The sequence below is a fragment of the Crinia signifera genome, chromosome 19 (assembly GCF_055691185.1).
Source record: "Crinia signifera chromosome 19, ASM5569118v1, whole genome shotgun sequence".
Taxonomy (NCBI): domain Eukaryota; kingdom Metazoa; phylum Chordata; class Amphibia; order Anura; family Myobatrachidae; genus Crinia; species Crinia signifera.
Genome location: NC_139226.1, coordinates 84,455,340 through 84,743,697, shown reverse-complemented (window position 1 = coordinate 84,743,697; position 288,358 = coordinate 84,455,340). Strand labels below are relative to the sequence as shown.

General features: G+C 46.0%; 1 long non-coding RNA gene across 3 annotated transcripts; it reads right to left on the bottom strand.

The window, feature by feature from the left end:
- Positions 1 to 125,154: 125,154 nt before the first annotated feature.
- Positions 125,155 to 268,716, bottom strand: LOC146042691 (uncharacterized). Of its 3 annotated transcripts, none has more exons than XR_014463976.1 (6): positions 268,547 to 268,716; positions 220,601 to 220,689; positions 219,010 to 219,173; positions 215,695 to 215,788; positions 214,988 to 215,061; positions 125,155 to 126,332 (listed from the first exon to the last, which is right to left on the bottom strand). It is a non-coding gene; the product is annotated as an uncharacterized LOC146042691 (long non-coding RNA). The 3 variants fall into 3 exon arrangements; XR_014463975.1 differs by lacking the exon at positions 125,155 to 126,332 and adding an exon at positions 166,668 to 167,303; XR_014463977.1 differs by lacking the exons at positions 125,155 to 126,332; positions 215,695 to 215,788 and adding an exon at positions 166,668 to 167,303.
- Positions 268,717 to 288,358: the final 19,642 nt, after the last annotated feature.

Here is a 288,358-nt window from a genome sequence, read left to right as displayed (position 1 = left end):
AACATGCTCATGGATAGTGGACTTTCTAATGGCAAGGGAACAGGTGGTCAAAGCCGGCGCCTTCTCGTCCAGCACACGAACAAACAGTACTGGAGCCCCACAAGGATGATGCATCCTCTCCCCTCTGCCATTCTCTCTCTACACGAATGACTGCACCTCAGCTGAGCAGTCAGTGAAAATCATCAAATTCGCAGATGACACCACTATCATCGGCCTAATCAAGGATGGTGACGAGACCGCGTACAGGCATGCAGTGGAGAAGCTGACACAGTGGTGCAGCAGCAACAACCTCGATCTAAATCCCACCAAAACAGTTGAGATGGGGGTCGACTACAGGAAAAAAAACAAATGCACTAGTACCGCTAACAATAGCCAATGCAGTGGTGTCACGGGTTGAATCCTTCGAATTCCTAGGGACAACCATGTCCAGCGACCTAAGATGGGGATTAAACATAACCACAAACATAAAAAATGCCCAACAGCACCTGTTCTTTCTGAGGCAACTCAGGAAATTCAGCATCCCACAGGAGCTGCTGTGCGTATTCTACACCGCCATTGTGGAGTCTGTCTTATGTTCCTCGATCACAATCTGGTACGGTGGCGCAAGCGAGAACGACTAACAAAAACTGCAGAGAGTAGTGAAGACTGCGGAAAGGATCATAGGGACCAACCTCCCCCCGATAAGGAATCTGTTCTCATCCATGGTAAGGAAACACACTGAGAAGATCGCGAAGGACAAGCTGCATCCTGGTCACAACCTGTTTGACATCCTACCATCCGGAAGACGGTTCAGGTCTTTCCCCATCAAAATGTCCAGATCCGCAAGAAGCTTCTTTCCGTTAGCGTCCATCACCTGAACATTCCAGTCAAAGTGAAATCAATCCCAATATCAACAGCCAAACAACGTGTCCCTACTTGGCGACCTGACCACCATAGTCGTAGCTAGAAAAGCACAGCAGCAACTCCCATCTCGTCAATTTCCTCCTCGATCCGGATCAGGGGAAGTCCTGCAGGCCATGTAACCAGCATGACTGACTCCTCTTCTATCCGGGATTCCTCCGGAGGATCCTGCAGGATCCTGCAGCGCTACGCCTACTACTACCACTGCTGCTGTTGCTGCAGGGAGTCAGTCATCATCCCAGAGGGGAAGTCGTAAGACCACTACGTCTTTCACTAAGCAATTGACCGTCCAACAGTCGTTTGCCATGAGGAGGAAATACGACAGCAGTCATCCTATGGCATAGCAGATAACCTCGGCCCTGACAGCTATGCTGGTTTTAGAAGTGCGTCCAGTGCCCCCATCAGTGGAGTGGGATTTAGACGGAGGTATTGTGTTCCCGGTATCAAATCCTGTCTAGATTCACCTTCACTAGGCAGTCGATACCCGGGATGTACAGCAAAAGTCCCTCAACCTGCCCAGCCATCAGCTTAAACATGAGGTGGTGATGCACTGGAACTCCACTCTCTATATGCTGCAGAGGAAGTAGGAGCAGCAAAAGGCCATTCAAACCTACACGGCCACCTACGACATAGGCAGAGGAGCGGGGCAGCACCAATCTCAAGCACAGTGGAGGCTGATTTCCATGTTGTGCAAGGTTCTCCAGCCGTTTCAACTTGCCATACGTGAAGTCAATTCCTGACACTGTCAGCTTGAGTCAGGTGATTCCCCTGATCAGGCTGTTGCAGAAGCAGCTGGAGAAAGTGAAGGAGGAGCTAAAGCGTTGCGATTCTGCAAAGCATGTAGCTCTTGTAAATGAAGTCCTCCATATACTTTGCCAGGATACGAGGGTGATCAGTCTGTTAAAGACAGAGGAATACATTCTGGCCACCGTGCTCGATCCTCGGTTTAAAGAGTATGTTGTGTCTCTGTTTCCGGCGGACACAAGTCTGCAAAGGTGCAAAGACCTGCTGGTCAGGATATTGTCATCTGAAGGGGACTGGGACACGGACACAGCTCTTCCTTCATTTTCTCCCACACCTGTGGCTGCGAGGAAAAAGCTGTGATTTCCCACACAACCCGCTGGTGGGGATGCAGGGCAGGCAGGAGGGAGTTTGGACATCTGGTCTGGACTAAAGGACCTGCCAACGATTGCTGACATGTCTACTGTCGCTGCATTGGATGCTATCACCATTGAAAAAATGGTGGAGGAGACATGTCAGACAGTCCTTACCTGTACGGGCAGGAAGAAAAAAGGCAGTTTGGAAGCCCTTGTACAAACTGGCTCTATTTTACCGGAGTTGTCCCCCCTCCAGTGTGTACTCCGAAAGAGTTTTTAGTGCAGCCGGGAACTTGGTCAGTGAACAGTGAAGGAGGTTGCTTCCGCAAAATGTGGAGAAGATGATGTTCATAAAAATTTATTATCAGGATTGACACGATGCGCGCCCACCTTCTCAAAACTCTGTATCTGGAAAGGCAATCTACTTTACCTAATGTGGAGGAAGGTGGTATCCGTTTTTATACAAAATGGAGTCCATATATTGAATCCTTGGGTTCAGAACAGCAAAATCAAATTATGTCCTTGTTTGATTCGACTACGTGGAATATCTGTCGTCAACTTTTACTGCCTTTGTGCTCAACGACTTTGCCCACATAATCTGTATACATAACTGACTATGCCTACATTACCATGTATCATCTGAAATATTCTCATATATGTACAGGGTTGCCCGTCTCAATAGGAGCACTTCACCCTATGTCCCTCCCATCCCCTCTTCCCCACCACTACCACCCTCTTCTACTTACTGTAATTACTGTTTTGCTTTTTTTATTATTGTTGTGTTTCGTCTTACTGTCAACACTGTAGGTATGGACCCTACCATTACTTGGCATTATTTCATGTTATTTACCACTCCAGCGAAAGATTCGCTAAATTTTCTGGTTTACAGGACACATAATCTTGGGGGTTTTTTTGATAATGGAAACCCCTTGTAGCTTTGGTTTATGCCAAACCCTCACCTATTTTCTCTGTAGACACCAGTCATTGCTGGTTGTATTAGTGGGGGATTTGATCTGCACTTCTTTTCAAATGTGCTTGGACATGTGTGGCCAAAGTATATTTTCAACTGTTGATTGTGTACCGTGCATACCTTTTTGTTTGTGCAAATATAAAACTTGAAAATCTTTAAAAAAAATGTATTTTACTCCTGCGGGTACCCCGTCCAAGGCTGACCAGACATGGTGCTCATGTTTCGGCTGGGGGACATTATATAAAAAGTGTCCCCCGGCTGTGGCATGACACCGTGGGCTGTTGGAGCCCAGTGCTGGTTTCAAAATACGGGGGACCCCCAGATTTTTTGCCCCTCCCGTATTTTTGGAACCATGACTGGTCCAAGAGTCCAGGGCTGGTTTCAGAAATACGGGGGACCCCTATGCTTTTTGTCCCCCCATATTTTTGGAACCAGGTCCGGCTCAATGAGCCCAGGGCTGGTTATGCTCAGGAGGGGGGTCCCCACGCCAATTTTTTTCCCAAAAAATCTCAATGATCTGTGCAGGGTTCTGGCCAATTCGCATATCAGAACCTGGTCTAAATGTTTGGAGATTTTTAGACTCATTTTCCTGAATTTGCATCTCATTAAATATGCGAATTGTATACTTTTCAAGGGGAAAACATCTGGATGCGAGAAAGTGCGATTTCGCTGCAAAATCTGCGTTTTTTCCCATTTTTCGCATCTCATTAAATATGCAAATTTGGGGAAAAATGCGATTTCGGCCATTTTTGGCGAAAATATCGCAAAAGTCACATTTTCACATCTCATTATATGTCACTCCTTGTCTCTGTAGAGCCAGTTTATACAGGGAGATATGAATTTGGATTTTTTGTGTAGGGGCTCAAACAAACCAATCATTTCAGCCACAGTTTTGTAGGCCCTGTCGCTGAAATGTTTGGTTTGTTAAAGTGGTTAAAGTGTGCATGTCCTATTCTGCAAAATAAGGGTGGTTGGGAGGGACCAAGGATAATTCCATCTTGCATCACCATTCATTAATCCCACTGCTGAGAGTCACTGATATGTGAGATAAGTGGACTCCTCTTTAATCACATACAACTTTGCGCTCAAGTGGTAATAATCACAGAGCTGAGCAATCCCACTGCTGAGAGTCATTAATATGTAAGCTGCATGAATCGCCCACGGCTCCTCGGCTGGTCGTCGCCTGGTTATATCTGATCAGAAGGTTCTACTCCTTTGCAGCTCCGCAGTGCAGCTATTGCATTGCTGCATGAATCGCCCACTTCTCCTCGGCTGGTTTTCGCCTGGTTATATCTGGTCAGAAGGTTCCACTCCTTTGCAGCTCTGCAGTGCAGCTATTGCATTGCTGCACAAATTGCCCACTGCTCCTCGGTTGGTCGTCGCCTGGTTATATCTGGTCAGAAGGTTCTACTCCTTTGCAGCTCCGTAGTGCAGCTATTGAATTTCTGCACGAATCGCCCACTACTCCTCGGCTGGTGGTAAATAGGATCAAGCCAGATAGGGGTCTTATTGGATATTAAACTGACAAAAACAGATACACACTCACAGAACAACTCAGTGCTGCACGAATCACCCACTGTTCCTTGGCTGGTCGTCGACTGGTTATATCTGGTCAGAAGGTTCTACTCCTTTGCAGCTCCGCAATGCAGTTACTGCATTGCTGCACGAATCGCCCACTGCTTCTTGGCTGGTGGTAAACACGATTAAGCCAGATAGGGGTCTTATTGGGTATTAAACTGACAAAAACAGATACACACTCACAGAACAACTCAGTGCTGCACGAAACGCCCACTGTGCCTCGGCTTCACATCATAAACACGATCAAGCCAGAATGGGGCCGTGAGACGTGTACCATCTCGTGAGACGTGTACCATCTTTCCTCACGAGGGGAGAACACTACTATCAGCTGCAAGTAAGGTTTATGGACACCCACCAATCTAGTTTATCCAACTAATAAACAGGAGAGCATCACCAGGAACAAGTGAGACTTATCCACATTTCAATTTCCTATTCAGGTCCTATGTAGGGGTGATTATTGTCTTATTGGATTTTTATTCTAAAAATTGTGTTTTATTTGTGTTTTATGTGCATTTTTCATGATATGGTATATTAAAATAATAATGTAATACCCAATTGGTCAACCTTTTATAATTTTTATAACTATAGTAGTCAGCGCTCCACCATCCACATTTCTTAGAACCCAAAACCTGAATGTAATCAGAACTCAAAACTCAAAACGTGAAAAGTGGCCGGTGCACATCCCTAGTATGATTGTATAAGTGTGTATGGCACTGTGGTGGGGACCTCCATATAGAAGTGCAACATTGTAAGGATTGATCGCAATGGTGTGTACCTACTGTACATAGTTTGGGATTATGCAGCAGAGTCTGTGTGCCATAAGTACAACTAGCTGCACGCCTTCAGAACAAATGTACAGTAAGGGCATGTTCTGGATGTGTAGTCTCAAGTTCAGATAAGCATGGTCACCCCCTGGAGGGGTCTGTCTCAGTGGCGCAACAACAGCACCGCAGCCCCTGCGGTAGCGGGGAGGTGCTGGGTAAGTGCAAGCGCCGGGGGGCTGCAGTGCTATTGAAATGCCCCATCCCCTGCAGCTTTACCTATATTCGCTGCGGTGGTCCCAGCTCCCCTGGCTTCATTCTGATGCTATTGCAACGGGCTATCATAACATGTCTGCCCCCATATAGCAGACTGTTCTCTGAAACTGTCAGCTGTATGGGGGCTGACATTTTGTGATAATCCGTGTTTCATAGCTTCAGAATGAAGCCAGGAGGGGAGCCGGGACCAGCGCAGCGAATACAGGTAAATATGCGGTGGGGGGCATGGGCAGCCAGGGTAGTGGGGGGGGCAATCTTTATTATTGGCAGGGGGGCGCCCAAATTATAGTTACGCCGCTGATCTGGTCTGTCTCATGTAAGTTCTGACCCTAGTGTAAGTGTAAAGCTGCTAACGGTGACTGTGAAGCTGCTAATGATGACTCTGGCTGACATACGACTGTGGTGCAGGGTTGCCTACCCTCCTGGAATGGCCGGGAGGGTCCCGAAAATTGAGTCACCCTCCCGGCCCCCCGGAAAGGTGGCCAACCCTCCCGGATTCTGGGGCACCCCGGCCCGCCCCTCTGATTGCGCCCCCCCCCCTGACCGCGGCATTTAAATTACCTTATGTCTTCAGATCTCCGGGGAGTGGGCGGGGCTAAAGTGTCATAATCACGTCATTTAGCCCCCCCCTCCACGTAGATAGGCAAACTAAGTAACTTTCATTCATGGGGCGGGGCTTAATTATGTCACGTTTAAGTCCCGCCCCTGAGCTCCTGCTCAAAGTCTCCTCTCCGGGCTTCTACCGGAGAGGAGCTTTTAAAAGTTTTCAACCCTGCTGTGTTATGACTGGAGGTGATGCTTCACTGATGTTACAGCAAATGCTAAAGGTTCCTGCAAACAACACAGTAATATTGAAGTTGGAATGTGCTGCTAATAAGTGCCCAAGTGGCTGGGACCATCAGAGAATATATGTATATGTGTATATATATATATATATATATATATATATATATATATGTGTGTATACACACACACACACAAGCAAGGTTCAGTGGCACTCACAATAATTCAACAGCAGGAAACAGGTGTAGACAACGTTTCGAGGACTTTAATACCTCATCATCAGGTCAACAAAACATACAAAGAAAGTGAAAATATATACATACACACCGATTAGTGTATCACCTCCCGGTGTGGGACCTCCGGCCGGCGACTTTCGCACACTTCATCAACGTGCATTGCATCGCTTCACTACGCACGGGCGTATGTGCGTCACGGTGTCACCCGTTACCAAGGGTACCTACAAACATAAGATCAAACTTTATTAACATCAATAAACACACAAAAAGAGAAATAAGTATAAAAAAATACAATAGCATAAAAATCAATGCAGACTAACTAGATTTAACTATGTTTGTTATAACATTTGCACCATTGTATTGATTAAATGAGGAGAGATAAATAACTTATGAATGAATAGAGTTAACCATTGCTCCTAGATGATATTTTAGTGATAACTTACAGAAAACATTTTAATCCTAAATGCGCATTTTAATCATTTCAATGATCTATCCCCCCTCCTAACAGGCTCCCCGCCAATCAGGTTGTAGTGCAAAAAGGGCACATTATGGCCAGCCACTAAAAAGTGGCGTACCACCGGTTGGTTACTTTTCTCCCTCAATGTTCGGTCAGTCTTTCCCACATAACTTTTGCCACATGGGCATGTAAGTAGATATACTACAAATTTGGTGGTGCATGTCAATTTATGCCTTATAAAATATTTATTATCCGTTAAGGGGTGACAAAAAAATGCATAGGCAACCATGGACCCACAGGTACGGCAGTCCAAGCATTTATAACATCCATTCTTTCTATAAAGAAAAGAGTCATCATATACCTGGCTGCTAGTCATGCCTGAAATATCCCTATGCACCACCCAATATAAAATATTTCGACCCTGTTGATAGCAAGGCATCAGCCTGCTATCAGTAAGGCCTACTTTGGGATTGGACATTATGATTGGCCACCATTTTTTAGAGGTATTATTAATAACTGTACTTTGTGTATTAAAATTATTAACCCATGGGAGTTGCCCCATATTGGGTTTTTTTTTTGTTTAAGTTTAAGCAAATCAAAGCACAACATACCCATGGCCCTATCCTTAGCTGCCAACAGTAGTTTAATATCATAACCACGATTCACAAATTTGGTTACCATGAGGCCGATCTGTAATTCAGCCGCCTCATCAGTGCTACATATCCTCCTCGCTCTCAAAAATTGAGAATATGGAAAACCATATTTAAAGGGCTTGGGGTGGAAACTATTCGCATGTAGAATTGTGTTCCGATTGGTATCTTTGGCACATAAATTAGTTGAAATGACACCATACTGTAAGGTAATGGGTGCATCAAGAAAACTCACATAATTAGGATGTATCACATGAGTAAATTTGATAGGACTCTCAGATCCATTATGTAATATCAGATAGGCCTCAAGTTCACATACTGACCCAGTCCATATGAAAAATAATCGATAAACCTGGCATATGCCAGGATATGATCACTGATGCCAGGTTTTTTAAGAAAAATTTTGCGTTCCACCTGCAGCATATAGGCCTGGGGTAGCCAACCCTAGTCCTCGAGAGCTACCAACAGTGCATGTTTTGCAGGTTTTCTTACAGAATCACAAGTGAGCTAATTAGCTTCATCTGTGGATCTTTTAAAATGTGTCAGTGATTAATTAGTGCAGCTGTGCAGCAGCTAGGTTGTCTGGAAAATGTGAACTGTTGGTAGATCTCGAGGGCTAGGGTTGGCTACCACTGATATAGGCATTTGCGTATGATGGGGCCACATTGGACCCCATCACAGAGCCTGATAGCTGCAGGTAGAATTGCCCATCGAAAATAAAGTAATTGTGAGTTAATAGCATCTCCAACAACTGTATTATCAAATCAATAGGAGGACCACAGTAAAGAGGATTATCATAAATGAGTCTCCTCGCCGCAGCTAAACCCTCACCATTGGGAATCACAGTGTACAAACTTGTGATATCCAGGCTCACCAATACACTACTCTGGGGAATCTCCCCAACCGCCATAAGGATGTTGTCACACCAGGGGGGCTCAGTCGACGAGACTGAGACCTCTGGTGGGGACCTGGACCGGTGAGGTTGGAGAGGACCCTTGCGCATGGAGGGCGCGACAGTGCACCCAGAGCCAATAAGCAGTCAGAGGTAAAATACAACCGGAGTTTATTTGCAGATGGTTGTAATATAAACAGACAGTAAAGTATGCAGGAGAAATAACAGAGTTCATGCAGATTGCAATACTTTACAGATGTGATGTGATGTGGGATCGATGGTGGAACATCGGATGTGAAGACTGTGGGTCCGGAATGACGGACGGAAGACTTGAGCTTGACTGAGGGTCCGGAATGACGGACGGAAGCTTGGCTTGGAGATCCGGAATATCGGACTATCGATGATGATGTGGGAACATCGGATTCGGTTATCGGATATGGAAGGAGACTGTGGGTCCGGAATGACGGACGGGAGATGACTGTGGGTCCGGAATGACGGACGGAAGCAGGAGATCCGGAATATCGGACTAGCGATGAAACATCGATGGTGGATGATGCTGGAGCATCGGAAGGACCAGAGTCCCGGAGCTAGGCTTGGTCGCTGGGCTGAGAGGCAGGATCACAGGCGGTGGAATAACCTGGACTTCACAGGAGATGGAACAACCTGGAACACACTGCAGCATGGAAGACAACACCAGCAGAGAAATACACTTGCACGGAGACAAGGACAGCTGACCATACACTGGAGACAACTGAAGCACTAGCAATGGTTCTGAGAGCTCCCAGCATACTTATCCCCACTGGGTGGCCAGGATTGGCCGAGGAAGTATGACAGGGAGATCAGAACCAACAGGATTGGACAGCACAGACATGTGACTGGAAAGAACATGGCAGCCCCCATGTCTGCTATGGCGGGAAAGTGTGTTTGTGCACACCATGCTGGATACTGGGAGCAATGGCGGCGGACAGGTGGATTGCCGTGCACTGGGGACTGTCACTGGGAGACAGGAGGCCGGCAGAGATGACGTCTGGACCGCAAGCTGAACCTGCGGAGGCACTTAGCCGGTAAGAAAGTCTGTCTGACAGCTCGGATCGTGACAGCACCCCCCCCTTTAAGGGTGGCCCCAGGACACCTTTTAGGCTTGCGGGGAAACTTGGAGTGGAACGCCCGGATGAGTCTGGGAGCATGGACATCGATGGCATTGGTCCATGATCGCTCTTCGGGGCCGTAGCCCTTCCAATCGATCAGATATTGCAGACGACCATATTGGATGCGAGAGTCCAAGATTTTACTGACCTCATATTCTGTTCCACGCTGGGTGCAAACCTTAGGAGCCTTGGGGAGCTTGGAATAAAAGCGATTCAGAACCAGCGGCTTGAGCAGCGAAATGTGGAATGTAGCTGGCACTTTCAAATAGGGCGGCAACTTGAGCTTGTAAGCTACTGGATTGACGACTCGCTCAACTGGGAAAGGACCAATATTCCGGGGAGCGAACTTCATCGATGGCACTCTCAATCGAAGATTCTTGGTTGACAACCAGACACGATCTCCTGGACGGAGGGCTGGCACAGCTCTGCGTTTCCTGTCGGCAAATTTTTTGTACCTGCTTGAAGCCTTCAGAAGTGAAGAACGAATGAGCTTCCAGGATTTGACGAACTGCCGGATGGTCGTGTCGACCGCTGGAACAGAGGACACAGGTTGCAGAGTGAAGTCAGGAACTCGAGGATGAAACCCATAATTGGCAAGGAATGGAGTGACATTTGATGAAGAATGATATTGGTTATTATGGCAGAACTCTGCCCATGGAAGGAGTTGAGCCCAGTCATCTTGGGAAGAAGAGACATATGTGCGGAGAAATGCTTCAAGGTCCTGATTCACCCTCTCCGTTTGGCCATTGGTTTGAGGGTGGTAGGCTGTGGAAAACTTTAACTTGATTTGAAGCAGGGAGCACAGGCTTCGCCAGAACTTGGCTACGAATTGGACTCCTCTATCGGAGATGATTTCAAGAGGCAGCCCATGAAGCTTGAATATCTCTTTGATGAAGAGCTGGGACAGCTTGGAAGCTGACGGAAGACCGGTGAGGGGAACGAAGTGAGCCATCTTGGTGAACCGGTCAACAATCACCCAGATGGTGGTGAACTTGTCAGACTCTGGAAGATCAGTTACAAAGTCCATAGAGATATGCGTCCAAGGACGATGTGGCACTGCCAGTGGCATCAATTGCCCAGGAGGAGACTGACGACTGGTCTTGTGCTGAGCACATTTAGCACAAGAAGAAACAAAGTCCTGTACATCCTGTTTGAGGGACGGCCACCAGTAGGACCTGATGATAAACTCGTAAGTTTTCTGAATGCCTGCATGGCCAGCGAATTTTGAAGAATGTGCCCAACAGAGCAACTTCTTTCTTAGAGCTGGCTTTACATATCTTTTCCCTGTAGGGGGCGTGAGATTTGAAACTCTCGTTGCGGAGAAGGCCACTGGATCAATAATAAAATGTTGATGTGTGGACTTAGACTCACTTTCTTGCTCCCATGAGCGGGAAAGGGCATCAGCTTTTCGGTTTTGTGTCCCTGGACAGAACGACAGCTTGAAACGGAACCTGGAAAAGAAAAGTGTCCATCTGGCTTGACGGGGATTTAAACATTGAGCGGACTTGAGGTACAGAAGATTCTTATGGTCTGTGATAATTGTGATCTCATGAACAGCGCCCTCTAGAAGATATCTCCATTCTTCTAATGCCAACTTGATGGCGAGCAGCTCTTGGTCACCGATGGCATAGTTACGCTCTGCAGGCAGGAACTTACGGGAGTAGAACCCACAGGGATGAAGACGACCATCGGGCGCTTTCTGCGAGAGGACTGCCCCAACACCCACGGAGGAGGCATCAACCTCGAGAATAAAGGGCAAGGTGGTATCAGGTTGTCTTAAAACAGGAGCGGAAGTGAACCTCTGTTTCAACAGATGGAAGGCTTCGATGGCTTCTGCCGGCCACTTCGCTGGATTAGACCCCTTTTTCGTTAAGGCAGTGATGGGAGCCACAATAGACGAGAAATTACGAATGAATTTTCTGTAATAATTGGCAAAACCCAGGAAACGTTGAATACCTTTCAGCGAAGAGGGAATTGGCCAATCTTGGATGGCCTGCAGTTTTCCTGGATCCATTTGAAGACCAGAACCGGAGACAATGTACCCTAGGAAGGGTATAGACTTCACCTCGAAGACACACTTCTCCAGTTTACAGTAGAGATGATTTGCTCGCAGCCGGGACAGAACCTCTTTGACCCAATAACGATGTTCTGTGATGTTATTGGCGTAGATTAAAATGTCATCGAGATATACAACTACATGACGATACAGAATGTCCCGAAAAATCTCATTGACATAGTGCTGGAACACGGCTGGGGCATTGCTGAGCCCGAAGGGCATGACGAGGTACTCATAGTGGCCGTCTCTGGTATTAAACGCCGTCTTCCACTCGTCGCCCTCTTGTATGCGGATGAGATTATATGCACCCCTCAGGTCGAGTTTCGTGAAGATGGTTGCACCGCTGACACGGTCAAACAGCTCGGTGATGAGGGGCAACGGATATCGGTTCTTTACTGTAATGTCATTGAGGCCGCGATAATCAATGCAGGGACGTAGGCCTCCATCCTTCTTCTTTACGAAGAAGAACCCTGCGCCAGCAGGAGAAGTCGAAGGACGGATGAATCCCTTTGCCAGATTTTCCTTGATGTAATTGGTCATGGCTTGAGTCTCTGGAAGAGAGAGAGGATAAGTTCTACCTCTGGGTGGTTCTTTGCCTGGGATAAGGTCGATAGGGCAATCCCACGGTCTGTGAGGAGGTAGGACATCAGCGCCAGACTTGCTGAATACATCTGAGTACTCTTGGTAGGGAAGAGGCGGAAGGTCTGCTGCATCGGCTGAAGAATGACGAGCTGGGAGTACCTTTTGGAGACAGGTACCGGAGCAGGAAGGATCCCAGGAAAGGATTTCCGATGTCTTCCAATCAAGACGAGGATTGTGAAGACGGAGCCAGGGTAAACCCAGAACCAGAGCATGAGTGGCTCGGGGTAAAACCAGGAAGGACAAAAGTTCAGTGTGCAGGACTCCCACTTTTACTGTAAGTGGCAAAGTTCTGCGGGAGACTGTCGCATCAGGAATCCTACTGCCATCCACAGCAGTAAGGAAGACAGTCTTGGAAAGACTTTCAGTGGGTAACCCCCACTTGCGGACCAGTTCTGCAGTAACGAAGTTGCCAGCGGCACCGGAATCAAGAAGTGCGGAGACAGTCTTGAAATGCTGACCAACTTGTAGGGAAACTGGAAGGACACAATCAGTTGCTGATGGAGAGGACTTAATTACTCCTAGCCTACCCTCTCCTTGACGGGCTAGGAGGAGGAGTTTTCCTGACGCTTTGGGCATGCAGAAATTTGATGTGCAGGATCGGCACAATACAGGCAGAGCTGTGCCAACCGTCGACGTCGATGTTCTCCTTGAGACAAACGGAAATGGTTTATCTCCATTGGTTCTTCTTTGGAATGGACCGCAGGAGCAGTGGGTAAAGAAGGCGGAGGAGTTGGCACTTTAACTGGAGCGCTCTTGTGACGTTCTACAGCCCTTTCTCGGAAGCGTAGGTCTACTTTGATACACAATGATATAAGGTCATTTAGACCTGAGGGTAAGTCTCTGGTAGCGAGTTCATCCTTAATATGATCGGATAGGCCATGCCAGAAAGCTGCGTATAAGGCCCCATCACACCAGGAGAGTTCAGACGCCAGAATCTGGAACTGGACCAGATATTGCCCGACGGAGCGGGATCCCTGTCTGAGACGGAGGAGTTCAGTGGAGGCAGATGCTGATCGCCCAGGCTCATCGAAGATACGCCGGAATGTTGACACGAAGTCCTTGTAGTTGGACAGGATGGCATCAGATCTTTCCCATAAGGGAGACGCCCATTCTAACGCTGCTCCACACAGGAGGGAGATGATGTAGGCGATCTTGACCCTTTCAGTAGGGAAGTTGCTGGGTTGCAGCTCGAAGTGAATCTCACACTGATTGAGAAAACCTCGACAGGTCTTGGGGTTCCCATCATACTTGGTGGGGACAGAGAGATGAAGGCGAGGTGCAGCAGCCATTACAGGTGGATGAACTGGACTTGGAAGTTCTCTGACAGGCTCAGGGCCACTGAGAGTGGTCTGTAGCTTATCCAGCCGGGAAGACAGATCTTGCAGACAATGAATCACTTGGCTCTGCGCAGCCTCTTGCTGATCCAAGCGAACAGCCAGTTGCTGTACAGGGCTGGGTGGAGATGCTTGGTTTGCGGCTGGATCCATTTGGCTAGTGCTTACTGTCACACCAGGGGGGCTCAGTCGACGAGACTGAGACCTCTGGTGGGGACCTGGACCGGTGAGGTTGGAGAGGACCCTTGCGCATGGAGGGCGCGACAGTGCACCCAGAGCCAATAAGCAGTCAGAGGTAAAATACAACCGGAGTTTATTTGCAGATGGTTGTAATATAAACAGACAGTAAAGTATGCAGGAGAAATAACAGAGTTCATGCAGATTGCAATACTTTACAGATGTGATGTGATGTGGGATCGATGGTGGAACATCGGATGTGAAGACTGTGGGTCCGGAATGACGGACGGAAGACTTGAGCTTGACTGTGGGTCCGGAATGACGGACGGAAGCTTGGCTTGGAGATCCGGAATATCGGACTATCGATGATGATGTGGGAACATCGGATTCGGTTATCGGATATGGAAGGAGACTGTGGGTCCGGAATGACGGACGGGAGATGACTGTGGGTCCGGAATGACGGACGGAAGCAGGAGATCCGGAATATCGGACTAGCGATGAAACATCGATGGTGGATGATGCTGGAGCATCGGAAGGACCAGAGTCCCGGAGCTAGGCTTGGTCGCTGGGCTGAGAGGCAGGATCACAGGCGGTGGAATAACCTGGACTTCACAGGAGATGGAACAACCTGGAACACACTGCAGCATGGAAGACAACACCAGCAGAGAAATACACTTGCACGGAGACAAGGACAGCTGACCATACACTGGAGACAACTGAAGCACTAGCAATGGTTCTGAGAGCTCCCAGCATACTTATCCCCACTGGGTGGCCAGGATTGGCCGAGGAAGTATGACAGGGAGATCAGAACCAACAGGATTGGACAGCACAGACATGTGACTGGAAAGAACATGGCAGCCCCCATGTCTGCTATGGCGGGAAAGTGTGTTTGTGCACACCATGCTGGATACTGGGAGCAATGGCGGCGGACAGGTGGATTGCCGTGCACTGGGGACTGTCACTGGGAGACAGGAGGCCGGCAGAGATGACGTCTGACCGCAAGCTGAACCTGCGGAGGCACTTAGCCGGTAAGAAAGTCTGTCTGACAGCTCGGATCGTGACAGATGTTAAGGAAAGCAGTGGTATCACAAATATGACCAGGATTATTAAGAATGCATGATTGTATAAGCGCATAACGATATACTGCTACAGCTTGAAAACGAGATTTCCTGGCCGAGATAATCGGCTGTTCGGGTGAACAAAGTGCATTCTTATGCACTTAAGGCAACGTTTACTAGACCATAGGTGCCGATTGATTTTTTTTCTGGTGGGTGCTCGAGCCAAAAATATAGGGGAGTGGCTTCATGAGAAAGGGGCATGGCCAAAAATAATACTGATTTATATTACGTAGCACAGTTGTCTCCTATATTCAAATTATGGCAACAGTGCCAAATACATAAATGCCCACACAGTGCAGGTACAAAAATCCCCCCACAGTGTCAAATACATAAATGCCCACCCAGTGCAGGTACAAATATCCCCCCACAGTGCTAAATACATAAATGCCCACACAGTGCAGGTACAAAAATCCCCCCACAGTGTCAAATACATAAATGCCCACATAGTGCAGGTACAAATATCCCCCCACAGTGCTAAATACATAAATGCCCACACAGTGCAGGTACAAAAATCTTCTCCACAGTGCCAAATACATAAATGCCCCCACAGTGCCAAATACATAAATGCCCCCACAGTGCCAAATACATAAATGCCCCCACAATACAGTACCTGTGCCAGCGACGAGGGAGGGGGAGTGCAGTGGGACACGGGCGGGTGGGCCGCTGCTGAGCGGGTGGGTGCTTATCAATTTCCGTTGGTGCTCTGGCCCTCAAGCACCCACAGAATCGGCACCTATGACTAGATTGCTATTAATGGTTCTTTAGGCAGCAATGCATCACATAATTTCTGGTCCATAGCCCCGGTTTCAACTGCTGCTGATAACAGGCTATTAAGCTATCTTTTAAAGCCATTGGTAGGGTCTCCAGTAAGTTTACAATAGACATTGGTGTCCGACAACTGTCGAAAGGATCTCCTGCTTGTATTGTCCAATGTCATATATGACAACTGCCCCACCTTTGTCCGCGGGGCGTATGACAATTTCTTTATATTTTGACAAATCAAGCAAAGCAGAGTATTCATCGCGGGTTAGGTTATTGGGCTGATGCTGTATTTGCAACGGTTTAATATTCGCCTCCAACATATTACAGTAGGTTTTGAACAAAATATTATTGGAAATTGGTTCATATGTTGACTGTGGGATAATTTTGCGAAGTTGAGGAGGAATAGTATCAATAGCAGGAGGTAAAGGGTTATAACAAAATGCTCCTTAAGTTTCAATTGTCGTTGCAGTCTGTATTTTTTCGACCTCCCATTTGAGGCCATCAAAACTAGTGGATGGAACATATAATAAACCCTTGTTCAATACATTGGTTTCAGAGTCTGTGAGAACATGTGAGGACAGATTAATTATCATGATTTCCGATTGCGGCTTAGAGGAGGACAACCAACTTTTCCGCGTCCTTTTCCCCTGGCCACCATGAAGGGTGTATCTGCTTTGGCGCTTGGATAGCCTCATATGATGATCCTGCATCCTGGGCAGGCTTCCATTTTCTCCTATTGGAATACTTATCACGACCACGTTGGGGGCCCTCAGGGTGTCCTCCATTTATCCACTGGTATACCCTATTTTTTGAGTTTTTGCTTCTTAAATGCAATGAGGTCCCTCTTATAGGTAGAAAGCTGTTTTGTCAACCTGTCCATCCACTTATTCTCTGTGTCAGCTTCAAAGGACGGCTTATGCTGTTGCTCAAACTGGGAAATTTTATCACAAATTACTCCCAGTTCACATCCCGACTCCTCAATAACTAATAAAATCAAATCAAGACTGAACTTATTTAAGATAGATATCCATCTACGACAAAAGGCCACATTATGCCGGCCAATAATTGGGGCATTTTTGATTCTAAATCCCCCTGGTATCCATTTTTGTTTAAAATAGTCACTGAGTGTTATACCATGATAAAGAAAATCAATTTTTGATTCTTTTCTTTTTGTTTGAGGTGTTGTCAATCCTTAAATAAAAATTCCAAGGGCCAAGCCTCCTCCGCCTCATCCATAAGTCTCTCCTCAAATAATATATTTTCAGCTTCTTCAGCTGTAAATGTAAGAGTCCATCCTTGTGTCTGCAAAGACAAATTAACAGCCCCAGGTGGTCTCCTCCAGCTATATCTAGGGTGTCCATCTCTGGCGAATGCTCCAATGCATAGAAGTGTATAAACTTTAATAATCAGCGGGTGCTCGGTATTCAAGGATTAAGGCTCCTGCCAATGGATGTCTCTCCATTGCTCCTCAATTTAAAAAAGCATTAGAAAAGGGGTCCAGTGACCAACCGGTGGCACGCCACTTTTTAGTGGTTGACAATAACGCGCTCTCCTTGCGCTACATCTTGATTGATTATATCCCCGCCTCTGTTAGGAGGGGGGCTAGATCATTGAAATTATTACAATGAGAAACCGCTTGGATACATCGTTTAGGAAAGCTGGCCCCTAGGGGTCTTAATGAGTATTTAGGATTAAAATGTTCTCTGTAAGTTATTACTAAAATATCATCTAGGAGCAACAGTTAACTCTATTCATTCATAAGTTATTTATCTCTCCTCATTTGATAAATAGAATGGTGCAAATGTTATAACTAGAGACAGGATTATATGCATTTGCATATTTGCATATGCATTTGCATATTTTGCCCATTCTCACTGGTTATTGCATATTTTACCTAAAATCTAGTGATGGTGCATATTTTAGGCCCCGTCCTCGTCCCACCTGTGAATTACAGCACTGGTTTGCCCTGCTGCTGCTGGCCAGGTAGTGGTAGAGTGTGCAGGCTGGGGCAATATGTGTGCTGTGTGGGGAACCTTGGATGTACGCTAAGTCTGACACTGCTCTAAGCTGCCAATATATGTTGATAAAAGTCAGTCGAGGTGGATGCCATTACGAAGCTCCTGAACCTTTGCCTGCCCCTGGCCTGGGACTTTTCACCAAGAGACAGACTTCTGCAGCAGAGGACGCAGCCCGGAGGGAATGCCGTGTCACAGTGAGTATGCGGCGCAGGGAGGAAGCCTTCCACTGCGCCGCCCTCACAGCTATGCTGACATTTGATCCATCGGTGCTGGAGATGAGGGTCCGTGTAGTTGATGCAAGAAGAGCTCTGGACGCTGCAGTATGCTGTAGCAGCCAGGAAGAAAACAAATCCTGTGTACAGCACTAGACATCTGCAGATGCTGTGGGCCTATTTTTTAGGTTTATTTGCAACTAATTGTATGCTGATTTTTAAATAAATAAGTTCAAAATTACTTTTTTTTTATTATTTAATGTAGCATATTTTAACACTTTTCATGCATATTTTAAGTATTTTTCATGCATATTTGCATGCATATTTCAAGCTTTTTATGTTGCATATAATCCTGTCTCTAGTTATAACAAACATAGTTAAATCTAGTTAGTCTGCATTGATTTTTATGTTTTTATATTTTTTTATACTTCTTTCTCTTTTTGTGTGTTCATTGATGTTAATAAAGTTTGATCTTATGTTTGTAGGTATCCTTGGTAACGTGTGCCGCCGTGACGCACATACGTCCGTGCATAGTGACACGATGCGATGCACATTGATGTAGTCGCCGGACGGATCCACATCAAGGCAAAGCCATCAACCATAGAATGATTTATCCTGCAGCAGCAGTATGCTTGTGAGGGGAATCAGTAGCAGTGGTGGGGGGGGGGATAATTTTCGGTGTCCGGATGGGCTCTCTGGTACTCCGTAAGCTGCGATATTCACAGCTTACAGAGTCAACCAGAATAAGATCCTTTGTATATGGGGCTTGAACATTTTACCGGGCGATAAAGTGCAGCCTTGCAGAAGACGACTGCAGTCAAAGTTTCCAGCCACTTTCTGGCGCCGGACGGGGTCCCGACAGTCGAGATCCTGACAGTCATTTACCCGATGTCGGGATCCCGACTGTTAAAACACAGACAGACGGGTTCCCGCCGGCCGCTGGCCCCACAAGGAGCTTTGTTGCGCTCGCCATTTTGTCTGAGTCCGGCCAGTCGGGATCCCGACGTCGGCCTAATGACTGTCGGAACCCTATACTACACCCTTCTGCACTTGATGTAAGAGAGTTTATAGACATCAAGATCTATCATTTAATTAAGTTTTTTTTGCTTTGTCTGGGACAAACATTTAGCATTCACGCTTCATACTACATTGTAGTTCCCATCTAACTTATTCTTGTACGATTCCATTTCAGCTGCACAATGATTGTCTATTACACACAAGTGGGGATGATGCATCCTAAGGAGAAAGAGAGGGCTCAAGTGCACACACGGATCTCACTTATAATTGGGAACAACAATGCAAACCTTTTAATGAGAACACCTAGAAAGTGGATGTATAAAATGAGCCGGGGTTTCACAAACTGATTAATGCTGCCAGAGATAAGGGGAAATGGATTCAGTTTTCAGAGGAGCCTTAAATGATATTTCATTGAAAGGACTTTGATGGTGTTTGGTCAGACCTCACATCGCAGCAGAATTCTATTAAAGTGGAACTTTGCATTCTGTCTGAATATTCCCTTTGGTCTGCTTTGACCCAATCAGCATGTGCCAGTGCGGGGTCACATCAGGCAGCCCATAAAATAAGAGATAACAGGGCTACGTCTGAGCTCACAGGTTACGTTAAATGTAGCTACTGTTATAAATCAAAGGTTTTATACCTTTGCTCCAGCGATGCTGCAATAGAGAGGAAGAAAGGAAACAGGAAATGTGCCGGGGCATTCATAAAAGGGGCTATTGGCATGTAATATTGGAAGGGCAGAATGCAGGTGCTGTAAGTGTGTGTGTGTGTGTGTGTGTGGCGGGGGGGGCGGCGGGGGGGCATTTATATTCATTTAAAGGAGCAAGACAGTGGCCCTCATTCATGTTGGCTCAGAAAACTGCAAACATCGCAGCTTACTGAGCCTCTGAGATGCCGCCCCCCCCCAAAATCCACACCCCACCCCCAACCCCTGAATTCCCTCTGTACCATGCGAGGGGATGTGTACAAGAACACATCCCCTCGCATCGCTCCTCTAGCAGGAGAAACCTCAGGTGTTGCCAAAAACTGGGCCATGTCATTGAGAATAGAGGTACTAGGGGGAAATTTACTAAGATGGAAGTTTTATTTCACATGGGATGTTGCTATGGGCAACCAATCAGAATCTACAGTACTTCTTATTTATTTAGTACCCTAGAAGATAATAGACAGGATCTGATTGGTTGCCCATAGCAACATCCCATGTGAAATAGAGCTCTCAGTAAATTTCCCCCACTAAGCTCTAAATATGCTCAGCGAATCAGGGCTCCAAAATCTGGGGGGCACCCCTGAGACTGACTGTCACAAAATAAAGGATGACCTATTGGTGGTACTTAAAGACCAGAGCTGAGAAGCACTGCTCAAATCATAGAAGAATGGATCACTATACCATCACTTTTGCTGATCATGCTCATCTCACAGTGAGGATCGCCTTGAAAAAGCTATCCTAGCGAACCGCATCGGTGACCAACCTTTAACACCCATCCATTTGGACATTTCACCTGTAATACCCTTGAGTGACCAGCTTCCCATCCTCACACTCAAGTACAGCCATCTATATTGGACCAACACAAGCCTGCATGAGAAGGAACCATCAAACAAGCAGGTTTTGTCACAGCAGGAGAGGGCCATCTCTCCACGTAGTCCACTTAAATCTACCAACAGGCTGCCTTTTGGGACCAACACAGGGAAGCAATACTAAGCAACAGACACTCCACTGGTATCCATATGGACACTATTGGGTATAAATATTGAATGCTGACTATACACTCACTACCAGCTTTTTCTATCCACCAAATAATTCTGAATTATTTGTAATTTTAAAATTTAATTATTTTAAAATAAAATTGTATTTTAAAATTTATGAATAAGACACCTGTTGCACTTATAGCGCAGCTAAACCTTTATTTTTTCTTGCTCAGATTTTAGTGGGAGTGACACCCCACAATATCCAACTGCAGCTTGGCACAGCCACTCACCCCTAGGTGCCCTTATTGGGATACACAATATCCCATTTTATTCAATTTTGACTGAGGCGTCCTTGTTGAACATAATGCAAGCGGCAGGTGTTGAACTTGTAAGACGTCAGCTCCACACTCTCACCTGAGGGTCTGGAAAGTCGGTATTGGTGTGTGGGTAGTGGTGGTGGGAGCAGGAAGCTAAGGTTTTGCCAGGGGGGGGGAGGGGGGGTGGAGAAATCTTGCCCAGGTTCTGGGGCTAGGCACAATAACATCCGGCTTGCACTTGGGAAGCACGCTGAATAAAAAGACAAAGGGTTATTGTTCTTTTGTTCAAGAAGAAGGGTTCTACACAGGGGCATCTTTTTGTTTGGACTCACTAGGCAGCTGTCCAGGGCCCCATGGTTACCATGGACCATTCTGGCCAGACACCACTGGTCACAATAATTAAGTGCCCGTGGTCAACCACTGCGATGTCCATAGTGAGTGGTTATGGCTTCCATGAGGTATACCGGTACACATGTGACACTGAAAATTGTTGACTGTCTATACAACTTCGGATAATGAATGTCCCATCCATCAGGCACCCACTACCATGCCACATTCCAACTCCGATGGTGACACTACAGCACTCAGAACCATTGTATGTGAGCTTTTTTCTGTTCTTCTGTTCAGTTTACAACACTTCAAAATTGAAATTCCCCGTAGGAGTTAGGTACAATTATATCAGGTAATACCCCTGGGCTGCCAGCCAAGGCAGACACATTATTAAATATTCATGCATTTCATTTCACGGCGTCTCTGTTTTATCCAGCGATTTTATGCTGCTGGAGGAACGATAAGCAGAGATGACGCCACGGGGGCATCGGTGTGTTAGGAAGGTCTACCCGAAACTTTGCAGGACAATCTCGTGAAAAAAAAAAAAAAAAACATTGCAGATGAATTTAAATGTAAATTGCATTGTGAATAGGAAATCAGATGGTTCAGGAACGCCAATTGAATATACAAAGGTGCATAAACATGGTTGAGGTGGCAGCAGATTTTCTATTTAATCAAGGATTTAATTAAAAAGAGAGGGAGAGAGACAGAGAGAGAAAGAGAGAGAGAGAGAGAGAAAGAGAAGTGACCACCGGTTAATTAATTGTTGCCGTAGGAACCCTGGTGCTACACTGGTTAATTTAACCAGAAAATAATTGTTAAAAACTTGTAACAGTATCATGGCGGAAAAGGCACTGAGCATTTTTTAATTAAACCAACTTTTCACTTGTGTAGCACTTTCTAACCTTTGATCCGAAAGCGTTTTACAGATACAATTAATGCATTATTACAGTCATTATTACCCAATTAGTGGCAGATTGCTTTGTGGTTTCCTCAGAAGGTTTAAACGCAAAAAAATAAAAAATAAACTCGCCTGAATGTGAACTCGTAACCTCCAAAGTCACAGAAATGTATCCAAGCGAGAGGCTGGAAATGTTCTTGATTACACATATATTGATCAGCTGCAAGAAGTACAATATCCCAGAGTATTGTAATAGAACTTCAGGGAGGTCTGTAACTTTCCCACACGCTGTATACTGTAGAGGAGACAGAGTTATTTTGGTAGACTGTGCTTATTATTATTATTATTATTATTATTATACTGTCTCATTATAGTGGGGTATCCAAATAGCAAAATAGCGCTTCGCTGATTCAGCGAGGGTGATCGGATCCCCGGAACCTGGATCCCCAAAACTAATTCACTGGTAGCTAGGCGGCGAAGCGCTATTTGCCGGCGGGGCGGGAAGCGCTGCTGCATTTGAAAAGAGTGGCCGGATGCTGATTGGCTGAATTCAGCCAATCAGCGTCTGGCCAGTCTTTTCAAATGCAACAGCGCTTCCCGCCCAGCCAGCAAATAGCGATTCGCCGATTCAGGTTTCTAGCTACCGCTGCCACCCTGATCCCCCTGCCTGGATCCCCCAGCGAGGGTGATTGAATCCCCGGACACCGTCCTTCCCATTGGGCTGGGCCCCTAGGTCCCCTGGGCAACTGCCCATCGTGTCCAATGGGAAAGACGGCACTGATTTTTATCAGCGACACTGTAAAGTTAGGAAGTGCTGTAATTCAGGTGGCAGTGCCCAGCAGTAATTGATGAGCAACTACAGAGAGACTAGACTGCCCTCACCAAGCAATCTGCAGGAACAGTACCGGAGCAATTAGCGTGTGTAACTGTCAGGAGCTGTGTGCAGGCCGTTATCACTGAACACTCACTGTCAGTTATCTAAATTATTAAACCTTAATGGGAGTTTATTATAGTGCATAAAGAACATTTTAATTGTTTGCTAACAAAAACGGACAGATATTTTCTTACACAGGACCTCACTTCCCTTAGCTGGGGAACAATCTTACGGTGTAGCCTAGAGGGTTAAAACCCAGAAAAAATCAGTGCTTTGTAAATATATTGCCCAAAGATTTCTGATTTGGATGTGTCCATTTGCACTATGTAGAACTGATTGGTGTTACAAGCTGAGGCACTGCACATCCAAGGCTTATAAGGCAAACCGTACCCAAAACCGTACGCAAAATCATACGCAAAGTCAAAGTTCATATAACTGAGCAATATTTTGAAGCTGCACATGTTCAAACTTTAGAAACCTTGAGGGGTGCTCAGTGTTTATGCACTGAGGTATTATTGCAATAGGGATCGGGGGGGGGGGGGGGGGGGGGGTGGTGACCTGAAGTGAACCCAAAGGAAAGTCTGTTTCATTGATTGTTTGTCTAAAGTTCATCATTCATGGCTCAGTTATTAATGACTGCAAAAGCTATGCTTACCATGTAAAAATAATGAAATACAAACACATTAAATACCAATAAAAGTTAAATTAAATTAACTGTAATTAAATGAAATACGAACATCTGTTATTTTTCCCTTTAATAGTCCAATGTGAATCTTATTTGCTGCAGTGGAAATGGAAATATCAGCCAAGTTACAAAGTCCCACATAAAACAGCTCTATAAAGTCGGATACAAATTAAGCTTTTTCTTTTACTTTATTTTTGGTGGTGGTGGTGGGGGGGGGGGGGGGTTGTATCTGGCAATGTCATAAATCAAAAACAAGTAAACAATTGCAGTACATTTGCTTGAATGCTCAGAACAGGTGTACTTTACATGATATTGTTGAACATTCGGCCCTGTAAAATTCATCTTTTTTTTATTGCTATACATTTATATATTTTGCTGATTAAAATGATATACAGCATACTTACATTCTGAGTGTAACTTTATCTGCACACAGTGTTTTTCTGTCAATCACTGTAACATTAGGGCAGATGTATTAAGCCTGGTGAAGAGATAAACTGGAGATAAATTGGAAGGAGATAATGCACCAGCCAATCAGATTGCAACTGTCATATTTCAAAACACAGCTGATTGGCTGGTGCGTTAACTCTATGGGCTTCTTTCACCGTCCGCGCGCCCCCCTCCCGTCCTCCTTTGATCTCCTCCTCCCCCAGGTGTCATAGCCGGGAGGACATCCGGCTTCAGGAGGGAGGAGGAGACGCAGGGGGATGCTGGCAGCCGCCGGGAGGTGACGGAGACCCCCGCAGACCACATCACAGGTATCGCGGGGGTCTCCGTCACCGCAACCCGATGCTAGCCTCATATGTTAGTACATATGCGGCAGCATCGCGGAGGCTGTTACGCGAAGGGCAGCGATGTATATTAATACATCCCACCCTTAGTATGCAGGTACAGATGCAAGTAAAAATAGGTAAAAATGACATATACAGTACATGAGTTATGTTCAGAGATCAAAGTATTTTTTGTCTGATTTTAAGGTTAGAAATAATTTTAACATTAATATCAATATTTTTTGGAAATGTGATTTAATTATGTATTTATAATTGATGTTTAACATTTCCGAATACAACTTGGCCAAAGAAAAAAGCTCCAATTATGTCTGACTTTCTACCATTATATCGACCCCCCCCCCCAGTACATAACTGGCAGTGACGTCCTACTGGAAATCCTACCTACCTGCCACCCACCCACATGACAAAGAGTCCTCCGGGAATACCAGTCCAGGCTGTTATAAGCAGAGTAGGTGAATGCACTCCACATCTGTAAATAAAAAAGAACAGTGAATTACCTGTATAACCACTAAGGCCTACACCTATCATTCATAATGAATGGGATTAGTGATGAGCCATTACCCACCGAAGAAAAGTATATACTATGATCACAAATCATTCCATAAATGCCATTGGCTCAGATGTTCCTGCAATACAGTATGGACCTTATTCTGCTCCGTTCGCAGCCAGCTTTCCTTTGCACGGGGGACTGATTTTTGGCATATGCACATGCGCAGATGCATTTCTGTGCATGTGCATATGCCAGGTGCATGTGGTATGTTGTGCACAGGGGGCGTGGGGCGGCGGCGGGTAGTCACACCCATGGGAATGCCCAGTGTGTCATGGGCATTCCCATGTAAACGCAGGGCGTTCCCATGGTATTCGACCCGTGACGTCAGTCCTGGTGGCGGACAGCTGACATCACTGGATTTCCTGGTTCACATCTTACCTATCTGATCGCTCTTTCACTGTTCGCTTCTCTGACTCTACTTCCTCTTCACTTGTCAGTCGGAGTTCCGCAAGGCTCAGTCTTAGGTCCTCTGCTTTTCTCTATCTATACCTCCTCGCTTGGCAAACTAATCAGCTCTTTCGGATTTTAGTATCACTTATATGCGGATCATACTCAAATCTATCTATCAACCCCAGAGTTGTCATCAGTGGTTTAGGGCCGAGTCTCTGAATGTCTCTCTGCCATCTCATTTTGGATGTCTTCTCGCCAACTCAAACTCCAAATTTCCAAAACAGAATTACTTATATTCCCGCCAACTAAGAAAAGTTACCATCCCGATATCTCCATCACTGTTGACAACTCGACCATCTACCCTACCCCACAAGCTCGTTGCTTAGGGGTCATTCTCGACTCTGACTTGTCATTTCTTCCCCACATTCAATCTGTCTACAAATCATGTTACATGCATCTAAAAAACATATCCAGAATACGACCGTATCTCACACAAGACACTACTAAATCTCTTATCCATGCACTCATTATATCCCGCATTGATTATTGCAATAGTCTCCTAACTGGTCTTCCCAAGAACAGACTCTTACCACTACAATCCATTTTAAATGCTGCTGCTAGGCTGATCTTCCTTGCAAGACGCTCATCGTCTGCTGATCCGCTCTGCCAGTCCCTCCATTGGTTGCCTGTATCTTACCGTATTCAATATAAAACACTTCTACTCGCATATAAAGCTATTAACCATACTGCACCAGCTTATATCTCTCTACTTGTCACAAAATATCTCGCATCTCGACCACTCCGCTCTGCACAAGATTTGCGTCTCTCTTCTGTACGGATCACTAGCTCCCATTCACTATTAGAGGACTTTCATTGTGCTGCTCCAATCCTATGGAATGCTGTTCCACACACAATAAGATTCTCCACTAGCCGCCAAACTTTCAAGCGTTCCCTGAAAACGCACCTCTTCAGGCAAGCCTATCATATTTAAGTTCTACACGCATAACCCTCGAGGCACTTATGTATTATATAGCTTCCCTTCTGGACTTGTACAGGTGTACCGGGTGTCATCTTTGCTGGCGATCCGCCAGCAGCATGGTGCCGCCATCTGACTGTGACGCGCGTGCGTCCCCCACGCACGCGCGTCACAGTATCCGGGCGGCGAGGCGGACGCATTACTGTCCGCCTCCCGCTCGAGGGGCAGGGGTGGGACCCGAAGAGGCTACGGGGGGGGTGCGGTCGCCCGGTGTGGGCACCGGGCGACCGAGGGCAGCACCGTCGGAAGAGGACGCGCGCGCACCTCGTGCGCGCGCGTCCCCTTCCGGCATACAGATGGCGGCGGGGCAGGGGATGGCGATGGCGACGCCATCACCTGCAAAGATGAGACCCGACCCATCTGTAACTTGGTGGGACTGCTATGCCATTACTGGTGCCTGTCCTTGTGTTTCCCCCCCTATATCCCTATAGATTGTAAGCTTGCAGCAGGGCCCTCCAACCTCTAAGTCTGTCTGTTGTTACCCAGTTTGTTTTATCACTGTCTACTATTGTAAAGCGCAACGGAGTCTGCTGCGCTATATAAGAAACTGTAAATAAATAATAAATTTCACCTACCCGCCCACTTCCTCGTGATATGCGTGTACATTCCACATCATTTGATGGTCAATGACATGTTTATGTTAAACATCCATTCGCAGGCCCTGCGTGCGAACACATACTGCAAGGGGGTATCACCATTCACAGGGCGGTCTGCATTAAAGCGAATCAACCAGAATAAACCTTATATTCTGTCAGTTTATATCTATATGCAGCCCGAAGCTTTGGGGTGCAAAGGTGTATGTCACAAATGACAGTTCAGGATTAATTCTGTACCATACGTGTCGCTGGCTATGTCTCCGCAGAAGTCCGGGAGCTAAAATCTCCTGTCACCCTCTGGAAAGGCCAAATGAACTCTCCAGCAGCATAAAATAAAACCAATTTAGAGGTGCGGATGTGAAAGTGTTACTACTGTCATTTTGGGAACATCTCCCCGCTATCTGCTGATTAACCCCTTGCTTGCAGCCGTTACTGTCACATCAGAACCCTGCAGAAGTTATGAGGAGTAACTTTGTATTGTGCCTAGCTCCCCTTCCAGCTTAATGATTATGGAAGACAGTTGTCTACTGATTTATTTATAGTTCCTCTTCCTCTAATTGGACATCTACTAGAGAAACCCTTGCTGCTCTCCTTCAAATAACAATGATGACGGCGTGAGAGTAGGCAGCACACTCTTTACCCGCAGTTCGGTTCCTCATTAAAAAAGGTATATCCGTGATGTTTCTCAAGGAAAGAATAGGCACAGATATTCCACGCAGCTGCCAAAGCATTGGGATCTGCCCTCGTCCGTCGGCCATTGTATTCCCACCTATATTTTCTTCACCTTGGATGTTTTTTTTCTAATATGATGCTTATTGTACCCGCGCACAAAAACTTCTAAGAGGGGGAGGGGGGGATTTGCGTTTCTGGCCCGGAATACCATGCTCACCGGTCGTTCCCCAAATCTGTCATTTCACGTTGCGTTGTCACGAATCGGGTGCAAACTAATTAGCCCCATCTACTGCAGCTGCGCTGCTAATTGGGGCCACTATCTTTTGCAAGCACACGCTAACGTGCCTGTCTTCATTAAGTCTCTCGATGTGTTTAACGTTGAGGATTTAAAAAAATAAAATAAAAAAAATACAGTTGTCTTGCACAATTGACAGAAGATTGACTATAGAACGGCGCGGGGGGTGGGCTGCGGTGGAGCAACCTTCATTATATTGCATTTGGTTTATCAGGGATTAAACCGAAGACTTATTTAATTAGATTCAGCATTGTAACCACAAATCGCAAAGCCGCGTGTTTTATTCACATATAAAGAAAGGAATTGTTTAATGAACAGAAATGAGTGCTTGAATCATATAGCAAATATGTACTGGCGTTAGAGTTGTTTTGCATTATAGATAATTATTATTTGAGTAGGGAGATAAATTCTGATAATGAGATAACACTGACTAATAATATTAGATGTAGAATTAAGAAAAGGAAACATTTTAATCTTGGGTAAAAATACCACAAAAGGATTTTGCTCATAGAGCTTAATGACTCATTAGTACAGGAATTATTACATGGTAACAATTCTCCAACATACAATTGCATAGAAATGATAATATAATGGCAGGATATTTTATACAGTAGTCTATTTCTCCGACTAGTCTGACAATGGGGTATATGTACTAAGGGGCCATTTACTAGCATTGGGCCTTATTCAGATCTGATCGCACAGCAGTGAATGTGCAGCGTCCAGCAAATGAATGTGCACACTGTGCAAATAGACGTGCACGACTGCAAAGAATTCACAGCCGTGCAAATATGTCCAAAACCACTCAGGAAATGTTCACCATCAAATGATTTTTGCACTGGGAATAAGTCATTGCAAACGTCACGTAGCCCTGGATGTTCTCGGCGGCTGCGATGACATCAGCCTAATCAAGGCCGGAGCTGATGTCACACACCCACCTCTAGAACACTTGGTCACCATCACAAGCAAAGCGAGTCATGCATGGGGGCTCCGTATACGGTGTGCATGTCGACATAAGTTGACATAGACACCAACAAATTTGACCATGTCAACCTTTGGTATGTCGACCTAAAGTCCCTGTTGACCTATAGTCCATGTCAAAATTGATTAGGTATCGACCTACTGTACATTGGGTTGACAAAATGACCAATACCCCTATTGCATTTAGGATGGAGAAAAGTTTGATAAGATATGTCTGGTGCAAATAGCTAAGGGGTTAAATGCAACCATATGTCTTATTTGTAAGTAATGGGAGAATATTGGCCGGTACTAAAGTTTAGTCTACGATACGGTAAGAAACAACAATGTTCCGGAGAGCCCCCCAGGCGGTGTTTGTACAGGGGAAGAATTAGCAGCGGGAAGGCAGTTAATGATACCACTTTTCAGCTCAATGATGGGTCTCACCTGGAGTTCTGTCATAAAAGTGCGGAAGTACAAACAAAAATACAATATAAAGAATGGATAAATAAGTCTGTCACAAGAGTAGAACTACTAAGGCACAAGACTGGAATAAACTATGTGGGAAAAATGTACTATGATGGGAGTTCTACTTCAGATGGCAACCAATCAGAAGCTACTTCTTATTTATTTAGCACCTTCTAGAAGATAATAGATAGGCTCAGATTGGTTGCCCATAGCAATATCCTATCTGAAATAGAACTCCCCTCTTAGTTCATTTACCCCAATGGCTGGAACACTGGGTCATTTTCTATTCAGTTCTATTTAACACCTTCTTGGCATTCTATTGCCATGGGACTAGGATGTCATGGCATGCATGTGGGTGAGCGGATGGCGGACATACATTGTTGGGAATAGTTGTGCCCTCTGTACATACCGCACCACGCATGAAGCTGCGTGATCACCAACACAGACTGAGTACTCTGTACTGCCCTCTCACGCCCATGCAGTTGGCATTACCAGTTGTAGATAATATATAGCAGAGATTTCACCGAGAGAGTAATAGGCACTCAGTCATGCACTGTCTGATGAGAGCGGATGCTGATTCCATCATTTTACTGGACACATTGAGGCGACAAAGCATTTCTTATTTCTGCAACTAGCGGCATTACGAAATTGTAATTATAGGGTCTAAATCCTGATAATAGGTCCCTTGGAGGCCTATTACATAATATTTCCAAAAACGCAAACACTTAACATCCCAATATACAGTAAGCCTGGCAGAAGGACTGCATGTGTGGCCATCTGCGGGGCAGTAATTATTATCCTATGACCTCTGAAGTGATGACATCGTAGTTCATTGATACTGTATGATGACACATTATATACATATCATTTACAGGAGTTACTACATATATTACCATCACTAATGATACAATAATGAAACCTTAATACTTACTGCCATGCAGTGAGATATAGGGCCTGATTCTGGTTCACTCGCAAAAGCAAATTCTTTCTCTAATGGACAAAACCATGTGCACTGCAGGTGGGGCAGATGTAACATATGCAGAGAGAGTTAGATTTGGGTGAGATATTTTGTTTCTGTGCAAGGAAAATTCTGACTGCTTTATTTCTACACTGCAATATAGCTCTCACTTTGAAGTAAAACCCCACCCAAATCTAACTCTCTGCACAAGTAACATCTGCCCCACCTGCAGGGCACATGCTTTTATCATTAAAGAGAGAATTTGCTTTTGTGAGTGAACCAGAATCAGGCCCATAGTGTATACTGAGCAGTTACCTGACTAACAGACATGTCAGTATCAGGACGACTCATACCAAAGTAGATAAAGGTATAAACATGAAGTTGAGAATAAACCGTGATACAATGAGTAAGTCAGATAATCATTTACAGCCGACCAGTTTCCACCGCGAGTCTTGCGCACCAAGACATTAAACCATGGACATAAATAAAAACGTTTACTGTTCATCTCCTCATTTTTCTGTGTTCCTAATTGAGCTCTGAATGTCTGTATTTAGTAGGTGTGAAACATCTTCCTACTGAAAGTCTGAGTTACAGCCAGCCTGGGGCCAGGAATAAAATCCAGACCATTTAAACTGTGGAAAAACCAGTGAACATGAAGGACACATCTCAATATTTTTGCAGCCAATTCCCTCTTTTGTAATTGAAATAACATTTATTGCTATATGCACCAGTTACAACACAAACACAATGATGACACACTTCCCTAATAAATCCAATCTACTGCTATCTATCTATCTATCTATCTATCTATCTATCTATCTAAAAAACATGGTGTCATGAGAATGTCAACATGACCGTAATGTCGTTGAGATGATGAGACTGCCATCAATACATTATCCTAATGTTACTTGCCTACTTTTGAAAACTAGTTTCAGGGAGATTATAGTTGGTAATATAATTTTGAAAAGTGCCCCATTGAGGGGGCGTGTCATGCTCCACCCAATGGGCATGTCTAGTTCCATATATGGAGAGATTGTGTAAAGAGATTGTGAACGTGGCACCTAGAAGCATGGGTGTACAGATCTGAGAGGGATCTTTTAAAATTACTTATATCCAAATATAGATGAGCCCTAAAGCAGTCAGTAAGAGCTTGGTAAAGTGCTGGGAAATGGTTCTGATGATTCAGTGTAAATGTATCTATCTCTCATTCCTTTTTTTCCCAAAAATGTAAAGATGGAGCCGGCTTAAACCTTGCAGGGGCTGGCGATACTTTCGCCAGCCCCCGGCTCCCGCCACATCGCCGCCGTTCCCCCTCGATGCCCCGCCCCCCAGGGACGTGCGGTGAGGTAAATGGCTCAAGAGTCCCTGGCAAGTACCAGAGCCAGATATGCACACAATATATGAGACATGGGGTACATGCCAGCATTATACACATGTGCAGCAGTATATACTGTTTATAAATTAAAAACACCGGCATATATGCTAGTATGACAGCAAAGGCTGTGCCTCACCTGCCTCACCCACCGCACGCCACTGCCGCCCCCCCCCCCTAACCCTGCCCACCTCCCTGAAGATGCCGCTGCCTCGCCAACAGAGGATTGGGATGCGCGTGAGATGCACGCTCGGCCCAGTTCAATGTAGCCCCTGTCCGCCGGCGCTCACCAGAGGGGAGGCTCTGGCGAGCCCCGGCCAAAGATGACAGGGCCCACATCTGTAAGTGTAATGTGGGCTAGGTGAAATGAGGGAGATTGCTGGACTAATGAGGGAGAGAGGGAGATTGCTGTTATTTCAGGGAGTCTCCTGCAGAATGCAGGAGGGTAGGCAACTATGCCTAATTAAACCGATGTGTACTTTAAGGTGCGCGCTCCCGCGGCACCTCATCGCACAGTACAAAAAGTATGTGCTTGCACATACTTTTTGTACTTAGTTTTCATCACATTGCATCGCATTGCATGCACAACGCATGCACAGGCAAAGCAATGCGATGTGATCCGTGCTAGTTAAGCACGGAACGCACGCCCGTATCGGGACGTGTATGGGCGGCATTACTGTCAAATTACCAGACAACCTAGGTGCAGCCATTACTGTCAAATTTTCAAACCTGCTGCATTCATTCCTACTGTAGATGCACAGGTTGGCTGATATTCACGAACTGTTGGTAGATCTTGAGGACAGGTTTGGCCACCCCTGGTCTAGGTTGACAGTCAATAGTTGGACCAAGTATGGTTGACAGGCAGAAGGTCAACATGTTAAAAAGGTCGACATGCAAATATCGACACTGACACTGACAAAAGATCAACATAAGCAAATTGTCAACATGACAATTGTACTATCTCTCAGTTTACTCTATGTTCACCGCTTCATGCAGGACATCAGGTAATTCCCCCCCCCCCCCCCCCTTCCGAAAATCATGTTTCAGGTCCCTGGAAAGGTGGGAAAACCTCCTGCATGTGCCCAGAGTCCCCCGCTCCTCCCTGGAGTCACTAATTCAAATGCCAGAATTCGTGGCTCTTCTGGGAGGAGGCAGGACTAAAATATCGTGCATTGCATAACTCCACATCATTTAAGCCCCATGTATGAGTACCCATGAATCACAGAGTTTATTTGGGGTGGGGGCAGGGCTTGTTGACATGATCCCCGGTGTGTGGTATCTGGTCTCCTCTCCAGGCTTCTCTCAGAGAGGCACAATCAAAAGTAGGCAACTATGGCCTTAGGTTGGATTTGGGTGTATTTGGAGCAGTTACAGTATGTCTCACTGAAAGGCCTGGACCTGGAGTATGGCAGCACCGTGCATATTTTGTTATTTTTTTATTTACAGTTTCATATATAATGCAGCACATTACCATTGCATTTTATAATAGGAAGTAGTGACAAATCATACTGGGTAGTAACAATTCGACATAGAGGTAGGAGGGCCCTGCTCGCAAGCTTTGGGCTACTGCGAGCAACATTGGTCTATCCAATCAAATCCAGCAATTTCTGCATCTTCTAAACCTCATGAAATTTGCAAAACTGATACCTACAAGTCACAGGCAGAAAATGTTCCTTCTCGTCTTCTAGACATAATGGGAGATTAGCGATGTGTGTAATGGAAATAACACAGAGACAGTACGCCTAACTGCTGGAATTACAGAGAGACAATTGCAGCACTTGCCTACAGAGCGGCGGACGGACAATCCTGCGGCAGGGCACAGGTTAAATATTGGATTCAATTTATCATTTTTGGCAGAGATGACCAAAAGAAAAAAAGTGAGAGTGGAAAAAAAAATCCTAATAAAAACCCAGTGGAATCGATGAAGTGCTGTAAGCTATGCAGTATTGATTTGTTTTCTTCCTTCAGAATCCACACAGATTGTTTAGCAGAAGAGAGATTTTTTTGACACACTAATTGACTGGGGCACATTCAGCACCGCAGCCGCCAGCCCCGCATATAGTATAGAGCAGGTTAAGGCAACATCTGGTTCTTCTGTCACAGGGAACTACTAGTACCAGCATGGCATGTCATGATGGCAGAATTATAGGCTGACTATGAATCAAAATGAGTCATGGCAAAGACAGAGTGCTGAAAGCATAGCATAGCATAGCATATATATCTAATGTGACAACTTCAAGGAATCACATACACTGGAAAAGATGAAGTCTTGGTCTTTATTTTGTAGCAGGCAAACCAGCCAGAGCCGGCTCTAGCATAAATGATGCCCTAGGCAAGATTTTGGCTGGTGCCCCCTAGCACCGCCACTAGTTCCGCCTCTGACCCTGCTCCCCTTTCCCAGCACCATCAACCCTCATCATAGCAGTCATCATTTTGGTGCTCCTACCCGCAATATTTTAAATAGAAACACTGTACACATTCGGTATGCAGCCCAAACAGGGGTGTGTTCTTGCTGGGAAGGGGCATGGCCACACAATAGTACCCCCAATTCAAATTATGCCACTCAGTAGTGCCACTTTATTCACATTATATCATGCGATGGTGTCCCTTATTTACATTACATCACACAGTAGTACCACTTTACCTTATGTACATTACTCCTCACATTATTCACATTATACCCTTAGAAAAAAATCCTGAGAAAATATTGTATTTTAAGCCCCTCCATGGCCACACTGCAACCCAGCACAAAGCAGTGTGTGCTGGGCAGAGGAGAAGAGTTGCAGCTGCTGCTGTCACTTAAGGGGAGGGGGCCCAGGGCCCCCACTGGGCCCTTCCATCAGACTTTGGCCTGGGTAATTTGTACCACCTACCCCTTTCTCTCGGCACCCCTGATAATACGACACAGTAATGCCCCTTACACATGACACACATTATTAATGTCCTTATAACCATAATGCCCCTTACACATTATGCCAACCTTTATTAATGCCCTTCATACACATAATGACACACATAATGCCCCTTACACATATGTTGCACATTATTAAAGCCCTTATACACATGACACACATAATGCCCTTATACACATATGTCTCACATTATTAATGCATTTATACATGACACACATAATGCCCCTTACACATATGTTGCACATTATTAATGCCCTTATACACATAATGCCCTGTTACACATATGTTGCACATTATTAATGCATTTATACATGACACACATAATGCCCCTTACAATGCCGAACACTATTGCACAACCAACCCACCCACAGACAGCAGTTGCACAGCCGCTAACACTGTGACCTCTGCCTCTGCTTGGATACAGATGTTTCCTTATACATCTTGACTCAATAAGCCATGCAGCTCCTGGCCAGTTCTGCTAACGTTTTGTGCATTTTTTGCTGAAAATTCCTCTTATTTGCATTGTTATGTGCAAATAAGAGGACCAAGGAGCTTCCGATGATTAAAATGATATGCAGCATGCCAATATTCTGTGTGCGACTGTGGCTGTACCTGCATACAGAATGCTATGTTACAGTGGGCCTTATTCTGGTTGGTGCGGGCGGGCCGTACGCGTACGTTCCGGGGTTTTTAATGATCTGCGCATGCGTACCATCTCCAATGCGCAGGCGCGAACACTCCACAACGCTTACGGACGGGTCTCTCCGTGCGAAAAAACCTGTACGCGAGAGTACGGGCATTGGGGGCGGCATAGGGGCGTGTTGAGGGGAGCGGCCGAAATAATGAGGGAAAATGGGCGTAAACATGGGCGTACACGGGGGTGTGCACAAAAATGAACGGTGCTACTACCGCTCGATCGGCTAAAGCACCGTTCATTTCGGACACAAAACAGGCGGCCGCCAACCGCCACCTCAGACCACCCCTACAGATACCGCATGACAGCGTGCGCCTGGGTTTGCTAATTTACACTGATTACTACTCAAACACATACACCTGAATGTAATAAGCAATGCTGCAGTCTATTAAGTCCAAACCATGATTTCACTACCTGCAAGCCACACACAGCACTCAAACACCTTGGAAGCTTATCTTTCTATACTTCTCGACATTTAAAGGTTTGTTTAATTTAAGGTAAGAATCTTTGTAAGACCTGCTTATATATGCAAAGGTAGGTATTTGTTAAATAGTTATACACATTCACTACGTGCTTTCATAGACTTTACACAGTAGCACACTCAATCTACACAAGTCGACATGTGTCAACGTGTTCACTCTAATACAAACATATGTTTTGTATTTATGATACAATAACATAAACCACATCTAACACCTACAAAGGATGTTTCAGCAATGTTTTAAGCCCATGCCCACTATTTTGCACACAGTCTTTGTATAGTACCCAAAATACCGAACTGTACCACTTTCTGATCTGCTATGAATTGGATTTTACTACACTCTGGATGTAAGATGCCACCAATCACATTATTGCACTCACATCTCTCTAACAAAGGATTCCTACATCTGCTTATGACACTGTAAACTCATATATATTTAAATAGTTAAACATGTTTGTTCCCAAGCAATTTTATCATGTTTGGCCGATTCACACATCTTTTTTTAGGAAGGACACATATGCATTCCTACACAAATGTCCCTTTTGACCCTTGTTTGTCTACCTCACCCACTCCATGAGGAAATCATTGTTCTGGACCTGCTTTTACCTACTAATGTAGGAGCTACCTCACCTGCACACAAACTGCTTTCTCACCTATTAAGTTGCTCTGCACATGTGCTGACACAAACTAATTAGCAGGGAAAAGTTGGATATGAACATGTGAATGGCCATGGAGAGGGTTACACATGGGAAACTTCTACCACACTTCAAGAAATGCTCAAAAATACCCTGGTCAGTAAGTACACATAAATGTAGTATTTGTTTCACACAAGAAATTACACATACAACAATTGTGTTGTAATTGGGAAAATAAATTTATTTGCTGTTCAGCATCACAGCTTATTTGCCACTTTAATGTCATAAATAAAAATAAAATATACACAAAAATAAAAATCAGCCAGAACAAGAGGTTGCATATCTCCAAACATGTGTTACCCTGCAAATGCAATGGTGAAAGAAATGGGGACACCAGAATACGTACTGCAACAACCAGGGTGAATACTAAGCATGATACACACCACCAAAAATGTATCCTGCATTTCTAGAGGTCAAAATAAGAACTTTAATGCCCATGGCACGAAAATGGATCGATGGCCAACTCAGGAAGTGGATGTCCAGTGCAATTTAAACATTTGGGGTCCAACCACAGAGGAAGTGAACCAGGTGTCATTATTTGGGCCCTTTTTTCCCCTTTTTAGATGGGGCCTTGGGGACAGGGGCCTTTGGCTCTGATGGCTTGCGCGGCCTTCCCCTACTGGACACAGGAGGGTCAGCAGAGGTGGAAGGTTGGGGAGCAGCTTGGGGTGGGCCAGCAGATGGGGGATTGTCCCTTAGGGACCTGGCGGTGGTGAGCAGCTCCACCAGAATGTCATTCTGGCGGCTGAATTGCTGGACAATGCTTTGCATGCCAGCCGCCAGAGTGTCATTGATGCGGTTTAAGGCCTCACACTGCTGCCTCTTTGTGGACTTCCAATCTGCCAGAAATTCCACAACCTTCTGCTGACAGACCGCAGACTCCTCCACTCGCTGCTCCATCCTCTCCAGTATCACCATCCACCTGGCATCCCATGTGTCCTGTGGCTGGGGGTGTCATGTTGGTGGAGGCTGGACCACTTGCTCCACCTGTGGCTCTGCAGAGGAAGATGCTGCCGGTTCATCCTGTGTTTCTGCTTCTTCTAGGATAATAATTGAAAACAATGTCACCATCACATACGCACTAAAAAATATCTTTCCAAATAAAATGCATTACTGTGACTTACCATCAAAATCAGCAGCAAAGACCTCCACCGGGAGCTCACTATCCACATTGGATATCCCCCTGACCTTGGCCACATCAATAACATCCAAGGCGTCCTGCTCCAGGGGGGTATATTCCAAATGATCTGGCATAGGCCCCCTCCCGGTGGACATGCTGTGGTTGTACCGGTCAGTCATCTTCCTCTTCAGTGTAGTTTTGAAGTCTGACCACCTACAAGTTTAAAAATACAAATATCACCATGAGATATGTGCACCACTGTGCTAGTGAACATCATGACTACGTTACATTTCCTAGTGTGGGTGATCTTATGTTTTTTAGCCATATGTTTCCCACACACACAATAATGTCTCCATTATGAGGCATTTCAGTGTCTCATCTCATTCATTAGGCCACTAAATGCACATACATAGATCACTATGCAGAAATGACATCATCCATGGCCAAATTATGCACCTCCACCTGTTGTGAAACTACACATTCCACCATAGCTTGACAGTGTGGTTATTATGGAGTAATTTAACTATGGGAAGGCATACTGGGATGTGTAGTTTCTCACCAGCTACATGTGCACAGTTTGGTCATTCTTGTTTCAGTAGCATCATATGGAACATGTTACAACAACTCTTTTTCAACAACACACTTTCTGTTGTCCCATCACATACTTCACATGAGCAGAACTGTGCCCATAACCTCACATCACACCAATGGTGCATGTTTCATATATAAATGTGGGTTATTAGACATGGTTGTGTTCACATGTGACATTGAAGTGTAGCACTATCTACAAACACACCTTTCTATTATTCTCAAAACATACATGTAACATATGTACACACATATGACATTATCAGGGGGAGAAACACACTTGCCTTTTCTTCACTGCTAGCCAATCTCTGACCACTGGTGACACCTGGTTCACTTCCTCTGTGATCTTGTCCCAAAGGTTTCTCTTTGCACTGGCACCCGGCTTCCTGGTTGGCAATTCGATCCATTTGCGTGCCCTGGGCACTAAAATTCTCAATTCTGCCTCTACAAATGCAGGGTTTCTCTTTTTGGTGGTGGTATCCTGCTCAGTCCTCACCTTAGATGTTGCAGCTCGTTTTCTGGTGGCCCCAGTTCTCTCACCATGCACCTGCTGGGTCACACCTGTTTGGAGAGATGCAACCTCTTGTTCTGGCTGGTTGCTTGGCCCTTGTGTAGCTGGTGGCATTGCAGTAGTGGCTGTTAGTGAGGGGCCCCCTTGATCTTGGGTCCTCCTTGTCCTCTCCTGCTCCCTGTGCCTCAACCTTTCAAGCAAGGATTCTGCTCTTGCTCTCTGTAGAGCGTCCTCAGCTGCGGAATCATCTGAGCTAGACACGTTTGCAGCAATTCTGGCCTGCATCTACCTGAATATTTATATGGTAATCTCCAGCTATGAACAAGGGGGCGTATATTTTTCCCGCAATGTAGTAGCTAATTTACGCCGACATTTCCCGGCGATAATTCCCGCTTAAATTACGCAGGTCTCAACGCACCTGAACATTCACCTGTACATGCACATACACAGGTTGTGGACCATTGTGTGCTACATGGTGAAATGTGTGCACCTGTCATGCCAATGATGAGTGTTGTCAGGTGGTATCTGTTGGAGTTTGTGTATGCTTTCTGAATCACATTTCAAAACATCACGTTATAATGCTTTCCTTACATATGTAATGAGTATGAAATTGTCATACACCAACATGTTGCATTGTGCCTTTTTTAGCAGCGTATTTATTAGTAGACGGTTGCGTGTATTATTTTCAGCACACTCTATATACAGTACGTCTCTCCATGGAAATCGTTGTATTGTGCCCTTTTATCAGCGTATTTATTAGTAGACGGTTGCGTGTATTATTTTCAGCACACTGTATATACAGTACGGCTCTCTATAAATTGAAAGCATACTGTTGGTTATGGTGTGTGTATATCAGAACGGTCCGCGTAAGTTTCTATTCGCATCCAGTTTGTTAATGTAAGAAGGATTAATAAAGTTAATACTAAACAAACAAGTTTTTAGACCAATGAGCAAGCACCAAAAGTTATATATGTACCTGCAAATAATAACTGCGCCATTGCCAATATGTCTTCAACCAGGGCTAACGCCTTTTCGAACCAGGAGCTGGTGGCCCTGGTTGAGGTGATGGACAGGCGCCTGGGGTCCAGGGGCCCATATGTGTCCAACATGGACAAGCGGCGGGCATATAATGCTGCCCGCCGGCTAATATACGCCCGGACCGGCGTCCGCAGAAGCCTGGCCCAAGTGGAGCGGTGCTGGTCTGACCTGCGCCGGCGGCAGCCAGTGATGCTATGCTCAATTCGCCGCCATATTGCCCGATGTAAGTTTTTTTTTTACTAGTATGTCTGCGTTTTTTAGCAATGATTTCTGTACTTTTTATAAATATGTTCATGGGTATGTGGGTGTATAGGGGTGTATAGGGGTGTATAAGGGATGTATAAGGGGTGTATAAGGGGTGTATAAGGGGTGTATAGGGGTGTATAGGGGGTGTATAGGGGGTGTATAAGGGATGTATAAGGGGTGTATAAGGGGTGTATAGGGGTGTATAAGGGGTGTATAAGGGGTGTATAAGGGGTGTATAGGGGTGTATAGGGGTGTATAAGGGGTGTATAGGGGGTGTATAGGGGGTGTATAAGGGATGTATAAGGGGTGTATAAGGGGTGTATAAGGGGTGTATATGGGGGGTATATGTAGTCGCTCTGTTTTTGGGTGTAGCATATCAATTAGTTAGCATGATAAATGTATGAAATATAACAGAAATGATAATTTGTAAGGTTATGAGCATGACTAATGTGAATTTTTCATTCCCCCATTTTTATGAAACCCAACCTTCGATTTCTATGCCATCAACATGAACATTTCAGCACGCGCAAGGGCACGCATGGAAGCCCGGGAGGAGGCAGCCCGGGAGGAGGCAGCCCGGGAGGAGGAAGAGGAGGAGGAAGAGGAGGAGGAAGAGGAGGAGGAAGAGACATTGGCATCTGCTGGTGACCACCCCATTTCGACATCCCCTTCCACCAGCCACTCCCCTACCCCCACCCACACCCCTACCCCCACCCCCACCCCCACCCCTACCCCCACCCACACCCCTACCCCCACCCACACCCCTACACCCACCAACACCCCCTCCCCACCCCATTTCCAACCCCCCTACACCTCCCCACCACCCACCCCCAAACCTCTCCAATCCCTACTCCAACCCACTACCTGTTTCCCAAGTCCAATACCATCCCCCTTGCTCCTGACCCCCCAACCACTGGACACCCAACCAGCGGCGAGCAGGATGGCTCAACTAGCCGTAAGTAAATAATGTGTCTAATGTTTACCTACACATTTCTACACATAAACAATCACAACAACCACATATGTGTATCCAACATCAACATTAGTTGCAACATATCACTGCTTGGCGACCATGAGGTGTGGCCTGTCCTTCTCCAGGAACAAGGGTCCCCTTGGTGGTTTTTTTGAGTGTGGCCATGCCTCAACCCTTTGATTAATTGACATAACAGTACATCCAATGACATATCCGACATTAGTGGTGTTGTAGTTATGTGGGTCCAGGTGTTGTGTAACTCCACTTCACAGCATGATGTGCAACATAAATTTATAGATTGTTTTGTTAATAGTGTGTGAGGCCATGCGGATGCATGCTTTAAAACATAGCTTTAGGCCTATAATTTGTACAGCAATGTCCTAAATGTAAAATAGTAAGGAGTGCTTAAGCCGCAACAATGTCATAACCCTTAAATAGCACAGCCTAATTGTGAGGTTAGAGGTGAGTCCCCCAAAACAAAACTACCAATTGGGATACAGCATACATTCATCCAAGAAGGAGTAATTTATTTAATGTTATGTAATATGTACAGTATGTGTGTGTCAACAGAATAGTATTTAGGACCGTGTTTACAGCATACCCATCTTCAATGTAGTTCAAAAATGTATGTGGCCTTCACACTTAACTCACAACTTCTTATTATGTACAAATACAACAAACATTTGTGTATATTATATATTAAATATAATGTTTTTTTCCCTTCACTACAGACACTGAACAGCACCAGGAGGAGGTGGACCGGATAATGAGGGAAATCTTCCTGACCCTCCTATATCTCTCCATTCTTTTTGGACAACTGGAGGCCCTCATTTAATATTTTTTTTTGTTTTAAATTGTTGTTGAAAAAAATACAAGTTTTTTACAGTTAGAAGTTTCCTGTGTTGTTATTCATAAATATATTTGAGGGTTTGTAAAGGCAGGTACATACAGATGTGTAATGTCACTTATATCTGTAATTTGAGGTGAGGGGTAACGATTGATGTGTGAATGTGTGTTTTTTTGAGTTAAATAACACATAGTGAAAATGCATGAATGTTTAATGTTAGATTAAAACATCACACATAACATCAGGGTAGGTATACATGTTACACATTTTGGACAAACTAATTATGGACATAATTTTTTACATACACACAAACACCAACATAAATTTATTTAAAAGTAAAAGCAATGTGGGGACACATACATAGTGATTAAAATGCCACATTAGAACATAACAAATATACATGTAATGAGGGTTAAAATGTTGTGTTATTAGGGTCTTTATTAAGGTAGACAATTGAGTTAATAGAAAACAATAATTGAATAACAATTAGAATAATTAATTAATTGTCTTAATTATAGTTGAAAGGCAAGATTTGCAGGTCCATATATGTGAAGGGTATGCCAGCGTGCACGGACGTACGCTCACTCTCATGAGCGGTGACATACGCTGAGTTTTCCATTGAAAACAATAGAGACCCATCCGTGCACGGTGGCGTACGCTCTGATAGCCGCAAGAAGTCGGTGGGAAGACGGACGAGAGACGTCCGTAAACGGTGGCGTACGCTCTGTTGTACGCCAGTTGTCGGAGTCTAAGGGCTGATCCGTCCGTGTACGTTGGCGTACGCTCAATTGTACGCCACTCCCCTTCGACGTTGTTTCTGGCCGTACGTATGCGGCAGATTTGTGGGTGGACTTAACCTCAACGGCCGCGTACGGAGAGCGTACGCTAATATGGAACGTACGCACGTTTGGCCGCACCGATCAGAATAACCCCCAGTGATTTCCATGATTACACTATTTCATATGCAGATACAGCCTCAGTCACACACAGAATAGGCATGTTGCATATCATTTTAATCAGCAGAAGCTGCTGATGCCCCTAGGCATTCCAAATGCCCTAGGCAATTGCCTAGTTTGCCTATGCCTAAGGCCGGCTTTGAAACCAGCATACCAGGTAATCAGCTTAAGCAAGTGTGGATACAGCATTGCAGCATACAGGTGTCACAGCATAGTACAAACTCCTCAGAAAGCTCCAGTGGTCCCTACCATAGCTCACCGCACAGTGGCGTGTGCCCCTGGGCAAAACATTAGTGGGCCCCCCCACATACACCCCCCCCACACACACACATACTTACAGTATGTGCTGCGGGGTCCAGGCAGCGGCGTTTGTGAGCTTGTAGCGTTATTAGCCGGGCGGGAAGCACTGCTGATTTTAAAAAGACTGTCCGGACGCTGAATGGCTGAGAGAATTCAGCCAATCAGTATCTGCCTTTCAAAGTCAGCTGCTGCCCGGACCCCACCACCTCAGCAGTTCCTCGGGACAGTGCCCTCTTCCCCATTGGGGTGGACCCTACAATTCTTGGGCCCCTGGGCAACTGCCCATTTAGCCCAATGGGAAAGACGGCACTAGTCCATACCTCGGCCTATCACTTGGGCAGCCATTCATCCATCAACCATTGCTTGGAGGATCAGGACCTACAAACCTCCTGGAAAGGGCAACTCCATTGAGGTGCTGCTTACCCGGTAGATACCGCCTCTCAACTTAAATGGCTGTAATGCCAAAAACCAATGGGTCACATGAGCATTCACCTCTTTGTTCATGTGCATCCATTGCAAGGGATTGTCCCAATAAAATATATTTTAAGGGCTCAACTTATTTGCCAAGCACTCCTGCTCTACAGTTGATTAGTTGTGCTCTCTGGGTAGTAATTTTCAGCTAAGGTAGAGGATGGGCTCCTTCTCTCCATCTGCCTCATGAGAAAGGCCCCTAATCCTGTCCCAGAGGCATCCGTCAGTAACACAAATAGTTTTTTTTTAATCAGGAGCTTGTCTTAAATCCTGCCAAGCAGTTTCCACTGGTCTAGACCATGGTATTTTGTATGAAGACAGATAAGATAAGGCAGATAAGAACCACTTGGCCCATCTAGTCTGCCCCTTTTTTAAACATGTTACCTCAAACCATATTTGATCCTTATTTTTTTGTAAGGATATCAATATGCCTATCCCAAGCATGTTTAAATTGTACTACTATATTTGCGTCTACCACCTCTGATGGTAGGCTATTCCACTTATCTACTACTCTTTCTGTGAAGTAATTCTTCCTCACATTTCCCCTGAATCTTCCTACCTCTAGTGTCAGTGCATATCCTCGTGTTCTGTTGCTCCTCTTCCTGTGAAGAATGTCTCCCACCTGTACCTTGTTAAAACCCTTGATATATTTGAAAATTTCTATCATGTCCACCCTTTCCCTTCTCTGCTCTAAAGTATACATATTGAGATATTTTAGTCTTTCCTGGTACGTTTTGTGATGTAGGCCATCCACCATTTTAGTTGCCCTTCTTTGTACAGTCTCTAATGTATTTATATCCTTCTGGAGATATGGCCTCCAGAACTGAACACAATACTCTAGGTGAGGTCGTACCAATGACCTATACAGTGGCATTATTACTTCTTTCTTTCTACTGCTGATACCTCTCCCTATGCAACCAAGCATCTGACTTGCCTTCTTCATTGCTTTGTTACATTGCCTACCTGCCTTTAAGTCCCCTGAAATAGTGACACCTAGGTCCCTCTCCTTCTCAGTAGTTTCCATTATAGTGCCATTTATACTATATTTAGTCTTTGGATTTCTGAAACCCAAGTGCATGACTTTGCATTGTTTTGGCATTAAACTGTAGTTGCCATGCTCTTGACCATTCCTCTAATCTACCTAGATCCTCAATCATTTGTTTTACCCCTCCTGGTGTGTCTACCCTGTTGCATACCTTTGTGTCATCTGCAAAAAGGCACATTTTACCCACAATTCCATTTGCAATATCACCAATAAAGATATTAAAAAGCAGCGGTCCAAGTACAGATCCCTGGGGTACTCCACTTGTAACCTTTCCCTCCTTTGACTGTACTCAGTCTATTGTGGAGCCGCTCTAGGGGCAAAGTACCATAAGAACCTGCAATAATATCCCATCAGACCGAGAAATGTCCTAAATTGCAATTTACATTTGGGATTAGATCAAGTGAGAACCACTTTTACCTTACTAGGCTGAGGTTTAACTTGTCCTTTGTCCACAATGTACCCCAAATACTTGGCTTCCAGCATGGCAATGGAACATTTCTCAGGGTTGGCGGTAAACCTGTGGTCCTGTAGAGACTTTAGGACGGCCTCCACCTTTGGTAGTTGTGATTCCCAATTAGAGCTAAAAATAACAATGCCATCTAAATATGCAGCCACATATTCCCTGTGGGGCTGCAGCAACTTATTCACAGCTCTCTGGAAGGTTGCTGGGGCACCATGTAACCAAATGGTAACACTTTGTACTGAAATAAGCCCTCTGGGGTAGAGAAGGCTGCTTTTTCCTTCAGTCAAAGGAATCTGTCAATAAACGTTAGTCAAATCAAGTGTAGTAAGATACTGGCTCTTGGCTAAATTTTCTACCAACTCATCAACCCATGGCATAGGGTACGAATCAAAGTGAGAAAATGTATTTCATTTTAAGTCATTGCAAAATCTTAAAGCACCCTAAGGCTTAGGTACTAAATATTCCACTCACTGCATGATTCCGCTATAACCCCTAAGCATAGCATCTCTTCCACCTCTAGCTTTCCCGCTGCCCGCTTTGCCTTGGGTATGCAATATAGCCTTTGTATAATGACCATCCTGGGTGGAGTCACAACATCATGTTGGATGATCTGTGTCCTTCGCGGAATGGCAGAAAGCACATCTTGTTACTGTGCCACCACTTCCTGTTTCTGACCAGGACTAAGTGTGACTTTAAAGGGTACCTGGCATTCTGGAACCTGTTTGCTACTAAAGAGGACTGGCACTGCCCTTCCAAAGTTTGAACAGGTATATTTTTACCTCCCTCCTTCTACCCTCCTGTCAAACCTTGTAATTTACAGGTCCCACCGCCTCTATGATCTCATAAGGGCCTCGCCATTTAGCATACATCTTACTTTCTATAGAGGACACAAGCACTAACACCATATTCAAATGACCAGTTGACTGTGGGGACATCATAACTTTGTTTCTGACGTTGTTGAGCCATTTCCATGAGTTCGTTCAGGAGTGGCACAATCTGCCTTAGTCAGCCATACAATGAGGACACAAACTGAATGATGTTGGGGTCCTGACAAGATTGTGGTTCCCACCTGTCTTTTAATAGATCCAGAATCCCTCTAGGCTGTCTCCCATAGTGAAGTGGTTCCCAAACTGTGTGTCGTGGCACCCTAGGGGGCCTCGGAGCACTTGCAGTCGTGCCCTGGGATGGTGGTCCAGGATCAATTCAATTTATTTATGGTCAATGTAATAGGAAAAACCAGTGCTTGTGGCTTCCAATCATAAAATATGTGAACAAACAGAAGTGAATCCTGCCCCTCACAAAATAGCTGGACCTAAAGATCACATACTGTATAAAAACAAATTATTTAATTAAATTTTTTTAAAGTTCTCAATTAGAAACTTTTAGTGCCATGAAAACGTTTCTAATATTCTAGGGCACTGTGATTCTAAAAAAATTGGGAACCCCTGCCATAGAGGATTAGGGTACATCTCTGACCACGAACATCAAATAAGGTACAGTAGGAGCAAATCCAAGTCTAGTTTTTCCTGGGACAGTGCCCTCTTTATCATCTGTTTAAAGGTTTGATACAGCAAATCATTCTTCAACACAGCACTGCGAATATAAAAGGATGGTTGTTATCGAAGACACAAGAAAATGTCATCCTGAAGACAATAAAACATTGTTCATTTGTCCTGAGTGCTGTATGAACCTTTGTGGATATACAGTACAGTATATAGAAGATTTTCACTACTATGTAATCTGCATAAAAGATCACTTCCCACTGAGTACGATGAGGCTTGTACCGGTAGCATTAAATGGAGCGATAAGAAAGCTCAGACATTTCTCAGGTTAATATATACAGTGCCCATTTACAATAGCTCTCACATGTTCGGTAAGATGGTCCCTTGGATGGACAAACACGTGACATGAGAACACTTTAGCTGCATCCATATGTGCATGAGAAACAGTAATTGGGTCACCACCAATTAGGTCGACATGCAGGAAGGTCAACATGACTTTAGGTCGACATGGGTTAGGTCAACAGGGTCATTAGGTTGTTAAAGGTTAAGTCGACAGGGTTAGGTCTACAGCAGGGGTGGGGAACCTTTTCAGGTCCAAGGACCATTTTTCAATAGAGGCATAATGCCTTGGGGGCCGTTAAAAAAAAAATGTACAACTCGTCCTATGGCAGCCGTCCCATGCTCCGGCGGCTGCCGCAGTTTATGAGTCGTTGGTCTGTGTGGTCCGGCGGCTGTGCAGGGCGTCTGATACAGGGGAAATCTCGCGAGAGGTTAGTAGCTTTAGCGAGATTTCCCCATGTACCTGACTTCCTGCACAACTGTCGGGCGGGTGGGCGGGCCACAAAGACCGGCTCTGGGGACCGTATACGGCCCGCAGGCCGGAGGTTCCCCACCGCTGGTCTACAGGGTCATTAGGTTGATAGGATCATTAGGTCGCCATGGGGAAGGTCGACAGTCAAAAGGTCAGCATGGGTTATTTTACTGTTTTTTGAGAAGACATGTGCCGACAGGCGGCATTTCATGCCCCACCATCCACTAGGGTGTGGTGGGAGAATTCAATAGTGTGCCAAGCTTAGCGAGGCACCGTGCCCAAAGCATGGCGAGCGTAGCGAGTCATGCGAAGGGACACGCTGCTACGTTTTAGTGTTTATGTTGACTGTGTCGACATTCAGGTGAAAAAAATAAAATAAAAACCGCATTGACTTTTTTACTGTCGCTCTTACCCATGTCGACCTAATGACCATGTCAACCTATTCCATGTCGACCTTTAGTCATGTTAACCTTTCTGTATCTCGACCTTGAGGCGTGTCGACATTTAGCCATGTCGACCTAGTGACATCAACCTAATGCTTGTCGACCTACTTGCTGGTGACCTAATGAGCCATACCCATGTGCATATACGGCATCTTCCCCACAGCAATGTACTTACGGATTGGGCAGCCCAACAAATTAATGGATTTGCCAAAAACTTCTACACAGCTGTGATGTCATGACTACGATCGCTCTGCATTTCTGGGCCAACATCATGACGGAGCCAAGAGCAAGGAACTTGGACCAAAAGGTAACATTAACTTGCACAATTGTCTTCCCTAAATTTAAAATTTATGGGTGGCCATTCCCTTGACCAATTGCCATCCTGGCCATCTAGTAACACAGCCATCTTGGCCAATAGGTAGTTACAGCCCTAGTTCCACAATTCAATCACAGATCAGCATTATAGATAGCATGTTCTTTTATAATAAGGGGCTGTTTAAATGTAAGCTTCAAGTTCGGTCTCCATTAAGACATATTCAAGAATCTGTTTTCAACTATTTTTGTTAATAAAAAATCCATCTTTCTAACATTTCTGTTATATCCACAAAGTTGTGATTGCGATGACTTTTTTTAAATTGGTTTCCAATAAACAATTCCGATCAATCTGATTCGGCCGTTCTTTAAATATAGATAAAAGTGAGGTTAATATTCCGCTTCTCCATCCGCTCCTCTCCCATAATCCTTTGCTGAGGTATAGTCTGTCTTCATTCTGAAAAGCTTTTTCAACTTCCTTAAATTGGGCATGGAAAATTAATTGAAACCCGAGGGATTTCAGGGGTAAGATATAGCAGAATACAATAGATTTACAGTAGAGCTGACAGCGCGGCTAAGTTAGTTGTAAAATGGGTGTAAATGGCTTTAAAAAGGAAAAAGAAGAAAAAAAAGCACATGCAAAAATAGTGCTTGGTATGCAGATCTCTGAGCCTTATACATTCTGATAGGTTATAGCAGCCTTTCGCCACATGTCACAGACAAATCCCGCCTAGGCCCAAGGTGTAAACCTAGGCTGGATTAACCAATCTTGCACATGCACAGGTGTAGTCATTACTACCTAACACATTCCCCAGACCCTCTAGCTGGGGCACAAGTGCAGTCATTACTAATTACCACGCTTACCAGACCACCTAAATGGGGCACAGGTGTAGTCATTACTAACTGTCATGCTTACCAGACCACCTAGATGGGGCACAGGTGTAGTCATTACTAACTGTCATGCTTACCAGACCACCTAGATGGGGCACAGGTGTAGTCATTACTAACTGTCATGCTTACCAGACTACCTAGATGGGGCACAGGTGTAGTCATTACTAACTGTCACATTTCCCAGACCCTCTAGCTGGGGCACAAGTGCAGTCATTACTAACTACCAGACCACCTAGATGGGGCACAGGTGTAGTCATTACTAACTTCACTTTTCCCAGACCACCTAGCTGGGGCACAAGTGCAGTCATTACTAACTGTCATGTTTTCCAGACCACCTAGCTGGTGCATAGTTGTAGTCATTACTACCTGACACATTTCCCAGACCCCCAACTGGGGCACAAATGCAGTTATTACTAACTACCATGCTTACCAGACCACCTAGATGGGGCACAGGTGTAGCCATTGCTATCTATCATGCTTACCAGACCACCTAGATGGGGCACAGGTGTAGTCATTACTAACTGTCACTTTTCACAGACCACCTAGCTGGTGCATAGTTGTAGTCATTACTACCTGTCATGCTTTCCAGACTACCTAAAAGGAGCACAGGGGTAGTCTTTACTAACTGTCACAATTCCCAGACCACCTAGCTGGTGCACAGGTGCAGTCATTACTAAATTACTATACAAATAAGTCATTTTTTATTCCATATCCAACAGGGTCCCAGTCCAGATAAAGGTAAGGACATCTATGTAGTGTTTTCATAATATGTTCCAAAAGAGACTGGTAGCAGAGATATTAACGTGTTCCCAGAGGCCCAGGAGGAATTTGGCCCAGTAGGAGCTACATACGTCCCTCCGGCAACTCCATGACGTCGTAAGAAAATATCCATAGATTTGAAATAATTATGGCTCAATAATACACAAATAAGTGACATGAAAACATTACTTGTCCACTTGTCCATCTGCTTGTCCATAAAGTTACATTGATTTAAAGCCCAAAGGACAAGATCAGTACATTGTTCATGATCAATGACCGAGCGCTAAGATTTAATGTCACGTGTAAATAAGTGGATTCCCCTGGTATATGTATCTGGAGATGACAGAACTAACACAGTGAGAGTTGCAGAAAATACCCAGTTCTTACAAGAGAACATAATGATTTTAGTCTCATGATATTGAGATTCCCTCAGAATCCTGCTAAACATGTATGATGTTTTGGGGGATTGGGGGGAAGCATATATGGCTGGTCTCAAGGTGCGTACACACGGGGTGGGAGATATATTGCTAGCAATATATTGCTTGTAATATATTGCTAGCAATATATTGCTCAGTGTCGCCTTTTCATCAGCGACCAGAGATGGTCGCTGATGAAAACGAACCTCTGCTGGTGGAGCCGCAGAGGTAATTAGCTGGTCGCAGGAGCAAGCTCCTGCGACCAGCGATTACAATGGGGCAGAAAACGGGAGCGCGCACCCGGCGATTTATCGCCGGGGCACACTCCCAATCACTGGCAATATGGTCGCCTGCGACCATATTCCCAGCGATTATAGCCCCTATCACCCCCAAGTGTACACAGCATTAGAATAGATAGAAAGTGACATTGTGTTTTTGTGAACGCTTCTTCTTTAAGGCCTTTTCAAATTAAGCTGTAAAGGTACCCATACACGGTACAATTATTGTATAAAATATTGCATTGCATCTTATCGCATCACATACAGTAGGTTTTGCAATGCAATGAGATAAGATGAGATGAGATCTAGTACAAAAAGTATGTACAGCATATACTTTTTGAGCTGTGCAGTGAGATGTGTGACGGGACCGCGCATCTCATCGCACTCCCAACAATTGTGCCGTGTATGGGCACCTTTACTTGATTTCCCGGAAAAATCTAATTGTGGTACAGTTCCATTTTCACCTCCTGAAAGATAAAAAAAAAGTTGAATCTCACTACTGGGGGTAAATTTCAGAGGCATTGATTATTATAATTTTTTGCAAGTTTCCGTCAATTTAAAAAATTCCAAAACCCCCTCAAAAAAAAATAAACATGCAATGCAATCGACAATGGAGCCAGCCATCAGTTGTTTAATATAGTAACAACAGAGTGTTGGGGAAGCATTACACAGATCGCTATTATCTGTACAACCTTGGCTAGGTTATAATGAATAGGCCGCTACGTGTTAAAACATTAATTTATGGGTGCATTTACCATGTTAATAGCAAATGCCAAGGATATGCTAATTGTTGTCAAGATTGTTTATCGTGTACATAGCAGATCACCATGGGTATGACATATAGGAGTGTATAAAATTAAATAGTTACATTGCAATTTCATTTTGATTCACGTGCTTCCTCATTTTGTTGGATTTGTCTGTAATTACATCTACATGTGAAGCAATTGGCCGTGATTAGTGCTCATTGGTCAGAGGTCATCTGATTGCTATGGACTGTGGGGTAATGATGCACATAGGCGAATCTAGAATTATGGTAATGGGTGGTCCCAGATCTAGACATAATAGAAGGGGGACCTTTGCGCAGCGTAGCCGTGCTGTAAAAAGGGGGCGTGGCCTCATGGAAAGGAGGCGTGGTATCACAAAAAGGGGTGTGGTATTACACTTTAGACCATACACAGTAATGCCCATTACACATTTTAGCAAACTCAGTAATACCCATTACACATAAAGCCACACGCCGTAATGCCAATTACACATAAGACCACATACCATAATGCCCATTACACATTGTGCCACACATCATGATGCCCATTACATACTGTATAACAAACCATAATGCCCATTAGATATTTGCCACATAAGTGCTGCTTACCTACGTGCTCATTGCTAGGGGGTTCTTGCTTGATGGCACCATAGTACCCATTAAACATGATGCCGCACACCATAGTACCCATTACACATGATTAAAGGGGGGCGGGCTGAGGTGAAAGCGGGGCGAACAATTGGAGCGGAAGCTGCAGGGGTGACAGTCATTGACAGCTGGGCAGAGAGCAGGGGGCTGCCCGGCTGTATTCAGAGCACTGCAGGTCACGGCTGTTTGAAATAATACCCCTTTCACAACAGAAAATGCAGGGATTTACCCGGGAATATGGGCCCAGGATCATGCAGGGACATTCCCAGGCTGACCCCTTATATACCAGCCTAGTCCCTTCATTTTCTGGTGTGAGGGGGAGAGACCACCTCTCCCCTCTCCCTACCCCCCTTTAACCAACCAGCTATATCTTCGGAACCAACTGACCCATTTACATGAGACCAGTATCATATTGAAGAACTTTTGAGTTGGCTTCGAATGATTTTGGTCCCGTGAAACTGGGCTGTTTGGGTCCAGAGAAATCTGCCCTCAAAGAACATAAACAGTCATATGGATCCAGCCTGGTATCATATTGAAGGCCCAGCGATTTGGGTTCGACTCAGATCAACCTCGAGCTTCAGTGATGCCGAAGGGGGAACTGGCAGCCGTTGAACTGGGTGGGGGTCGGAATTAGCGGGTCCCATGTTATCCTATAGGGAAAAAAGTTCCAGTTTTCCTGGCAGTATCTACAGTTCCCAGGGGTCTAGAAACACGCGGCTGGGCTCGTTGGAAAGCCCCATCCCTCAGCTACAAAATGGGGTAATGGGTGGTCCGGTGCACCCCCGGACCACCCCCTAGATTCGCCTATGATGATGCAGCAAGGACTAAATCCTGAAAAATTCTAATTGGGTGTAAAGGGGGCAGCTAATAGTTTTCTAACAGGTTATTCTAGCACCCATGGGAAAATGGTTGCGGTATATACGGTCAACAGTGTCTAAGTCGACATTCACTATATCGACCACTAATGGTTGACAGTGATGAGGTTGAAACCTAAGAATGGTCAACATACATACTGTACATAGGTCAACATGACAGAAGGCCGACACAACCAACAGGTGGACATGAACATGGTCAACACAGGAAACGTCGAAAACAAGTTTTCGTGTTTTTTGTGTTCACATTTTTTGTGTCGGTATATGTCGACATGGACACTGTACCGCGTCCCCACTTGCAGGCATTATTATATTCTCCCGTTATGCAAAAATTTGGTAACAAATAAAAAGCCATGCTCATGTAATCCTTTTGCTTGTGTTGAACTTTTCTAAATGTTGACATACACCACTGCATGTTGATCATTCTTAGACCAACCAAATAATTGTCGACCATTAGTGGTCGAGCCTGGGGACTGCGACGTAGACATTGTTGATCAGATTCCAGGAAAATAAGGTATTCTGTATGGTTCTATATTAAAGACTAGGTGATTCATCACGCCCTATGGGCGCTCTTCACACCGGCGTAAAGGCCTGCGCCCCCTTAATTTGTGAACGTTGGTATTGTGGTCACAACACAGGAAAACAGGAGGCTGGGTAGTGATAGGGGTGTGTGGGCATAAGGGGGACTAAAGAGGAGGGTGGGGGACACTGTGCAGCTTCTGCCAGTGGGTGAGGGTCCAGCGTGGCAGCACAGGAGTACAGGACGGTGGCCCTGAGTCAGCGTCTCCTCCTACTGGCTGGGAGTTAGGGTGCATGAGAGCAGGAGGCTGGGCTATGAGGCATGATAGGGGTATGTGGGCAACACAGCGTCAGTGACTCCCCAGTGGTGGAAGTTACGGTTCAGGAGAGCAGGAAGCTGGGTAGTGATAGGGGTGTGTGGGCATACGGGGGACTAAAGAGGAGGGTGGGGGACACTGTGCAGCTTCTGCCAGTGGGTGAGGGTCCAGCATGGCCGCACAGGAGTACAGGATGGTGCCCCTAAGTCAGTGTCTCCTCCTACTGGGTGGGAGTTAGGGTGCATGAGAGCAGGAGGCTGGGTGGTAAAGCATGATAGGGGAATGTGGGCAACACAGGGTGAGCGGGTCCCCACTGGCAGACGTTACGGGGCAGGAGAACAGGAGGCAGGGCAGTGATAGAGGTGTGTGGGCATGAGGGGTAGTAAAGGTTTTTGGCTGTTGCTGAGTAGGGATAGGCATTGGTGCAGACGCCATTGATGGTTGGCATTGATGGTGATTTTGCATTGATAGTAGTAACATATTACTTGGATAACCATCGATGGGTGTAGCTATCGATGGTCATCCATTATATCTGACTCAATAGGCCGTGGGTCAATCAGAACTTGGTGGCGGGACTTCCGGGTGTGGAGGGCGGAGCTATGCTCCGTGTCCCGGCACCTTAAAAAAATTGAAACTTGATCGGTTCTCCTTTGCCATCGATGTAGGGAAACCATCTGGTCCTCCCACATCGATTGCAAAAGTATTCAACATCGGCCATAAACCATCGATTATTTGAAATCATTGATGGTCGATGGGTGGGAGACAGTATGCAGCTCCCGGCAGTGGGTGAGCGTCTTCTCCCACTCGGAGGGAGTGAGCGTGCATGAGAGCAGGAGGCTGTATAATAGTGGTATGTGGGCAAAACATTGATAAAAGTTGTGGCGCTGGTGCAGAGGACCGTGGGGACACTTCTGGCAGTGGGGGAACCTGCAACGCGGCAGCCAGGGCCGGATTTCCCACCTAGGGGCGGCACCTGCTTGTGGCGGTACAGGATCCCCCATTGTCACGGGGGTACGTGAAATGCGGGAGCGGGGTCGAGGGGGTCCGCTGGGGGGGTGGAATTGCCGGAAAGGGGTCAGGGGGGTCTGCAAATTGCGGGAGGGGGGTGTGCGGGGATCCGCGATTAGCGGGAGGGGCGGGGGTCTGCAAATCTTGGGAGGGGGGTTGTCGGGGTCAGTGAATTGCGGGAGGGGGGGTTGTGAAGGTCCGTGGATCGCGGGGGGGTGCCGTGAATCAAGGGAGGGGGGGTTGGAGCGGGGGTCTGTGAATCGCAGGAGAGGGCATGAATTGCAGGAGGGGGGGTCGCGGGGGGCTGCGAATCGCAGGAAGGGGGGTGCAGGGGTGGCGTGAATTGCTTGAGGGGGGGCGTGAATCGCTGGAGGGGGGGTCCGCGAATCGCGTTAGGGGGTCTGCAAATTGCGGGAGGGGGCACTGGAGGGGGGGGTGTGAATTGCAGGGGGGGGGGTCTGCGAATCGCGGGAGGGGTGCACGGGAGGTGCCGAGGGGGTCCGCAAATCGCGGGAGGGGGGCGCTATGAGGGGTTCCGTGAATCGCGGGAGGGGGGGTCCGCAAATCACGCGGGGGGCTCGAATTGCGGGAGGGGAGGGCGCGAATTGCGGGAGGGGGGGTCGCAAATCGCAGGAGGGGGGTGCCATGAATCGCGGGAGGGGGGGTTGCGGGGGTCCAGGGGGGGGTGCTGGTAGAGGGGGGGTGCTGGAGTAATGGTGGATGGTGGCTGTGGTGGATGGTGAGCGTGTACTGTAGCCCTGGCTGGGCGGGGGGAGGTGATGTCAAGGGGGTGTAGAACTTTATACACATAGAACACTTTTCCCTGGGGGGGGGGGCAGGTTTGTGTATCCTGCTGGGTGGGAACGTTAGATACACAGGGGATGAGTGACAGATCTGGCTAAATATATAAGAGATATTTATTTGTCTTTAGCGTTCATTTAAGTCTCTGGGTAGTGGCACACTTACTTCTGCTAAAAGTCAGTGTCACACACTTAATCCAAATGTGCAATAAAAGTTATACGCAAGAAAACAGGAATTAAGGAAATTGCTTTATTGGCACCACTAATGAAGAGGCTAGATAAATTCGTTAGATGCGGAGAGAGTGCTGCCTGTAATTGCACTGGGTATTTTATACTGGCATAGTAATTAGTAATTACTGTAGGCTTGTGTTTAAGATGCAATGTTCCAGCTTCCCCAGATTGCGCACTAACCAATAACCATCACTAAATCTTTTGATTTAATAAAAAAATGACACAGACGTCAGACTCTGTGAAAAGGAGCAGGGGTGGCCTTGTGTTTATTCTGCGCAGGGACTGGTACAGTACAATACAGCCCCCATCTGCGGGGATAATACTAAATCTCGGAGACGTTTGGAAAATGCCTTCTGGGGTGTGCGGATAGGAGCGAACACCTGCCTTTCCCTTACATTGGGTGAGTTACGGCGCTTGTGTGCAATAGCGCCAATGCGTTCTGCTGAGAAGAGAGACAATATGCATTCTGGGAGCGAGATTTAAGTAGTCTGCTACAACTGTTTCGTTCGATCTGTCATAACAATCTATATTTTAGAGCCACCAATCTGCAAGCTGCACATTGCTGTGAATGATGCCTCAAGTTTATGATTGGTGGAGACAGAAAGCCTTGTTCATTCTCACCGTCCTGTGGGAACGTATTACTGTAGGTATTATATTTATTATGTTGTGTGTCTCATATATAGCGATCCAGCCGCTCCTGTTTGTTCTGCCAAATTTGAACACGCTGCGATATCACAGCTCAATACGTTTCTATGAGCCGCGGGAGGAAATAAGACGCATGCACATGGTGATGGGATCACGACAATTGCCGCGGGCTACGCCTGTAGCTGTTTAGTGGAAGCACACACTGACTTTGGACTTGTGCACTTACTGTGCTGCGACCGTTCGTTGCTCAGCAAGCAGGTTATGGCTGCCCCACCGAGTTCCCCCACCACCGCCCCTGTGCATGGCTGTGAACACGTTCCTCACAGAAGCTTCCCAAACAGCCCTACCACTAGTACCCCTTTCACATTGCAGCTGTAACACGGTATATTGCCGTTTTTTTAGTGCTTTAAAATGGTTCCAGCTACAATGTGGAAGCTACATTGTCAATTTACCGGTTACAGAAAACCGGTATTTTGACACGTGTTAAAAGCAGGATCCTACACGTTTCTGAGCCGTTTTCCCTGCAGTCTGAACAGCTCAGAAACGGTATTTGCTACAAATGATAACCACACTTGATCCCCGCCCACAAGCAGGAAAAAAACATTTAAAAAGACATTGTATTGCTTTCTATGGGTGAAACGGGTTGAATCTGAAAGGTACAAAACGGTATTTAAACTGCAATATACCTTTACATCATGCAATATGAAAGGGGTTTAACTGGCTTGTGACCAGTTTTAAGACACGTTTAGAAAATCGGGTTGAAAGCAGGTTTTTGCAATGTGAAAGCAGTATAACTGAGGCCTGCTCCCTAGATATCAGCCATCTTTTACAGGAAAATGCCCCTGACAGGCTTTAGTACCTTCTGGGGCCCACACACCTGCTGTTCATCAGGGCTATTCCCGATGGGGGTTCGGGAATATTAAACAAGCTTAAAAATTCTGATTCCCCAATCCTGGTGGCGGGGATAGCAGAATCTGGAATTTGTTTAAATGATAAATATGATAAATATCCCGGATCCCAAAGGATCGCAGATCCTTGCTGCCTACTGATTGGCTCATCCTGTCAGCGGGTCAGGGGAAGGAAGGATTGCCCCACCGATGTACCAGGACTGATACGCAGGCAGGCAACACTCCCAACCTGTCTTATTAAGGGAGTTCCCCACAGATGATCTGGTGAATCAGTCCCATGCTAACAGCTGCACCAGGCTGCAAAGAAGAAATGTGTTGAAGTCAATTTAGCAGGTAAGACACATTTTCTGCTTATACGGCAGCCTCTCTGATTCAGCGTATAGAGTGAACATGGCTATATTTCCTGCATTCAGCAGCATGCCACCTATCTATCTGTATACTATAAGTGAGTGCGGGCAGGATAATAAACCAATAACACTTCTATCACACCAATCTATGAGGTACTTTATGTCGCTATAAACACTCTCCATAGCTGTAAAGATGTCACTTTTCTCTTAGCTCTCATACGTCTTGTAAAACTTGAGTACTCATCACCTTAGAATAGGAAACATCTCTTTTATTCCATAAAAAATTAACACTTTGCTAGGTCTTTGTTGCTGCATTGCTGGGGATGTTCTACCGCAGATTATGGGGGGATGCTCTAACATCCGCACCCCCTTACCCAGTGCCAGATTAAGCCTTCGTGGGCCCCGGGGGACTTTAGACAGGGGGGCCCCCTTGCACTTGTCATTACTGGCCACAAACTGCATGGGAGAATATTACACTGTCAAAACACAGAGTAAAGGCAGTATAAACTTGGTCAATGGGTAACTGCAGGGGATATATATATATTTTAATCCATGTGCAGGTGAAAATTCCCTTGGATATATATATATATATATATATATATATATATATACACACATACACACATAAATACATACCACAAGAAAAGCCTGTGGTTGTCTCTCTGCACCTTACTCTTTAGGAGACCTCACAGTCCCAGTTCTGCCTCTGATTAAAAACCCTCCCATGACTAGGCTGCTGCTGCTGTTCTCCATGGGCCTGTGAAGCATGTAATGAGCTCCACCAATCAGAGCTCAGCACAAACATCTAAGCCCCTGCCTCTGGTGCAAAGTGTCATGGGACTTAGTCAACTCCCAGTAATGCACTGCACACTTGTGCAATCAGTGTGCCTTGGCTCCCGATGCTCAGCACCATTAATCATTGTCACATTGGCAGATAGGTGAAGCTGCAGCACTACCCCACTCCCATGCACAAAACCTTAAGCTAAAAAAAAAAAAAAAAAAACATGCCGACCACAGGGGGCCCCTAGCTAGAGGAGGGCCCAGGGGTACATCGCCGGCTACCGCTAACATAATTATCGCATATGCTCTAAAATATGCAATAATAATGGCAAAAGACAGCTCTTGCTTAACGCTGTCTTTTGCGGTGAGCCGGTGATGCGCAGTGGGTCCATCTGGCTCCCCCCCCCCTCCCTCCCTTACCCGGCTAATTTTGCTGCTGCTGCAGGGGGGTGGGCTCTCCTCCTCCCTGCACAAGATGATTTTCAGTGCAGGAAGGAGGTGGTCACAGGTCCGGCCAGTACAGCACTGTGCTGCCCAGACACAGGTGAGGGGGGGTCGGCGTGAAGTCGGCAGTGGTCGGTATAGAGCGACGTGGGTCGCGTTAAGAAGCCCATAGGCTTCTATGGGGTATCGCCAGCTTTTGCTGGCGATACCCCTCGCAGAGAAAAACCCGCCGTTTTTTGCTGCATATCAAAATGCGATAACGGGGGTTTTACCGCATTTCTGTTTTAGAGAATCTCCCCCTATATCTCCGAGGTGTCTCACGTTTTATGGAGGCTGTTAGATGTGTTCTGGCAAGACATGGGCTGTGTGTGTTACCCTCACCCAGTTCTGTCAGGATGCATACTTCCCTTTCTGGTCACATGCAGATACAAAGCAGCACTATGACCGGGATCTAGGCTGCCCTTGAGCAGGAAAGCATCATTGAGGGAATGTTACTCATTCTGGGTAATCAGCTCTCAAATCCTCCTGGCATTCCTACACTGGTGCGCCTGGGACACTGGCAGACCGCTGGTCACGTCGTCCTTTTATAGATGGACACACATTTTTGTGGGATATCAACATATATAATTAATTAGGGCAGCACGGATGGTGTAGTGGTTAGCAGGCTTGGGGGGGATGCTCTAACATCCGCACCCCAGCTCCGCCCCCTATCGCCGCACTTCGCATTCATAATTATCGCATATGTACTAACATATGCGATAATTATGGCAAAGGACAGCTCTTGCGTTAAGAGCTGTCCTTTGCGATAGAGTCATGGGGCCCCGGTGGCTCTCCCCTCCCTCCCTTACTGTGCGCTGCTGCGCCGCACTCTCCTCCTCCCTGCACCCAGAAGAGGATCAGTGCAGGGAGGAGGAGGTCACAGGGACAGGCAGCACAGCTTTGTGCTGCCCGGACACAGGTGAGAGGGGGGGGGGAGCGATGCGGGGCAGCAGGGGTCCGTGCGGGGCGGCAGTGGGTCGGTGCAGGGCAGCGGAGGGTTGCGGTAGAAGCCCATAGGCTTCTATGGGGCATCGCCAGATTTTTCTGGCGATGCCCCCCGCCGCGGTAACCCGGCAGGGGGAAGCTTACAGCATCCCAAAAAGTGGGCCCCATTGATTTATAACTCCACCCACTTTTAAAGGGGGGGTGGCCAAACACTATTTTTCATTATTATTAGCGCCACCGGGTAGTCAATGACATTCCGCTAGTAGCGGATGACTGACCCAGCAGTGGAGGCAGCAGCTGACAAGCTCTGCAGCGGTGGTCTCCATTCCCACTACGGATGGCTGGATCCGCAGCGTCATGATGTGTATGCAGCTGGACCCGCCCACGCTTGCAGTGTACATGGAGAGAGCAGGTTACTTCGTCATACGCTGTGTGAGCTTCCTGCCTGCTCTGCTGGACGCACCTGCCAGCCCACACCAGTGGAAGCACCCCCTAGCCCGCACCACTGGAGGCAGCTTGCAGCCCACACCACTGGAAGCACTTGCCAGCCTGCAACACTGGAAGCACCCGCCCACTCCCCTGGACCTGCGGCCTCAGTCCACTTCACTGCCTGCAGCAAGGTAGTTTTATCCCTGTAGTTATTTTAACACGTTGCATGAGTGAAATTGGTCTTATTTGAAAGGCACATTTTGTTTTCTTTATATACTATGCGAGGCGGCACCTATGATGATTAGCCACTCCTCTCTGGTCAGGTGGCCACACCCCTTCAAAAAAGACCACACCCCTTGGTGGGCCCCTGTGAGTACATTTCCCTTCATGCCCCAGTCTGACACTGGTGGTTAGCATTACTGCCTCATAGCGCTGAGGTCATGGGTTCGATTCCCACCATTGCTCTGTGGAGTTTGCCCTGTGCTTGCGTGGGTGTGTGTGCATGTACATGTGGTAGGGAATAGCTTGTAAGCTCTACTAGGGCAGGGACTGATTAAGGACCTAATTCAGGTAATTTTCCAAGGGAAGACATCACATAGTACAGTATAGTACAGAACCACCAATAGGATATACGGCCCACAGTATAAGAACCCACAAGCTGTCTCCAGTTACAATGGCAGTTACAGTATGCAGTTTTAGTTGGCTAAATAACACAAGCCACGGGTAATACCATGCCAGGGCCATGCTGTGTATCTGCACTTTCAGTTACAGGGCTTGGCTACTCCTATAATACAGCAGCTGAGCTCAATACTCTCATCTATTGTCATTTTATCAGCCAGAGGGCCAGATTCTCTAAGCTTCCAAAGTGATAAAATGGAGAGTGATAAACAGCCAGCCAATCAGCTCCTGACATTTTTTCAAACACAGTCTGTGACAGAAAGGAGACTGTCAGCAAAACTGGGGGGTCTGATATCAGCATCACAAAGCCCGCCCCTCTCCTGCAAATATTGGGATTCGTGGGTCTCCGATGAGTGGCGGGGCTATGTCATTTTAGCCCCGCCCCTCTGGGAGGGTAGGAAACGTAGACTTGGAAACTGGCATTCTTGGTGGTAATCTGGCATGGGTTATTGCTGGGGATACAAGGCCTGAGACTAGGGTGGTTAATTTACTAAAATGAGAGTTCTATTGAAGATGGTTCATTGCTATGGGCAACCAATCATCTATTATTTTCTAGAAGGTGCTATATAAATAAGTAAAATATGACTGGTTGCTATGGGCAACATGCCATTTGCAATCACTCACCATTGAATGGATTTCCCCATGTTCACAGCTTACCCAGCACTGCGATGGCTGTGGGGAGAAGGAAGGACTTCGAGGCTTCTGTTTGGGAACGGGGTTAAGTGTGGCATTTGCATTGGTGGCAGAGTGAGGCACCTGGGACGAAGCATGACTAGCAAAGTGATCCATGTGAGGGTACATGCTACAGAATTTGAGGGTCCACTCTCTCAGTCGTCATCACAAAAAAAGTGGAAAGAAATGGTGATCTTTATCATATGGGCCTTTTGTCAGCATTGACCTAGTGCATGTTGACACTTTGTCAGTGTCGACCTTTTGGTGTTGACCTATTGACTGTTGACCTAGACATTGCCTATGAGATGATCCACACATGGGGCAAGCCAGATTCTGGAGTAGAGACTTACCCCATCTGTATGGCAACAAGTGGTTGATCCAGAGATGGGGGGGCTGCAGCACAGTTCAACATTCAAATACAGGAGCTACACACACCCTCTGCTGCCAACTGTCATTCGAAATTGACTCACTGTCAGTTGGTGTGTCCCCCATTATTTGAAATTTGAATTGTGCTGCAGTGACCCCCCCCCCGGAGCCGCCACTGGTTGACACATACCTGCATTACTCTACTTACGAGGTTGCTTGCTCACTGGGGTTTAAGTGAGTGTTCTTCTCTGGAGTCTGGACGTTTCTTTAATTAGCACGACACAACATTAATCAAGACACCACCTTGCACTCTGCGCCTTATCGCTATAAATCACTAAAAAAATGGGTCGCTCCAAAACATTTGCTTTGTTCCACTCTATTAAAAAAAACAACAGTATTAATATAAAAGAAAAGAAAAAGTTCCAACGAACACCAGTAAATGGAGTACCAGAATCCCTCTGGGTCAGTGAGAACAGAATCCCGTAATCCCTTTTAAGAATCATCTAGTGTTTTCTCAAAAACGCATTTGCCAGGGCTGTCTCTAAGCTGCCCTCTGGGTAGAGAAACGTTTTTCTAGGAAAGAAAATGACTTTATTTGAGATGGGACCACGTTGACTAACATCTCCCACAGGCTCTCTGGTACATGGCACTCCACAGAGAAATTACACATCTGCCAAATGTACTTAACTCTTTCATCTCCTGGGCCCGCTGCTCCTGCATTACTTCCATCTCTGGGAATGTGTTCCTTCCTCACCAGAATAGTACCGCCACCAGATACTCCCCATCCATCACGCTGCCTTAGTCAGGATGATATCAGCCGCTCGATTTGTCATCATTTTCATTTATAACTGTAGATTAACTGTCAGTGCCCGTCATGCATCATCACGGGTGATATAAATGAGTCAAGAAACTTTTCCTATACTTATTTAAATATTATTACATTACAGGGAATTAGGACCACAAAATCTAATTTATTGGGATGGTGTCAAATGGTTTAAGGATCTTACAGAAAAGCTCATAAGAAAAGGTTCTTTAATGACATTAAACTCTGCAAATGCAAAAAATCATTAGTGAATTCTGTAAGACAGATACATAAGCAGTGAGGTTCTGGATACATGAAAAGACAGAGGAAGTCTATAGACATCGTCTTAATAATCATAATAATTATATTAATACAGGCTGGGTATCCCTTATCCAGATACCCCAAAACAATCCTGTGGTTTTAGTTATTTTTTTTTTTTGGCGGGGGGGGGGTTAAATGCTGGATAGCGATGCAGGAGACAGGTGCTGAACACACATGGAGCCAAGAGTCTGATCTCTAAGCAGAGTGCAAGTCCAGGTTTAAAATAATAGGGCTCTTTGGGTATCGATTGGCAGAGAGGAGCAGGTGACCTTGGTTGCTGAAATCTGGTTGGACAGTACAGTTAAGTAAATGCAACCAAGATGGTTGTGCCAATGCTCTGCAAGTGCAGGGAAACAAAAGAGAACATCAAGCACACATACTGGTTGGCTAGCACAGTGCTCAGAGATCCACCTTTGGCCGGGAGACACCCGGAAACATCTTTTGCATTATTTATCACACGTTATTTTATTCTGATTTTCTCCACCCTATGGTATGTTTTAACTCAATGAGACAGACAGACAGACAGACAGACAGGTGTTTATTCTCTTTGAAGCATTCTTTAATCAAACAGATAAATACAACACACCAAAATCATTTCCAACTGCCTGGAAACCAAGCTACTGAATGTCGTCTCTCAACACATAATTATATATATATATATATATATATATACAGTATATATATATATATATAGGTTGGTGCGGCCCGGCACTCTCCACTATAGCTCAGCTGCCCTGGTGCCCTTCCACATATTGGTGTAGACTAGAGAATTAGGAAAAAGGCTGGCACTCCGGGGTCTTTCTAAACGTGCTGTATTTGTAGCAATCAAACGACTTTTTATTGCTACAAATACAGCACGTTTTGAAAGACCCCGGAGTGCCAGCCTCTATCTCAATTCTCTCTCTCTATCTATCTATCTATCTATCTATCTATCTATCTATCTATCTATCTATCTATCTATCTATATATATATATATATATATATATATATATATATATACACACACACATCGGTGTGCAATCATCTTCTATCCCTGCAGAGCTGGGTACTAGAAGAAGTAACCGTAAAGGACCTGCGCCTGAATGATATGAAGAAGTATGAGATGAATGACCTCTTGGTGTGACAACATTGCAACATGTCCTTCGTCTCGCTGTCACACACCCCTGCAGGCTCTGCCACCTTCCCCGTGAACTCGCATTGGAGCATGCTTGGCTGCTGAAATACACACGTGTGACTTTTGCTGAAACCGACATATTTCCCTGAAGGTTAAGTGACTCCTCATGATGTCTGGTTCTGTTCAAGCCTCTTGATAAAAATACTGTAATTAATACCTTCTATATAGAAATAACCCTTAGTAATGTGAGCAACAAAACAAGGATCCTTATTAAGAGGAGCAATTTGCCCCTTGGTAGAAGCATACTGCGCTGCAGGTGGGGAGGATTTGTGTGCAGAGATTTCGATGGTGGTGGGAAGGGGCACCAAGCTTCCTCCATTAAAAACAATCTACAAAAGATTGATACACTTGCATAAGCAATCAGAAACTCATGGCGTGCAAAAAGACAAATGCATATGTACGCATGGTATAGTAACAATGTTTATTCCAAGAGCAAATTGCCCCGCTTCTTACACAAAACTGTATAAGTTATCTATTGTTCTTCTTAAAAAAAAAAAAAAAAAAAAGAACAAGAGAAATTGGGTGGAACCAGCAGGCACCACCACAGGAGTGTAACTTTACACCTTTCTTCATGTCAAGCATTGAATGATCAGCAAGCAACATATGTACAGGGGTCATGAGGGGAGTTCTATTGACAATGAGATGTTACCCATAGCACCAATCAGATTCTAGATATTAGCTATATATTAATAATTAAGTAAAATATGATAAATTGCTATGGGCAGATATCCCATCTTCAATAGAAATCCCATCTTAGTAAATTTACCCCAGTATTTCAATGTAAGTAGCTGACCATGGTGCTGATATCCCACAGTTTAATACAGGCATATGAGCCCTTATTCTGGTTCACTCGCAAAGACAAATTCCTTCTCAAATGGGCAAAACCATGTGCATTGCAGGGGGGCCGATGTAACATGTGCAGACAGAGTTAGATTTGGGTGAGTTATTTTGTTTCTGTGCAGGGAAAATACTGACTGCTTTATTCTTACACTGCAATTTAGATCTCACTTTGAAGTAAAACCCCACCAAAATCGAATTCTCTCTGCACAAGTAACATCTGCCCCACCTGCAGTGCATATGGTTTTGTCCATCTAAGAAGGATTTTGCCAGAAAGAATGAACCAGAATAACTCCCATGGTCTTGTCCATTTGAGAAGGAATTTGCCTTTGCGAGTGAACCAGAATAAATGCCATTATACAGCTTACAACAGGAATGTAAAGGTGCCCATACACGCTGCAATAGCAGTGTGGGTTGTGATGCGTTATGGGCACCATTACATGTTACATTAATATATAAATAAAAGGCTAACTACTCCTCACCTCTATGAGATGAAGTACTGCCACTGACCACTAGAGGCCACTCGATGGACCAAATTACTCTTTTAAGTGCTAAAATATGTCATAAAAGAAAGCAGTTTTTGCAGAGACACTGATCTGTTTCAAACTTGCTGGGTATGTAGAGAGAGCTGTGAAGACAGAGATGGGGGACAGGAGCAGATAGGGACTGGGGGTTTGGTGGAGAGTTTGTGGGCTAAAAACTGTCACAGCTCAAAGTAAAAGTACATTGTAGAATATGTCATGTTGACCTGGCTTTTAACTAGTAACATTATACAGGTGCAAAGTTACCAGAAATTACTTTGAAAGAAAAACTTATTTGCCACTATTTAACAAACAAAATGAAAGTTAGTTATTGTTCAAATCAGAAAATCAGTCCACAATGCCTGTTAGGAATGATGATGGAAGTCTAAAGGGCTAATTAGCCTTTTGAAGGATATATATATATATATATATATATATATATGTTTCCTGAGTTAGGCTACAGCTAAATAGCACCAATACTTAAAATCAGTAAAAAGCAGCTTGATAATGGGCCCCCTCATATTCCCACATTAAACAGAACAGGTTCTGTAATCATGTAATGAAGTGCTAGAAACACAATGTTCTTGTAATAAACCGTCGTTGAAAATCGAGAGGTTAAAGGAGAAGATTTTGCCAAAGGCAATACACGTCTTCCAGTTGTAGTGATCGCAGCTTCATCGCTTTGTAAAAGTGAAAATAAAAATGCGCTGCAGGGGTAGGGGAGTAATGGTCCCCACACGCGGGGCGATGTCAGGCCATTTTCATTGCTCAGAAAATGTACATATCTCTCCGTGGGTAAGAACAACGTAGTGGCTGCATAGACAGGGAGTAGTTTAAACATGATAGGCTGGGTGTGACAATTGGGTCATGTGACTCGGGGACCCTATTAGATCTGTGGGCTGGCCTGTTAGCTGGGAATATCATATCTGGGAAAGGAGGAGTCAGCCTCTCTTTCCAGAAAATTCTGAGTGAGTAGACGTGTTGCCCCTGTAGGTGCTTATATTGTGCTGGTTTGGGCAGATTTAAATTAGATTTATTGGTGATTTAGTGGTTAGAGATGATGCCTAGGTCCAAGCAGCCCCCTGCGTCCCGTCCCAGGCGAGTCACCCGGCCCCCTGCCCGTTTCAGTCAGGGTGCCGTTTTGGGCCTACCCGCGGACGCCTCACCTGGTCACGAAGTCGATGCTCCGGCCCCCTCCGCAGGCTCCGGCGGTAGACGCGGCGCTGCTGCTGGTCCTGACAGGGCCGCGGCTTCAGCGCGCCCCGCTGTGACGCAGGAGGCTGGGCGCGGGCGGTCGGCGACGCGTCGCGGCCATGCCGCGTCAGGCCGCGGCCGCCGCAACATGGCTAGGCGGGCGACTGCCGGGGCTCCGGCACCCGCCAGGGGAGCTGGGAGGAAGGGAAGGTCTCCAGATGCCGAGCGTGCGGCGCCACAGTCTCCCCAGATAATGGCGGACGCGGAGGTAATGGCGTCGCCGCCTGGGGGGCGTGGCAGCCCGCGTCCTGGCTGTGAAGTAGCCGGGAGCTGTGGGAGAGGGGAGGATGCTTGTACTGCAGCCCCTGTGAGGACGCAGGACGCCTGCAGAGCTAGCAGTGGGCACAGAGCTCATTACAGACCATCCTGGGAGCGTGCAGGGTCGCCAGCAAGACAGGGACAGGGCTCTGATAGGGAGAGAGGCAGTGGGAGTGTCAGGTGTCGGTCAGCTGGGCGCAGTGGCTGTGGAGCCGAGGAGGCACGCGGGCACAGCAGCCGCAGGGGACCGGCGAACCCTGCTTTCGACCCGGCCTTTCTTTCTGTGGCCCTTTCTTCCGTTGCTGGGCACTGGCCCCTTTAGTGGATGGTGTACCTGCCAGCAAGGGACCTGCCGGCTCCAGCAGGCGCAGGTCCTCCGGGAGGGAAACCATACCAGGCTGTGCTGCATTTGTTAGGGCTTTTGGTAATCTCAGTTCAAATCCTGCGAGCAGGGATAGGGAGCGGTCCAGACAGTCTAGGGACAGGCCATCGCCTAGCAGGCGTAGAAGTGGTCACAAAGGGCGCAGGCGTTCCCCTGGGTCCCCTTCTTTTTTCCACGCTGACGATGGAGATGAAGGAGTTGATACAACTGATGACACCAACGAGGAGCAAGCAGATGAGGATGATGACAATGACACGTGGGCGGCTCAGCCCGAGTCATCAGGTGAGGGTGGTTCTGATGACGAGGAGGCGGATGGGTCTAGCACTAAATCTGGGGGATCGCATTCCACACACTATTCTTCCTCTTCCTCTTCTTCCTCGCCTGCTGGCTCAGATGTGGGCAGTACTGCTAAGGCCCGCAAGTGGGCTGCCAAATACGCCAAAAAGGAGGCTAGCCGTCAGGTCAAGCAGGGCAAGCGCAAAAGGAAGGAACGCATTTCTCGCAGAGAAAGGAAGTGTAGGAATTTGCCTCCCGTGGTACACTGTGATTACACCGCAGTGCTTCGCGGGCTTAGGGACAGCTGCAGGAAGAAAATTGAGAAGGGGGACTTCGTTGACTTGTTTAGTCTCACTGACGAGTCAAAGAAGGCTTACAAAGCAGCTAAGTCCAAGGGAGGAGTTGGGGCCGAAGCCTACCGCTCGTATGATAACTGGCTGGCTGGCTTCTGCGTCTTCGCAGCTTGCTACTTAGAAGACCGCCCCGAGGAGCACATGAATGTTATCAGATACATTCATATGGTCCATGATATGCACATGCGTTATGGCGGGATGGCATGGCGGACATACGACGAGCGATTTAGGCGCAAGCAGGACTGCTTGCATGTTATGGACTTTGGCTGCAAGGACATTGGAGGTATGGATGGAGATAGCCAGAGTCCATACAGAGGTCGGCGTGGAGGCTCAACCTCTACCAGCTGCGCAGGCGCAACCATACGGGCAGCAACGACAGGCGGGGGAGCCTCCCTCAGTAAAGCGCTTCACGCCTGGGGGCAGGACATTTACCCCAGGTTCGGCTAAAGGTAAATGCTACGCCTTCACCAACTCCTTTTGCCAGCTTGGGCAGCGCTGCAAATACAAGCATGTGTGCATCAATTGCTTGGGTAACCACCCGGCCTCCACCTGCTTTCGAGGAGGCCGCCCCTCTAGAGGGGCGGGCGCACAGGCCGCACCCAAGTCCTCGACGGCAGGACCATCTCGCTAGAGCGCCTACGCCGGTACTGGTCGAGCGCATGGCCCCTTGGCTGCGACAGTACCCTGACGTTGAGATAGCAAAGTTCATGTTTAATGGTTTTTCAGTTGGTTTCAAGTTGCCCATTCAAGGCGAGGTTAGAGGTGGATCATTTAGGAACCTGCAATCTGCGCTATCGCTGTCTGCTGTCCTAAGGGAGAAAGTTGACAAGGAGCTGCTACTGGGGCGTATGGCCGGGCCTTTTTTGGAGCCACCATTGAAGAACTTGATTTTATCCCCGGTGGGTGTGGTTCCAAAAAAGGTTCCTGGCAAATACAGACTGATACAACACCTATCATATCCGGATGGTTTCTCCGTCAACGACGCCATTCCGCAGGATTGTTGCTCGGTTTTCTATCAGTCTTTCGAAGATGCTCTTGAGATGGTCAGGTCCTACGGGCACGGGGCGCTCATGGCCGAGGTCGATATTGAGTCGGCATTCCGGCTACTTCCTTTACATCCAACTGCATTCAGGTATATGGGCTTCCGCATAGGGCGCGATTACTTCATAGACAAATGTTTGCCGATGGGGTGCTCAGTGTCTTGTGCTTATTTTGAGAGGTTCAGTACCTTCCTGTATTGGTGTGTCGAGAGGTCGTTGAGGGATCGCTCACTACCTGGATGACTTTCTATGCGTAGGGCCGCAGCATTCTGACCAGTGCATGCGCCTGTTGTCTGCTATCCGTTCTCTTTTCGGCGAATTGGGTGTCCCAGTAGCCGAGGAGAAGACAGAGGGTCCAGTGACGTGTCTGTCATTTTTGGGGATCCAAATTGACACAAACCTTGGCCTTTGCCTATTGCCCCAGGACAAAATAGACAAGCTCAGGAGCACGATCGAGCTGTGCAAATCATCGCGCAAAGTAACTCTTAGGCAAGCTCAGTCCCTGCTAGGCCAACTGAATTTTGCATGTCGGGTGATCCCGATGGGTAAGCTTTTCTGCTGCAAGATGGAGAGAGCCACGGCCGGGGTCGCCAGGCAGCATCATCTAGTACGACTGTCCGCCGAGATTAGGCGTGACCTCGCTGTTTGGTCCTCCTTCTTGGAGGATTTTAATGGCGTGTGCATTTGGCTGTCCCCTGTGATGGACAATGCGAGGCTTCAACTCTATACTGATGCTGCTGGCTCCTTCAGTTTCGGCTGTTTCTTAGACGGCAGCTGGTGTGCGCAAGCCTGGCTGGCTTCTTGGACAGGGAGTGGGCTTATCAGGGATATGCTGCTTCTTGAGCTTTTCCCCATTATGGTAGCAGTGGAGATTTGGGCCTCTTGGCTGGCGAATCGTAGTGTCTTGTTCTGGTGTGACAATTACAGCGCGGTCCACGTGATTAACAACCAGAAGGCAAAGTCACTCCAGGTTCTGAGGGTCTTGGCGCAGCTGTCTTTACAATGCTTACGCTTCAACATCCTGTTCAAGGCCAAGCATGTCCCCGGCGTTAGTAACGAGGTGGCTGACTCGTCGCGCTTTCAATGGAAACGTTTTAGGCAGTTAGCTCCAGGTGCTGATGCTGTTGGGGTCTCGTGCCCGCTTTATGTTTGGCAGGTCATCGAGCCGGACTGGAGGGCCTAGCAGAGATGTCGGTGGCACCTGCTACTCTTAGAACGTATCGCCGGGCGTGGTCGGAATGGGAGAGTTTTGCTGGAGGGTCTGCGGGGCAAGGTAGGCGCGGGCAAAAGCTCCTGCTTTCTTTTATTTGGAAATTGTACAACGCAGGCTTGTCCAGGGCAGCAGTGTCTCGTCACCTAGCGGGTATATCCTTCTTCGCACAGCTGAAGGGTTTCACAGATTTCACGAAATGCTTTTTAGTTAAGAGAGCGATGAAGGGTTGGTCCCGCGTGGCTCCAGTCGCACCGGACAAGAGGCGTCCCATTGACTTCACCATGCTCAAATTATTATCTGAGAAAGTGAGCATAGTTGCAGATTCAGTATTTGAAACGTTACTGTTTAGGTTTGCTATGGCTTTTCATGGGGCTTTGAGAGTTATGGAGCTAGTTGCCCCTTCGAAAAATAGGGAGTCCAATCTACTACTGTCAGACATACGCATAGACAAGCGAGCCCTCTGGTGTAGGCTTAGGCGCTCTAAAACCGATCAGGCTGCAAGGGGGGGCGTGGGTGCCAATGTACCCGGTTTTGCCGGTCTTAGTTTGTCCAGTTACCTTAGCGAACCAATATGCGGCAGTTCGCCCCGAAGCTGCAGGGTCCTGGCTGCTGCATTATGATGAGTCCCCTCTGACGAGGTATCAGTTCAGCTGGATGTTGCGCCGCTGTTTGGGCGAGCTGGGTTTTGCTCCGGGAGAATTTGGCACCCATTCCTTCCGCATAGGGGCGGCTACTTCCGCGGCTAGGGCTGGATGGCAAGAGATTAGGTAGATGGCGCTCAGCGACCTATAGAAAATACATACGTCCACACCTCCTGCCCTGATGGTCTGTGTATGTCTGATTTCTGTTTGAGTGGATGAACTCCTGTTACCCCTTCCCTTAGGCCTGCCTACTCAGGGATTAGCTACGCTCTGTTGTTGGGCCAGCGTCCGGAGTTTTCACGCTTTTTTGCCTGACTGACGGACTGAATTTGGCTTTATAGATTCGGCTAATTCGGCACCAATTAAGAGTCCCTCAGCAGGTTTAGACGTTTTTTCTCCGGCCGAGTAATTCCTCTTTTTCCTCAACCTTCCCATTACCTTTGCCTCCCTCGTTTGTCATTCCCCCTTTTGTGTCTTGGAGTGGCTTCATTTAGCATTGAAGCGGTTCTATCGCACCAAATTTGTGCACAACCAAAATTTTTTCTTTTGGCAGATCCTCCTAATAACTTAGTTACCTGTCCTTGAACGAATAATTCTAACTCCTATCTACGCATTTCTCTCCATATAGGTGTGGGCTACGATATCCGTAAAGTTTGGGTAGTAGGCCATTCTTACGTGTTCTGGGCATCTAGGCTAATGGCTTCAGGCGAAGGACCTGTGTCGGAGTGTTGTCATCTGGTGCGTTGGTTGGGTGTGAGGGGAATGTCCTGGCGCGAGCTAAGGGCTTTCCTTCTGGATAAAGTGAAGAGGTTTGGCCTACCCGAGGTGTTGGTGATTCATCTCGGGGGAAATGACCTTGGGAAAATGTCCCAGTTAATGCTGCGGTCCATGATCCTGGACGATCTGGACGCATTCAGGAAGGCATGGCCTAGATGCAAACTGATTTGGTCATTTGTAGTGCCCCGCCTGAGTTTCTAAAGGGGCGTTGGATTGTCGAGCTATTGATGAGGCCAGAAAAAAGTTAAATGCGGCATTGGCTCGTTGGGTGCTGGAGTCAGGTGGTACTGTGGTTCGGCATGAAAGGATTAGATTCCGCTATCATCAGCTGTATAGGCCTGACGGGATACACTTAGGCAAGGAAGGTCTCTGGATGTTTGTGGAGGATCTGCTATTGGCAATTGTGTCGGTGATTTAGGTGGTGGCGGGCGGGGCCTCGGGACCGAGGCCACGCATTGGCGGGAAAGAACGGCTAGTTGATAGATTGTAAGATTTTTCACAAGTTATGTTTTCTGCGTAGTTGGTTTGTTTCGGTGCGCTCGCCTCTCATTGGCTTAGGCCTTCGCTGGATTACCCGACCGGGGACAGCGTCCCCACTCGGATGGGTGGGGTAGTCAATGTGTAGGAGGAGTGGATACCGTCGTTGAGTTAGTCCAATTTACGTATGCTAGTTTGGGGTGGAGTTTAGTTAAGTAGCCGTTCTTTCTGGGCCACCATTAATTCAATTAAATCAAATAATTAATAAACAAACAACAAAATTAGCTTAAAGATCTATAAATAAATTCAGCTAACAGTTTCTGCCAATCCATGTCTCCGAGTCTTTATTTCATTTAGAGTGTTAAGTATTACGGTAATCAAAGGTGCACATGCAAAGGTCACACATCAGCCATTACAATGTTTAGGGCATATCGATAGCAGTGTGCAGCTGCACGCATCACTATGGCCTGGCTATTAAGATCCAGCGTGCTGCATAAATCTATTTAATCACCTGGGTCAGGGCCAGTGTACTCACCAGAGAACATTGGCCCTGACAGCTTGCTCCTGCACAGAGCGCTGACACATCGCTGTGTGCAGAACGGTCTTGCTGAGTGTTCTCAGTGATCTAGCACTGCACAGAACGCTCAGCAGGGTGCTACGTGTGTAGGGCTATAGTGATATGCAGCCCCACGTGTCACTATCACCTCGGCTATGACATGGCGTTCACTCCATAGAGGTCGATAGCATGCATGTGTTTACGCCCACTAGTTGTGCATTGCGGGATGGATGAATGTGGCTACACCTGGAGAACAATGTCCACACCATCGCTCCAGGCAGCTCTACAGGTTAGAGAGTTCTGCGGTAGCACTACCAGCTGCAGGGTGAACACTGTGCACCCCATTGTGTCACGGAAAGGTGGAGTGCTTTTCTGGGCTTTCCCTGCATCGCTGTCTGCTTCGGAGAGTTAAACAAAATTGTCATAGTGACTTTTTTATAATTCTGTTAAATTGGCTATAATCAAATAATGGCTCATGACCAATCAATGGACATAACAAAATTAGGTAAGTGGAGGGGTGCCTAGCCATAACTGTTGTTCCTGGGGTAAACTTAACCCTAAATCCACCCCTGCAGGTAGGAATCGTGGGAATTTGCTGCAGAAGGGCCAGTTTTTCAGTTTATCCACCATCCTGCATAAGTGAGCAGACTAGCGCAAGTTTATGTTTATGATGGGGAGAGATTAAAGTATAACAATATTTTTAAAAATTCAAAAATGAATATACAGTGTATGTAATAGTGTATGTAATATTTTTAAATGACATGACATTCCTAAACTGTAAATGATATGTCGAGGCATGAGGCAAACAGGAATTTCAAAATTATACGTTCTATTAAAGTACTTAATTAAAGAAGCAACTTGATTGATCTGTCAACTATGAGGGTTATTCAGGCCTGATCGCACAGCTGTTAAATTACAGAGCCCAGCGACCAGGTATACCCTGCCTCACCAGAGTGAAATCCCGTGCAAACCTGTGAACTGCTTAGCAAGGCTTGTGAAAATGAATGGAACGGTGATTAGTAACAAATCTATCTGCAAGCAGCTCACCATCTAATGAATTTTCCAGTGTGCGCAGTTCACTCAGCGGCTGCGATACAAACAGGCAGATCGGATCTGATGTCACACACCTTCCCCTCAAATGCCTGGGCATGCCTGCGTTTTCCCTGCCACTCCCAGAAAATGGCCGGCTACCACCCCAAAACACCAGCTTTCTGTCAATCAACTTGCGTACGGCCAGCAATAAAAGTTGAAGGATTTTATTGCAGGACTGGCTCACGCATGTTACGATCCGTACACATGTGCAGTCTATTGATAATCTTCCGGCCTGCAAATTTGCTGCTGAGTGATCAGGTCTGAATAATCCCTCTATCCGGAGGCTGAGAAGGCTTTATGCTACTGCAAGGCGGAAGCATCAACAGCACTGGTCATTGTGCCTGATTCAGAGAATATTTGAATATTCTTCCAGTTATCGGTTAGTGGGAGGACTCTTCATACGTCGGTGTAGCAGAAAACTGATTGTCAGGCTGTGGGTGTTTGGGGCTGGGGAGAGTGTCGGATTTAAAAATGGGGACGTACCAAGGCCAGTTTCGGTTCCTTCCAAAACCCACAGAGAACTATTGGCTTTGGTGGCGGAGTCTGGGCGTCATTCAGAGTAAGTTTAGACTTCTCATTATGGACCTCATTCGCACAGGGTAGTGATGGTTTGGGACTGCGCACACGTGCATGCACATGTGCAGCCGTTTGGTGTACCAACGCGTTTCTCCATGGATCTGGCTTTATCAAGGTTTATCATGGTGTCTATCACCTTGATAAAGCCAGATCCCTGGCGAAACGCATTGGTGAACTAAGAGGATTACCTTTATCCAGTTCTGAACCCTGCCACTCTTTCACTATCGGATCCGGACCAGTCTCTACATTTAGAGTTTATTCACGACCACCAGTAATCGCCTGGTAATTTACATCTTATCCATGACCCAACCCGGACGGAGGTGATATACGATAAAGGGAGAGTGCTACTCCATGACATACCTACCGCAGGCCACTTTGGACATATTGGATACAAGTAACCAGTCGGTAATAAGGAGACACTATAGGAACGGACCCAGTAACTAGTGGAATCTACTAATATGGTACCGTATGAACTGGACTACATTGTTACAATCCTCTTTTTAAACTGCCCAAACCCCACCCCCCCTCTTTTTTTCATAACTACGGTATGATATGTTAAATGTTTTATGTTTTTAATAAATAATCTTGTAATTTTTCACCCAATTGGCACTTATATTATCATCATTCATTGTTAATTCATTGTTTAGCGCAGTGTACCCCCTTGTTTTCTCTGTAACTAGGGAATTCAGTCTAAAGTCCCTTTTCCCTATATAAGTTTAGGCTCAGATGACCGATGACTGCCCGAAAGTGATCCGATAAGTCACCTCTTGTGGCATTAGCATAATTCCGCACAGCTGCTACAGAGTCTGTTTTAACAGTGTCCATCTGAGAATTATGCAGTAAACGCCACCGTACTAGAGCATTAGAGTAGCACGTTCTGCTTTCTGGCGAATCTGGCACTTAGCAAGTACCGAAGTTGGGTTTATTATTCCCTATCTGTATAATGACAGGCATCACAGCTGTATCACCATGACTGATATCTCTAGTATAAGTTAGTAAGGGACAGTAGACTACTAAGCGTGAGGTCACTACATTTTATTCTTTTATCAGACGACTTACTTCTCAGTAGTAAAAAGTTAATATTTGTCATAGAAGAAAAAGATATCAGAAATGCAAAAAACAGCGCTGTTCCCCTGGAAGCTTATTTTTGTCTGTCAGAAACCGATCCGTTTGCTGTGCTCCGGTTCCTAACATCATCTGCTCCACAGCATGTTAGCTAAATTAGGGGAATAAGCAGCATGTACTGCAAAATCACCGTGATCTCCCTTCACATCCCCAGCACATAATGAAGGAACAGATACAAACTTTCTTGTGAAACTAAAAAGACTTCTCTTTAAAAAAACAGCCTCGAGCATGAGAACGAGAATCTCCAAAATAAAGTCTTTAATCGTCAGATGGGTATGGACAAATAAATTACTCTGGCAAAATGTAATAAACGGTAAAGGGAAAATGATGAGGTTAATATAAGCAACATTGATTTAACTAGGATGATATAGAGACATTGTCTGTTTTATAGGCCTTCCAGATGTCTATTAAAGGCTCTGTATTAAGGGGCTGGAGTCTTCTTCATCCACGGCGGCGTTTTCAGGATTTCCTATTTCACACTTGGCTGATTCAATTTGCTCGTTGGTCCTCGATGCTGGCTGTCCCGTCTTGAGGCAGCCATGGAGAACTGGGTATTTTCTTCTATCCATGGGAGGGAGCGAAGCTTCCTAAAGTTCTTGTATGTTAAATATTGTTCTATTTGGGAGCAGGCGAGACTTATGAGAGTCTTCGTGTTCTGGTCCACAAACATTATTCATAAGATTGAAAAGGGGAAATGCAGCGGTGTGTGCCGTGCCTAAGCTGCATGGTCAACCAGGACAGAGGCTTGGCTTACCATAAGAGATTGTGTACATGAGGCATGACAGTGTATATCGTTTGAAACTGCATATACTGTATCTGGTTAACAAACCTGGAATACCAAGTCCCACATACTGTAAGAATATTTCACACTTACCAGAAAGGAGTGGTCTATGAAGCTTATCTGTCCATTGGAATGCAATAGGTCCTAGACCCAACGCGTTTCGTCCTCAGACCATGATGCCCCTTACGCCTCACACCGTGAAGCCCATTACACATTACACATTATGCCACACACTGTGATGCCCATTACACATACTTTGATACACGTGATGCCCATTACACATTATGCCACACACCGTAATGCCTAATACATATAATGCCATATAAGTACAGTTTACCTACATGTTCATTGCTTGATACCAGAGAATTCATCTCGTTGCGTAAGGGGGATTACATGCTTGTTACCCAGGGGGGATTATATGCTCTTTGCCCTGCGGGGATTACAGCCCAGTGGCCTGGGAGATGTACTCGCAGACACAATCACAGCCACAGAACTATGTATCAGATGGGGATCATTTAAACGGGACATGAAGGGACTATCTGAGAAAGATTTTTGCAGGTGGCACAATCCAACCCTTAGCTGAATCAGCCCTAGGCATTTGCTAATGCCTAGGGCAGGCTTTATCTGGGTGAGACACCCTCCCCCCACCTCCTGACCCCCAGTGTACTCAGCTTCAACAAACACGCCGGCTCCCTGGTGGCCATCCCCAGCACACTCACCCTCCAGCAGCCACAGGAGCGAGACAGCATGGCATGCGAGTCTTTTGCCCATAAGAAAAGAGTGCACATGTCTGCGCACGCCCCCCCGTTGATTGGTGTCCGGCTGCTGTTGAGCTCCTGCAGATCAACAGTAGCAGGACGCCAATCAACAGGGGGCCATGGGCAGACATGAAGGTGGCTGCTGGACACGGGTGGGCAGGCTTCAGCGGGGACTACTACAATATGCGGCCGCAGCAGCACTGATCAGCAGCCAGCCCGGCCGAGCAGCATCGTCATTGCTGCTGCCGGTGAAAATAAGGAGCTGCAAACATGTGGGGGAAGCCGGACATTAGGAGGTGCCTGTGCATCCCCGGCACCCCCCGTGCGCACGCCTATGGTGCCCTACCTGTGCTTCTATCTATGCAGCCTGGTGCATACTGTAGCTCCTCGGTGGTATGTGCCCGTGGTGTAGGGGCACACAGTGCAGCCAGGACCCACCTCAGGGTGCTCCACACACACAAGCTGGATGCCCAGCTCCTGGAGGTATTGCTGCAGCTCTTCCCTCAGAGACCCGGCCATGCTTCTACAGTCAGTGCCTGCTCTGCTGCCACTGCTGCCCACACTTGGGCATAGCCAAGAAGAAAATATTTTTTTTTCCTCTTTAACAAAACTTTATTACACTGTGCATTTGCTGAACAAATAGAATGAGCCTAAACCTCAAAGCATTACACGGCTATTTTATAATGACAGTACTTTATAGGCACAATATTTATGCCACCAGTGATTGACTGCCGAGCCCAGGCCAAAAAATTCGGTACATTCTTTATTTGCTGGTACAGACCGTTAAAAAAATGGTACTGTACCGGAAAATTCGGTACACTTGGAGGGTATGATATATCATCTATATAAAAAACAGAATTAAAGCTGCTCAATCTAATTTGTAATGCCCCTCAGGTGCTGAAAGGGATGGGGTTTTCTAGATTGGAAAGACACAGAAAACATGTTATCCCCTAGCACACCAATGGGCATTAGCTATAAGATTTGAACATGGTAGTAGGTAATTCAGAGATTAGTTATTTATATTTATTATATATTTAGCTATTTGCTAAAATATGGCAAAGCCTCCTGGCCATGTCAAGGCGTCGCTGATACTGTAGGTCCAACACTGCATGATAACAGTACCTACTCTTGGCCATATAATTAGCACATACTCATATATACATCTAAAAAGAGAGCCAGCTTACCTGAAGTCACCCCTAGATCCTTCTTGCGGCACTACAGGATCCAGCACTCTCTCTAAATGTAAATCCCATCAATGCCTATCTCACATAAATAAATGTATCATAGATATCTACACAAGTTTCATTAGAAGGTTATAGAAATATATTCCAAGGAAAATTCTTCTAACATATGCATACAGTAGGTGCAGAAAATTATACTCTGGAACAATGGTTCTCAGGAGGACCCCACACAGTTCACATTTTCCAGGTCACCCGACAATTGCACTCATTACTGACTGACACATTTTAAAAAATCAACAGGTGGAGCTAATTATTTCACTTGAGCATACTTCCCAACATGTCCCTCTCCATGAGGGACATAATGCTCTATTCCTGGACCTCCCTCCTACTGTATGAATGCCCTCACCTGTGGTGAAGCACCTTTCTTATCAATTAACCTCATCAACACGGGATAGCAATCAAAAGTTAAAAGGGAAGTCCATGAGAAAAGTAATCTGTCCCTCCTGGAGAGGGCCATGTTGGAAGGTGCACTGCGTGGGGCCATGAGGGCCGACTTTGAGAACCTGTGCTCTAGAACAGTGGTTCTCAACCTTGGCCCTCAGAACCCCCCAACAGTGTGTATCTTCCAGGTCTCCACACAGAATTGCAGATGAAATAATTAGCTCCACCTGTGATCTTTTAAAATGTGTCATCTCATAGCACACATCGCATCGGCAGAATCGGTACGTGTATGGGCACCTATAGCTAGAAGTTTACATACTGTAAATATGGGTGAGTGTTCTGTTTATCCTGTATCATTTGGGAAAACATCTTTGCATCTATGCTCCTATATAGCATGACAACAATTTTGTAATTGCAGTAACTTAAAAAAATTATAATTTTGCCATTTTTTTGGTGATCTAATTAAACTCTTTTATAAAATATTCTTGAGAAATACAGATGTCAGATAGCCTTTGGGTTTACAATTATGCATTAAGGGCAGATAATTGTTTGGTATGGTGACTGATTGAAGATACTGTAAGTCAGTGAGTAATGGATGACTTGACAAAAAGTGCCGCTTCTGGACCAAATCTTGATGATGGCAGGTCCCAATGTTTAATAATTAGTTTGAGATATCAGTTTGGGGGGAATGTAGCAATTTTTTTAGCCTAACCAAGCAGTTTTGTTTTGACTAACCCTTTCACGCCCACATATCACACCAATCCAATGGTGCACATTCTGCAGATTTCATGTCTACTATTTAAAACTAGGTCACTAATGTTTATATAATAATTGGACAAGAGTTCTAATGTCTACTAATGAATTATAAATGTAATTAAATTTCATTGCTGAATTGTCTCCTGTTCACCGTCTACAAGTGCTTAATGTTAGCAGGTGGTATTGCGTAATGATACTCGTATGTGTAACTGTATAGTGATCTCTTTAAATTAATTCTAGATTCCTGCATCACCGGGCATTAGGGATATGTGTCGACCAATCACCAGGTGGGAAGCACACCACTCTAGCCTAGGGGCACCTTCAGATACTTGCTGAGTTTGTGCTCCCAATTGCTATGAACACCTTGTGCTAATTTAATTGGATTGTAAGAAAATATATAGAATGATAAAAAATGTGATTAATCTGCCAACTTGTTATTTCCCAATTAGATGTGATAGGAACCCCAAACGATGGCACTCCAAAGCGATGGTGAGTAACTAGTACGTTATTTAGATCAGTAACCTTTGATATGCTGAGAGATATTTGTATATTATATTTGTCTGTCTGGTTTTCATGGGAACATCCCCTTTTTTTGGGACGTTCCCGCACCCCACCCGGGGCCAGCAGTGTACCAGCGATGGGGGGAGTTGGGAGTCTCCCCTGTGACTTGTGAATAAACACGCATTCACATTCCTGCCAGCAAGAGGGTATGGGGTATGGCCATATATATATATATATAAAATCTGCAGTGGATGATAGACCGTGTGTTTCATTTACCCTACTAAAGGCCTGTTTGAGAAAAGGCGATGTGTCCCTCTGCCGAATCAATTTAATTTTTAATTGAAAATCGATGCTGCATAATCGCGCAAACGATTAGGATCCACCTAAGGTCCTTTCATTATATATCGGAAGTCGTTTCATGTGTAGTACCTTGACATACTACACAAACAATACACTGAAAGTCACCCCTGAGAAAGTCTTTTTGACGAAACGCATTGGGTGTTTCTTTGTGTCATATGAAATTGACGAACTTCGAACAAATGAAAAAGTTTTAACGCATTATTTTACTGTGTATTAAATTGTCTAAACTGCGATATGTGTCAGTAAATTATTACAGTTTTACTTATTATTGGTGATGAAGACTTAAAATATTGTCGCACTCTGTTTCTGCTATATATATACTGCTCTATATATATCTCTATATATATATATATATATATATATATATATATATATATATATATATATATATATATATAAAAATATACCGATGGAGGCATGCTTATCTAGCCCCCCAAAATGACCCATCTCGGCACTCCATTCACCAAGATGGGGACATGTGAGCTTTGGCGAACGGCGTGCAGAGAATGGACACTGAAGGGCTGGATATATATATATATATATATTACAGATGAGCGGGTTCGGATCCTAGAGATCCGAACCCCCACGAACTTACCTGATCCGAGGCCGGATCAGGGAGTTCGATGGTCGCCGCCATTTTTCTGAGTTCAAATCGAGGCCGGACGTCATCTTCCCGCTGTCGGATTCTCGCGAGACCTGGGGATACATAGTTCCCGGCGGTTGGCGCCATTTTCAAACAGGTTGGTGATTTCAGACAGCACGGATGTGTCCGTGCTGTCTGCTGTGCGGAGTGGAGGGGATGACATGCTGGGGGGGATGACATGCTGGGGGGGATGATTTATGCATAGGGGGCTGCTGCTAGTGCTACAGAGGGGGCTACATTATTTTAATTCATTTTTATTATTTTACATGACTGCTGCCAGTGCACAGTATAAGTCCAGGGTGCCCGCATGCGTGCTGCATCAGTCCAGGGTGCCCGCATGTGTGCTGCATCAGTCCAGGGTGCCCACATTTGTACTGTATCCATCCAGGGATGCCCGAAGGTGTTTTTTTTTTTTTACTGCAAGGGCTGTTAAATGCGCTGTAGTCCAGGGGTGAGCCAAGAGTGCTGTATAATTCATGGGGTGTTGCTAAGTAAGGTGTGCTGCTCTTTTGCTCTTTTTTTATAATTAAAAGAATACAAATTTTTATTTTTACTGCAGAGATTTGGCTGCCGTATAATTCAATGCCTGCCGCCATGTGTGCCGTATCAGTCCAGGGGTGCCGCCATCTGTGCCGTATAATTCCATGTGTGCTGTATCAGGTCAGGGGTGCCACCATCTGTGCCGTATAATTCCTGGGGTAAGCCAAGTCTGCCAATTCATGGGGTGCTGTCAAGTGTGCTGTATTAGTCCAGGGGTGATGCTAAGTGTGTCGTATCAGTCCAGGGGTGATGCTAAGTGTGCCATATCAGTCCAGGGGTGAGCCAAGTCTGCCAAATAATTCCTGGGGTGAACCAAGTCTGCTGTATAATTCATGGGGTGCTGCCAAGTGTGCTGTATTAGTCCAGGGGTGTTGCTAAGCGTGCCATATCAGTCCAGGGGTGATGCTAGGTGTGCCGTATCAGACTAGGGGGGATGCTAAGTGTGCCATATCAGTCCAGGGGTGAATCTAAATGTGCCGTATCAGTCCAGGAGTGATGCTACCTGTGCCATATCAGTCCAGGGGTAATTCTAGGTGTGCAGTATCAGCCTAGAGGGGATGCTAAGTGTGCCATATCAGTCTAGTGTTTGTGCCGCACACTTGTGTGGCTTATCATAGTTATCCAGCTACCTCGGTGCAACCTTTTGCCCTAAAAACAATATTGTAAGGTGTGAGCTGTTCAGAATAGACTGGAAATGAGTGGAAATGAATGTTATTGAGGTTAATATAGCATAGGAGCAAAAAATAAAAACCAAAATTCTGCGATTTTAGCAGTTTTTATGCTTTTTTAACAAAAAATCAGAACCCAAAACCCAAAAAATCCAAACACAAAACACTTAGGAGGTGTTTTGCCAAAACTAGAAAAGTGACCGGTGCACACCCCTAATATATATATATATATATATATATATATATATATATATATATACACAGTATATATATATATATATATATATATATATGTTCTTCCTATGACTCGCCTTGTTATGACCATTCATTTAAACATGGCTTCCCACTGGTTTCAAAATGATTGAACAAAGAAATAAAAGGGCACAGCTACAGCAGAGAGAGTTGATCGTAGAACCGGTTCCAATTAGAGGAATGGCCCAGGGAGAACAGTGACACTGACAGGGAGGCAGCTGACCTACTTACCGTGACTCAGAACAGAGTAGAGGTGAGCAACATTGGGTTCTCGCTATTCTTAGCAATAACCTGCTCTGCTCCACACCTGCCAAGTAGAACGTAACATGTTTTGAATAATTAAGTGACAATTATATTTGCAGTTAAGAAATAATGAATCATGCAATTTGCTGTGACTTTAGTTCATACAAATGACTAATAACAGAAATCAATAACGACAGACAGAGACCAGGAGATGGCGCTCAGTTGATCATTTACTTACTGGACAGACATGAGTATGAGCTTGGTAAATAGTTCCAGATCAAAGAATACTTTGAGAATGGGTTTGGGTCATTGAGCCAACCCTAATTAGCTTGAGCCACTAGATCGACCCCTTGTGGTCTACATGGCATACATTGACAGGGTCAAAATGTTGACGCTGTAAACATGTCAGCTACATGGGTCGACCTATCATCCGGATACTTTTGAAAACAAGGGCACCACGGTATTCAAGGCTACCTTGTTGAAGGCATTAGATATGTAGTGTGACAAAGAATCACATACACTGGATATGATGAAGTCTTGGTGTCACAGCATAGTACAAACTCTTCAGTATGTTCCAGTGGTCCCTACAATAGCCCACAACCCCGGCCTATCACCTGGGCTGCTATGCCACCATCAAGAGCAATGACCCTCTAACCTGGAAACACTTATATCAGGAGAGCACAAGTGCTGCTAATCAGCCCAACCCTGATCACATCAGCTTCCCTGCTGCTGCTGCTCTAAAACCTGGACCCGATCCTCCACATTATCTTCATGTGTTGGTGTACTATCCCTGCCACACTATAATATCTGCTGCGGTACACAAATGTTAAACCACAAACATAATTATTACTGTACCTTATTAATATGCACCTTAAAAAAAGGTTTTAGATTCTTGGTGAGATACAGTAGTTGTTGTTGGGAATTTTTGGTGTATAGGAGCTTTGTAAGGATTATTGTCAGGTGAAAAGTGATATACAGGCTAAGTCACCCCTATATCCAAAAGGCTTGGGACCAGACATAGAGGCAGATGTATGAACCAGCGTTAAGTGCAGAAATGCACTTAACGCTGGTTAACTGGGGGCGATTATGATTTCCCTAATGTATTACTAGTGCACCTAACGTGCGCTAGTGACAGCCCCCTGCAATCCTCCCGGTGTTTAGCGGCCGGGGCGATGTATTAACAGCCGCCCAGGCTGCTTCCCCAGCTCAGGGCTAGCGTTGTCCTATCCCCCACTGCGGGGACAACACTAGCCCTGCTTCTGGCTTGGGCTCTCGCGGTTTTAGCGAGATCTCGCGCATGCCAATTACAGCCGACCGAGGGAGAGTGCGCATGCGCGGTGCGCCGGGGAGCTGATAAGGAGAGACGTAAACGCTGAACATAACAGCTCTCCTTATCGGCTGGGGAGGGGGGTTTTAATACATCTGCCCATAATGAGTGCCCGCTTCTTCTCGTTATGCAGGAGAAGTGGGACCCGTTATTTAAGAGGTGCTAAGGGGTGGGGGGTTAGTACATCTGCCCCATTGTTTGGAATTTGTATATGATCATATTTTGGAATATTGGCATTGCATAATTAGATATCTTGGGTATAGGACCAACATCTAAACATGACGTACATTTCTGTTTCATATCTATTGATTACATTTTTTTAATATAATTCAAAAAATTTAAGCATGATCAATGCACGTTTTTGAAAATGTTTCACATAATAGGTTACAGCAATTAGGGCTGTGTATAAAAACACACAGAAAAGTGGCAACAACTAGATTGTTTATTTGCAAGAAAAGGAGGTACAGTAGTCAGCATGTCAGCATCATAATTCAAAATGTCAACAAGTGAAAATAGGGTTAAGCTGCAATTAGAGTTATTGTTACTCTGATTTATTTTCTCAAATGGTTAGGGAGCTGGTTCTTAACCTCCAAAACTTTCCCCATGGTAACTGACCACACAACACAATTTGTAGATGAATCTGCCTCTGTAGTATGTGAGAGAAAAATTTGTCAAAGAAGGAGAGTGGTGCTCATGGGCGCTATTCTGTCCTGTCAGATGTGCTTATGGTATATCCCGATATACATGAACACTCAAAGTAGAAATAAAACTATTTATTGTACAATGCAGAAATTACCAGCAACATACGGGATTAAAAACAATTGCAAAACATATAGGGGGAAATTTACTAAGATATACGAATATGAAATTTCGTATTCGTATTCTTAATAAGAATGAATACGAATGCATACGGCTGTTTTAGCCGTATGCAAAGTCGTGTTCCGGAGGGGAATTTACAAAGCAATCAAATACGAATCAGCCCGGTGACCACCGCTCCAGGGTCACCGGGGACAGCACCAGGCTTCAGCCTGGTCAGGTAAGTCCTGGAGGGGGACCCCTTTATTGGGGGGGGGGGTCCCTACTCCCCCAGGGCCCTTGGCCAGGCTGACTGGTCGGTAGGGATGAATGCTTTGGCTTGTATAAAAAGTCTCCCCCCCCGGCTGTGGCATTACCCTGCTGGCTGGTTTGGCCTGGGGCTGGCTCTTAAAATACGGGAGACCCCTATTTGCCGGGTTTCCTGATTTTTTATTACCAGCCCCAGCTCTTTCAGCCTGGTGCTGGTTACGGCTGTGGAGGGGACCCCACGCCGTTTTTTTTATTATTATTATTTATTTATTTTTCTATTTTTTACACACTGAAGCCTGCACGGATCTGAATGATCTGTGCAGGCTAAAGCCAAATACGACAGGAAAATAAAGTGTATTTTCCTGCCCTATTTGGCTGGCCATTCGCGGCCGTTTGATTGGTGATTCCTGTCGTATTCTTTCGATCATGTATTCATTCGTATTTGTAAATACAAGCTCACTGTCACTATTTATTTATTAACAGTTTCTTGCGCACACATATTACGCAGCGCTTTACAGAGAATATTTGAACATTTACATCAGTCCCTGCCCCAGTGGAGTTTACAATCTTTATTCCCTACCACATGTACACGCACACACAGACATTCTACTAGGGTTAATTTTGTTGGAAGCCAATTAACCTACCTGTATATTTTTGGATTGTGGGAGGAAACCGGAGTACCCGGAGTAAACCCACGCAAGCATGTGGAGAATGTACAAACTCTGCATAGTTAGGGTCATGGTGGGGATCGAACCCATGACCTCAGCGCTGTGAGGCAGTAATGATAACTGTTGGGAGATATATTGTTATTTCTCCTTTACCTGATAGACCTCAATGTGATGACTCCTTAGAATTCCGTGAGAGAGGGACCCTGTATAGAGATGATCAATAATCGGAGACCAAGTAATGCAGGGTACAGCTCTGCTTTTAATGGGGGGCGTACAACATATTTATAACATTACATAGGATGTAGGCTCGACAAGCTAATAGGCTGGCATTTAGGTAGGTGGGTACAGTGTCTAGGGAGGGGTGAGTACAAGTTACCATATAGGGGCATAATGTAGCATACAGCAGTTTCGAACAAATCACAAAAAATACAGTTATCTGGGAAGTGCACCACACAGAGTAAACTGAAACAGAATGGGGAAGTAGCAACACGTGACATGCAGGAAAAGAAACTTACAGAATGTGCAGGAGAAACGAAACTCAGAAACACATTAAGAATGTACAGGAGAAACGAAACTTAGAAGTACATTAAGACAAGATGGCTGATTAACCCTTCAATCCCCTCTTAGAATCATAGTCTCTCAGACTATCTGATTCTTATAAACGGCTTCCCTCTTCTGGCGTTGCTGTGTGACATAAGCAGCGTAATCTTCTGGGGAAGGGGTCTTGGCAGACAAATCAGTATACATAACAGGTGTAGCATTGTCTAGGTATTTTGCCCCAATCTTCTTGCACAGGGGGAAAACACAATAAGCAATAATCATAAATAATATCAGTACTACAAGTAGGAAAATGCCTAGCTGAGCTAAGGCATGTTTCCAATTGTTCATCCATCCAAACCAAGCACTCCAGGGGTCGGTGACACCTGAGTTCTTCTTGAGTTCGATGGATAGATCTTCTAACTTTTTAATAGCTAAAGTGATTTTACCGTTGGGACCTGTGTTGTCAGGTATGTACGTACAGCATCCTGTTACTTTATTAATATACACACAAGTTCCTCCTTTTTCAGCAAGAATCATATCTAAGGCCATTCGATTTTGGAATGTCATCTGGGAGGTGGCCTCTAATTGTTCAGCTATACCTTTCAAAGCATCTCGGGTATCATTAACAAATCTCTGCTGATTATAATACATATAATTTATCCATGCTACATTTTTATTGATTGTCACAATGGGTATCAGTGATTCAAAGCCGGCAGCAACTTCGTTTCGTGCTTTGAACTCATCTGGGACCCCTCTTGGGACACCAATAGTATCTATGTATACATGAGGATCAAAACTTTCCTTAGGTGTTTCTCTTTTACTTCTAATAATGTCTAGTGGTTTTGTTGTGGGTGCAGGTGTGGGTATTTCAATGCTGGAGGGTAGAATGTGGATAGGCATAATTACTTTAGCCAGGGCACATTCTCCTTTCCATGTGTTTTCGAGTCTGGTTCTAATTTTCATATCACCACAGATAAAATAAATATCACCAAGGGACTTTTTCATAATGGGTAGGGCAAAGAATCTGCGAGTGGCACAGAATCCTTCAGGAAATACTTTCAAATCAGCTCCATTGGTGATATTTGAGTAATAACAAGTGTAATTACCTGGGTAGATGGTGATAGCGTTACCTGGGTTGGTGTGTTTAGACAAAATGGGATAATTCCTTTTCCATGACTCACATTCATTATCTAATGTCTTATTATCAGTGTACAAGGTAAAAAAGCATTTATCCTCTGATTCTGGTATATTCAGGGGGACAGTACCTAGATGAGGTCTGGATTTAGCACATACATAACAATCAGTATTATTACTTTTATGGGCATTATATTTCATCCATTCTAACCAAAAATTAACATCTGAGAATCCAGTTTCCATAGCTATAGTATCTTCATAAGTGGGGTTGTTGATAGCTAACATGTCTTTGAACTTAACTATGTGTGGCATAAGAGGCTTACCTGTGTCATCCCTTCCCCTCTGTGCACTGGGGACATAGTTTTTATCATTATACATATCCTTTAGGTAGAAGGTTTGCCGGGGGCTAGGGACTAGGCCTCGGGGGAAGTGAAGTCCAAATACGTACAGGCCGCTGTCTTGGGGGCTGGGGTTTTCTATATTTATCGTAAACTGGCAGGGCTTGAGGGTCTTAGGTTTCCAGTACCCGCGGGGTCGGTCTGCGTTAGAGGAGGTGCAGCTGGTGGTGGGCCTAGAGATAGTCATTCTGTCTATGAGGGCCCTGTTATGTTTGTCTTTCCTGTTCAGGGCCTCGGTGGGGCGGTAGTTCCACTTGTTCCCTGAATTCCAAGCTGCCGCCCCCCAATAATCGCAGTTGTGTCCCCAGTAATCACTTGTTACACAGATATAAATAACTTCGGGCCTTAAGTTGGACTTTGGTACTTGATCGAATCGCATGGCTAGATCGATTTTTTCTCTCTTTTTAGCTAGTTTTGGGAATTGGAAATAGTCAAGCACAAATGTGGCAACATGGGTATTAGATGAATTATACCATAGGGTTAACAGTTCGTCATCTCGAGTTATATCTACTTCAGCTTTAAGGGGTATATATACTGCAAGACCTAGCAAAGTCACTAGGGCTAAAGTGGGGGGAATCATTTCTCTCAAAGTCCCCCTCGGCTTCAGGAGTTTGTAAATCCTCGTCCTCGGTGTCTCCAACCGGCAGTTCTTCTCCAGGGTGGAGGTCAGGGTTGTCTACCCTCGTTAGTACCTCGCTGGTCCGGCCTGTGTCAATCTCTGAATCAGTGTCGACCTCTGTGTCGATAGCAGCTGAAGTTGGGATTTTCTTTACTCTGGATGCGTGGATCCACGTTGGTCCCTCGTCTGTAAGAACAGCCGTTCTTGTGACAGCGACCACTTCTGTCTCTGGTCCGTATGCGAAGTCTCCGGGGTTCTTGTTCCTTGGCAGGATCTTCACAACGACCTTGTCTCCAACCCTGAATGGGTGAGTGGGTATCTGTGGATGAGAAGGATTTTTAAAGATAACATTTTGTTCAATCTCATCTAGTTTCTGTATTAGGGATCTTATGTATTCTTCTCTTATTACTTCTAAGTCCCCTTCCGCTATGACTAATGGTTTCTTCGCCCAGGGCGTGGGGAAGGGTCTGCCCATTAGCACTTCGAAGGGGGAGTAACCTAGAGTCTTTTGTGGCGTCATTCTAATTTCAGCCAGTATGATGGGAAGGACTGCCTTCCATTTGCTGAAGGTGCCGCCTGTTGCTTTTCTCAATTTATCCTTTAAAGTCCTATTCATTCGTTCCACGATACCTGAGCTCTGGGGATGGTAGGGAATGTGGAATTTCCATTGGATTTGCAAGGCTTTAACTAAAGCTTCAGTGACTTTTGCAGTAAAGGCTGATCCTTTATCGCTATTGATTTGTAGTGGGCATCCCCATCGCGGAATGATCTCCTGCGTGAGAATGCGGGCAACTGTTTTTGCGTCTTCGGACTTTGTTGGAAATGCTTCTGGCCATCGCGAGAACATATCAACTATGACCAAAGCGTATTCTTGTTTTCCTGTACCTGGTATATGGGTAAAATCTATCTGCAGGTGAGTAAACGGGGTGGTTGGGTATTCAAGATGCTGGTGTCTTGCTTTGTTGGGGTTGTTTGGGTTGTTTCTAAGACACACAATACATCTGCTAACATATTGGTTTACAAGTTCTTTTGCATTTGTGATGTAAAAATCATTGGTGAGGAGCAGTGTTGTCGTGACTTTACTGTGGTGACCTACTCCGTGGTAGTGTGCTATGAACAGTGAAGCACTTGTTTGGGGGATACACGGTTTCCCCTCTTTGCAGATTAATCCAGTCCGTGGATTCTTCTGCAGAATTGGATATGTCCAATCTGATAAATCAGAGTTAGAGGCAGCCGCCTGTAATTCCGTAAGTAAGTATGTGTCATCTAATGACGGTGGCGAGATTACGGCCAGTGTGAGATTGTATGTGGATGTGGTAGCAGCCTGTTTTGCAGCAGTGTCAGCAAGGGCATTGCCCCGCGAAATATCGTCCTTTCCTCCGGTGTGTGCTTTGCAGTGGAGGATGGCAATGTGTGAAGGCAGTGTGATTGCATGTAGGAGATCAGTGATTAATTGGGCATGTGATATGCCTTTTCCATCAGCGCCTGTGAAGCCTCGACGCTGCCAAATCATACCATGGTCGTGGACAACGCCATAGGCATATTTGGAGTCTGTGTAAATAGTGACAGGCTTTGCAGTGTATAGGTGGCATGCTCTTGTGAGAGCAATTAGTTCAGCAGCTTGTGCTGATTGTAGAGGAACTGCTTTTGCTTCAAGAACAGTTTGAGGAAGTTTAACTACTGCATAGCCTGCCTGGTACGTGTTGTCATTTGGTCGACTGCAAGATCCGTCAACAAAAATTATGTCGGCGTCAGGTATGGGCACAGTCGACATGTCACTTCTGGGTGAAGTTTCTGAGTCAATTGTCAGAAAACAGTCATGTGGAGGAGGTGCCTCGTCGTCAGGTCCTTTTAAGCCTAAAAGGGCATTGAGTATGGGCACCGGTCCCTCTGAATTTGTTGCGTACTTGATAATGAGTGATGGGTTACCTAGTAGGAGTACCTCGTAACCACTGAGTCTTTGGGCTGACATGTGTTGTGTATGTAAGCCTTTGAGGATGGACAGTACGTTATGTGTAGTATGAAGAACGGTACTGTGTCCTAAAGTGAGTGCGGCAGCCATTTCAACAACCATTGCACAGGCAGCCAGTGCTCGAAGACAAGCAGGCATTCCTTGTACAGTGACCGGCATTACCTTTGAAAAGAATGCGACGGGTCGCATTTTGCCTCCATGAACTTGGGTGAGCACACCCGCCATAGTTTTACAGGTGTCCCTTGCAAACAGGTGAAATGGCAAAACATAGTTGGGGAGACCAAGCGCGGGGCTTTTAACTAACATTGCTTTGAGCTTTTCATATGCAGAAAACATTTCATTTGACCATTGTATGACTTTGGGTTTGTCTTTGAGTGTGCATTGTCTCAAGATATTATCGTAATAGGAACAATCAGAAATCCACTGTCTGCAGTAATTTACCATACCCAAGAAAGACAGCATATCCTTCTGGGTAGCTGGGGTGACCAGGCCCAGTACAGACTGTATGCGTTGTGGGCTGATTTTCCTTTCTCCCTCAGAGAGCACAAAACCCAAGTAATTGACATGCTTTTGACACCATTGCATTTTTGTTTTGGACACCTTGTGTCCACATTCACATAACCAGTTTAACAGTGATATACCATCCTCCCGGCTGGCCTCCTCAGTTGGACTACAGAGTAGCAGATCGTCTGCATACTGTAGCAGGACAGAACTATGGGGGGGGTGCCATGGAGCCAATGTGGCTTGGAGGACTATGCTATAGACTACAGGTGAGTCAATATAGCCTTGTGGTAAACGACACCAGGTGAGTTGTTTACCTTCAAAAGAAAAAGCAAAGAGTAATTGGGTCTCTGCGTCAATCGGGATACTGAAAAATGCGTTCTTCAGATCGGCAACTGTGAAAAATGCTGCGTCTGCAGGAATGGCTGAAATGAGTGTGTTAATGTCTGGCACTATTGGTGCAATTGGTACTATGAGGTAATTTACTTTCCTCAAGTCCTGTACGAATCTAATGCTTCCATCAGCCTTAGCGACCGGGTTGATGGGTGTGCAGTATGGTGAGATCACATATCTCAGTATGCCTTGTTCTAAAAACTCCTGTATCATTGGTCTAAGACCTTCAATCTTCTCTGGTGATAATGGGTACTGTTTACTGTACACGTGACTTGAATCTGGTTTGAGTTTGGCTTTGTATGGCGTACAGGGTATGAAGCCTGTGTCATAGGGACCGTTGGCCCAGATTCCTGCGTTGATTTTGTCAATTGAAGTGTTTAGTGAGTCTTGGGACATTAAAAAGTGTGGTGAAGTGACGTGAAGTCCACTTCCCTTGGGTGAAGGTGTGATGGAGATGCGGAATTTATTGAAAAGGTCCCTTCCCAATAAGTTGACAGGGCATTCTGCGATGACCCTGAATTGATGTTCACCTAAATAACGTCCGTTTTCAGATTGTATGGTCAGTTCGTCAGTCAGGTAAGTGTCAGTGGGTATCCCGTTGATTCCCATTGAAGGAGTAGTCTTTTGTAATTCACCATCATAGTGTAAGGAACACAGGACACTGGTTGTGGCACCGCTATCTACCAGAAAAGGTAGTTTCTTCCCATTCACATATAATGTGACAAGGGGTGCATCTTCCCAGTGGGTGGTAAATTGGACAAAAGATAGGATACCCTCCTCCGGGCCCCGTCACAGGGTGGGGTCGGACCAGTCAACCCTAAAACGTACATGGTCTTGGACCGGTGTGGGGCCACGGGATGGTCTGGGTGGCCCTTGTGTGAAAGGTGGTTGTTGGGGCCTTTGTGGGCCTTGTGGAGGTCGGTATGGTTGTTGTGGTCTTTGGGGTGGGAATGGGCATTCCCTAGCCCAGTGTGTATCTTGGCCACAATTGTAACATGTTGTTTGTTTTGCTATTGCGCCAGTGTTATTATCTCTGTTGTAAGGAGGGGCCCGATGATGTTGGTGTGGTGGGCCTTGTGATGGTCTGAAGGGTTTCCTTTGACCATATTGGGGTGCCCTACTCTGTCTATTTGGTGGGCCCCTGTTGTCTTGTTGATAACTATGACTAGGAATTGTGGCGGGTTTTTTTACTTCAAAACAACCTGCTGCTTCTTTTTCGTAAAGGTGGGTTTCAAAGTCGTCTAATTTGTCCGAAGTCCAACTAGAGACACTTTGTTTTACTGGTGTGGCAATTGAACTGAGTAAGTTGTTAATAAATGTGGATATGAGTAGGGTCTCCAACTGTGGGTGAAGTCCTGCTTCCTCAGTCCAACATTTTTTAAATCTTTTCCAGAATTCTGTGACTGATTCAGTGGGTTTCTGTTTACAGGCCACTGCTACGGGTAGGGAGGATCGACTTTTGAAAACAGCAATCATATGTTTTTCTATTTCAGTCCACATTTGCGTTATTCCTGTTTCTGTGTTTAGGGGGTATCGGATAGTTCCTATCTCTTTGGGCTGTTGGTCTATACTGGGAATTAGGGTCCAGTTCCAACCATGGTAATGGTCAATAACGTTATCAATGATTAGTCTCATATCCTCTTGGGTATAATTCCTGCCTTTGCATGCTTTCTTAAGGTAGGCAATGCATCCTGTCGGGGTGACAGTGGGTTTAGGGCAGTGTTTGATAATCCTATTTAAATCTTCTATTTCAATTGGTTTTGTGAGCAATTGATATCCTATTGTCATAAAGGGTGTATGTGTGCTTGTGGTTCCATCATAGATGGCACCAGATTTTGTTGATTTGGGACTGAGTTCATCGATTGTTTTTGATGGATCTATGTTTATTCTTTTTGCCATTAGTTGTTGTCTTGTGATCCTGTCTAACATTTGATCCTCATTTTCTTCATGTCCCTCTAAGGGAGGTGTGTCATCGGTTTCGGATGACTTATTGTCTTTTTCATCTTTCTGGTCTATTTTTTCCTTTGGCTCTTTAGGTGGTTTTATACCTGTTTCACCAAATGATGGGGCTGTGGGTTTCAAGATATGATGTCCGACAGCCATTAATTCTGTGTCTGTAATGGAGGGGTATAGTGGACTATAGGGAGGTGGTGACAGATTTTTGAGTATTTTATTACACCTTAATTCTTCTATATTATGTAATTTTGTTGTGACAGATTTTATCTTTCTCTGTTTCTTAGATAAGTTTGTGTCGTACCAGGAGGGAGCAATGATGAGCCATTGTTCTCCTCCTGCACGCATGTATTTCATATCCCACTTGGGATCTGCTGTGTAATATGGCCAGGCTTCTTTGTCCTCTAGACAAAGACCTTTGACCATATCCATGAAGAAAGGGTAGTTTGATCCTTCTCTGGGGAAAGGGTTGGGACTTACTGCTTCTGTCCACCCTGCTAAATTGTCTACCCATGGATTAACTAAGAAGTAATCCGTGGATGAATTACGGGCAACATATTCCTTACATGTTTCACTAGGTAATGGGGGTGGATAGACTGTTTTATTCTTACTATTATTTCCACCCATGTCGGGGTATGATTGTGTATCAATATTTCTGACTGTGAATGGGAGCGTGGAAAGTTCTTAATAATCAGACCAGGGGCGCCGTCTCAGTCAGGCAGGTCGGGACCTGTGGCAGCAGACTGTGAGGGTTGGTCTTTATCTGAATATTATATGAACTATATTTCCTCTAAGTACATCCCATTAATATAATTTTTTTTTTTAAGTACAAAATATTAGTGAAACAACAGACCGTCTACGTGACGGTGGACAGAGTCTTGTTGTTATGTGAATACTGTATATGAAGCCTCACGTAGCGTTATCCTTAGAGGTAAGGAAGCATCAAGACCGCTAGTCTGTTGGCATACAGTAAACAATATTTTCCTGATGTTATTGTGCGTGAACTTACCAACCGCACTTACAATGGTTATACAGATATCAATTGTGTGTTCACTTACCAACCACACAAAGGATATTCAATAGAACAGACAGTTTTAAACATACAATAAATGAAGACAGAAAAGAAATGGCCATAAGGAGACGAGTGATCAAATTGAGGTCACTAAATCGGACCCCAGGTCCTGTCTATGTGTCCCAGACACAAATGTCAATGTTCAGATCCCAGATCTGTGTGCGCACATTGAAGTGAAGTCCCTGACTTCAGAAGTCCCAGACTTCGTAAAAGTGTTCTTCTGTTCCCGGAACAGAGATACACGGGTTCAGATTCAGACTGTCTGCAATCCCACAAAGACAGAGAGATTACTCATCTGTCAGTCTGGGGACAGACTCTGAATCCCGGACTCGCAGCCCCCAGCTGTTGGGAGATATATTGTTATCTCTCCTTTACCTGATAGACCTCAATGTGATGACTCCTTAGAATTCCGTGAGAGAGGGACCCTGTATAGAGATGATCGATAATCGGAGACCAAGTAATGCAGGGTACAGCTCTGCTTTTAATGGGGGGCGTACAACATATTTATAACATTACATAGGATGTAGGCTCGACAAGCTAATAGGCTGGCATTTAGGTAGGTGGGTACAGTGTCTAGGGAGGGGTGAGTACAAGTTACCATATAGGGGCATAATGTAGCATACAGCAGTTTCGAACAAATCACAAAAAATACAGTTATCTGGGAAGTGCACCACACAGAGTAAACTGAAACAGAATGGGGAAGTAGCAACACGTGACATGCAGGAAAAGAAACTTACAGAATGTGCAGGAGAAACGAAACTCAGAAACACATTAAGAATGTACAGGAGAAACGAAACTTAGAAGTACATTAAGACAAGATGGCTGATTAACCCTTCAATAACCATTACACCATCCATGCTGCCCCTGCACTAGTCACTATCCATCTCCTGTGACTGGCCAGTTAGCAGTGGGGAATTCAAGTCAGAGGGCAGCAACCTTGCCACCGAACGCAGCAGTGTCCAAATCTCCTTGCCGGGGTCCCTGCTGAAAACCATCGGTGTTGTTAGACTCTGTGCCTCTGACCAGAGTCTCGTCAACTCCCCCCACCTAGCTGTGCCCGCAGTGTCAGTGTTCCTCCTATGAACTGTCATTACCTAAAGCCTCCCGTGTTCCAGTTCCCAGCATCCACCACTAGGCCACTGCTGCCACAGCCGGGAACACCAGAGACCAGAGCCCTGACAAGAAGTTCCCGCAATGTCCCGTACCTTTGGTGGAACTGGAATTGAATCACATGATTCCACCAGGCGGAACCGGGCACATGTGTTCCATCCTGTGGACCCAGAATTGAAAATGTGCATTTCATCTAGTGAAGCTGGAAGAGGATTAATGAGTTATAATAAAATTATTCTAAAAAATATTTAATTTCAAAATCTGAGTTCAAGCCAGATGGGTTCAAAGTATTTAATTTAAAAAAACACTGCATTTCACATTGTGCCAGTTACATCTGGGTAAATGGTTAAATACTATATCATATGTACAGTAGCATCTTATGTAAAATGTGTTTGAAATAGAATCAATGATGATTTATAAAGGTTTGTTTTAAAAAGTTACAAAAAACTTTAATTGTAATTTTTTTATGTGTTATTTTTAGGAAGTTTCAGTAGAAAGAGTAAAAATCCTTCCAAGGCTGTAAATGCAACTAATCTCAAAAACAATTACAGGAGAAACGGTAATGACACAGACATAACAATCAGTGTAGAACCAAAATATTATCAAAATACTATATATGATTGGTGGTGTTATCTTACAAAATTAGGGATAATGTATTTTTCAAAGGAATATTAATGTTTTATACACCTGAGATAAAACACACCAGAGTAGAGACAGGGACTAACAGAGCTTGTCAAGTAAGAGATTGTATTTTTATATATTTGAAATACATTTTATTGAAATTATTTTTCACAAAACGTAACAGTGGCATGTGAAGGGGAACAGACAGGAGAATAGGGAGGATGGGGTGAGGGGGGATTGCAGCTTGCTTTACAATACAACAGTATAAAAAAAAAAATTGGTCGGATAACATCATAAAAACAAAACAAATCATGCACAAGAAAACAAGAATCCCAGGTGGCCTTGACTCTGCGAGCAATCTCGTAGATGGGATACAGGCCTAATGAACAAGGTGGAGGGGTGAAGTGGCGTACCTATAATTGGGCCTAATTCAGGGATGTGGGCACAGCTGATGGTTGCATACATCTCCAATGTTTGTCGGACTGCGTCGCTGGACATTAGTTTGGCCACCTGATGGCGGTGCCAGGGAACAGTCGCAAACCAGGGGCATCCGCTTTGTAAGCCAAGCCCAGGATCTGTGCCTTGTGCTCTCACTGTCATTTCCATTGGCGGCTCAAGGTGTCGGGCTGCAAATAGAGTAGCGTCACCAACTGCCAGTGAGTCAGTTTGGAATGGCAGTTTGTGGCAGTGACCGATTTGAATATTGAACTGTGTTACAGCCGGGTGGGGCTGTAACTGGTCATTTGTACTTTCCATAAAGCGGGCTTTGTTAATGTTTTATTATGATATTTTAATTAGTGACTATGTTTAAGCCATTTATTTTATGGTAACCGAATTCCGCTTACAATTGATTAGGAAATCATTTTTTTATGGGAATATTTGTGGTATAAAAGAAGAATAAGATTTCTGAAAGTTATTAGGAAATACCCATTCGGTGTAATATCTGGAATTTGAATGGAAAGGTCGACAGTCTATAGGTGGACACCAAAATGTCAGCATGCAAAAAGTAGTTGAAAAAAGGTTGATGTGCAAGAAGGTCAACATTGACTAAAACTTGACACAAGCAAAAGGAAGACATGAGCACACTGCACTTGGCACACTAAGCTGTTCCCAGTCCACGTGGATGTTAAATATCAAAAAGTATATATACAAAAAATAAATAAAGGGAACACTTAAACAACACAATGTAACTCCAAGTCAATCACACTTCAGTCAAATCAAACTGTCAACTTAGGAAGCAACACTGATTGACAATCAATGTTGCATGCTGTTGTGCTAATGGGGGAGGGGGTAGCAATGTAGGCAAGTATGTCTCAAGGGAAAGTATGGAGGTGAGGTCTTAGAAGTTCCACAGTCGCCACCTGCATTAAGTACAACAAGGATCCTCATAGACATCCTTGACTTTTTGATTTGCAGACTTGGTGGCGCCCCCCCCCCCCCAGATCCCTGTGCCCTAGGCAGATGCCTAAAGCTGCCTAATGGTAGTGCCAGCCCAGCTCAGGAGACCATTCGCCACCTCATCAGGAGCATGCCCAGGCATTGTAGGGAGGTCACACAGGCACGTGGAGGCCACAAACCCTACTGAGACTCATTTTGACTTGTTTTAAGGACATTACATCAAAGTTTGATCAGCCTGTGGTGTGTTTTTCCACTTTAATTTTGAATGTGACTCAAATTTTATTTCCATTGATAATTTTTGTGTGATTTTGTTATCAGCACATTCAACTATGTAATGAACAAAGTATTTAATAAGAATATTTCATTCATTCAGATCTAGGATGTGTTATGTTAGTGTACCCTTTATTCTTTTGAGCAGTATATATATATATATATATATATATATATATATATATATATAACGCTATTTGATTTACTTATTAATAGCTTATTAGTGCCTGGATATTGGTGTCTTAATTAGAGATACAAATACCTGTTCATAAATATTGAATTATAGCAAGGAAAGTTTCAAATGTAAGGTCTCACGATCAGGGTCCTCATGTGCTTTTCCAACCATCCCTTACTTGAATCATCGTTTATGGAACCAAATCCTGCAGTTCCCTGCCCCCTGATACTTATGTCAGTGTCTTCTGCTGATGATGCTTCTATGGATATGTGCCCTGTACCTGTCCTCTATAGTATTCAGCTCTAAGGGCGGGATGTAATAATATACATCGCCGCCGTTCGCCTGCCAGCTGCCGCGATGCTACCGCATATGTACTAACATATGCGGCTAGCATCGGGTTGCGGTGACGGAGACCCCCGCGATACCTGTAATGTGGTGTGCGGTGTCTCCGTCACATCCCGGTGGCTGTCAGTGTCCCCCTGCGTCTCCTCCTCCCCCCTGCAGCCGGATGTCCTCCCGGCTGTGACACCTGTTGGGGGAGGAGGAGATCGATGGAGGACGGGAGGGGGGGTCGCGCGATAGAAGCCCATAGGCTTCTATAGGGTATCCCCACCCAGAGGGTGGGGATACCCTGCCAGGCAGAGACGGGGCGGACGGCTAATGGTACATAGGAAAATGCGGTAAAACCCCTGTTTTACCGCATTTTCCCTTTAGTACATCCTGCTCTAAGTCACTGTTTCCTGGGTTATATACTCTGTAATAGGGTGCTGCAGATCCCTTGTTCTCTGCCCCCTGATACTTATGTCAGTGCTCTCTGCTGATGCAGCTATGGTGATCTTCCCTGTACTTGTCCTCTGTTGTATTCAGCTGTAAGTCACTGTTTCCTGGGTTATATACTCTGTAATAGGGTGCTGCCATACCTCCCAACTGTCACGATTTTCGGGTCCTGTCCCGCTGTCCCACCCGCGGCAGGCATTGTCCCGCTGCGGGGGGGTGGCAGTTGGGAGACTCTCGTATGAAAATGAGGTCGCGGCTAATTAGCATAAGCCGCTCCCTCATTTGCATACGCCCCACCCCCTTTTCGGGCGCTGCGAGTGTCCCTATTTCCCAAACACAGAAGTTGGGAGGTATGTGCTGCGGATCCCTTGTTCTCTGCCCCCTGATGCTTCTATCAGTGTCCTCTGCTGATTCAGCTATGGTTATGTGCCCTGTACTTGTCCTCTATTGTATTCAGCTGTAAGTCACTGTCTCCTGGGTTATATGCTCTGTAATAGAGCACTGGAGATTTCATGTGGCACCATATAAATAGAATAATAATAACAGAGAAAATAATCACTACTAGTATGGTCTAGCAATCACTGTGCGGCCCACACATTACTAGTGAGAGCGAGGGCTGCCTAGGCATGAGGGAATACAAGAGTCTGTGCAGTTTGGGATGGTATGACAAAGATAGAAATCAGAGTGTCACTTACCCATAGAGGTGCAGTGTAGATGGGGTAGCCAATCAGGTGTAGAAGGGGTGGTAGCTTAGGTGGAGGTATATAAGAGGTAGTCAGGTGATCCATCTTCCTCTTGAGTCTGGATTCCCACCCTCCCTCCCTTGTGCTAACCTACCACATGGCCTTTCGGCCGTCACCCAAATTTGGCTCTCATCAATTTAAATATTAATTGGCGAGGGCACTCTCGATCAGCAGTCCAGTTTGAAGTACAGGTGGTCACTATGAGGTATTGCCACCCTCTGCCAGGAAGGCTGGTGAGTCCTGCCCCCGAGGGGGGACGTAGGACACTTTTAGAACTGTCCTCATTATGCCCTAGGAGGGGCGGCAAGACAGTCACAGCGCAGGCTGGCTTTGAATTCAATGGGGGCGGTTCCTCGCCCTAGTTACAAGTTGGGGCGTTGTAGTCGCCGCCATTGCTAACGTTTATGACTGGCTGGTCTCCAAGCGCTCTCTAGGCCATCCCTTTCAATAGGGTCATACCACAATAAATACCCTTTACCTTTTAAACTTATGCAGTGGTTGTCCGTGTCATTATTTCAGGTCACGTGTCCGTGTGAGTTATTTCAGGTCATGTGTCCGTGTGATTTACTTCTAAGGGTAATCAAGGTTTAAGTTGAAAGAAAAGGTTCATCTCAATAATGCATTACACGCCTTATACTAAGCCAGAGAGAAGAGAAATGAGGCTGGTGCTCATTACTGCAACACTCTGCCCAGAACAAGAAATAACACTACACACAGACGTCCCATGTAGCAGACATTGTGCACAGCATCCTGCTCTCAGCTGAAGACATGCTTGTGCTTTGTGGGCCTGCTTATCGCTATCACAGCTGACATCTCCGGCCAAAAGTCAACCACCAAAGTCCTCTTCTTTTCAAAGCGCTCAGCATGGCCAGTGGTGGCGAGTGCTTCAAATGCAATAAAAGCCGCGTGCGTCCCCATCCGCAGACATATAACGGTGTGCTGCCGCTGCTGCATTACAACAAAGATTCAATTACTTTCCTGTTCTGTGTTTATCCCCTTCATGAACGTGTACAGCACAGGCTGGGATCTGATATAAACAGCTGTGTCAGTGTGAATAGAACACACAGTCAGGGAAAGCGTCATTGTTCTCTGTCCAACTGATATTCTGTACGAATCACAACAAAGCTACGAGCTGTACGAGAGCTAATGGGGGAAATTTACTAAGATGGGACTTCTGTTTCACATGAGATGTTGCTATGGGCAACCAATCACAATCTGCTTCTTATTTATTTAGAAGATAATAGGTAGTATCTGGTTGCCCATAGCAACATCCCATCTGAAATAGAACTCCCATTTTAGTACATTTCCCCCAATGTCTCTTATACTGAATAAAGTTCAATATGGGATATCTTCTAGAATGAGAGGGTAGGGATCAGCACCGCTGCCGAACAGCACAGACCTCATGGGTTGGATTCAACTCTGTGTAGAGTTTGTATGTCCTCACCATGTTTGTGTAGGTTTCCACCTGGCAATCTGGTTTCATCCCACAATCTGCCAAACAACCCCCCCCCAACCGAATCAGGTGCCCATACACATTACAATTATTGGATACAATATTGGATACAATATCACATCTCATCGCATATCGGTTTTGCGATGAGATCAGATGAGATGAGATCTAGTACAAAAAGTATGTGCAGCACATACCGACATGCTATGAGATGCGATATTGTACACAATATTGCATACAATAATTGTAACGTGTATGGGCACCTTTAGCGACATGATGCGAGCGGATTTGAACACTTACTGTACACATCCACTCGCACGTGGCCACACAGAGGCAAAATCGGCACAGTGAAGAACTCGCTGAAGGTGTTCGCAGCGGGGGGGTTGCCCATGAGCAAAGAATCAGGCATTAGCTTCCGTGTGTAGTGCACGTTCTTATATGAAATGAACTAACTGACTGATTGCTTTTAGTGCAGTTATACCTAGGAGAACTGTTCCCAAATAACCCTTGTAGCAGGATGACCTTTAGAAACATTAGAAATGGCAGCAATGTGCATTCCGTACCCAGCGCCACTTTATGATGAGCCTGTTAAAAGCGTAATAAAACTTTGTAATTTGTCCTCACTTAGACTCATTTTCTCAAACCTAGCCTGCAATACATTGCGCTGCAGTTAGAAAGTATTTCCAAAGATCGTAATTACATTGTGCTGGCCATTAGGGCTCATGGACATTTTAGGCAGTAACACAGAAAAGCAAAGTGAACGCTTGCGGGAAAGTGCGTGTATACTCGTCTGTTACTGTATGGACTAAATATGGATTCAAGTGAATTTACCAGTAAGGCCTTATGAAAGTGCCCTGAATGGGCTGATCAGACCTGTTAGCAAAGTTGTCATTTTTGCAGATGGATAAAAACATGTTTCACTGCAGGTGGGGCAGAGATAATGTATACAGTTCCAAGCACTTTACCCCCACCTTGCCACCATACCTGGCAGAGGGCTTTGCCTAACTGTTCTTCCTGCCCTGTATGGATAATATTACTGTCAATGGTTTGACCATAGCTGGTGCTTTTTTTCCCAGTTTAAAATTTTCTCTCCAGTTTGACCAGTCTCTGTCTGCACATCATCTGTATGGGCAGCTTCATCTACATATACAAACTCATATGGGAATTCAGTTGTTCACTCCTCCCTCAGTTGCTTGATGGAGCAATTCAATTGTTGCTCTGCACAGGACCACAATAAGAGGGGGGAACAATCACATCTCAGGAGGCTTCGAGTGAAAATGTGCAAAGACTTTGTGAATTGTGCATGCCCTAAAAGAGGGGTAAATAACTGAACTGCTCTTATGGTCGCCCAAAACAATTGAATTAGTCAATAAGTGCCATTTTTCAGTCACCAATGTCCAAGTTGGATGCACCCTTAAGCAGCCCATACACGCTGCTATGAGGGCGTGCTTTCCGTGCTGTACTAGCACGGATCACATTGCATTGCATTGCTTGTGCCCACGTTGTGCATGCAATGCGATGCAATGTGATGAAACCTAAGTACAAAAACATCCTATCTACTGACTCCAACAGTGTAAATCGCATAGCAGAAAAGAAAGGGACTATGTAAAATCCGGACCCGGACTACACTCCGGACCACTGGACAAGACATCAAAATCTGCAGTCCGGAAGCTTGTAGGGTCCAGTCCGGGGGGTGTCCTGTCCGGGGGGGTGTCTTGTCCGGGGGGGTTCCTGTGGACATGGGGGAGGGGAGAATACAGCCTCCCCAGGTGGTCCGGACTACCTGGTGACAGGTGTGACAGGCAGCCCCCCCCCGGACAGGACACCCCCCGACAGGACACCCCGCGGACCGGAGGCTACAAGCTACAAAATGCAAAGTTTGATGTGTGGTCCGGGGGTTTTGTCCTGGTCCGGTTTTCACCCATACCCGAAAAGAAATACTTATGTGTAATAGTAAATGACTATGAGGACACATATAAAAGGCATGCCCTCCCATATAGTGTAGCAGGTCAGCGCTATGGCTGTGATTGCTTACTGGTCCTCTAATCGCCGGGCTAGTATATCGATCTCTTTGTGTAGATCAGGATATTAGCAGCGACTGGGGAGTTTTATGACTGTAAAAGCAACAGGGCTGCAAGCAGAGAACTGTTATCCATGCTTGGTTCATGGTGTGTGCCCATTCTGTGCCTGTGCCCGTGGCTCCGCAGTAAGAAACTCCCTGAGTGATTTATATTGGCACATTACTGTCCATGTAGAACAGGCGGCTCTTCGCTAGTGAGATTGCTTCACCACGCTTTTGTATGAGCAGATAAACTTTGCTGTGCACGATTACCCCCCTTATTTGGGAGCTCAAACATCACGGAATATTTGTTATACGGGAAGAATACAGAAGCAAACTGTCACCCACTTTATCTCTTTCACAGTTGTCCTCCTTTCTGTCGCAAATCTGTGGAGGGATGAATTATAATAAGTGATTTCTAAACACATCTTAATATTTACATCAGCCTTTTGAGGTGTAAAGTGTTTTGTCACTTTAATTTTCGCTGTTTCTATCACGCCACAATTCTCCCTACTGGTAAATTTACACTTAGTATCTGTTGGAGCATTCAGGCAGAAGCAATAAGGCACTCAGCTGCTCCAAAATGTGCTTCATCCTATTAGTATCTAGCCTGTGCAGTGCCTTCCCAGGCCTGAAAGCTGCTTCTCTGGTTCAATTGAGATTTCATTTTTAACACTCCCCACGCAAATTTAATGGTGCCCACACAGATGCGTTCTAGGTGAGCCTATTCAATGTGTGGTATGCGATTTGGACTGTACACCTGGTGCGATTTGATCCACATGCAATTTCAAAAACACCCAATTTTGTCTGCACTACAATAGTTAATTATAGGGTGCATGTAATCCAGTACAAAATACCTGCATGCAGATACTATTTTGTCCTGCGTTGTTGACTACACGGAGAGAGCGCATTGCATTGCAAAGGCAAATAAACACAGTGTCATTTGAACTGGACTCAACGGAAAAGTTCAAATCGCAAGCGATAATCGTACCATGTTTGGGAACCATAACTCTCTGTGCATATCTTGCATCTGCCCCCCAGTGGTAAATGCAGGATTTCTAGAGGGGGGTTTCCAAATTCAATCCAAAGTCTCCCACTCAGTACAGTACATTGTAGTAAGTACGGGAGTCTGGGGGAGCGGGTAACAGCCCTGAAAATTGGTCTTTTTATACACTGGATACCGTATGGAATACAGTATTAATATTTTTTTTTTTGTATAATCTGTTTTTATTGAAATTGTAGCAAACAGTAAAATGACAGCAAGTTTGTTAACATAATGCAGAAACAATTTGAATAAACACCATTCTGAATGTACATTATTATTATTATGTTTTTTTTTTTTTTTGATCAAGCGTTGTGTGCCATCATTTGGAACAAAAGGGGGGGGGGGTAGAATAGGAGAGCGGGGAGGAAAAGGGGGGTGGGGGGGGAAGGGTGGGGGGGCCACAGAGTGATTTGTGTAGGGTAAAGTAGAGAGAGATAGAGTTCTGGGTTTTATATTGTTTTTTGGGACGAGGTCGTGGTACCTTTGGATATGTAGAGCTTATATTGGTCTGATTCCTTGTAGGTGAGCCAGGGAAGCCAGGTCTCGGAGAATTCAGGCGTCCTATCTTTTGCCGCTAGCAGGATATCTTTCAGTATTAATATTTATTAGTACAGATGGTCTGTAGTACAGGCTGTTTCAAACATTTAAATAAGATAAGTGGTCAGGAAAAGGTTAAACATGCCATAATAAATAAATACACAAACATAATAGAACCAGTACTGCACTTTCTAAGCTCACATTCTCCCAACCTCATGGTAATGCTCCTGTCTCTTCTTCCTTGCAGCTGCTCTCTGGTCTATTGCGATATTTAAGGGCTCAGATCCACACACAAACCACAAACGTGGTAGAAGAAGCTGGTACATTAGGGATGTGCAGCAGCTCTGCTCTGTCCCATGATGTGGTGGCTGCTCTATTGATCATATTATATACCAGTTCTATTGTTGTCATAATTTAGGGCACTTTCCAAGAGGAGGGGGGTTTCTGTGCAAACAGAAACCCCCCCCCCTGCGTTTGCCTATGCTGCAGTGCAGTATGGTTTTCCCCATTTTAAGAACAAATTTGCCTTGCAATCTGGTCTGAATTTGGCATGATATCGGCAGCATTTACCATGCCAGCCCATCGATGTCGGAAAGGAAAGATTCAAATTTGTATTTAAATTTCTGCTGTACTTGAATTGAATCTGGCATCACATGACTGTGATCCCCATACATGCAGAGCAAGCATGGTACACTGGACACTACAACACGAGACCTGGCAATGCCAATGGACACAATCACAATGCAATTTTAAAGTACAGTTGTTTTATGTATTATAGCAGCATTGCGTTCCATGAATTATTCCTGATGGTCCCAGGTCTGTTCTAAGCACATAATGGATGAGCACTATAAACTGTTTGTTGTTTGTCTATAGCTATGAGCAGCACAAAGGAGAGAAAACAAAGTACTTGAATTTAATACCTTCTTACCCGCACACTATGTTATATCATCATGCCAGTCACATTCTTTACTCATTAAATCATGCAAATGTCAGAATATATCTCCCAGGTTTACTGACACATAAAATTCCCACCACCTGCTGTCTTCATCCTGTAATAAATCTATGACAACACACGCACAAGAGTTTATGAAGAATGTGGGGGGCCTGGGTTTATCGTTTGTGTCCTCTCCTGTTAGAAGACTGAGCACAGACTTACTCATGCAGATGATGGGACCACCCATAAAGCATTAGGTGAGCTGCTACAAGGCCCATAGATGAGACGATACCAACATGACATGACTATAGGCATAGATATTATTCACTGGAGTATATTTTGGTTGAAGGTATCTGGCAAATCTATGCGGTCACCTATCACTCAGATGATTAAAGGTGTTCTGAATACAGGGTGAGGGGGCAGGTAACATCCCAAAGGGCAGTTGAGCACACCATAGGGTACCCACATTTTTTGTTGGCCTTGTTGACAGAGTGCAAATTCCTGGAGGAGGACAGGAATCTGCACTCTGGCCAGACCCCGTATGCAGGAGGACAGCCAGATGTGATCTTTGATAATAGAGCATGCACAGTTCTCAATGGCAAATGCAGAAATTCTAGAGGGGCTTCCAAATGCTGTGTGGGAGTGTGGGGGAGCAATAGAAGAAAATAAGTGGTCAAGACAGGGTTAAACATACCATAATAAATAAATACACAAATATAATAGAACCAGCACTGCACTTTCTAAGCTAGAACCAGACCTGCACTTTCTACGCTCACATTCTCCCACCCTATAGTAAGGCTCCTGTCTCTTCGTCCTGGTAGCTGCTCTCTTGTCCAGTGCACTGATTGAGGATTTAGATCCACACAAGAAGCCAACTTGGTAGAAGAAGCTACCACCACTGGGCATGTGCAGCAGCTCCACTCTGTCCCTTATACTGTGTAAAGTGGCGGCAGCTCTAGTAATCATATTATATAAAATTGCTATTGTAATCAGAATTTGAGCCACTTGCCACTTGCCAAGAGGAGGGAGATTTCTAGTTAACAGGAAACACCCCTGCTTTTGACCATGGTCCTCACATATGTGCCAATAATTTACTCCTACAGTCAGGACCAGCCTGACCAGGACAGAAAGTTATTGAAAAGTAAAACCACAAGCCGGGTGAGTTAAACACCGGGAGGCGTATCACCCATCCACCTGCACATACTCCAAGTTACCCATACTGCAGGATTTCATAGAGCTTATAAAGGCAAGTGAGTCCACATAAGGTTACCTTTCCCTGTAAACACAATCTGACAATATATATATATATATATATATATATATATATATATAGATAGATAGATAGATAGATAGATAGATAGATAGATAGATAGATAGATAGATAGATACTGTAGGTTAAGGGGAAGTTACGGCACTCTCAGGTAAAAAAACACACTTGCAAGCTGTCTTTAAAGCAAATTTTTTAACCTTATAAAGGTATGACCGTTTATGAAAATTAAGAGGCCCCTTCACTGACTCAACATTTGAATAAAAAGATTTAGAGTGAGTGTACCTCAGAATTTTTTCATGGACCTGTTAAACCACCCTATTGTGGATATACTCCGCTTGCGAAAGTCATTGGAAGTAATTTTTGTTATCTGCGAACCCCTGATGAAGTCCCACATAGGGGCGAAACGCGTTGGGGGTACTTGTTTGCTATTTTGAAGTATCTGAACCTTATAATGGTCTGGAACAGCCACTATCATTGTGTAGAATAAGAGACTTTTTAATAAACGTTTGAAATTTATGGACTTTACTTTTCTTGCTTTAAAAACTACCACAAGGCTATACTGATCTAATTACTATGGTCATCATAAAGGGCGCCATCTTACAATGGCTACCCATACCCTTTCTTTCCCCCATCCAACAGGGGATCTTGTAAGTCAGGCAGCCCAGACACAGTAACCATAAATTTTGTGGCGCGACACAAGGGTCTATTCTCTAAATAGAGAGAGAAAGAGAGAATTCCCATTTATTTCTTATATGTGCATCAGCATGGATGCTGTGAGACTGTAACTGGCCAGCACTGTCTGTAGCTGGATAAACACCAACCACCACAGATGTTTTCCCCTGGCACATACTCTCTCATTACAGTGGTTAATACGGGTACTTTTTCTCCTTATATTTCCAATATGTGAAGCCGGCAGACAGCGGAGATAATGAAGAATATTACGAGGAATAAATGAACACAACATGTTCTACAATGCTTTAAAACGAAAAAAAAAAAAGTGTAATTTCAGGGGAATGGTTCGCCTCTGTGACCCAGACACAATGTTAATACGTCTAACAGATTAGCCAGGGCTGGAGTCAGACACAAATCTAAATAAGGGAGAAGGCTGGTTTAATCAGATTGTCACCAGATTGTTTATAATGTTTTAAAACAAGGACATTACGATGTGCATTATGAAGCCGAGGTAATTTCTGCTTGGGGAACGTTAAGAGTTTAAGGTTGGGAACATTAATGACTGAGGCAATTTTTTGCTTGAGGAAAATGACTCCAGGTCAACTTTGTACACAATGGGCACATTTTCCATTGATCATATGTAGCAGCGCGCAGGACAGTTATCTACACCAAGGCGATATCTTGCAGTTCCCTTGATTATAATAAGAATACAAACCACCTGATCTACTATATGGAGATACAGAGTTACTGCGTACAAAGCTAACACAGAACGGACAGGCCTGTGCTTCACACACAAACACTATGGGGTTTATACTGGTTCACTCGCAAAGGCAAATTCCTTCTCAAATGGACAAAACTATTTGCACTGAGGGGGGGGGGCAGATGTAACTCGTGTAGAGAGAATTAGATTTGGGTGTTATTTTGTTTCTGTGCAGGGAAAATACTGGCTGCTTTATTTTTAAACTGCAAGATAGATCTAATTTTGACTTAAAATCGCACCCAAATCTAATTCTCTCTGCACATGTTACATCTGCCCCACCTGCAGTGCACATCGTTTTGTCCATTTGAGAAGGAATTTGCCTTTACGAGTGAACTAGAATAAGGCCCTATATGCTGCATATTAAACTATTATCGCTATTAAACTTATACAGGTGAATAAGTAGTGTTTTATACTTCCAGCAGTTAAAAACCCATCAAAATGGCGGCTTCTGCAATGTACTTTCGCTTTGAGCTGTGACAGTTTTTAATTTAATTTTGAGCTGTGACCTTTTTTACCCCACAAACTCTCCACCACACTCCCAGTCCCTATCTCATCCTACCCCCAATCTCTGTCTTCACAGCTCCCTCTCTCCATCTCCAGCAATTTTGAAACAGATCAGTGTCCCTGCAAAAATAGCTTTCACTTTCTGTTATGACATATTTTAGCACACACATTGACTGTCCTCTAGTGGTCAGTGGCAGTACATCCCCTCATAGAGGTGAGGAGTAGTTAGCCGGTACTTCTTTACTTTCACGGCGCCACTCTAGATAGGACAGATAGGATACTAGATAGGATACGATTTGTATGCGATTTGACATAAGATATCGCATAAGATATAGGATAGGACAGATAGGATACTAGATAGGATACGATTTGTATGCGATTTGACATAAGATATCGCATAAGATATAGGATAAGATTTACTATCCATTTCATTACCCCACTATCCACTAGGGCGTGGAGTGAGAATAGAATAGTGTGGCGAGCGCAGCGAGCCACCGAGCCCGAAGCGTGGCGAGCGCAGCGAGCCCCGCGAGGGGACACGGATGTTGTTTGAAAGCAAGTCCCCAATATCGCATGCCATTTGCATGCAATTCCATAAAATACATTCCGTGTCCCCTCGCGGGGCTCGCTGCGCTCGCCACGCTTCGGGCTCGGTGGCTCGCTGCGCTCGCCACACTATTCTATTCTCACTCCACGCCCTAGTGGATAGTGGGGTAATGAAATGGATAGTAAATCTTATCCTATATCTTATGCGATATCTTATGTCAAATCGCATACAAATCGTATCCTATCCTATCTGTCCTATCTGTCCTATCTGTCCTATCTGTCCTATCTGTCCTATCTAGTGGCGCCGTGAAAGTAAAGAAGTACCAGTTAGCCTTATATATCTATAGATGTAATGTACAGACAGAACTAGGAACTTGCATCACCTCTGCAGGGTCTAGCTGAACGTTGTTCTAATACAAGTATAGTTTTACATAGTTTCCCTCAGTAGTAAACTAGGAATATCGCACACACTGGATTGTTGTGGCTTTGTGGAACAGCGCCACCAGTTGCCCTATATTTTTGATACTGGTCTTGTTTTTCACCAACTTCAAAGGTTTCTTAAGAAAGACAGGTGAGGTTGGATGTGCATCCATCCTGAATTTCAGTAAGGTACTAATGGATATGAACACAATTACCATATACATGCAGTCTGATGAAGTTACCATAAGTGTAACGAAATGCGTCACAGCTGAATGACTTCATCAAAACTTATTAGGACACCTCTGACACTAGTTATACGACACTATTCACTGCTATTTTATGATGTGTTTTGTATGAGATCTTAAATATGTTTCCACCTATATTTCACCTAGATTGTTTTTCTTTTTCAATAGACAAAAATTAAGTTTACATTCTAGTCCCGGGTTATACTCTACATTATGAGGCTGATTAGGATATCTCTTCATGGACACAGTTTGTTCTTGTGTCCAGGTCATGCACAGAATAGACTGTATGCAATTTTCTATATGCCTATTGCATTTGGCTGCAACTTGGCGAGATCAGTCTGTTGGTGAAATAGGGTGGGGATTTGGACAGTGGCAAAATGACGGCATTATTTTGAATGCACAATGATATGCAGCTTGTCTGTATTTTGTGTCTAATTGCTACGGTATCTGCATAACAAATAATAATTAGGAAATACTGCATCAGAACATTTTACTTTCTGCAGATACAATTGCAATTACATACAGAATATAGGGAAGCTGTATATTGTTTTATTCAACAAAAGCTGTTTGAGCATACTGTATGATGCACATAACATGCATTTAATGGAAAGAAAACAGAAATATTACATGTACAGTGAGTTACTTTGACAAATCATAAGTACATTTTGCATTTTTTTAGGGTAAACATTTTTACATTTTTTTTTTCAAATGTGCCCTAATGTTATACTTGTAAGTTAATTTAAACATGAAGCCTGGGGTTGTTTCCACCAACCCTGGGCTGTGAGTGGTAGGCTGAAAAAAAAAAAGAGATTTCATTGGATTGTGCTGTGGAACTACAAGTCCCAGGAAGCCTCCTCCACATGCAGAGACTTGGAGAACCACAAGTCCCAGCATGTGGGGCATTAAAGGGCCCGCTGGGACTTGTAGTCCCACTGCATGACCAATGTTACAATAATTACACACTGCCACCCAGAACAGAGCTTTATTAACATACATGTATTCACACACGCAAACATGGGATACGGTCGTTTTATCGAATGACATTAGGTCGAATGTCATTTGGTCGACCCCACTAGGTCGAATGTGTAAAAAGGTCGACATGGGTTTATGTCGAACTTCCGACTATGTCGACTGCCATTAGGTCGACTGGGGTTAGGTTGAATTGCTCTTTTTGGGGGTTTTTTGGTGCCGACATGTGCCGACAGGCGGTGGTTCATGCCCTACCATCCACTAGGGCGTGGAGGTGGTTATTAAAGCTGTGGCGAGCGAAGCGAGCCACCGTGCCCGAAGCATTGCGAGCGATGCGAGGGTCCGATACACTATGTCAACAGTGTCCATGTCGACACTGTTGACATTTCGGCCAAAAAAAAACCAAAAAGAGCAATTCGACCTAACCCCAGTCGACCTAATGGCAGTCGACATAGTCGGAAGTTCGACATAAACCCATGTCGACCTTTTTACACATTCGACCTAGTGGGGTCGACCAAATGACATTTGACCTAATGTCATTCGATAAAACGAACCGTATCCGCAAACATACATACTCACCTCCCCCGGCTCCAATGTTGGTCTGTCCTCTTCTTCAGTGAGACCAGGGGTTAAAAAAAAAAAAGAGAGCAACCCATACCCTGAACTGGAGAAGCCACAGAGGGCTCTTCCCTGCTACTGAGGAGGAATCCCACCATAACATGCGATTCTTGGCCATGTTTAAGGTGCAATCATAACGCGTTTAAGCAGTGGCGTAGCTATAGCTCCACAGCCCCCGCGGTGGCGGGGAGGCGCAGAGAACCTGTGGGCGCTGGGGGTCTGCGGGGCTATAGCTACCACTTACCCACTGCTGTCCGGCCACATCTGCCTGTCACGGTCCCGTATCTCCCGGCGCCGGCTCCTGCTGCTATAATGAAAACAGACTCTTAGAAAATGGCTGCCCCCATAGTGCAGACAGTTTTCTGTCTGCAGTATGGGGGCAGCCATTTTCTAAGAGTCCGTTTTTATTATAGCAGCAGGAGCCGGCACCGGGAGAGACGGGACCATGACAGGCAGATGCGGCCGGGCAGGTACGTCGAGGGGAGGGAGGGGGCCAAGGGGAGGGGGTGCCGAAAAATATGCGGCGGGGGGGCGACAATTAGGTCGTTACGCCACTGCGTTTAAGGTGCAAAACGCATCATAATCATAGGTGTGCACACATTGAGTGTTAGGTGTGCACAAGCATCCCCAAATGCTGTGCCCACCCTTATGAACAACTTCCTGCCGCTAGCAGTACCAGCAATAACTTTTACCAAAGACTTTTTTTTAGACCTGTATTCCATTAAATAAAAGAAGTGCATTGTTAATTGTACTAGACCGTTGTCATATCACGATGTATCTACGCCATACTTATATGTTTTTACTTTATTTGCATGTACTGTTACACAGAGTAATAAGGAGATTAAAACTGAAATAGGCAGGAGATTATGGTGTGGCTGAGAGACGTTTTATATTGTAGCAAGTGCCAATAGATGGGGGTAGACACGCCTTATTGGCGGTGTTAGACACACCCAATGGGTGTTGCTAGACATGCCTAATCGGTGGTTCTAGACACACCCCTTTGACGGTGAACCCCCTAATAAAATGGGCTGCGCACACCTATGATCATAATACATCTGCGATTTTTATATTTTCAATAAGAAACCATCTGGATGCGATTTTTGAAGTGTGATTTTTTTGGTCATGGCAAAACGTGTGATTTTTACCATAAATTGCACACAACTTTGCACGTAATAAAAAAAATTGCACCCTATTACATCTCGCCCATAGTGTTATAATTGAGGGCAGTTGGTTGGCAGTACAGGAATAGTGCAGGGCTGCTATTGGGGATGTTTGAGTTTTTTCATCTGCTATCCTAAAATATAACACCGTGACTTTATTTAGAAATGCTGTGCAGCTTTTGCCAGTGTCATGCTGCTTGTCTCCAGAGGATGCCGCGGGGTAATAGCCATGTTGCTGGGATTCTACACTTTGGGACTGATTCAGACCTGTTTGCTAGGCTGTGTATACTCGCATCCTAGCAAACAGGTAAGTGATGCCCGCCGCCCCCGTCCGATCAGGTCCCAATCAGGCTGTCTGTAACACACGGTATAGATGTCTGCAGGTTGTAACACAGGTAACATGAAGACTCAGATAATCCCAGGAGGTGAAAGTCTGCATCTCCGCTAATTGCAATCAGCCAAATAACCTGTATATTTCATACTTGCCAATTATCAATAAATGAGGAGTTATTATTTTAAGGTTATGGTCATTAACTCGCTCCCAAAGGTGTGTTATCTTAATTTCAATGCAATATTCCTTTCTTTTAACTAAAGATTATTCATGTTTGGGGGTTGAACTCATAGATGTAAAATGACTTCAATAACATCCGCAATAACACAGCATACAGTAATACACTAGGATTAGCAAATCAATAACATCCGCAATAGCACAGCATACAGTAATACTAGGATTAGCAAATCAATAACCTGGGTTGCTCTAATAATGCTTTGCACCACAGTATTGGGCAGATGCTAATGGCACTGTGCTGTGTAATACTGGGGAAAATGCTAAGTGCACTGTGCCGTGCAATACTGGGGCAGATGATAAGTGCACTGTGCCATGTAATACTGGGGCAGATGCTAAGGGCACTGTGCCATGTAATAGTGGGGCAGATGCTAAGTGCACTCTGCCGTGAAATACTGGGGCAGATGCTAAGTGCACTGTGCCATGTAATACTGGGGCAGATACTAAGTGCACTGTGCTGTGTAATACTAGGAGAAAAGCTAAGTGCATTGTGTTGTGTAATGCTGGGGCAGATGCTAAATGCACTGTGCCATGTAATACTGGTGCAGATGCTAAGTACACTGTGCCATGTAATACTGAGGCAAATGCTAAGTGCACTGTGCCGTGTAATACTAGGCAAAATGCTAAGTGCAATGTGCTGTGTAATATTGGGGCAGATGCTAACTGCACTGTGTTTGAAAAATCACAGTAAGGAGTTGATTGGCTGGTGTGTTATCGCCTTCCAATTTATGACTTTACCAGGCTTCATACATCTGTCCCACTGAGACATGGGGGGGGTTTCACATTTGTTCGGTCCTACGTGCATGTTGCGCATCTGCGCATGCGCGTTTCTGCGCATGTGCAGACGTAGGGTCACTTTTATATGCGTGCACAACCCACATCTTTTGATGGGCGGTTACACGAGGCATATGAATGGATGTTTTTGCAAAACACTTCGAGGGGAGGGGGAGGGGCGGGGGGCGTTCATTCGCCGGGCGGGGTTTGGTGGACTTGCAAGGCTGCGAATTCGCAGCCTTGCGAATCAACTAGAATAACCCCCCTAAGTACAGGAAACATTGTGAATATCAGACCAACTGACTACATACTGTCACAGGGGTCTGAGTTGATGAGACAAATATGTATGCATATGAGCATGACAGTGCACCCAGAGGAAGAATCAGGCAGCAGGTAAAATACAACAGGTTTATTGAATTGATAAGGTTCAAGCAGTTGTAAAGCGATGGAATGGCAATGACAGTCACTCGTAAGGTGAAACAGAACTACCTGCACCGATATGGATTCGATGGGGGATCATCGGATGGAGTAAGGTTATCCGGAGTATCAGACCAGGGATGTAGAGATGAGATGAAGGCTGTGGAATCCGGATGGAACAGATGGAGACAGCAGACAGATAACCGGAGTATCGGTCAGGATCGATGGTGGAACATCGGAGCTACAGATGGGTCGGGATTCATCTTTGCAGGGGATGGCGATGGCGTCGCCATCGCCATCCCCTGCCCCGCCACCATCTGTATGCCGGAAGGGGACGCGCGCGCACGAGGTGCGCGCGCGTCTCCTTCCGACGGTGCTGCCCTCGGTCGCCCGGTGCCCACACCGGGCGACCGCACCCACCCCGTAGCCTCCACGGGTCCCCCCCTGCCCCTGGAGCGGGAGGCGGACAGTAATGCGTCCGCCTCGCCGCCCCGTCGCCCGGATACTGTGACGCGCGTGCGTGGGGGACGCACGCGCGTCACAGTCAGATAGCGCCGCCGTGTTGCTGGCGATCCGCCAGCAGCATGCTGCTGGCGGATCGCCAGCAAAGACGAGCCAAGATTCATCTGTAGGTTGGAGCTGGTAAACAGGTATGCGGCAGGTGGAATCACAGGTGATGTCACAGGGGAACCTGGATGGCACAGGACAGTAGACCCGGCTTGGACACAGGCGATGGTGAACCCGATATCACAGGCGATGGTGAGCCCGGATGGACACAGGCGATGATGAGCCCGGAAGGACACAGGCGATGGTGAGCCCGGATGGACACAGGCGATGGTGAGCCCGGATGGACACAGCAACCTGGAGCACCTGGATGGAACACTGCAGCAGAGAGAGAATACCAGCAGACAACACTTGCATAGAAGGATGACAAATGAATGAAGCACTAGCAATGAGATGAGAGCTCCCAGGATACTTATACCCATGGATTGGCCTTGATTGGCCGGGCAGGTAACCTGGGAGATCAACTCATTGCCGGATTGGAGGAACCAGACATGTGACTGACAACATCATGGCAGCCACCATGTCTGGCTAAGGCGGGAAAGAGTGTTTGTAAACACCATGCTCTTGGCCGGGAGCAATGGTGTCGGACACAGGATTTGCTGAGCAAAGGATACTGTCACTGCGGGTGAGGAGAGCGGTGCACCGCGCAGCCGCAAACTCAGCAGCGCTGAGAGGACTGCCGGATGACTAACACGGAGGCGCACTGCGCTCAGGATGCCGGCTGTATCGGGACTTGTAACGCAAGCTGAGCCTGCGCAGGTACTTAGCCGGTAAGATGACTTGCTTTAACACCCGGATCGTGACACATACCATATGAAGTCCAGTGTATACTGTCGTTTAGGCAATACGGTGGCTATGGGTGTCTATCACAGATCTACTGATACATTGAGACCGATCAGTTATTGGTATCACTACAAATATAAAGCATTGGTGTCAATCACCAGCGATCCCCATAATAAGGCTGGACTCCCCTGTACACAGGTCATGCTCCACTTGTAGCGGTTGCAGTCATACAACCCAGGGTCTGGTACCCTTGAGATCTCATACAAGCCATAGGGAGTGCGCAGAGCTTAGATCAGTATATTTGAAGGTCAAATATGTCTTAAGAGGAGTCAAGTATTAGCCGGGGAGCGTACACTATAGTGATCATGAGAACCACTCAGAGGAAACCCATATAAACACTTGGAAAACACACAGATTCCATACAGACAGATCATGAGAGCAATACTAACCACTATGGTTTGTCAAATCTTTGAGGAAAATAAGGGTGGACAAAACCATGCTGCACTGCAGGTAGGTCAGATGTAACATGTGCACAGATAGTTAAATTTGGGTGAGTTATTTTGTTTCTGTGCAGGATAAATACCGGCTGCTTTATTCTTACACTGCAATTTAGATTTCACTTAGAACACACTTCACCCAAATCTAAAGGCCCCTATATACTTGGGCCGATTCTCCCAAATCTGACAGATTGGGCAGAGAAATCAGGTGAAATCAGCCCAAATCGCATTTGTGTTTGACATCCAATCTGCTGCATGGTCTGGAGTGCATTGGATTGGAGAAGGACCGTTCTAAGGCCCTTATTCTGGTTCACTAGTAAAAGGCAAATTCCTTCTCAAATGGACAAAATCATGTGCACTGCAGGGGGTGGGGGTGGGGGGCAGATGTAACATGTGCAGAGAGAATTAGATTTGGGTGGGGTTTTATTTCAAAGTGAGATCTATATTGCAGTGTAAAAATAAAGCAGCCAGTATTTTTCCTGCACAGAAACAAAATAACTCACCCAAATCTAACTCTCTCTGCATGATACATCTGCAGTGCACATGGGGCCTTATTCTAGTTCACTCTTTCTGACAAAGTCCTTCTTAGATGGACAAAACCATGTGCAATGCAGGTGGGGTAGATGTTACTTGTGCAGAGAGAATTAGATTTGGGTGGGGTTTTACTTCAAAGTGAGATCTATATTGCAGTGTAAAAATAAAGCAGTCAGTATTTACCCTGCACAGAAGCAAAATGACTCACCCAAATCTAATTCTCTCTGCACATTTTACATCTGCCCCCCTGCAGTGCACATGGTTTTGTCCATCTAAGAAGGATTTTGTCAGAAAGAGTGAACTAGAATAAGGCCCTGGTTTTGCCCATTTAAGAAGGAATTTGCCTTTGCGAATGAACCAGACTAACCCCCTACATCTGCTCTGGATCTCTGCGCTGTGTGACTCAGACCCAAGCGCAGACTTTACAACACCAGTACATCATGGACCTCGGACTCAGGCGCCTTATCGATGCACAACACATGCTGAACACAGAGGGCCAATACATTTAAGGGAGGAGAACTCATTCCATTTTGTGAGTTCCAGTCCTACAAAACCATTAGATTAGCGACAAGTGATAAATACGGACATGATATATTTTGTAACCAGGTTGAGAAACGATTACGTCTCACCCTAACAGACATTGCTACTTTGTACATACAGCATCCTTTACATTGACCAGCCGTGACTTTATAATCCATGCCGTTTGATGAACGACTCCAGGTTAAGGACATGTTCATGGCTGAGGAGCTGCACTGAGCTGAGACACATTCCCTATAATAGGCATTACCGGTGTAATCAGGTCTTTATATGACTGAATATAAGCTGTCTGAGTGGACGCCAAGTGCATGCGGGTTCCAGGCATATTTCATTAGCTGCATTACAAGTATAACACAGATTGTGTGCTCTGTATTATATGGCTGCATAAAAAAAAGAAGAGATTTTGCATGGAACAATACAGGTCTGTCGGACAACCAGGACGCGTCTTATTGCAGAACCCTATAAGCCGGAGCAGAAACATAACAATTTCAGAAGAGATTTGGAGGACATTTTATAAACTACACTTACATTTGGTTATGATGAAGGAAAAACAGCTTTCACCTAGGAGACAAAAATACGGTAGGATTATATAGCGGGAGACAGTGCTGTGTTTGGGCTGGGATGTGCAGAGGCCGCGGCTGGAGATAGGGGTGATAAATAGGCTTCTCATAATAACAGAAGCAGGTAATGAAGATATTGCCAGGTCAGAACGGGTGAAGAGGGTGTTTTTTTTTCCCCCAGCAAAGCTGATGCAGCTTCTGCTGAGCGCATTATGAGGCGGAGGTGTGTATTTCTGGAAACAGTGCTGACGCGGGATTTATAATATCGAGTCAGGTTTATTTGGGAACATTGTTAACTAACGGAGGTTTTGCCAGGGGATATTTAAAAAACAGAGGCTGTGAGGGATGGGACACAGGCGCAGTGAAGGGGAGAGATCCATGAGGCTCCTTAATGAAGCAGATCGTCCCATAATGTACAGATAATAAATTTAATGGAGGGCGAAGGCAAAAATAGAATCCCAAGGCAAATACAAAGCGGTTTTATAATATTCCTCCGTTCGTATGATGCAGCAGAGTCACTGGAGCAGCGCGCACAAGATGGAGAGAGCCATAAAGTCACGTACTGCAGGGCAAATTCCCCTCTGTGTGGGAATGAGGACGTAATGACTTCAGCGGTGGTGTTCTTATACTGTGCATTACCAGGGATACAGTCTACACCACACATTCTGACCCGTTCCAGTCTGAATGTGAAAATACATACACATATATACAGTATACAAATACACACACATAGACACAATACATAGAACATGTGTCCCTCTGTACACATAGCTGGTTAACCCAAAATGCAGACTGGATTCCAGTTGATAGATCTACAGTGCCTAGATCAAGCATGTCCAAATTGCGGCCCTCCAGCTGTTGTGAAACTACACATCCCAGCAAGCCTTGCTATAGTTTCAGCATTCCCTAATAGCAAAACTGTTTCAAGCCATGATGAGAGTTGTAGTTTCACAACAGCTGGAGGGCCATCGTTTGGCCATGCCTGGCCTAGATAGACAGTCAATGGGTCTACTCCAAAAGGTCAACATGCAAAAGGTCAACAGGAACAAAAGGTTGACAGGGTCAAAAGGTCGTCATGACAAAGGTCGACAGGGTCAAAATGTCAACATGAAAAAGGTAGACACATGAGAAATTCAACATAAGTTTTTCATGATGTTTTTAAACTAGCGTGTTCTTGCTTCACCATGTTGACAGAGGAAGAATGTAAGAGTGTGCAGAGCGTAGAGAGACACCAAGCCCGAAGCGTGGTGAGCTTCCTCGTTGCACTAATTGAGGGTCCATACCAACAGTTGTCAACCTTTCTCATGTCGACATTTCGACCCTGCCAACCTTTTCCATGTGGACCTTTTGACACTGTGGACCTTTTGACCCTTTAGACCTATTGCATGTTGACCTCTTGGTGTTGAACTATTGACTGTCTATCCAAGCACTGTCTTTCTAATAATCTACACCCGGTGCAGACTTGGGGGTATTCAATCCATCCTCGGGAATATCGTCCATTTTCTTGTAGAATAGATCGAATTCACATTCAATCTATTCAATGATTTTTTTCCCCTTCTTTTGAAAATACTCAGAAAGTCGAAATAGAGGTGGATCGGCGGGATTGAATAGGTCCTGGACAACATTTCCAAGTATTGGAAATATAGACCGAGATTGAATACCCCCCATAGCCAACAAAACATAAAGGGGGAAATTTACTAAGAAAAATACTGTACGCCTTAAACAAGCGTATTCGTATTGGTTTTTACGATTTTTTTTGGGTGTATTCTTATTTTCAGGATTTACTATCCTGAGAATACGAAAAATTGTATTCGTATGCATGGCGTATACGTATTTCTATATACAAATACAAACGAATACGACATTGAAGGAATACGCCTGTTTTTAGCATGGAACCAACGTAATTTACTCATTTACTAACAACTCGTATACATAAAAAGTATGTTTACGATTCGTAAACGCATACAATTCATAAAAGAATACGAATGATACACCTTGATTTTGAAATGTATTTCACATGTTTGAAATTTACACATGGGCTAAAATGCTGAAATTAGGAAACTGATAATCCCAAATGTGTGCCTTATAAAAGCCCATTAGGCTCACATACAAACTTCACAGCTTCAAACATGGCACAATCTCTGCATTCACAGACCTTTTTAGTGTGTGCTGAGATACCTGATGTCTCGTCAGCAGCACCAAAGACGACGCCACCATCATGAAACTGAGCATGATCAGCAGCTACAGCAGGTACCCTAGAGGCTCCGTAGGCCTCGTTTATTTCGTGAGCGTTTGTGCATATACGCATTGCCGGATGATGTGGTTATACAGATGTTCTGGCTTGATCGTACCAACATTCTGCATCTGTATGGCCTCATTAGACTGGATCTAGATCCTGTGACAGGTTGCTCAAGCGCTGTCTCAGGCCTGCACAAACTGTTGGCTGTGTTGTACTTTCTGGCGACCGGCATTTTTCAACACATCTCTGGCAGAGGCATTGGCATCTCTCAGCCCACACTGTCCAGGTACCTGACCCAGGTGCTTCAAGCTCTTGAACCACACATAGATGCCTCAATCTGCTTCCCAAGCCAGGAGACAAAGTGGCATGATGTTAGGGTAGCGTTCCATCGCATTACACACATGCCCAATGTGCTTGGTGCAATTGTCTGCACGCACATTCCACTGAGACCACCTCAGGATACTGCCCTTTCCTATTATAACTGTCATGGAAGCACAAGTACTAACATGCAGGTGGTCTGTGATGCCAATATCAGTGGCGTAAACTATAAATGATGCTCCCCCAAGCCAAAATATTTTTAGGCGCCCCTCCCCCCCCATACAAATTACCTCTCTGTCTTTCCCCATGTCCCTTTCCCCCACATGCCTCTCCGTATCCCCCCTGGTCCATTTCTACCACATGCCTCTCCATGTCCCCCCTAGTCCCTTCCCACTATATGCATCTGTGTCCTTCCTGGTCCGTTCTCACCACATGCCTCTCTTTGTCCCCCCCTGGTCCCTTCCCACCACACATGCCTCTCTTTGTCCCTTCCCACCACAGGCCTCTCTTTGTCCCCCCTGGTACCTTCCCACCACATGCCTTGCTGTGTCCCCCCCCTGGTACCTTCCCTCCACATGCCTAATTGTGCCCCCCTTGGTCCACCCTATATTACATTATACACAGCCCCCTATATTACATGATACCCCCCCATATATTACATTATACACAGCCCTCCCCATATTACATTATACACAGCCGTCCCCATATTACACTATATACAGCCCCTATATTACATTATACACAGACCCCTATATTACATTATACACAGCCCAACCCATATTACATTATACACAGCCCTCCCAATTTACACTATACATATCCCCCCTATATTACATTATACACAGCCCACCCCATATTACATTATACACAGCCCTCCCCATATTACACTATACACATCCCCCCTATATTACACTATACACAGCCCACCCCATATTACATTATACACAGCCCACCCTATATTACATTATACACGGCCCACCCCATATTACATTATACACAGCCCTCCCCATATTACACTATACACATCCCCCCTATATTATACACATCCCCCCTATATTACATTATACACATCCCCCCTATATTACATTATACACAGCCCACTCCATATTACATTATACACAGCCCTCCCCATATTACATTATACACAGCCCCCCATATTACATTATACACAGCCCCCTATATTACATTATACACAGCCCCCTATATTACATTATACACAGCCCTCCCCATATTACATTATACACAGCCCTCCCCATATTACATTATACACAGCCCTCCCCATATTACACTATACACAGCCCCCTATATTACATTATACACAGCCCCCTATATTACATTATACACAGCCCTCCCCATATTACATTATATACAGCCCCCCCATATTACACTATACACAGCCCCCCATATTACATTATACACAGCCGTCCCCATATTACACTATACACAGCCCCTATATTACATTATACACAGCCCACTATATTACATTATACACAGCCCAACCCATATTACATTATACACAGCCCTCCCAATTTACACTATACATATCCCCCCTATATTACATTATACACAGCCCACCCCATATTACATTGTACACAGCCCTCCCCATATTACACTATACACATCCCCCCTATATTACACTATACACAGCCCACCCCATATTACATTATACACAGCCCACCCTATATTACATTATACACGGCCCACCCCATATTACATTATACACAGCCCTCCCCATATTACACTATACACATCCCCCCTATATTATATTATACACATCCCCCCTATATTACATTATACACATCCCCCTATATTACATTATACACAGCCCACTCCATATTACATTATACACAGCCCTCCCCATATTACATTATACACAGCCCCCCATATTACATTATACACAGCCCCCTATATTACATTATACACAGCCCCCTATATTACATTATACACAGCCCTCCCCATATTACACTATACGCAGCCCCCTATATTACATTATACACAGCCCCCTATATTACATTATACACAGCCCTCCCCATATTACATTATATACAGCCCCCCATATTACACTATACACAGCCCCCCTATATTACATTATATAGTCCATTCCACATTATAAACAGCCCCCACACACACAATTAAGTACAAATTCCCATCATATTACAGACCCCACTCCCCCAGTACACACAGCACCACAGTAATACAAGTGCCACATTACAGTAGATTAAAAACAGCCCCTCACTCCCCCACTATACAGCACTCACCTGGCTTGCCCATTCCTTGGAGGTGCAGGGAGCTAGCAGTGTGGTGAGTGTTTGGGACAAGCATCAGGGCAGCAGCAGCAGCCGGTTACAGCATGAGCACTCTGCATGGAGAGCAGGGCTGTGGCCTAATGCACGCCCGGAGCCCATCAGTATGGTGGGCGGGGCCAGCATCAGGGCAGCCAGTCACAGGAGCAGGGCTGGGGCCTGCTGCATGGAGCCCATCAGTGTGGTGGGCGGGGCCAGCATCAGGGAAGCCCTGACTGACAGCTCTCCTGCTCCTCAAGCTGCACGGAGTGCCACGGACTTCCTCTAACAGTGTACAGCGCGGTGGCCGGCTGTGTATTTTCAAGAGCAGGCCCCCTCCAGCCTGAGGACTGCTCAGCTTCCTCCCGGCTCCTCTGTCTGGCCTCTCTGTGCGGGAGCCGGCGCTCCCCCAAGCAGTGGCCCCCTGCCTTACACAAGCTACGCCACTGGCCAATATTAAAATCATGAGTGTGTTTGCAGGCTACCGTGGCTCATGTCATGGCTATATGACTATATCCTCAGCCAGGCAGTCCTCTTTGATGAGTTTGAAGCTGGATTAATGCCAGAGGGCTGGCTACTGGGTAAGTGAGTGTGTAATAGTGCAATCTGTAACACAAATAAATAAGAATTATTCAATTTCTCTCTCTCTCTCTATAAAATCTATAGATATATATATATGTATATATATATATATATATATATATATATATGTATGTATGCCATGCTTACAGTATATGCTGTAACTTCATTTAGCGCAGCTTATTGAAATAACCTGAATTGTACATCACACATATATGTAGACATGAATCCAAACACTAATTGCTGTTAATGGTCAGTTAACATTACAAATTAATTACATGCATATGTGTGTCAATTTGTTGCTATTTCCCTGCATTTATTCTAATGAAGTTATTTCTGGGTCTTCCATTTTTTTTCAGGTGATAAGGGGTTCTCCTGTTTATCCTGGCTCCTGACTCCACTGTCTTCCCCCGTTTCCAATGCAGATCACAATTATCAGCGTGCACATAAGGCCACCAGATGTGTGATAGAGAGATGCTTTTGCGTGTTAATATCTCACTTTCATTGCCTAGACAAATCTGGTGGCCTGTTGTACAGGCCGGAGAAGGTCCCAAAAATTGTGATGGCTTGCTGTTTTCTCAACAGCCTCTGGGCGGGATGTATTAATATACATCGCCGTCCTTCGCATTGGCAGCCGCCGCGATGCTGCCGCATATGTACTTACATATGCGGCCAGCATTGGGTTGCGATGACGGAGACCCCAGCGATACCTGTGATGCGGTCTGCGGGGGTCTCCGTCACCTCCCGTCGGCTGCCAGTGTCCCCCTGCGTCTCCTCCTCCCCCCTAAAGCCGGATGTCCTCCCGGCTGTGACACCAGGGGGAGGAGGAGATCAAAGGAGGACGGGAGGGGGGGGGGGGGGGGCGCGGATGGCGGGCGGTGAAAGAAGCCCATAGGCTTCTACAGGGTAACGCCACCCAGAGGGTGGCGATACCCTGCCTAGCGAAAACGGGGCAGACGGGTATTGATACATAGGAAAATGCGGGTGTTTTACCGCATTTTCCCTTTAGTACATCCCGCCCTCTGTCTGGCTCAAAATCTACCACACATTGAGGATGGAGAAGACAGTGGGGCTGCATTGGAGATAGAAACATCTGAGGATAGATGGAGTTCAGCATCTGGGCAGCAGATTCGCAATGAGCTCATCCAGGCATCCTTCAGTGGTGAGTAACTAAGCCATATTTGAAACATTTAATGCATGCTACATGCAAACAGGCCACCAAAAACTAATTGTTCATCCTCAATGTACACAAAGTGCCTTCACATCTGCTCATTTTTATTATTAGCAAAAGGTTAGGTCAGGAATATGTGTCACAGGAATATGTGTCACAGGGTGAGAAAGTATGGGAGCCGGGAGGGCGAAGCCAGGTGCCGGTGAGCGGACGGGCACGCAGTAAAGACGGTTGCCGGGCGGGTGGTGCCTGGAAGCCGGAAGCCAGGTAATGCAATTCAGTCAGGGTTGGAGAGCGGTGTGCGGCTGTGTGGCCTGCGTAGCATGACCTGTGACCTTTTTACGCTGTGCAGAGCTGCACTGCCGGGACGGGAATATGCGCATGCGCAGTCTAATCCCGAAATCCCGGGATTGCAAACTCCAATCGGCGTTTTGGGGGCCAAATCCCGGGATCCCGCCAATCCCGATCCCGGGATTGGCCACCCTAGCTCTAGCCCACACATGTATGTGGATTGGGCTTCTGTTCCTGGGTTGCCTGGATGATACATCCTTTCCTATATTTTTGCTGCAAGTGGTTAACATTTATTTATGCATTCTTTATACTCAAGTGTTTTCTGGGAATGAAGGAATGTTATTTTATGTAATGTTTATGTGTGTGACATTGGAGATATGCTACCCACTATTGTTGTGTTTCTTTATGTAGGATTCATCTTGTTTGAAGGCACTGTTGAGGTGTTGAAGTGTTGATGGGGATGCCTGCTGATATCTGCTACTCCGGATCATATTGTGATGTTGACATTGTCCATGCTGTAGTATTATTTTTGGGGGGTGGGGGTTGTGTTGCATCTGAAATTGTTAACAATATTTTCTTTGTCCTCTTTCCATGTTTACGTGTTTTGTGGAGTGATGTTACTTTGCATACTTGGTTTTTACAAGTATTAGATTGACATATAAATGTATGCAACAAAAATTGTAGTTTGTGTGTTTCTTTAGTGTGAAACAAATATACAAACAACACTATAACATACACAACTACAAGACATTGAAAAACAATACCCATCCGCCAACACCAAGCCCTCCCAAAAGCCACACCCCAAAGTGTCTCAATTGGCAAAAAATGATTTTCCCCGTCTGTGTCGCCTAGGGGTTCTGGCAGGGGATCCCAAAGGGGGTTTGAATCTGTTTGAGCGGCGCATTGGGGACTTTAGTGGTGTTGAGTCTGGAGTTCCACTCGAATATTGTGATGTTGCTGTTCTGGAGGCAATTACATTCCGCTCGCCTGGGATATTTCCTCCAAGAAACGGGTTTGGCCAGCTTGTTGGTGTGCCATCCCCTCCATTATACTGAGGTATCTGCTCTCAAATATCATGCGCTCAATGTGCATTTCATCAATGGCACAGTTCATGGACTTTGCCTCCTTGTTTAGGTTAGTGATGGCTTTATAGATGCAGAAGTTTTGGTGGGCCAATTCTTGGAGGTTTGCTGTCTGCTGACCGAGGGCTGCTTCATTTGCCGCCTGTGGCATTCTGGATCGAATGGCTACAGGCTCATTTGTGAGGTTGGAGAATGGGGCATTGTTGGCTGCGGCGGGTGAGTGGCCTCCAGTTAATTGTGAAAGTGGGTTCCTCCACACATTCATATGGCTGGGCAGCCTCACCAAAATCCTCAACTGAAACAATAAAAGGAGAACATTATTAAAGGGACACCTAGTAAGTTCCGCAGGAGTATTAATGTGAAAGATGATGGGCAAAATGCACTTATCTGTGAGTTGCATTTTACATGTGATGTTGTTATGGGCAACCAACCACATCCTAGGTATTATCTTCTGCAGCACTCATGTTCAACCTGTGGCCCTCAGCTGTGGTGAATCTACACATCCCAGTATGCGTTGCCATAGTTTTAGCATTCATTATAAAAGTGTAGCAAAGCATGATGGGACTTGTAGTTTCACCACAGCTGGAATACTGCAGGTTGAAGATGCCTGTATTAGAGCTAGTAAATAAATCAAAAATGATATATTCATTGCTTGCCCATAGCAACATACCATGGGAATAAAAAATTGTACCTTTCAAAATACGGGCCAAAGTGTACATACTGTAATTCACCCTAATATGACCCCAAGGGCCACAATCAACTTCAGTGTTAACCCACAAATCTCTGGACAATGGTATAAACCATGCTGCACTGCAGGTGTCAGTGATGTAACTTTGACATAAAATGTTGTATTTGGGGTTTATGTGCTAATTGAATCAGTATTTAATGAACAAATACACCAAAAAAATGTGTTTAGTTAGGGATGCGGTCATTTGGTCTACAGCATGATGGTCGGCAGTCATTAGGTCGACACCATTAGGTCGACATGGGAAAAGGTTGCATTGGTTCTTGGTCGAAAGGTCATTAGTTCGACAGGTCATTAGTTTGACAGTGTCTAGGTCGACAGTCAACATGTCGACATGTTTTTTTTTACTGTTTTTTGAGCCGACATGTGCCAACAGGCAGTATTTCATGCCCTACCATCCACTAGGGCGTGGTGGAAGAATAAAATAGTGTGGCGAGCGTGGCGAGGCACCGCGCCCGACGCATTGCGAGCGCATCGAGCGATGCAAAGGGGATGCAGTGCACTTTAAACTGTGTCATGTTGACTGTGTTGACATTCAGGTAAAAAAAATTGTGAAAAACCCCGTCGACCTTTTGACTGTCGACCTAGACATTGTCGAACTAATAATCTGTCGCACTAATGACCTGTCGAACTAATGACCTTTTGACCTAGACCCATGTCGATCTTTTCTCATGTCGACCTAATGACTGTCGACCATCATGCTGTAGACCAAATGCATACCCTTCAACTTTAGCCGGTACAGTACCGTTTTTTTAACAGTCTGTACCAGCTAAATAAAAGTGTACCGATTTCTTGAATTTGCAGGTGGCTCCTTAGTACTCCTTCTCAGCACTGTGCTCTGCAGTCCCAGCGGGTACATGAAATCTATTATCCAACCCAAAGCTGTCTTCTGCACCCATTCCCAGTGGTGCATTGCGGGTCCCGGACCAGCATGCATCATGTCATGATGCCTCCTTGGCACCCGATGCATGCGCACTCGGAATTTCTGCCCGCTGTGACTGTCTTGACCTGTTGATGCTGCCTGTGTCCCCGCAGCTCCATTTGCCTCCTGAGGGGTGAGTATGTGGGTGGCTGTGCCTGTGTTCCGGCCATCAGGGATCAATGCGCTTGATCTCCTCTGTGTGCCCGGCTCCCTTCTCTACCTCCTGTACATTTGGTGGCTTCAAACACTTTACACTTTAAGTACTGGAAGAGAATGTTTGGGTCTGGGGCTGGGACGCAGCCTTTACAGATATCTGGCTCCCTCCCACCCTTATGTATACCTGCCAGATAATACTAATAATATAAATATTATTATGCTCACTTTTTATTTTAAATGCCCAGTACACATTCAGAAAGGGGGTGGCCACGTCCCCTTTAAACAGAGGCCACACCCCTTACACTTGACCATGCCCCCTTTCTGGATGTGAACCGATTTCTACCCTTCAGATGTTGGAGGGTATGCAAATGATCCCAATCGTTTAGTCAGAATTGCCTACCTGCACCTCTCCTTCAGGGAGAAAATGCTCTGTTCCTGGACTAATGTATGATTGCCATCACCTGTGGTGACACACCTTTCTTATCAATTACCTAGCTCCCCACAGGTGATCGCAATCATACATTACCATGGAAGTCCAGGAACAGTGCATTTTCTCCCAGTGTTTTGGCAGGGGGATGTGGGGGTGCTGCGTGTGGGGAAAGGGGGGGGGGGGCTTGGTGTCGTTGGAGGGGAGTTTTTTTTGCGAGTGGTGGAGTTGGAGGTGCATGTGGGTGGTGTGGGTGTGTGAGGTGCGGTAGTGAGGGTGCTGTAGTTGGGTGGGGGGTGGTTGATGCCAGTGTTGGAGGGGCGGTTTTGGGGTGGGTTAGGAAAGGGGTTTGGGCATGTTGTGGATGTGTGAAAGGCCGGTGTAGCGTTGGTGGGGGACGGTGTGTGTGGGTGAAGTGGAGGTGTGGGAAGGGTGGTTGCTGTGTTTGTGAAAGTGGATGGCGGGGTGCTGTGGGTGGTGGTGGAGGAGGTGGATGTGGGGGTGCTGTGGGTGTTGGGGGGTGATATTGTTGAAGGTAGAGGTGTGGTGGGTGTGTGAAGGTTGGGTGCAAGGGTGCTATGGGTGTGAAAAGGCATTAGAGGGTGGTGTGTGTTGTGAAGTGGCGGATGGGGGGATATTGTGTGTGGTGGAGTGTATGTGGGGTGGTTGGCCATGTGGGTGGTGTGAGTTGGTTAGGTGTGGTAGTGCACCATTTTAGTGCGGAGCATTTGCGGAGGTGGTGTGGGTGTAGTAGCAAGGGTAGTGTGTTTGGGTGAGGCATGGGTGCGTCGGCAGTATAGGTGGGGGATGGGCGGGTATGGTGTTGCCATGGGTGGGTGCATGGATACTTTGAGTTAAGGAATTTGGGGTGGAGTTGTGGCGTGTGTTGGTGTATTCGTGCCACGAGAGGCAGGTGCAGTGTTTTGGCAGGTAGATGGCAGGTAGATGGGGGAGTGTAGTGTAGGTGTGGAAGGGGCGGTTGTCGTGGTTTTGTGCAAGTGGATGCAGGGTTGCTATGGGTGCTGGAGGGGTGGGTGTGGTGGTGTTGCGTGCGTGTTGTAGTGGTGTGGGGGGGTGCTTATTGGTGTGGGGGTCGTGGTGGTGTGGGACGGAGGGGGGCATTGGTAATGCGGTAGGGTTATGGGCAGGTGTAGTGTTGTGGCGGCTGGTTGTAGGGGTCTAGGGGGTTTAGGAGGTTTGGGGTGGTGAGGGTGAGTGCATTAGGAGTGCGGTTGGGGAAGTGGGGTACGTGGAGTGGCTGCAGGTGGGTGACAGTGTACAGTGGTAGGGGTGGGTGTTCTGCAAGATAGTTAGGCTTGCGGGGGAGCGGGTGTATACACTGTAGTTAGGCTTGCGGGGTGTACCGTATAAATAGAGTTAGGCTTGCGGGGGAGCGTGTGTATAGGATGAGTTAGGGTGTGTGTGTGTTGTTACTGACCTGGGCTTAAAAGGATGCAGCTTTTTGGGGACACGCCAGACCAATGAACTATTGCATCCTATAGGGACCTCCGCTTCCAGGTTCACTGCAGGCTGCTTCTCCCTTCTGTTCACCCTTCTGCCACTGGGACCCGCATTTCTTCTGGTCCAGTGGCAGACACCCTGCTTGTGTCCTCTTCTGCTCACTTTCATCAGGCCAGGCTGGTCTGGCTCCTGTCATACATTCAGGGACAGGCGCACCATAGAGCAGACACATGTGCGGGGAGGGAGAGACACTCTCCCAATCCCTCTGCCAGCCTGCACACAAATACTGGCACTGTGCCAGTTAAGTTAAGCAGCATGTGCGGGGAGGGGGGGGGGCAGTTGGGAGCCGGCAGTGTCCCGTGTTGGGGCAGCTGCCAGTCCCCCCTGTCACCCGTGAATAGAAGCTATGCGCATGCGCACAGCATCTATTCATGCACCCACAGTGGCGAAACGGGTGACGTGGCCTAACAGGAGCATCGCTAGTATAGGCCATGCCCCCTTCCCACTAGGCCAAGCCCCCAAAAATGTCACCCGCGCCTCCATCACGCACCAGCATCCCTCCTCCCTCCTCAAAGTTGTGAGGTATGCAATTGTGTTACTTGTATTAAAATATCTCATAACAACTGCCAGGGTACTTGTGTGCGTGGATAAGAACAACACAGATATCAGTGACCTGGGAAGAAGCTATGATAAGTATGTTTTTAGCGTGTAAAAAAAGGTTCTCATTGTTTTAAGATTTTCAGAAAGCAACTTTATTTTTAATCTTTAATGTGCTAATCTGACAGAATTCTGATCAATAAATCCTTGTCCTTCATTTTCAATTAAGGGTGGAAAAAAAATCTTTCAATTATTTGAAAGAGTGACTGAAATGATAATTCACTGAGCCGCGGGAAACCGCAGGAAGTATATCCAGAGCACGGAAGAAGAAAAAAAACCTGAAAATCAAATGTAATTATTTATGATCTTATGTGTAGTTTTATAAATAACTACAGTGCGTACCTCTCCTATAGACTGTAATGTAAGATCTCCTGTCTCATTTACATGGCAAACAGTGGATAGAGATGAATTATAAAATCATTAAAGTATGTATATCATCACCAATAGGCAGGATTTACTTGTGCTGTCTACTAAAATATGACAGAAAAAAATGATAAAACCCAACATGGATTTCACGGAATATCCGTCTGTGCTGAAATCCGCTTTGGCTTAAGAAGATTTCCATATCTGACAAACATCTGCAGTAAGATAGGAGTAGAATTTGTGAATTAAAAGAACCACGAATGCTGAATAAGCAATGAGAGAGCATAAACCCCTGATGGGTTCCCCAGGTTACACTGGAAGGTCAGCTGACATGCAAATAGGATGGGCACAAGGCCTATCAGAGCAGTGGGAGGGTACAGATAGGGAAGAAAAGGAATATGCTTACAGGAAGTTCTCCCTCTGTCTGGAAAAGCCCCACCCACCCTTCCCTATTTCTTCTCTCTTAGGCGGCGGTAAAGAACGGTCATCCTTGTAAGATCTTGAGGTGTGTGTGTAGATAGTGGGGTGTCGCTCTCCCTTGACATCTATGGTCATCGGCCATGCTTCCGCCCGGGGGGTGGTCACCACTAGCACGAGTGGATGACCGGGGAGAGTGATCACCAGCGATGGTGTGTATGGTAAACATCTTTAACCCCACTTTGACTTGGGGGATACCTGATGGGGAGTTTATGACATTTAGCACATGATTTCTATGTATGGAAATACTTCCTGACGGATTAAACGGCAAAATGATTATAGGACCACATCTGATACACCACACAGCATTCACATGAAGCCATAGCCCTTTTTGAGGTTGGTTAAAGGAAGCGATGTCCCATACTACTCATCTGACACAATATATGTTTCCATTTCGTTTTGACATAGAATCCAAATATACCATCAGACATTTGATATAATGTAATGTTTCTAAGATATAAAAAAAAAATGTAATGTAAAAATTCTTATCTCAGCAAGACGTCATAGGTTGCACATCCTGCCTGTACTCCTTATCCTAGAATATACTGGTAGGCTAATTGGCTCCCAACAATTTAACCCTAGAATGTCTGTGTGCGTGTATATGTGGTAGGGAATATAGATTGTAAGCTCCACTGGGGCAGGGACTAATGTGAATGTTATAATATTCTCTGTAAAGCGCTACTGAAAATGTGTGCGCTATATAAGAAACTGTTAAAAAATAATAAATAAAATAAATAGAACTCTTCACCCTTTATATGATCAGAATCCCCTTCCTCATTCTATTCCTTGTGCTGGTCCTGGGGCAGAACGCTCCTGTTAGCACTGGATGCGATGTGGCTTACTATATCACAAAAGTAGAGAGGAACCTCCAGTATGATGCTGGAGAGAATAGCGTCAAACACATTCTATTGGTTGAGCAGCATAAAATCATTGTAGTAATGCTTCACATCAAGCTGGCCTTAATGAAAGGACATTGACATTTGAGGTTGGAAAAATATGGCACATTCACAATTCAGGATGGAGAATTATGGCACACCGACACTTGAGGTTGGAGAATTATGGCACACTGACACTTGAGGTTGGAGAATTATGGCACACCGACACTTGAGGTTGGAGAAATATGGCACATTGACAATTGAGGACGGAGCATTATGGCACATCGAGACTTGAGGTTGGAGAATTATGGCACATCAACACTTGAGGGCGGAGAATTATGACACATTTACACTGGAGGTTAGAGAATTATGGCACACCAACACTTGAGGTTGGAGAATTATGCACACAGACACTTGAGGTTGGAGAATTATGGCATACTGACACTTGAGGTTGGAGAATTATGGCACACCAACAATTGAGGATGGAGAATTATGGCACATCCACACTGGAGGTTGGAGAATTATGGCACATCCACACTTGAGGTTGGAGAATTATGACACACCGACACTTGAGGTTGGAGAATTATGGCACACCGACACTTGAGGATGGAGAATTATGGCACATCGACACTTGAGGTTGGAGAATTATGGCACATCGACACTTGAGGGCGGAGAATTAGGACACATTTACACTGGAGGTTGGAGAATTATGGCACACCGACACTTGAGGTTGGAGAAATATGGCACACCGACAATAGAGGTTGGAGAATCATGACACATATACACTTGAGGTTGGAGAATTATGGAACACGACGATTGAGGTTGGAGAATTATGGCACATTGACATGTGAGTTTGGAGAATTATTCCACACCTACACTTGAGGTTGTAAAATGATGGCACATCGACACTTGAGGTTGGAGAATTATGCCACACCTACACTTGAGGTTGTAGAATTATGGCACACCGACACTTGAGATTGGAGTATTATTGCATCGACACTTGAGGTTGGAGAATTATGGTACACCGACGATTGAGGTTGGAGTATTATGGCACATCCACACTTGAGGTTGGAGAATTATAGCACACTGATACTTGAGGTTGGAGAATCATGACACATTTACATTTGAGGTTGGAGAATTATGGCACATCGACACTTGAGTTTAGAGAATTATGGCACACAGACAATTGAGGTTGGAGTGTTATGGCACATCCACACTTGAGATTGTAGAATTATGACACATTTAAGGCCCATACACACTTGAAGATTTTCATTTTAAAAGCCAAAATCTTTGATAGATATATCTTTCACCAAAGTAGTGCGTACATACTGAGCTATTTTCCCCAAAGAGCAAGAGATTTTCAGAAGGCGAAAGACCTTGCTGAAAATCTTTCATTATAAATGGGCTGGGTTTGAATTCCAAGGGTTCCGACGCGGCAGTCCTCATCGCATCACCTGCCAGCGCCCCCCCCCCCCCGTGGAGCCATGCAGCACCGGCCGCATCACCCGCCAGCCCCTTCCCTTCCTCAGAGCGATACCCCGTGGAGCAACGCGGCGCCCGCATCACACCCCCTTCCCCAGTGAAGAAAGTGGGGCGCTACCTGGCCATATAACATATATATATATATATATTTTATAATATACTAGTGGATATATATTCTATATTATTATATATATATATATATTATAATATATATATTATATATTATAATATATATTATATATTATATATTATTATATATATATTATAATATATATATATATATATAATATTAATAATAATAATAATAATATTTTCTGCATTTAAATTAATACATTGGTGGCAGTGGGTAGAAATATATAAACATTGGTGGTCAGTGTGTTTAGCTGGGCAGACAGCACTGCTGTGCTGTCTGCTCCGTGTTGTGCAGGGCGGGGGGTGGGGCGAGCCGGGGAGCAGCAGCAGCAGCCGGCCGGCCAGACGGAGCCTGGTGATTAGCGCTGGGTAAGTATGACAGGCGGGGGGGCGGGGCAGCGGGGCGGTCCGCCGGGCTGAAAGTGGTTAATCTTTCAGCCCGGCAGGCGTACACACATAGCGATGATGGATGAAAAACCATCCATCATCGCCTCATCTGCTGGTAAAACCAGCAGATAAACCTCTTTCCTAGCGATGATGCGGGAGCGCGCATCATCACTAGTGGGCAATCTCTGGGCCATACACACTAGGCGATTTTGAAGATCGTCAAGTGTGTATGGGCCTTTATTACATTTGAGGACGGAGAATTATGGCACACCGACACTTGAGGTTGAAGAATTATGACACATTTACATTTGAAGTTGAAGAATTATGGCACACCGACATTTGAGGTTGGAGAATTATGGCACATCGACACGAAGTTGGAGAATTATGGCACACCGACACTTGAGGTTGGAGAATTATGGCACACCGACACTTGAGGTTGGAGAAATATGGCACATTGACAATTGAGGACGGAGCATTATGGCACATCGAGACTTGAGGTTGGAGAATTATGGCACATCAACACTTGAGGGCGGAGAATTATGACACATTTACACTGGAGGTTAGAGAATTATGGCACACCAACACTTGAGGTTGGAGAATTATGCACACAGACACTTGAGGTTGGAGAATTATGGCATACTGACACTTGAGGTTGGAGAATTATGGCACACCAACAATTGAGGATGGAGAATTATGGCACATCCACACTGGAGGTTGGAGAATTATGGCACATCCACACTTGAGGTTGGAGAATTATGACACACCGACACTTGAGGTTGGAGAATTATGGCACACCGACACTTGAGGATGGAGAATTATGGCACATCGACACTTGAGGTTGGAGAATTATGGCACATCGACACTTGAGGGCAGAGAATTAGGACACATTTACACTGGAGGTTGGAGAATTATGGCACACCGACACTTGAGGTTGGAGAAATATGGCACACCGACAATAGAGGTTGGAGAATCATGACACATATACACTTGAGGTTGGAGAATTATGGAACACGACGATTGAGGTTGGAGAATTATGGCACATTGACATGTGAGTTTGGAGAATTATTCCACACCTACACTTGAGGTTGTAAAATGATGGCACATCGACACTTGAGGTTGGAGAATTATGCCACACCTACACTTGAGGTTGTAGAATTATGGCACACCGACACTTGAGATTGGAGTATTATTGCATCGACACTTGAGGTTGGAGAATTATGGTACACCGACGATTGAGGTTGGAGTATTATGGCACATCCACACTTGAGGTTGGAGAATTATAGCACACTGATACTTGAGGTTGGAGAATCATGACACATTTACATTTGAGGTTGGAGAATTATGGCACATCGACACTTGAGTTTAGAGAATTATGGCACACAGACAATTGAGGTTGGAGTGTTATGGCACATCCACACTTGAGATTGTAGAATTATGACACATTTAAGGCCCATACACACTTGAAGATTTTCATTTTAAAAGCCAAAATCTTTGATAGATATATCTTTCACCAAAGTAGTGCGTACACACTGAGCTATTTTCCCCAAAGAGCAAGAGATTTTCAGAAGGCGAAAGACCTTGCTGAAAATCTTTCATTATAAATGGGCTGGGTTTGAATTCCAAGGGTTCCGACGCGGCAGTCCTCATCGCATCACCTGCCAGCGCCCCCCCCCCCGTGGAGCCATGCAGCACCGGCCGCATCACCCGCCAGCCCCTTCCCTTCCTCAGAGCGATACCCCGTGGAGCAACGCGGCGCCCGCATCACACCCCCTTCCCCAGTGAAGAAAGTGGGGCGCTACCTGGCCATATAACATATATATATATATTTTATAATATACTAGTGGATATATATTCTATATTATAATATATATATATATTATAATATATATATTATATATTATAATATATATTATATATTATAATATATATTATATATTATAATATATATTATATATTATTATATATATATTATAATATATATATATATATATAATAATAATAATAATAATATTTTCTGCATTTAAATTAATACATTGGTGGCAGTGGGTAGAAATATATAAACATTGGTGGTCAGTGTGTTTAGCTGGGCAGACAGCACTGCTGTGCTGTCTGCTCCGTGTTGTGCAGGGCGGGGGGTGGGGCGAGCCGGGGAGCAGCAGCAGCAGCCGGCCGGCCAGACGGAGCCTGGTGATTAGCGCTGGGTAAGTATGACAGGCGGGGGGGCGGGGCAGCGGGGCGGTCCGCCGGGCTGAAAGTGGTTAATCTTTCAGCCCGGCAGGCGTACACACATAGCGATGATGGATGAAAAACCATCCATCATCGCCTCATCTGCTGGTAAAACCAGCAGATAAACCTCTTTCCTAGCGATGATGCGGGAGCGCGCATCATCACTAGTGGGCAATCTCTGGGCCATACACACTAGGCGATTTTGAAGATCGTCAAGTGTGTATGGGCCTTTATTACATTTGAGGACGGAGAATTATGGCACACCGACACTTGAGGTTGAAGAATTATGACACATTTACATTTGAAGTTGAAGAATTATGGCACACCGACATTTGAGGTTGGAGAATTATGGCACATCGACACGAAGTTGGAGAATTATGGCACACCGACACTTGAGGTTGGAGAATTATGGCACACTAATGATTGAGGTTAAAGAATTATGGCAGGTTGACACTGAATTGGCCAAACTGACTGTTCATTCCAGCAGCCACCAACAGATGCATTAATATATTTTTTATTTACAAGTAATGAGTATATATTGAGAAATGCCGCTCGCTCACGGTTATATGGAAAGAAAAGTAGATTTTCCCGGCTTAATGATAATGTAAGTACGTGCTAATATATCAGGACTCGCTGGAAACACATCTTTGTCTGCCGCAGTGGGATCATTTACATGGATAAGAATACAAATAATTACAAGACTATTTTCCATTCAGCATTTTTCGCTGGTAAATTCTCGTTGCTATACACTGAGGCCTGAATCGTGAAATACAATGAAATACAGTATTATTAAATACTGTGCTCTGAACGTCTGTGGGAAGACGGATGTTTGACTTAAATAGCAGCAGAACTGTTCAATTGTGAATTGCAAGCAACGGGTCAGTGCCAGGTAGGATGTATGAAGTATGTGAAAAGCGAATCACACAATCACTACAATGCTTTGTGGTAAAGTTCTACAAGTTCCTCAATGTATCCTATACGCTTTGTCTTTCATTTATCTGCGTGTTTACTGCCACAGATGGCTGCATAGTCCTGCAACGTATGGGATAATATTGAGTACTAAATAAAAGTTATATGGAAATCATAAGCTGGGATATTAAGTTGTCACATTGTATCTGTGCATAATAACAGGTTGTTGTTATGACAACTTGTTTCTTTGTGATAAATGACTTCCTCAGACAATCCCATTATGGTATTACGTTAAAGTCTTTATAAGTAATTGGGAGGTATGCTACAGCTGCGCCGGCATCCCCGTCATGAATTTGCACCTTGCTCATGTGGGGAGGCATTCATTGGTTTGCAGAGCAATAGCAAAGTGTTGCAGAGGGGCAGACACTTGGGAGTGGAGGGGGCAGAAGAGAAAGGTCAGCAGCAATTACATTCACACTTCATATTTGGAGCAAAGGGATATGGTCATTAGGTCTACACCAACTAGGTCGACAAGCATTGGGTTGACACCACTAGGTTGACAGGTAGCAATGTCGACATGTGTCTAGGTCGACAGGTCATTCGGTCGACACAAACATTATGTCGACATGAGCTAGGTCAACAGTCAAAAGGTCGACATGGGGGTTTTCAACTGTTTTTTGAGCCGACAGGTGGTATTTCATGCCCTACCACCCACTAGGGCCTGGTGGGAGAATAAAATAGTGTGCCAAGTGCAGCGAGGCACCGTGCCCAAAGCATTGCGAGCGATGCGAGGGGATGCAGTGCACTTCAAACTGTGTCTATGTTGACTGTGTCAACATTCGGGTAAAGAAAACGGAGAAAAACCCCATGTCGACCTTTTGACTGTCCACTTTGCCCATGTCATAGTTACATAGTAGGTAAGGCTGAAAAAAGACTTGCGTCCATCTAGTTCAACCTGGTATAGATATCCATTGCTGATTTGGTAGGTTCTGGTATTTTACAGACAAATTATATTTCTTATTTGTACCCATGGATGTTTTTCTCCAGTAATTGTTTGTCCAACTTTGCCTTGAACGCATTTAATGAGCCAGCCGTTACCACCTCTCTGGGAAGAGAGTTCCAGAGTTTGACTGTTCTGACCGTAAAGAAATTATTTCTACTAGCTGAATGAAATCTTTTTTCTTCTAATCTATACTCATGCCTTCGTGTCCTAGATTCCTTTCTAGTAGAAAAGAGGGTGTGTGACAGTTCCTTATATTGGCCCTTGATATACTTGTACATGTTGAGCATGTCCCCCCTTAAACGTCTCTTTTCTAATGTAAATAGTCCCAAATTGCTTAATCTCTCCCCGTAGCTTAAATTCTCCATTCCCCTAATAAGCTTTGTTGCTCGCCTTTGGACTTTTTCTAATTCTATGATGTCCTTTTTATAGTGTGGGGCCCAGAACTGCACTCCGTACTCGAGGTGAGGTCTCACCAATGCCTTATACAGTGGCATAATTACCCTTGAGTCCCTAGTTTCCATTCCCCTCTTAATACATGCCAGAATTTTGTTGGCCTTTTTTGTAGCTACATTACAATGGGCACTACATCCCAGTTTGCTGTCTATTTGGACTCCTAGATTGTTTCAAGTATGGAATTACCCAGTTCCTCTCCGCTAAGGTTGTAACTTGCACACTGGTTGTGTCTCCCAAGGTGCATAACCTTACATTTATCTACATTGAACCTCATCTTCCATTTTTTTGCCCACTCATCTAGAATTGCAAGATCATTTTGAAGCATGGTGACAACTTCTGATGATTTGATGACTTTGCTAAGTTTTGTATCGTCCGCAAAGATGGATACATTGCTGAGTAACCCTATCCCAATATCGTTAATAAAAATGTTAAACAAAATGGGCCCCAAAACCAAACCCTGGGGCACTCCACTTAGTACCGGTATCATATCTGATACGGCACCATTCACAACCACTCTTTGTTCTCTATTACATAGCCAATTCCCTACCCATCTGCAGATATCTTCACCCAATCCTAGGTTCTCCATTTTATTACTCAATCTCTTGTGTGGGACAGTATCAAATGCTTTAGCGAAATCTAGGAAAATCACATTTACAGCATTTCCATTATCGAGGTTTTTGCTAACCTCTTTATAGAACCCTAGTAGATTAGTTTGGCATGAACGATTTTTCACGAACCCATGTTGGTTAGTACTGAGTAGACGGTGATCTAAATATTCCTGGATACCATCCCTTAAAAATCCTTCAAATAGTTTACCCACAATTGATGTTAAACTAATGGGTCTGTAATTAGCGGGATCTTCCTTTTTTCCTTTTTTAAATATTTGCACTACCTCTGCTATTCTCCAATCTTTTGGTACTATACCTGACGATAGTGACTTGCTAAAGATATAATGTAGGGGGGTAGCTAGTTTATCCCTTAATTCCATTAATACCCTCGGATGAATCCCATCTGGCCCTGGTGATTTATTTGTTTTGAGTTTGCTTAGCCTCAGTATTATTTCCTTCGGCGTGAAACCCACAATGAGATCTGGCTTATTTGTCCCGTTTGTGGTAAATGTTCGTTCCACAGTCTGCTCTCCCTTAGTAAATACTGATGAGAAGAACTCATTTAACAGTTTTGCTTTTCCCTTGTCCTCAGTAACACTTTTTCCACTAGTATCAGTTAGTGGGCCTATGTTTTCCTTAATTAAACGTTTACTATTTATGTATTTAAAAAACTTCTTTGGGTTGGTTTTGCTTTCAGTGGCTATGCACTCTTCATATAATATTTTAGCTGCTTTGATTACCCCTTTACAAGTTTCCTAATGCTTGTGTCGACCTAGACCCATGTCGACCTAGACCCATGTCGACTTAGTGGTGTCGACCCAATGCTTGTCGACCTAGTTGGTGTAGACCTAACAACCCACACCCAGAGCAAAATGGGGATATTCATCTGTATTACATGTGATTACATAAAGACATGGCTACTCAGACTCTTGTCCATCCTTTGATTTCAAAGGCTTTATGATAATCAATAAGCTCTAGTATCATTCCTATGCTTGGTGCAAGAGAGCTGTCAGAATACAGGTGGATCTCTGCCGATGTACAACCCTGCCCCTCACTACCAGCCAAACCAATCAGCTGCAAGTTGATAAGCTGTCACATCTGACTTATACCTACAGTATGTTCTGCTACGGAGCATGCACATCTGTCCGCAATATGGTCCTGCAAGCAATTTGCATAAGTCCCAAAGAGGGCAACCCTTACTTATACCCCTTTTACACCGCCGAAAAATCCAGGTCAGCGGGGGTGTAAATGGGGTTAAGCCGTGTCCATTTACACGGGTCATCTACCCAGGTCCTGACCTGGGTAGAACGCGGTCAGAACCCATGTAGAGGCCGGTGTAAATGGTCCCGCTGCTGGTTGAGGCACCCAGAGCGGGTCCGTGCACGGTGTGCAGAGTGGGCAGCTGTCCCCTCTGCTGTGGGAGGAGGGGGGGCGTCTGTGGCTGCTGAGGGGAGGGAAGGAAGCTGTCAGGGTGCTGAGGGGTGAGACGGAGGGGATTCTGGCCGTAACTCCCACATGCAGCCACGGGGTCCATGCAGCAAATGGGCTATCAGTGGTGGGGTCCCTGGGGCAGATGGGAACTAGTAGTTCCTATCCACCCCAGGGACTCTGCCACTGACAGCCCATTCGCCGCAGGGAACCTGCGGCTGCAGGGGGGAGTTACAGCAGCAGTCGCGGTCAGCATCCCCTCCGTCTCCCCCCTCAGCAGCCTGACAGCTTCCTTCCCACCCCTCAGTAGCCGCAGATGCCCCCTCTTCCTGTAGAAGCCAGTGACAACTTCCCCCCTCTCCCCCCTCAAAAGCAGCATATCCCCCCCCTGACATCGGTCAGGTTTGGGAAGGCACCTAATTAACTCTTTAAATCTCTGTGTGAACCCAGAGAACCAGGAGCACCGGGAGCACAGGTCCCGTCAGAGGCCCGGCACAAGCACCTTGCACTGTGAATTGAACAGTATCTTGTTTGTGCTTTTGGCAACTGTATAGCTGGACTATGTTCAACATGGAAACCAGCATGGGATTACATACACACACATCACATCACCATCACGGCTCCACCTTTAGCTACTCCGATACAGATTATGATAGAGTCCTGTTCAATGAAGATAGTGTGGCAGCTAGTGGTACACCAGACAATATACAATTTTACCATGAATGGCTTAATTTGAAGCATAAGGAAACCGACTATTATTACCATGGACTGACCCTTTCAGATTTTGTGCGGGACAGAAAAATTCCCCGTGGATTTCGGGTGAAAAATGTCCCAACAATAGGGCGACACAGTATACCATTTTGTCGCACATGGACCTCTATATTAAACAAGTGTTCCTTCAACCTGATGGTCGCAGTGATCGAGGAATCGTCCAAAGAACTGGTCAACATCCGCACCAAACTGTCAGCATTTGAGGCCAAGAATAGAGAAACACTTGTTAAAGATACTACCGCGAACTGGCTGGAAAAACTTACAGCGCAAGTGGACAAATATAAAAAAGATCTAGTCAACTATAAAAAGAATAAAAAATAATTGCCGATTATGACAGACACCAGGTGTACCCCTGGTTGACAGGGGGAGATGCGACGACACGGCCCTTTAAAAAATGTACATTTTCAAGATTTAATAGAGCGGGACTGGACACTGATACATCTAAGGATGAACAATCATTTGCCAGTGATTTGGAAAACCCCAATGTCGTCCTTGGTCAGCCACCTTTGGGAACAGGGGCCAGAGGCAATCGAATTACAGGCAGAGGAAATATACACGCCGGGGGGGCCAGAACCAAAGATCAGGGGGTAAAAACCTGGATACAACCAAAACGCTATCCGAAGAATTAATATTTAATTTATCAAACAGAACATTGTCAAATATTGGACATCCAGTCCTGTCAAAAGGTCTCAATTTTGTACCATCTACTAAATTGGACCCTTTCAAGCTAAAGGTTGAACAATTTAAACTAAATCGCAAATTGAAATTAAAAGAGTTTTTTCAAGATAAAAGCATAATTGAAACTCAAACCACAGCACCATCTGCATACCCTGTCAAGCAAATCGAAATTTGAGTCCACTTCGCTCAACGCATCGATAAAAACATACAGCCGGTTAATTGAACAGGATATTGCAGGGTTGAAACCAACGACACAACCTCAAGACATAAACTTTATCAAAGCAGAGTGGCAGGCCTTAAAATCTCTTAGTAGCGATAATTCCATCTCTATTAGGCCAGCGGACAAAGGCGGCGGGACCGTTATTCTTAATACCGCAGATTATGTCCGCGAAGCTGAGAGACAACTTCTAGATACGGATACGTACCAAACTTTGGACACTGACCCAACCCCAAAGTTCAAGATGGAAATTGACACTATTTTGGACAATGCAGGTATAAATAATATCATTTCTGCAGCTACAAAGGAGACCCTGATGGTGTCGCATCCTATTGATCCTCTGCTCTACTTGTTGCCAAAGATACACAAGACGCTGGTACAACCCCTGGGCAGACCCATAATCTCTGCCCGGGGATCATTGTACCAGGCGATCTTGGTGTACTTAGACCACTTCCTGCAACCCTGTATACAGGGAGAAAGCACCTATCTAAAAGACACAAATACTTTGTTATTTAAACTTAACCAATTGGGTAAATTAACAACAGATTGTGTACTAAGCACAATTGATGTTTCTAGTTTATATACGTGCATACCGCACCAGGTAGGCTTGGATGCGGTATACGCGCTTATAACTAATAATCCATTGTATGCAGGACCGTCAATACCATTTTCTTACAGCTATTGGAAATCACACTAAAGCGGAACTATTTTACATTCAACGGCAAGTACTACTTGCAGTGCAGAGGGTGTGCGATGTGGTCCTCAGTGGCCCCATGGTTCGGCAATGCTTTTATGTTTGTCATTGAAAAAGCCCTATTCACAGAAAACCCGACAGCAGCCCATCATCTAAAATTATACACACGATATATAGATCACCTCCTAGTCTGTTGGACAGGAGATGCCACTATATTGCGTGATTTAATTGAAAAGCATAACAGTACGTCGTCACCTGTTAAATTTACTTTTGTCATCAAATCCCTTTGAAGTCCAGTACCTGGATGTGCAAATAAGACTAATCAATCAAGAGATAGTTACATCCATATATACGAAGGCTACGGATAGAAATAATTTGTTGTTGGCTACAAGCCACCATCCAATAGCCTTTAAAAAGGGACTCCCCTTTTCCCAGATGTTAAGGGTTCGCAGAATTACAAGTGACCCAGACCACCTGGAGACAAGTCTAGATGAAATGGTTAGAAAATGTTCTGCCCGTGGATATGATCTAAAAGATTTAACACAGGCTAAATGAAAGGTAATGGCATTATCTAGAGAGGAGGCATTGACCCCTAATAATACTAACAAAGCAGAAAATAAAATCATTTGGGTGAACTCCCAAAGTGAGGTGAGCAGGGCCCTCCTACATTTTGACTGTCTGTAAATACCCTGTTTTGTTGTATCACTGTCCCCTTTGTAAAGCGCAACGGAATATGCTGCGCTATATAAGAAACTGTTAATAAATAAATAATAAATAACTCTTTTCACACCAGAAGCATTGAGGTAAAATCTATATGTAAAAAACGATGGCAAATACTCACCTCAGATCCTACCCTTCCTGCGCTGCATGGGAAATCCCTTATGAGCGCATACACTAAAGGGAAGAATTTAAAGGATCATTTGATGAAAAACGATATTCGTTTTCCACCTCCAAAAGTTTAGGGACTCCGAAACTAGGCTGTTACCACTGTTGCGGATGTGTGACATGTAGTTACATGACACAAGGAGACACTTTCTGCCACCCCTATTCAGGGAAAACATACAAAATTAAACACAGGGTAACTTGCACGACCAAATATGTAATTTATTTGTTAAGTTGTCCGTGCGGCCGACACTACATCGGCAAGACGGATAGAAGTTTCAAGGAGAGAGCCGTGGCGCACCGCTCTAAAATGAAAAAAGACATTATAGCCAGGCACAGTGAATTTCCCGTGGCCCGCCACTTTCTCGAGGCAAGACATTCATTAACATCTTTGCGGTATAAAATTATCGACCACATTCCTCCCATGAAGAGGGGAGGAGATAGGTCTTTAAAACTCCTACAAGCTGAGAGCCGCTGGATCTTTACCCTAGAAACTTTGATGCCCAAAGGGCTTAACGATAATCTAGGGCTGTTCTTTTTTTTGTGAATTAAATCTGCTGTTATGACATGTATTTCACTGGTTGTTTATAAACCTTACACTAATATTTAATAGAGAACCACTATAGATATATATTTATTTATGGGATCTATTTAAATACTGATGTTACCTATGTGAATTGCCATACTGAGCACTATTAAAGATGTTCATGTTTACTTTTTAATCTTTTTTATGTATATACTTCGCTCTTTTTGAAAATATCCCTTTTGGGATTTTTTTCTATATTTTTCACAATTTTTTATTATTTTTATTTTTTATGATTTTTTCACAGTTATTTTTCTATTCATACATTTGATACATTGTTGCCTGATAAAGGCTATTATCTAGAGATTATGTTACAAGTCATTTCCATGTATGAGAAAAACAGTTAGGTTACAATATTATAAAATGCGTCTAAGTGTTACTGTTTTTAAACTATTCATGCCGGCTTACTGTGAGTAATCCAGCTACCGGCATGTCTTCTGTTACCTTGGTAACATGTACACTTTTGTAATTGGTATGCAGGTGATTTTGTTCGCAGCGTGAATCCCACGGCATCCAGGCGGGGATGATGTCATTTGTGGGCGACTCCAGTGCACGGCGCCAGCAGGAGGCACGGTGGGGAATTGCGAGGTATATAGGTAAGCACATTTGTATTTGAAACTTGTTCTCTTAAACACCTTGATAAAGGAGCCTAGCGGCTTTGAAACTGTTGGTGACAACATTGCCTTTGTGTGCATTATTTCTAAGTGCCGCTGCACCCCCCCCCCCCCCCCCAGGACTATAAATGGAGATATATATATAAATATATATATCCAATTTGTTGTATGTCGGGCACTCTGGATTATGGAATGAAAACCGAGGTGCCATCCACAAAGGAGACACTAGTTAGTCAGCTCTCACGTGAATATTTTGACATCCAAGCTGGAGAAAGGAGGCGGCACTCAAGACAGATTTTTTAGAAGTGTTTTAGTGTTGTAATGAGCATATTAGAGCTTAGTTCTAATCCACATAACGACGTTTCAAGACCTCAACGGTCTTTTCATCAGGTCATACATAAAGCATGGGTACAGTGATGCATGTGCACATAAGCATAACAAAACAGTTTCTTACCTCGTACACGAGACATTAAATTGAGTAGCAAACAGCGTGCAGTCGCGATGCCGTGCCCCCTGAACTTCCGAGAGGCTGGACACTTCGGGCCGCCCCGTGGGTGTTGCCTCACTGACATCAGCGTGAGCAGGCATCGCGCTAGAATGTGCAAAAAACATAGGCCCTTATTCAGATCTGATCGCAGTACAGATTTGTTCTCAAAATGGGCAAAACCATGTGCACTGCAGGTGGGGCAGATGTAACATGTGCAGAGAAAGTTAGATTTGTGTGAGCTATTTTGTTTCTGTGCATGGTAAATACTGGCTGCATTATTTTGACGCTGGAATTTAGATTTCAGTTTTAACACACCCCACCCAAATTGATCTCTCTCTGCACATGTTACATCTGCCCCACCTGCAGTGCACATGGTTTTGCCCATTTTGAGAACAAATTTGTACTGCGATCAGATCTGAATAAGGGCCATAGTGTAAAACGAGTGCTAAATCAAACATTCAATAAGTGAAAACCGGGTGAAAATATATAATACGTGCACATATATGAATAAAGGGGAAGTTAAAAAGAGAAGGTTAAAAGGCTAACGATGGGATGAGTATTCAATACGTAATTAGAGTTATTTAGTTTAAGGTGATCACTCTGCCTATGGAGAAGTTCATTCTAAGTATCAGAGCATTCTAGTCCAATATGATACCTCGTAGATTCCGGATTCTGAATATTCGGACGATTGGCCGGAATAATGCTGACTTTTGTAGAAGATGGGTGTCCATCTTAAATAAAGCAAGCATGGACCTCATGCTATTAGTGATCTCTGAATCGACACGTATCCTGCAAGAGACATAGGAAAAAATCGCAGCCATTAAAGTGACAGACAAAAAACTACTGGATGATAAGAAACATAAGCTACTCTGGGAAAAGCTGGAAGCCCATTGCCTCAAGTACAAGGAAGAACTAGTACAATTCAAGAAAAATAAACTTACAACTGTAAAAACTGTACAACTGTAAAAACAGATTATGAGGAATATAGGGTATACAGATGGCTTACCGATACCCAATCATCCATGTCACGTCCCTACAACAAAAACAGAAGTATGTGGCGCCAGAAGAGATCACAAACTGGTCGACCTGATTCAGCATCTAATAGTGACAGCGACTTTCGTGCACATGACTCTGATGATCCGTCCTCTGGTGTTATGGGCCCTTTAGGCGCAATAACCAGAGCAAAAACCGTCGATGTTCGCCGAGAGGGGGCCAAAACCAAAGAATCCTCAAAGCCTCCCTCAAAAAGCACGAAAAACAACTAGTCTACAATCTATCGTCACATACCTTAACCGAACCTGAGACTGCTGTACTGAACAAGGGCTTATCGTCCCTACCACTACCCATCAAGATCTCCAGTGGAAAATTGACCAATATGGTCTACATCGTACATTAAAAACAAAGGAATTCTTCCAACACAAACAGGAGATATGAGACCTTCGAATGTGCTTCCAAAAAAACATCAGTCAACGTCCTTTGATCCTCCATCTGTAAATGCCTCCCTCAAAACATTTAATAGATTATTGGATCAATCTATCACTTTACATGAAAAGAAGCGATGCCATAACAACTTGTCTAACGTGGAACAGAGAACCCTAAGACATATGGCTAAAAAACAATCCATTATTGTCACACCAGGGGACTCAGTCGACAAGACTGAGACCTCTGGTGGGGACCTGGACCGGTACCTGAACCGGGGAGGTTGAAGAGGACCCCTGCGCATGAACTGCGCGACAGTGCACCCAGAGCCAATAAGTAGTCAGAGGTAAAAGTACAACCAGATTTATTATGCAGAAGGTTGTAATGATACAGGCAGTAAAGTATGCAGGAGTAATGACAGTTCATGCGGATTGCAATACTTTACAGGTATGATGAATGAAGTATCGATGGTGGAACATCGGATGGGTAACGGATATGGAGACTGTGGGTCCGGAATGACGGACGGCAGATAGGAGCTTGACTGTGGGTCCGGAATGACGGACGGAAGCTTGACTGTGGGTCCGGAGTATCGGACTATCGATGGTGGAACATCGGAGACGGATGATGCTGGAGCATCGGAGGACCAGAGTCCTGGAGCTAGGCTGGATCGCTGGGCTGACGAGGCAGGCTCACAGGTGATGGAATAACCTGGACTTCAACAGGAGATGGAATAACCTGGAATACACTGCAGCATGGAAGACAACACCAGCAGAGAGAGACACTTGCACGGAGACAAGGACAGCTGACCATATACAGGAGACAACTGAAGCACTAGCATTGATCTGAGAGCTCCCAGCATACTTATACCCACTGGGTGGCCAGGATTGGCCGGGCAGGTATGACTGGGAGATCAGATCACACAGGATTGGATGGGAATGACATGTGATTGGGAAAACATGGCAGCCCCCATGTCAGGCTATGGCGGGAAAGTATGTTTGTGCACACCATGCTGGATACTGGGAGCAATGGCGGCGGACAGGTGGATTGCCGTGCACTGAGCACTGTCACTGGGGACAAGGAGAGCGGTGCGCCGCGCAGCCGCGGACTCAGCAGCGCTGAGCAGACTGGAGGATGGCAGCGGTGATGGCGCACGGCAGACAGGACGCCGGCAGAGGTGACGTCTGGACCGCAAGCTGAACCTGCGGAGGCACTTAGCCGGTAAGAAAGTCTGTCTGAGAGCTCGGATCGTGACAGCACCCCCCCCTTTAAGGGTGGCCCCAGGACACCTTTTAGGCTTGCGGGGAAACTTGGAGTGGAACGCCCGGATGAGTCTGGGAGCATGGACATCGATGGCATTGGTCCATGATCGCTCTTCGGGGCCGTAGCCCTTCCAATCGATCAGATATTGCAGACGACCATATCGGATGCGAGAGTCCAAGATCTTACTGACCTCATATTCTGTTCCACGCTGGGTGCAAACCTTAGGAGCCTTGGGGAGCTTGGAATGAAAGCGATTCAAGACCAGCGGCTTGAGCAGCGAAATGTGGAATGTAGCTGGCACTTTCAAATAGGGCGGCAATTTGAGCTTGTAAGCTACTGGATTGACGACTCGCTCAACTGGGAAAGGACCAATATATCGGGGAGCGAACTTCATCGATGGCACTCTTAATCGAAGATTCTTGGTTGACAACCAGACACGATCTCCGGGACGGAGGGCTGGCACAGCTCTGCGTTTCCTGTCGGCAAATTTTTTGTACCTGCTTGAAGCCTTCAGAAGTGAAGAACGAATGAGCTTCCAGGATTTGACGAATTGCCGGATGGTCGTGTCGACCGCTGGAACAGAGGACACAGGTTGCAGAGTGAAGTCAGGAACTCGAGGATGAAACCCATAATTGGCAAGGAATGGAGTGACATTAGATGAAGAATGATATTGGTTATTATGGCAGAACTCTGCCCATGGAAGGAGTTGAGCCCAGTCATCTTGGGAAGAAGAGACATATGTGCGGAGAAATGCTTCAAGGTCCTGATTCACCCTCTCCGTTTGGCCATTGGTTTGAGGGTGGTAGGCTGTGGAAAACTTTAGCTTGATTTGAAGCAGGGAGCACAGGCTTCGCCAGAATTTGGCTACGAATTGGACTCCTCTATCGGAGATGATTTCGAGAGGCAGTCCATGAAGCTTGAATATCTCTTTGATGAAGAGCTGGGACAGCTTGGAAGCTGACGGAAGACCGGTGAGGGGAACGAAGTGAGCCATCTTGGTGAACCGATCAACAATCACCCAGATGGTGGTGAACTTGTCAGACTCTGGAAGATCAGTTACAAAGTCCATAGAAATATGCGTCCAAGGACGATGTGGCACTGACAGTGGCATCAATTGCCCAGGAGGAGACTGACGACTGGTCTTGTGCTGAGCACATTTGGCACAAGAGGAAACAAAGTCCTGTACATCCTGTTTGAGGGACGGCCACCAGTAGGACCTGGTGATAAACTCGTAAGTTTTCTGAATGCCTGCATGGCCAGCGAATTTTGAAGCATGCGCCCAACAGAGCAACTTCTTTCTTAGAGCTGGCTTTACATATGTTTTCCCTGTAGGGGGCGTGAGATTTGAAACTCTCGTTGCGGAGAAGGCCACTGGATCAATAATGAAATGTTGATGTGTGGACTTTGACTCACTTTCTTGCTCCCATGAGCGGGAAAGGGCATCAGCTTTTCGGTTTTGTGTCCCTGGACAGAACGACAGCTTGAAACGGAACCTGGAAAAGAAAAGTGTCCATCTGGCTTGACGGGGATTTAAACATTGAGCAGACTTGAGATACAGAAGATTCTTGTGGTCTGTGATAATTGTGATCTAATGAACAGCGCCCTCTAGAAGATATCTCCACTCTTCTAATGCCAACTTGATGGCGAGAAGCTCTTGGTCACCGATGGCATAGTTACGCTCTGCAGGCAGGAACTTACGGGAGTAGAACCCACAGGGATGAAGACGACCATCGGGCGCTTTCTGCGAGAGGACTGCCCCAACACCCACGGAGGAGGCATCAACCTCGAGAATAAAGGGCAAGGTGGTATCAGGTTGTCTTAAAACAGGAGCGGAAGTGAACCTCTGTTTCAACAGATGGAAGGCTTCGATGGCTTCTGCCGGCCACTTCGCTGGATTAGACCCCTTTTTTGTCAAGGCAGTGATGGGAGCCACAATAGAAGAGAAGTTACGAATGAATTTTCTGTAATAATTGGCAAAACCCAGGAAACGTTGAATACCTTTCAGCGAAGAGGGAATTGGCCAATCTTGGATGGCTTGCAGTTTTCCTGGATCCATTTGAAGACCGGAACCGGAGACAATGTACCCTAGGAAGGGTATAGACTTCACCTCGAAGACACACTTCTCCAGTTTACAGTAGAGATGATTAGCTCGCAGCCGGGACAGAACCTCTTTGACCCAATAACGATGTTCTGTGATGTTATTGGCGTAGATTAAAATGTCATCGAGATATACAACTACATGACTGTACAGAATGTCCCGAAAGATCTCATTGACATAGTGCTGGAACACGGCTGGGGCATTGCTGAGCCCAAAGGGCATGACGAGGTACTCATAGTGGCCGTCTCTGGTATTAAACGCCGTCTTCCACTCGTCGCCCTCTCGTATGCGGATGAGATTGTATGCACCTCTCAGATCGAGTTTTGTAAAGATGGTTGCACCGCTGACACGGTCAAACAGCTCGGTGATGAGAGGCAACGGATATCGGTTCTTTACTGTAATGTCATTGAGGCCGCGATAATCAATGCAGGGACGTAGGCCTCCATCCTTTTTTTTGACGAAGAAGAATCCTGCACCAGCAGGAGAAGTCGAAGGACGGATGAATCCCTTTGCCAGATTTTCCTTGATGTAACTGGTCATGGCTTGAGTCTCTGGAAGAGAGAGAGGATAGGTTCTACCTCTGGGTGGTTCTTTGCCTGGGATGAGTTCAATAGGGCAATCCCACGGTCTGTGAGGAGGTAGGACATCAGCGCCAGACTTGCTGAATACATCTGAGTACTCTTGGTAGGGAAGAGGCGGAAGGTCTGCTGCATCGGCTGAAGAATGACGAACTGGGAGTACCTTTTGGAGACAGGTACCGGAGCAGGAAGGATCCCAGGAAAGGATTTCAGATGTCTTCCAATCAAGACGAGGATTGTGAAGACGGAGCCAGGGTAAACCCAGAACCAGAGCATGAGTGGCTCGGGGTAAAACCAGGAAGGACAAACGTTCAGTGTGCAGGACTCCCACTTTTACTGTAAGTGGCAAAGTTCTGCGGGAGACTGTCGCATCAGGAATCCTACTGCCATCCACAGCAGTAAGGAAGACAGTCTTGGAAAGACTTTCAGTGGGCAACCTCCACTTGCGGACCAGTTCTGCAGTAACAAAGTTGCCAGCGGCACCGGAATCAAGAAGCGCGGAGACAGTCTTGAAATGCTGACCAACTTGTAGGGAAACTGGAAGGACACAATCGGTTGCTGATGGAGAGGACTTAATTACTCCTAGCCTACCCTCTCCTTGACGGGCTAGGAGGAGGAGTTTTCCTGACGCTTTGGGCATGCAGAAATTTGATGTGCAGGATCGGCACAATACAGGCAGAGCTGTGCCAACCGTCGACGTCGACGTTCTCCTGGAGACAAGCGGAAACGGTTTATCTCCATTGGTTCTTCTTTGGAATGGACCGCAGGAGCAGTGGGCAAAGAAGGCGGAGGCGTTGGCACTTTAACTGGAGCGCTCTTGTGACGTTCTATAGCCCTTTCTCGGAAGCGTAGGTCTACTTTAACACACAATGAGATGAGGTCACTTAGACCTGAGGGTAAGTCTCTTGTAGCGAGTTCATCCTTGATACGATCGGATAGGCCATGCCAGAAAGCTGCGTATAAGGCCCCATCACACCAGGAGAGTTCTGACGCCAGAATCTGGAACTGGACCAGATATTGCCCGACGGAGCGGGATCCCTGTCTGAGACGGAGGAGTTCAGTGGAGGCAGATGCTGATCGCCCAGGCTCATCGAAGATACGCCGGAATGTTGACACGAAGTCCTTGTAATTGGACAGGATGGCATCAGATCTTTCCCATAAGGGAGACGCCCACTCTAGTGCCGCTCCACACAGGAGGGAGATGATGTAGGCGATCTTAACCCTTTCAGTAGGGAAGTTACTGGGTTGCAGCTCGAAATGAATCTCACACTGATTGAGAAAGCCTCGACAGGTCTTGGGGTTCCCATCATACTTGGTGGGGACAGACAGATGAAGGCGAGGTGCAGCAGCCATTACAGGAGGATGAACGGGACTTGGAAGTTCTCTGATAGGCTCAGGGCCACTGAGAGTGGTCTGTAACTTATCCAGCCGGGAAGACAGATCTTGCAGGCAATGAATCACTTGGCTCTGCGCAGCCTCTTGCTGATCCAAGCGAACAGCCAGTTGCTGTACAGGGCTGGGTGGAGAAGCTTGGTTTGCGGCTGGATCCATTTGGCTAGTGCTTACTGTCACACCAGGGGACTCAGTCGACAAGACTGAGACCTCTGGTGGGGACCTGGACCGGTACCTGAACCGGGGAGGTTGAAGAGGACCCCTGCGCATGAACTGCGCGACAGTGCACCCAGAGCCAATAAGTAGTCAGAGGTAAAAGTACAACCAGATTTATTATGCAGAAGGTTGTAATGATACAGGCAGTAAAGTATGCAGGAGTAATGACAGTTCATGCGGATTGCAATACTTTACAGGTATGATGAATGAAGTATCGATGGTGGAACATCGGATGGGTAACGGATATGGAGACTGTGGGTCCGGAATGACGGACGGCAGATAGGAGCTTGACTGTGGGTCCGGAATGACGGACGGAAGCTTGACTGTGGGTCAGGAGTATCGGACTATCGATGGTGGAACATCGGAGACGGATGATGCTGGAGCATCGGAGGACCAGAGTCCTGGAGCTAGGCTGGATCGCTGGGCTGACGAGGCAGGCTCACAGGTGATGGAATAACCTGGACTTCAACAGGAGATGGAATAACCTGGAATACACTGCAGCATGGAAGACAACACCAGCAGAGAGAGACACTTGCACGGAGACAAGGACAGCTGACCATATACAGGAGACAACTGAAGCACTAGCATTGATCTGAGAGCTCCCAGCATACTTATACCCACTGGGTGGCCAGGATTGGCCGGGCAGGTATGACTGGGAGATCAGATCACACAGGATTGGATGGGAATGACATGTGACTGGGAAAACATGGCAGCCCCCATGTCAGGCTATGGCGGGAAAGTATGTTTGTGCACACCATGCTGGATACTGGGAGCAATGGCGGCGGACAGGTGGATTGCCGTGCACTGAGCACTGTCACTGGGGACAAGGAGAGCGGTGCGCCGCGCAGCCGCGGACTCAGCAGCGCTGAGCAGACTGGAGGATGGCAGCGGTGATGGCGCACGGCAGACAGGACGCCGGCAGAGGTGACGTCTGGACCGCAAGCTGAACCTGCGGAGGCACTTAGCCGGTAAGAAAGTCTGTCTGAGAGCTTGGATCGTGACAATTATCATCCGCCCCACTGATAAAGGCAGGGGCATAGTGCTGCAGGACCGTCAAAAATATATATCTGATTTGGACGTTTTATTGCAGGATGTGACAACATATCGGCGATTGCCCGCCAATCCCACAGAAAAGTTCAAAAAAACATTGCATGACATCCTTGAACATGCAGTAAAAACCCAACAGATTGATTCTAAAACCATGCGGAACCTGACAAATGAATTTCCAAAAAATTCCTGTGATCTACTCGATCCCAAAAATGCACAAACATGAAACTAACCCCCCTCCACGTCCGATCATATCGGTAATAGACTACATCGCTCAACCCCATCGCCCAATGGCTTGATTCGTTTCTGCAGCCGTTAATAATCCAAGAAAAAACATTCCTCAACGACATGACGCAACTATTGAATAAATTGGAGACAATTCCATACACACCACCCGACATGGTGATGTGCACATTGGATGTTAAGAATCTCTATTCTGTCATCCCACATTCAAGCGGGCTAGCACTTTCCTACATCGCAAGAAAATTCTATGTGATTCCTGTACCATTATTTATTCAACTGTTACAGTACTCAGTCATAATTATTTCATCCATAATGGGCAGTTCTATATCCAAACGACCGGGTGTGCAATGGGTTCCCAGGTCGCTCCTGCTCTAGCTTATATCTACATGTTTGAACAAGAAGAATACTTCTTCTTCCAGGATTCGGCTATATCAAACAAAATCTTCATGTACATGAGATATATAGACGATCTGATTGTTTTTTGGACTGGTACTAAGGAGGAACTATCTACGGTCATCATGTCCATCAACTCAAAAAATACACCCATTAAATTCACATTCTCAATGGATACCAGCATTATTAACTACTTGGATGTCCTAATAAGGATTGACAACAATCGTATATATACATCCGTGTACAATAAACCCACCGATCGGAACACGTTCTTACTGAAATCAAGCTGTCACCCACCGGCACTCACCAGGGGTCTCCCGAGGTCACAGATGCTCAGGGCTGCTCGCATCTCAAACTCTAAATCCATTCTATCAAAAACTTTAGATGAAATGATCAACAAATTCATCACGCGAGGGTATGATTATAAAGAATTACTACAGCAAAAACATGAAATCATGCTCATACCGAGGGAGGAATTACTAAAAAAGACCCAGAGACGGACAACCGAGAACAGGATCCCATTTATTACTAAATACACCCCTACTTGTGAAATTCTTTCTCATACAAGTAAGAAACTATGGCCAATAGTAACCAGCAATAAGGACCTGCCCTGCTTCAAAAATAAAGTACTAATGCCAGCATACCGCCATGGGAGAAGCTTGCGGGACATTTTAGTAAAAACTAATCTCACACCGATACCAAAATAAACTTTTCTACCTATCAGGAATTGTGGATGTGTGAGATGCCCAACATGTACCACATGTAGGTATATGGAACCAGGGACATATGTAAAAAATCCCCATTCAGGACAAAAGTATAAAATAAGACAGACCCTGACATGTACCCTAACGTTCATTATATACATCTTCATATGTCCTTGTTGGACAAACTTCCCGCGATCTCAAAACAAGAATGGCACAACATCGGTCATCGATTCGCGCAGTACTTGAAGGAAAAGAAACTAAAGGGGTTGAACAACCCGTAGCAAAACATTTTTAAAAGTGCGGGCACCCCTTAGCCAGCCTGCGCTGTAAATCCCCAATCACCGAGAGGCGGGGATCGCCAAAAAAGACTATCCCAATGCGAAGCCCGATGGATCCACACGCTGAATACGCTGGTACCCAATGGGTTAAATGAAAAATTCACCTGGAACATTTTCTTGTAATGGACTTCTACTGTCAATGCTATCAACAGTTGAATATGGAGTGCACAGTTACCTCTGGGGAGCACCCGATGATTGCCTTTTTTGTTACATATATATACAATATTGGCCTGATGCTCTGATACTTAGAATGAACTTCTCCATAGGCAGAGTGATCACCTTATATTCTAATTACGTATTGATTACTCATCCCATCGTTAGCCTTTTAACCTTCTCTTTTTAACTTCCCCTTTATTCATATATGTGCACGTATTATATATTTTCACCCGGTTTTCACTTATTGAATGTTTGATTTAGCACTCGTTTTACACTATGTTTTTTGCACATTCCAGCACGATGCCTGCTCACGCTGACGTCAGTGAGGCAGTGTCCGGCCTCCCGGAAGTCCAGGGGGCATGGCATTGCGACTGCACGCTGTTTGCTACTCTATTTAGGGGGACATTTACCAAAATGGATTCGTAGAAAAAAGGTGTATTCGTAGGGAGAAATACACCTTTTTTTTACGAATTTGTATTTTCGGGATTTACAATCCCAAAAATACAACAATTCGTAGTCCTAAAGATGGAACATTCGTATTTGTAGTTACAAATACGAATGTCTACACCATCGATAGGATACGACAGAAATCACCATTCAAAAGAATGGTGGTTTCTGATTTACTAAGCAGCCGTACTGACAATACGGCTGCTTAGTGGTGTGAAACACCCACGCAAATACGACAGGAAAATAGAACACCATTTTCCTGTTCTATTTGCGTTTTAGCCTGCACGGATCAGTCAGATCCGTGCAGGCTGCAGTGTAAAAAAATAGAAAAAATAAATAAATTAAAAAAAAAAACGGCGTGGGGTCCCCCCCACAGCCGAAACCAGCACCAGGCTGAAGGAGCCGGGGCCGGTAATTAAAAATCAGGGAGCCCGACAAATAGGGGTTCCCCGATTTTTAACAACCAGCCCCAGGCTCCAGGTCCGGGGCTGGTTCCCAAAATACGGGGGACAAAATGAGTAGGGGTCCCCCGTATTTTAAGAACCAGCCCCAGGCACAACCAGCCGGCAGGGTAATGTCACAGCCGGGGGACACTTATGATATAAGGTCCCGCGGCCAAAACATTCTCCCTACCGACCAGTCAGCCTGGCCAGGGGCCCTGGGGGAGTGGGGACCCCCCCAATAAAGGGGTCCCCCCCCTCCAGGACTTACCTGACCAGGCTGAAGCCTGGTGCTGTCCCCGGTGACCCTGGAGCGGTGGTCACCGGGCTGATGGTATTGTGTAAAAAATAGATAAACCATTGTTTTTTACTGTGGCACTACAAGTGCCAGCAAGCCTCCCCAGCAAGCTGGGACTTGGAGAACCACAAGTCCCAGCCTGCTGGGCATTAAAGGGCCCGCTGGCACTTGTAGTTCTACAGTTAAAAAAATAGTGCACAAAACACACTGACACACTTTTAAAATAAAACTTTATTACACACAAAGCCCACACATACTGATACTTACCTATCTTCTTCCCATAGGTCGCCCTGATGTCCTGTGTCGTCTTCGGGATCCATGTCGACGTCCTTCTTCATGTCGACGTCGCTGTCGGCGATGGTGTCCCCGTCCGGATCCGAAGAAATCCATTTGGGAAGCTGTGGAAGGAAACCATACTCACCTGTCCCAGCGCGACGTAGTCCAGGTAAGGGTCTTTGCAAAAAAACAAACCGACAGCCCCGAAACCAAACCGGACACGACGGAGACACACGGTGTGTTTACATCGTGCGGCTCCGCCTCCCGAATGCCGCTATTGGCCGCCTTGCGGCCTAGCGGCCAATCAGGAGCCGCTAGGCCGCAAGGCGGCCAATAGCGGCATTCGGGAGGCGGAGCCGCACGATGTAAATAAACACACGTGCGTCTCCGTCAGAGTCCGGTTTGGTTTCGGGGTGTCGGTTTGTTTTTTTGCAAAGACCCTTACCTGGACTACGTCGCGCTGGGACAGGTGAGTATGGTTTCCTTCCACAGCTTCCCAAATGGATTTCTTCGGATCCGGACGGGGACACCATCGCCGACAGCGACGTCGACATGAAGAAGGACGTCGACATGGATCCCGAAGACGACACAGGACATCAGGGCGACCTATGGGAAGAAGATAGGTAAGTATCAGTATGTGTGGGCTTTGTGTGTAATAAAGTTTTATTTTAAAAGTGTGTCAGTGTGTTTTGTGCACTATTTTTTTAACTGTAGAACTACAAGTGCCAGCGGGCCCTTTAATGCCCAGCAGGCTGGGACTTGTGGTTCTCCAAGTCCCAGCTTGCTGGGGAGGCTTGCTGGCACTTGTAGTGCCACAGTAAAAAACAATGGTTTATCTATTTTTTACACAATACCATCAGCCCGGTGACCACCGCTCCAGGGTCACCGGGGACAGCACCAGGCTTCAGCCTGGTCAGGTAAGTCCTGGAGGGGGGGGACCCCTTTATTGGGGGGGTCCCCACTCCCCCAGGGCCCCTGGCCAGGCTGACTGGTCGGTAGGGAGAATGTTTTGGCCGCGGGACCTTATATTATAAGTGTCCCCCGGCTGTGACATTACCCTGCCGGCTGGTTGTGCCTGGGGCTGGTTCTTAAAATACGGGGGACCCCTACTCATTTTGTCCCCCGTATTTTGGGAACCAGCCCCGGACCTGGAGCCTGGGGCTGGTTGTTAAAAATCGGGGAACCCCTATTTGTCGGGCTCCCTGATTTTTAATTACCGGCCCCGGCTCCTTCAGCCTGGTGCTGGTTTCGGCTGTGGGGGGGACCCCACGCCGTTTTTTTTTTTAATTTATTTATTTTTCTATTTTTTTTTACACCTTGCAGCCTGCACGGATCTGACTTGATCCGTGCAGACTGCTAGAAATAATTCGTATTAGCGGCCGTATATACGGCCGCTAATACGAATCATTACACCATCGGAGGGTTACAAAGCAGTCGTATCTGACTGCTTTGTAAATCCCCCTCCGGAACACGACTTTGCATACGACTTAAACAGTCGTATGCAGTCGTAGGGAAACAACCAATACGAAAAACTAGGTTTTTCATATTGGTAAATTTCCCCCTTAATGTCTTGTGTACGAGGTAAGAAACTGTTTTGTTATGCTTATGTGTACATGCATCACTGTACCCATGCTTTATGTATGACCTGATGAAAAGACCGTTGAGTTCTTGAAATGTCGTCATGTGGATTAGAACTAATCTCTAATATGCTCATTATGACACTAAAACACTTCTAAAAAATCAGTCTTGAGTGCCGCATCCTTTCTCCTGCTTGGATGTCAAACTCTTTGCGTGAGAGCTGACTAACTATATATATATACACAGGGGCGGATCCAGGATAAAATGACAGGGGGGCACCATGATAATAGAGGGTTTAGGTGGAAGAGGGGCGCTGTTAGTGGTGCCAGTGTACATGCTAAGAGAGCAGCAGAGAGAGGGTGGGAATGGGATTAAAAATAGGCCCTGGCATTTAAAATACGCAGGCCCACCATGGCGACAAAAGTGAAGGATGGAGTTGTGTGCGAGCCAAAGGCGCGCTCCAGAAAAGGGTGTGTGGCCACTCAACAGGGGTCGTGTCCTTGAGTGTAGTGTACAACACCATATACAACTTCTACACATTATGCAACAAAATACTAGACCCCATTATACTTGCCCCTTACACATGATGCCAAATGGAATGAGCCAAAATTCACATAATGCCACATGGATTGAGCCAAAATTCAAATAATGCCACATGGATTGATCCAAAATTCACATAACAACACATGGATTGAGCCAAAATTCACATAATGCCACATGGATTGTGCCAAAATTCACATAATGCCACATGGATTGTGTCAAAATTCACATAATGCCACACGAATTGAGCCAGAATTCACATAATGCCACACAGATTAAGCCAAAATTCACAATACGCTTCATAAACAGGGACATTGTCCACCAAAGGCGCGCATTAAACATTTACACCATAATGTCCATTACACGATAAGTTACACGCCATTATGTCCATTATGTATTATGCCAAACACCATAATGCCTATTAAAAATTATGCTACATAAGTGCTGCTTATCTACATGCTCATTGCCAAGGGTTCCATGCTCATTGCCAGAGGTTCCATGATCGTTGCTATGTGGGATTACATGCTCATTGGCAAGGGGGAATACATGCTCGCGGTAAATGGGGGTTAGCTGCCGCCAAGCAGAAGTGATAGCCACTGACAGTGGCAGAGGCTGGCTGTATTTGTGGTGCCCCAAAACTCCCCTCCAGGACACAGGGAGTTAACTTTTCCCGGGGCTTCGCGCCTCAGGAATGATTGACTAGAAGGGGGAGCAGGGGATTGGTCAGGAGGAGGAGCGTGGTAAAGGAGAAAGAGGAAGGAGAGAGGACCCCCACGTGCGCGGTGCTGTGTGATGCCGTGGGCGGCGTGGAGGGAGAAAAAGAGACCTGGCCAGACAGCAGAGAAGGAGAGCCAGCCCGGAGACAGGGCGAGAGGCGTTCGGGCAGCAGCAGCAGTTAAGCGGAAGCCGCGGCGGTGACTGACAGCTCCCCTCACCCGTGCGGCTGTGAGAAGCCAAGGACGTCGGGTGCTGCGTTGCGGGAGGCGGCAGACGCCGGGGGACCCGCCAACGAGTGGAGTGACCGGGTGACGCTGGGCAGAACCCCCACCAGCCCAGGGGACCGTTGTCCAGTCCCACGCAGACAGCCAGGAGGGGCAGAAGGATCACTGAGTGGGGCAACGCTGCGGCGCCCCCACTAGTGAATGCTTGCCCATCAAGCAAGAAAGCGTCTAGCCAAGTCGGAGGTCGTGACAGGCAGGAGCCTGCAGCAGTATCCAGTACCCAGGTATTGACTCTTTGCCCTGCTCCACGTACAGCCTTTCCCCCCCTGCACGCTCCTAGTGGTAATGCCTCCCTGACACATCTCAGGACCCCCCAGCGTTCAGTACCACTGTGAACACAGCCACCATTCGCCACAGGGAAAAGTTACCCAGGGACTCAGGGTACACTGTCTGCCCTGCCGGCATCCCAATAGCCCCACACATTAATTGGGGTCATTCCTTTACATAGAGAACCCTTCAGTTGTGAGGGAACAGCGCCATCTGTTGGCGAAAGCAAGGACCTCCTGCTCTTGAGCCCCAAAGTGACTGCCATTGGGGGACTTGTTCAATTGATCCCTAGGCCTCCAGCCTGTACCCCGCAGGGACCTTGTTCTATCCGGAAGAAGCCCTGTAGCCAGGTAGACCGGGACTGAGTTTATTAATGGTGACGTCACCTCAGTTATTAAGTTATACTGGTGCACCGGTCAGTTAAATCGTTACCTACTGTTATGATTGTTGAATGTGGTATACCATACACGGTTTAATGTGTGAATATGTCAAAGGTAGCCTTCAGTGTTAATGGTGCCGTGTCGACTGTTTGACCCAGTAGTAACCTCAAAGCGGGGGTGCTTGACCCCGAACCCCGTCACGGTACCTTGAACACGTGGAGTCTGTAGGCCCTAGTGGGCACCTGTGTAGTGTGATTAGGTTGTCACACCTTATTGTCCTATTCGGTAAATACTAATAGAGCCAGTTCATATTCATAACTATTGTTACTCGTTAATGTGCCTTAAGTCCCAAGTGCTGTGCTGTGAGGGTCAGTGGGCACAGGACGTCTTTACCTCATAATAAACCTGAGTTGTACCGCAGAATGTTGTTCCCCTTTCCTTGAAGTGTCCCTCTCCCGTCCACGGAAAATCTGAAGAACCTGAAGTGCCCTGAAGACGCAAGGTAATGGGAGAATTCACCCTTCGCACCCCCGGTCACCACATCTCTTTTGGCGTCACATAGAACAGGATCCGGGTGCATCAGGAGAGTGACAGCTCGGTGAAAGATGGAGCAGCAACAAGGCGGAGGGGCGGCACAGCCGCCAAACCCACAGAATCAAGAACAGGACGTTCAAGACGTAGAAGATGCGACACCGGCCGCGGCCATCACCCTACCGTACTATTTCGGAGCCCCGTGGCTCCTGACCTATAGCGGAGACGATGACCAGCTACAGAAAACCCCATTTGCGGACTTCAGGAACAACATAGAATCCACGTTCCGGATGTATAAGCCTAGCGAACGGCAGAAGGTGGAAATGCTGATGGGGCAGCTGACTGGATCGGCGCGCAGAGAAGTGGCCTCATGGTCAACAGAAGATAGAAAAAGTGCGACAGACATGCTAAAGAAAATCTTCACGACATTTGAAACAAAGACCATCCCTGAGCTGAAGATGAAACTGTATGCTCGCAAGCAACAGCCAAATGAGTCCCTACGGGACTACGCCCTGAGCCTACAGGAGACGTTAAAGGCTATCCAAGCAGTGGACCCGGAGGAGGTGCGAAACGCCGACGAGGCCTTAACAGTTCAATTTGTCGAAGGGGTGGCCCAAGAAAATGTCAAGGTCCAGTTACGGCTGCTGAGGTCACAGATACCTGGCAAGACCTTCCGGGACTTCAAGACGGCGGCCCTCGCTATCATTGGTAACCCTAAAAATAGGGAAGAGGGTTATCCAGAACTGATCGGCTTCAAAGAAGGAGCGAACTCAACCGGAGCCACAGCCAGTTCCACTGACAGGGCAAAACGGACCCAAGGCTTGGCGGTGCAAGGTGGCCAGCAGCCCGACAGAGATGCGATGCAGACGCTCCAGAAGCAAATGGAGGAACTGGCCGTTGGGATGGCGGAGATGCAGAGAGAAATGCGTCGGATGGCAAGTCCACCGGCACCGAGCTATGCAGAACCAAGATGGAGAACCGAAAGACGAAGTCCGGCCCGAAGCAGGTGGGAACCGCCCCGAGAGTATGGTCGGCAGCCTCCCGACCCGTTGGAGGGGCAGGGACGTCCGACGTACTACCAAAGCCAGGAGGCCGGAAGCACAGAGAGAGACGGCAACCGGGACGAAGATTTAAACACCGACACCCCGAGGTCGAGGGCCGAACCTCGGGGAGCACGGGAAGCTTAGGTCCAGCCCCAGAAGATGGGCAGGCTTGCTATGGCAGACAATGCTATATCAGTGCGAGCGAATCACCTGCCACATCGGATCATTACTCTTCAGCCCGCATAAAGAACCAGGGAAGGGTGGTCTGGTTCCATGTACGACGGGGGTACGGTTTTATCAATTGTGCTGATACAGAAAGGGATGTCTTCGTCCACTTCACAGCTATCCCAAAGAAGAATGCGAGAGATCTTTACAGAAGCCTCGAAGCCGGGGAGCCGGTGGAGTTCGACATCATCAGGGGAAGAAAGGGCCTCCGGGCAGTCGACGTCACTGGCCCTGGTGGCGTTCCAGTCAGAGGCACCCGATATGCCGCAAGAAGAGAGCACCGTTGGAATTACCCAAGCCACAGAAGTCATCCACGGTACTACCCCCCCGAAAGATCCGCCCCAACAGTGTGGTGTGTACCCCGAAGGAACAGAAGATGGGGTAGGAAGAAGTGACGGGAAAGCGTACGGATGTGGCCAACAGAGTTCACAGGTTCGAGTACAGAACGAACCAATAAGGAGGAAGCGGTCACATACCGAAGTGAACTCAAAACGGGGGCTGAACTCGAGCGCAGTTGAATCCATGTTAATAGTGGCAGGTGGCCAGACCTCAAAGTTCGACGGCGTCTCTCCAGCATCGGCCCATAGGAGTCAGCGTAGGCTCCGCCTAAGACAGGACCAGAAGCTAAAGGAAGCACCAAAGGATGGTGGGGATGAAGAGCCGAAGGGGGAAGCGGTCCTCTCGCCTCAGCTGCCCACTGACCCTCTCGAGCTATTGATGATGGTGGGCTGGTCCATTATGCCACGGCACACCCAGCCTAGGCCGCCAGTTGAATTACGCGCGGCCGAGGAGGTGGCCCCCGAGCCTGAGCTAAGGCGCTCCGAAAAGAGTACTCGGGGTACACTTCCCCGGCGGTACCAGGATTAGATACCTTCCCATAACCTGTTGTGTATGTACTGTGAAATGTAAAGCACTGTTATTGTTACCGTTGTGAATGTAACTTAAAGAAGGACAACTATCCGATGTGTTATGATGCGCGGGGACACGCATCCGAAAAAGCAGGGGTGAATGTGGTGCCCCAAAACTCCCCTCCAGGACACAGGGAGTTAACTTTTCCCGGGGCTTCGCGCCTCAGGAATGATTGACTAGAAGGGGGAGCAGGGGATTGGTCAGGAGGAGGAGCGTGGTAAAGGAGAAAGAGGAAGGAGAGAGGACCCCCACGTGCGCGGTGCTGTTTGATGCCGTGGGCGGCGTGGAGGGAGAAAAAGAGACCTGGCCAGACAGCAGAGAAGGAGAGCCAGCCCGGAGACAGGGCGAGAGGCGTTCGGGCAGCAGCAGCAGTTAAGCGGAAGCCGCGGCGGTGACTGACAGCTCCCCTCACCCGTGCGGCTGTGAGAAGCCAAGGACGTCGGGTGCTGCGTTGCGGGAGGCGGCAGACGCCGGGGGACCCGCCAACGAGTGGAGTGACCGGGTGACGCTGGGCAGAACCCCCACCAGCCCAGGGGACCGTTGTCCAGTCCCACGCAGACAGCCAGGAGGGGCAGAAGGATCACTGAGTGGGGCAACGCTGCGGCGCCCCCACTAGTGAATGCTTGCCCATCAAGCAAGAAAGCGTCTAGCCAAGTCGGAGGTCGTGACAGGCAGGAGCCTGCAGCAGTATCCAGTACCCAGGTATTGACTCTTTGCCCTGCTCCACGTACAGCCTTTCCCCCCCTGCACGCTCCTAGTGGTAATGCCTCCCTGACACATCTCAGGACCCCCCAGCGTTCAGTACCACTGTGAACACAGCCACCATTCGCCACAGGGAAAAGTTACCCAGGGACTCAGGGTACACTGTCTGCCCTGCCGGCATCCCAATAGCCCCACGCATTAATTGGGGTCATTCCTTTACATAGAGAACCCTTCAGTTGTGAGGGAACAGCGCCATCTGTTGGCGAAAGCAAGGACCTCCTGCTCTTGAGCCCCAAAGTGACTGCCATTGGGGGACTTGTTCAATTGATCCCTAGGCCTCCAGCCTGTACCCCGCAGGGACCTTGTTCTATCCGGAAGAAGCCCTGTAGCCAGGTAGACCGGGACTGAGTTTATTAATGGTGACGTCACCTCAGTTATTAAGTTATACTGGTGCACCGGTCAGTTAAATCGTTACCTACTGTTATGATTGTTGAATGTGGTATACCATACACGGTTTAATGTGTGAATATGTCAAAGGTAGCCTTCAGTGTTAATGGTGCCGTGTCGACTGTTTGACCCAGTAGTAACCTCAAAGCGGGGGTGCTTGACCCCGAACCCCGTCACGGTACCTTGAACACGTGGAGTCTGTAGGCCCTAGTGGGCACCTGTGTAGTGTGATTAGGTTGTCACACCTTATTGTCCTATTCGGTAAATACTAATAGAGCCAGTTCATATTCATAACTATTGTTACTCGTTAATGTGCCTTAAGTCCCAAGTGCTGTGCTGTGAGGGTCAGTGGGCACAGGACGTCTTTACCTCATAATAAACCTGAGTTGTACCGCAGAATGTTGTTCCCCTTTCCTTGAAGTGTCCCTCTCCCGTCCACGGAAAATCTGAAGAACCTGAAGTGCCCTGAAGACGCAAGGTAAGGGGAGAATTCACCCTTCGCACCCCCGGTCACCACATATTCAGAGCACTGCAGGTGCCGGCTATTTGAAATAATACCCCTTTCACACCAGAAAATGCATTCCCAGGTTGGCCCCTTTTACACCAGCCTAATCCCTGCATTTTCTGGTGTGAGGGGGAGAAAAAAACACCTGTCCCCCCTTTAACCAGTTATCTCATTTAACCAGCTATATCTTCGGAACCAACTGATCCATTTACATGAGACAAGTATCATATTGAAGAACTTTTGAGTGGGCTTTGAATGATTTTGGTCCAGTGAAACTGGAACGTTTGGTTCCAGAGTAATCTGCCCTCAAAGAACATGAACAGCCATGAAATTACATTTCAAAAATAAAAAAATCCGTTTACATGCAATATCTCTGGAACCAATTGACCGATATGGATCTGCCTGGTATCAGCCTGGTATCATATTGAAGGCCTAGCTATTTGGAATTGAATGAGATCAACCACAAGCTTCTGTGATGCCAGGGGGGGAACTGTCAGCCGTCGGAACCGGGTGGGGGTCGGAATTAACGGGTCCCACATTATCCTATGGGAAAAAAAACATTACAGCTTTGCCAGGCGATATCTCCGGTTCCCGGGGGGCTAGAGACATGGGGTGGGCTCGTTGGAAAGCCCTGGTCCTCATCTACAAAATGAAATGACAGGAGGGGCACGCGCCCGGGTGCCCCCCCCCCCTGAATCCGCCAGTGTATATACACATGGGCAGGGCTATGCTTTTAGCATGGCCCTGCCCCTTGGCAACGAGCTAGTTCAACCCTCTTGGCAAAGAGCAACCACCCTGGCAAGAAGCAATTTCACCCCCCTTGGCAACAAGCAATTTCACCCCCCTTGGCAATAAGCAATTTTACCCCCCTTGGCAACGAGCAAGCATTTTTGATGACATCCACAAGAAAAAGCAGGGCTGACCAAGGTTCGGTGTAAATGGTGCAGACCCAGTTCGAAGTGCAGTGTAAATGGGGTATAAAGCAGGGTCAGATCCTGAAAACTCCAATGTTCAAAGACCAGGGTCCAACCTGGGTTTTTGGTGTAAAAGGGATATAAGTAAAGAGTAGAGGCTCTGCTACAACTAGCAGAGTGCAGGGGCATCACTTACCCCTATGCAACCTGGTACGGGTTCAAAGTATCTATGTTTGTTATGGGGCTGGGCTGCAAAGTGGGCGTTTCGTCAATTGGGGGTCCTGGAAATGCAGGCTGCCCCTTGTGAGTGTGTTGTTTGCAGTGACTGCTCCAACAAAGTGACAGGAGCCAGGTGCTGCATGTAATGTTACAGTGCAGCACCAGACTCCTGTCCTAGAGGAGGAGCCAGCATTTTGGTGCCACCTCTCAGGCATATACAGACCAATAGTTATTCCATATTGTGACTGGCCATAATGGAATGGAGCTGACATCATGCGATTTCCCTTTTAACGCCTTGGCACGCCTGTGATTTCTAAAAAATAGAAGAAGCAACAGTGAAGCAGCGCTTGGAATCAATAATAGGTGAATCAATTAGTACTTAGAATTTATATTACTTTATTTTAAAGTATGTTAATAGTAGGACACATTAAAAATTACACATATAAAATAATTAGCACAAAATATGAATAAAACAAATATATAAAAAAAGATCAGCTCATGTATCAATTGAATTCATGTAAACCATGATAATAGGTGACCAGATCTGACGTGTTGGGAAGATCCCCAATTGGGGTAGTATTGAACCTGCACTGTCCACAGAATGAATGTCCCTGGTCCAATGGAGTCCAAATTAATGGCGATGTTAGATGTTAGTCCTGTGTGCCAATTGAGGGAATGGCTGTGATGTTGGAGCCTATCTGCTACCTCACGGCAGTTTGTATCCGAGTGTACAGGTATTGAGCCGAGGACTTCCGATGGTTGGGGGTCTGGTGGTCAGGCAAATAAGCCAGTAGATTGTCCAATTATTTTCCCAGAGTCTGGAGCCAAAGTGTGCAGCAACACCTACGCGTTTCGCTGGTCTCACGCCAGCTTTGTCCGAATAACCTAGGTCTGAATAACCCTCAGAGGCCGGCAGAACATTTAAGCGATCTCGGTATAATTTGTTGGTAACATACCTTAGTGAGGGTGAATATCATTCAGAAAAAAGCTCAAACCATGAATAAATCCGGACAGTGAGATCTTGCAGTAGAATTGTATACAGTCAGCATTAGTAACCGCAGCCCTGAAATGTAAAACAAATTATTTAGGTTTTATCTCATAAAATAATTGTTGACCAGAGAGATATCTCCCCAGGTGTCTGAGTGCTGGAATTAGCTGGATTAGTGTTTCCATTTATTAGCTCACACAAGGAAGTCAGAAAACTGCATTACAGACAATTAATGGGACCGACAGTAGCTGGGAGGAAAGAAGAAAGATTTAGTAGGAATTTGCAGAGAGCCGTTGTGGTAAAGGGGACATCCTGTGTCAGTGGCGTAAGTTCATCCAAGTTGCCCGGAGGCAAGATAAGTATTGGTGGCCCCCCCCAAATAGTTCAATCAGTAAGGTGTCTGTCTCCTGTCTCCAGTAAGGTCATGGGATCTAATACAGGGTGTGATACTTGCAAAAATTATGTTAGAAGGAGGAGTCAGCCACATTAGCAATATAAACGGCTTTCAATTAACTGATTCAAAGTTGATGGGGCGGAGAGGTGCCCCCTTGGGAGCAGGAGCCCGGCGGCAGATGACTCCATTGCCTCCCAGAGTTCTGCCTCTGTCCTGTGTCCAGATTAATGACCGGTTACTATTATTATTATCCTTTATATACATGGCGCAATAAGGGGTCTGCACCGCCTTCCAAAGTATCCATAAACCAATGGTCAAATCAACAGTGACTTACAGTACAAGACAATAACGGATAAGTACATGGTACATTACTGTACCAGCGGCCAAAACTGATTGTGAGGTGCTGATTGTTGTAGAGAGCATGGAGTAGAAGATAGCCCAAGAGAAGGAAAATCACATGCCCTGCCTGTGAGAGCTTACATTCTGAAGCGAATGGGCAGAAAGGCAGAGGTGACTGCTGCTGTGTCCTAGCACTACAGACCCCAGGTAGTCACACGAGTAGTACTAGTAATGAATTTCCCCCATAACAGGAAAGTCTGCAGGCAGTCAGTGTACAGCCTCTGAAGTGATCTCAGGACAGACCAGTAGGTGCAGGTCTCCCCATACTCTTATATATGACAACTCTGAAGCTGCAGACAAATATCTGAAGGAAATGAGTAAAAAATGACATTTATGTTAATTGGACATTTAGCCAGAGCACCAGTTCCATGTAAACCAGTCGCTGTGCTCCTTCTCTCCCGCATAAGCTAACATTACCACCGCTCTTGCAGACTGCTATAATGAGCAGCCGGCTGCCAGTTGCCAGTCTGGTGGGGTTAGCATATTAGAAAGTGCACATATGTTCTCTGGAAGATTCCGGAGCAGTGTTTGCGATATTTTTTTTTTTGCCGTGTGATAGACACAAGGGAACCTGATTACCAGTCGTTCTCTCCATTAATAATGTACAGTCAGGCGTTAGGGAGGTGAAGATGTTTTCCTACTTTAGTTGTCTATAGTTAAAATAATCTTGCGAGTTGGATTTAATTGGTTCAGGGATTTGGAATACAAACACAAAGGCCTGAAAGTGAGTTTGCCGACAAAGCTGTAACTACCGTACAACGCCTTAATGTTGTAAGATGGATTGCTGTGAGGCCTAATACGGCACATTATAGAAAAGTACGAGAGGGCTGACCTACATCTGTTATCAGGGCCGCTACTGCAAAAGGGAAACAATTATCACTAAATAACTCCCTTTATATATACGTTCCAATAACTAAAGTGTATTTAATGCTGATTGCACTATTCCTCAGACTGGGGCAGATGTACTAAGCCATGAAGCAGCTTCTATTATTTTTCACACACAGCCTGTAACATGGCAGTTAGGGGCTCATTGGCTGGTACTTTGGGGTAGATATATGAAGCAGTGATAAGGGTGGACAAGTGAACCAGAGGAGAAGTGGCCCATCGCAACCAATCAGCACTGAAGTAACATCTATAATTTGCATCTTATAAAATTATACAGAATAGCTGATTGGTTGCCATGGGCCACTCCTCCTCTGGCTCACTTCTCGCTTATCACTCTACCCCTTTATCTCTCCTCCCTTTATCACCCTCCAAGGTTTAGGACATATCCCCCTTTGGCAGTAATATAAATAGGGCCCATGGCAGCTGTTTTATGTCACCTGATGAGTTATATATAGTATCTGATTCTACATCTGAAACCTATAAAACAGGTCCTACTACTGTACTGTATACTTGCTTACTGCTCCTAAGGACAGGCACGTCTTTCGATTTTTGCAGGACCCCAGCCCACTTAGTAGGTAAAGCGGACAGCAGATAACACAATTTTGGCTGAATCGTGTCATCGTAGCCCACCCCCTGCTTTACAATGCCGGTAATCTTGTTATTTTTAAGTGGTGGGGTGGCTAAAATGACGCAACAGCAGCCACCACACCCCATTATGGACTACTTTTTGTGTTTCGGCCTCCACCTTGCCCCCTATTCACCTGTCACTCCACCAGCATCTGCCCCTCAGCTGAGCTGACCTGGCTGGTCTCCCAGGACAGGATATACCAAGCACTTGCGCCCACTGCGATGATGCTATTCGCATATGCACTAAAATATGCTATTAGTAATGCAAAGGGCACCTCTTCGGGTAAGATCTGCCCTTTGCGATAGCCGCCTGGACTTCCTGGTCTGTGACCTGGGAGTCCCTCTGCGTATGTGCATAGTGATGCCGGTGGCTGCAGGACATGCTGGGAGGATCCATGTCGGATCCCACAGACAGCTCTGCGAGAGAAGCCCATAGGCTTCTATGGGGTCATCCCAGCCCCCCTTAGTGCAGACTAGCGACAATTTACTGCCCAATGTACATTTGTTTGCTTCAAAATAGCTCCTCTTCCACAATTGTCCAGAAGTGATGTCCATAAAGGGTCCCATAGAAATATTACACACTGATAATATTAAAACTGAAGGTATATTTCCATGGTTACTAATGTAATGCAAAAGGCAACCACAATCTATCAGCAGATTCACCATTCTGGGACCTCCTGGTTTTGGGGCAGTATAACAAATTAAAGGAACCTACGATAAATATTATCCATTTTTCTCCTAAGAGCCATATTTCCTATTACCTGCTGTACAGAAGAGAAGGATGGCCGCAAATGGAAGAATGACATAGCCTCAACCACAGGATAACACAATTACAGAGTAACTACAATGGCGGCAAATCAATTGGGAGTGAGTTACCTCATGGAAGCAGTTTTCACAGTGAATTCTCAATATTCAGTAATTCTAAGCTCACATTGCAGGATTCCAGCAAATGTGAAAAAAAATTATGCGCACCCCCTGCAGGGGAAAAAGAAGATGAAATCTTTATTTTAAGGTCATGGACAGAGTCTGGTGCCAGTGAATGGGCATGATCTTATTGGGGTTTTTTACATTAATGCCCATTGCACATTAAGGGTGAAATGTACTAAGAGATGTGAAATACACTTTGCAGGTCATGTTGCTATGGGCAACCAATCAGAATCTACTTCTTATTTATTTATCACACTCTAGAAGATAGTAGACAGGATGTGATTGGTTGCCCATAGCAACATGACCTGTGAAGTGTATTTCACATCTCACATTTCACCCTATGCATCACACCTTAATGACCCTTACACTTTATGCACCCTACTTTAAATGCTCCTAACACATTATGCACAGCACCGTAATGCCCCTTACACATTATGCATCACACCTTCATGCCCCTTACACATTATGCATCACACCTTAAGACCCTTTACATATTATGCATCACGCCTTAATGCCTCTAAACATTATGCACAGCACTGTTATGCCCTCACACATTATGCATCACACCATAATGCCCCTTACACATTATATACCGCACCATAATGCCCCTTACACATTATGCACCACACTGTAATGCCCTTTACACTTTATGCATCACACCTTAATGCTCCTTACACATTATGCATTGCATCATAATGCCCCTTACATATTATGCACAGTACCATAATGCCCCTCACACATTATCCAATCATAAAAAGAAGGTGCAGACACATTTTGGGGTTTCCACTGCACCACCATGTGATGTTTTTTGGACTGCGGGCAGTCAGAAAAATAGGCCTCTTAGCCTAGAGGCAGAGAATCAGACATCCGCTGGCAAGCTGTAATTCATGAAAAGCAACAGATCACTGATCAGTTGCTCAGGCATGGGCCCCTTTCGAGCTACTGGGCCCTAGGCACACGCCTAGGTTACCTAGCGATAAATCCAACACTGTACAGATGGAACGGGAGACATCTTTGGACGCGCTCGCCAGAACCCTTGCACTGGCGAGCGCCGGCGATAGAGACTGGGACGCGCGTGCGTCTCAGACACAGCCTGACTGTGTACTGTACCCCACTACACTGACTGACTGACAGCCAAGCCACTGCCCTCTGTGCACTGACACACTGACTGACACAGCCTGCCTAACACGACCAGTACACTGACAAAGCCTGCAAAAATCCCCTGCACAATCCAAAACACTTGCACAAACCAACTTTCCTTCACAAACCCCCTGCACGCCACAAACCCCCTGCACAAAATACCCCCCTGCACCCCCCTGCTGTGCGCTGCTTGGGAAGAGTGGGGAGAAATGGAGCCGAATTCTTGAGATGCTGAGCCTATAAAGACTCAGCAACTCGCGAGAATCCAGTGTGAGATTACGGCATTTGGCCGTGCTCGGGTTTCCGAGCAAAGGCGGAAACTCACGAGTGCGGCTCGAGGCGTGCTTTGGAGGCGCTGTTCGGAGCAGTTTGGAATCCATGGAATCCGGACCGCTCATCTCTAATGAAGAGAACATATTATTCCTAACCAAAATGGTGGCTTCCGCACCTTATGATCTCTTAAATATGCATACGCCTCAAGACACGGTCTGCCCTGGAAGGCTGGATTTCTGCAGAGGTCCCCCGTTGCACAAAAACTTCCTGGTAGGTAGGAAAAAGATTCTCAGTCACAGGAGATGCTGTACATACAGTAGGGATTGCAAAATATATAAAACATGGGGCAATCATGACAATAACATCTTTGAGTGGACCCCATTAAAAAAAAAACTCAGAGGGGTGTCAGAAAAATAACTAAGAGTGACACTGATGTCCAGTGGCGGCTCCAGGAGGGAGGGGCTGCCACACAGTTCAAAATTCAAAATGTGGAGCCACTCCCACCAACTGCCATTCCAATCTGACTCACTTGCAGTGGGTGTGGCTTCCGCATTTGTATTTTGAACTGTGCTGCAGCCCCTCATCTGGAGCCACCTCTGCTGATGCCACAGAACACCTTTTTTTTTAAGTCACCCAACATTCTAGTCTCAGCTGGTGACAGTATTTTGGAAAAAGCATCTACAATGGATTCCACAGTAATACAGTTCCTACAGTTTTGCGGGGCTGCTGTGACCCTGGCCATTCAATTCAAATGTCCTTACCCGCACTTCTAGCACTGATTTTAATTATACCCAAAATGCAAAGGTGCCAACGTGCTAACACAGAGATTGTGGCCTTCTATGGCTGTAAGAGTATAATGCTGGGCAATGTGTATTATTAGAGCTCTACAGTATAGGTCATGTCTTTCTATAAGGTGGTCACACGCTCGCTTATCGTGACAGAGCCCACGGTGTCCTCAACTTAAGAGAACCCTTTCAGTGCCGCATAGACGCAAGCCTTCAGCTAGCAGCTCATGGATACAGCTTCATGGGTTAAGAGTCTGGCATTTCATGCTCTTTGTCTCCCTGAAAGAGCTTGATTATCAAAATTGCTGCAATCACTCCTAATTATACATCAAACAGCTAATCAATGTAACTCCTATGTATAGATATGCCACGTACAGCCAAGGTTGGGAGGTGAGATTTAACACTTCATGTGCTGGACAAAAAGAGGCACTCTGTGGAGAGGTATTTCAATCCAGGTCATCTCTAATGGATTTGAAGTGTTCTGGCTACATGGAGGATCGGTGTTAATGCAGTTATTGCAGGATAGGGAATTCTGGGACATGGGGAAGACAGCGTCTAGGAAATTAATGGAAAGGTGGTTAACTATTGCAGCCACTTAGCGGATCTGAAGCTTTCGATACATGGTAAGAGATGTCATCAATTACTGTAGAATGGAGCTGAAAGATATCCTCTAAAAACAGACCCCAGGTGGGAACAGAAAAATTAGCCAAATCTACTTCAATATTGTGTTATTGAATCCCAGTACAAAAGACACACGCTGATCGGGAGATTTCCGTGGGAGTACTTGGCACCGAACCAGCATTTGTATTCACGTGAATTTGATTATATGATTATAGAAAATTGTGCCCGTATCTTATTCTGCAGGATCCAAGCTTGTACGTTTCAGCAAACGACGGACTCACTCCATAAACTTTTCCACCTTTTCAACTTGTGTGCGCGCCATCCAATTAATGACAAGCTTGACCAGTCAGATTGTCCCTTGGAGTAATTCCGCACAGAGCAAACGGTCTCTGAATTCTATAATTAAGGGCAAAGGCGATACACAAGGTTTGAGAGGAAGCAGTGTGGAAAAATTTAACCAATTAACCTCCATGGAGGAAAATCCCAAAAGGTACTACCTTGGTATCTCAATTGCAGTACTGGTCTTCATACAGCTTAACCCTTCCAGTCGGGCAAGTCAGTGTCTCATCCAAATTGGGTATATCGGTAAATCTCGAAGATAGTAAAACCTGAAGAAAATCCACCCCTCCATGACTGCAAAAATAAGTCCTAGAAACTTGCTAATGCAGAAACCAAACCGTAATTAATAATGCTATTTAAGCCTGTGAAGGGCTCTGATTGTTGAGGTTATTCATCCAGAATCATCGGAGTAGACAGATGACTATACTGCTTATGAAGTAATGTTTATGATGCCCTTACAGATGTGATATACCAATCCCACGCATCACCTCTTTGTGCGTTGACATTGAACCGAATGTTATGGGTCCAATGTTGCATATGAATCCAGCAAAAAAAAAAAAACATTCTGATAGGCCTCAAGTACATCCTGGAGGGAACCAAGGGGTTATGTGCTGTTTCTTCACTTTGCCAGTTCTGCATCTCTTCTAAACAAGGGTAATTAGCTGTTGGCGGGTGGTGAGCAGTAATTAACATTCTCTCAATTTTGTCTCTCGGCTTCGGATTTTTGTGGGTATAATTGGGCTCAGCTTTCTCTTTCTTTAGATAATTGGGTTCTCCCGGCGTGGAAATTGCATTGCCTATTCTAAATTTAACTGGCCAGCTTTTTACTTTTGGTACCTGTTTCTGCTGCTGTTCATTGCTTTTCTAAATTGAATATATTCATGGAGATGCATTTTTATTTGGGTAATTGTTGCATATGATGTCATGATGAAAAAGATGAAAGGAGATAAAAGATGCTCAAGTATAAACAGGTCTCTAAGCGAAGTGTCCACCAGCAAAGCACCATAGTTTTGGTTGGCCAAAACGGCAAAAATTGAACCGCTATCTACATTCAGTGGAGGCAGGAATCCTATGTACTAACTTGCCCTAAAGAGCATGTATGGCGGGCTAACCATTTAGTTGGGGTGGGTGATATGAGGCACTAAGAGTAAAATCTACTTTGCAGCACATATTTCAGTTACCACATCTTCAGCGTTTACAGTTACTGGAGTTAAAGGGGCAATTATATTCACACATCTGAATCTGCCAATGACACGGCAGTTTTGAATGCCAAGACATAGTACATGTAGTTCTTGAGCTCTATCATGAATCAACCAGATACTTCAATCAAGAACCTAGACTAACAACGCAACTTAACTGCCACCATCCCTTTGTGTCAACCAATGGTGTTAAACATGGAAATGCCTATTGTGTCTTCAAAAATCATAGAGAGATACTGTATGCTAGAAATTATTGAATGTGGTTTAATTTGAAAAAGGTTTTGCAAGGCTTACCAATATATATAAATGGTTTCAACAATTAGACGTACAGGTTATGTAGCTGCACAAACAATTTCTTTTAAAATAATAGGTAACTAGGAAAGTCACGTCATTTACACCACGGGTGAGGTGCCACTGGCATGTAGGACGGTCACCCAGAAGTTGCATGTAGCAAATCAACATGGCAATATCTTTACATGAAATGCACACAGGAAATTGCTCTGTATTGTATTCTATGCTTGCCAGTCTGGGCTGGCCCTGAGAGATGTGTGACTGCGCTGAATGGGGGGATAACAATGTGATGCCACAATAATTATATTAAAAACATCATATTTAATAATAAATGAATAATTGGGTATATCACAGACTTAAACATACAACATTGGGGTACATTAAAAGTGTGTAAAGTGACTGTAGCTCAGATATTTATGTAAAGAATTGTATAGTCACCGTTAGGTCATCCGACCTGTAGATCAAGGGTGTCTGTTCCTATTGCTGCCTCGTGTGTATTTTGATTTCCTTGGGACCAATACGCGATGTTTATCCTGCGGCTTTGTGGAGGATGCAGCCTCCTATTGCTTGTTTGTCCTGGATAGTGAATTTCACTCTCCCTTGTAAATAGATGGGGTTCTGAACCAGGTCGTCACCTGGGAAAACCTGAAGATGTAGTATTGAGGCTGGTCCGGACACTTTAGTGCAAATGGGTTTCTAAATAGCTGAGCTGGTGTCACAGAGTCACTGCTGGATTCACCGACGCGTTTCGTTGCACAGCAACTTTATCAAGGTGGTGGCTTGATAAAGTTGCTTTGCAACGAAATGCGTCGGTGAATTCAGCAATACCCAGCCAACTCACCTGGCAGCTCCCAGGCGGCTGGAACGCATACGATACATCATATGTGGTCCTTTTGCATGCGATGTATCATATTTCAGAATCAGAATCACTTTATTGGCCATGTATACTCTCGTATACTAGCAATTCTTTGTGGATACAGTGAAGCTTCAAGCATGGTACAAGCGGGATAACAGGACATACATACATTGCATCAGTTGCGCATACAAATGACAATTCATATGTTATAATTTGCAAGGTTAGATAGAGCAGTCAGGTGTTTAGATTAGCAATATCTTAGAGTACATTGTTCAATAGCTGAATAGCTGTCAGGAAGAAGCTTTTTGCAGTTCTTGACGACTTGGCAGGGATGGACCTGAAGCATCTACCTGATGGGAGAATATTAAACAAGTTATGGCCAGGGTGGAGTTTGTCCACCACGATCTTCCCAGCTCGCTTCTTGACCCTACTTAAGTATTGTTCCCTTACAGGGGGAGGTCGGCCCCAATAATCCTCTCTGCTGTCCTCACCACTCTTTGCAGACTTCGTTTGTCAGATTCATTGGCCCCTCCATACCAGATTGTAATAGAGGAGCATAGAACGGACTCCACAATAGCAGTGTAAAAGAGCTGCAGCAGCTCCTGTGGTTGAATTTTTTCAGTTGCCTCAGAAAGAACAGCCGCTGTTGGGCCTTTTTGACATCGGAAGTTGGGCTCCCATCTGAGATTGCAAGAGATGTATTTCCCAAGGAATTTGAAGGTCTCTACCCATGACACCACTCTGTTGGAAATTACCAGTGGAACCAGTCTATTATCATCTTGACTGTTTTGATGGGGTTTATGCCCAGGTTGCTTCTGCCACACCATTGTGAAAGTCTGTCCACTTCTCATCTGTATGCAGACTCATCTGCCTCCTTGATGAGGCCGATGATGGTGGTGTCATCAGCAAATGTTATGATTTTTACTGACTGGTCACTCGAGATGCAGTCGTTAGTGTAGAGGGAGAAGAGGAGGGGTGAAAGGACACATCTCTGGGGAGGACAGTGCTGATTGTACGAATGGCGGATGTGAAGGCTCCGGCTTTCACCACCTGTTTCCATGCCATCAGGAAGTCCACAATCCAGGAGCAGGTAGATTCTGGAACTCCTAGAGAGAGAAGTTTGGGCTTTAGGATAGCGGGGGCAATTGTGTTACATGAATAGGACCCTCGCGTAGGTGCCTGGATGATCCAGTTGTTCCAGGATATAATGCAGCCCTAGGTTAACTGCATCATCAGTTGATCACAGTCATGGCAGTCTTGTTGATTCACGACTCTGAACCTAGGGAACGCGCATCGGATCAGAATCAGAGGAAAATGACATGTGATTTTCATCCGATCCCTCATTTAGGAAGCTCGGATTTGAATGAAAGGTGGCCATGTCCCAATGGTGGATTAAGATGAAGGTTCTGTTGAAGATGGGATGCTGCCCATAGCAACCCATCAGATTTTATTATCTTCTAGCACAGGGGTCTTCAACCTTTAAGACAATGTGGGCCACCTAAAAAAAGAGTCGAATTATACTCACCGATAATTCCTTTTTCTTCCTAGAGATCCCATGGCAGCCATAACATTGGGATGTTCCCTTCCCCCATAGAATTAGACAGGATACTTTTTCTCTAGGACCGCCCACCTTGGGGTATAATAGCCTCCTCTTCCCCCTCCTCCATGTCTTTTCTTGTCTCCGAATATGTCCTGGAGAAAAATACATAACACAGGGAGGGCAAACCAGTGGCTGCCATGGGATCTCTAGGAAGAAAAAGGAATTATCGGTGAGTATAATTCGACTCTTTCTTCTACGATCCCCATGGCAGCCATAACATTGGGACATACCCAAGTAAACACACGGGAGGGCAAGATACTGCATGAAATATTTTATATATATATATAATCATTTACCCGTAAGGGCTTCTTGTAACACATGCGTCCCAAAGTGGGCAGTAGAAACATTGAGTGAGTAATGGTTTGAGAAAGTATGAATGGAAGACCATGTAGCTGCCTTACAGATCTCAGCTGTTGACGCCTTCGCCTTATTCGCCCATGAGGTAGACACTGCCCGAGTAGAGTGTGCCTGTACTATAGAAGGTGGTGCCTTGCCTTCTTTCTTATAAGCGAATAAGATGGTCTCTCTAATCCACCGAGAAATGGTCTGCTTTACAGGTGCTTTACCCTTTTTTATTCCTTCTGGAATCACAAACAGGTGTTTCGTTAACCTGAAAGGCTTCGTTCTCTCTAGATACAACGTTATTCCTCTCACCAGGTCTAACGTGTGCCACGCCTCTTCTTCTCTATCTTTAGGCTGGGGATAGAAATCAGGTAAGGTTATTTCCTGGTTCAGATGAAAAGCTGACACTACTTTGGGAACGAAGTCTGGATGTGTCCGTAATACAACCCTATTAGGGAAGATTATCAAGTACGGTTCCTCCATCCACAGTGCCTGGAGCTCACTGACCCGTCGTGCTGAAGTCACAGCTACTAGGAATACCACCTTCCAAGTTAGATATTTTAGCGGGCAGTCTTCAAGCGGTTCAAAAGGATCCTTTGTTAACACCGTCAGAAGCAGGTTTAGATCCCAGGGGGCGACAATTGATTTTATCGGTGGCCTGATCCTCTTCATTGCTCTACCGAACCTTTTAACAATTCTCTCCTCTGCTAGAGGTCTGCCCAGTAACACACTTAATGCAGATATCTGTGCCTTAATTGTCGCTGTGGCTAAACCCATCTGGAAGCCCTCAAACAGGAACTGTAATACTTGTTCCGTAGGAATGTCCACACAGTTATCTTTGAACTGCCCCCAACTGATAAACTTATACCAGGTTTTATAGTAGGCCTCCGATGAAACCTTCTTCCTGGCCCTCAGCATCATTTCAATCACTTGAGGTGATAAATTGTGTCTCTTTAGAATCTGCCGCTCAATTTCCACGCCTCTAGTTGTAAACTCGCCGGCTCTGGGTGCAGCATAGGCCCTTGATGAAGAAGGTCCCGCCTGCTGGGCAGCTGCCACGGTCCCTGCATCGCCATCCTTAAGACATTGGAAAACCAGGCTCTTCTTGGCCAATGTGGAAGAATTATCAGCACTATTACTTGGTCTTCCCTGATTTTTTTCAATACCTTGGTTATCATTGGGAATGGCGGGAACAGGTATCCCAGTTTGAATGCCCACTTGATTGAGAAAGTGTCTAACGTCTTCGCCTGTGGATGATAGTACTTTGCGTAGAATTCGCTCACCTTCCTGTTCAAATAGGTGGCCATCAGGTCCACTTCTGGTGTTCCAAAGATTCTTGTCAGCTGCAGAAAAACCTCGTTGTTCAGCTCCCATTCTCCTGGCAATACAGTCTTGCGACTTAGGTAGTCTGCTATGACATTCTTCTTGCCTGGAATATAAGTTGCCGAGATTGACCTTAGGTTGTTCTCCGACCACTTCATAATTTCTTCCGACATCCTCATCAGTTTCAGACTTCTGGTCCCGCCCTGATGGTTTATGTGAGCGACTACAGTCACGTTGTCGGACATAATCTTCAGATGGGTGCCCTGAATCATGGGTCTTAGCTGACACATAGCCTCCCAGACTGCCTGCAGTTCTCTGAGATTGGAAGAGTTCTTTGCTTCTTCCTTGGACCAAGTTCCCTGGACCGACGTATTTTTGAGGTGACCTCCCCACCCCACTAAGCTGGCGTCCGTAGTCAGGACCAGGAACTGTGGATTCTCCAAACTTGACACCTTGCTTTCCAAGTCTTGGATCCACCAACCCAAAGATTGTTTCACAAGGCTCGATAACTTTATCGTATGGTGATCCCTTAGTCCTCTTTTTAGTAAGGGCAGAAGAAACCACTGAAGCTGTCTCGACTTCCACTGTGCCCACGGGATGACCTTTATACAGGAAACCATCATTCCTAGTAACTGTACCGCTTTTATTAGGGGAATCTTCTTCCTTTGCAGGACCTCCAGGGTTAGTTCCCTTATTTTCAGGCACCTCTCGAGAGATAGGGCTACAGAATAATTTCTGGTATCTATCCTTACCCCCAAAAAAAGAATATTTCTGGTCGGTATCAATTGACTTTTGTCTCTGTTTATGACCCATCCGTGGCTTTGCAGTGTCTCTGTGACCAGAGTCAAGCTTTGCTTCAGCTCGACCACTGAGCTCCCAGCTATCAATAAGTCGTCCAAGTATGGCCAGATCTGGACCTTCTGCTTTCTCATCTCCGCTATCAGCGTAATCAAGACTTTGGTGAAGACTCTTGGGGATGTTCTCAACCCAAACGGGAGGCACGTGAATTGGAGATGCTGACCGGCCACATGAAATCTCAGGAACCTTCTGTGTTCCATACAAATCGGGATATGGTAATAAGCGTCTTTGAGATCGATTGACACTAAGTACTCGCCCTGTCTTATGCCTGTCACTATGGATGACAGACACTCCATGCGAAACTTCAATTTCTTGATAAAACAGTTCAGGTCCCTGAGATCCAGGATTGTCCTGAAACCTCCACTGCTCTTTTCTACTAAGAATAGGTTGGAGTAGAATCCCTTTTTGTGGTAAATCTCGGGTACAAACTCGATCGCTCCTTGCTTCAGTAGTTGACTTATCTTTGAGCATAAAGCTGACCTTTTTTCTTTTCCTACAGGTACTCTGGACGTCAGGAATCTGTTCTGTTGTGGAATGTTCATAAACTCGATATGATAACCCTGTTGGATTATCTTCAGCACCCATTTGTCGGATATGGTACTCTCCCATTGTCTCCTGAATTGGAGGAGTCTGGCCCCTATCACTGCCTCCTGGGCATAGTCATGACCTTCCTCTATCAGGTTGAAAGCGTCCTCGAAAGGGCTGGCGGAAGGCTTGCCGTGAAGTGCTTGCTCCACCTCTCCTATAGTAGGGCCTACCAGGCCTATAACTCCTAGAGTCCCTATAGGACTGCTTGGTTGTGCTGGGGTACGGGAAGCGACTCTTCCTGTCCTGTGGGAGACGTATAGATTTTCCTCCTGACAGCCTCTGTATCATTGCGTCCAGGTTTGAGCCGAAAAGAAATTTTCCTTCAAACTGCAGAGTAGTCAGCTTGTTCTTGGAATTCGCGTCAGCGCTCCAGGGTCTTAGCCACAGGGCCCTCCTCGCGGTTACCCCTGCTGCCATAGTCTTCGCCGCAAAGGCCACTGAATCTAGGGAGGCTTCGCACAGGTAATCTATGGATTTTTGCATCACCTCCAAACTTTTCAATAAATAATGTTTAGATATTCTTTCCTCTATGTCTGTCTGTAGGTTAGTCGCCCACAGTCTCAGGGCCCTGGACACCGACGCGACTGCTACCGTAGCTTTAAGCGACCCAGCTGAAGCCGTATGAATTTTTCTAAGTCCGTTCTCAATTTTCCTATCCATTGAGTCCTTGAATGCTGCTGCATCCTCCACCGGGATAGTAGACTTGGAGGTCAGTTCTGCTACCGCCGCGTCCACCTTAGGGATAGAGCACCATCCCAGGAACTCATCATCTTTATACGGGTACATCTTCTCAATACGATTTCCCAGGGTCAGTTTCTTATCCATATTCGTCCATTCTTTGGAAATGGTATCCCTGACCATCTTGTGCACCGGGAACGTTCTTCCCTTCTTCTCCCTATCTTCGAATAGGGGGTTCTTCTCTGACGTGCCTGGTTCTTCTTTATAATTCATTGCTTTATAGATGTTTTTTAGTACATTTTCAACCAGCTCCAAATTAAAAGATCTTACATCTTCAACTTCACCTTCATCTGTAGAATCCTTTCTATCCCCCTCTATCTCTTCAGCTGTATCCTCCTCCTGGCTGAACTCTGCCTGGGTTCTGGATCTTTTCTGGGTCTGTGACTGAGCAAACTCCTGCTTCGACACAAAGGACTCTTTCATCCAGTCCATGAGTTCTCTAAGAACATCCGACTTCTTCTCTTTCTTCTCTAATTTGTCCTGTCTGGTCTCACACTCTCCACACAGAGATTTCTTCTGAGCTGATGCAAATGACTTGTCACATGACATGCAGTTAGTCTGTATAAATTTCTTTTTGGCTGTTCTTTTCTTAGGAATAGCAGGTACATCCTCATCCTGTTCTATAGGCACACTACAAAAAAGAATTACTAAGTACTATTCTGTAGTAGCGCTATAAATAAAAAACAACTAATGCCCACAAAACCAAGGGCTTACCTCTGAGGGGCATTATCCGGCTTCTGGGGAGAAGGCTCATCCATAATGCACACAGCAGTCAGACAGCCCGGCACTGAGATCAGTGTAAAGACGCTGTCCGTTTGCGCCCTTAAATATGGCGCCTTAACCCACTGTTCCCCGGTCCACCTTCGATCAGGATGGCCAAGCGGAACCAATATGCTTCCCCTTGTTTCCGTGGGGAAGCATTTCACCGCCCGTCCCCCGGCGTTTTGGGCGGAAGTGACGCGCGCGCACACTTCCGCCCCTTCTGCCTGATGTATCTGGAGCGTGCAAACGCGGCTTCCAGCCGGTCTGCATCCACTCCACGTGGAGCGCGCACACAGCCTCACCATGCCGCAAGGATCCCGCTGGCGTCCTGTGTCCATCTCCACAGGTACCTCCGCTCACACGTGGGACTGTCACCATTACTCACATATCGCGTATATACCGGCAGGAACCATTGCACTAACATAGCTAAAGCTAGTTAGACACTTCTTCTCCCCGGGGAGCCACCCCTTCAGCTCCATGCTGCGTGAGGTAACCCTGCTTAAAAACAAACATAACAGCCTACTCTGTCCTAACTCTAACGGAGACAGGAAAAAAGACATGGAGGAGGGGGAAGAGGAGGCTATTATACCCCAAGGTGGGCGGTCCTAGAGAAAAAGTATCCTGTCTAATTCTATGGGGGAAGGGAACATCCCAATGTTATGGCTGCCATGGGGATCGTAGAAGAAATCCAGTGAAGCCCGAGGGCCACTAAACTCTACTGCGGTATTTCAGACAGCCCCATAGAATCACAGCTCCCCTTTAACATCAGCACAGTCCTTCATAGATAGTTGGCACAGCCGCCCATACTCAGCACAACCCCCCCCCCCCCCCCCCACACACACACACACACACACACCCCAATAGTCATCAGCAGCCAATTTGGGATCCAGTGCAAACAGTGAAATACTAATTATAAGGGCGTGGTCTAATTTTAAAGAGTGTGAAAAAGCAGGAAAACAATTACCTGACACCTCTTTTGCAACCTGCATGACCAGACATTGGTTACCACAGGAATGGTCTTTGTCCTCACACGCTTAAGTTGACTGAAGGCTGCACAGTGACATATAAGCATGAAGGCCCAACACAGTGAACTAGTATGCCTCACAGATCAAGCCCAAACAATGAAAGGCTACTTAAATCAATATAAACTGTTACACATTGTGCATCACACCATAGTGTCCATTAGACATTATGCCACACACCGTAATACCTGTTGTACATTATGTCATACACCGTAATGCCCATTACACATTATGCCGCACACCGTGATGCCCATTACACATTAATCCACACAAAATTATGCCCATTGCACATTATGCCCCACACTGATGCCCATTATGCCACAGACCATAATGCCAGCAGTACTCCTGCTTTTATATATGATGCTCCAGCAGTGCCCCTCACACACAATGCCCCAACAGTGCCCCTCACACACAATGCCCCAGCAGTGCCCCTCACACACAATGCCCCCAGTAATGCCCCACACACAATGCCCCCAGTAATGCCTGCAGCTTTGCCAGGTCCCCTGCTCCAGCCAGCTGTACCTCCTCATCCTGCAGCTTTGCCGGGTCACCATCCATGCCTCCTCCTGCAGTTTCGCCGGGTCCCCTCCACCAGCTGTGCCTCCTCCTCCTGCAGTTCCTGCGCCAGGTCCCCTGCTCCCGCCAGCTGCGTCGCCTCCTCCCACAGCTTCGCCGGGTCCCAACTCCCCAGCTCCCACCAGACGTGCCTCCTCTTCCCTCATCCGCGCTGGATCCACTCCTCTGCCCTGCCTGCAGCCAATGAAAAATCGGGTAGGCGGCACCCGGGGGGACTCCATTACCCTGCCTCCCTCTGCAGCGTTTTCTTTTACTTTAAAAAAAAAAATCCTGTGCATGGCTGGCCGGTGGGCAGAGGGCCACTGAGATCAGCTCCGTGGGCCACTCGTGGCCCGCGGGCCATGGGTTGAAGACCCCTGTTCTAGCACATGGGTCTTCAAACTGTGGCCCTCCAGATGTTGTGAAAGTCTTGTTGATTCACGACTCTGAACCTAGGGAACGCGCATCGGATCAGAATCAGAGGAAAATGACATGTGATTTTCATCCGATCCCTCATTTAGGAAGCTCGGATTTGAATGAAAGGTGGCCATGTCCCAATGGTGGATTAAGATGAAGGTTCTGTTGAAGATGGGATGCTGCCCATAGCAACCCATCAGATTTTATTATCTTCTAGCACATGGGTCTTCAAACTGTGGCCCTCCAGATGTTGTGAAACTACAAATCCCAGCATGCCTTGCCACAGTTTTGCTATAAGGGAGTGTTAAACCTGTGGCAAGGCATGCTGGGATTTGTAGTTTCACAAAATCTGGAGGGCCACAGTTTGAAGACCCATGTTCTAGCAACTGCTAAATAAATTAGAAATAGAATCTAATGGGTTGTAATGGGCAATATCTCATCTTCAATAGAATTCCCATTTAATACATTTACCCCAATTGCCCCATCTATTCGAAATGTTATTGATTTATACTGGGTCACAGCCCTGGGAAGGGTTTAGTACAGCTAAACCTTGATACAGTTGTCAGGAAGGTAGTTTAACAAGTACATACTGTAACCTGAGTAGTAATTGAGAGTATTTCAAAGCTCCCACATAAGAGGCAACTAGATGAAACCAATATCTACTTTAACTCAGGCTAGAGTCAACCAAGAAAAGGTCTATCCAAATGGTCAGCTAATAACACTGTAAGCAATTTGGTACTGGAAGGAAAATGGACAAAATGATGGGTGTCCCCTTTGGAACATCCCTGAAGAAGGTTGGAAAGCAGCAAATGAAATGCATCATATTATGAAAATGCATATTTTGTAATAGAAGAAATAGAAGAAAAGATAATAACTGGTTATGCAGTTACCGCAAAGCAAATAAGAGTCACAACACTGGCGGTTTTTACCTATGGGCTGCAGGTAAAATCCACCACTGTGTGAAACCAGATGCAGTCTGTGAGATTGTACTGGTGTCACTGTGACTGGCAGTGACTTCCTATTGCTCATTGCTCTTTCTTTCCTATTGGAAGTCCCACTTGCCAGTCACTCAAGACAGTCCCATTTTATTATTATATTTTTAATTTTGAGGTGTCACAAGTGGTAAGCAGCGCTATACATATAGAACACATCATAACAGTACAGGGTATACAGAACTAGACATACTGTAACAGTGACAGAAGAACAAAAACAGAGAACAATTACCAGCACAAATCTTAGTACAAAATACACCTGAGATATAGAGAGGTGAGTGAGAATAGATGCAGGTATAGATTATAGGTGAGTATAAGAGAGCTGTATATGAAATGCAATAAGAGTGTTGTGAGAACAGGAGGGAGGAGGGCCCTGCTCTAAGGAGCTTACAGTCTAGAGCAGTAGTAGCCAACTCCAGTCCTCGAGAGCTACTAACAGTGCACATTTTCCAGACCACCTAGCTGCTGCACAGGTGCACTCATTACTCACTAACACATTTTAAAAGATCCACAGGTGGAGCTAATTACTTCACTTGCGATTCTGTCTGGAGCTCTGGAAAACATTAACTGTTGGTAGCTCTCGAGGACTGGAGTTGGCTAGCCCAGGTCTAGAGCAGTGGTAGCCAACTACGGTCCTCGAGAGCTACCAACAGTTCACATTTTCCAGACAACCTAGCTGCTGCAAAGGTGCACTCATTACTAGCTGAAACCTTTTTAAAGATCCACAGGTGGAGCTAATTACTTCACTTGTGATTCTGAGAGGAGATCTGGAAAACATTAAGGGCGGTATTCAATGAGCCGGAATCGCCAAGTTTTATGGCGATTCCGGGGTTTTTTCGTGGCTGACGGTGATTTTTGGAGCTCCAAATGCGAATCACCGTATTCAATGAGCTAGAATCGCCGTTGACGACCGGTGAATGAAGCTGCAATCGCCAAATGTTTTCCTGTACAAATCGCCGTTTTTTGTGTATAGGATTTTTCCTGGGGAATCGACGGTAGTTGAGGGGAATCGCCAAAAGTGTATTCAATGTGAAGTTGGCGATTCCTTTTTCTTCTTTCATATCGCCGTTCCTCTCCGAGTGCCCCTCGTCATCTTTTTATGGTGAACTTTTATAGGAACATGTGAAATAATTGGTTTTAAGTGCTCTATTTAACTATGCAAGTCTAATGTATTATTATTTGCTGCCCTTGTGTGATGTCATGGTCGTAGAAGTGCTATACAAATATATATTTAATTTTTTCAGGTATTTTTTTTTTCTCCCACAAAGCACTGTTCTTACCCATGGTGCACCTCACTTACCCATGATTCTCCTCCCCACCTCACTCCTTCGTTTGCCCTTTGACCAGATTTCCCAGCGTTTGCCGTCTGCTGTATGGGAAGCGTTTGTCCAGGGTAATTTGCTTGTTTCTAGCATTTATCTGCGATTTTTTAAACAACTGACTACATTAATGAGGCTGTGTAGGGAAACGCCGGTATGGCTGAGAATCGCCGTTAGGGCCGGCGATTCTCAGCCACGTTAAATAGGGTGACTTGGCGACTCCCCACGAATCCCCATGCATGGCGATTCACTGCTAAAAACCGGCGATTGGCAGGCGAATGTTAAATCTGAATCACTGTAACCAGCGATTCAGGACATTGAATACCGCCCTAACTGTTGGTAGCTGTCAATGACTGGAGTTGGCTACCCCAGGGAGGGGGAGACAGACAGGTGACATGAGGTGCAGGTAGGGGGGATGCGGTCATTTGGTGTACAGCATTATGGTCGACAGTCATTAGGTCAACACCATTCGGTCAACATGGGAAAAGGTCAACATGGGCCTAGGTTGACATGGGAAAAGGTCGACATGGTTCTAGGCCGAAAGGCCATTAGCTCGACAGGTCATTAGTTTGACATTGTCTAGGTCGACAGTCAAAAGGTCGACATGGAGTTTTTCACTGTTTTTTGAGCCAACATGTGCCGACAGGCGGTATTTCATGCCCTACCATCCACTAGGGCAGGCATTCCCAACCACGGTCCTCAAGGCACACCAACAGTGCAGGTTTTAGTGATATCCAGGCTTCAGCACAGATGGTTTAATCAGAATCCCTCAGATACTAATTAAGTCCCCTGTGCTCAAGCCTGGATATCTACAACACCTGCACTGTTGGTGTGCCTTGAGGACCGTGGTTGGGAATGCCTGCACTAGGGCGTGGTGAGAGAATAAAATAGTGTGCCCGATGCATCGTGAGCTCAGCGAGCGATGCAAGGGGATGCGGTGCACTTCAAACTGTATCCTTGTCGACTGTGTTCACATTCAGGTAAAAAAAAACAGTGAAAAACCCCATGTCGACCTTTTGACAGTCGACCTAAACAATGTCGAACTAACGACCTGTCAAACTAATGAACTTTCCACCTACAACCATGTCAAACTTTTCCCATGCCGACCTAGACCCACGTCAACCTTTCCAAATGTCGACCTAATGGTTTCGACCTAATGACTGTCGACCATAATGCTGTAAACCAAATGATCCCAACCCCAGGTAGGGAGACCTGAAGCAAGAAGTGAGCATGGCAGGGATAGTCAGGACAGAGAGAATGGACAAAGTAGTCCTCTCCCTCCTCCTATACTCCTCTCCCTCCTCTCCCCCCTCCACCTGCACCCATGACCCATACCTAACAAAAAAACAGCATTGCATATACTGTAGATGTATACTGTAGATGTATAGAGAGATAAGGAGATAAATACAATTGTGAGCAGGGCTATTTTTCAGCAGGCTCCAGCAGGAACTGAGGCCCTTATTCTAGTTCACTCTTTCTGACAAAATATTTCTTAAGGTGCCCATACACGTTACAATTATTGTATACAATATTGTATACAATATCGCATCTCATCCGATCTCGGTTTTGCGATGACATCAGATGAGATGAGATCTAGTACAAAAAGTATGTGCAGCACGTACTTTTTGTACTAGATCTCATCTCATCTGATGTCATCGCAAAACCGAGATCGGATGAGATGCGATATTATATACAATATTGTATACAATAATTGTAACGTGTATGGGCACCTTGAGATGGACAAAACCATGTGCACTGCAGGTGAGGCAGGTGTAAAACCCAACCCAAATCTAATTATCTCTGCACAAGTAACACCTGCCTCACCTGCAGTGCACATGGTTTTGTCCATCTAAGAAATATTTTGGCAGAAAGAGTGAACTAGAATAAGGGCCTCAGTTCCTACTGGAGCCTGTTGAAAAATAGCCCTGATTGTGAGAGATAAAGTATTAGCTAATAGCGTCTACCTTTCAATTTACAGGCTGAGTTTGAAAGATTACAGTTGGGAGCTGATTGGTTGTTACTCTGGGCCAGGTGATTCAAGCTTCAAAAAGTGATAAAGTGGAGAGTGATAAACAAGGAGCCATTTCATGTCATTTTATAAACCCAGCCTGTAACAAGCTGATTGGCTGGTTGTTTATTACACTCCATTTTATCACTATTTGAAACTTGATACATCTGGCCCATAATATCTCTCACTTTGAATATGTGAATGTGTGAAATTAAAATAAACTCCACTTCTTTTCAGTGTGGTGCCAGTTAATGTGAGGGCCGGGTAATGTGTGTAGGAACAGGAGGACAGACTGCTTCCCAGCTTAAGGTTATGTATCCAGCCTGCCTTAAAGAAGGATCTAGATCATTAAATAGGAGAAATTAGTTATGCAAAAAAATACAATCAGAATAAAAATAAGACCTGTTTCTGCAATGTGATGATAATTAACACTAATTGAAAACAGTTTTGCTTGAGTGACTTGAGAACGGTTACTATTTTTAGAGGTATTACAAAGGAGCAATTAATACGTAGCACCTAAGGCACTGTTACATCTGAACTAGAAAAAATACAGAAGAGAACTGTAAGTTACTGTTACAGAGAAAGAGTCGAATTATACTCACCGATAATTCCTTTTTCTTCCTAGAGATCCCATGGCAGCCATAACCAGTGGCTGCCATGGGATCTCTAGGAAGAAAAAGGAATTATCGGTGAGTATAATTCGACTCTTTCTTCTACGATCCCCATGGCAGCCATAACATTGGGATGTTCCCTTCCCCCATAGAATTAGACAGGATACTTTTTCTCTAGGACCGCCCACCTTGGGGTATAATAGCCTCCTCTTCCCCCTCCTCCATGTCTTTTCTTGTCTCCGAATATGTCCTGGAGAAAAATACATAACACAGGGAGGGCAAACCAGTGGCTGCCATGGGATCTCTAGGAAGAAAAAGGAATTATCGGTGAGTATAATTCGACTCTTTCTTCTACGATCCCCATGGCAGCCATAACATTGGGACATACCCAAGTAAACACACGGGAGGGCAAGATACTGCATGAAATATTTTATATATATATATAATCATTTACCCGTAAGGGCTTCTTGTAACACATGCGTCCCAAAGTGGGCAGTAGAAACATTGAGTGAGTAATGGTTTGAGAAAGTATGAATGGAAGACCATGTAGCTGCCTTACAGATCTCAGCTGTTGACGCCTTCGCCTTATTCGCCCATGAGGTAGACACTGCCCGAGTAGAGTGTGCCTGTACTATAGAAGGTGGTGCCTTGCCTTCTTTCTTATAAGCGAATAAGATGGTCTCTCTAATCCACCGAGAAATGGTCTGCTTTACAGGTGCTTTACCCTTTTTTATTCCTTCTGGAATCACAAACAGGTGTTTCGTTAACCTGAAAGGCTTCGTTCTCTCTAGATACAACGTTATTCCTCTCACCAGGTCTAACGTGTGCCACGCCTCTTCTTCTCTATCTTTAGGCTGGGGATAGAAATCAGGTAAGGTTATTTCCTGGTTCAGATGAAAAGCTGACACTACTTTGGGAACGAAGTCTGGATGTGTCCGTAATACAACCCTATTAGGGAAGATTATCAAGTACGGTTCCTCCATCCACAGTGCCTGGAGCTCACTGACCCGTCGTGCTGAAGTCACAGCTACTAGGAATACCACCTTCCAAGTTAGATATTTTAGCGGGCAGTCTTCAAGCGGTTCAAAAGGATCCTTTGTTAACACCGTCAGAAGCAGGTTTAGATCCCAGGGGGCGACAATTGATTTTATCGGTGGCCTGATCCTCTTCATTGCTCTACCGAACCTTTTAACAATTCTCTCCTCTGCTAGAGGTCTGTCCAGTAACACACTTAATGCAGATATCTGTGCCTTAATTGTCGCTGTGGCTAAACCCATCTGGAAGCCCTCAAACAGGAACTGTAATACTTGTTCCGTAGGAATGTCCACACAGTTATCTTTGAACTGCCCCCAACTGATAAACTTATACCAGGTTTTATAGTAGGCCTCCGATGAAACCTTCTTCCTGGCCCTCAGCATCATTTCAATCACTTGAGGTGATAAATTGTGTCTCTTTAGAATCTGCCGCTCAATTTCCACGCCTCTAGTTGTAAACTCGCCGGCTCTGGGTGCAGCATAGGCCCTTGATGAAGAAGGTCCCGCCTGCTGGGCAGCTGCCACGGTCCCTGCATCGCCATCCTTAAGACATTGGAAAACCAGGCTCTTCTTGGCCAATGTGGAAGAATTATCAGCACTATTACTTGGTCTTCCCTGATTTTTTTCAATACCTTGGTTATCATTGGGAATGGCGGGAACAGGTATCCCAGTTTGAATGCCCACTTGATTGAGAAAGTGTCTAACGTCTTCGCCTGTGGATGATAGTACTTTGCGTAGAATTCGCTCACCTTCCTGTTCAAATAGGTGGCCATCAGGTCCACTTCTGGTGTTCCAAAGATTCTTGTCAGCTGCAGAAAAACCTCGTTGTTCAGCTCCCATTCTCCTGGCAATACAGTCTTGCGACTTAGGTAGTCTGCTATGACATTCTTCTTGCCTGGAATATAAGTTGCCGAGATTGACCTTAGGTTGTTCTCCGACCACTTCATAATTTCTTCCGACATCCTCATCAGTTTCAGACTTCTGGTCCCGCCCTGATGGTTTATGTGAGCGACTACAGTCACGTTGTCGGACATAATCTTCAGATGGGTGCCCTGAATCATGGGTCTTAGCTGACACATAGCCTCCCAGACTGCCTGCAGTTCTCTGAGATTGGAAGAGTTCTTTGCTTCTTCCTTGGACCAAGTTCCCTGGACCGACGTATTTTTGAGGTGACCTCCCCACCCCACTAAGCTGGCGTCCGTAGTCAGGACCAGGAACTGTGGATTCTCCAAACTTGACACCTTGCTTTCCAAGTCTTGGATCCACCAACCCAAAGATTGTTTCACAAGGCTCGATAACTTTATCGTATGGTGATCCCTTAGTCCTCTTTTTAGTAAGGGCAGAAGAAACCACTGAAGCTGTCTCGACTTCCACTGTGCCCACGGGATGACCTTTATACAGGAAACCATCATTCCTAGTAACTGTACCGCTTTTATTAGGGGAATCTTCTTCCTTTGCAGGACCTCCAGGGTTAGTTCCCTTATTTTCAGGCACCTCTCGAGAGATAGGGCTACAGAATAATTTCTGGTATCTATCCTTACCCCCAAAAAAAGAATATTTCTGGTCGGTATCAATTGACTTTTGTCTCTGTTTATGACCCATCCGTGGCTTTGCAGTGTCTCTGTGACCAGAGTCAAGCTTTGCTTCAGCTCGACCACTGAGCTCCCAGCTATCAATAAGTCGTCCAAGTATGGCCAGATCTGGACCTTCTGCTTTCTCATCTCCGCTATCAGCGTAATCAAGACTTTGGTGAAGACTCTTGGGGATGTTCTCAACCCAAACGGGAGGCACGTGAATTGGAGATGCTGACCGGCCACATGAAATCTCAGGAACCTTCTGTGTTCCATACAAATCGGGATATGGTAATAAGCGTCTTTGAGATCGATTGACACTAAGTACTCGCCCTGTCTTATGCCTGTCACTATGGATGACAGACACTCCATGCGAAACTTCAATTTCTTGATAAAACAGTTCAGGTCCCTGAGATCCAGGATTGTCCTGAAACCTCCACTGCTCTTTTCTACTAAGAATAGGTTGGAGTAGAATCCCTTTTTGTGGTAAATCTCGGGTACAAACTCGATCGCTCCTTGCTTCAGTAGTTGACTTATCTTTGAGCATAAAGCTGACCTTTTTTCTTTTCCTACAGGTACTCTGGACGTCAGGAATCTGTTCTGTTGTGGAATGTTCATAAACTCGATATGATAACCCTGTTGGATTATCTTCAGCACCCATTTGTCGGATATGGTACTCTCCCATTGTCTCCTGAATTGGAGGAGTCTGGCCCCTATCACTGCCTCCTGGGCATAGTCATGACCTTCCTCTATCAGGTTGAAAGCGTCCTCGAAAGGGCTGGCGGAAGGCTTGCCGTGAAGTGCTTGCTCCACCTCTCCTATAGTAGGGCCTACCAGGCCTATAACTCCTAGAGTCCCTATAGGACTGCTTGGTTGTGCTGGGGTACGGGAAGCGACTCTTCCTGTCCTGTGGGAGACGTATAGATTTTCCTCCTGACAGCCTCTGTATCATTGCGTCCAGGTTTGAGCCGAAAAGAAATTTTCCTTCAAACTGCAGAGTAGTCAGCTTGTTCTTGGAATTCGCGTCAGCGCTCCAGGGTCTTAGCCACAGGGCCCTCCTCGCGGTTACCCCTGCTGCCATAGTCTTCGCCGCAAAGGCCACTGAATCTAGGGAGGCTTCGCACAGGTAATCTATGGATTTTTGCATCAACTCCAAACTTTTCAATAAATAATGTTTAGATATTCTTTCCTCTATGTCTGTCTGTAGGTTAGTCGCCCACAGTCTCAGGGCCCTGGACACCGACGCGACTGCTACCGTAGCTTTAAGCGACCCAGCTGAAGCCGTATGAATTTTTCTAAGTCCGTTCTCAATTTTCCTATCCATTGAGTCCTTGAATGCTGCTGCATCCTCCACCGGGATAGTAGACTTGGAGGTCAGTTCTGCTACCGCCGCGTCCACCTTAGGGATAGAGCACCATCCCAGGAACTCATCATCCTTATACGGGTACCTCTTCTCAATACGATTTCCCAGGGTCAGTTTCTTATCCATATTCGTCCATTCTTTGGAAATGGTATCCCTGACCATCTTGTGCACCGGGAACGTTCTTCCCTTCTTCTCCCTATCTTCGAATAGGGGGTTCTTCTCTGACGTGCCTGGTTCTTCTTTATAATTCATTGCTTTATAGATGTTTTTTAGTACATTTTCAACCAGCTCCAAATTAAAAGATCTTACATCTTCAACTTCACCTTCATCTGTAGAATCCTTTCTATCCCCCTCTATCTCTTCAGCTGTATCCTCCTCCTGGCTGAACTCTGCCTGGGTTCTGGATCTTTTCTGGGTCTGTGACTGAGCAAACTCCTGCTTCGACACAAAGGACTCTTTCATCCAGTCCATGAGTTCTCTAAGAACATCCGACTTCTTCTCTTTCTTCTCTAATTTGTCCTGTCTGGTCTCACACTCTCCACACAGAGATTTCTTCTGAGCTGATGCAAATGACTTGTCACATGACATGCAGTTAGTCTGTATAAATTTCTTTTTGGCTGTTCTTTTCTTAGGAATAGCAGGTACATCCTCATCCTGTTCTATAGGCACACTACAAAAAAGAATTACTAAGTACTATTCTGTAGTAGCGCTATAAATAAAAAACAACTAATGCCCACAAAACCAAGGGCTTACCTCTGAGGGGCATTATCCGGCTTCTGGGGAGAAGGCTCATCCATAATGCACACAGCAGTCAGACAGCCCGGCACTGAGATCAGTGTAAAGACGCTGTCCGTTTGCGCCCTTAAATATGGCGCCTTAACCCACTGTTCCCCGGTCCACCTTCGATCAGGATGGCCAAGCGGAACCAATATGCTTCCCCTTGTTTCCGTGGGGAAGCATTTCACCGCCCGTCCCCCGGCGTTTTGGGCGGAAGTGACGCGCGCGCACACTTCCGCCCCTTCTGCCTGATGTATCTGGAGCGTGCAAACGCGGCTTCCAGCCGGTCTGCATCCACTCCACGTGGAGCGCGCACACAGCCTCACCATGCCGCAAGGATCCCGCTGGCGTCCTGTGTCCATCTCCACAGGTACCTCCGCTCACACGTGGGACTGTCACCATTACTCACATATCGCGTATATACCGGCAGGAACCATTGCACTAACATAGCTAAAGCTAGTTAGACACTTCTTCTCCCCGGGGAGCCACCCCTTCAGCTCCATGCTGCGTGAGGTAACCCTGCTTAAAAACAAACATAACAGCCTACTCTGTCCTAACTCTAACGGAGACAGGAAAAAAGACATGGAGGAGGGGGAAGAGGAGGCTATTATACCCCAAGGTGGGCGGTCCTAGAGAAAAAGTATCCTGTCTAATTCTATGGGGGAAGGGAACATCCCAATGTTATGGCTGCCATGGGGATCGTAGAAGAAAGAGTCGAATTATACTCACCGATAATTCCTTTTTCTTCCTAGAGATCCCATGGCAGCCACTGGTTATGGCTGCCATGGGGATCGTAGAAGAAATGCAGCTAATTACCAAGAAATAAAATATTTGTGTCTGTCACCGGCAGCAGGACACATAAGGATAAGTTGTCGGTGACAATCTACTGCACAGCAAGACTAATACCCTCATCAGACTACAATCCTGGGTACGATCCAGGATCATGTACATGGGGGGCCTAATTCAGGCTTGATTGCTGCTGTGCGAATTTGTGGAGCGGACGATTATCGATAGACTGTGCATGCGCCTGGGCCGCAATGCGCGTGCGCCTCGGCGGCCAGCGCTGAACATGGTTTTTGACATTTTTGCTCAGCTTCGAATTCTATACCATCAGTTGCTACAGCCCTAACTACTGTAGGCCTAGTTTTGACACCCTGATGGTCTAGTCGGATTTATAGATGGGTAGGTCACCTTCCATAATTGCAGAGAAAGCTGGGGCTACCTATATCTCTTTTGATTCTCCCCAATTGCCATCATCATAAATGCTTCTGGATCTTTAACTGTTGAGCCAGTTATTTACTGTCTTAATCATGCCATCTTCTGGCCTCTTCCGTTGGCGCTGGAGCTCCTACTATTTCCCCATTTACAAAATGATCCGCTTCACTCTATGGCATGTAATATCACCAGTGGGCGGAGCTATGCTGCAGGAAACCTTGATTGGCTTGCACTGCATTACTCTAATTGATCACTGAGTCATAAACTGAAATATCTCCCTGGCATTATCCCCAGAAGACTGGTGTGGAAGCATGATGGAAGCCATCTGTAAGTTGAGAGCTCACCATACCATAATCATGCATACACCAGCTATCAGAAGACTGCTAACTGGTATTTGTAGACATCACTACATGAAAGTATTGTAACAATAATGATTGTTTTTGTATGTTTTATTGTTGCATCCCAAAAGTTGCCGGCAACGGTCAAGGCCTTTCCACTGCTTCAGAAATGCATGTAAACCAGGGTTGCCGACCCTCCCGGAATTTGCGGGAGTCTCCCGAAAATCGGGTCCCCCCTCCCGGCCCCCGGAAGGGTGGGCAACCCTCCCGGAATCAGGGGGACCCCCACTGAGCCCCCCTGATCGCGGCATTTAAATGCCGCAATCCGCGGGTCTCAGAGGAGGGGGCGGAGCTAAAATGGCACAATCGTGTCATTTTAGCCGCGCCCCCTCCATTGAGATCAGTTATTTCGGCTATTTGTCTTAATGGGGGCGGGGCTTAATGATGTCACCAGTAAGCCCGCCCCCCGAACTCGTAATGAAAGATTCCTCTCCGGGCTTCTCCCGGAGAGGATTCTATGCAAGTCGGCAACCCTGATGTAAACTGCAGCCACTTAAGGACCCTAGGTGGCAAATATCAGATTAAAGATATGTTTGGCCTTCATTAAATGATCTTACAGTAATAGTGATATCACGCACCCAGTGCGTACATCGTACTACGGAAGGAGATTCCAGGGTCAGCTGTGGGTCTTGCCCGGCCGGCTGGAGATCCCATGTCATGAGTTAAAATGATAGTTCAGTGCTTCTAGAAAGTGCTACAGCATAAATTGTGTATAGGCCCGCAGAGCATTTAATCAATGCTACCAGCCAACAACCTCACTGCAATCAAAGCCACAAATTAAAATCCCATGGGACAGATGCCTCAAATCAATCCCTGAAAATACTAACCAGCGGTTTGTGAGACTGAGCTCAGTGCCAACAGACTGCCCGGAGATTAGTGAGCTCTGCTTTTACCAACAAACCTACTGTACAGCACAAGAACAAAACCCATTGGTCATATTTCTTTTAAAACCTACAACCACCCACATTGTCAAACTGAAGCCTCTGTCAGTATTAAGAAGGTGAAGGAACACATTCATTAGTTATCATTTCTGTATACACACTATGGGCCTTATTCAGATCTGTTTGTTCAGACCTCTTCATTCGCAAGGGTTCCGATGGTGTGCATCTGCACATGCACAGATGCATTTCTATGCCTGTGTAGATGCCGGGTGCGTGCGGTCACAGTGAACAAGGTTTTCACCGGGCGCATGCACCCAAGTGTGCAGGCGGGGGCGTGGAGGGGCAAGGAACGGCAGGCCGGGCCATTTGCATGGGATACAGTCATTAGGTCGACATGCAGAAAGTTTGACATGGGTCTAGGTCGACACAAGCATTAGGTCAACACCAGCATTGGGTCGACAGTCAAAAGGTTGAAATTAGGTTTTTCACTGTTTCTCTGAGTCGGCATGTGCCGACAGGCAGTATTTCATGCCCTACCATCCACTAGGGTGTGGTGGAAGAATAAAATAGTGTGCCAAGCATATCGAGGCACTGTGCCCGAAGCATGGCGAGCGCAGCGAGCCATGCAAGGGGAATGTGGTGCCACGTTTCAGTGTCCATGTTCGCTGTGTCGTAAAAAAAATGAAAAACCCCAGGTCAACCTTTTGACTGTCAACCTTGCCCATGTCAACCTAATGCTTGTGTCAATCTAATGATCTGTCGACTTTGACACATGTAAACCTAGGGTACGAAATAATTGAATACCACACTATGCGATGTGTGCCCAGCGCAACATCACGGCGGGGGGAGATGGCATCCCCAAGAGCATACACACTATGGAATGGCTAGGATGCCCCTGAAAATTGGGGCAAGTATCCAGATTTTTCAGTCCTCCCTTGCTCGACCACCAGTGCCAGATTAAGCCTTCGGGGGGCACGCCTTGCACTTGTCATTACTGGCCGCACACTGCATGGGAGAATATTACACTGTCAAAACACAGAGTAAAGGCAGTATAAACTTGGTCAATGGGTAACTGCATATATATATATATATATATATATATATATACTTCAGCTTTGGGATCCAACTGAGACACATCAGTTATATATGGTTGTTGGCTGGACTAAAGGCCATATATTTTGAGCTCATTTTGAGCTAACTATCTTCATAGAAGTACTCTATTTCACGGCTGTTTACTCCTGATTTGTGAGATTCTGGAATACTGGTTTGGTATACATCCTATTCAATATTCGAGTATCGGTTTGCTTTCGCCCCTGAGGAAGTCATACTGGCGAAACGCGTTGGACTCCTAACCGACTAAACTCCTACTAACAGTCAAAGAACAGTACTAACAGCGACTAACAATCTGTCAAAGGAGTGTTCGTGTGAAAAAATTGAAGTGTCTACGTATAACCAAAACTGTTTACTCTTGTAATACACATATATGTATCTTTTATGTCATGTTTTAAAGTATTTTTATGTTTTCTAAATTTGACATTGAGTATTGTCAAAATAAATATATCATTATATAGCGCCCTCTGAAACCTTTTCTTTTCATCTTTGTGCGCAGGTTGAGGAACCCATATATATATATATATATATATATATATATATATATATATATATATATATATATATATATATATATATATATATATATACACACACACACACACATACACATAAATACATACCATATGAAAAACCTGTGTTTGAACCTCTGCACCTTACTCTGTAGGAGACCTCACAGTCCTAGTGCTGCCTTTGATTAAAAACCCTCCCATGACTAAGCTGCTGCTGCTGTTCTACATGGGCATGTAATGAGCTCCACCAATTAGAGCTCAGCACAAACCTCTCAGCCTCTGCCCTCTGGTTTAAAGTGTCATGGGACTTAGTCAACTGCCAGTAATGCACTGCACACTTGTGCAATCAGTGTGCCTTGGCTCCCGATGCTCAGCACCATTAATCATTGTCACATTGGCAGATAGGTGAAGCTGCAGCACTACCCCACTCCCATGCACAAAACCTTTAGCTAAATAAAAAAAAAAAAAAACATTTTTTTTTTTAAATACATGCCAACCAGGGGCGGACTGGGCCGGGGGGCAGAGTGCCACCTGCCCCCCAGGCCACTACATATTTGGCTCTCCAGGGCCGCACATATAAGTGGCAAATGGTAATGAAATATAGAGCGCCGGCCGCTCAGGCTGTGCTGCAATACAATCGGGGGCTGCAGCTTGTAGTTCTGCCTCCCTCACAGATGAATTTATGCTCAGGACATGCGGCTGACTGGCCGGCGGCCGCAATGCTGGGGAAGAGAAGTCTGCGAGGAAGAAGCTCCGGAGGTGGAGCTACAAGCGGCAGCCTCCAATTGTATTGCCGCGAACACAGAGCTCCCAAAGCTGACCCCGTCTGCTTCCCCTTCACTCCTGCGGCTGCCGTGGAGAGAGCTGCCGCTTGCTGATTAGCGTCCTCCTCCTGCCCAGCACCTGCGCTGCATCCCGCCCACTCCAAGCTGCAAGGACGATATTTCCATGTCCTGCTGCCAGATGGGATTCAATTCCGCACTCCTGGGCCCCTGTCACTGCTCCTCACTTCCGCTCCTCATCAGGACTGGAGACACAGGCCTGGCAGCACAGAGGTATTCATTGTGTAGGAGGGGGAGGGATTGCATACCACTGTATGCTGTACTAAAGTATTAAAGTATATGTGTACACTACAGTGTGTGTCGGTGTTCCCCTGGACTGGTCCCTATAAAATATATGTGTGTGTGTCTATACAATATGTGGGGGTGTTTGTGTGCCCCTGGTCCCTATATAATGTGTATGTCTCAGTGTGCCCCGGTCCCCATACAATATGTGTTTTTCATTGTGCCCCGGTCACCATACAATATGTATTTCCTCTACCTCCCCATGGCAGCCGAACACATGGGTTTCCTCCCTTATAGGTAGACATCTGGAAAGGAAAAGAAAAGACACTGCCCCTATATAAGGTCCGCCCCCTAAGGCTCTGTGTCTTATTTTTCCTTTCCAGGTGGACAGGAGGCTTACCCTGTGAAAAGGCTGCTGGTCTCCCCCACTGCCTAGTGCAGCAGGGGTTTAGACCCATGGTGAGGTAGAGGTGTCCCGCTATCCAGAATGGTTGGGAGCCTGTCTGCTAGGTGGCCCGCTGCCTAGTGCAGTAAGGGGCGCCTGGTATAAACTATGTCCCCGCGTACATACCGCTCTGTTTGTGTGCCTTGGATGCCGGGCGTCCGGTGTATAGGGCGTTCCTTCCGGAGGGCCAGGTGACTGGTGTGTGTGGCGTCCCCCCTCTGTGGCGGCTGCATGTGGGTTTTGTCAGCCGCGTGTGTGCCTGGTGTGCCGGGGCGCGCGCGCACGCGAACCGGGCGCTGGGTGATGACGTGGACGGGCGCTGCGGCATCTGTCGTCAGCGGAGGGGCGGGACGCCGGAGGGCTGCGGCGGTGACACGGGCGGTGACGCGGGCAGGCGTCTGGCGTCATAAGAAGGCGCCAGGATGGCCTAGCCCTGTGTGCTCGTGGGTTTGCAGTAACGGAGACGCTTACTTCAAACGGGACAGCGTTGTCAGGAAGCGGGGTGTTGCTGACGCTGCACTACAGAAATAAGAATATTTGCAGCAGACTGGTAAGGTCCCTTTGCAGGAGCGCTGCAGGGACTTATTCTCTCCTATGTACTGTGGCTGATTGTGATCATTTCTTACAGTATTGTAGAATGGAGGAGGAGAGAAGGCAGCCATCTAAGTCAGTGTAAGCCTAGGCTGGATGTTTTTTCTTTTTTAGTGGTTCTTTTTTGTTTAGCTGTTTGTTGAAAATAGGATATGGTAGCAGTAGCGCACGCAGGGGGGGGGGGTTTCTGGGTACCCAGAAACCCCCCCAGGAGTCTTAAGGGCCCTAGACTGAAAGCTGAGGGTCCCCTCTTTCCATAGGTACAAGAATTTTAAAAATCGGCCCTTGGGAACCAGACATATCTGACTTCAAAGCAGTGGTCCCCATCCAAGCCTGTTAATTGCTCTTCCAAGTCAGATATTTCAGGTTGTGTCTGACTCAGAGTTTCTCTGAGGGTATATTCCAAAAGCTGGGACTCTCCCCCATTGGTGGACACTAGTAGCTTGTCTCTACTGTGCCCAAAACCAGAGATATCAGCCTTCCAGCAGCTGGTTACTGCTCCAGCTCCACACACCTGGTATGTAGTTTTATATACTCGTTGGCAGATTGCTCTGCCTCCTGAACTCTGATCCCCTAGTCCCCAATACCATTTGGTAGGTGGGATTCTCTAGTTTTTAATTCCATTAAAATCTAATAAATGTATTTCTGGGAACTGGAGATATCTGCAGTCAAGCAAGTTGTCCTCCCACCAGAAAATTATGGATAATATGCCCACTCCACTATACACCCCTCCTCTGCATATTAAACATCCTCTACCACCCTGGAAGTTATGTGTCAGGGCCCCTTCATTCAGCCCAATGCCCTCTTCACCCACCCCATCTCCCACCATCTGTGCAGTAAAGGGGTAATTAGTGGAAATTACTGATCCAGGCCCTACATGCTGAGCGGTTGATATAATACCCCCTACCACCCGCGGGATGTCAAAGCTTCCCCCACCCCTACCACTGGAGGATCGGTAGGGGCCCCAATACATTGCTATGCCCAGGGGTCCACACTGCTGTTGACGCCCCTGTATATATATATATATATATATATTGATCTATCTATAATACTTTAAATGACCCGGCATATACTGGGTCACCTAAGTGTCCATCTCAGTGCTTTGCTCCGCCCCTCTGGAAACCCCCTTCTGAAAATCCTGCGTTTGCCACTGGGTAGTTGTTTCTAATTGCTACTGATGGTACATTACTGTATGTCTAGGTCTGAGAATGGCAAGGAGAAGGCTGAGGCCAAGGCAAGACACAAGAAGCGGGCTGCCAAATGTGTCCTTTGTGATAAAGACCTGTCAGATAAATGTACAGGGTCTGTATGTGATAAATGTAAAAGGCCGACTATGTTGGGGCCGGATCAAATGAAGGACCTGGTGTCCATGTTAAGAACCTCCCTGGCGGATACCTTCGTCACGAAGGATGACCTAGCCAAGATGTCCCTTAAGAGACCCAGGGAGGTGTTGTCAGAGGATTCGGATGGATCAGAGGGCCCAGCAGTAGGGCATGATGATGATGTGGAGGAAGGAGAAGTTGTACAGGAGAAGCCAGATTTAGGCTTTAATCCAGACCTGCTGGAAAACTTGCTGGTCTTAATCAATAAGTCCCTAAACATAGAAGACCCAACAGAGCAAGGCAAGTTGCAGGACTTGTTATTTAAAGACAAGAAAAAAAAAGGCCAAAGCTTTTCCCTTGTCTGAAGCATTAAAGGAGGTAGTTGAAGAGGAATGAGCCAACCCTGACAAAAAGGTTGCAGCCCCGGTCAGGGTGGCAAAGATGTACCTTTTTGAGGATAAGCTCGTTAAGCATTGGGAGGTTGCGCCCAAGGTGGACGCCGCAATTGCGAGAATATCTAGAAAAACTACTCTCCCACTAGAAGATGCCAATATCTTTAAAGATAGCATGGAGAGAAAAATGGAGATTACCCTGAGGAAACAACATGTAACATCAGGGGCGGCAATTAAAGCCTCCTCGGCAATTGCTGTGACTTCTAGGGTTCTGAGGTCATGGTGCCAGGATCTTGAATCTGATTTACTGGATGGCATCAAAAGGGCTGAACTGCTTAAAGTAGTGCAGAACATGCAAGTGGCTATTGAATTTGTCTGCGACGCATCTTTAGACGCAGTAAGGTTATCAGCAAGAGCTAATGCAAGTACAGCAGTAGCAAGGAGGGCCCTATGGCTGAAGCCCTGGGCGGCTGATGCCCAGTCCAAGAATAAATTGGTCTCTTTGCCTTTTCATGGTGAATATCTCTTTGGTGCTAAACTTGATGATATTATCTCTAAACTTTCTGGCGGAAAATCAGTGTGGCTTCCGCAGGACAAAGCAACAAAGAAACCTTTTAATAGGTTCCAGCGTTTTCAAAACCCCGACCTTAAAGAGGCCAGAACCTATAGGCCGGGTAGGGGATATAGAAGACCTTGGTTCGGGAACAGAGGTTCCTTTCGAGGTCAGCGAAGCAAGGAGGGCAGATTTGGATTTCGTAACCTGTCCCAATGACGCCAGGTACAGGGTCGGAGGCAATCTATTGAAGTACCAGCAGGCTTGGCTCCGATCTACGCAGGACAGGTGGGTGCAGGAGATCGTTTCCAGCGGGTATCGAATAGAATTCGTCAAACCGCCGGGAAACTGGCAAGAAGTTTCTCCCATGCCAAAGTGCCCGCAAGAAAGAAAAGCTCTATTAGACAGCTTAAAGACAATGAGGGCTCAAGGAGTGGTGGTGAGGGTCCCGGAGGACCAAGAAGGCCGGGGGTGGGAGTCCCGATTCTTTGTAGTGAAGAAAGCTTCGGGGGGCTTCAGGACCATCCTGGACCTGAGGAGGCTGAATTCATTTGTACATGCAAAAAAATTCAAGATGGAGTCGATCCGGTCCATTCTACCGGACATAAAGCAAGGTTCTTTCCTCACCACCATAGACATAAAGGACGCTTACCTGCATATACCCATATATGCAGATCACCAAAAGTTCCTAAGCTTTTGTCTCGGGGGAATCACATATCAGTTCACAGCACTTCCATTCGGACTCTCCACGTCCCCAAGAACTTTCACGAAGGTACTAATAGTGCTCATTGCCAATCTCAGGCAAGAAGGGATAGCAATCTGGGCGTACCTAGACGACCTTCTGATAATGGCCGGTACGAGAGGGCTAGCCCTGAGGCATACACAGAGAGTGATTCAGTACTTAGAAAAGCACGGCTGGATCATAAACGTGGAGAAGAGCCAACTGAGACCGTCAAGGTCAGTAAAGTACCTAGGGGTCATAATAGACACCGGGTTGATGAGAATTACCTTGACAGAAGACAGAATAGAGAAGTTAAGAAAGGAGATAAGAAGTCTTCTGGCGAAACAAGCAGTCAAATCAGCAGACTGCATGAGGATTCTTGGTCTAATGGCGGCAGCTCAGGACACAGTCGGTTGGTCAAGGTTTCATACAAGGTCCCTGCAAAACTGCTTCCTGTCCCAGTGGGATGGGGACGGAAAGAACCTGAATCAAAGAATCACCCTATCAAGGGGCGCATTGGCAGACCTCAGATGGTGGTCGGACACAAGCAAATTCCGCCAAGGCAGGTCCTTCCTAGAGGAAAATCAGGTGGTCCTCACAACCGATGCCAGCCGTACAGGCTGGGGAGCGGTCTATGCAGGGGAAGCCGCTCAGGGGGTATGGAGAGGTGCAGCCAGAAGGCTACACTCCAACTTAAAAGAAATGAGGGCAGTCACCTTGGCCTGCATGCATTTCCAACATCGACTATACCAAAAAAATCTACTAGTCAGGTCGGACAACCAAGTTGTCGTGGCCTATATAAACAAACAGGGAGGCACAAGAAGCAGGAGCCTTATGAAAGAAGTGGCAGAACTACTGCAATGGGCCGAGAGATGGACAAAGAGCCTGAAGGCAGTATTTATAGCGGGAGAGAGGAATCAACAAGCAGACTCTCTGAGCAGGGTGCTGCTAAGGCCAGGGGAATGGGAGCTGTGTCAGGAGGTCTTCGACAGGATAGTCTACAGATGGGGTCTACCATCAGTGGATCTGATGGCTACCAGCAGGAATGGGAAGGTGCCAAAATTTATCTCAAGACACTGGGAGCCTCGAGCATGGCAAGTAGACGCTTTGTCGGCAGACTGGGGGAGAGGTCTACTGTACGCCTTTCCACCATTCCCTGTGATTCCTCGGATTCTCAGCAAACTACAGAGGGAACAGGCCACTGTAATAATGATCCTACCATTCTGGCCGAGGAGATCCTGGCTCCCCAGGGTGACGAGGATGGCGGTCGAAGCCCCATGGTTTCTGCCTCAGGAACAAGATCTACTGAGGCAAGGGAAGTTCGTCCAACCACAGCCAGAGCACTGGAGATTAGCGGCGTGGTTACTGAGACCAGAACCTTGAGGGGTGAGGGGTTCTCAGTTAGAGTTCTGAACACCCTATTGAAGGCTAGAAAGAACTCAACATCAAAGACCTACTACAGGATCTGGGAGGCATATGTGCGGTTCTGTAGAAGTAAAAAAAGAAACCATACGGACATTTCTACGGTTCTAGAATTTCTTCAAGGGGGGTTAGATAAAGGATTATCTGTAAGCTCCCTAAAGGTGCAGATCTCAGCAATTAGTGCCATGCTAGATTCCAGGATAGCGGAAAACCGCTATGTACAGAGGTTTGTGCAGGCCATTAAATAAATCCGGCCGGTATTTCACAACCCTATTGCGCCCTGGGATCTCAATATGGTACTGAATGCTCTGACTGACAAACCTTTCGAACCTCTGGACAAGGTGCCCATGAAATTCCTGACGGCGAAAGTGGCTTTCCTGGTGGCCATCACATCAGCCAGGAGGGTGTCAGAGCTTCAGGCACTCTGGGCCGAGGAGCCATTCCTAAATTTCTTCGAGGAGAAGGTGGTGTTGAGGACAAATCCTCACTTTCTGCCTAAAGTGGTATCCCAATTCCACATAAATCAAGAAATCGTTCTACCCTCTTTCTGCAGCAAACCAACTAACACCAAGGAAGCCAAGTTTCATAAACTGGACATCAGCAGGGCGTTGAAGATTTACCTTCAAAGGGTGGAATCTGTGAGGAAAACCAAAAGGCTGTTTATAATATCAGAGGGTAGGAATAAAGGGGATGCAGTTAAAATCCCGGCGGTCGGGATCCCGGCGTTCAGAATCCCGACGCCGGAATCCCGACCGCCGAAATGCCGACACATTCTCCCTCCTGGGGTGTCCACGACACCCCTGGAGGGAGAATAAATTAGTGTGCTGAGCGTAGTGAGGCAGCGGGCCCGCTGCGTGGCGAGCGCAGCGAGCCCGCAAGGGGGGGCGATCCACGTCCCCCCCCTTGTCGGCATTTCGGCTGTCGGGATTCCGGCGTCGGGATTCTGAACGCCGGGATCCCGACCGCCGGGATTCAATACTGAATCCGGAATAAAGGACTGGGAGCCTTGGAAGCCACCATTGCAAGGTGGATCAAGAACTGTATTGCGGAGGCATATAAAGTAAAAGGAGTGGAACTCCCGAAAGGCTTGAAAGCGCATTCCACCAGAGCTGATGCTTCATCTTGGGCCGAGAAAGAAGCGGTCTCATTAGATGAATTATGTAAGACAGCCTGTTGGGCGTCGGCGCATACATTTACCAAACATTATAGGGTAGATGTGGGATCTTCTAGTGATGCCAAGGTGGGCAGAAGGATCCTTAGTGCAGTTATTAAAAAAAAAAAAAAAAAGAGAAGAAAATGAGAGAAGGTTGAAGCTCAGCAAAACAACTGAGTCGAAGGCATAAATACGGAGTGAAGTTAACTCTACAGAGTATCCTTTTTTTCTGGTTTTGTTTTCTTCTTTTATCTTCTCTCTGATGTATTAGCGTATCACTGCTTTATGGTATATTCTAATTTAATTGGATATTTTGTTGCCCGCCCAGTGATTAAACTGCTAGGGTATTACCCATGTGTTCGGCTGCCATGGGGAGGTAGAGGAACAGAGGAAGAACTTTGGGAGGCAATGGAGTCATCTGCCTCCGGGCTCCAGCTACCAAGGGGGCACCTCTCTTCCCCATCAAGTTTAAATCAGTTAATTGAAAGCAGTTGATATTGCTAATGTGGCTGACTCCCCCTTCTAACATAATTTTTGCAATTATCACGGTATCCGGACTATTTGTAGACAACAAGTAGATAGACAGCCATTAGGTCGACACCATTAGTTCGACAACTCAATAAGTCAACATGCTTTTAGGTCGACCTACCATTAGGTCGACATGTCATTAGGTCGACATATCATTAGGTTGACACTGCCATTAGGTCGACAGTGTCTAGGTCGACAGTCAAAAGGTCGACATGGTTTTTTTCACTGTTTTTTGAGCCGACATGTGCCGACAGGCGGTATTTCATGCCCTACTATCCACTAGGGCGTGGTGGGAGAATAAAATAGTGTGCCGAGCGCAGCGAGGCACCGTGCCCGAAGCATTGCGAGCGATGCGAGGGGCTGCGGTTCACTTCAAACTGTGTCCATGTCGACTGTGTCAACATTTCAGCCAAAAAACAGTGAAAAAAACCATGTCGACCTTTTGGCTGTCGACCTAGACACTGTCGACCTAATGACATGTTGACCTAATGGTATGTCGACCTAAAAGCATGTCGACCTATTGAGTTGTCGAACTAATGGTGTCGACCTAATGGCTGTCTATCTACTTGTTGTCTACAAATGGTCCCACATCCATTATCACACCCTGTATTAGATCCCATGACCTTACTGGAGACAGACACCTTACTGATTGAGCTATTTGAGGGGGCACCAATACTTATCTTGCCTCCGGGAAACTTGGATGAACTTACGCCACTGAAAGTATGGATTCTTACCGGTTAATACGCTTTCCTCTACTCCTCCATGGCAGCGTATTTCCCGCCTCTTGTGGGACAGTATATATTTACATTCAATTACTGTATGATATTTTGTAGTTTATTATGCTATGGGGTAATAGTGTATAAGCTTGATAATTGAAAGACACAGAGCCTTAGGGGGTGGACCTTATATAGGGGCAGTGTCTTTTCTTTTCCTTTCCAGATGTCTACCTATAAGGGAGGAAACCCATGTGTTCGGCTGCCATGGAGGAGTAGAGGAAAGCGTATTAACCGGTAAGAATCCGTACTTTGTCAGTGTGCCCCAGTCCCTATACAATATGTATTTGTCAGTGTGCCACGGTCCCTATACAATATGTATTTCGCAGTGTGCCCCGGTCCCTATACAATATGTATTTCGCAGTGTGCCCCGGTCCCTATACAATATGTATTTCGCAGTGTGCCCCGGTCCCCATACAATATGTGTTTGTCAGTGTGCCCCGGTCACCATACAATATGTATTTGTCAGTGTGCCCCGGTCACCATACAATATGTATTTGTCAGTGTGCCCCGGTCCCTATACAATATGTATTTGTCAGTGTGCCCCGGTCCCTATACAACAGGGGTCTTCAACCTTTAAGACAGCGTGGGCCACCTAAAAAAATCCAGTGAAGCCCGAGGGCCACTATACTCTACTGCGGTGTTTCGGACAGCCTCATAGAATCACAGCTCCCCTATAACGTCAGCACATTCCTTCATAGATTGTTGGCACAGCCGCCCATACTCAGCACATAACCCCCCCCCACACACACACACACATACCCAAATAGTTATCAGCAGCCAATTTGGGTTCCAGTGCAAACAGTAAAATTTGTCGTCGTCCCCCCCCCCCCCATATATAATTTGATATTGAATAAATTGCACGCGCCGTAGGCGCGCTCCCCAAAAAGGGGTGTGGCCTAATTATAACGAGTGTGAACTAGCAGCAAAAAACAATTACCTGACACCTCTTTTGCAACCTGCATGACCAGACATTGGTTACCGCAGGAATGGTCGTTGTCCTCACACGTTTAAGTTGACTGAAGGCTGCACAGTGACATATAAACATGAAGGCCCACACAGTGACCTAGTACGCCTCACAGATCGAACCCAAACAATGAAAGGCTACTTAAATCAATATACACTGTTACACTGTTTATCCATAATACACATTACACATTATGCCGCACACCGTGATGCCCATTACACATTAATCCACACAAAAATTATGCCCATTGCACATTAAGCCCCACACTGATGCCCATTATGCCACAGACCATAATGCCAGCAGTACTCCTGCTTATACATATGATGCCCCAGCAGTGCCTCTCACCTAATGCCTCAGCAGTGCCCCTCACCTAATGCCCCAGCAGTGCCCCTCACCTAATGCCCCAGCAGTGCCCCTCACACACAATGCCCCAGTAGTGCCCCTCACACACAATGCCCCAGCAGTACCCCTCACACACAATGCCCCAGAAGTGCCCCTCACACACAATGCCCCAGCAGTGCCCCTCACACACAATGCCCCAGCAGTGCCCCTCACACACAATGCCCCAGCAGTGCCCCTCACACACAATGCCCCCAGTAATGCCCCACACACAATGCCCCCAGTAATGCCTGCAGCATTGCCAGGTCCCCTGCTCCCGCCAGCTGTACCTCCTCATCCTGCAGCTTTGCCGGGTCACCTGCTTCCACCATCCATGCCTCCTCCTGCAGTTTCGCCGGGTCCCCTCCGCCAGCTGTGCCTCCTCCTCCTGCAGTTCCAGCACCGGGTCCCCTGCTCCCGCCAGCTGCGTCTCCTCCTCCCGCAGCTTCCCCGGGTCCCAACTCCCCAGCTCGTGACCAGAAGTGCCTCCTCCTCCCTCAGCCGCGCTGGATCCACTCCTCTGCCCTGCCTGCAGCCAATGGAAATCGGGTAGGCGGCACCCGGGGGGACTCCATTACGCTGCCTCCCTCGGCAGCGTTTTCTTTTACTTAAAAAAAAAAAAAATCATGTGCATGGCGGGCAGGGGGCCACTGAGATCAGCTCCGCGGGCCACTCGTGGCCCGCGGGCCATGGGTTGAAGACCCCTGCTATACAATATGTATTTGTCAGTGTGCCCCGGTCCCTATACAATATGTATTTCGCAGTGTGCCCCGGTCCCTATACAATATGTATTTCGCAGTGTGCCCCGGTCCCTATACAATATGTATTTCGCAGTGTGCCCCGGTCCCCATACAATATGTGTTTGTCAGTGTGCCCCGGTCACCATACAATATGTATTTGTCAGTGTGCCCCGGTCACCATACAATATGTATTTGTCAGTGTGCCCCGGTCCCTATACAATATGTATTTGTCAGTGTGCCCCGGTCCCTATACAATATGTATTTCGCAGTGTGCCCCGGTCCCTATACAATATGTGTTTGTCAGTGTGCCCCGGTCACATACAATAGGTATTTATCAGTGTGCCCCGGTCACCATACAATATGTATTTGTCAGTGTGCCCCGGTCACCATACAATATGTATTTGTCAGTGTGCCCCGGTCACCATACAATATGTATTTGTCAGTGTGCCCCGGTCCCTATACAATATGTATTTCTCAGTGTGCCCCGGTCCCTATACAATATGTGTTTGTCAGTGTGCCCATGGTCCCTATACAATGTGTGTGTCAGTGTGCCCATGGTCCCTATACAATGTGTATGTGCACATCAGTGTGTCCATGGTCCCTATACAATGTGTATGTGTGTGTCAGTGTGCCCATGGTCCCTATACAATGTGTATGTGCACATCAGTGTGCCCCTGGTCCCTATACAATGTGTATGTGTGTGTCAGTGTGCCCATGGTTCCTATACAATATGTATGTGTGTGCCGATTGTCAATCAGAAAGTTATGAGACGCAATGGAGGCTGTAATCGGATTTAGCATTTTTCTTTGCCTTATCCATTTTGCACTGGTAAAAGAGCTGGGACACTTGATTGCATTTTCCCCCCAGGCTAAAAGTTGCCAGCCAGCCCCTGATGCCAACCACAGGGGGCCCATAGCTAGTGGTGGGCCCAGGGGCACTGACCCCTTGTGCCTCCATTATAATCCGGCCCTGTCGACCACCCACTTAGCGAGAAAAGTGGGTAGTCCGAGTGGCGGATGACTGTATCGTGTAATCGTTCATTGCTACACTCCCTGATTTACAATGCTGTTAATCTAGCCATTGAAAAGTAAAGGCGTGGCTACAGTGACACGGCTCTGTCCCGCCTCCTTATTAAAGTTCCCCTCTGCCCTGCCCCCTGCGTCACCCCCCCCCCCCCCCCACACACACACACGGCCTGACCTGCGAGAGAGCTAGCCAGAAGTTGGAAATTATTAGGCAGGGATGTATCGAGGGCGGGTGACAAGCTGCATTCCACAACATGGCCCTCGTTTGCGATGTCCTCCATTGTCCTGCTAATACAGATGATGGAGGATGTCTCTGCCCAAACGTGGGAACAAACATCATCAGCAACAGAATGCATACACACTGGATGATACAATGTATGAAGATTTGGTCGCTCCGACCCCTCAGAATCAGCAAAATAGTTCCTTTTATCGTCCAGTATGAACCCAGCTTTACAAGTATCAAGCAAAATTCGTAACATGCTACTGAATCAGATAAATGACAGGTACATTTATCATCTTCTAAGATACAGATAAAACTTTACACCTTTTCAAATAAAAAAAAGAGGATTCCGTGCTGTCATTACAGACAAATATTCTGCACTCTAATGTTCTTTAAGGACAGCTCCTGAAATGTCAAGATGCAATAATGTAAAGATCCTAGATCTCCGCTGTCCAATTACCAGCAGGAAAAGTGTTTGATTGCCTCTTAATTGTAGGATGACGCAACGTGTGTCTAGTGGGATTAATGGGTAAATGGTTTCCCACATTCAGTACTTAACAGTCCTTCTTACCATCGACAAGAGGCACTCCTGCTGCCACATGGACAGATTACAGGAGGGGGTAACATGTGGTGTACAGAACTGAACTAGATGGCTTTTTAGCTCTGATTAGGAACAACAAGGGAAAAATGGTACATAGGCAGGTTTGCAGAACCGCGATCCGGTAGAGGAAACAGGCAACTGTTTAACTATATACATTTCCATTTATTTCTAGGACGATATGGTATCCTCTGAAAGGGCACCACTTAGAAAACCATCCATCGGAGCTCAAGCAAATGAGAGAGAGAGAGAGATTAGGAGTCTGGCGTGGAAGATGATCCCCCGCACTTTACAGATAAGGAGGCCAAGATTAAAAACTGGAGGGCAATACAAAAAGTTCCTTGAACCCAGATTATTACTGAATGCTGATTTGAAGGGGAGAACAGCTTTAATAAACTTCCCTCCTCTCCAACCACTGACAGCAAGGCAAAGTAGCTACAGTAGCTTGTTAGGGTCCCATTACCGGTGTGCCTCTGCTTTCCTACAGTGACGGTGAGTATGGAGTCGGAATGATCTGCCTAATCTGTTTTCCATACAGAGAATCTCAATGCTTGTTAGTACCGGTCAGGAGAATGATCATTTATTTTTCTGCACCTCATGACCCTGCAAAGTGGGAAATAATGGTGGATGCAATTATCTCCTCTTTTAATAACAGCTGATATGGTATAATTGAGAGGCATGTAGCAGGCGATATCTGTAGGACTGAGGCAGGAGAATGCAAACATTCCACAAATACATCTCGATGAGCAGAAATACATGTGAACCTGGACCGCTGGCTGGACACATGTAAACATACAAACCCCCTCTGCAGCCCCCTTTAGCCGAAGAGTCCTGGAATATGCGAGATCAAAGTATGTATATAGTGAGCTACAGCTCTGCTGTTGCGTCATATATGATAAAAGAAAGGAGAGCAGAAGTTGTTTTAAGGAAATTAACTAATCATTATAATACAAGTTGTGTGTGTGGGTACTTGTTTCCTATCTGGGCGCCCGCTAAGTTAATTGCGCACCATGCTATTCTCCGTATAAAAATCGGATCGCATCGCATCGGATACCACAAATGCACATACACGATATTGAACGATGCGATGCGATGCGATCCGATCCGATTTCGTTCCAGCTTTTATGGTTGGCCCATAGGATGGGCCATCTGTAACACTACTGTATTTATTAACCCTTCAAAGCCCTCCCCTTGTCACATCTGCACAGAAACACAGTATTGACGTCAACCCGAAGCGTGGCGAGCGGCGGCGGTACGCGTCCTCCGACTTTTTCATACCTCCACTATCCACGTCGGCGTGGAGTTGAGAATAGAATAGTGTGGCGAGCGCAGCGAGCCACCGAGCCCGAAGCGTGGCGAGCGCAGCGCGCCCCGCGAGGGGACGCGGATACTTCACAGGTATCCGTGTCCCCTCGCGGGCTTCACAGGTATCCGCGTGCGCTCGCCACGCTTCGGGCTCGGTGGCTCGCTGCGCTCGCCACACTATTCTATTCTCAACTCCACGCCGACGTGGATAGTGGAGGTATGAAAAAGTCGGAGGACGCGTACCGCCGCCGCTCGCCACGCTTCGGGTTGACGTCAATACTGGGGTGGCGTTAACAATGGAGGCGCATTTTAAACCATCAGGGGGGGTTTCCTATACAAATCGTGGGTTTGCGGGGTTATTACATTGAAATCAATGTAAAATCGGGTCTCAGGGACCATTTAACATTGACTCCAATGTAAAATCGGATCGGATCGGATAGCATCGTATGCCATCGTACATCATCGAGTACCGAATCCGATGCGATGCGATCCGATTTCATTACGGTGCCGTACGTAGAAAACCTGGGCGCCCAGATAGGAAACAAGTACCTGTGTGTGTGTGTGTGGGGGGGGGTTTAACAATGCTTGCAGAGAGATACTAACCGATCCATTAATGTAATTTTTAAGCTATATCTTGCATTACCCTATAGAAGCCTATGGGCTTCTCTCTGCAGCACTCATTGAGGGATCTGACCTGGCTCCCTTCCAGCATCCCCGGCGGCCACCCGCGTGACCCTGCACATGTGCAGATGGACTCCCAGGTCATAAACCCATAAGTCCAGTGACTATCTGGCATTGCAAAGGACAGTTGTTATCGAAAGTGGACCCTTTGTGGTACTAATAGCATATATTAAGGAATTATGCGATTAGTTTGGATACGTTGCCCATGCAATATGTGGCAGGATGCACAAGCGATGTTTAGTACTTTCCGGCATCAGCATGTAAAATAAGAGGCAGAAGCTGATTGGGTGGTTCTTTATCTATCAATATTGTATTTCCGGGTTTTGACAATAACCGCCTTTAGGGCTCTTTCATCATTTTCTCCCAGATGTGCCATTGGCGAGTCGCTAGGACGTGAGCACAGTTGACCCTGGGTGCCATGTAGGGGTCCAAGAAGCCCAGCATCGTCGAGGGAAAGGGCTTCTTTTGTTTATAGATCATATGTTGCACAGAAAATCTTGATGGTATCTGTTTGTTTTTCTGATTGTCTGTACAGTGCTGTGCAGTAGGTTAGCAGGGTACAAATTGTGGTTAATATATATTACACCATGCAGTGTATGCCTTGGAAACTTTGCTTACATTAACGGGTGCCCTGAAGTGAGTATAGGAGGGTACGATCTCACACTAATCTCCATTAAACCCTAAATTTTTCCGGTTGCCGTTTGAAATATTTTAGCGTATGCACCGTTTCAGATGTTCTGGATTCCTGAGTCACGCACCGCGCACGCTCCGGTGCTCACTGGGCTTGTGGCGAAGGTCACAGCTATTTTCAGGAAGCCGATTGATTCAGGGAATTTGGAATGCCACAGGGAATCTGTGCGCCTTTCATTTATTAAGCTTCTGAGTGATGAGAACTTTGAAGGGAAGGATGAGAAGAGACGTGGGGGGGGGGGGGGGGGGCTGTGTGATCGTCTTCCTCGCCCTTTGTATAATTAACACTTCCCTTAATCTCCCAGGTCTTTTTTTTGTCATCAATTCCCCCTTGATCTATGTTTTAATTAATTTAAGATAACAATTAGAAGGAAAATGTCAGCAGAAAAAGACAGAACATTCATAGTGAGTGCAATGTATCTCATTGTTTCCCTGCTGTCAGTCCAAATAAGGAGTCATAGTCCTGTCACAATGAAATATAAGGAGGGGAGTCTAACGGCAGGGGATACAAGTGATGTCATCGCACGGATGGCAGATCTGCAATGGTGTGAAAATATGACAATAAGCTCACAGGATGCTATGTGATAGCCTGCACAGAGGTGCCGCTGATACCATTTTAAAGTCAGTTTCTTGCAGAGCTGCCAAATAAATCACACAGAATTCTTCAGAGTTATCGTAATATTAACAGTATATAGATGGTTTATACTATGTGCTGTACCAAACATATTTAAACAATATAAATAAGATAAGGTTAAATATACCATAATAAATGCACAAACAGAATAGAACCAGTACTGCACTTTCTAAGGTCACATTCTCCCACCTCATGGTAAGGCTCCTGTCTCTTCTACCTGGCAGCTGCTCTCTGGCCCAGTGCATGAATTGAGGACTCAGATCCTCACACAGTAACCTTGGTAGAAGAATCTGCTACCACTGGGCATGTACAGCAGCCTCGCTCTGTCCCTTTAGGGGGCCATACACTTAAACAACACTACACGATTTTGATGCATCGGGAAAATAAATCATGTGAAAAGTGGCAAATGGTATGTAATGTATCACAATCCTACTCCAATGTGCTTTGTGCTGTTACCCCTACCGGTCTTATTGAGCAAGAGATATTTCTATATGCTAACATGACAATAACTTTGCAACATAAGCTGGCTATACATGTATGCGATTTTGGCTGATTTCACCTGATTCCGATGGATTAGTCTGAGAAATCAGGTAGAAAAGTGGCCAATGTACATCGCATTGGATTTGTAGATAAAACCTTCCCCACATAAGTTAAATTGGAAATCACAGGCATCAGTGTACATTAGTGCAAAAACTCTAATGTTAACAGATTTGCACATGTGTAGTATGTACAGATTTCCGTGTGACTGACATGTATCTCCCCCATTTTGTAAGGCATGATGCAGATCGAATGGCTCCCGCAGAAGCGTGCTTAGGAGATACTCACTATGGTGATCCAATGTGGTGTCCTCGGAATCAGCACTCAGGAGGAACACGCAGGGATGCAAATAGCGTCCACCTCTGAAATAAAGAAATCTCTCTGCTTATACTGTCTGTTAAGAACACTCAAAGCTTATATGCCACAAACATAATATCACAATTATATAGAACCAGAGGCGTAACTCTGGGAGACAATGGAGTCATGTGCCGCCGGGCTCCTGCTCCCAAGGGGGCACCTCTCCTCCCCTGAAAGTTTTAATCAGTTAATTGAAAGATGTCGATATCGCTTCTGTGGCTGACTCCCCCTCCTAAAATCATTTTTGCAAGTGTCACACCCCTGTTTTACAGCTCTTTGGGGGCACCAATAGTTATCTTGCCTCAGGGCAACTGGGATGAACTTACGGCACTGTATAGAACTATATAGGAAATAATACTGCCGGACAGCCAACTAAGAAGCTACAAAAGTCGCAAATATTATATCTAAAGTGAAATTAGCGGGAACATAAGTGTAAAGGAAAGGAACTGGCAACATTTATATAACAAAAAAGTTCAGAAGCGTTTCATATTGGTAATTAGGGTTGTATCATTCCTTCAAAGTACAGCAGACAACAGCAGTGCATGCGTATGACCCAGATCCTGCAGCAGAACCGTTTATCTACCTTTCTACCAAAACTCCTAACAGTAACTTTTAGATCTTTGAAATTGAATTAAAACCTGTCATCAGTCATTGCTCATCCACAAAGAACCAGTCCTCGCTCTCGTATCAGATATGGAGGAGATTTCCCTGTAGCTCTCTGCCGACTTCCACCTGTTGAAGGGTTAACAAATCATTTACCCAGTTACAATAGCACTGCTGCCATTTCTCACAAATCTCTTCCTTCATTCGCTCCTGCAGTAATGATTGATGGAGACGCGTGTTATCTTTCCTGGAACACGCCATCCATCACCATGGAGGGAATAGAGGCAATGGACAATCCCTTCAAGACCAAGACACACTCGAGTCCTTGAATACTCCCTGAGTCACACAGAAAAGAATTGCTGTACAGTCCTAGAGGTTTCTCTCAAAATCAGCATTGCTACTGACAATTCCTCATTACAGCAAAACAGCTGCTTCCCAAAATGCCCCATCTGACAGGTAAGTGGCATACCGTATGCCAAGTTACCCCTACTGTGTCTGTTACATGTTCAACTCCAAACTGTATGCTGCATAAGCATTATTCCGTCTCTCCCTCCCACGTAGGCCTCGTGCGATGTCTTGGCTTTTTACGCAGCGAGCGTTTTCCGCTTTTCTACACCCTCCTCCTGGTTATACCCCCTGCCTGTTCCCCTCCCGCCTCCGTAACCAGCTCGCAGACGCACAATATTGCTGCTCCTTTATCCTGCAGGTGCAGGAGTTAAATCTCCACAGTTCCCGTCTTACGGCGGCAAGGCCTCATTCTAATCCCCTCTTTTGTTCAATGTATAAAGCGGTTGCCAGACATATTTGCTGACATGTCACGAGTACACGGGACAAGGCTTTCTCAGAGGAAACGGTGGTGACGATTTATTTGCATAGGAGTTAGAGGAAAAGATTATTTTTCTTCCAGCAAGTTGCTGCAAAATGTGGAAATCGGTTGTACAGTGGCAGATCCTCTTAGTAGCTCATTACCAGGTGCCTGCCTACCTCTATTACTGATATACATGGGGATCACTTACAAATCTAAACAGGGAGTTAGACAAGAGGTGACAGGCCTGCTAATGCAATGCACACTCCTTAAAGCCGCCAGTTCCAGAGGTGACAGGTTTCAGATGTTAATGTCAATTCCTAAGAGCTTATACAATGCCCTGGGCAGTTTTCTATCCTTGGAACACTCTAATTCCTCAGTGTCCGTGTGTCCTCCAGAAGTAGTGGACTGAGTTATGAAACTGGGGCACCGAGCAACGGCTGTAAGCCTTGTAAGAGAAAATGTGCAGAGAGATAATGCAATATAGGTCATAGACCACATTACAGAAGCAGTGACACATTGCTAATATTATCTTTCCCGCACATAGCACTAATACCTTAGCCGCATTTTGAAATAATAGCAATAGACTCCGTGGTAGTGTTGTGCGTACAGGGTAAGCTGAGCTTCATCTGTCATAGGGCCTGATGATCACCAATCTGCAAACTTAGAGATGACTGCGAGGAGATTACCGCCGCCCAGACAGAAAAAAGACCCCCCCCCCCCCTGCAAGTCTGCAAATGAACTGTGGAATTATCGCAGATCGCGATCCACCTGCAAAACCGTACGCAATTCCCAAACCATTACATGATTTTTCCAGTCTGCAACAGAGACCGGTTGATCGAGGCTGATGTCTCAAATCCACCCTTAACATGCTTGGGCACGCCTGCGTTCTTTCGGACACTCCTTGAAAATGTCAGGTTGCCACCACCAAATATTGGCTTCCAGTCCGTCAACCTCCGTCCGCTTTTTACGATCCATACACAGTTTCTGTCACTATTTGAGCATGCACATACGCGATACGTTCCAAACGTGATAATCGCTTCATTTATGAATTCGCTGATCAACCTTGAATCAGGCCCAAACTTCAGTACACTCCAGAATTTGGAGTATAGAATGGTTAGAATAATGCAAAGAAGCTATTTGTAGGACATTTATAACTTTTAAATATCATCTTTGTGTTATTCTAATGATTTTTATAGTCAAAACTCACTCACCGCCAGATCCTATGAGTTTATGTAAATCTGGCTGATGCCTCCCCACCCACCGCACCTCACTGCTTCGTGCCATCATGTACAAATGAGTGGGTTAGCTAGAATTGGCTATGAGAGGTCAGCAGGTGCTTTTAGATACATCAGTAATGAGACTCATTTCACTGCTCACATTATATTTAATACAATATCAAAACTTCATTACCTTGTAATGAACAGATATTGTATTGGATTTTATCCAACCGGGCAGTGGCCATTCACCATTAAAACTATTTGTCTGAATAATGATAAAGCTTTTCCTTATAGTATTTTATTGCCATTTCCACAGGGATGGAGGAATGGGATCATTGGACAGACGAGCATTAGGTTGAGTCACTAGATCGACATCACAAGGTGGATATTCCTCAAGGTCGACATGACTGGATGTCTACATGGGGTTATGTCGACAGGGTCATTAGGTCAACAGGGTCATTACGTCGACATAAGGAAGGTCGACAGTCAAAAGGTCAACATGGACTATTTCACTTTTTTTTCCCTGAATTTCGACAGTCGGCGGACACTGAAACGTAATACCGCGTCCCCTCGCATGGCTCGCTGTGCTCGCCATGCTTCGGGCACTATTTTATTCTCCTACCATGCTCTAGTGGATGCTAGGGCATAAAATACCGTCTTTAGGCAAATGTCGGCTCGAAAAAAAAAGTGAAAAACCGCATGTCGACCTTTAGACCATTGACCGTCCCCATGTCGACTTAATGACCCTGTTGACCTAATGACCCTGTTGACCTAAGCCCATGTCGACCTTCAGTCATGTCCACCTTGTGGTGTTGACCTAATGCTTATCTGTCTAGTGACCGTATCCTGTTCACTTGACCTTGAAACAGTGTTGCTGTATTCTATTATGTTACTGGTGGACCTAGCACAGCACACTACATTTCATATAGGGAAAATGTACATATTGTGACTATCTGAACTTTTGCATTTGCAAAGATTCTCTAAAGAATCTCGCACACCCGCTCAGGCAGAGAGAGGACAGGCTGCCGCTGCAAGTGTCTCTCTCCCCAGCTCGGCACACAGCACTGAGCAGCGTGTGCTGGGCTGGGGAGAGAGGCTGTGCTGCAGTGGCAGCCTGTCCTCTCTCTCCCACTCCCCAGCTCTCTGCAACATGGAAGAGGGGGCCCCAGTCCCTTCAATCAGATTAGGGCCCAGCCTGAATTTGGCCCTAAATTCCAGAGTTGTCATAAACATATCAGAGCTGCAATAGTGTTGAAAAGGTTCAAGTTTGATTTTATGGCCAGGACACAACCAGCGTGATATGATGAAAGGAAACAATAACTCACTGGTCTGTAGTAATGCTGAGACAAGGTTCAATTCATTTGCAGGAGTCTGTGGCAAGGATCTGTGCAGTCCAAGGCAGTTCATACTTGCTGCAATTAAGGCTTAGCAGACATGAAATCCTGATTTATGTCGAGAATTCAGACAAGAGTCCAGGGCTGTGAGCATGCTGTGAATGAATCAAAGAATTTCCAGTCATGGCTTGAAACAGGGCCCTCATTCTGGTTGACTCGGTAAGCTGCGAAGCTCACAGACAAGAGATCATCAGACAATATTAAGAATTTCACACTTCCTCAGCATACATAAGAATGTCCTCAGAAACTCACCAGCTCAGATGTGTAAGTGAGCCAGGATTTAAAGGGCTTAATTGTCCCACTGGCTCACTCCAACGATTCACAAATCCAGCTGATCACTCACCTAGTGAACAGGTACACCGGCCGACCGAACGTCCACCACCCCGCCGCCCGTATCCCCCGCATTTATGATGGCATGTGTACGCTTACACATCCTCTCACATGCAGCTGCATTAGGTGAATAAACATTCGATGGTCGACAACCATTTTTGCTTTTTTTTCCCATCTGCAAATTAAAGTCAGTCTGAGGTGGGCGAATTCAGGGGCTGACGTCATGCGATGTCAGCTGCGTGCCCCGAGCAAGCATCGACCCGCCTGTGCTCACAGATTATAAGAGGGAAAACACTGTGTGTACCATTTTACATATGCAAAAGTATTTGAAACATTTGCTATAAATGGTACTCATTCTCTAAATATGCAACATGCACATTGAACAGAGATAAATAGTGTGCATGACAAGAATCTCAAAGTCCGTAAGTAGGGAACTTCACAAAAATACAAAACATTTCGATGGACGTTTTTGCTTAGGCCAAGGACTAGGAAGCAGAAAGTGTCAAGCAAAATGCGTCGCATGCAGCACACTTTCAGGATGTCTCCTTTCACCTAATATTTATTTTCCATGTTCTTGTTTCCATGGAAAAGATAAATGCATTAGACCTATTTATACAACTGCGTCTTGTATTATGTATTTTGCATATGTTTGTTTAAATATCCTGCTTGTCAAAGTCCAATAACGATGTTAAGTAATAATGAACAAGAGATGATTGGCACACCTTCATTTCCAATGTCATGTTAATGGTTTTGCAATAAATGACTTGTGCATGTGGTTGTGAGCTTGTTTACAGATGGAGCGCCTCTCTTCATTGTAGGGGCTGGTGGTGGATTCACCACGCACCAGCCCCCACCAGTCTTCGTAAGGGGATGCGCGCACACGAGATGCACGTGCGTCCCCTTACAACGGAGCTCCCCCTGCCGCCCGTCACCTCGCCACCGGTCCCTGACACATTCTATCCATGTGTGGGCACCTTTAAACCTTACTCAAGACAACTAAATTCTAGATTCAAAGAACACAAACACAGATTGATTGAAATAACACAAACATTATCCATTTACATCGTGCAGACTGAAGCATAAAATATACATTTCCTTTTTCTGCACAAAACAACCTGTGTTCTAGATTTACAGTATAGAGACATTAAAGGTAACACAATTTTCAGCATTCCAGATAACATTTATCACCTACCTTAATGAAAGCCAATTTCTTCCCTATGAATTTCACCTCTGGGCTTAAGGCTTCCATATAAACCTGCAATGACCTTGATGTGGCCCCAGCTGTGGAACAAAAAAGGAAATTATCTCTAGTCATTGATATATACAGTATAAACAAATAACATCTTCAGCGCTTCCCAAATCAAGTTTAACTGGACTAATAATAGCTGGCCTGGCACTATAATCCTGTTACCTTGATCTACTGTCCCGATATGTAATTGACCTCGGCTTGGAATGGTAACAAGTTACAGACATGAGAAGTAAGAATAACCTGGTTCTCAGTGCAACAGTAAAGAGGAACCATATGAAATGGAAAGAGCTACTGTAGCACAGGGTAACGGAACAAGGACAGAGCTTCCCCGGGCGATCGCTGCAACATCTGAGGTTAGGATAAGGATGGAAGCCCCACTTGTTAGATCTCTATGTTATTATCTCAATAACCAGGGCCCATCAATTATCAGGCAATGGCCACAAAGGTGTCTGAGTGACCCTCAGATCTCATGACAAGTGTGTACCTAGGAGGTACAACAAAAAAGTTGCAGTGTTTCAAGAGCTTTTTGCTTTTTATCCTTTGTGTGGTGCAAATTCCTCTTCTCCTGTCTCCATCTCAATAACAGCCAGTCGTCACTAGGGATTCCTGTCCCTTATTCTGATATCTACTGCTTGTTCTATTCCTGACAGCTCCTTTCACTGCTGTGTTATGGGTCTCTTCTATATATGGATAGAAGCCTTTTTTTTATGTCTCACTAGCCTCTCTCTCTCTCTCTTTAATTACCTTCTCTATATCTTGCACTTTCCCCCTTTTCTTCCTTGCCCCTCTATATCCATATCTCTTGCCTCTCTTTATCCGTTGCCCTTACCCCTTTGTATCCATCTCTCTTACCCCTCTGTATCCATCTATCTTACTCCTCTGTATCCATTTCTCTTGCCTCTCTGTCTCCGTCTCCCTTACCCCTCTGTATCCATCTCCCTTACCTCTTTGTATCCATCACTCTTACCCCTCTTTATCAGTCTCTCTTACCTATTTGTATCTGTTTCACCTTTCCCCTCTGTATCTATTTCTCTTTTGCCCCTCTCTATCTGTTTCACCTTTACCTCTGTGTATGTGTTTCGCTCTTGCCCATCTGTATCCGTCTCTCCCTTTCCCCTCTGTATCCATCTCTTCCTTGCCCCTCTGTATCCGTCTCTCCCTTGCCCCTCTGTATCCGTCTCTCCCTTGCCCCTCTGTATCTGCTTCACCCTTGCCCCTCTATATCCGTCTCTCCCTTGCCCCTCTCTATATCCGTCTCTCCCTTGCCCCTCTCTATCCGTCTCTCACTTGCCCCTCTATATCCGTCTCTCACTTGCCGCTCTGTATCCTACTCTCCCTTGCCTCTCTGTATCTGTCTCTCTCTTGACCCCTTCAATCCATCACTCCCTTGCCCCTCTCTATCAGTCTCTCCCTTGCCGCTCTCTATATCCGTCTCTCCCTTGCCCCTCTCTATCCGTCTCTCCCTTGCCCCTCTATATCCGTCTCTCCCTTGCCGCTCTGTATCCTACTCTCCCTTGCCGCTCTGTATCTGTCTCTCTCTTGACCCCTTGAATCCATCACTCCCTTGCCCCTCTGTATCCATCTCTCTTGCCCCTCTGTATCCGTCTCTCCCTTGCCCCTCTGTATCCATCTCTCCTTTGCCCCTCTGTATCCGTCTCTCACTTGCTCAAATGTATCCATCTCTCCCTTGCCTCTCTGTATCCTACTCTCTTGCCCCTCTGCATCTGTCTCTCTTTTGCACCTCTGTATGTCTCTCTCTTGCCCTTCTGTATTTGTCTCCCTCTTGCCCCTCTGTATTTGTCTCTCTCTTGCCCCTCTGTATTTGTCTCTCTCTTGCCCCTGTTTTCATCTCTCTCTTGCCCCTCTGTTTTCGTCTCTCTCTTGCCCCTCTGTATCCGTCTCTGCTTTGCCCCTATAGCCTTCTCTCTTGCCCCTCTGTACTTATTTCTCCCTTACCCCTCTCTATTTGTCTCTCCCCTGCCTCTCTGTATCCTACTCTCTTTTGCCCCTCTGTATCTCTCTCTCTTGCCCCTCTGTATCCGTCTCTCTCTTGCCTCTCTGTATCCTACTCTCTCTTGCACCACTGTAGCTATCTCTCTCTTGCCTCTCTGTATTCGTCTCTCTCTTGCTCCTCTCTATATGTCTCTCATTTGCCCACCTGTATCCGTCTCTCCCTTGCCCCTCTATATACGTCTCTTCTTTGCCTCTCTGTATCAGTCTCTCTTGCCCCTCTGTATCAGTCTCTCTTGCCCCTCTGTATCCATCTCTCTTGCCCCTCTGTATCCATCTCTCCCTTGCCCCTCTCTACCCGTCTCTCCCTTGCCCCAGTGTATCAATCTCTCCCTTGCCTCTCTGTATCCTACTCTCTTTTGCCCCTCTGTATCTCTCTCTCTTGCCCCTCTCTATCCGTCTCTCTCTTGCCTCTCTGTTTACTCATCCATCTCAGTTTTTGGTTTCAGTGCATCTTCCCTTTCCCCCCTGCCAATGTTACTGGTTGTTGTCATGCTGACCAGACACTGGCTGCAGGTGCATGGTTGTGCATGGGGATACATATGGCATGCCCGCTCTCTGGATGCCAGTTGTTGTAATACCAATCCCAACTTCCCGATAGGGGGCCTCTCCCCTACCCTCCTAATCCTCCCTTGTAGCAGCCGAACCCCTAATCCTCTCTACCAGTGCCAATCCCTAACACCCACATCTCGCCTGCCTAAACCTAACCCCCTACCATGCAGTCTAACCCTAAGTCCCCCCTTGTAGGTGCCTAAATATAACCCCCCCCCCCCACCTGCAGCCTAACCCTAACACCCACACCCCTCCCCCCATCCCCCCTTTCCCTGGGCTGACAGCATTCGTACATGCTGAGAACTTGTATTGTTACATGCATTTATTTAGGGGTGAAAGTATAGCAGGGTCACAGGGTGCTCACAGTGCATGGAAGGTTTTTTGTTAATAAGTCCGTCCTGTATTTTAGGTCCTATATGTATGTGAACACAATGTGAAGCATAGTTTAATTAGCACTTCAATTTATTATATAGATTGTCCTTTGCATAGCACAGGGGTTCCCAAACTTTTTTGAATCACGGCACCCTAGAGCATTGGTAGCCAACCCTAGCCTACGAGAGCTATTAACAGTTCACATTTTCCAGACAACCTAGCTGCTGCACAGCTGCACTCATTTATCACTGACACATTTTAAAAGATCCACAGATGGAGCTAATTAGCTCACTTGTGATTCTGTGAGGAGACCTGCAATACATGCACTGTTGGTAGCTCTCGAGGACTAGGGTTGGCTACCCCAGCCCTAGAGCATCAAAATGTTTTCAAAGGCAACCCTAGGCCAAATGTTTCTTATTGGGAAATTCAGGAAAAAATATAAAAGTAAGTGCATTGTGTTTATATGTCACAGTTATCTGGTGAGGGACAGGATTTGCTCCTGTTTGTCCACATACTGTATGTTATGATTGGCAGCCACTAGCACTGCTTTTGCCTGTTACATTGCACATAACTAATATGAATTGATCCTGGTCCACCAACCAAAGGCACCCCTGCAAGTGTCCTGAGGCACCCCAGGGTGCCTAGGCACACAGTTAAGGAACCACTGGCATAGCATATTTTTTCTTTTCCGCTTTACTACTGTTTTTTTTTGTTTGTTGCATCCTTTTTTTTTATGTGTATGTGGCCTGTGAATCCTTGTACGCCTTTTCCCATCCTTCAATACGGTTATACATTTTGGACTTGTAGATAATGTTGTGATTGGTTGATTTACATCAATTTGCAGCCTAAAGTTGTACTGGATTTAAAGTATGTAAAATAACAGTAAAGTACCATATATACTTTTTCAGAACATTTTTTATGCTGAAAAAGCCCCCCTCGGCTTATACACGAGTGAGGGTCCCACTTGAGTCAATACGTTTTCCCAGTTTTTTGTTGTTAAATTAGGTGCCTCGGCTTATATTCGGGTCGACTTATACTCGAGTATATACGGTATTTAGAGACTGTATACAGTATATTATATACACATACATATAAACATGCAGGGCAGGCGACAGGGGGGTCAAGGGGGGCACCTGTACCGGGCCCCGAGCTTGTGAGGGGCCCCAAAGTTCTGACGGGCTGTAAGCATAGCTGCGGCAGTGCAGTGCCTAGAAATGGTTTATAAAGGCACCCACCTGTATTCCTGTAAGGGTACTTACCCAGACACCCCTCCAGTATTAGTGAATATTAATTGTGTCTTTTGTAATAATAAAAAAACACATTCAATAAGCGGTATACTAAAAATGTTCTGCTCAAGGGGGCGTGGTTACGGGGCCCCACAGATATCAGTGTACCGGGCCCCAAGATTTCTGTTGCCGGCCCTGTAAACATGTGCAGATGTATTAAAAAAGAGAAAAAGCATAAAGAAAAGTACACATGGAAATCTTACTTGCCATATGTTTAGTTATAAGACCTCTACTGCATTTTAGCTGGTTTTAACTTAGATTTTTCTGGGTCATAACCCTGTTTTAACGCATTCATTTCTATGAGTAAATTAGCTCTCCGGAATAGAAAAGGCAGATTATGTCTAATGGCTGCATAAAGTGAGCACAACATAAACAGACTTTATACCAGCTCATTTTACAGGAACCTGGTGTTTATACTGAATGCTGAGTGCAGACAGAATGAGCATACACATACCTGCTTCTTATAGTTGTTATGTATATACAGTAGGACACACATTCCTACAATGCAGGAACATACCCTCCAACATGACCCCTACCTTCAGGTCCACAGGAGTAGTGCACATAATGCCCACAGGAGTAGTGCACATAATGCCCACAGGAGTAGTGCACATAATGCCCACAGGGGCAGTGCACATAATGCCCACGGAAGTAGTGCATATAATGCCAGGGATAGCTGGACTGAGGGTAGCAGTAGGCACTATGATAGTCAGGAGCACTCCCAAGATGCTGCTAGCTCAAAGGACTTTTGCACTGGCATGGATTAGCCTATGCAGCTCCCCTAAATACCCAGGGTCTGGCTGCCATTGGCTGAGACATCAGGGAAGAGGAAATACTCCTAACCTGGCCAGAACACCCTTTGGCCCAAAACGAAGATGGCGACGCTGGCCTCCCAGGGCCGCCTGACACTTATCCTGTCTCCTGGCTGCGTGCCCTTCTACCCCAGTTGCCGGTCACTGCCCTCCCCCCCTGATGCCTACCACACAGAGTCCGGGACCTGCTGCACACATGACAGCCGTAGGCGGGCACGGACGGGTGAGTACCCTGTCCACTGTGTACCGCCGTAGCATTAGTAGTGCACATAATGCCCACAGGAGTAGTGCACATAATTCCCACAGGAGTAGCGCACATAATTCCCACAGGAGTAGCGCACATAATGCCCACAGGAGTAGTGCACATAATTCCCACCGGAGTAGCGCACATAATTCCCACAGGAGTAGCGCACATAATTCCCACAGGAGTAGCGCACATAATTCCCACAGGAGTAGCGCACATAATTCCCACAGGAGTAGCGCAGATAATTCCCACAGGAGTAATGCACATAGTGCCCACATCGTAAACACACATAAAACAGCATTTTGTGCCTAATTCAGCATGGATCGCCAATTAGAGAATTTGCAAATCGAGCTGAGCATTCACATTGCACATGCACAGGACCAAATTGCAAAACAATATCTGTATGTATAGATGTTGCAGAGTAGCCGCAGTTTTATTGACAGGAGGCTGGCATTAAGGGGCGGAAATATGGTGTTTTCTGGGTATGTTTGCGAAAACCACAGGCGTGCACAGACATTTCGGGTGGGTCTCTGATGTCCACAATGACTGCTCTAAGCCTGATTCTTGAGCAGATTATTGGAAGCCCCAGGCTGGCACAGATGCAAATATACTCTTCGATGGCTTGATTTTCGTACATGGATCTGCTAAAATATCGCTATTTGTGACGCTTTCACAATTTTGCACGGGGCGTTTATTCTTTCTGTTTGAGCGGCGGCTTTTGCTCGCAGTCTGCAGCAAAATTAGGCTCTTGGTTTCATATGCTGAGACATACCCAGTGCCAGATGCACGCAGTTCAGCGCCAGAAGCGTTTGTGCCTTATTGATGGCGGGTTGGTGACATACACCTGCCCCCAAATATATAAGCAATTTGCTTTGGTTGTGCAGCTGCAACTTAAAACAAACGGAATAAAAACAAAACCCTTTTTAATACAGACAACACAGTTCTCCATCTCATGTCTAGCAGAAGATAGCTTGCAGCAAGTCCGTTTTGTCTCTGATGTCTTTGGGTAACACTATAACTACTATGTTGTGGGATCACTGTGCCCAACAGTGGGTTATGTGACCCTGATTGTAATATTCCTGCGGATTTCATTGTTCTACAGCAGTGGCCCCAGAAGTGTTTTGAAGCATCGCACACCAGATTATCAGTATTCCTTCCATGGTAACCCTAGGTCAAAAGTTTCTTATTGAGAAACTTTTCAAAAGAAAAACAAAAAACATTAATATACAGTAAGTACGTACTGTACACTGTGCTTCATCATCAGGCTCATGTATGGGGTGGTCAGTGGCAGTTATAAAATATATCTGCTGATGACTGGCAGACATCAGCACTGGTTATGTCTTTCCAATGGACCACAAAACGTGGCAAGCTCCCAGTTTGGGAACCACTGTTCAACAGGGACTATGGATTATTGCAACTTTCCAATATTACCAGTAGTGAAGATGCAGAGTTTAACCAGGGACGAAGGTTGGAATTCACTATGCCAGGAACACAAGTTATGATCTCCTCCACTGGTTTTGAGACAAGTATAATCATACTTACAACAAATATATAAGTATATGGGATCATTTCCGATTCATACTATCTGCACAATGGGCCTTATTCTGGTTGGTGCGGTAATGTCCGCGTGCGTTCGGGCCGCCGATGTTTTGTGTCTGCGCATGTGCAGAGGCGTCTCTGCGCATGTGCGAATGGAACGCACGTCCAAATTCCGCATGAAATGTGTACACTACGAACAGGGGGAGAAGAGGGGCGTGAAGGGCTGTTTGGCCGCATTAACATATGCATACGCCCCGCGTTTCATGGACGTTCCCATGAAAACGCTGGGCGTATGTATGGTAATGCGGCCGTGACGCACGTGTGGGGGGCGGACATATGACATTGCCGGATGTCAGCTGCCCGCCCAGATCCATGCTTTTGCACGGAGAAATGCCCATGTGGTCTGAGGTTGCGGGAGCTGCCTGGCCACTCGGTCCTGCATTCGATGGTCTGCGACCATCGAATGATGGGGGAGGTTCCCTGAGATGGAGGAGGTGTATTCATGAGAAATACACGTGCGGTCCGTTCGGACAGCTTCATACCGCGTACGGACGGAGTTGGCGATCCGTATGGAAGGCGGGGTTTAGGATGCACGGTGCTGGCCGCATATTCGGATCCGGTCACACCGATCAGAATAAGGGCCAATGTATGGTATAATATCAGCAGGCGTAAAGGAATTATAGTTATTGTTCTGGGAGGGAAGATTCTATTGGTCCAACAAATCACATGGCAGCATTGACAAATATGATAAAGCCACCACCCGGGTTGAGAGCAAGGCCCCTCCATCATACTTACATACTTCCCTACTACCAGGGAAGGGATTTATCTATGATTACATCAAAATGGCCAGATGTCCCCCTGCACAGTGCCAACAACCAGGCGCTGTACAGGGGGCTACAATGATGCAATTTAATGTGAAATGCGTTAACGGATCCCCCCTCAGACCATCCATTTTACTCGTTTGTGGCCGGCCAAGGGGGTTGCACGGGGCTGGAAAGTGGTGTATTTGCCCACTTTCCAGCCATTCCAGGAGAATAGGCAAGTATTCCTCTCCATTCACATGGGCAGCGCAGATGAGCAGACTCTGACACTGTGTCAAGGGTCTGAGCATGTGCAGGTCTCTCGTATGTTCCTGGTTAATTTTTCTACTGAACATATCTCTGGGAAAATGGCTGAAACACAATTTTCATGGTGATTTGTGTAACACAGACGCGGGACTTTAGAGGAGAGTATAATTCATGGACAGAAGCATAGTACAGAGCCATGGCACCTGGAGCAAGCTCATGTCATGGCACTACTCCCACCTATATATACACAGACACATTGTACCCCACTGGGGGTGGGGGGTGGGGGGAATGAACCCACACAGGAATAAAACAAGCAAAACATACAATAGGCCCCACAGGGGAAAAAAACGCATACAATGTCCCCTACAGGAAAAAATACACATGAATGGCTCCTACTGGGGAAAAAAGCCATATATTGGCTTACACAAAAAATAAGACTTCTAGAATCAATATATGCTACCACAGAAAAGGAATAACACAATGATTCATTGTCCTCACAGCCAGAAGAAAAATAAAACAAACATATTTTTCCACCAGCCCCCTACAGATTACTGACATCACCAGCTGGGCTGTCACAGATAACTGCAGAGTTAATCGCAGGAGACCAGCCTCAATTGGCTCCAGAGAGTCCAGACCAGAGAATGCATATCTTCAGAGAGTCCAGACCAGAGAATGCATATCTTCAGAGAGTCCAGACCAGAGAATGCATATCTTCAGAGAGTCCAGACCAAGGCAATTGGTTAAAACTTGGTAAAAAATCCCTGGCACCTCATCACCGTCTTCAGCCTGCATTACCTCAGTATCTCATCACCTTCCTCAGCCACTCAACAATGTCCTCAGCCCCTCAACACTATTCTCAGTTCATCATTACCTTCGTCAATCCCTCATCACCTCCTGACACATAGCACCCATCATTATCCTTATTCAAAGGCCCCATCCTCAGCCCCCAACACCTTCCTCTGTCACAGTCTCCAACACCTTCCTCAGCTTCCTAAGTGACATCTCCATTTCATCCCTCAGCCCCTCATCGTCCTTAGCCCCCAATCCATTACTTTCCTCAGCGCCCAGCCACCTCACCATCCTCAGCTCAATCAATGTCCTCAGCCCCCAGCTGAATCCCCATCCTCAGCCCCTCAACTTCTTCAGCTACAGACCCATCAAAGCCCCCAGCCCCTCCACTTTCCTCAGCCCAATCACATTCCATCGCAGCCTGCCTCAGCACAGATGGGATGATATTCTGCACTGTGGGTAAGGATCCCATCAGTGGCCTGCACGGCGCCCTGTAAAGTTTTCGGCGCCTGGTCCTGCACTCCACCAGGACATGCTCACTACACCCCTGTACATCGGTGCCTCTGTATACATAGCACGAAATACCCAACACTGGTGCCCTCTTCACATTTTTCAGATGCGCTACATTTCTATACCACCAATAGTAAAATACTGGGGGAAGGGAAGGAGGGGGGGGGGGGGTTTGGGGGTATCAGAAATATTCTGACGGGTATTGCACTTTTTTGTACAGATTAAGGCAGATTACAAGTACTGTTGTTGTTTTTTTATGTTGGTGACTTTGGTCAGAAGAATTGGCCTAAAGGTTCCACACTCCCGTGCAAGAGAAAAGTGCATTTTCTTTGTTTGAGGCAAGCTAATTTACATGTAGACATTTTCAATGTCGACCTTTTGCTTGTGTTAACCTATTGACCCTGTCAAACGTAAGCATGTCAACATTTTCAGGTGTCGACCACTAGTGGTCGACCTAAATCTTGTCAATAAGATAGTAAATCAGAATCAAAGAGTAACATGGGATCAGCTTCAGGTATAAATATAATTCAATTTTTTTATTTACATTTCTAGTTGGTGAATAAGGATTTTACAAATCTTCAAATCCCGTTTCGAACAAAAGTAATTTAACTTACAAAGATAAACTAGCATTAAAATCTAATGTCTACTGAGCAGACTGTGATACCATAGGCAGATAAAGGGAGTAGAATTGTGATATTTGACAGAGATAAACAAGTTGTGGAAGCACTGAAACTCCGGGGGGATTGGGGTTCATATAAAAACCTAGTAAATATCGATAAAGGGCTATGTGTCTTAGAAATACTTCTGAGAAACTGTCTGAGAATAGGATTGTCTAGTAACAGAGAAATAGCAATCCTTTGAATGTTCACCTTGGAAATCCCACTGTTTAACATCTCCCCAAAATCAATAAGGATTTGAAGAATTCACCTGGACATCAAATCATGTCTGCAATTAAATCCTTCAAAACTGATTTATTGAAAATGCAATTATTATTTATTTATTCATTTCAAAACACCAATATTGCGTTTAAAAAAAAAAAAAAAATATATATATATATAATATACAAGCCTCTCAGCCTCTGAACTCTTGTGCAAAGTCTCATGGGACATAGTATGAGGGGCCGTTCATGTCAAAATTACGGCTTCCTGAATATGACATATAACTAGCTGAATATAGTGTATGACGAGCTGAATATGACATATAACGAGCTGGATGTAGCATATGATGAGTTGAATATAGTGTATAATGAGTTGGATATAATGTATGACGAGCTGGCTATGGTGTATAACGAGTTATATATAGCATATGATGAGCTGAATATGACATATACCGAGCTGGATATAGTGTTTGGCAAGCTGAACATGACATATGCCGAGCTGGATATAGTGTATGGCGAGCTGTATATGACATATATCGAGCTGGATATAGTGTATAACGAGCTGGATGTAGTGTATTGCAAGCTGAATATGACATATAACGAGCTGGATATAGTATATGGCAAGCTGAATATGACATATGTCGAGCTGGATATAATGTATGGCGAGCTGGATATGACATATATCGAGCTGGATATAGTGTATGGCGAGCTGGATATGACATATAACGAACTGGATATAGTGTATGGCGAGCTGGATATGACATATAATGAGCTGGATATAGTGTATTGCAAGTTGGATATAACATATGATGAGCTGACTATGGTGTATAACGAGTTTGATATAACGTACGATGAGCTGAATATGATGAGCTGGATATAGTGTATAACAAGTTGGCTATGAATATGACTAATCTACTAGGGTTCTATGAGGAGGTTAGCAAACACCTTGATAATGGAAACGCTGTAGATGTGATTTTCCTAGATTTTGCTAAGGCCTTTGATAATGTCCCACACAAGAGGTTGATAAATAAAATGGAGGACATGGGATTAGGGGATAATATCTGTAGATGGGTAGGGAACTGGCTATGTAACAGAGAACAAAGAGTGGTTGTGAACAGTGCCGTATCAGATACAATACCAGTACTAAGTGGAGTGCCCCAGGGATCGGTTTTGGGGCCCATTTTGTTTAACATTTTTATTAACGATATTGGGATGGGGTTACTCAGCAATGTTTATTCAAAAAAAAAACATAAAAAACTCCACATCTAAAAAACGGCTTCCATATACAATATACAGACAAAAATATGAAAATTTAAAAAACTTCTTCACATAACACAATCACTGCATCATTAGGAAACGGGGGATTTTTGATGTAACAAACCAGACCCTTGATAAAGACCCTGAGAGGGTAGAAACGCGCTGGCGGCAGCAGCTTGGAGTTTGTTGGGTCACTGTATTCACTGATAAGGATTGAAGGAGATTGCAGGAGGAGAGAGGGAGCACTTGTATGCGGTGAGCTGAGTGGTGCTTGTGTGACTGTGTTTAACAAGCGTATGGACAGTCCCGTAATAGACCACCCACCCGCTAAAGCAACCTGACTACCAGACGCGGCGAGAGCAGGAGAAACGGTACAGCGCACAGCTGATTGCAGCTGCTTGTGATCTGCGCACCCAAATGAGAGACGTGCCGGCAGTCTCTCCGGCTTCTGCACTGTTCCCCGCAAAAGCAGTCAGTAACACTGGGAGGTAGGTGAAACCAGGGGCTGAGCGGCCTCTGAGTATAACATCTCTCCTAAAAAAGGACGCTATCAGGAGGAAAAGGGGCTTCGCGGAAAATCACAGTGGCAGTGTGTTGGTCTGTGATGTCCCTAGACCAAAAGGAGAGGTCCCTACCAGTGTTTTCAGTGGAAGGGTGAGTGTCCTCCTTTTCTCTATTTTTTGCTCCAGGCCTCAGAAAGGGACTCTGTAGAACTCTCTTTTAATTCATATATTTCATAAGTGATAGGGAATTACTGCCCCTTTATCACTGGATATAGAAAACAAACATGTAATGCTGCTTTCACACCACAAAACCTGCTTAGACCAGGTATTTAAAACATTTTTTTTTAAACGGGTCTGAGCAAGTGTAACCCCTTTCACACCGCATGTAAATACCTGGTCTAAAGCAGGTTTGCGGTGTGAAAGCAATACAGTGTAAGCGGTACTTCTGGGCATGTGTCCCCCCCCCCAAGTACCTCTTGTTCCTGTCGGGCAGGCCGGAGTAGCAGGGCAGGGCCACCTCCGACTGGGGTGACAGGGAACTGGGGTCCTGTGGAGTGCAGGTGGTGATGGTGAGTGGGGGCTCCCCCTGCCAGGCATTGTCTGAAGTCCGGCTTAGGTAGGGCAGGAGGGGGCGGCTTGGAGCTCTTGAACCCCAGGTCCATTTGGCAATGCTGCCGGTGCATTGCTGCCCCGTGCTGGACGCTGGCGGGGGGCTCTCCATGTTACTAGGCTGCTGCGAGGACGATCTGCCCGTGCACTTCTCACAGATGTCTGTTGGCTGCTGCTGGGCACAGCAGGCTGGAGCCGATGAGTGTCCGCTCAGCAGCATGAGAGACACAGGACAGAGCCGGGGAGAAGCAGCCAAACACTCTGGAATTAGAGGCAGCGTGGTGAGCAGCTGATATCATCTGTATGAATGAGCACACACGGGAGGGGGAAGGGCAGCAGCCAGCCGGTCCTGTGCGCCCAAACCCCACAGCCCGGATCCTACCTGGACAGCACAGTGCAGAGAATAATCGTACTGGGACAGGGGGTACTAGTTCTACTAGTTCCCATCAGCTGTAGGGACCCCGCCACTGATCTAACATACACTGTAGGGACCCCCTGCCCCCAGCGCGATCATTCCCTTCCTGAGCTGCGCAAGTTGGGGGGGGGGGGGAACCAATAGTGGTCCGCTCATTAGATATGCACAGAGTGGACCACTATTGGCTGGGTTCTAAATACCGTTTTAGACCCGATTTTGGTTCCAAAATACCGGGCCTGAAACGGGTAGGACCCTCCATTTTAACTGTTTTGTAAAAACTGCTTTTTAAAACGGTAAAGTGGTTCTGCACCTTTCAGACCACACAGATTACAGTTTTAAAACGGTTAAAAATAGAGTTTTTCTTACCCCTACTGCAAACCCGCAGGGATGCTTGCTCCAGAGTTCATGATTTCCCAGCAGCTCTGAGAGACTGAACTCCTCTTCACTTCCTCCTTCCCAAGAGCACAGCTTATAAAGGAGAGCTGTGATTGGATAATAAAGTCATGTGCTTCTCGGTATACTCAGCTCATCATATTCAGCTCGTCATATTCAGCTCGTCATATTTAAAGCCAACTCGGTATACACTATATCCAGATCATCATATGCAGCTCACCATATTCATCTCATCATATTCAGCTTGTCATATTAATAGCCAACTCGGTATATACTATGGCCCTTATTGTAGTTGACTCTAACGGATGCGTACTTCGGACGGCCACCGAGTGTACTTAGCCCCGCCTACCGTACGGATCACTCACACCGTCCGAATACGTTAAGATGCCGAGCGAACGGACCGCGAGTGGATGTTTCATGTGAAGACCTCCCCCATCTGGGGAAAACATCCCCATCCTCCGATGGTCACCGACCATCGAATGATGGACCGAGCGGTCAGGCAGCCCCAAGTGCTCCAGACCACTTGGACATTTTTCTTTGTGAAAGCAGCTGACATCCGGCTATGTCAGCTGTCCACCCCCCACACGTGCGTCACGGCCGGATTAACATACGTACGCCCAGCGTTTTAAAGGGAAAGCGGGGCATATGCATATGGTAATGAGCCCAAACAGCCCTTCACGCCCCTCTCCACCCCCTGCTCGGATGGACCCATATGATCCTTTTCTGCATGTAATTCACACCGTGTTCGGACGTGCGAGGCGTTTTCACATGCACAGAAACGCCTCTGCACATGCGCAAACACAAAACATTGGCCGTCCGACCGAACTTGCAGCCGTCCGACTCAGTCAGAATAAGGGCCTATATCCAGCTCATAATATTCTGCTCGTTATATTCAGCTCATCAAATTCAGCTCATTATATTCATTGCCAACTCGGTATACACTATGGGCCTTATTCTGGTTAGGTCGGTGAAACGTACGTACGGTCCATTTCACTGTACGTTTCCCGTACGCGGACGGTGAGCGTAAGTCCGCCCACAGAACAGCCGCATACAGACGGTAACAAACACTGACAATGGGGAGTGGCATACACTTGAGCGTACGCCACCGTATACGGACGGGTCTTCTCTTAGACACCGTTAACTGGCATACAACAGAGCGTACCCCACCGTATACGGCTGGGTCTCGTCCGTTTTCACTCCGACATCTTCCGTATATCTGAGCGTACGCCACAGTGCACGGATGGGTCTCACCTTTTTTCAATGGAAAACTCAGCGTGTGTCACCGATCGTGAGAGTGAGCGTACGTCCGTGCACGGTGGCATACCCTTCACATATATGGCACTGCAAATCTTGCCTGTCAACTATAATTAAGACAATGAATTAATTATTCTAATTGTTACAGACATTCCTCACTTAACGACCGGGTTCCGTTACTACGACCCGGTCGTTAAGCGAATTGGTCGTTAAACGAGCCTATATAAAACCCATGATAACAAGTAAAGGGGGTAAATAAAGAAATACCTGTACTGTACACTTCTAAATACTGTAAAGAAATACTGTACACTTCTAAATAAAGAAATAAAGAAGACTGATACTTGTTTTACTTTGCATAACTTCTTTTACTTTGCATTTTTTTTTTTTTGCAAACAGTGCTGTATGCACTTTTTAAAACATAACTTGCTTTACTGTACTTTGATTGTAAGCTTTTTTAACATTAATTTGTTTAATTTGCATGTTTTATTTTGCAAGTTGTTTTACTTTCCATAACATAACTTGCTTTAATTTGCATGCTTTTTTAGTTCACATTACTTGCATAGAGAAAATACTGTAAATGAAAACAAAGGGAAAACACACAAAGAAAAATCAGACTACAGTACAATACCATCACCATTGGAGTCATCAGCAGGGTTACCCGCAGTTGTTGAGGGCCCAGGTAGGGGAGAAGATGGCAAGGAAATTGCAGAACTTGTAGGGGGAGTGCTACTGGGTGTAGCTTTTGAGAAGAATCCCGTCAGCGTGGTCTGCTTTTTATTTGCCTTCTTTTCTTCATAAATTTCACGATAGCATTGTAAAAGTTCGTTCATTTGGCGTTCCACTTTCGTGAACCTTTCAATATTAGGGTCCATACCCTTAAGCTGTAACATAGCTGCATTCACTTTAGAGAACACACCAGCTAACCCCTTTACAGTGAACTTCTTTTCTACCTCTTCTGCTCTTTCCTCTTCTTCTCCTTCTTTCTCTTCCAAGTGCTGCTGTGCTTCCAATTGTATTAGATCTTCGTTTGTTAACTCTCCCTCAACATATTCCACTAATTCTTCAATATCTTCCACTTCCACATCTAAATTAAGCTCGTTAGCCAGCTCCACAGTGTTTTGATTTATGACATCGACAAGCTCATCTGTGTCCAATTCTTCGTCATTATTCATGAAAGATTTTAGACATTTCTTCCATATGCCTTGCATACAATTTTCTGTCACTTCTTTCCAAGCGGTTTCAATGTTCTTTATGCAGTCTAAAATGTTGTAGGCCTTCCAAAATTCACGAAGGGTTACTTCATCATTTTCTGTTGCTGATACAAGTTTGGAAAAAGTGGTGCGCAAATAGTATGCCTTAAACGTGGTTATAGCCCCTTGGTCCATTGGCTGTAGGATAGCAGTTGTGTTTTTAGGCAGAAACATAACCTTTACATTTGGGTTTACATCATCAAGATGTTGAGGGTGTCCTGGGCAATTATCAAGCAGGAGGACAATATGAAAGGGAACACCCTTCTGCAGACAATATTGCTTGACCTGGGGTATGAAGCAGTTGATGAACCAATCTTCAAATAAAGCTTATGTCATCCATGCCTTGCTGTTTGCATGGTAGTAAACAGGCAGCATGTGCTTGCTAATCTGCTTCAATGCACGTGGGTTCAGGGAGCGATAGATGAGCAAAGGCTTTAATTTGAAACCAGCGGCATTTCCTCCCAACAGTAAAGTGACTCTGTCCTTAAAAGCCTTGAAGCCGGGCATTGTTTTAGCTTCTGTGTGTATGTAGGACCTTTCAGGCATTTTTTTCCAAAAAAGGCCAGTTTCATCCACATTAAAGATTTGTTCTGGACAGTAGCTGCTTGCCTTGATGAATTCATCAAATTCATCCACAAATTTTTCTGCTGCTTCTACATCAGCACTTGCAGCCTCACCGCTGATACTGCGATTATGCAGGTTGAATCTGCGACGGAACCTTTGAAACCATCCATTGCTTGCTGTAAATGTACCTGTTGATTCTTCCCCTTCACGTACCTTCAAAGTCTGGAAGATACTGCGTGCCTTGGCTTGAATTATTGAAAGGCTCAGTGGCATTCTTTTTTGTATGTGGTCATCAAACCAGATCGCCAGTAATTTCTCCATTTCATGAATGAGGCCTTTCCGCTGCCTAGTTATTATGGCTTTATAGCCTGTTGATGCTTTCACAGCCTCCTTCACTCTATCCTTATCCTTCAAGATTGTTGAAATGGTTGAATGTGCCAGCTCCAACTCACTTGCGATCTCTTTCACTTTCTTTCCAGCTTCATGATTATTTATGATCTTCATTTTCAGCTGAAGATCAATAGCCCTTCTTTTCTTGCCACTTTCTCCAGTCATATTCTTCCTCTTCTCTGCCATGTCAAAATTACGCTGAGACGCTGTACGTACTGTACGCCGCGGGTCGCTAAACAGTCTGGGCGGGTCGTAACTGCGATTGGGTAGGCGCGCGGGTCGTAAAACCGAGTGGGCAGGGTCGTAAGTCCGAGGAGTCGCGGCGCGGACGCTAAAAAAAAAAACCGGGTCGTAAGTCCAGGCGGTCGGTAAACAGGTAGGTCGTTAAGTGAGGAATGTCTGTTTGTTTTTCTATAAACTCAATTGTCTACCTTAATAAACACCCTAATAAAACAACATTTTAACCCTCATTACATGCATATTTATTATGTTCTAATGTGGCATTTTAATCACTATCTATGTGTCCCCACATTGGTTTTACTTTTAAATAAAGTTATGTTGGTGTTACAGTGAAAAAGTTTACACATGTCGACTTCTGTGAATAGAGTGTCCTGCTTTTTAAATTATACAAAAACACTTTCTGAATGGGTGTAGATGGTTATAAAATAACTACCTTGGCATATATAAACAGGTCTTTGAATGAATCTTACCTAAAATGAAACCAACCTTTACATGTTAAAGTGTAGAAAGATATGCTTCCAATGTGTTTGAGGGCTGTGTGTGGCTTGCAGGTAGTGAAATAATGGTTTTCACTTAATAGCCTGCAGCATTGCTTATTACATTCAGGTGTATGTGTTTGTGTAGTAATCAGCGTTAATTAGCAGACCCAGGCGTCCGCTCTCATACGGTATCTCTAGGGGTGGTCTGGAGCTATCTTTGGCGTCTGCCTGTTTTTGGGCCAAAATGCACGGTGCGTTCGCGGATCGAGGCGGTTGTAGCACCGTACTTTTTTGGTGCATACCCCCGTGTACGCCCATGTTTACGCCCAGTTTTCCTCATTATTCCGGCCGCTCCCCTAAAAACGCCCCCATGCCGCCCACAATGACCGTACTCTTGCGGACAGGTTTTTTCGCACGGAGAGACCCGTCCGTGAGCGGTGTGAGGTCGCCGCACATGCGCATAGCGAAAGCTACGCACGCGGCGATGAAAAAAAAACCCGATCCGCCCGTATACGGTCCCACCGTACCAAGCAGAATAAACCCCTATATCCAGCTTGTTATACGATACATTATATCCAACTTGTTATACACCATACCCAGCTCGTCATACGCTATGTCCAACTCATTATACGCTACATCCAGCTCGTTATATGTCATATTCAGCTCGTCATACACTATATTCAGCTCGTTATATGTCATATTCAGGAAGCCGTAATTTTGACGAACAGCCCCTCATAAATTAGTCAACTACAAGTAATGCACTGCTTGTGCAGTCAGTGTGTCTTGGCTTCCGATACTGAGCACCATTAATTATTGTCACGTATATAGGTGAAGCTGCAGCACTACCCCACTGCCATGCACAAAACCTTTAGCTAAAAAAAAGGTTTTCTTTAGAAAATACATGCCAACCACAAAGGGCCCCTAGATAAGGGGGGGGGGGATACAAGGGTACTGACCCACTGTGCCCCCCCCATATCCGGCCCTGTGTGGATTTTCAGGTGCCTCAAACTTCCAAATGGGAAAGGGCAATTCACCAAAGCTTTGGTATTATACAGTAACTGTGACCCCTGGCCAGGCACCTAACACAGTGCCATCCTGGAATCTCCAGTCCTGTGTCATGTTCAAATGTCCATCGCGGGAAGTGTTAGGATGCTTTCCCGCACATTCGCTGGCTCCGCCCAACATTGATAGCACTGGGACTGTGCAGGAGGATTCTCTCTGCACTCCGGATTACTGACCGTTACCATGGTCTGGGGTGTCACGACCACTGGACACAAGCAGCGCTTACCAGTTCGGGTCCAGCTTCGGGGTCTTAGGTCCCTTCATATTGGTACCGGCTGGAGGAGTCCTGTGGGTGTATCCCAGCGGCCGTGCCTGTCATCACCTGCCTAGCATTGTGGGTCTCCATTCCCGGGCGCCATGTTGGCTTGGCCCTGTGTCCCACAGTGCGTCGCCATCTTCCATCTTCCCGTGGCTGCCCAATGGCTTTCTCTCCATCATTTGTGCTCGTCTAATCAGGAGCTAGCCCGGGGAATTTAATCCCTCACCTGAAACTCAGCAGACGCCAGTGCTTCGCTATCTCTTCCCAGGAGGTAACCTGCGACCTGTGCTTCCCAGTGTGCTGCTGAACCAGCTCCTGCTTCCAAGATCTCCCAGTGTATTCCGGCACCAGCGTTTCCACACATGTGTGCTTCTGAGCTCCCTGCTTCCAAGTCTTCCCTGTGAGTACCTGCACCAGAGTCTCCGCACCTGTGTGCTTCCAAGACTGTGCTCAATCTCCCAGTGTGTACCGGCACCAGCGTTTCCACACCTGTGTGCTTCTGAGCTCGATGCTTCCAAGTCTTCCCTGTGAGTACCTGCACCAGAGTCTCCGCACCTGTGTGCTTCAAAGACTGTGCTCAATTTCACAGTGTGTACTGGCACCATCGTTTCCACACCTGTGTGCTTCTGAGCTCCCTGCTTCCAAGTCTTCCCTGTGAGTACCTGCACCAGAGTCTCCGCACCTGTGTGCTTCCAAGACTGTGCTCAATCTCCTAGTGTGTACCGGCACCAGCGTCTCTGCACCTGCGTGCTTCTGAGCCCCTGCTTCCAAGTCCCCTCTGTGAGCACCTGCACCAGAGTCTCCGCACCTGTGTGCTTCCAAGGCTGTGCTCAATCATCTCCCTGTGAGTACCTGACCAAAGTCTTCACGCCTGGGTGCTTCCAAGACTGTGCTCTATCCGTCTCCCATTTGAGTACCTGCACCAAAGGCCGTATCCATGTGTCTTCAGCTCTGCTGCTCTGCTGATCTCCCAGTGTGTACCTGCACCGGCACTGCCGTATCCGTGTGTCTCCAGCTCTGCTGCTTAGCTGGTCCCCGCCAGCCAAGTTTGACGGCTCTCCTCGAAGTTGTTGGGGATTTATCAATCAGTGGGGTTTATTCTGGTTCGGGCGGTTGGGCCGTAAGCGTACGTTCCTGGTTTTTTTTTATCTGCGCATGCGTACCTTCCGTAATGTGCAGGCGCGACGACTCCACAACGCTCACGGACGGGTCTTTCCGTGCAAAAAAACCTGTCCACAAGAGTACGGTCATTGTGGGCGGCATATGGGCATGTTGATGGGAGTGGCCGAAATAATGAGGGAAACTGGGCGTAAACATGGGCGTACACGGGGGTGTGCACAAAAAATGTACGGTGCTACTACCGCTCGATCGGCGAAAGCACCGTGCATTTCGGACACAAAACAGGCGGCCGCCACCTCCAGACCACTCCTACAGATAACGCATGAGAGCGGACGCCTGGGTCTGCTAATTAACGCTGATTACTACTCAAACACATATACCTGAATGTAATAAGCAATGCAGTCTATTAAGTCCAAACCATTATTTCACTACCTGCAAGCCACACACAGCACTCAAACACATTGGAAGCATATCTTTCTACACTTCTCTACATGTAAAGGTTGGTTTCATTTTAGTTAAGATTCTTTTTAAGACCTGCTTATACAGTATATGCCAAGGTAGTTATTTGGAAACCATTTACACACATTCAGTAAGTGTTTTCATATACTTTAAACAGCAGCACACTCAATCTACACAAGTCAACATGTGTCAACCTTTTCACTCTAATACAAACATAGTTTTTGTATTTATGATAAAAATACATAAACCACATCTAACAGCTACAAGGATGTTTCAGCAATGTTTTAAGGCCATGGCCACTATTTTGCACACAATCTTTGTATTGTACACAAAATACATAACTTTACCACTTTCTGATCTGCTATGAATTGGATTTTACTACACTCTGGATGTAAGATGCCACCAATCACATTATTGCAATAACATCTCTCTAAGGATTCCTACATCTGCTTATGACACTGAAAACTCATACAGTATATGTTACAATATGTAAACATGTTTGTTCACAAGCAATTTTATCATGTTTGGTCGACTTACACATATTTAACATACCTGTACCAAGACCTAACTGTTTTTTTAGGGAGGACACATATGCATTCCTACACAAATGTCCCTTTTGCCCCTTGTTTGCCTACCTCACCCACTACATGAGGAAATCATTGTTCTGGAGGGATGCGGTCATTTGGTCGAATGCATTATGGTCGAATGTCATTACATCGAATCCATTAGGTCGAATTGCTAAAAGGTCGACATGATTCTAGGTCGACATGGGAAAAGGGCGAAATGATTCTAGGTCGAAAGGTCATTAGTTCGACAGGTCATTAGGTCGACAAGGTCATTAGTTCGACATTGTCTAGGTCGACATTCACAAAGTCGACATGGGGTTTTTCACTGTTTTTTGAGCCGACATGTGCTGACAGGCGGTATTTCATGCCCTACCATCCACTAGGGCGTGGTGGGAGAATAAAATAGTGTTCCGAGCGTAGCGAGGCACCGTGCCCGACGCATAGCGAGGGGATGCAGTGCACTTTAAACTGTGTCCATGTCGACTGTGTTGACATTCAGGTAAAAAAACAGTGAAAAACCCCATGTCGACTTTGTGAATGTCGACCTAGACAATGTCGAACTAATGACCTTGTCGACCTAATGACCTGTCGACCTAGAATCATTTCGACCTTTTCCCATGTCGACCTAGAGTCATGTCGACCTTTTAGCAATTCGACCTAATGGATTCGATGTAATGACATTCGACCATAATGCATTCGACCAAACGATCCCAACCCGTTCTGGACCTGGTTTTACCTACTAATGTAGGAGTTCCCTCAACTGCACAGAAACTGCTTTCTCACCGCTCTGCACATGTGCAGACACAAACAAATTAGCTGGGAAAAGTTGGATATGAACATGTGAATGGCCATGGAGAGGGTTATACATGGCAAACTTCTACAACACTTCAATAAATGCACAAAAATACCCTGGTCAGTAAGTACACATAAATGTATTATTTGTTTGACACAAGAAATTACACATACAACAATTGTTTTGTAATGGTGAAAAAAAATGTATTTGCTGTTCAACATCACAGCTTATTAGAAACTTTAATTTCATAAATAAAAATAAAATATGAAATATTTACATAAATAACAAACAGCCAGAACAAGAGGTTGCATATCTCCAAACATGTGTTACCCAGCAACTGCAATGGTGAAAGAAATGTGGACACCAGAATACGACCTGCAACAACCAGGGAGAATACTAAGCACGATACACACCACCAAAAATAAAACCTGCATTTCAAGAGGTCCAAATAAGCAGTTTACTGCCCTTCGCACGAAAATGGATAGATGGCCTACTCAGGAAGTGGATCCACAGTGCAAATAAAAAATTTGGGGTCCAATCACAGAGGAAGTGACCCAGGTGTCATTATTTTGGCCCTTTTTTCCCCTTTTTCTGATGGGGCCTTGGGGACAGGGGCCTTGGGGACTGAAGGCTTGCGCCGTCTTGGGCCAGTGGACAGAGGAGGGTCAGCAGAAGTGGAAGCTTGTGGAGCAGCTTGGGGTGGGGCAGCAGATGGGGGGTTGTCCCTCTGGGACCTGGTGGTGGTGAGCAGCTCCGCCAGAATGTCATTCTGGTGGCTGAGTTGTTGGGCAATGCTTTGCATGCCAGCCGCCAGAATGTCATTCTGGCGTTGGAAGGCCTCAAACTGCTGCACGTTGGTCTCCTTCCAAATCCCCATGAATTCCACAAACTGCTGCTGATGGTCTGCAGCCTGCATGCCATGCTGCTCGATCCTGTCCAGCATCTCCAACAACCTGCCATCATATGAGGCCAGTGGATGGGTGTGGCGTATTGGTGGAGGCTGGACCACTTGCTCCACTTGTGGCTCTGAAGAGGAAGATGCTGCCGGTTCATCAGGTGCTTCTGCTTCTTCTAGGATCAAAATTGAAACCAATGTCACCATCACATACACAAACAATCTCTCTTACCACAAACAATGCATTACTGTGACTTACCATCAAAAGCACCAGCAAAGACCTCCGCCGGGAGCTCACTATCCATATTGGAAACCCCCTGACCTCGACCACATCAATGACATCCAACGCGTCCTGCTCCAGGGGGGTATATACCAAACTGGATGGGATAGGCCCCTCCCGGTGGACATGCTGTGGTTGTACCGGTCAGTCATCTTCCTCTTCAGTACAGTTTTGAAGTCTGACCACCTACAAATTTATTCAAAAATAAATCATCATGAGATATGTGCACCACTGTGCTAGTGAACATCATTACTATGTAACATTCCCTAGTGTGGGTGATATTATTGTTTTTATGCATACGTTTGACACACACACATTAATGTCTCCATTATGAGGCATTTCAGTGTCTCATCTCATTCATTAGGCTGCTAAATGCACATACATATCTCACTATGCAGAAATGACAGCAGCCATGGCCAAATTATCCACCTCCACCTGTTGTGAAAATACACATCCCACCATAGCTTGACAGTGTTGATATTCTGGATTAATTTAACTATGGGAAGGCATGCTGGGATGTGTAGTTTCTCAACAGCTACATGTGCACAGTTTGGACATCCTTGTTTCATTAGCATCATATGGAACATGTTACTACAACTCTTTTTCAACAACACACTTTCTGTTGTCCCATCACATACTTCACATGAGCAGAACTGTGCCCATAACCTCACATCACACCAATGGTGCATGTTTCATATATTAATGTGGGTTATTAGACATGGTTGTGTTCACATGTGTCATTGAAGTGTAGCACTATCTACAAACACACCTCTCTATTTTCCACAAAACATACATGTAACATATGTACACACATATGACATTATTAGGGGGAGAAACACACTTGCCTTTTCTTAACTGATGTCAAATCCCTTCCCACTGTTGACACCTGGTTCACTTCCTCTGTGATTTGCTCCCAAAGCTTTCTCCTTGCACTGCCAACCGGCTTCCTGGTAGGTAATTCTATCCATTCTCGTGCTCTGGGCACTAAAATTCTCATTTCTGCCTCTTAAAATGCAGGGTTTCGCTTTTTGGTGGTGGTATCCTGCTCAGTACTCGGCCTAGATGGTGCAGGTCGTTTTCTGGTGGCCCCAGTTCTCTCACCATGCAGCTGCTGGGTCACACATGTTTGGAGAGATGCAACCTCTTGTTCTGGCTGGTTGCTTGGCCCTTGTGTAGCTGGTGGCGTTGCAGTAGTGCCTGTTAGTGAGGGGCCCCCTTGCTCTTGGGCCCTCCTTGTCCTCTCCTGCTCCCTCTGCCTCAACCTTTCAAGCAGGGATTCTGCTCTTGCACTCTGTAGAGCGTCCTCAGCTGCGGAATCATCTGAGCTAGACATGTTTGCAGCAATTATGGCCTGCATCTGACTGGATATTTATATGAATTGGTTAGAAGGATGGATAGCGCACTCTATGGGGGAAATTTACTAAAGGAAATTTGTACAAAATAGGTGTAAAAATAGGTGTATTTGTATCCAGAAATACACTTATTTTTGACATTTACTATCCCAAAAATACGGCAATTCGTATTTGTATTGATGTGCTATCAATATGAATACGAATTGCCGTATTTTCAGGATAGTAAATGTCAAAAATAAGTGTATTTCTGGATACAAATACACCTATTTTTTACAAATTTCCTTTAGTAAATTTCCCCCTATGTGTGGTGTGTATGGCGAATCAGTTGGGGGGAAGGAAGGGGGAGTGAGAGGGGGGCTGGGAGGGGGGAGAAAGAGGGGGGGGTGGGGATCGGGAGACGGGAGGAGGGAGGATAGGGAATGGGTGGTGGAGAGGTGCAGGGTGGGTGGCAATGATCTCTAAATAACAGTCAGGATGATGCGTAGTAAAAATGAAAATTATTTATTTTGATTGTGACAATATAGAGCGGGTGCTCCGCTGGAGCTGGTGTCGACACAGTCAATTATGCGGTGTCGATAAATGTCGATACACACCTCACTGTCCCTACAGGAGCCCTTGTGGGGATTGGGATGCCAACAGGTTCCCTTTTACCATATGTCCTAAAGGGACATATGTCTCCTATTGAGATACAGTGGGGTGTGGAGTCTCTGTGGTGATTGACAGCGTGCTGGTAGTGAGGAGTCCCTTGGGACTCAGGGTGCCAACAGGTACCTTTTATACCATAAGTCCAGCGGACTTATGTCTCCTATAATGTTAGTGTGCTGTACAATTGAAAGTCTAATGGTGCAAAACAGTTCTGCAGGGATGAAAGCAGGCAAGTAGCGGCGTCCCGCACCTTGCTCCTTACCCTGTTCACTGTCGTTGTGCGGACGTCCTGGGCTCACTGGGAGTGCCGGTGGGTCCTGTGAGTATTGCGGCTGGTGCGGCGTAGTGTGCGGTCTTTCTCCGCTCCTAGCGGGTGCCGGGTTGTCGGTCTGACGGACGCGGCGTGTCCCGGCGCGTTGTTGTGACGTCAGCGTGTCGTGCTGATACGGAGGTGGATGAGGAGGTATGTGGTAGGCAGCAAAGCCTATTGATACCTCCTCATCCACCTCCGTATCCTCCATGTCCGGAGGATACGGAGGTGGATGAGGGGTGAACAGTGAACAGGGTAAGGAGCAAGGTGCGGGACGCCGCTACTTGCCTGCTTTCATCCCTGCAGAACTGTTTTGCACCATTAGACTTTCAATTGTACAGCACACTAACATTATAGGAGACATAAGTCCGCTGGACTTATGGTATAAAGGTACCTGTTGGCACCCTGATTCCCAAGGGACTCCTCACTACCAGCACGCTGTCAATCACCACAGAGACTCCACACCCCACTGTATCTCAATAGGAGACATATGTCCCTTTAGGACATATGGTAAAAGGGAACCTGTTGGCATCCCAATCCCCACAAGGGCTCCTGTAGGGACAGTGAGGTGTGTATCGACATTTATCGACACCGCATAATTGAATGTGTCGACACCAGCTCCAGCGGAGCACCCGCTCTATATTGTCACAATCAAAATAAATAATTTTCATTTTTACTACGCATCATCCTGACTGTTATTTAGAGATCATTGCCACCGACCCTGCACCTCTCCACCACCCATTCCCTATCCTCCCTCCTCCCGTCTCCCGATCCCCCCCTCTTTCCCCCCCCTCCCAGCCCCCCTCTCACTCCCCCTTCCTTCCCCCCAACTGATTCGCCATACACACCACACATAGAGTGCGCTATCCATCCTTCTAACCAATTTGTACTTAAGGGGATCTGGACAACCCCTAGGATTAGCAGCACCACGCACACTAAGTAGGTAGAGCGCAATATACCCCCACTTCTGGATATTTATATGGTAAACTCCCGCCTTGAACAAGGGGGCGTCTATTTTTCCCCGCAATGTAGTAGCTAATTTACGCCGATATTTCCCGCCGATAATTCCCGCTTAAATTACGCAGGTCTCAACGCACCTGAGCATTCACCTGTACATGCACATACACAGGTTGTTGACCATTGTGTGCTACATGGTTAAATGTGTGCACATGTCACTCAAATGATGAGTGCTTTCAGGTGGTCTCTGTTGGAGTACGTGTATGCTTTCTTAAACAAATTTAAAAACATACCAACGTTACAATGCTTTCCTTACATTTGTTATGAGTAATCATTTGTCATACACCAACATGTTGTATGTGCGTTGTTATCAGTGTATGTATTAGTAGATGGTTGCGTGTATAATTTTTCGCACACTGTATATACAGTACGTCTCTCTACATTTAAAGCATAATGTATGTTATGGTGTGCATATCGAAACGGGCCGCGAAAGTTTTTATTCGCATACATATTGTTAATGTAAGATGGATTAATAAAGTTAAATATAAAAAAACTAGGTTTTAGACCAATCAGCAACCACCAAAAGTTATATATGTACCTGCAATTATTAACTGCGCCATTGCAAATATGTCTTCTGCAAGGGCTAACCCCTTTTCAAAGCTGCTGGCATTGGTCCAAGTCATGGACCAGCGCCTGGGGCCCAGGGGCCCATATGTATCTAACAATGAGAAGCGGCGGGCGTATAACGCTGCCCGCCGCTTAATCTACGTCCGGACCGGCGTCTGCAGAAGCCTGGGGCAGGTGGAGCGGCGCTGGTCTGAAATGCAGCGACGGCAGCCAGAGCTGCTAAGCACAATTCGGCGCCATATTGGGCCATGTAAGTATATATTTACAAATATGTCTGCGTTTGTTAGCAATGATTTCTGTAGTTTATAAAAATATGTGCATGAGTATGTGGGTGTATATGGGGTGTATATGGTCGGTATATGGGGGATATATGGGGTGTATATGGGGGGTATATGTATACGGTCTGATTTTGTGTGTAGCATATCTATTGGTTAGCATGATAAATGTATTAAATATATCTTAAATGTTAATTTGTAAAGTTATGAACATGACTAATGTGAATTTTTCTTTCCCCCATTTTCATGAAACCCAACCTTCAATTTCTATACCATCAACATGAACATTTCAGCACGCGCCAGGGCACGCATGGCAGCTCGGCAGGAGGCAGCTCGGCAGGAGGCAGCCCGGGAGGAGGCAGCTCGGCAGGAGGCAGCCCGGGAGGAGGCAGCTCAGCAGGAGGCAGCCCGGGAGGAGGCCGAAATGCAGCAGGAAGAGGAGGAGGAGACATTGGGGCCTGCTGGTGCCCAACCCATATCCACCTCCCCTACCCCCACCCACTCCCCTACCCCCACCCACTCCACTACCCCCACCCACACCCCTACCCCCACCCATACCCCTACCCCCATCCCCTCCCCACCCCATCTCCAACCCCCCTACAACTCCCCACCACCCACCCCCAAGCCTTACCAATCCCCACTCCAACCCACTACCTCTATCCCAACTCCCATCCCACCCCCCTTGCTCCTGACCCCCACATCCAGAAACACAGGACACCCATCCAGCGGAGACCAGGATTGCACAACGAGCCGTAAGTAAATAATGTGCCTAATGTTTACATACACATTTCTACACATAAACAATCACAACACCCACATATGTGTATCCAACATCATCATTAGTTGCAACATATCACTGCAGGTCGACCCTGAGGTGTGGCGTGTCCTCCTCCAGGAACAAGGGTCCCCTTGGTATATTTTTTGAGTGTGGGCACGCCTCACCCTTTGAGTAATTGACATAACAGTACATCCAATGACATATCCTACAGTAGTGGTGTTGAAGTTATGTGGGCCCAGCTGTTGTGTAACTACACTTCCCAGCATGATGTGGAACATTAATTTATAGATTGGTTTGTTAATAGTGTGTGAGGCCATGCGGATGCATGCTTTTCTAAATTAGATGTAGGCCTATAATTTGTACAGCTATGGACAACATTTTACTAAATAAGGGGCGAAATGTAATAGGGTGTGATTTTTTAGACATGTGCGATTTTTGGTCAAAAACGTCCGAAATCGCACATTTTCCGAAAATCGCACATTTAATAGGTTGAAAATCGCGGTAAAAAATCGCACTTTTTACCGCGAAATCGCACTTTTAGAAGTGCGATTTTTAGTCACATTTCAATTCGCATCCAGATGTTTTCCCATTATAAAGTATACAACTCGCAAATGTAATAGGGTGCGATTTTTGGTAAATGTTACCAAAAATCGCAAAAAAAATAGACCAGGTTCTGACAGGCGAATTTGACAGAACCATGCACAGATCATTGAGATCTGTGCATGGTTCTGTTAATAAAAATGTGTAAAAGTGTTTTTATAAAAAAAAAACGGCGTGGGGTCCCCCCTCCTAAGCATAACCAGCCCCGGGCTCATTGAGCCGGACCTGGTTCCAAAAATACGGGGGGACAAAAAGCATAGGGGTCCCCCGTATTTTTGAAACCAGCCCCGGACTCTTGGACCGGTCCTGGTTCCAAAAATACGGGGGACAAAAAATCTGGGGGTCCCCCGTATTTTGAAACCAGCACCGGGCTCCAACAGCCCGCGGTGTCATGCCACAGCCGGGGGACACTTTTTATACAAGGTCCCCCGGCCAAAACATGAGCACCGTGGCTGGTCAGTGTCACGGCTAAAGGGCTGGATGGAGTCGTGTGGTGCACAGGAACTGGAGACGGACCAGGAGGAGTAGGATTGAACCGTGCCGGTTTAATAACGGATTTCATAAATGATAAACTTCACTCAAATACTTCTTTAAGTGACAGTTGGATAACTTAAATAGAGTCCAGCACAATACTAATAACGGGCAGGTAAATCTGGAAACGTATACTTGATGAGCCAGAGTACATAGAGGAAGATCCGGAAAGAGGTTGATTTGATGATAGAAGAAATGGATCCGGATGACTGAAAGATGATGGAATGAATGAGTTGAATGAAGAAGGACAGCGGAAAGCTGAGCAGGGTAATTCTGGGACACAAGCAGGAACAAGCACTAGGTAGGACTTGCAGCATTGGTGTCAGGAGAAAACTTCCTTGTAGAAAGATGCAGGGAGCAAGGCACCAGAGTCAGGAGAGAAAGAGCCAGGATCCAGGAAACAGCTAGGAGTTGTGAATGACTCCAAAGACTCATTGCACTGACACTGAACAGCCTAGGCAGATCCCCTATATCCCCAGGGGGCGGCTGCCATTGGCTGTCAGCGCAGGAAGAGGAGGGAACCTCCACTCTGGGCCAATCTGTCTCCTGCCCTCAACCAAGATGGCGACGCCGGCCTCCGTTGCTGCCATCCCTACCTGGAGCTGCCCCTACTCGCACGCCGCAGCCTGGGACCTGCACACGCTAGCCGGCGGCGGGCGCGGACGGGTGAGTACTGTACCCGCCGCGCTCCGTCGCGGCTACGTGTGACAGTCAGCCTTGGACGGGGTACCTGGAGGAGTGGGGACCCCCCCAATAAAGGGGTCCCCCCCCCCCAGGCTTCACCCGTCCAGGGCTGAAGCCCGGGGCTGTCACCGGCGTCCGTGGCCAGTGGACGCCGGCCTGATAGGGTTAAATCCATCATACATATCATTACATTGCTTTTTACCGGCGAACTACAAGTGCCAGCAGACCTCCCCCGCATGCTGGGACTTGGAGAACCACAAGTCCCAGCATGCGGGGCATTAATGGGCCCGCTGGGACTTGTAGTCCACCTGTAAAAAGAATGTTTATAAAAAACACACACACAGAGAAGTACAAGTTTATTACACACACACACCTCAATTTTACACCAGCATACTTACCATTCCTGGATCCAGCGCTGGTCTGGCTGCTTCACAGCCGGCTCCCCCCGCACTGACAGGCAGCGGGGAGAACCGGCTTTCTCCGTTGCTTCTAACAGCTTCTGTAGCGCTGTCCGAGTGCTACAGAGGCTGAGAGCGTGATTGACTGAGCTACAGTATGCGTCTCCATGGAGACGCATAGCTCAGCCAATCAGGACTGAGCTATGCGTCTCCATGGAGACGCATACTGTAGCTCAGCCAATCACGCTCTCAGCCTCTGTAGCACTCGGACAGCGCTACAGAAGCTGTTAGAAGCAACGGAGAAAGCCGGTTCTCCCCGCTGCCTGTCAGTGCGGGGGGAGCCGGCTGTGAAGCAGCCAGACCAGCGCTGGATCCAGGAATGGTAAGTATGCTGGTGTAAAATTGAGGTGTGTGTGTGTAATAAACTTGTACTTCTCTGTGTGTGTGTTTTTTATAAACATTCTTTTTACAGGTGGACTACAAGTCCCAGCGGGCCCATTAATGCCCCGCATGCTGGGACTTGTGGTTCTCCAAGTCCCAGCATGCGGGGGAGGTCTGCTGGCACTTGTAGTTCGCCGGTAAAAAGCAATGTAATGATATGTATGATGGATTTAACCCTATCAGGCCGGCGTCCACTGGCCACGGACGCCGGTGACAGCCCCGGGCTTCAGCCCTGGACGGGTGAAGCCTGGGGGGGGGGGACCCCTTTATTGGGGGGGTCCCCACTCCTCCAGGTACCCCGTCCAAGGCTGACCAGCCACGGTGCTCATGTTTTGGCCGGGGGACCTTGTATAAAAAGTGTCCCCCGGCTGTGGCATGACACCGCGGGCTGTTGGAGCCCGGTGCTGGTTTCAAAATACGGGGGACCCCCAGATTTTTTGTCCCCCGTATTTTTGGAACCAGGACCGGTCCAAGAGTCCGGGGCTGGTTTCAAAAATACGGGGGACCCCTATGCTTTTTGTCCCCCCGTATTTTTGGAACCAGGTCCGGCTCAATGAGCCCGGGGCTGGTTATGCTTAGGAGGGGGGACCCCACGCCGTTTTTTTTTTAACTTTTTTTTTTTTGCACAAAATCGCATTTATAAAAATGCGCACATTTTCATGACTGAAAATGCGCACATTTTCATGACTAAAAATCGCGGCAAATCGCGGCAAATTGCATTTTTTGCCGCTAATTCGCATCTCATTACATATGCGAATTCGCGGCAAAAAATGCGATTTTTAAAGGTGCGATTTGGTGCGATTTTTTTTTAGTCTAAAAATCGCACCCTATTACATTTCGCCCAAGGAGTGGTTATGCCACAACAATGTCAGTACCCTTAACTAGCACAGGTTAATTGTAAGGTTAGAGGTGATTCCCCCACCACAAACCTCCCAATTGTGATAGAGCATACATTCATCCAATAAGGAGGAATTTATTTCATTTCATGTAATATGTACAGTATGTGTGTGAAAACATAATACTAATTAGTACCGTGTTCTCAGCATACCTATCTTCTATGTAGTTGAAAAATGTATGTGGCCTTCACACTTAACTCACAAATTCATATTATCTTACAATGCAACAAACATTTGTGTATATGATATATTAAATATAATGGTTTTTTTTCCCTTCACTACAGACACAGAACAGCACCAGGATGAGGTTGGCCACATTCCTGACCCTTTTTTATTTAAACCTGCTGTTTGGGCGACTGGAGGCCCTCCTTTAATTTTTTTTCCCCCCTTAATATGTTTTGTTAAATTAAAAGTTTTTGTAAAGTTAGAAGTTGTCTGTGTTTTTAATCATAAATATGTGAGAGGGTTTGTAAGGGCAGGTACATACAGATGTGTAATGTAAGTTATATTTGTAATTTGAGGTGAGGGATAACGAATGATGTGTGAATGTGTGTGTTTTTGGTTTAAATAACACATAGTGAAAAGGCATGATTTTTTATTGTTACATTAAAACATCACACATAACATCAGGGTAGGTATACATGTTACAAAATCGGATCAAACTAATTATTGACATAATTTAGTACCTACACAGAAACACCACCATGACTTTATTTAAAAGTTAAAGCAATGTGAGGACACATAGATAGTGAATAAAATGCAACATTAGAACATAAAAAATATACATGTAAGGAGGGTTAAAATGTATTTTTATTAGGGTGTTCATTAGAATAAATCATTTCATTGTCTTAATCATAGTTGAAAGGCTAGATTAGCAGGGCCATATATGTGAAGGGTATGCCAGCGTGCACGGACTTACGCTCACTCTCATGATCGGTGACATACGCTGAGTTTTCCATTGAAAACAGGGGAGAAAGAAACTATCCTATTGGAGAACAAGAGCTTCTTGCTATAAAACTGGCGTTTGAAGAGTGGAGATACCTTCTTGAAGGAGCTAAATTCCCAGTGTCGGTTCTCACGGACCACAAGAATCTACTCTATCTTCAGAACGCTCAATGTTTGAATCCAAGATTGGTCCGATGGGCTCTTTTCTTCACCAGATTCAACTTTTCCTTGTCTTTTCGTCCTGGTTCTCAAAACCACAAAGCAGATGCTCTTTCTCAGTCCTTTTCCGCGTCCCAAGAAGAACATATTTCAAGTCATGTCCTTCCGTGTTCGCACATATCGAACTTCTGTCCATTCCTCGTGGTAAAACTTTTGTGAGTCCGAAACATAGACCTGCGTTACTTAAATGGGCACATGCCTCCCATTTCTCAGGTCATCCTGGCATCAAAAAAACTTTGGAATTCCTTCAAAGATTGTACTGGTGGCCATCCATGAAGACGGACGTAATTTGTTGCTTCCTGTATTCCTTGTTCTCAGCACAAAACTCCTTGTCAGTCTCCAGCGGGCCTTCTTTAGCCTCTCTCCATTCCGGAATGCCCCTGGTCTCACCTTTTGATGGACTTTATTACTGATTTACCAGCTTCCCTAGGGTACAACACCATATGGGTAGTCGTGGACTGCTTCTCTAAGATGGCCCATTTCATCCCTCTCAAGGGGTTGCCCTAGGCTCATAGACTGGCTCAGCTCTTTGTCTCAGAGATATTTCGTCTTCATGGTCTGTCTAAAGAGATTATTTCTGACAGAGGAGTGCAATTTGTTGCCAAATTCTGGAGATCCCTGTGTAACACTCTTTGGTTCAAGTTGAATTTCTCCACGGCCTACCATCCGCAAACCAATGGCCAAACTGAAAGGGTCAATCCAGACCTAGAAACTTTTCTTCGATTGTATTTGTCTTCATCACAAGATAATTGGAGTGAATTATTGCCTTGGGTCGAGTTTGCTCACAACAATTCGTATGATTCGTCTTCAAACAAAACTCCTTTCTTCGTGGTCTACGGACAAAATCCTCGTGTTCCAGAAGCTTCCAGTTTGTGAACTGCCAGCTGTCAATTCTTCTCTTCGTTTCTTCTTGAGTATTTGGGAGAATGTACATTCCTCATTACAGAAAGCTTCCCAAACATATAAGAAATTCGCAGATCGACATTGACGAGCTGTTCCTGTTTTAAAAGTTGGGGATAAAGTTTGGTTGGCCACAATGAACATTAGATTACGAGTGCCTTCCATGAAATTCGCTCCTCGCTACATTGGCCCGTATTCCATTGTGTCCGTATTATCTCCTGTGGCCTACAAACTGCAATTGCCTCGATCCTTAAGGATTCCTAATTCCTTCCACGTCTCCTTGTTGAAGCCTTTAATATTGAATCGATTTCAGAAGAGAGTTCCCAAGACACCTCCTATCCAGTCTCAAGGGGAGGTAGACTTTGAAATTAAGAAAATCCTAGGCTCTAGAAATCGTTTGGGCAAGCTGCAATATTTGGTGGATTGGAAAAGATACGGTCCAGAAGAACGGACTTGGATTGATGCTTCCAGTGTTGATGCCCCAATGCTTCTAAAGAAATTTAATCGTGAATTCCCATGTGAGCCAGGGAAGTGTCCGGAGTCCACTTTAAAAGGGGGGGGTGCTGTCACGACCACTGGACACAAGCGGCGCTTTCCAGTTCGGGTCCAGCGTCGGGGTCTTAGGTCCTTTCATGTTGGTACCGGCTGGAGGAGTCCTGTGGGTGTATCCCAGCGGCCGTGCCTGTCATCACCTGCCTAGCATTGTGGGTCTCCATTCCCGGGCGCCACGTTGGCTTGGCCCTGTGTCCCACAGTGCGCCGCCATCTTCCCGTGGCTGCCCAATGGCTTTCTCTCCATTATTTGTGCTCGTCCAATCAGGAGCTAGCCCGGGGGATTTAATCCCTCACCTGAGACTCAGCAGACGCCAGTGCTTCGCTATCTCTTCCCAGGAGGTAACCTGCGACCTGTGCTTCCCAGTGTGCTGCTGAACCAGCTCCTGCTTCCAAGATCTCCCAGTGTGTACCGGCACCAGCGTTTCCACACCTGTGTGCTTCTGAGCTCCCTGCTTCCAAGTCTTCCCTGTGAGTACCTGCACCAGAGTCTCCGCACCTGCGTGCTTCCAAGGCTGTGCTCAATCTCCCAGTGTGTACCGCCACCAGCATTTCCACACCTGTGTGCTTCTGAGCTCCCTGCTTCCAAGTCTTCCCTGTGAGTACCTGCACCAGAGTCTCTGCACCTGTGTGCTTCCAAGACTGTGCTCAATCTCCCAGTGTGTACCGGCACCAGCGTCTCTGCACCTGTGTGCTCCTGAGCTTCTGCTTCCAAGTCCCCTCTGTGAGCACCTGCACCAGAGTCTCCGCACCTGTGTGCTTCCAAGGCTGTGCTCAATCATCTCCCTGTGAGTACCTGACCAGAGTCTCCACGCCTGGGTGCTTCCAAGACTGTGCTCTATCCGTCTCCTATTTGAGTACCTGCACCAGAGGCCGTATCCATGTGTCTTCAGCTCTGCTGCTCCGCTGATCTCCCAGTGTGTACCTGCACCGGCACTGCCGTATCCGTGTGTCTCCAGCTCTGCTGCTTCGCTGATCTCCCAGTGTGTACCTGCACCGGCGCTGCCGCATCCGTGTGTCCCTAGCTCTGCTGCTTCGCTGATCTCCCAGTGTGTACCTGCACCGGCGCTGCCGTATCCGTGTCGCTCCAGCTCTGCTGCTCCGCTGATCTCCCAGTGTGTACCTGCACCGGTGCTGCCGCATCCGTGTGTCTCCAGCTCTGCTGCTCCGCTGATCTCCCAGTGTGTACCTACACCAGCGCTGCCGCATCCGTGAGTCTCCAGCTATACTGTTCCATTGGGTCCCAGTGTATCCTGACACCTGTGCTTCCATCTCCGTGTATCCTCTGGCATATTGCTCCAAGTAATCCCCAAGTGTGTACTCCTGCTCCATGAACTGTGCTCAAGTTATCTCCCAGTGTGCACACCTGTTCCATGAACTGATTGCTCAAGTTATCTCCCAGTGTGTACTCCTGTTCCATGAACTGATTGCTCAAGTTATCTCCCAGTGTGTACACCTGCTCCATGATCTGATTGTTCAAGTTATCTCCCAGTGTGTACTCCTGTTCCGTGATCTCCCAGTGTGTACTTCTGTTCATTGGACTTATTCTATACTTCAAGTATTAATACCTGAGACTGTGATATTTCAATAAATGGTATTATTCATCTTAGCCTATGCGTAAGACTTATATTAAGCCTGCTACCTTCCAACCCTCAGTGTGCTCCATAGCTCCTGGTCTGCAAACGGACTCACAAAATCCACGAGTCCTGACATGGGGCTTCCGACACTGACTTCCGCTTTGGGGAAGGAAAACCATGGCAGCCAAGGGTTGTCTGAGTGAGCAGGTGACTGAGGACATTAGGAATCAGTTCTGTAACCAGGAGAACATATATCCATTTTTAATGGTCTTAGCAATAGTAATTGTTAGCTTGCAGTTGTACATGATTGATGATGCTGATGAATTTGCTAAAGCTTCTAAAAATGTAAAGAGGTGATGTTGCCCATAGCAACCAATCAGATTTTATAATTTTCTTATTGCGTCCTAGAAAATGTGTCCCAACGGCTCTCACTGCTGGAACAGACTTAGGAGAGGAAGGGAACCCATTAGGAAATTGGTAAGTATGGTGGCAGGACAAATAGCAGATGCTATGGGTTTGGGTTGAGGTTAGATTCCATATTTTCATGGCTTGGCTAAAGTAGCATCCTGTATTCCCTACTGGGGCGTGAACATCTGAGATAGAGACTGGTTTGGGCTCCCCCTTGTCTATTTGATTAACACTAGCAGGAAGGACAACAGTACGTTCCTTCAGTCTGGACATGCAACAAGATAAGATGTGGCTGCTATAGGTGGCCATACACTGCTGCAATGTTAGTAACCCACAAGAAGTTGCTTTTTAATTGAGCGGGTGCAGTCTGTCAGCATAGACGATAACGTCATATGTGCTACTTTGCATTAATATTTTAGTTTTTTGGAATGAAATCCCTCAGAAATCTGAAAACATCAGGAATGGTCTTTCAATAAAGTATTAACAGTTTAACCGCGTCACATCTACAAAATACACTCAGATTGAGTCATCCATACTTGTCATTGCTAGACAGTACCTAGTGCTTTCAAAGTCAGCCAGCTTAACCGTTAACGTGCCAGTACGCCTGGAACATCACAGAAACTTGACGCCTCTTACGACAATTAAACCCCGTTCTTTATTTTCAGCCACAGTTCTCGGCTATCTGAAGGGCAGCACTAAATGCTCCCAGTGATATCTTTACACTTTATGAATTATACATACATTGTTCAATGCCATTTAAAAATCAATAGCAAGAATTTAAAAATATAAAAAAAAAAACCATCAGATTCATGCTATTAAACCTGTCAGTGTCATTAGCTTAAAGTTGATAGATTTATAGAAAGCCGCACCTCACGTCATCCTTTCGGTCTGATCTGCAACCACCCTTGGCCTCCCTTCTCATCTTATCGCACGCAACGTTACAGCGTACGAGCCAGCAACACAATTTGGGATTAGAACAAATGTAATGTTTAAGTGAATAGAGCATTCTTGAAGACGTAATTGACTTTTCTGAAAAAAAGATGCTGTTTCCACTGTAGTGCCACAGCAGTATTGGAGCATTTCAGACAACAATAGAAAACTTTAAGAGCCCGCAAATCAATGCTTAGCAAGAGGATAAAAGAACCAATGTTTCAGCCTCCAGGGCCTTCATCATTCTGTTCCTGCTTCCACATCGTGTTTTACATTGATTTGTGCCTTCTCTGGATTGCACTCCATCAAAGAAATGTGCTAAAAGCTGAGGGCACCAAAGTATCAGCTATTAGTGAAACGGCTGTGAAACAATTAGTTGCACATAAGCTAAATAGCTTGGAAAGAAAACCCACTGCAAAAATCCCTTCATATACCCCCATACCCTCCAACATCACAAGGGCACAAACCAGTACAAATTCGGAAAGGGAGGTGGTCATGGGTAAAGGGGGTGTGGTCACACCCCCTTTCCTATACTTACAATGGGCGGTTGGAAACCCCCCAAAAATGGTAGAAAGCCCTTTTTGGCTGGTACAGGCACTAAAAACCATACTGTAGCAGCCAAAAAGGTACAATTGGTACCCCATATTCTTGTAGGTGTGGAGACCTAAATAAAGCTGTTTGGTCATCAAAATAATAGGCAAATATACAAAGTATAGAACAAAATATATAGAATTAGTGGAGGGTGTTCTTGGATGAAACGTGCAACAGAAAAGTCTGTGAGAGTAGTGCGCGTGCAAGAAGAGTGTAGTGAAGCATTTCCCAGCAGTGGGATCTACATTGGAGGAGTGGTCTGTGAACCACTATAGAGTAGGAGAGGTAAGAGTAGGTTGTATATAATGTGGTTGTAGAAATCCTACTGGCATTAAAAAAATTTAGTGGAGGATCTACAACAGGGGTGGCCAAACCATTCTTTGAGAACAGGTCATGTATCACCTGGTGTACAGGTGCAGTCATTACTAACTGTCACATTTTAAAACACAAGCTGCATTCATTCCTAAGCGACACCTGTAGCAGGACTGATGAAAATATAAAATATATACAGTATATTTCATTAGGGGGGTATTCAATCTGTGTCGTGCTCCCGCAGCCATCTCCCGACGGGGGACATGGCTGCGGGGCCCTATTCAATGCTGTCTTCCCCGAAAGCATTGAACAGGGGTTCTCCGCAGAACGAGCCCGACATCACAAGCGGTCGGGCTCATTCTGCCGAGAAAAGCCGGAAATAGGCGAGCTCCCGGCCGGAGCTCGTCTATTTCCGTCCTCAACTCGCGGCCACGCCCCTTTCTCAGCGGCCGGGACATTGAATCCCGACCGCCGAGCTCAAGTCGAGCAAAGCGAGAACGGGGCACGGCTGTCGAGCTTGCTCGACAGCCGTTCCCTTGACATTGAATACCCCCCTAAGTCTGATTTGAGTGATCTCAGGTTGTTTTGTTTTTGCACTAGATTAAGTTAAACAACTTCAGTACGCATACCTATGCTGACACAGTAGTTAATCATTCTACGTCAGGTTGTATACTGACAATTTAATTCTATGTCAGAAAGTGTTGTAATCAAACTTGGTAGGACTATACTATAAATGTAAATATTATCATCCTTAGAAGTATAGTGGATGTTTGTCATATGAATATAAATGGTGGTCGAAAAAGAAGGGAATATACACACACACACACACACACACACACACACACACACATATATATATATATATATATATATATATATATATATATATATATATATATATATATTCCCTTAAGCTGATTTAGACTATTTAGTATATCATTCTTGGATGAAACACTGACTGCAGAAGTGCCATGAAGAATTGAAAACAACTCAGCCTCTTGTCGCAGAGGGCGGGGCTCCTGAGTTTGCTCATGGGTATGCTGTATTGGAAATTCTGCTGATAATAACCGCTGATAAGTATACTTTTAATAAATTCATATTTTAATATTAGAATGATTTTTTGAAGTAAAGATTGTAAGCCTGCGAGTAGGACCCTCCTACCTTTTGACTGTCTGTATATACCATTTATTGTATCACTGTCTCCTTTTGTAAAGCGCAAAGGAATATGCTGTGCTATATAAGAAACTGTTAATAAATAATAAAAAGGTACTTTTCTGGGAATCCACCCATCTGGGTCTCCACAAATTTAAACCCACTGGTAACAACACCTTCTACAGATCCACAGGTGGCCTGGAAAACATGAACTGTTGGTAGATCTCGAGGAGTGTTTGCCCACCACTGATCTGCAACAAGAATAGTCATTGAGGATCTGTTAAGATTAGAGAATTTCCCTGGAGCGAATGGCCAGTAGGGCAGGATAGTGATCAACCCGGAAGAGTGGCGGAGGATTTCCCAGGAGTGAGAAGACATCACGGAAGAACTGCGGTGGATATCCCAGGAGAGAAAAGTCTATCAGGGACAAAAAGAGGTTGATTTCCCAGGAAGGGCATCACAGGGGAGTAGTGGAATATTTCCCAGTAATGATACAGCAAATAGGAATTTAATACCTACCGGTAAATCCTTTTTATGAAGTCTTTATGGGATACTGGGAAACGTCTTAAGACCTTGGGTATTAGAGGGTATCCACAGGAGACAGGCACATATACAACTTTGAACTAGGTGTACTGGCTCCTCCCCTCTGAATCCCCACCCACGAACCAGTTAAGGAAAAACTGTGCCCGAAGGAGGATGAAACATATGAGAGAAGGATATGTAATATCAATATGTTAACCAACATATGTGTAATAAGTGGTGAGATTTATACCAGCACACTGTTCATACAACTAACAACAAATAACCACCTTAGTGGAACAGTATGAACTACTCAACAGAGTAATCAACTGCAGTAAGACCCCGCACTGCGGCAGGTGCCCAGTATCCCAAAAATACTTTGTGAAAAGGAATTACCGGTAGGTACTCTATTAAATTCCTATTTTCACTATCCTCTTTATGGGATACTGGGAAATGTCTTAAGACCTTGGGGAAGTCCCAAAGCTTCCAGAGGGGGCGGGAAAATGCAGAGACTGCTGCAGTACCGCCTGCCCAAACTGGGTTTCCTCTTTGGCCAGGGCGTCAATCTTGTTGAATTTTACAAATGTATGCTGCCCCGACCGGGTAGCAGCTCTGCAAAGCTGCAAGGCTGACCCACCCCGAGCAGCCGCCCAGGATGGGCCCACAGACCTTGTAGAATGAGCCTTCAATCCTGAAGGCGTATCCAATCCAGCCACTGCATAAGTCTGCAGTATAGTCGCACGGTTCCAACGTGCAATGGACTGTTTTGAAGCTGGGCGTCCCATCTTTTGTGCGTCATAAAGCACAAAGTGGCAAGCTGTTTTGCGGACTCTCGCCGTCCTCCTGACATACTCTCTCAAGGAATAGACCACGTCAAAATATGGTGGTAGTGATTTGCGGTGACCGGTTTTATGGCTTGTGTCATGGTGGTAATGACTAAAGCATGCAAGCCCTTGTGTGCTAATATTTGACGCTCAACCTCCAGGCCATTAAACGAAGCCGCCCTAAGTCCTGTTAAACGCAGGGACCTTGAGTGAGCGGATCGCTTCTGAGAGGGAGACACCATGGGTCTTCTACTAACAGGGCTTGAAGATCCGCATACCACGCCATTCTTGGCCAGTCTGGTGCAACTAAGATGGCTTCCACCCTTTGGTTTCTTACTCTTTTGAGGACTTTGCCAGTAGTAGTAGTAGTAGTTGTAGTTTATTTATAAGGCGCCACAAAGTGTCTGCAGCACCGTACATAGCAAACAAAAAATAATTACAAGGTAACGTACAGTGTCTGTTGATAAAATACAGCATAAATAGGGGTATAGCTGGTAGAACTAAAATCAGCATCAGTTCTGAAGTACAGTAGGTGTCAAAATTGTTGAGGAGACTGAAGATGAAGTAGAGGAAGGGAAGAACATGGCAGGAGCGCTGGTGAGGTAAAGAGGTAGGGTGAGTATGTGAGGAAAGAGGGCCCTACTCATAAGAGTTAACAGACTAAAAGGAGGTGGATGGACAAATGAAAAACAATAGGATAAGTAGGAATGGATGGGAAAAGATGGAGGGGTAGGGAAGGCAGGATAGGAGGAGCGAAAGAGGTTAGGAGGAGGAGGGATAGGCTTGTCGTAAGACGTGGGTTTTGAGGGAGCGCTTGAAGGAGGTAAGGGAATCAGAAAGCCTGATGGGCGCAAGAGAAGTATTGGACACAGGAGTGGGAGGAGGTGATTAGGTGAGAGGTCAGGCGGCGCAACGAAGAGGATGGGAGGGAGTGTGGATAGAGATCAGTGAAGAGAGGTAAGGAGCGGCGGAGGAGGAGAGAGCCTTGTAGGTGGTGGTGAGGAGTTTAAAGAGAACTCAGAAAGGAATGGGGAGCCAGTGAAGAGATAGACAGAGGGGGGAGGCGGAGGTAGAGCGGCGGGAGAGGAAGATGAGCCTAGCAGCAGCGTTAAGAATGGATTGGAGATGGGCGAGGCGGGCGAGAGGTAGCCTGGAGAGAAGGATGTTGCAGTAGTCAAGGTGGGAGATGACAAGAGAGTGAATGAGAATTTTGGTTGCGTCAGTGGAGAGGAATGGTCTTACATCAGCTGGCTGTGGGGTTGTAGGAGAGGAGGAGCTCGGAGTGGAGACAGAGAAGGAGCGATCGGAGAGGTATGAGGTGAACCAGGAGAAGACCGTGCCAGTGATGCCAAAGGAGTGGATGGTGTTGAGCAGGAGACTGTGGGCAACAGTGTCAAAGGCAGCCGACAGATCAAGCCGAATGAGGATAGAGAAGAGGCCTTTTGATTTAGCCGATAGTAGATTGTTAGTGACTTTGGTCAGGGCAGTTTCAGTGGAATGTAAAGGGTGGAACCCGGATTGGAGGGGGTCTAGAATGGAGCTAGCAGTAAGGTGGCTTAGGAGACAATTATAGGCCAGTAGCGTAAGAGGAGGGAACAAGTACACTAGGTCGTAGGACCAGGTCCTCGTCAGGGTATCCACAGCCTCTGCCAGAGGATCCCTGGTTCTCGAGCAATATCGAGGCATCTTGTTGAACTTGGATGCCATCAGGTCGATTTGCGGGCAGCCCCATCGATCCACAATGCTGACCAAAACTTGTGGGTTTAGGCTTCATTCCCCTAAATGGAGGTCGTGGCGACTTAGGAAGTCCGCCTCCCAATTGTCCAAGCCCGGGATAAAGATGGCCGATAGTGCTGACACATTCAACTCTGCCCAAAGCAGAATTTTTGTGGACTTCCTCATACATGAGGTGCTCTTCGTTCCTCCCTGGCGGTTGACATATGCCACCATTGTGGCGTTGTCAGGTTGTATCTGTACAGCCTGGTGACGTAGTAGGGATTAAGCCTGGAGGATCGCATAATATACTCCCCTCAACTCCAAGACATTGATGTGCAGTTTCGATTCCCACAAGGTCCATCGGCCCTGATAGGACCTCCCCAACGTCACCACACCCCATCCCAACAGACTGGCATCTGTTGTCAGGGGTATCCAGTCCTGTATCCCAAATCTCCTTCCTGCCAACAGGTTTGGAGCATGGATCCACCAAAGCAGGGGTTGTCTGGCTTGACTGGACAAGAATATCTTCTTGTGCATTTGAAGGTGTGAGCCTGACCATTTCCTCAGCAGATCTAACTTGAAGGGTCTGGAACGAAACCTCCCAAATTGGAGTACTTTGAAAGTGGCTACCATTTTTCCCAGCAACTGAATGCATTGGTGAACAGACACCTGAGTCCTGGCTAGGACATCCAGGACCAGAGTCTGAATGTCCCCCACTTTCTCCTGGGCAAGAAACGCCTTCTGGTTTTCTGTATCCAGTATCATTCCCAAAAAGAGAAGACGTTTTGTTGGTGTCAAGGAGGATTTCTGTAAATTGAGAATCCATCCAGGACATGTTTGGCCGTGACAATATCTTGTATTATATATTAATATCTGATCCTGCCTTGATCAGCAGGTCATCCAGGTAGGGGATAATGTTTACCCCTATCCTTCTGAGCAGCAGCATCATTTCCGCCATTACCTGGGTAGATATGCGCGAGCTATTGAGAGGCTGAATGGCAGGGCTCTGAATTGGAAAGGCTCATCTTTCAGAGCAAATCTCAGAAACTCCTGGTACGGCCCCCAAATAGGAATGTGGAGATAGGCATCCTTCACGTCCAAGGATGCCATAAAATCTCCCACTTCCAAACTGGCTATCACTGCTCTCAAGGACTCCATTCTGAATTTGTACACCTTTAGATAAGGGTTCAACGTCTTTAAATTCAGAATGGGGCATACCGACCCGTCTGGTTTCGGTACCACGAACAGGTTGAAGCATTAACCATTTCCCTGTTCTGCCAATGGGACCAGGCCTATGACCATAGATTTTACCAGCTTGTTTACTGCTTGTTTCAGTATTATCTGATCCTCTGTAGCTGCTGGTAATCCTGATCGGAAGAACCTGTGAGGGGGCGGACCTGCAAACTCCAGCCTGTAGCCGTTGGAAATAAGATCCCTCACCCATGAATCCAGGTGAGAGGCATCCCATATATGACTGAAATATGCCAATCTGACCCCCACCTCGAAGCTGTTTCGCGTGGGGGACTGCGAGTCAGGCTGAAGGCTTTGAGGAGGTCGAAGCAGAGGCACGCTCCTGTGTGGCTGTAGCCGGAGCGCTCCTCAATTTTCCTCTACCACCTCTGGCTGCAGAGGAGGCCCCTCTTGCCCTTTTTTTAGGCTTGGGAGGCCGAAAGGACTGCTGCGACGGACCTGTAAAGAAGGGTCTGGTCTGTGTGGCTGTGGTCAGAAGGAAAGTGGATTTCCCCACTGTTGCCTTGGAAATGAGATCATCTAACTCACTGCCAAACAACTTATCTCCCTGAAATGGGAGACTTTCCACACTACGCTTGGAATCAGCGTCTGCCACCCACTGGCGCAACCACAGGGTCCTGCGTCCTGACACCGCCATGGCCGAGGAGTGGGCATTAATGGCCCCCAGCTCCTTCTGCACCTCACAATGCACCTTAGCAGTGTCTTGGATATGGTGTAATTTTTCAGCAACTTCTGCTGTGGACATATCTGCCACAGCAGATCTACCTGGATCTGAGTCGCCCAAGTATGAATGGACGTAGCTATCCAGCAACTGGCGAGGACTGGCCTCTGAGATGCCACACTGGTCATATATATGGCTTTAAGGGTGGTATCCAACTTCTTATCTGAACTGTCTTTCAGAGTGGCGGACCCCGGGACTGGGAGTACCACCTTTTTGGATAACCTGGACACCGAGGCATCCACTACTGGAGGCTCCTCCCACACTTTCCTGCTAGCAGAATCAAAGGGGAATGTGGACTTAAATCTCCTGGACAACTGAAAACGCTTTTCCGGCCATTTCCAGGCTTCTTTGAATGTGTCCACTAAATCTGACTGTTCAGGAAAAACTATATTTTGCTTTTTCTGAGACACAAAAATGGATCGCTCTCCTGTGCCTCAGCCAGGGGAAGATTCAAAACCTCTCTCATAGCCATGATGAGAGATTCCGGGCCTCGCAGAGATTAAGGAGTGTCCACTAAAGGTAACTCATCATCATCAGCTTCCTGCAAAATGGCGGCCGAAGCGCGCTTGCGTGACTGGCCCGGAGTGGGGGTGATATTATCCACCCTTGCAGACAGGACAGATAGGTCCTGCTGCACTTGTTTGGTCTGCACAGTATTTGCAGCCAATTGAGATGACACATTCTGCAGCATACAGTAGCTTTACCTGACGCCCACGCAGACTCCTGTGAGTCTGATTGTGGGGTCCCACTCAGCTGGGGTGAAGCACCCAGTTGTGGAGACATACATTGTTCACATGTAATCTGTGAAGTGGACCCAGGTACAGACTTTGCACTGCAAATCACACAGGTTATTTTTCTCACCACAACATACAAATTTCAGACAGAGATACACTGGCGCTCATAAAATGGAAAGGTACTTCCCTTCAAATGTGTGGTTCTCAAAACTGGTCCTCACATGAATTGAAAAGGATCTTTGCAGATGAGTTCTATGTGAACATATACATGAAAGAGAAATGCATGAACAAAAATGGTGAAGTATGTCCAAACAAATCTTTAATATTTCTTCACCCGTGTGACTAGGTCTAAAAGGACTTGTGCTGGTTGTCCCTTCACCAATATGAAAGGATTGCGTACCCAACTCACATGGATTGTGGGAGTAAGAAAGCCTATTAAGGTATCATTTAAGTGCCAATGTGGGACGACAGGAATGAGGTGCATACCCCAACTCACTCAGCAATGTGAATGCACGTTCCCATCAAGGTACAGTATCTTTAGAGGCCAAATGGTATATTTTTCCACAAGAATCTTTAATACAAATTCCTCCAACAACAGGATTCACCATAAAATTTTAAATAAAAAGTAGTGAGGAAAAGCAGAGTGGATTCCAGACTTTAAGATGGGCAGAAGTCAACAGCAAAATTGTACAGTACTTGTGTATTATCACGGCGCCCATCGCATCGCATACCACTAATTAAGGTATGCGATGGCATGCGATGGGAACGATTTGAGGCTTTTCCCGGGCAGAGTGTACAATTTTAATATTGCGTCGCATCACATGCCATTATAATGGCATGTGATGCGATGCGATGCGACTTCAATGTTAAATGCCCAGCCAGACCCGATTTTTAATTGTATCCCCACCCTGATGGGTAATAAGTATGTTAAATGCCCCCCCCCCCCCATTGTTAACGCCACCCCACTATGAACGGCAACCCGAAGCGTGGCGAGCGCAGCAAGCCCGCGTCAGCCGGCGGTACGCGTCCTCCGACCTTTTCATACCCCCACTATCCACGTCGGGGTGGAGTTGATTTTATATAGTGTGGCGAGCCCGAAGGGAGCCACCGAGCCCGAAGCGTGGAGCCCGCGAGGGGACGCGCATAACTTCACAAGTATTATGCGTCCCCTTGCGGGGCTCACTGCGCTCGCCACGCTTCGGGCTCGGTGGCTCGCTGCGCTCGCCACACTATATAAAATCAACTCCGCGCCGACGTGTATCGTGGGGGTATGAAAAGGTCGGAGGACGCGTACCGCCGCCCCTCGCGGGCGCGCTGCGCGCGCAACGCTTCGGGTTGGCGTTGATAGTGGGGTGGCGTTACCCATCAGGGTCATTACCCATCAGGGTGGGTGTACAATCTAAAATAGGGTCTGGGGGGCATTTAACATAGGAATTTGTCATCTGGGTGCATGTGCGACTTAAAAACGGTCGCATCGCATCGCATGCGATCATATCACATGCGATGCGATTTGATATTTGGTTGTACAATGACCTGCGATGGAAATCGGGGGTGCCGTGATAATACACAAGTACCAATTGTACAACCTGGAATGGTGTCCGGACTTGCATCCCAGGTGTTTCTGACAGAGCACAGTCCGTCAATCTGGATGCAAGTGTAGTCCTCCTTCTCTGCTCCAATACGCGTTTCGACCCTACCTGGGTCTTTGTCAAGGTGTGCAGAATACTAAAGGGTATGGATTTATATACCCACTGGATAGGAAGTTCTTTTCCTTCCTGTTTCCTCCTCTTTTGCAAAAATCACATTATCCTGGGAACAGGGAACTCTCTGCTCATTCTAGTTTGAAGAATTCTCAAAATTTGTATTAAGAATCCAACGTTTGACGATGGCATCTGTTAAACCAACTGGTGTCACCCCTGCATTCTCCAAGCACTAGTCCCCTCTCTGCCTCTAGCAGTGTGCATCCTCTCCTGAGGGCACATTTTTCTAAACTGGTTCGTGGGTGGGGATTCAGAGGGGAGGAGCCAGTACACCCAGTTTTCTATGTGCCTGTCTCCTGCGGATACCCTCTAATACCCAAGGTCTTAAGACATTTCCCAGTATCCCATAAAGATGATAGTGAAATCACGGAAAAGCTTTGGTGGATTTCCCAGGAGGTAAAAGTCCATCAGGGAAGGAAAGTAATGGATTTCCCTGGAGGTAGAAGGACATCTTTGAGTGGCAGTGAGGTATTTCCCAGGAATGAGACAGATATCATGGAAGCACAGCTGAATATTTCCCAATAGGTAGAAGAACATCACGAAGGGACAGTATAGAGTTCGTCAGGAGTGAGAACACATCATGGTTGAGTAGTGGAGAATTTTCCAGGAGTGCAGGTGAGGCAGATCTAATATGTGCAGAGAGAGTTATATTTGGTTGGGGTGTGTTCAAACCGAAATCTAAATTGCAGTGTAAGAATAAATCAGCCAGTATTTACCTGCAGTGCACATTGTTTTGTCCATTTGAGAAATGTGCTTTGAAATCATGTCTGAATTAGGACCTATGGTGTATTTTCCATTTAACTTTCTTCATCATTGGACTGCTTCATTTCTGAAGACCCTCAGTAATATTTTGTAATGTGTCCAAAAACCCTCCCGCAGAAGGCGGAATCTGTGTGTTCATGCCAACTATGTTTATGGAAAATTACAATACAATAAAAGAGAGGATGGATCCCCACTGTATGAGCCCTATACCACACCCGGATCCCCAGAGCCGGCCCTAGTCTAAATGATGCCCTAGGCAAGAATTTGGCTGGTGCCCCCTAGCACCGCCGCTAGTTCTGCCTCTGACCCTGCTCCCCTTTCCCAGCACCATCAACCCTCATCATAGCAGTCATCATTTTGGTGCTCCTACCCGCAATATTTTAAATAGAAACAGTGCACACAGTTTGCCTATGCCTAGGGCCGGCTCTGTGGATCCCAGAGCTCCAGGACCTAGTACCTTGCATGTATTTTTCTGGAAACTGCTGCGATGTCACCTTTAGTGTCTCTGTTGTAGAAATCATTGCATACAAGCAAAGTGATCCAGTAACACGGACGCTGTGCGTTATAAACTATTTTATTGCTCTGTATTTTATTTTCCAATATATGTCATACTATGATTCCCCCCCCCCCCTCCTGTTCCCTCTCTCCTTTTTCCAGCCTGTCTTTTATATTTTCTCTCACCTTGTAAACGCCTCTATCTGTCTCTTCCGCTCAGCTAGAGCGTCTCTCATCCATTAGAAATCAATTAAGTGCAGCGTCGGTACACGAATGTTCAGAAGAAATACTGGAGAACACATTGCTATCTCCTTCGGAATTAAATACATCCTCTCGTCTCAGTATTGCACCCAGAGGTTCAGCTACAAGTGAATTAGCACAGGGAGCGCCCCCCCCCCCCCACACACACACATATCCAGCGCTGCAACTAACTCGCCCACTGGGGGGAGATTGCTCACAGACCGGCAGCAATGCACAACCCCCATCTGAAATCCCAGTGTGCTAAAGGAGCCCAAATGCCCTGCAGTATATCCACTATATTAAATTAGAGCGATACAGATCTGATTAGTATCCAGCAATCATTTCCCTAGGTGGCAATTCTGAACCAACACTTTATGCTTTAAAACTGAAAGATATTAAAAAAAATATAGATAGATATGAACAGTAACCAGCTGATACTGTATGTAGTCCTCCTTAAGCTGGGTACACATATATACAATCGGCGGGCCCTTCTTCCGTTCTGGGTCGGACGGCCGTTCAAATGTATAGGTGTGTACGCTGTCCCGACTCCCTCTGTACGAGCGATAAACGGCCAAAAACGGTCTTGTCCGTCCATACTCGGTCGGTCGAAGGTTCATTGCTGTTTAATTTTCATCCGACAGGACGGGCCCATATCGGAACAAAAGTGCAGTGTGTACGCACGTTCGATCGATATACTGGCCGTCCTTGCGACTATACTGCCAAAGCTGGAACGCCCATGTGGGCGTTCCATAGCTGCATGATCTCTCCTACAGTATGTAGCCACTCTCTCGATTGTAATTGCATGATGGTTAACACCCCTGCTGCACAGGTACCGTCATTGCATGATGGTTAACACCCCTGCTGCACAGGTACTTGTAGTGCCATGTAAAAAGTTAAGTCCGGCAAACCGCTCTGAAGAATGGTGTATCTGGCCGTCTAGATGTAGTCAACCGGCAGGGTGACTAGAGACAGACATACAGCAAATAGCTGGGGTGTGCGTCTAGATGTAGTCAGCCGGCAGGGTGACTAGAGACAGACATACAGCAAATAGCCGGGGTGTGCGTCTAGATGTAGTCAGCTGGCAGAGTGACTAGAGACAGACATACGGCAAATAGCTGGGGTGCGCGTCTAGATGTAGTCAGCCGGCAGGGTGACTAGAGACAGACATACGTCAAATAGCCAGGTTGCGCGTCTAGATGTAGTCAGCCGGCAGGGTGACTAGAGACAGACATACGGCAAATAGCTGGGGTGCGCGTCTAGATGGTCAGCCAGCTGACTACATCTAGACGCACACCCCAGCTATTTACCGTATGTCTGTCTCTAGTCACCCTTCCGGCTGACTACATCTAGACGCGCACCCCAGCTATTTGCCGTATGTCTGTCTCTAGTCAACCTGCCGGCTGACTACATCTTTTTACGTGGCACTACAAGTACTGTACCTGTGCAACAGGGGTGTTAACCATCATGCAATGACAATGATAATTGAGAGAGTGTGTACAGTGGTACAATCTTTCCTGTTTGGACGGGAGTACATCGGCCGTCGCAAGTATTGTACAGGTGTGTACGCGCGTATTAGCTGTTGTTTGTGGACGGTCCAACGCGTCTACGGTCGCAACAAAACAGGGATTGTATAGATGTGTACCCAGCTTTACACGGGTTCAGTAACGGAAAAGGAACCAAACTATCTTGTTTACTGGATGATAAAACAAAAATGAATGTAACTGTGTTCATATCTATACTCAAATCTGCCCTGGCAGGGAGCCATCTTTCTTTTTTAAACTTCTAGAACAAGCATTGCCAAACTATTGCCCTCCAGCTGTTGTGAAACTACAAGTCCCATCATGCTTTGCCACAGTTTTGCTATTAGGAAATGCTAAAACTATAGCAAGGCATGCTGGGATGTGTAGTTTCACATGCCTGCTCTAGAAAGTCAGCGAACTGTCTCTTCTTATTCACATAGAATAACACAACAACACACAAATCAATTACACACTACAGTTATGAGATCTGGGTTAGGTCTAAATTGAAGTGGGCTAAAGGACCTCCTGACGTGACAGGGGAGGAGAGGGTTGGAGAGAGGAGGAGCAAGGTCGGAAGAAGGGTCCCAAACAGACACTCGCCATGCTTTGGGCACAGTGGCGAGCGAAGCGGTTACTAAAGGCAACCAGTGGTGGCGTGGATAGTGAAGGAGCACGCCCCCTGGCCTTGCTCCTCCCCCTGGACGTGAAAGGTCCTTTAGCCCACTACAATTTAGCATCTACCATGAGATCTGTTGCTACCACACGACACACTAATGGGGCCTACACACGTAGCGATGTGTGTAGATGAGCTTTCTGAGCGATGACAGAACACTGGCCCTGACCGATTAATAACCAGCGTGCTGGATATAACTTGCCCGGAGCTAGCGGCACACGGTTCTGCGCATCGCTATCGCTATGGCCCCTACACACACCCAGCGATGTAAGACATAGTTGCCTACCCTACTGCATTCTGCAGGAGACTCCCTGAAATAACAGCAATCTCCCTCTCTCCCCTAAAAATCTCCCTCATTTCACCTAGCCAACATTACTCTGTTACATTTTTTGGGGGAAAAGGGAATGAGCGATAGATCAATTTACACTGAATCATCAGCTCCATTTCCCAGCACTTTACCAAGTATAATATCTCTTACTAACTGCTTTGGGGCTCATCTACATTTGGATATAAGTCATAATAAAAGATTCCTCTCTGATGGGGCAGTACACACCTAAGCTTCTTCGTGCCACGTTCATAATCTCTCCATATATGGAACTAGACACGCCCTTAGCGTGCAACATTCTACTTCCAACTATAATCTCCCTGAAACTAGTTTTCAAAAGTAGGCAAGTATGATGTAAGGGCATTTCAGAAAATGCCTGTATATCGCTACGTGTGTAGGGCCCATAACACACAACATATTAATATAATTTACTGGCAATAAAGGACTGAGGGGTTAATTCAGGTTGGATTGCTATATAGAGAAAATTTCATGCATTCGCATATCCATTGCGATTCCCGGAATATCAATGAGTTTTGCCATTTTGTGCTATTGTGATTGTCTGAGGCTTCTGCTAATCAATGACTGAGCCAGGCTGGAAATGGTCAGTGCTGAAGTCAAAGACCCTCCCTAAAAACACCTGGGAACGCCTTTTGATCTTCCAACCACTCCCAGAAAACGGCAGGTTTCCACCCCAAATGCCAGCTCCCTGTCAGTCAAACTGCAACTGTACTGCGATTGCTAACAATTTTAATTTTCATTCAGTTTGTGAAGGGTGAGACCTATACAGGGGTTAAAGAGGGCCGGAACGGGGCGGAACTGCATTTTCGTTCAAAACTGGAGGCCAGCCTGGTCAAAACAGCATCAGTAGCATAATCCCCTTTCCCCCTGCTGGAACTTGAACTGTCCGGAACATTGCTCCCATCCCTCCTGAAGGGCTAGTACTCCACCGACAGTCATGTGGCTAGCCAATTGGAGCTCCCGGACTAGCAGCCAATCAGGAGTAGCTGCAGCAGCTGCTCCTGATTGGCTGCCAGGCCGAGAGTACAGGCACTAAACTTGAAATTCTGTCTGGCAGCACTGAGAGAGCTGGCCTGACAGGTGCACGCACGGGTTCCTGGGTGTAGGAAGCTTCCTTCTGCTGGGTCCTCACCCGCCATCACTCGAGCGCACCAGCAGACAGCTTCTCCCGACGTCCCACACCTCCACAGCACCAGCAGACAGCTTCTCACCTTCTTCACAGTAGCCTCTCCTCCGGATGACTCTATTGGCCGCCTGGCGGCCAATCAGGAGCCGACTTTCTCGGCTCCTGAATGGCCGCTAGGCGGCCAATAGAATCATTCGATGGAGAGGCGCGGAAGATGAAAGATCTCTGCGTCTCTCCTCAGTCCGATGCGGGGAGCTGCTGGAATCGCCGGCGTTTGGCAGAAGACCTGGACTACTTCAGGAGAGAAGAGGACCAGATCTTCACCACAGGAGACATGTAAGTATAATTTGCCTTCACAGGCCCCCTATGGATTACTTCGGACACCGGACCCGGCCACCGCCGACATGGACCAGGACACCGGACCAAGACCGAGAGCTACCTACGGGCTCAAGATAGGTAAGTATCAGTGTGTTTGTGTAATGCATGTATTAAACTTTTATTTTTCAGGGTTGTCAGTGTGTGTTTATTTAACTATTTCTTGTACTGTGGAACTACAAGTGCCAGCGGACCCTTTAATGGCCCTAATGCTGGGATTGTGGTTCTCCAAGTCCCAGCATGTGGGGTAGGCTTGCTGGGACTCATAGTTCCACAGTATAAGACAATAGTTTATTATTCTATTTTTTACATAAACATCAGCTTGATGCCCACCACCATGGGGCATCGAGGACAGCACCAGACTTCAGCCTGGTCAGGTAAGTCCTGGATGGGGGATGGGGGGCCTTTATTGGGGGGCCCCACTCCCCAAGGACCCCTGGCCAGGCTGACTGGTCAGCTGAGTTAATGTTTTGGCCACGGGACCTTATATAATAAGTGTCCCCCGGCTGTGACATTACCCTGCTGGCTGGTTTGGCCTGGTTTTTAAAATACAGGGGGACCCCTATTCATTTTTTCCCCCGTATTTTGGGAACCAGTCCCGGACCTGGAGCCTGGGGCTGGTTTAAAAAAACGGGGAACCCCTATTTGTGGGGTTTCCTGATTTTTTTAATACCAGCCCCTGCTCTTTCAGCCTGGTGCTGGTTTCGGCCGTGGGGGGACCCCACGCTGTTTTTTTTCCAATTTTTTTACACTGAAGCCTCCGACCATACCCCCACTATCCACGTTGGCGCGGAGTTGACTTTATATAGTGCGGCGAGCGCATCGAGCCCCCGAGCCCGAAGCGTGGCGAGCGCAGCTGGCCCCGCGAGGGGTCGCGGACAACTTCACATGTATTCCACGTCCCCCTGCCTGTACAATTAGAAATCGCATCACATGCCATTGTAATTGGCATGCGATGCGATATTAAAATTGTACAGTGCAAGAAAATCGGGTCCCATCGCATACCACTAATTAAGGCATGCGATGGGCGCTGTGCTAGGAAACAAGTACCAAATAAAGTGTATTTTCCTGCCGTATTTGTCCGGCCATTCACGGCCGTTTCACGCCAATTAGCGGCCGTATTTTCAATACGGCTGCTTAGTAAACCAGAAACCACCATTCTTTTAAATGTTAATTCCTGTTGTATTCTATCGATGGTGTATTCATTCGTATTTGTAAATACAAATAAGAATGTCCCATCAATACGAATACGAAAATTACTATTTTTGGCATTGCAAATGGCAAAAATACGCATACGCCCCCCAAAAAATCATATTTTCGTATGAAAATACGATTTTTTTTTCAAAAATTCAGTAAATTTCCCAGTGTGTGTAAGGGGCACTACATGTGGTGTAATGACATGTAATGTGTGGCCCCGTCCCTTTCTTATAAGACCACACCCCTTTTTGCTGCGCACCTTCGGCGCGCTGTGGTTGTAGTATAGGCTTGGGACCAGGTGGGAGAAATGAGTTCCACCACCTCTCCGGGACACTTTAAGTACTTGACCTATATTTATAAATGATCACTAAAATAAATAACCCCTTCATTCTTTAAGACCAAACATTATAATATATATAGTATACAGGGGGTTATTCAGACCTGATTGTACAGCTGCAAATTCACAGTCCGACGATAATCAAATGACTGCGCATGCATATGGATCGTAGTACGCATGCGCAAGGCCATCTGCAGATAAAATCCAGCATCTTTTCTGATGCTGGCCGTACACAATTTGATGAACCGAAAGCCGGCATTTGGGGGTGGTAACAGGACATTTTGTACTAGTGAAGACGCAGACGTGCCCAGTAGTTTGAATGGAATCATGTGACATCTACTACATGATAAGCCGGGGCCAACGTACTGTAGATTAAATAACCTTTTTAATTAATTTACAATGAGTTAGATCCGATATAGATTAATAGTACATTCCAGCGCTGATTGGGTTAATGGCGCCCGACGTAAAAATGTGTCAGTAAAGCCAGCAGCGAGGGAAGAATCAAGGCAAATATTCAGGGCAGCTACTTAATTTTGTCTGGGTTTTACATATTGTAATCACTTCTAATTAGAGCTACTCTGGAATTTAGCCCTGCGCTATCAAGTCTTCCACAGGCTACTCTGCTGCAGAAAGCTTCCCACGTGGCATTGCTGCTCCTGGTCTGCAGACTGGTGCTAGTGACCTGATTTCCATGCCGCACATTGCAGGACGGGCACCTGCCTCTAATGATAGGGGATCTCATCTGTGCAGGCTCACTGCTGGCTCATTACTAGCTCTGGGGACATCTGGTGGATAAGAGGTGGATTTCATGGGCTCTCAGCCTCTAGCACTGAGGATGGGATTTTTGGTAAATTTCCTTTTATTGTTTAGGATTTACATTAAACAAACATACAAACTTTAATTTCCTTTCATTTCTCCTGTGCATTCTGCAGGAATTATAGATACAGTTGTTGTAATGCAGACATTGGGCAGATGGAGATAATCGGGGATGTTCTTTATATATCCTCTAGTGCAGAAGTGTGTTTTAGTGGAGGTCGGTATTTGTAATAGAGGGTTCCGGTTCTGCCTGTGCCTTTTGTATGTGGAAGACACACTAATAAAAATAGAGGTAGTTGCGGGAATGGGGGATGAAACAGATGTTATCTCACAGGTATATAATCTACACAGCTGTATGGGCAGCACGGACGGTGTAATGGTTAGCATTACTGCCTCACAGTGCTGAGGTCATGGGTTTGCTTCCCACCACAGTTCTAACTGTGCAGAGTTTGTATGTTCTCCCCGTGCTTGCGTGGGTTTCCTCCGGGTACTCCAGTTTCCTCCCACAATCCAAAAATATACGTATAGGTTGATTGGCTTCTAACAAAATTAACCCTAGAATGTCTGTGTGTGCATGTACATGTGGTAGGACATATAGATTGTAAGCTCCACTGGGGCAGGGACTGATGTGAATGGTCAAATATTCTCTGTACAGCGCTGCGAAATATGTGTGCGATATATAAGAAACTGGTAACAAATAAATAAAATAATGGTCTCTGCTCTTCACATTTATAATTCAGATGCTGATCCTGTGGTTTATTATCACACCAAGCTGAGCTACAATTGATTGGCAATAGCGAATGGGCAGCAGAATTATTTGCTAAATCAGTAACTGGTAGTCAGTGCTTAGGGGAAGTAACAGGGATTTTGCTAGAAAAGTTTAGGCCAGTTGGCAGCGTGTTCCTGTCCTGTTTGGAGCGGCAGAGGTCGGTTCAAGGATTCGCTAAACTACAACCGCCAGCACTAGGCTGTGTGTGTGGGATCTGCCAGGATCTGCCCAACCATGTTCCCACCAAATTTTGGTTTCTGCCCCCTTGGCTGAGCAAAGCCAGATGCAGGCCGGACATATTTCATGTCATAACAGCTGCTTGTGATGTCATGCAGCCGCCACTGCCCTTCCCCCGAACAGTCCAGACGTGCCTGCATTGTACAGACCACTCCCTCAAAATGCTCAGTCGCCGCCCCCAGCCAGCTGAAACTGTGATCTCCTGCGATTGCTGTTTCAGAGCACACGCGCATGCACAGAATTAGCCGAATATCGGTTTTTGCACTTCTGCTGATGGGTCTGAATCAGGTCCATGGTACATGAGCCGGCAGCGTATTTTTGCAAGTACCCTGCAAGTGAAATCGCAGCTGCGCTGCAAAAGAGTGCACCTCTGAGTCAGGCCGTCAGTATTATCTCATCCGATCTCATGGGGGCATAAAGACAACCTTCACGGATGAGTACACCCTTTAATACGGAAATTAGTCGTTGGTGCAATAATGAATACAGCTCATTATCTGACATGGGAAGAGCCATCTAAACTTCACATTGTGCTGCGATAAAAGCGCCATTCTCTGGCAAAGGGAAACGGCGAGCCGGTGTTGAGAGGAGCTTTAGAAGGAAACTTCCTATAACAGGACAGCTCTGAGAAAGAGAAAAGAGAACATGTTCCCTGCTGGAGAGGTTTGTATTCCCACTCGCTCGGATATTATCTTGCCCTTTTCATCTCTCTGCAGACAGACTATTCTATTCCTCCCTAATTGTTGACGATTAAAAGCCAGAAGAAGCGGAAAGCATCAGCCTTGGACGTTCCAAAGCAGATCAATTTACAGAGGGAAGTACAGAGAAGCCTCCGAATGATTTCTGAGATGTCTTTGTGGCTGGTTGCACTGAGAGGGCAGCTCGTGCGTGCAGAACAGGGGGAAAGCCGGCTTCAATGGCCCTTTTTCCTGCTCAGGATCTCGCAGAAGAAGCAGCCAGCCTTTTACCTGTTGTGATGTGGGACTGAGATACTGGAGGATGTGCTCTTGTTGGAGAATGGCAAGAAATACACAGGCGGTATATGTTCTGGCATCCCTGATGCTCCCACGGCGTATGCCCGCATGGAGGGGGTGGTGTAGCGGGTGTTGGTCTTTCCACAATGACAATCACAAATCTCAATGGGGACAAATAAAACAGCTGCTGCTATCAGATTATTTAGAGACATCGCTGGGAGGTCTGGAAAACCTGGCGAACACCTGCAGGTACCGGCCCCCGTCCTCTGGGGAACAGAAGGAGGGTTTTAGTGTCTGGCTGTGCTATTGTCAGGGTTCTGTTTACAGAACACAATGTGCAATGTGCAGTCGTAACCCAGAGGCTGTGAGTGGTGAAAGGTACAACACATACACTTACCTGTTTATAATGAGAATAGATCCAATCTACGCAAGCACTGTACAAGGTGCAGTGCAAAACAGGACAGAAACTCTGGGCCCAATTCAGAACTGATCGTACAGCCGCGAATCAGCAGGAACAGCATTCAGTTAGGCCACCGTCCCGCAACAGTAAAATTCCGCCTTGCGAATTAAAGTGATCGCAGTGCCAATGGATGTGTACGGCTACAAATCTATAAGCAGCCAAGCAAATATGTTCAAATACCCCTTCGCTATAGGCTCACCATCGTAGGTTTTTTACACCAGCCACAACTTATTTTAATGTGAAAAACAAACAAAAACCTGTCGACTTTTGTCATGTCGACTTTTTGTAAATTCCGACCTAGCGCATGCCACCATATGGTGTCGACCTACGGACTCACCCAATACGTTATGGAACTATCATCCAGACACCGAGAACACGACGGAGAGAGCGCTACGGGAGAGCTTGCATACTAAGGGAAACCGTTTTCACAAACGACTTTATGTTAATGACACCATCATGCTAATGAAGCAGCAATAGTTCGCTTTTTAATTACGGTATTTTTTAAATTGATGTGTGTAACCAGCCTCTCAATGAAACAAAGCTAATTCATGCAAATAGAGTTTTCTTTTGTTTCATCATTTTGTGATTAGCTCAACCTTAAATAACTCAAAAATCCAACAACAAAAATGCCCACCCCAAATCCAACAGATATTTGGGTATAATAACCCTGAAGATGAACCATTGTCCCATATCTGTCAATGAAATATCCCATAAAGTAGTAATGAAACATGGAGGCAATGCTGAAGTCACTATTTACTACCGGGTGGCTGGGTGGTATTCAAAGGCAGGAATTGTTTTAAGGTTAAATTTGCATTTCAGAGGTACTCCAGTCTCCCCCGGAGTAACCTTATGTTGTGATTCAAAGAAGTGACCTTAGTTCATGTTGAAAGAAACTGCTCGGGAACAGAGAATGCTATATTTATATCCAGTGTCTCTATAATACTGTATGTGGCATCTGCACACGCTGAATCACTGAACGTGAATATACTGTACTAGTTACTGTACTCGCCTGTTCCTGGGAATGCCTGGATGTCCTTTGTCTTAGGGCAGTATTCAATGAGGGTAATTTGCCCTGTTTCACGGCGAATTTGTGCTATTTTCGCGTTGGAAGGTGATTTTTTGGGTCAGAAAGCGAATCACCCTATTCAACGTGCACTTCTCGCCATCTTTCTAAGTGATTTTCACCGTGTGTCGCTGTGTAGCAAATCGCCATCTTTTCATGGTGAAGTGGAAAGTGAACTTTTAAAATAAAGTTGTTGTTGTTTTACATTTGGTGTAAAAAAATCAGGAATTTTATTCTGAGAAGGGGTATGCTATTTTTATTCATGTGCTTATAGCACATGAATATATAATTAATTTTAAAAATATATTTTATTTTTTACACAGAGCAGCCAGCAGGGGGCCGGGAGCCGAGAGCCACTCATTAGATATTCATATATTCACTGCACCCGATCATTACATATGCACGATCGGGTGCAGTGAATACCTGGTCCCCTGTTGGCTCTCCCGGGGGGCAGCCTGTGCAGCCTGGCTCCCGGGGAGCCCCGGGGAGCCCCCCCCCCCCCACACATACGTTCTGGGGCAGGCAGGGAGACTTCCATCCCCCTGCCTGCCACCGTCCTTACCGTCCTCAGGCTGGTTCACACTCGCCGTCAGGGGCAGCGAGCCCCTGCGACGTTGAATAGGGGGGACAGCGAGGCTCCGGAACACGGTTGACAGTGGCGAGTGTGCAGCGAATCCTAAACAGGATTCGCTGCACTTTATCAATATTCTCATTAAATACGGCCCTTAGTATGATTGGCACAGAAATAATATACAGTATTATGTCTCATTGCCTCCAGTTGATTCCCTAGCAGGACTTTCCCTTTGTATATTTAATAACAAATATAAGAGTCTAAATATAACATTGTCAGTGCATACTACCTTTCCTGCAGGAGGGCACAGGCTGATGAGAAAGTGTGTGTGTGTGTGTGTGTGTGTGTGGGGGGGGGGGGGGGATTAGAAGGTGAATAGGGGACTGCTAACCAAACATACATTTCCCATCAGGAGAGAGTCCAGAGTTGCCCACAGTACAGAATGTGGGAAATCAAAGAGAGTCCAGAATTGTCTATGGTACAGAAAAAAATCCAGAATTGCCCACAGTACAGACAAAGAGAACTCAGAGAGAGTCCAGAATTGCCAATAGTACAGACCAAGAGAAATCAGGGAGAGTCCAGAATTGCCCACAGTAAAGACAGAGAGAAATCAGGTTGAGTCCAGAATTGCCCTGTCACAGGTATAGGATTTGATGAACTGGTGTGGTGCTCAGGAACAGAACTCTGACCAGGGGGAATAGGATTGAAACGAGCCGGTTTAATAAATTACTTTTTCATAAATATACATATAGATACCAAAATGCCGTCTTACAAAAGATAAAATGGAAGTTAGGCAAAGTTCTAGAGTAAGTTCTTGGATGGTATCAGGTGTTGCCTCGAGAAATGATTTGAAGTGAAAGACGGTGATCTTCTGGTGAAGGTGACTTGGAAGCACGGAACTGAAAGGAGGATGAAGTTGGTGGCTGGTAACTTAAATCCGGAAACGTCTATGGAGAAGAAGAGGGTATTGAGCCAGACAGTGTAACGGAGAAAAGAATGATGATGGCGGCCCGTAACGGTTAACGGTGAAGACTTGTAGACGACAGGAGGGTACAATGGGGCAGAACCAGGCAAGTCGTGGTAGAACAGGTCTGGATATCCGCTCAGGGTAGGTAGAGGACAAGAAACAGCGGCAGAGGATAGCGATTCTTTATAGTGATGTTGTTTAAACCCTGATAGTCAATGCAGGGCCTAAGGGAACCATCTTTCTTTTTGACAAAGAAAAAACCCGCTCCAGCAGGAGAAGTTGACGGTCGGATGAAGCCCTTCTGTATGTTTTCAGAGACAAATCAGGGAGAGTCCAGAATTGCCCACAGTACAGACAGAGAGAAATGAGGTTGAGTCCAGAATTGCCCACAGTAAAGACAAAGAGAAATTAGAGAGAGTCCAGAATTGCCCACAGTACAGACAGAGAAATCAGGGAGAGTCCAGAAATGCCCACAGTACAGAGAAAACAGAGAGAGTCCAGAATTGCCCACAGTACAGACAGATAAATCAAAGGGAGTCCAGAATTGCCCACAATACAGACAGAGAAAACAGGTAGAGTCCAGAATTGCCCACTGTACAGACAGAGAGAAATCAGAGAGAGTCCAGAATTGCCCAAAGTAGAGACAGAGAGAAATCAGGGAGAGTCCAGAATTGGCCACAGTACAGACAGAGAGAAATCAGTAAGAGTCCAGAATTGCCCACAGTACAGAGAGAAATCAGGGAGAGTCCAGAATTGGCCACAGTACAGACAGAGAAATCAGAAAGAGTCAAGAAATGCCCACAGTACAGACAGAGAAATCAGAGAGTCAAGAATTGCCCACAGTACAGACAGAGAGAAATCAGGGAGCGTCCAGAGTTGCCCACAGTGCAGGGAGAAAGAAATCAGAGAGAGTTCAGAATTGCCCACAGTACAGACAAAGAGAAATCAGAGAGAGTCCAGAATTGCCCACAGTACAGACAGAGAATGTCCAGAATTGCCCACAGTGCAAACAGAGAAATGTGAGAGTCCAGAATTGCGCACAATACAGACAGAGAAAAAAGGGAGAGTCCAGAATTGCCCACAGTACAGACAGAGAGAAATCAGGGAGAGTCCAGAATTGCCCACAGTACAGGCAGTGAAATCAGAGAGAGTCCAGAATTGCCCACAGTACAGAGAGAAATCAGGAATAGTCCAGAATTGCCCACAGTAGAGACAGAGAGAAATCAGGGAGAGTCCAGAATTGCCCACAGTACAGACAGAGAGAAATGAGGTTGAGTCCAGAATTGCCCACAGTAAAGACAAATAGAAATCAGAGAGAGTCGAGAATTGCCCACAGTACAGAGAAAACAGAGAGAGTCCAGAATTGCCCACAGTACAGACAGATAAATCAGGGAGAGTCCAGAATTGCCCACAGTACAGAGAAAACAGTGAGAGTCCAGAATTGGCCACAGTACAGACAGAGAGAAATCAGAGAGAGTCCAGAATTGGCCACAGTACAGACAGAGAGAAATCAGGGAGAGTCCAGAATTGGCCACAGTACAGACAGAGAGAAATCAGGGAGCATCCAGAATTGGCCACAGTACAGACAGAGAAATCAGAAAGAGTCAAGAAATGCCCACAGTGCAGACAGAGAAATCAGAGAGAGTCAAGAATTGCCCACAGTACAGACAGAGAGAAATCAGGGAGCATCCAGAGTTGCCCACAGTACAGAGAGAGAGAAATCAGAGAGTTCAGAATTGCCCACAGTACAGACAAAGAGAAATCAGAGAGGGTCGCTTGGTTTTGGTTAGGACGGAGTCTCTGTATTTTCTGTACCATTGATTCGCTATACCTGTGTGAATTTATCCTCTCTCCCATACTTGTGTAACAATAGGGATTTGTGTGTCAGTGTTATCCTTCTATAGCTGGGGTTTATTACTTTAGTCAGATTCTCCTCTTGGACCTATCCTTGGCGGTCGTCATGGACTTGTCACATCATACCTCCTGGCTGCACCGGAGCTAGGGCGGGCTTAACTTGCCCTTTCAAACGTGGCGAAGCCCAGCATCCCGTAGTCAACGGCCACCTGTCAGGGAAGGCCAATAGAGCTAGATTAGAGGATAGTGGCACTGTCCAGTCTGGGCGCCTATCAGTTACCTGAGTTACTCCCTGGATCGTAACACACAGTACAGACAGAGAGAAATCATTGAGATTCCATAATTGCCCTTAGTACAGACAGAAATTATAGAGTCCTGAATTGCCCACAGCACAGACAGAGAGAAATCAGGGAGAGTCCAGAATTGCCAACAGTATAGAGAGATATCAGGGAGAGTCCAGAATTGCCCACAGTACAGACAGAGAGAGTTCAGAGAGAGTCAAGAATTGCACACAGTAAAAATAGAGAAATCAGAGAGTCAAGAATTGGCCACAGTACAGACAGAGAAAACAGAGAGAGTCCAGAATTGCCTACAGTACAGACAGAGAAATCAGGGAGAGTCCAGAATTGCCCTCAGTAGACAGAGAGAAATCAGGGAGAGTCCAGAATTGCCCTCAGTAGAGACAGAGAGATATAAGGGAGAGTCCAGAATTGGCCACAGTACAGACAGAGAGAAATCAGTAAGAGTCCAGAATTGCCCACAGTACAGAGAGAAATCAGGGAGAGTCCAGAATTGGCCACAGTACAGACAGAGAAATCAGAAAGAGTCAAGAAATGCCCACAGTACAGACAGAGAAATCAGAGAGTCAAGAATTGCCCACAGTACAGACAGAGAGAAATCAGGGAGCGTCCAGAGTTGCCCACAGTACAGGGAGAAAGAAATCAGAGAGAGTTCAGAATTGCCCACAGTACAGACAAAGAGAAATCAGAGAGAGTCCAGAATTGCCCACAGTACAGACAGAGAATGTCCAGAATTGCCCACAGTGCAAACAGAGAAATGTGAGAGTCCAGAATTGCGCACAATACAGACAGAGAAAAAAGGGAGAGTCCAGAATTGCCCACAGTACAGACAGAGAGAAATCAGGGAGAGTCCAGAATTGCCCACAGTACAGGCAGTGAAATCAGAGAGAGTCCAGAATTGGCCACAGTACAAACAGAGCGAAATCAGTGAGAGTCCAGAATTGCCCACAGTACAGAGAGAAATCAGGAATAGTCCAGAATTGCCCACAGTAGAGACAGAGAGAAATCAGGGAGAGTCCAGAATTGCCCACAGTACAGACAGAGAGAAATTAGGTTGAGTCCAGAATTGCCCACAGTAAAGACAAATAGAAATCAGAGAGAGTCGAGAATTGCCCACAGTACAGAGAAAACAGAGAGAGTCCAGAATTGCCCACAGTACAGACAGATAAATCAGGGAGAGTCCAGAATTGCCCACAGTACAGAGAAAACAGTGAGAGTCCAGAATTGGCCACAGTACAGACAGAGAGAAATCAGAGAGAGTCCAGAATTGGCCACAGTACAGACAGAGAGAAATCAGGGAGAGTCCAGAATTGGCCACAGTACAGACAGAGAGAAATCAGGGAGCATCCAGAATTGGCCACAGTACAGACAGAGAAATCAGAAAGAGTCAAGAAATGCCCACAGTGCAGACAGAGAAATCAGAGAGAGTCAAGAATTGCCCACAGTACAGACAGAGAGAAATCAGGGAGCATCCAGAGTTGCCCACAGTACAGAGAGAGAGAAATCAGAGAGTTCAGAATTGCCCACAGTACAGACAAAGAGAAATCAGAGAGGGTCGCTTGGTTTTGGTTAGGACGGAGTCTCTGTATTTTCTGTACCATTGATTCGCTATACCTGTGTGAATTTATCCTCTCTCCCATACTTGTGTAACAATAGGGATTTGTGTGTCAGTGTTATCCTTCTATAGCTGGGGTTTATTACTTTAGTCCGATTCTCCTCTTGGACCTATCCTTGGCGGTCGTCATGGACTTGTCACATCATACCTCCTGGCTGCACCGGAGCTAGGGCGGGCTTAACTTGCCCTTTCAAACGTGGCGAAGCCCAGCATCCCGTAGTCAACGGCCACCTGTCAGGGAAGGCCAATAGAGCTGGATTAGAGGATAGTGGCACTGTCCAGTCTGGGCGCCTATCAGTTACCTGAGTTACTCCCTGGATCGTAACACACAGTACAGACAGAGAGAAATCATTGAGATTCCATAATTGCCCTTAGTACAGACAGAAATTATAGAGTCCTGAATTGCCCACAGCACAGACAGAGAGAAATCAGGGAGAGTCCAGAATTGCCAACAGTATAGAGAGATATCAGGGAGAGTCCAGAATTGCCCACAGTACAGACAGAGAGAGTTCAGAGAGAGTCAAGAATTGCACACAGTAAAAATAGAGAAATCAGAGAGTCAAGAATTGGCCACAGTACAGACAGAGAAAACAGAGAGAGTCCAGAATTGCCTACAGTACAGACAGAGAAATCAGAGAGAGTCCAGAATTGCCCTCAGTAGACAGAGAGAAATCAGGGAGAGTCCAGAATTGCCCTCAGTAGAGACAGAGAGATATAAGGGAGAGTCCAGAATTGCCCACAGTACAGGCAGAGAGAAATCAGGGAGAGTCCAGAAGTGCCCACAGTACAGAGAAATCAGGGAGAGTCCAGTATTGCCCACAGTACAGGTAGAGAAATCAGAGAGTCCAGAATTGCCCACAGTACAGACAGAGAGAATTTAGGGAGATTCCATAATTGCCCACAGTACAGACAGAAATCAGAGAGAGTCCAGAATTGGCCACAGTACAGAGAGAAATCAGATAGAGTTCAGAATTGCCCACAGTACAGGCAGAGAAACTCCAGATTTGCCCACAGTACAGGCAGAGAAATCAGAGAGACTCCAGATTTGCCCACAGTACAGACAGCGAGAAATCAGAGAGGCCAGAATTGCCCACAGTACAGACATATATAATTTATGGACTATATGGGGGGAAAGGAGGGCGGCAGAAAATTTTTTGGCAGGAGGTGCAACATTTCTAGTTACACCACTGTATGCCAGACAAGTCTTCGGAGGCTGGGCAAAACTACTTGGAGCGGCTCTCTCAGGTCAGCTGGTTTTCTGCGGAAACCTTTTGGAAAATTTCTTTATGCTAAAATTGTAATTTTCTTTGCGGGCATAGGATTCCATGGGTACAAAAATTAAAAGTAACATTTATAGAGCATGGATCTTAACTACAACCTTCTCAACATCTATCCTTGCTTTGGACAGATCCATCCGAAGTCACCGACTGATAGACAAGCCCACCCCTCTAATCGGGTCTGTGATTGGTGACCACTGAGAATCACACGTGTGCTCTGTGGTGATACATGAAACGCTGCCAGGGAACCACAGTGCGGCTTTCCGAGGAATCTATTAATAATTACACTAGTTATAAATGACATTTTTAATTTCTAATTCTCATGAATCTATTTGCTTTCGCTAACAGTTTTACTGAATATAATGTGCAATTGAATCAATTTATATAAAGGATTTACATTTCTACTATTGAGTCTCCCCCGATTAATCTTCTAATCCTGTCATTTTACATACTCGCTAATTCAGGCTCAACTGGTCCTTGAGCTGCATGAATCTTCATTACAGGGAATCTTCTCCTCTAAAGACCTTGGGATGGAACTGCACCTGTGTCCTATTACGCTAACGACATCTTTTCCATTTACAGGTAGGTTCCGTAATGTCCCAGTGATACCAGTACACCACCCCTTTTTTGAAGCTGGAAATCCTTGACTTTGGATGGTAACTTACAATTCACATAGTCTTTACGTAACAGGAGAGATCATTGTGGTTACTGTATGTGATCTGCTCTCTAAAGCAAATGCTGCCCTTTGGGAAGATTAGAAAATATCATGTCGCTCTGATGTTCTGCTGTCTGTATCAAGAGGTGACGTTCTCTCTGGGGAATGGAAGAGTTTATAGAAGGAGTTCTTATCAATGCCAATCTTATCTGCTACAGTGACAGGACTGTGAAAGGACATTCCCACACCTGTCTAAGCAGCTGTTACTTATTTGGAGTGTAAGTCAAAGCAGGTTCATGGGTTTATGTATCAACCTTCAAATAATGTATTTGCCAATTATCTACTGACGGTTCTCCACTTTACACTCACCTCATATCTTTAATCAGTTCATTATATGTCACATTTTGATTGTATTGGAGAACTATTCTAAACTGGAAACCTAGTGTGAAAAGTTTGTATTCAAATTGTGGGGGTCTGACCAGTGCCCGTGCAAGTTTTTTAGGCACCCTAGGTCAAACTTCTTCCTAGTGCAGGCCATGGTGGCAAGGTTGGTGTCCATTAGAAGTAGGACCATACCACTCTTTCCAGGAAGCCAAAGCAGGATTTTCCTCAAGTCCGTAGTGCAAGTGAATACATTTAATAAGCCCAGCAATATTGAACATTTTAAGTACTTTTATACTGGCTCTCTGTGGTTTGGCAGCTCAATGATCTTTGTAAGGTTATGGAGAAGGTAAGATAAAATAAGATTGGTGGAACAGACTATGGGGTTAAGGCCTCCATACTGTACGTCAGCCACCATTCACAAATCATTGATGATTGCTTAGCGTTGTCATCGGTGACTGTTGATCCATCAGTAATGCTGCTTTCAGATCGCATAACTGGCTTTGAGCCTGTATTTGAAAACGTTTCCAAAAACGGGTCTGCCAGGTAAAACCCCTTTCACGCTGCATCTCTTAAACGGTATATTACCGTTTAAGTGCCGTTTTTTTGACACAGGCAGACCCGTGTTTGAAAACTTTCCAAATACAGGGTCAAAGCCAGTTTTCAGCGCCCCCCCCCCCCCCCAGGGTTTACATCACCCCCCCCCCCCCCAGGGTTAACATTCCCCCTCCTAGGGTTAACATCACACCCCCCACCCCCCAATGTGTTTAAGAACCCCCTCCACCTCCGTACAGCCGGTACCTCCCGTTGCAGATCCCGGCAGTACTGTATGGATGGATGCGCTTATAACAAAAAAAACTGACTTTCGGAAAATGGCTGCCCCATAGGAAACCCTGTTTTAAAAAACTGTCTTTCGTATGGGGGCAGCCATTTTCCGAAAGTCACTTTTCTTATAAGCAGCCTCCGCGCGAGGGGGGGGGGGTTAGCGGGGGGCTCCAGAGCTGTGAATATTTAATGAGTGCTCATTAAATATTCACTGCGATGAATTTAGGACCCAGCTCATTGGCTGGGTCCTAAATACCGTTTCAGACCCGATTTTGATGCCAAAATACCGGGTCTGAAACGGGTAGGACCCTCCATTTTAACCGTTTTACAAAAACGGCTTTTCTAAAACGGTAAAGTGGTTCTGCACCTTTCAGACCGCACAGATTACCATTTTAAAAAGGTTAAAAATCTGCAAAATACCGGTTTTTAAGTGCGGTCTGAAATGGGCATAAATCAAGTAAACATTTTAATAACCTCGATTTGCCAGTTCCATCTGTTTCTATTGGAATTGGTGGAATTGGGATTTAGAACCGTGTTAAATATTCCATATTCCCCAAATTCCCCAAACTTGGACTTTAGAGGATCAAGCAATATGTCACTCATGTATTGATGATGAGTGCAGAGATTTTGTACTCTAGCAGGGTGGATTGCAGGAGATGTTGGGTAGGACACCCTGGTCCTCATATGAGAAGATACCCTGAAGGAACGGGTGTCCCTCCTCCATTCCAAATAAAGTTTTCATGATGGCAGGAATAATGCTTGGAATCCAGCAAAGCACAAATTTTGGTGGCTGTGAGCAGAGATCTCAAGGAACATGCGAGATCTCTGCTGGGGAGTAGCATGTAGCTGAGCAGGGTTCACACAGAGCAGTTGCAGGTGACAACGGTCAATGCTGGCAATAGCTTTGTGGTCTTGGGATCTAATGGAGAGATATTTACTGAAAAACCCAACCACGGTGCTAGGGTTACTGCTGGGGTCGAAACCAATAGTGGTTTTCGACAATCATTGGTATAACCAACCCAAGAGTTCAGTGGACTAGGGTATGGTACACAGGTCAGGCCACTAACGGTCTGCACAGATCCTCCACAGACCAGATCACTTCTGCTGACATTGTGATATCCGTTGGCAATGCTCTGCCTGGCAGGAATGATGGAATTCCGAGTGTCCTAATGGGATCTTTCGATCTCCTGTTGACTGTTACTTTCCGCATGCCACCCAGTGTGTTTGCCAGGTCACATGAATTCTGTGGTCCAGTTAAATCATATTTTAGGAAGTAAGTTTTACTGATAATCTCCACTGGGGGAAAGAAAATGTTTCGGGAGGAATAATTTGTTATATGGGGAAAGGATGGTTCCTGTAGCCAGACTCAGTAGCTGTAATTGTGCAGCGTATAGTCAGTAACCTGACAGCCGAGCTGACTGCTGGAG